The 288,358-nt window shown below is 41.7% G+C and overlaps 6 protein-coding genes, 2 long non-coding RNA genes and 1 other non-coding gene across 25 annotated transcripts; 5 read left to right on the top strand and 4 right to left on the bottom strand.

Annotated features, from left to right (window-relative positions):
• Positions 1 to 32,102: 32,102 nt before the first annotated feature.
• ENC1 (ectodermal-neural cortex 1) lies at positions 32,103 to 44,729 on the bottom strand. Its single transcript, XM_027980005.2, has 3 exons — positions 44,319 to 44,729; positions 38,691 to 40,503; positions 32,103 to 34,709 (listed from the first exon to the last, which is right to left on the bottom strand). The coding sequence occupies exon 2, from the start codon at positions 40,490 to 40,492 to the stop codon at positions 38,723 to 38,725; it is 1,770 nt and encodes a 589-aa protein (XP_027835806.1). The 5' UTR covers positions 40,493 to 40,503; positions 44,319 to 44,729; the 3' UTR covers positions 32,103 to 34,709; positions 38,691 to 38,722.
• A 36,123-nt stretch (positions 44,730 to 80,852) lies between these two features.
• On the top strand, positions 80,853 to 85,780 carry LOC114118725 (uncharacterized). Its single transcript, XR_003591894.3, has 2 exons — positions 80,853 to 84,873; positions 85,314 to 85,780. It is a non-coding gene; the product is annotated as an uncharacterized LOC114118725 (long non-coding RNA).
• LOC101112162 (beta-hexosaminidase subunit beta-like) lies at positions 85,747 to 117,877 on the bottom strand. Of its 3 annotated transcripts, XM_004016883.5 has the most exons (14): positions 117,529 to 117,877; positions 111,151 to 111,296; positions 105,740 to 105,805; positions 99,449 to 99,495; positions 99,076 to 99,186; positions 95,412 to 95,513; positions 93,424 to 93,553; positions 90,882 to 91,062; positions 89,808 to 89,894; positions 88,516 to 88,588; positions 87,536 to 87,710; positions 86,469 to 86,559; positions 86,220 to 86,324; positions 85,747 to 85,920 (listed from the first exon to the last, which is right to left on the bottom strand). In XM_004016883.5, exons 1-14 carry the CDS (start codon positions 117,801 to 117,803, stop codon positions 85,860 to 85,862), a joined length of 1,650 nt encoding a protein of 549 aa, XP_004016932.2. In that variant the 5' UTR covers positions 117,804 to 117,877; the 3' UTR covers positions 85,747 to 85,859. The 3 variants fall into 3 exon arrangements, with proteins under 3 accessions (XP_004016932.2, XP_060256216.1, XP_011952142.2); XM_012096752.5 differs by lacking the exon at positions 86,469 to 86,559 and having other exon boundaries at positions 85,902 to 85,920; XM_060400233.1 differs by lacking the exon at positions 86,469 to 86,559 and having other exon boundaries at positions 85,747 to 86,324.
• Positions 117,878 to 120,815: 2,938 nt separating this feature from the next.
• On the top strand, positions 120,816 to 152,996 carry HEXB (hexosaminidase subunit beta). Its single transcript, XM_004016882.5, has 14 exons — positions 120,816 to 121,179; positions 127,894 to 128,039; positions 133,377 to 133,442; positions 138,964 to 139,010; positions 139,272 to 139,382; positions 142,893 to 142,994; positions 144,827 to 144,956; positions 146,620 to 146,800; positions 147,419 to 147,505; positions 149,775 to 149,847; positions 150,640 to 150,814; positions 152,189 to 152,279; positions 152,422 to 152,526; positions 152,822 to 152,996. Exons 1-14 carry the CDS (start codon positions 120,932 to 120,934, stop codon positions 152,880 to 152,882), a joined length of 1,623 nt encoding a protein of 540 aa, XP_004016931.2. The 5' UTR covers positions 120,816 to 120,931; the 3' UTR covers positions 152,883 to 152,996.
• Positions 152,965 to 202,757, bottom strand: GFM2 (GTP dependent ribosome recycling factor mitochondrial 2). 9 transcript variants are annotated; one of them, XM_060400226.1, is made up of 22 exons: positions 201,794 to 202,757; positions 200,169 to 200,287; positions 195,538 to 195,624; positions 193,229 to 193,313; positions 191,807 to 191,864; positions 191,254 to 191,351; positions 189,053 to 189,178; positions 188,216 to 188,304; positions 183,491 to 183,579; positions 181,759 to 181,819; positions 181,313 to 181,492; positions 177,238 to 177,318; positions 175,793 to 175,941; positions 174,087 to 174,227; positions 173,898 to 173,997; positions 172,989 to 173,178; positions 171,445 to 171,521; positions 168,161 to 168,299; positions 162,994 to 163,173; positions 161,677 to 161,792; positions 153,831 to 154,013; positions 152,965 to 153,382 (listed from the first exon to the last, which is right to left on the bottom strand). In XM_060400226.1, the coding sequence occupies exons 3-22, from the start codon at positions 195,598 to 195,600 to the stop codon at positions 153,254 to 153,256; spliced, it is 2,334 nt and encodes a 777-aa protein (XP_060256209.1). In that variant the 5' UTR covers positions 195,601 to 195,624; positions 200,169 to 200,287; positions 201,794 to 202,757; the 3' UTR covers positions 152,965 to 153,253. The 9 variants fall into 9 exon arrangements, with proteins under 9 accessions (XP_060256209.1, XP_060256211.1, XP_027835801.1 ...); XM_060400228.1 differs by having other exon boundaries at positions 202,447 to 202,757; XM_027980000.3 differs by having other exon boundaries at positions 202,581 to 202,757.
• On the top strand, positions 154,009 to 156,413 carry LOC121816794 (uncharacterized). Its single transcript, XR_006056487.2, has 2 exons — positions 154,009 to 156,015; positions 156,239 to 156,413. It is a non-coding gene; the product is annotated as an uncharacterized LOC121816794 (long non-coding RNA).
• Positions 202,758 to 202,877: 120 nt separating the features above from the next.
• On the top strand, positions 202,878 to 210,141 carry LOC101108339 (ribosome biogenesis protein NSA2 homolog). 2 transcript variants are annotated; one of them, XM_027980004.3, is made up of 6 exons: positions 202,878 to 202,999; positions 204,945 to 205,132; positions 205,224 to 205,374; positions 206,674 to 206,853; positions 208,257 to 208,449; positions 209,814 to 210,141. In XM_027980004.3, exons 1-6 carry the CDS (start codon positions 202,997 to 202,999, stop codon positions 209,879 to 209,881), a joined length of 783 nt encoding a protein of 260 aa, XP_027835805.1. In that variant the 5' UTR covers positions 202,878 to 202,996; the 3' UTR covers positions 209,882 to 210,141. The 2 variants fall into 2 exon arrangements, with proteins under 2 accessions (XP_027835805.1, XP_060256217.1); XM_060400234.1 differs by having other exon boundaries at positions 204,921 to 205,132.
• Positions 210,142 to 210,800: 659 nt separating this feature from the next.
• Positions 210,801 to 279,461, bottom strand: FAM169A (family with sequence similarity 169 member A). 6 transcript variants are annotated; one of them, XM_060400230.1, is made up of 13 exons: positions 279,075 to 279,461; positions 259,650 to 259,784; positions 258,378 to 258,477; positions 257,984 to 258,069; positions 255,728 to 255,899; positions 236,557 to 236,736; positions 232,913 to 233,041; positions 230,184 to 230,296; positions 227,180 to 227,219; positions 226,508 to 226,658; positions 220,270 to 220,426; positions 217,325 to 217,528; positions 210,801 to 215,029 (listed from the first exon to the last, which is right to left on the bottom strand). In XM_060400230.1, exons 2-13 carry the CDS (start codon positions 259,779 to 259,781, stop codon positions 214,481 to 214,483), a joined length of 2,013 nt encoding a protein of 670 aa, XP_060256213.1. In that variant the 5' UTR covers positions 259,782 to 259,784; positions 279,075 to 279,461; the 3' UTR covers positions 210,801 to 214,480. The 6 variants fall into 6 exon arrangements, with proteins under 6 accessions (XP_060256213.1, XP_060256214.1, XP_060256215.1 ...); XM_060400231.1 differs by having other exon boundaries at positions 279,421 to 279,461; XM_060400232.1 differs by having other exon boundaries at positions 230,184 to 230,293; positions 279,421 to 279,461.
• On the top strand, positions 233,246 to 233,317 carry TRNAW-CCA (transfer RNA tryptophan (anticodon CCA)). Its single transcript has one exon. It is a non-coding gene; the product is annotated as a tRNA-Trp (tRNA).
• Positions 279,462 to 288,358: the final 8,897 nt, after the last annotated feature.

Here is a 288,358-nt window from a genome sequence, read left to right as displayed (position 1 = left end):
AACCCTGGGACTTCCCTGATGGGCCAGTGTTTAAGACTCTGCACTCCCAATGCAGGGGGCCTGAATTCAATCCCTGATCAGGGAACAAGAGCCCACAAGCCATAGCTAAAGAGTATGCATGCCACAGGGAAGACTGAAGGTCCCGGGTGTCACAACTATGATCCAGCACAGTCAGACAGATAAATTAAAAAGAAGACAAACGCTTGTCCAGGTAACACTAATACAAGGCACACAGACATGGAAGATGTACTGGCGATACAAGCAAAGGACACGATGACAATGGAGCAAAGGATGAGATCAAGGATGGGTAAACCCTCCTGGAAGGTGTTAAGCTCTTCCTTAACAGGTAGATCAAATTGCCAACATCAAAGAGACCTAATAGCATCCACTGGATCATAGAAAAAGCAAGAGAACTCCAGAAAAACATCTACTTATGCTTTATTGACTACGATAAAGCATTTGACTGTGTGGATCACAACAAACTGTGGAAAATTCTTTAAGAGATGGGATTACCAAACCACCTTACCTGCCTCCTGAGAAATCTGTATGAAGGTCAAGAAGCAACAGTTAGAACAGGCCATGGAAAAACAGACTGGTTTCAAATTGAGAAAGGAGTATGTTAAGGATGTATATTGTCACCCTGCTTATTTAACTTATATGCAGAGTATATCATGCGAAATCATGGACTGGATGAAGCACAAACTGGAATCAAGATTGCTGGGAGAAATATCAATAACCTCAGATATGCAGATGACACCACCCTTATGGCAGAAAGTGAAGAGGAACTGAAGAGCCTCTTGATGAAAGTGAAACAGGAAAGTGAAAAAGTTGGCTTAAAACTCCGCATCCAGAAAACGAAGATCATGGTATCCGGTCCCATCACTTCATGGCAAATAGATGGGGAAACAGTGGAAACAGGGTCAGACTTTATTTTCTTGGGCTCCAAAATCACTGCAGATGGTGACTGCAGCCTTGAAATTAAAAAACACTTGCTCTTTTGAAGAAAAGCTATGACTAACCTAGACAGCATATTAAAAAGAAGAGACATTAGTTTGCCAACAAAGGTCCATCTAGTCAAATCTATGGTTTTTCCAGTGGTCATGTATGGATGTGAGAGATGGGCCATAAAGAAAGCTGAGCACCGAAGAATTGATGCTTTTGAACTATGGTGTTGGAGAAGAGTCTTGAGAGTCACTTGGACAGCAAGGAGATCCAACCAGTCCATCCTAAAGGAGATCAGTCCTGAATATTCATTGGAAGGACTGATGCTGAAGCTGAAGCTCCAATACTTTGGCCACCTGATTCAAAGAATGGACTCATTAGAAAAGACCCTGATGCTGGGAAAGACAGAAGGCAGGAGAAGGGCGACAGAAGATGAGATGGTTGGATGACATCAGGGACTCAATGGACATGAGTTTGAGCAAGCTCCTGGAATTGGTGATGGACAGGGAGGCATGGCGTTCTACAGTCCATGGGGTCACAAAGAGTCAGAAATGATGAGTGACTGAACTGAACTGAGCTAACAACAGGTACAAGAAGCTGGTATCTGGAGAATAAGATTCCCAGACAGAGAGAACAAGGATATGGTGGCAAGAAAGAGCAATGCATGTTCAAGAAAGAGCCTGGAGATCCCTGGGGCTGAAGTAAAGTGGTGGGCTCTTTCTTAGGAGGGGAAGACAACATGAGCGCAGTGGAGACTGGGTTGTAGAGGGGCTTTCCCACTTGGCTAAGAAGTTGATTTCATTCTAGAGAAAGGAGGGCCTGGAATGGAAGAATCGGGTGGGGGACAAAAAGAGACTTAGGCAAGAGAACAGCCCAGGGGTTCTCACTCAAAGCAATGGCAACCGAACTCTGGGGCAAGGGGGCCTCAAATAGAGATGTATCCCCAGGGATCCACACAGACTTTCTGGGGGGGATGTAAAATAAATGGATTATTTGAAAGGAATCAACTTCTAGATCTTCACCTTCTATATGTTCTTTTTTATAAACTGCCTGATAAGTAGAATCACACCTGAAATGAAGGCTGTTCCCCTCACCTATGTCAAATCTTTCAGTGATAGGTTAATGATTCATCAAGATACCTTAAATGCATGGGCTTCCTGTCTCCTTGTCCTCTTGGTCCTTTCTGTTAAGGGTGAAACTTGAACTTTGAGGGAGTTTCTGAATTCAGAATAATCGATGCAATATATATTAGTGACATTGATCATTCAAACATTTTTGGAATCATTCCTAGAGTTATCAACTTTTCAAAGATAAAACCCTCAGGTAAAAATTCAGTTTGAATTCTTTCTGATTCAAGTGGCATTTCAGGAAGTCACTTAAAATCTATTTTGTCAAGTACATCATCAACTATGTATTCTAATTACAATCAGTTCTCATCTGATTTCAGATTATAACTATAATATAATTAACATTTTCAATCTCCTACTAACAGAGCGAACTTCTTTATCCAGGATGAAAACTGATAGATGTTAATTTAAATGTTTATAAAAGAGTACATAGCTATGGAAAAACCTTTTGGGAGTGCCCCCAGCAAATGAGTTTTAAGAAACTGGATTTCCTTGGGATGTCAGTACATGTTGAGAAGGAAGTAATGTGAGGAGAGGTGGATCTCTGTGTTAAATTAAGTTTGAGAGGTGCTGAGTTACAGTGGCATAGGTCTCAGCCTTTTAATAGGCTAATCATGTTAGAGCCTCTCCAGAGAGTTTTTCTCAAGATTTGACCATACAAGAGGGGCAGCACCAAGGGGAAACTTGAGAGCATTTTACACTTCACCCCGATAATCTCCATCTCCCCACCATCCCCCCCAGTTACCCCTCCCCATAACACATAAACTAAGTTAATACGTATCTTACTATAAACACAATCTTTATGCAATAGGGGGCTGAAGCCTGTTCTCATGGGCTCACACCAGCAACTTGGGCATAACTGGGGACCAAAATGTGTTCTGAGAAGAAAGTTCTGGAGCAGTAGGTCAAATGTACCCTGAACACAGTTACATCATGCAAGAGAAATAGAGTCGAAGCAATTGCAAAGACAATGCCAGACCTCAAAAATGTCTATGTACTTCTCTTATACTATCCATACGTGCCGTCCGGATATTTTCCTATTGGATTATCTGCAAGCTTGCTTCAGTTCTTAACATTACTCATATGAATGTGTGCAGCCTGTGTTCATAGAATACTTAGATCACTCCCAATATAGGCCTTCTTACTGACACATCCCTGATACCGCAAAGTGTGTGGAAAGAAGCCAGAGGCATGGACCAGTAGCTGAGATAAATCATGATAAAGGACATCTTCCTATATAATCAATGATATATAGGATCATTGATTCTCCAGATCAAATCCTGTACCTTGGGTGTATTTCACATGGTCTTTCCAGGATGCTTACAAGCATTGATCTTTACTTTTCTTGAACAAGATTCAAAAAATTTACTTGGTTGTCCATCTAATGCCCCCAAATGCCTCCAATTTAGTTAATGCAGTGGATAAAAAGATATCTTTTCAATCCCAAGATTAGCTAAAATTTCTTATTTGATGTCAATTCAACAAGATGGCCTATTGATTGAACCTTCGACTTTTCAACTGAGTATTTTGCCTTTGTGTCCAACGATGACATATGTCATTGTGCAAAACGGAAAGGCCATCTGGCCAGAGCTGCCCTGTGAGATAAGGAGGAATGCTGGCGTTCTTAGCACAGGGATGCTCAATATTGAACTATATTGGATGCTGTGAACAGGAAAGCTTCTCCAGCAAAAAGTGCCCTTTAGATGCAAGCGCTGTATCTCGCTGTCACATCTGTGCTGTTTCTGCACAATGACAAGTGGTCCTGACATAGCCTTCCCTTGCCCTCAGAATCCCCAAAGAGCAGCACAGAGGATGGGGATGGTTCTCCAGTTCAGAGCAAGTAACACAGAGTTTGAGAAAAGAGATGAAGGCCATTTTCAAATCCCAGTTATGAAATGAATAAGCCACAGGGATGTAACATACAGCATAAGGAATATGGTCAAGAATATGGTAACCACTTTGTTTGGGAACAAATGGTTACTAGACTTATGGTGACCACTTCATAACATAGGCAAATGTCAAAGCACTGTGTAGTATGCCTGAAACGAATAGGATGTCAGCTATTTTTCAGTTTTAAAAAAGTGCAATTGTCTGTCCCTGAACTCTTTCCTTACAACACATTATTAGATTATTTTGTAATCACTTATTTTCCAAGCCATCTGTTTTGCCTGCTTGACCAAGAGCGTGTGCTATGTGGTCTTACTTATCTCCATATCCTCAAAGCCAGTACAGAGACTGACCCAAGCTGGGCCAGTAAATATTTGTTAAGTGAATCAATGGAAAGTTGAATGAATGAATAATGCAAGAGGAAAGGAATTCGAGATTGGAAGCCCTGTTTTCTGGAGGAAGCAGTCTGTTAAACCTAAGAACCACCCTACTTGCATCTTTTGGTCAAACTGGTTATCATGCCCTGTCTGCACCATCCTGTGACAGGTGACAACTGACATTTCTAGGTCTCAGAAACTTGCTCTGCTCTATATTCTCTGAATAGGTGGACTAAAGTTTATAGCCCAATCAGTACCGGGCTTTCCTAGGCTTAGCTGTACATTTTTTGCCTTTGACATTTAACCTCCCTTTTTTTCATATACTAAATATTATTTCGTATCATCTGATGCTCTTGACTCCTCAAATGTACATTTCTCCCCTATTTGTCTTTTCTGTCACCTGTTGAATACACCAATACTTCCTGTCTCTCCAGCCTGATATTGCTCTAATCTAATCTCTTCTTTGGAAAAAAGAAAAAACTATATCTTTTTTTTTTTCTTTATTTCTTTTCTATAATTTGTTCCCAAGGCCTTGACCCTTGAACTTATGCTGAGTTCCCACAGCCACTTTCTCAGCTGGCCTGCCTGGCACTATCTCTAAAACATTCCTAGAATTGCTCCTTGATGAGATCGAAACCCATGCACACACCTAATCTCGACTTATCTTGACAGGTTCAATTTCTCCATACATGGTCCACATACCTCCCTGTTGTCTGACAGTCTACAGGTGAAAATCCTGTGTCTGTTCCACATCCAAGAAGTGCACGTGGCTCATCCCTGGCTGTCCCCGTCTCCTCGGATGTTTGGGAGTTCTCTAGGCTGGCTGCCACCTTCAAATCTGACATGGCTCTTCAAGGTATTTCATTAGAGCCAGTGAAGACTCGTGTTTTGTTTTCCCCCGGCTCTGCTACTGACATGATAAAAAGCTGGAGACAAGGTACTGAGCTTGACTCTCTCAGTCAGTATAAAGCAGGGATTTAAAACACTTGGCATTCATCCACTTTGGAATGAAGCTCTAAGGATGAATGGGTCTGTAACCATAGTCAAGATTTTATTATTATGGATCTCTATTAGCAGTACTATAATTTTACTGATGATGTTAATGGAGCTCATAATAATATAAGAAATCCATCAGCAGGTCTGGAAGCTCAGAAAGGCTCTACTGCTATGGCCTTTAAAAATGATCTGCCCAATGTGTTCCCCCCCTTCGCTAAATCCCTCTGAATTTTCTTTTTTTTAAGCAAGTATCAAACTGCCAGTGATTAACTCTTATCTTACTATTTCCTGGGGGTTAGCTTAGTCCCAGTGAGATGAAAAGACCCTTGGAAATAAGGCTCAGGCTTGGTCTTTCTCCTGAACCTCTGCAGTACCGGATTCAGGACGGGTCACAGGCCACAGATGCAAGCATGCTTAGATGCTCAGTCATGTCCGACTCTGCGACCCTTTAGACTGTAACCCGCAGAAGTCCTCTGTAAATTTTTAAAAAATTGAAACAGTTGATTTACAGTGTAAAGATCATAATAGTAAGTCAGTCAGAAAGAGGAAGACAGGCACCATATAATATTTATATGTAGAATCTTAAAAAAATGGTACTATTGAACTTATTTACATAACAGGAACCCTTTTTGCAATGTAATTTCAGCCTGAGAAGTCTCCTAATCATAGTGAAAAAAGGATGGCTTATGACTTCTAATGAGATTGCTAAGTTGAAAGACTACTAAATTCAATGCCTTTTAAAAAATATTTCTCTTGAAGAGGAGTTGCTCCAAGCCCTCCAAAGCCCTGAACGCAGTCCCTGACTATCCCACTACTTACTGCTGAATTTCCCAGCCCATTTCCTGCTCTCAGAAGTTGGTGCTGAGTGGGACCCCTCCCTTTTCGACTCACCCATGTTTCCTGGCCATAGCCCTCTCCAGCCTCCTCATTTTTATAGGCCACCCCCTGAAAATGCCCTGTTCGTCAGAAACGAAGTACCAGCAGCCAGGAGGCTCCCCCGCTCCCAGCCCCACGTACTGATCTAGTGGCTTGATGGTCTCGCTTCTCTTGTCTGCTACTTAAAAGAAGGAAGAAGCCACGTTCTTTGAGCGCCCGTGTGGGTCTGGGGCTCTTCTGCTACAGGTGGGAAGTGCTGGTAACTGTGATAACCCATCTGGAGGAGGGAGCCCTGATGTGTAGCCTGAGGAGATGGTCCTGTCCTAACACAGCCAAGTTCAGGCTAGGACTGTGTCGCCACTGAATGCATTCCGCGTTCTCTGTGCTGTAGAGCAGGGTGGATCTGGCTCCAGTCTGGGGTAAGGGTAGGAAGCCCTGCAACTCGAAATTCTCTCTCCCAAAGTTTCTGAAAAATCAACTCATAAAACATAAGCATAGGGGACTTTCCTGGTGGTCCGGTGGCTGAGACTCCTGGCTCCCAGGGCAGGGGGCCCAGGTTCCACCCCTGATCAGGGAACTAGATCCCACCTGCTACAGCTAAGACTCACACAGCCAAATAAATACATAAACAAAAACTAAATATTTGGGGAAAAAATCAATTGCTCTGGTAATTGCCAGAAAGGACATTTAGAAAGATAAAAAAGAAAAATTATAAAGAAAACAATCGTAACTTTGGCTTCTTGCTTTTTGGTATCTCACTTTTAAAGGTTTACTTGGCTCCCTTTTAACACTTGGAAGACGATTTCCCCGGAAGAGTAGCAGAATATGCCATCCCCAAAAATGCCACCCTCTGCCCAAGATTCATTGCAGATGGGCTGCCTCAGCTTGCAAAAGACATTTTTCTCCAGTTTGTACAATGCAAAGCATGCAAGGTAGTTTCAAGGAAAGGCGCTTAATAAAAAATAAAGAATACCCTAAGACCATTCATGCAGACACTTCCTGACAATCCCTGGAAGTGCTGACTAGCCCATGAGCTAATTATCCTGTAAATTTCCTATTCTTCCCTAGTGTGGAGGTGAGATCTAATTTGAAAGATTAAAATCTTTGCATGATTACAGTATCTGGTAATTGTTCAGCTCTGTAGTTACATGCTCAATAGCTACTAACTAAGTGCAAAGAATTACAAGGTGATTTGTGTCTGTAAAATAAATTCCAAGAATTTTGCTTTTACAAAACGCAAAGAAGCCAACGTGGCAGAATAACAGACGTGCTAAGTGGAGTAATTTATTGTAAACTTCAGGAAAGACGGACTTAGGGATCTCTGGATTCATAGACAGGCCAAGTTGCAGAATACTGCCCAATACATCTTTGAGGTTGTACTAAATTTTATTTATGTAAAAGCACAGCTCAAGTGGGTAAAGTTGTCTAAGAAGTATTTACCCTAAACTTTTGGAGGGGTTCCAAATATTTGCTATTCTCATAGCAGAGGAACCACCCAAACCACATATTCATAATTTTCAAACATAAAAAAAAAAACCTTCTGGAACTCAATACTAGAGCAATGATATGAGATTTTGTGTGTGTATATGTATATAAAATTAAAATTTTAAAGAAAAAAGGAGAAAAAATAATAAAGCCTTTAGTATTTGTGTTTTCAACTCCACCACTATTTGATTTTGTGCCAACCATTCTTTTTCTGCTTTAGTAGGTCACACCGGAAAATTCATTCATTAAACAAATATTTATTCAGCACCCAGTGCATACCAAGCTCCTGTTCTTGGCACTGGGGACATGATGATAAATAAAATAGATAAGAACTCTGCTCTCATGGACTCAGAGTTCAGCAGGAAAGAAAGATTTACTAATACAAGTATTCATTTCAATTACAAATGCTTACAAGTGATGCTTAGAAGTCCTGGGGAAAAAAAGGGCAGCCCACCACGGAGAATGTAGGGTCTATCCTAGTTTAGGAGTCAAGGAAAGAGGCTAATGAGGAAGTGATGCTTAATTTGAGAGCTTAACGTCAACTAGGCATGATTAGCTCAGAGATGGGGGAAGGGCAAAGCCAGTCTTTTTCCGCAGTCAAGTAAAGCAAAGGGAGTTTTCAAAATGATCATATTTTAAAGGCTTTCTTCCTCCAAACCTTGAGGCTTCACAGCCCCTTTTGTTTATTACAGCTCAGCTTTTAAAGATTTTTCTAGTTAAAACTTTTGATATTACTTGTAGCTACACGCATAATTCTAAAAGAACAAGGAATATCATATCTGATGAAACCAAGCCCTTATGTGGACAGGCAATAATGAGCCATTAGAAATGAAACTCACAATGGCCTGAAAGTGATCTGTTCCAGCATCCATTCTGTGGAATACCCCAGCTCAGGCCTCCCTGGTTAAGGAAAGTAAGGGGACATGTGGGCAAGCCGCAGAAGCAGGGGCTGGTGGACAGGGTCTGAGGCAAACGGAGCTCACACAGGACAGGGTAAATGGTGGTGATCTGCCCACAGAACCTTTTCAGGCAACCAAAAAGAAAAATGTAGAATAAAATCCTTCCCTTGGAGGTTGTTCAGAAATGACTCGTTTGTGCAAAATGATACCCACAAGTAGCTAATTGTCAGTGTTATGCCTCCAGCTAGATTGTAATGACTCAGCATAAACCATGTCAACATTCAGAATTTTTGGAAAGTTCATCTATTTCCCTTAATGGTAGGACTTTTCATGTGTTACCAGACCAGAACCTCACTGCTCACTTATCTTGGCCTACAATTATGACATGTTATTATTGATGGTTTTTATATGGATAGTTTTGGAAATAGTCTTTTTTTAAAAAACAAAATGAGAAATGTAGGGGGAAAAAGGAAATGAATGACCCATCTTTCAAATCATTACTCAAATAAAAACAATAATTTACATTTAGGTATATTTCTTTTCAATTCTTTTCTCATTTTTCCTTTTCAAGTTTTATCTTTTGTTGTAAATATAAGTAATTTAATAATCTACATATAACTGAGAGCTATTTAATGCTTATTTAGCATTCTATAATACACATTTTCCTCTGTTATAACCTTTGTAAATGTTATGTTTGGGGATTTCGCAATATCCCATCAGGGGGATGTGCCATTGTTTACTTCACCAGTCTTCTACTGTGGGACTTGTAGGGCTTCCATAAGCTTTTTAACAGGACATTTTTTTGAATAAAGAAGACTACTCATCAGCAAGGACTTCCGGATATGGCATAATTAAGTCAAAGGTATAAACTTTCAAAGATCCCTAAAATTTTGTCCAGAACTGTGTCTTCAAATACTGTATCAATTTATCCTCCTGTTGACCATCTATGAAGGGCTTGTCCTGTGACACACTTGCCAGCATCCTCTCTCTTCCTTTCTTTCCACTCTTTTCAGTTCAGTTCAGTCGCTCAGTCGTGTCCAGCTCTTTGTGACCCCATGAATCACAGCACGCCAGGCCTCCCTGTCTATCACAAACTCCCGGAGTTCACTCAGACTCACGTCCATCGAGTCTGTGATGCCATCCAGCCATCTCATCCTCTGTCATCCCCTTCTCCTCCTGCCCCCAATTCCTCCCAGCATCAGAGTCTTTTCCAATGAGTCAACTCTTCGCATGAGGTGGTCAAAGTACTGGAGTTTCAGCTTTAGCATTATTCCTTCCAAAGAACACACAGGGCTGATCTCCTTTAGAATGGACTGGTTGGATCTCCTTGCAGTCCAAGGGACTCTCGAGAGTCTTTTCCAACACCACAGTTCAAAAGCATATATTCTTCAGCACTCAGCTTTCTTCACAGTCCAACTCTCACATCCATACATGACCGCTGGAAAAACCATAGCCTTGACTAGACAGACCTTTGTTGACAAAGTAATATATCTCTGCTTTTGAATATGCTATCTAGGTTGGTCATAATTTTTCTTCCAAGGAGTAAGCATCTTTTAATTTCATGGCTGCAATCACCATCTGCAGTGATTTTCAAGCCCCAAAAAATAAAGTCTGACACTGTTTCCACTGTTTCCCCATCTATTTCCCATGAAGTGATGGGACCAGATGCCATGATCTTCACTTTCTGAATGTTGAGCTTTAAGCTCTCACTCTCCTCTTTCACTTTCATCAAGAGGCTTTTTAGTTCCTCTTCACTTCCTGCCATAAGGGTGGTGTCATCTGCATATCTGAGGTTGTTGATATTTCTCCTGGCAGTCTTGATTCCAGCTTGTGCTTCATCCAACCCAGCGTTTCTCATGATGTACTCTGCATAGAAGTTAAGTAAGCAGGGTGACAATATACAGCCTTCACATACTCCTTTTCCTGTTTGGAACCAGTCTGTTGTTCCATGTCCAGTTCTAACTGTTGCTTCCTGACCTACATATAGGTTTCTCAAGAGGCAGGTCAGGTGGTCTGGTATTCCCATCTCTCTCAGAATTTTCCATAGTTTATTGTGATTCACACAGTCAAAGGCTTTGGCATAGTCTATAAAGTAGAAATAGATGTTTTTTCTGGAACTCTCTTGCTTTTTCGATGATCCAGCAGATGTTGGCAATTTGATCTCTGGTTCCTCTGCCTTTTCTAAATCCAGCTTGAACATCAGGAAGTTCATGGTTCACATATTGCTGAAGCCTGGCTTGGAGAATTTTGAGCATTACTTTGCTAGCGTGTGAGATGAGTGCAATTGTGCAGTAGTTTGAGCATTCTTTGGCATTGCCTTTCTTTGGGATTGGAATGAAAACTGACCTTTTCCAGTCCTGTGGCTACTGCTGAGTTTTCCAGATTTGCTGGCATATTGAGTGCAGCACTTTCACAGCATCATCTTCCAGGATTTGAAATAGCTCAACTGGAATTCTATCTCCTCCACTAGCTTTGTTCGTAGTGATGCTTTCTAAGGCCCACTTGACTTCACATTCCAGGATGTCTGGCTCTAGGTGAGTGATCACACCATCGTGATTATCTGGGTCATGAAGATCTTTTTTGTACAGTTCTGTGTATTCTTGCCACCTCTTCTTAATATCTTCTGCTTCTCTTAGGTCCATACCATTTCTGTCCTTTATTGAGCCCATCTTTACATGAAATGTTCCCTTGGTATCTCTAATTTTCTTGAAGAGATTCCTAGTCTTTCCCATTCTGTTGTTTTCCTCTATTTCTTTGCATTGATTGAAGGCTTTCTTATCTCTTCTTGCTATTCTTTGGAACTCTGCATTCAGATGCTTATATCTTTCCTTTTCTCCTTTGCTTTCCGTTTCTCTTCTTTTCACAGCTATTTGTAAGGCCTCCGCAGACAGCCATTTTGCTTTTTTGCCTTTCTTTTGCATGGGGATGGTCTTGATCCCTGTCTCCTGAACAATGTCACGAACCTCAGAACATAGTTCATCAGGTGCTCTATCTATCAGATCTAGTCCCTTAAATCTATTTCTCACTTCCACTGTATAATCATAAGGGATTTGATTTAGGTCATACCTGAATGGTCTAGTGGTTTTCCCTACTTCCTTCAATTTAAGTCTGAATTTGGCAATAAGGAGTTCATGATCTGAGCCGCAGTCAGCTCCCAGTCTTGTTTTTGTTGACTGTATAGAGCTTCTCCATCTTTGGCTGCAAAGAATATAATCAATCTGATTTCGGTTTTGACCATCTGGTGATGTCCGTGTGTAGAGTCTTCTCTTGTGTAACTTTTACTAAAAATTTGTTAGGCAAAAAATGTCATGGGTTGTATCTTAATTGGTATTTCTATGTGTTTAATAATTTCACTTTATTTGGTGTTAATTGTATTTTCTTTTTGATATATTGTCTATTAATGTTCTCTGTCCATTTTCAATTAGCCTTCTTCTATGCTGTGGAGGAAAAAAAATTCCCCAGTTTGCACCATAATATTTTTCAACCTATTGAACCTTTACATTTTTGTGGTGATAATTCTAAACTATGAACAGAAATAATGCAACTTTCATTTGAGATGCCAAAAAGGAAATAAACTTTAATTGTGCTCTCTTCTGTTTTAGTCACGAGTCCAATCAATTACATGTGATAGTCTTTGTTCTCAGAAGCATAGAAAATGGAGGATTGAGTCTTTTTAAAAAATGAGAAACATTTATTTAAAAATTAATTAAGCAGGTAATTTATTTTAAAAAATAACATTAATTTCACTGAAAATTTTGTTTAGAATCCTCTTTTGGAATTGCCTTCCAATTTGTTTCTGAGCCTCCTTCAGTTTTATTGCAAGTATTACCGAGGTCGATACAATTCTATTTACTTATTTTGGTTTACCCTACTTTGGGAGGGTTCTAATGAAAGTCTCTCTCGCGCCAGGACTAGATGACTGCCACATTGCATCTGTCCACATCAGCCCATAATCCCAAGAACCTAAATTCAGATCTGAAAACTAAAGTAGGGAGGAGGTTTGGGGTAAAATAATGTCCCTGAAACAAGCATAATGCATTTAAGAAAACCTGCTATGAAGGAGAGGCTTCCCAGATGGTGCTAGTGGTAAGGAACCTGTCTGCCAACGCAGGAGACATAAGAGACTAGGGTTCCGTCCCTGAGTCGGGAAGATCCCCTGGAAGATCTCCAGTATTCTTGCCTGGAGAACCGCATGGACAGAGGAGCCTGGCAGTTTACAGTCCATGGAGCTGCAAAGAGTCGAACACACTGAAGTGACTAGCACATACCCACACGCTGTGAAGGCGTCCAGTCAGCTGCGTGTGTGGGTAATGGGGGCAGTCTCCAAGAGCAGGTGTACCGTGCACAGCCTGCACCGCTGAGTGTGATGGCCTTGCCTCTCAAATGTGCGTTTGAAGAAATCCATTTTGAGTCCTTACTTGAAGCTCAGATACTCAGAATTGCTTTTATTATTTTTTCAAAAACTAAGAAAAGTTGTATAAAATCAAGATTGAACTGAATCAAGTAAGGCTGTACATCAGATTTAAAAAGAGTTTTGTTACAAGTAAAACTGTGTGCACATAATTTTGAGCACTGATTTTTCTGATGAGATGTGAACTAGTGTGAAATCTACAAAGGTGTGTTTGCAGAGGAGCAAAGGAGACACAGAAATTGAGAATGGACTCAAGAATGTGCCTGGGGCAGGGGTGGGGGAAGGAGAGGGTGGGTTGCATGGAGAAAGTAACATGGAAACATACATTACCATATGTAAAACAGATAGCCAATGGGGATTTGCTGTATGACTCAGGGAACTCAAACAGGGGCTGGACAACAACCTGAGGGGTGGGATGGGAAGGAAGGAGGGAGGGATGTTCAAGTGGGAGGCGACACGGGTAAACCTAAGGCTGATTCATCTTGATGTTTGGTAGAAACCAACACAATACCGTGAAGCAATTATCCTCCAATCAAAATTAAATTTTTAAAAAGGTGTGATGCCACATTTTAGAACATTATCACAATGCCATCCTTGGAGTATAGAATGGGGCTTATGCCAACATACGCTTGTTCAAAATTCCGAAGATGACCACCTTCTGAGTTAGAATTGGCAAGGTGATTGATTATTCATTAAAAAAACAACAACAACAACAACTCTTAGCCATCTCAGCAACAATGAACTAATGTTTTCAGTAGATCAATAAATTTTCACTTTAATCCCAAGGAGAAACCCAGTGCATCAGAAAAGTCATCAGCAAAAACAGAAAGATCCATGCCAGCTGTTTGTGGCAGCCCATCGAAGAGGGGACAGACCAGAACAATAAGAAATGTTTGCCATGTGTTGGGAGAGGAGCGGTAATGGAAAATACTCATAAACAAATGACTAACACTTGCCTGTATGTTATTCAGGTACGCAGATAAAATACATCCGTCTCCTTGCAAGGACTCTTCTGGATGCAAATTACTCTGAGGCTCAGGCAGTAATTTCCAGGGTCTTGTAATTCCTTATGCAGCCCAAGCCATCATGGGTGTCAGCAGTTTTGCAGTGTAAGCACTTTAAGATTAAATCCTAACATCCAAATTAGCATAAAACATTCTGTGCAAAATAAGTCACCTCAGAGGCTTTCCTTTTCAATTTCCAAATTGTCCATTGCTGTTGTCTTGTACTTCACGGTTCAGACCAGGTGCTCAGTTGTCTCTTTGCGACTCCATGGACTGCAGCACACCAGGCTTCCCCGTCCACCATCATCTCCCGGAGCCTGCTCAAATTCATGTCCATCAAGTCGGCGATGCCACTCATGTCCATCAAGTCGGTGATGCCATCCAACCATCTCATCCTCTGTCGTCCCCTTCTTCTCCTGCCTTCAATCTTTCCCAGCATCAGGGACTTTTCCAATGAGTCAGTTCTTCACATCAAGTGACCAAAGTATTGCAGTTTCAGGACTGATTTCCTTTAGGATGGACTCGTTAGATCTCCTTGTTCTCCAAGGGTCTCTCAAGAGTCTTCTCCAACACCACACACAGTTCAAAAGCATCAGTTCTTCAGCGCTTACCTCTTTTTATGGTCCAACTCTCATATCCATACACGACTACTGGAAAAACCATAGCTTTGACTAAGCAGGCCTTTGTCAGTAAAGTAATGTCTCTGCTTTATAATATGATGTCTAGGTTTGTCATAGTTTTTCTTCCAAGAAGCAAGCATCTTTCAATTTCATGGCTACAGTCACCATCTGCAGTGATTTTGGAGCCCAGGAAAATAAAGTCTGTCACTGTTTCCATTGTTTCCCCATCTATATGCCATGAAGTGATGGGACCGGATGCATGATCTTTGTTTCTTGAATGTTGAGTTTTAAGCCAGTTTTTTCGATCTCCTCTTACTTTCCTCCTCACTTTCCCCAAGAGGCTCTTTATTCCTCTTCACTTTCTGCCATTAAAGTGGTATTATCTGCATATCTGAGGTTTTTGCTCTTTCTCCCAACAATCTTGATTCCAGCTTGTGCTTCATCCAGCCCAGCATTTCACATGATGTACTCTGCATATAAGTTAAATAAACAGGGTGGCAATATACAGTCTTAATGTACTCCTTCCCCAATTTCAGCCTAGAAACCTCGTCCCTTCTCCCTAATTCCATGTCCTTAGTGCTTGGCCGGACACTCCTTCAGGCAGGCTACATCCGCTGTGTTTGCTAGGATGGACATTTGATGTAGCAGGAAAGGAATACGGCATCTGACCCAGAAGGATCAAATCAAGCACACGGGGGAAACAACCATTTCCTTTGCTTGCATTTAAGCGGGTAGGATAGATTTATTTCCCCTGAAGTTCAGCTTTCACGCAGCAAGAATCAGGGGGGCAGCCGCAGTGGGCTACATAAAGGGAGCCCAAGATGCAGACAGCCCAGCCTGGATGCTAGCCATCAAGAAACCAGATTGCACCTTTGACAACCTGCTTGGAGCTCAAACACTTGAGGGAGACATCCCCAAGCCTTGTGGGAAAGCCTGGAGGCCAGCACTCAAGGCCATGGGATTCCTGGTGTGATTTTGACCTTGACCACAGGTGCATGTAGCCACGGAGGCTCTTTAATCTGGACAGCTTTGCTGATATGGGGCTTCCCTGGTGGCTCAGATAGTAAAGAATCCGCCTGCCATGCAGGAGACCTGGGTTTGATCCCTAGGTTGGTAAGATCCCCTGGAGGTGGGCATGGCAACCCACTTCAATATCCTTGCCTGGAGAATCCCCAGGGACAGAGGAGCCTGGCAGGCTGTAGTCCAAGGGGTTGCAAAGAGTTCAACACCACTGAGCGACTAATCACAGCACAGCATTGCAGAAATAGGGACTGACCAGAGGTTGCCACATCTCTCTTGCTTTAAAAAACCTTGAGAAGAGAAAACAGATGTATTTAAGCTAGAAGCAGAGGACTGACCAGCTCGATTCTCAGGGGAAGGGAACCTATGGGGTAATATGGAAATGTGGGAGTATTTTTGATTGTTGCATGGATTAGGAGGCACCATTAGCATTTAATGGGTGGAACCAGAGGCAGTCAGCACCTTACTAAGTGTGGGATTTGGTCCACATGACAAAAATTTTTCCCATATCCCTCCCTAAGTAAATATGAATGTCTAGTTACATAAGCAAAAACCTTGAAAAAATTATCTAAGGTCTAACTCCATTTAACATATAAACACAATGTATCTTTTCTCAAATTTAATATACATTGAACTCTTTGAAATGTACCATTGTGTGCAAATACTTGTTTAGAATTTTATCAAGAATTGATCACCCTTTCAGTAAATCTCTGGTGACAGCGTATTTGTCTGCCTGTGTAACTGCTGCATTCAAGTACAGATACAAACATACTTCCCTGGCTCTTCTTTCAAAATGCCAAGTATTTTAAAAAGTGTTGACAATATTCAGTTGAGTTTTGCTTTCTCATAAGCCCAAATTAATTTGTAAGAAATGGCTGTGGCTAGGGACTTCCCTGGTAGTCCAGTGGCTAAGACTCTGTACTCCTGATGCAGGGGGCTGAGTTCAATCCCTGGTCGGGGAACTAGATCCCACATGCCACAGCCAAGACTGGGGGCATTTTTTAAATTTTATCTATTTATTTGTTTGGCTGTGTTGGGTCTTCATTGCTGATGGGCTTTTCCCTAGTTGCGGTGAGCAGGAGCCACTCGCTACGTGCAGGCTTCTCATTGTCATGACTTCTCTTGCTATTAGAGCACAGGCTCTGGGGCATGAGGGCTTTGGTATTTGCAGTCCAAGGGCTCAGCAGTTGCATTTCCCAGGCTCTAGAGCACAGGCTCGATAGCTGTGGAGCACGGGCTTACTTGCTCCTTGGCATGTGGGATCTTCTTAGACGAGGGATCGAACCCGTGTCTGCTGAATTGGCAGGTGGATTCTTTACTGCTGAGCCACTAGAGAAGCCCTGGTGCATCTTTTCCGTTTAAAAATAAAACTTTACCTTCTAATGCAGGGAGTGCGGGTTGGATCCCTGGTTGAGGGCTGCCCTGGTAGCTCAGTTGGTAAAGAATCCGCCTGCAACGCAGGAGACCCTGGTTCAATTCCTGGGTGGGGAAGATCCGCTGGAGAAGGGTTAGCCTACCCACTCCAGTATTCTTGGGTTTCCCTTGTGGCTCAGCTGTTAAAGAATCCACCTGCAATGCAGGAGACCTGGGTTCAATCCCTGGGTTGGGAAGATCCCCTGGAGAAAGGAAAGGCTACCCACTCCAGTATTCTGGCCTGGAGAATTCCATGGACTGTATAGTCCATGGGGTCGCAAAGAGTCAGACACGACTGAGCGACTTTCACTTTCACCTCACTTTTCAGAGAGCTAAGATCCCACATGCCTCTCGGCCAAAAAACCAAAACATAAAACAGAAGCAATATTGTGACAAATTGAATAGAGACTTTAAAAATGGTCCACACCAAAAAATTTAAATATATATGTTTATTTACTATAAAGAAATTATAAATCATTTTTAATTTTATAAAGAAATTATTAAAATAGATATTTTGAAAGTAAAAGAAAGTAAAAGGATGAAGTTAACTTGAAAAAAAAAGAGTTGTGGCTAGATAATAGAATGGAATATCTCTAATTTTATCACACCAGAAATTCATATGCTTTTATTATAAGTTACTTTCCTATTATGTTTTCCTTTCTCTTACAGGTTGTGCTGGACCCTGTGTGCCCCGGGCCAGTTCCCACTCCAGGGCCCTCTCAGCTTCTGGAGTGTTGACTGCTGACAGCCCAGAGCTGAGCGCCACCACCCTCTCGCAGCCATCACTCCAGAGGGCTGCCTCTGCCAAGGTCCTGGCCCTTGACTCCTCCTCGGGGCCGCCTGCATCCACTGAGTGGTCGCTGGCAGGTAATAAGGCTCTGATTTGGCACCGTTATGCAGGATCGCCCCAGCTCCAGAGCTCCCTGTGGGATGAGCCATTTGTGGGATGGTGGTCAAGCACAGCCCAACCTCTGTCCCGCCCCAGCCCTGCCTCCTTCCCTCTCCCACTCGTGCTGATCCTGAGAGCGTGTCCCATGTGCTTCCTACCACCTAATGCCGTCTCCGGGTCTCTTTCCTGGGCAACCTGGACTGTAACATAAGTACAGCATTATAACAGCATTTGGACATTGGGTGTCTTGTTATCTGGCAGTTTTAACTGAGGATAGTAAAGGGGGAAATTAGAAAATATTTGTCACAATATAAAAGAAAAGAAGCACTGTATCTTGTGGGCATGAGAACCTCTGGACTAGGTGATCTCTGCAGCATCCCTCCAACTCAAGACCCTCTCCTGGAGGGCAGGAATACTCCTTGCCCCAGGTGGGCAAGTAACCCAGACTCAGAATGATGCCTTCCGCAACTCCTTCTCGCGTACTTGAATAAAACAAGTGTTCCTATACAGCATCACTTCACATCAGCACTTTCCCCCAGATTACCCACCTGCTAGGCCCTGTATGCGTCAGCAAGCTCTTGCTGGTTGCATACCCTTCCCACATTCTTAAAGCCTCGCCTGTGAACGGCCGGCTGCCTCTCTAGCTTTCTGAGAGATGCCAGGTGCCTAAGGAAGTAATAAACGGGCTCAATAGCACCAGGCACTTTGTCCTTCAAGACTTTTTTTTTTTGGATGAAATACAGGTTTAATTTCATTCTCAATATCACAGAATTGTAGTTCTCCTTAAACTGTCAACTGACGAAGATTCACAGAGCTTGAGGAGAGTTGGAGTGTGCGTGTGTGTGTGAGCGTGTGTGCACACGTGTACCTGGGGATGCTCTGCAGGGCTGTGTGGGAGAGTGCTTGCTGGCCTCAAGAGCGGTAGAGGAGGACAAGCCGAAAGCAAGACCAGCGAGCACCACGCTTCCTCCTCTGGTCTAGCCCTCTAAGCCAGGCTGCCCCAAGCCAGTGATTCAAAATCCCTGAAAAGAACTAAATTTTTTCTCATGCCAGAGTTCAGTTCAGTTCATTTCAGTCACTCAGTCATGTCCTACTCTTTGCAACCCCATGGATTGCAGCACACCAGGCTTCCCTGTTCATCACCAACTCCCGGAGCTTACTCAAACTCATATCCATCGAGGCGGTGATGCCATCCAACCATCTCATCCTCTGTCGTCCCCTTCTCCTCCTGCCTTCAATCTTTCCCAGCATCAGGACCTCTCCCAATGAGTCAGTTCTTCGCATCAGGTGGCCAAAGGATTGGAGATTCAGCTTCAACATCCGTCCTTCCAATGAATATTCAGGACTGATTTCCTTTAGGATGGACTGGTTGGATCTCCTTGCAGTCCAAGGAGTCTCTCAAGAGTCTTCTCCAACACCACAGTTCAAAAGCATCAATTCAAAATCATGGAATGTGTTCCTTTATAGTAAAGCCAGACTAAGGGTTATTTACCCGGCTCTGTGACCTTAATCAAATTCACTGTTGACATAATTCTTCAGGATGCCGCAGGATCATCGACTGTTTTAGCTGTCAGACAATTCACACAGAAACACAGATCAGAGTCTAAGAGTGTGACCCTGGCCCCTCCAGGCCAGCACACTGCCCCCAGCTTGGCTGGGCATTGGAGGCTGTCTCATCACCCAGTGCCTCTTCCTTAACTCCCTCACCTGTCACCCTGGAATGCCAGTCAGAGTTTCCAACTCTGGTTCCTCCTGGGGTGTGGTGATAATTAAAGCAATAATGGTTTTCAAGCACAGAGACATTCCAGATTGAAGGACACTACATAATGGAACACAGTCTGCTTCTGGTGACATAGGCTGATATAATTGCGGCTAGGAAAATAAGATTAAGCCAAGCGTCCCTGTTACAGCAGCAATACCATTTACCTTACTCTCATGACTTAGGGCCTGCCTCATATAAAATGAAGCCCTAGTGCCCAAGAAAGAAGACACCAGGTTGAGAAAGAAAGGCTTTTATGCACTCCACTTCCACTTCACAGATCAACAAAGCTGTACAATTCTATTCCAGTCACTTAGTTCAAGGCTAAAAATTGAGTTAAGGAATAGATTGCACATTTACTTGCTCATCACATCATTTGCACCTCAGAGAGAGCTTTTATTAAAATGTTCATGTTGCTCAAGGATGGACCCAGAGATGATCATGGTAAATGAAGTAAGTCAGAAAGATAAAGATGAATACCACGTGATACCATTTATATGTGGAATCTAAAATATGACACAAACATTTACAAAACAGAAGCTAACTCGCAGACACAGAAAACAAACTTATGGTTACTCAAGGGGGAAGGGGGTGGGGGAAGATAAATTAGGAGTTTGAAATTAGCAGACACACACTACTATATATAAACGAGATGAACAACAAAGTCCTACTGTGTAGCACAGGACATATTCAATACCCTGTAATAAAGCATAATGGAAAGGAATATTTAAAAAGCATATGTGTATATAGCTGAGCCATTTTGCTGTACAGAAGAAGCTAACACAACATTGCGAATCAGCTATACTTCAATTTTAAAATATATTAATGTTTCTATAAAAAGCAGGAAGATTATGTAAGGTCTGCCAGTTAACTTAGGCAAATGCTTTGCACATGCATTTTCTTCTCTCACGTATAAAACTGGCATATTATACTGTTGCACATCTACTCTGCTGCCCAACACAGCAGCTCTTAGCTGAACATTGTACATCCCAGGACAACGTTGACTGACATAGAGCCTGGCACATCACTGTTGGCGGTTCAGCGGTGCCAAGGCTACAACCACAATGGTGGTATCAAATGCACTGCAAAGATTTCAAGAAAAGTGATTTGGGGGACTGAGATGTTGGGCAACACACTGCACTTCTATGGAGTAATGCTTCTGAGAGATTGTATTAAGAAACTCTGTTCATAGCCAAGCCACTGAGAAAATATATTTTCTGATTCCATTCATTCAAATATATCTGAAATTCCAGGTCTTAAACTGGCAAAAGAACCCCAAAAAGCAGAAGTGAAGTAAGTGTTTATTGGGCTTCCCTGGTAGCTCAGCAGTAAAGAACCCACCTGCTAATGCAGGAGACTCAGGTTCAATCCCTGGGACAGGAAGATCCCTTGGAGGAGGAAATGGCAACCCACTCCAATATTCTTGCCTGGGAAATCCCATGGGCAGAGGAATCTGGCAGGCTATAGTGCATAAGATCACAAAGATTCAAACATGAATTAGTGACTAAGCAATAACAACAGTAGCAAGTGTTTATTAGGCCGCCTGGATTGAGGAGACTAACAGAACGTGAAACAGAAAGGAGCACAAACTCTTTCTGGTTGGGTATATCTGCTGTTGAATGATATATAAAACTTGGCCAGGGTGCCTACTATATTTCTGAAGTCCTGATGCCCGAGCTGCTTCCAGAGGAAAAGAGAACAGATTAGAAAAATATCCACATGGAAACAGCTCAATGACATATTAACAGAAAAATGCAATTTGCAGATTCAGTAGTATGATTGCTCCTCCTTGCTCCAAGAATCCAAGCAAGCATGGCTCTGTGGGGTCAGCTGCATTTAGGCCACAAAATGTTAGAGGCCATCACAGGAAGTTCACCCAAGGATGACACCTCTTCCGTGGAAAAGTGTGTCCCAAACTTCATACAGTTCTTGCTTATCAGCTTCTACACATGAGTCATACTTAAATGCTTTCAAAAATTTGTTACACCATGGTTTCACTTGGCCCTACCTTGATTTTTATTTCTCAAAAGGTGGGTGGTTTATAAAAAATTACTTCCCAGGAGCAAGCTAACATGCTCTCATCTTCATTCAGGCCTCTGGTACATGTCTGTGGATGCTTCCTACCATAGGTGCCACATAAAGACCCAAACCTCACCTCCAGAAATATTTGTTTTCAAATTCCCTGGAAAATATTTCCATCTGGAACTATGATCTTTAGGTTAAATATCAAATTAAGTATTTATTTCTTTAAATAAATCTAGTTTTAGGCTACCTACTCTACAGGGAACAGGTTGAGTTCCTTAGATATTTTAACTTTGGTAAAAAGAAGTTTGAAATTATTTTTCTCAAGTTGCCACATGAAAACTTTTTTCCGGATTTTAAAAACTTATTCTTCATCATCTGTCATTTCTACTTCAGTTAAAATCCTAGGTTGAGCTTGTGACAAGCAAAGTGTGTGGCTGTCACTGACTCTATTTTAGCTACTAATACCACTTCCAGTGGGTGAAGGATGGCACCCCGAGGCTTAACTTCATCTCCTGCTGTTACCATCTCAACAGAAAGACTTAGTGGAAGTCATTCAATGACTCTCTCATTGCCAATAACTTTACGATGTAGAAAGGGAGGCCCCAAACTTTATTCTTTCCTGTGACTAATATGGTTTCTCCTCCTCTTTCCTTAAAACTTCTAAGTGAATCACAGAGACAAGCGGAAGGCTGAAAACAATGTGTCAGCTTTTTAATGAGCTTTAATTGTCACCACAGAAAATTAAGCACAGGCCGAGAGTCAGGATCCAAGGTTGGCTATAAACCCCAGACGGGTAATCAGTCCTGATCCCACGAGATTGCAAAAGCTTTGTCTTTGGAGTAGAGAAAGAAAATCTGAATGGACAACAGAAAGGGAGCTTTCAGCTTTTCGGTGGGCCCAGCTGAAACCACTTGCAGTCACCCCCTGCCCCTTGGGGTTTGCCCGGGATGCCCTAAGGCAGGATGGGGGTGCCCCACACAATGCCTGCACCTCCCCTTCTGCCTGGCTGGCTGATGGCATCGAGACACTGGCATCCATTAGTGGCGGCTTCTAAGGGGCTGTCTTTTGGTCATCTTCCAATTCTACACCCCAGTAACAGAAAACTGACCTTGAAGAAAGATAGGGTGTCAGGATGTTTAATAAACTGAAGGTGACCAGGGTGGGCTTCCTGCTGCTTCCAAAGCTGTTAAGATCTTTGCAGGTATGTTTAGTCATCATGCTCTTCCTGAGTAACATGATAGCCATTTCAGAGAAAAAAAAAAAAAACAGAGGAGAAATAACTGTGGAACTCAGCACGCTCAGCATCTATTTCAAAAGCATGCTCAAAGGTCTCCATTGGAAAATCTTGAATAGATGCAATAGTCATGCTTTTAAAACTGATCAGAAAGGGATGGGCCACAGTGCTATTATAGAACCACGTTATTGTAAAAATGCACATTATATTGCTCCCAAATCTTTTATTCAAAACCGCTGGATGAAAGGAGCAGTTTCTTTTCAAAGACACCAAGGCTGCTGCTTCCTCAGAGAATAAGCTGTGATAGCTGGTAACACATCAGCAAATAGCCCATCTGAGCTAAGAGAAAATAATGGTTTGGTTTTGTTAACATGGGGAAGTGCCATTACTTTTAAGGCTTTGTTGTAGACTGCCCCTGGATGATTGCTGCTGCTATTAACCAGAATGTTCTAATTGGATATTAGCTCATTTATGGGGCAGAGGGAGGAAGAGCATTTGCCCAGGTGGCTTGTAACAAAACGAACAAACAGATGTTAGGCATCCTGAAATTACCACCAAGTTTTCATGAGCTGTTAGATGCTGAGGCGCTCTGGAAATCCTGCCGAAAATTGCAGCTTAGTTGTGAGCAGAGCAATCATATCACTCTGCTCAGGCAGATTGCTACCAAATGCTAGGACGTTTTCAAAACCATTTAGTCATCTCCCCTGAATATAAAAATGAAAGTGAAAAAAAAAAAGATCCCTCTGAAAGTGTGATACTGAGAGCTGGGCCACGCGGATGATCTCATCCCTATTGGAAACCTTCCCTCACCTGCTCCTACACCTGCGTGGCCAGCATGAAATCACAGGGTCAAGGGGTGAGATAGCAGGTAGGTGGCGATTTCAATCTCAGTCTTCAGCTGTGACCTTCCTGGGTTAGTTGGGTCCTCACGTGGCTCAGACGGTAAAGAATTTCCTGCAATGCAGGAGACATAAGATACTCGGTTTCCATCCCTGGGTGGGGAAGATCCCCTGGAAGAGGAAAAGGCAACCCCCTCCATTATTCTTGCCTGGAGAATTCCATGGACGGGCCACAGTCCATGGGCTCACAAAGAGTTGGACATGACTGAGTGACTAACATTTTCTGAGAAGCAGACATCAAGACAGGATGAGCCCAGCAAGAGATGTTCAGAAGACAGGCCTGAAGAATATGAGGAAATGACCAGAGAAAGTGGAGAGAGATTCAGACCACATCCCAGGTCAGACCCTTGTGAAGCAAGGCAGGAAGGAGAGAAAGAGCTTTTCTAAATACTAATGTTTCCTGTCGCTAGTGAGACACCTGCCAGGCATCAACAGCTCCATCATCTACTCATCCCTCGTTCCTTTCATTTTTTTTGGAGGGACTGCTTGGCATGTGGGATTTTAGTTTCCTGACCAGGGATTGAAACTGCACCTCCTGCATTGGAAATGTGGAGTCTTAGACACTGGATCCAGGAAAGCTCCCCCGCTTCCCTCTCTTATAGGCTCTGTCCATACGATGGGTTACAGGTACCATGTACGTTCATCACAGAATGACACCTTCCAGGTCCACCTGTGAACGTGGCTGTGCGTGCACGAGCCAAACCTGCGGAGGTGAGCGGCTCTTCACCCCTCTCCCCCTGTTTCTGCTCCCCACTGAGGCTGCTGCCTGGCCCCTGGTCCCCAGGTGCAGTACCCACCACCCCTTCCCACCTAGAGGGTGGCCCCTTTCTTCTCCTGTTTTGAAAGAGCCACTACACCCTTCCTCAGAGATGCAAAGGGAAGGGTGCTGCCCAGCCCTTGCGCTCAGAGGCAGGAAGGGATCTGCTGCTGACAGCTCACCACCCGGCCTGAGTAACTCACTGAATGTGCAGCGTTTAGGGCACACGCAGTGCCAGCCCAGAGGCCTCGGGAATCCCTTCCCGAGAGGGCGACTCTCCGCCTTTGGACGTGGTTCTTGGATGGCAAGAAAAGCTGGAGGTGCCATTCAGAGATTGTATAGGCAGTCATCCCCCAAGACTCATCTTCCTCACAGCCTCCTCTCTGGTCTGCTGGCAGAAAAAGGACACCCAACATGTTACCCGCCTCCATCACGCCTCTGTCCTCCACCCCATTCTCCACCCCCCAGGGATTCCCAAGGTGCCTCTTCACAGATAGTTCAAGCCGTCTTGCCCTAGCCCCAGCCAGCAAGGCCAAACTGTGTCATCCGAGAGACAGACACCCTGCTTCACCCAGCTATCTTTAATCAGTGCTACCAGAACTTTTGAAAGACCCATTGTTGTTCCCAAATGGCTTGTTTTATCTCTGAACATTTCTATATTTCAACCTGGGATTATTATCCCTTTCTTCTCTGATTATTTCAAAAGAAAATGTTCCCAGCCAATAGACCAGTGAATGACGAATTTCTAGTCACACAGGTATTTGTATTTTGGATTTCCCTGGTGGCTCAGCTGATAAAGAATCCACCTGCAATGTGTGAGACCTGGGTTCGATCCCTGGGTTGGGAAGATCTTCTGGAGAAGGGAAAGGCTACCCGTTCCAGTATTCTGGCCTGGAGAATTCCATGGACTCTATAGTGCATGGGGTCACAGAGTCGGACAAAACTGAGCAACTTTCACAGAGAAGCCTGGCATGCTGCAGTCCATTGGGTTGCAAAGAGTCAGACACGACCTAGTGACTGAAAAACAACTGCCATTTATGAAGTTGACTTTCTGCTCTAGAAAAATACCTGAACATGGAAATAAGAATATATTACAGTCCTTAAATTTCAAACACAAAGTCTTATGAAGGAAAAAAAAAATGTGCAGAAATAAAAATCTCTGGATCAGCACTTATACAGTAAATGCAGATATTCATGTATAGATATTTGCCAAAATACCGACTGTCATTAATTTGTGAGTTAGTCAGTTCTGACAGTGAATTGTAAGTTCGCAGCTTGGAGTGTAGGACATATCCTCCTGGCAGCGATGTTATAATTGGTGGCTCGTTCCCCGTCATGACTCCACGTCCTAAGCCTCCACTAGGAGGGCCTGATCCGGGGTCCTGGGTCAGTGAATGCAGGGGTGGGAGAATTTTCTCTTTCCAGTACATGGAGTCCACCCGTGGTAACAATTTAAATATACTATATAACTTATTTAGGTTTAACAATTTATTTGACATCCTTTAAAGACTCTTTTTGTTTCTTTTTATTTTTTTGGCATTAAATAAACCTTCTTTTTTTAGGGCAGTTTTAGGTTCACAGCAGAACTGACAGCAAAGGACAGGGTTACACCAGCAACATAACCCCCCGTCCAGCAACACACAACCTCCACCTCTCTCAAAGTCCCCACCAGAGTCGTCCATCTGTTGCAGCCTGGGTCTTTTGGGAACTTACACCGACACATTATCACCTTAGGGTTCATTCCCGGTATATATTCTATGGGTCTGGACAAATACATAAGGGCGTTTCAATGATTATAGTATCATACAGAATAGCTTAAGGGTCCTGAGTCTTCCATGCTCTGCCCTCTCATCCCTCCCTCCCACCGATGGTAACATTTTTGAAGTAAACTCATGCCTTTCTCATTTGTTCTCCCACCTGCTGCTACAACACCCATGGGCCTCCTGACCCCGTGTTCCCCTGGGTGTGCCTTCCAGTCTGAGCCCCACTTGGGCAGAACGGCGCCCCCTAAGGGTTCCCTAATGCAGCGCCCCCACCCCCACCCCTGCCCCACCCCAGAGTGGCCTGGATCATTTGACTAACAGTCCCCCAGACGGAGCTTAGGGATTTCCATTTTAACAGGGTGCTGACTGACCGCCTCTGTCTCTTGAATAGGTGCAACCTCCGTAAGCATCTGAAAGGAATGTGAGGTGGGCCCCCCAGGCACGTCCGCCCCAGAATCCTTCTAGTTTTTCTTCTTTCTCCCTTCCTTCCCTTTAGAGCAGACCCATGATAGCAGAATTCCTAGATCTCTCAAAACGGTTCTCCTGGCAGCGACAGACTTGGCCAGAATGTGTGGGGGTGGCTGAGTGGTACCCCAGTGTTTGCAATTTAGAGCTTGCGAACAGATTAGTTAGATCCTCAGAGAGAGAGACGTTTTAGCTTTCACTTTGCAGGTGCCCAATTTGTATCTACTGATTTCATCTTCTTTGTACTTACAGTATCAGCAAGTGCTCTCAGCCCTTCTAGGATATTCAATAAACACCCCCAGCAACGTCTAAAAACTCGGTGTAAAATCACTTTTTGGAACAAAACAAATCATCCAACAACCCAAGAAAAGGATTAATAGAAGACTTGGCTGCCCCTCCAACTGCCTTTCCTCGATGCCGATCCCCATCTTTGCCCATATAAAGATTATGGTTGCCAAGGAAACAGGACCAGAGAAAGAGAAAGACAGAAACTTTGTCTCATTCGGTCTTCCCAAACTCACAAAGCAAGCTGGGCTGTAAGCAGAGCTAGATGAGATTATGGTAGATTTATAATTTACTTAGTCAAATTGCTTTTAATCCCTAGTCAAGCTTCAATGTACACTTTATTTTTCCTCTGAAAGTTAGGTCTTGCACTTAGTGGTCCAAGGTCTGACATATAACAGAGCTTTGCAATTCATTGTCTGTGATTAAACTCAAATGCAGGACAGATGGCTTGTCTGAGTATCTGTCAGACAGGCAAAGCACTTAAGATTTGTGACAGGCAAGACCAGGAATTAACTGCTAAGTTTTTGCATGTATCCATACATTCGTGTGCACCATGAATATGGCTGTAAAACTCACTTAAGTGTTCTCACTTTATTCACAATATTCCCAAACAAAGCAACTGCTCTCTTTTTGGCAAACCAGATGCCCTAATCTCAACCTCATTAACTCAAAATCCATTTTTCTCCTACAATATGTGTTGTGTCCGTTTCATCTTACTGTGACATGCAGGATGCAAATAACATCCTCTGAAAGCCCAGCTTGCCCAGAACCCAAAATGTTGGTTCTCACTTCATTTTTATGAACACTTTTATTGAAATATTTAACTTTTTATTGAACAAACATTTGTCTATCAAAATAAACAAAAACCAACAAAATGAGAACAGGCAAAGGCTATTTATTCAGAGCTTGCTATATTGCAGGGGAGTCAGTCACTGTCAGTTGGTTTTGGCAGAGACTCAAAGGTAGGCACAGAGGGGGAAGGCTTTATAGTGGAAAAAAGGGAAGGTTTCAGATATGCCCTGGTTGGAGGCTGGTGACCTAGGGAAACTGGAGGCAGGCTAACTAGAAGCAGGCATGCTATATGAGGCTTGCTGCTGCTGCTAAGTCGCTTCAGTCGTGTCCGACTCTGTGCGACCCCATAGACGGCAGCCCACCAGACTCCCCCGCCCCTGGGATTCTCCAGGCAAGATCGCTGGAGTGGGTTGCCATTTCCTTCTCCAATGCATGAAAGTGAAAAGTCAAAGCGAAGTCGCTCAGTCTTGTCCAACTCTTTGCGACCCCATGGACTGCAGCCTACCAGGCTCCTCCGTCCATGGGAGTTTCCAGGCAAGAGTACTGGAGCGGGTTGCCATTGCCTTCTCCGATATGATAGTTAGGAGGGGATATTTTATTTTTTTCTGGTTAGTCCTAAGTTGGGAGCAACAACAAAAATTAGAAAAGCTGGAAGTTATTAATCAAGTCCTGGTGTTTGGGGCCATGTGTTGCACAGGTTATTGTTTGGCTTCTTAGACCAGTTGCTAGAGATAGTAATCTGACTTCCTGCAAGTCTGACTTGTAGATTGCAGCCTGACATTCTGGGCTGGTTACGGGAGATAATACAGTTGGTTTCCTGGTCTGGTTGCTGCAGGTTTTAGTGGTTCAGAATTCTATTTTTATTATGCACTGGCCATTGTCCATTTGTATGTTCAACGTTTAAGCGATTAACATTATACGAAGAAAAGTACACAGAGTCAAAGTGTGCAGCTCAATGAGTTACCAAGTGTAACAACCACCCAGGGCCCCCATTTATTTTAAAATTCTCCTCAATCAGAATTTCAGAAACCTGTCATCAAGGAACATTGTGAGCAGCCTAGTAGATTTTCTTTCTCTTTGCGTCTTTAGTCCTGGTGTCCAGGGTGGGACCTATCACTTGCAAACTTCTCAGCCCTTCTCACGATGTCACGCCTTCCGAGACACAATAGACATGGGCAGTCCTGGGTTTCCCACAGTCAGGCTCAGCCCCATGAGTCACCATCCTCCACATTCCTGGACAGGTTCATAGAGCATACCTTGAAATCGAGGCCTCATCACTTCCTTGGCAAGTTAATCTCTCAAAACCTGTTTCTTCATCTACAAATGGGGGGTAACAATAGTGCCTGTTCTCAGGACCTCCCTGGCAGTCCAGTGGTTAAGACTCTGAGCTCCCACCGCAGGGGGCATGGGTTCGAGTCCGGGTAGGGGAACTAAGATCCCACATAGCTCGTGGGTGCAGAAACTGCCTCTTAATTGCCCTAAGGATCAATTAAGGCGTTGGACATGTCAACACAATCCATCACACAGAATAAGCACTCAGATTCTGATTTATTGGATGTTTAAAATGTCTAAAAATGACAGCTGAACATTAGTGAGAACCTCCGATGTGCCAGGCCCTGAGCTTGGTGCTTAAACATAAGATATGAATAAACGTTCCTAGCTGACTCATTAGAAAAGGCCCTGATGCTGGGAAAGATTGAAGGAAAGAGAAGTGGGCAGCAGAGGATGAGATGGTTAGATAGCATCACCGACTCAAAGGACATGAATCTGAGCAAACTCCAGGAGATAGTGGATGGCAGAGGAGCCTGGCGTGCTGTAGTCCATGAGGTCGCAACAAGTCAGACACCACTTAGTGACTGAACAAGAACAACAAAAATTAATCATCCTTATTTTACAGAGGAAGGCATTGAGGCTTAGAGATGTTAAGAAACCTCTCTGCACTTACCTGCATTTGTTATGAGAATTAAGAAATGAAGGAAAGCATGTCCTTAGTGCAGCCCCAGTGCATCATAGTTACTCCATCAATGGGGCTATTGTCTAAAATGACCCTTGGATTATCCACTGTGGCAGACCCTAGGCAGCAATTGCTTAGCAACATCTGCTCTCCTTTTCACCCTTAGCAACAAAAAAAATCACTTTTTTGTATGGGGTGGCATCATGCCTTGTAAGAGGAGTACGTAAAAGTACTCCTCTTATCAGGCTCTCTTACTTCTTTAGGAGGTTGTGAGACCCAATTCTGGCCAGTAAGAGGTGTTTACGTTTCTGAGGTGGGTCTTTTTGGAAAACTTATTATTGTCTCAAGAAAAAGGAAATTTCATCTGACAAATACTTTTTCCCCTTTGCCCCCATCTCTGCCGCCTAGAATGCACATGCAGTTCTGTGAGGCACAGCTGCCATGGGCTTTTCTGGTAGCCCAGCTGGTAAAGAATCCACCTACAAGGCAGGAGACCGCAGTTCAATCCCTGGGTTGGGAAGATTCCCTGAAGAACATGGCAACCCACTCTAATATCCTTGCCAGGAGAATCCCATAGGCAGAGAAGCCTGGCAGGCTACAGTCCAAGACTGGGACATGACTGAGGGACGAAGCACAGCACAGCACACCTGCCAGCCTGTACGCATAAGGACCAGAGGCCCGTGCCCAGGAAGCCGAGGCAGAAGAGCCCCCGGGACTTCCCTGGTAATCCAGAGCCTGGGACTCTGCCCTCCCAATGCAGGGGGCCCAGCTTTGATTCCTAGACAGGGAAGTCTGAAATTAAAGACGTGCTGAAACTAAAGACCCAGAATGCCGTAACAAAAGGATCCCACGTCCGCAGCCGAGGATCCCACGTCCGCAGCTGAGGATCCCACCTGCAGCGGCTGGACTTCGCACAGCCAAACAAAACAATAAAAAAAATTTTTTTTAAGAAGAACCCCAGACCCCTGATGGCCTTGTAGGCATACTGTCCAAGCCCTGGAATGCCAGCCTCCAAAAGTTTCCACCACTGTGGTTAAACCACCATGACCAGATTTCAGTTGGTTATACACATTTCAAGGCAATCCAGACTAATGCAGCCACCGTTAGGGTGGTAAGGATAACTGAATGAAATGAAATTTACAAATGAATGAAAATTAGGAATCTTTAGCATCTTCTTTAATCTGTTTACACATCCCTACTGAGATGATAAAGAACTCCTGAGAATGAGAAGTCAGTCCAAATCATGAACTCTTCTCCAGCCTTCTGAGGACTGGCATCAAGGCTTTCCCTCAGCATCTGAGTCCCACGTGTCCACTAACTCTCCCCTCTCACCACGTCACATGGCATCATAGACGACGTCACCAGCAGGGTCTCCATGGGTCATGAGCACTGTGTGCCGAGGGACCAGAGGACTCTGGTCATTTGCTCTCAAGGCTTGGCTCCGGACCAGCCTCACCCAGCATGGGCCTGAATGACGCTTCTGTAAAACCTGAGGCATCTGCTCTGACATCTTGGTCCAAGTCCAAGGGCAGTAATTGCATTCTGCCTACTTGTGTCTCTCCTAGACTTCTAATTAGGCAGTATTTATGGCCTATCCAAAAAAGATTATGCCCAATGTTGCTCTGCCTGTTAAAACAACAAAGGGTCCACCTTAAGTGATAAAGGAGCATCTCCATGAGACACGAAGCCATCCCGAAGTGGGGGCAACAGGCTTTACGATGAGCCGGCTGGGATGGCGGCTTTCAACTGGAAAGAAGCTAAGTGTACCAGAGGGGTTACACTTGTGCTTTTTCATGTCACTTCAAAGAAATAATATGCATACATTTCCACTTAGTTTAAATGACTCTAAGGCAGTGTCAGATGAAAACAGGATTTACCTCCAGCCTCTTTTCTCACAAAACATATCCCATGAGGAGTACAAAAACTAAATTCCTTCTATATATTAAGCATGTTGTCTTATCACTGCATAGTACATGACTTTATATTCTAAACTATCAGTAAGCCCAACTGAGGTATACTTTGGGTTTGCTTAAACATTCTAAAAGGCCAAAACTTTAAATTACTTAAAAATTAAAGCAAAATTGCTCTAATAAATGGATGTAACCAAATGGTGAAATAGAGGACACCCAGAAAATTTTGAAATGATCCTCTTTTGAATTCAACTAGAAAAAGCACAATTTTTCAACGCCTAAAATTATATTCAATAATGACCCATACACACAATGAAGAGAAAATCTCTAATAATTTATTTGACCTTCAGTTTCACATTGTGAAAAAAAAAAATAACAGTTTTACAAAACCTCAAAAATGTAGTAGCAAACAAGTACATATGAACACGAACACTTTACTTCTTCAACTTACACAGTTCTGTACGTTAACCACATACTCAAAATAGTCAAGAGAGGGATATTATTCAGCTCTAATCATTCTTATTCAGACAGGTGTCAAGCCCAGAGAAAAGGGGTCTACACAATTATACCAGAAGTGGAAGGCTGCCCTTTGTTATCCGTTTCCACAGCAACCAGTCCACAGAATAAGAAGAACCTTCTCTGTCTTATGCCAAGGTTTTTGTGTGCGCTGTGCTGTGAATTGTATTTGCTTCAAAGTGTAGGACATTTCACAGGGTGAGAATGGTCAAGTAGTGAGCCCAAATGCCTCTGTCAATTCAAAGAGCAGGAGTCCAGAAAGTTCCCTGCAGGCTGCGGGCCCACCCTGACCACCGCTCCCTCTGGCTCACACACTGCAATTAACAGAGGATTCAAGGATAGACCACAACTTCGAAACAGCTGCAGAAAATTCACCCTGCTCTCAAAAGCCATGTAGCGACACCCACATCTTGCCAGATTTGCATCATAAACTACGGAGCTGTAACTGCTACAATATACTGCCAGGGTACAATCAGACATTTGCATTGCTTAGAACACATCTAAGAGCGAGGGACTGACTGCTAGAAAGTATTGAGACCCTCCCTTTGATTTCAATGGCTCATTTATTTTGGTCCAACTATAGCCCACTTATTCACAGCACGGACAGACATGTATAATTAGTCTAATGAATTCAGGTGGAGAGAAATGTGAGGGATTTATCTGTCTTTAGACAATGCAAACACACAATGTCAAAGGTTATTGGTCTTAAACCCTATTTTCTAAGATACAATGTTATGAGAAACAGCAGTGGAAGCAGTGTGAGTTGCAAATGCTGGGCTTCCCCGGACACTGGCGAGGAAGCACCTATGAGTCTACCACTAATACCTATCACGGCACATGTTTAGCAAACAAGCACTGGAACTAGCAAAGAATGTATTCACAACCCATTTCCAGCTCTCCAGGGAGGCCTCTCCGCGGGGGCCACTGCTTACAGTTCTTTGGTGTTTGGGGGGCCATATGTGTCACTTTTGTGCACCAAAGAGTTCTTTTAGAGACCTACCTAAGAGAGAGCACTGAAGTTTACACTGTACCCCTCTGAATATCACCTTGGAGAACTTTTAGCACTTGCTAAATGCTACAGCAGGAAGAGAGAACGACCAGTTTCGGTCAAGCAAATCTGATGAGTGAATTAATTTCTGTCGGTGAGAGTTCTGTTTTCTCCTGTTAACTGGGGTTATGGCCAAGCATTCTCACAGGGTAATAAATAGATAAATAAATAAACTTTGGACAATGCCTTTACCTGTGCCCTATATACAGAACTAGTCCATAGAATTTCCAGGATTTCAGGATATCACACAAAGGGGAAATAAAAACAAAAAACTGCCGAGTGATTTGGTCCTTTCCAAACTTCAGTAGCTGAGACAGAAGCAAGTAAATGGAACAGGGATGGGAAGGACAGAAAGATGGCTTCCCTTGCCCCAGGAGCCACTGGCATGCCCAGAGCCCACGACACCCCAAAGCTGACTTCAGTTTAAGAAAAAAATGACCTTCATGCTTTCCCTACCTCTAGGATGTAACTTTAAGTTTCTATTTGGTAATCTTTCCCTGTCTTGACATTTACAAAATCTGCCCCCCCAACCCTGCCCAACCCACCCTCCAGTTATACCCCTAATTGTAACGCCCAAGTTTTCACTTTTGTGCAGCAGAGCACATCACAACGGTCACAAAATTGTGCAAAACGTACAACCATTCACACGCGTCCATACACGTGAAGACAACTATAAGCACTGTTTCAGCATGCAGGATTCAAACAATAAATAGCTAAATCTACAACACATTTCTTACCAGCCAAGGGAAAGTTTAAAGTCACTTATAAATAGAAAAGAACATCTAGCAAACAGCTACCAACAATGTCCCCATTGTTCAGAAGCGTTTCTGGGGAGCACAGCCCTGGGAGATTAGCGTGGAGTCCAGCGGTCCTCACTTCTGCAGCCAGCCCAGCCACCTCCCCTCCTGGCCCCACAGTCGGGTTTTCAAATCTCCAACAGCAGCTGGTGTGGAGACTTCAAGCTTGCTCCTCAGAGAGAGGTGACAACCATTTCAAATTCTACACATAAGTGGTGGAACCCATGGAAAATCAAATGCTGAATATGGTACAGCAAGGAAAAAGGGCTGGCTTTTCTCTCCCTTTGAGAAGCTGATTAATGCTGACATTAATCCACAATTACAAGACAAGGACTAGATCACAGGTTTGTTCATTCATATTTAAACCATGTGCTACTTGCACTGAAAATCCCACCCCCTCCCCTACCCCCTTCCTTCATGTCCAGTTAGAAGCATTTACAAGGTGCGGTGGATCGGATGCGAGTCTTGTAGCCACTTCTTTTCCTTTTTCTTGTCTTTCATTCGATCTGGCCTCTCTAAAGTAGAAATCGCATCTTGTCTCATCGAGGGATGGAGTCAGCTAAAATAGAAGAGGAGGAAGATATTTTTGTTAGTCTCAAATCTAAAAAAAAAAAAAAAAAAATTAAACTCAGGACAGAGCTGGTCAATATTGCTTCTAAAGGTCTTAATTACACATTTGGCAGGCAATGTGCAAAGACATTTAAAATGCCAGACTTAAAAGAGTACACTCGTGCATTCGTGCAGGCAGACGCTCCAGCAAAAACAATGGTGTCCACAGAAAAGATCCTCACTTCCTGATTAACCATACATACATGCAAATCAAACCTATACACCTAGGTGCTATTACATCTTCTGCTTCTGATACGCGTAATTCCTCTCCATGGTTAAACAGCGCCACTGTAAAGTGATCACCAAAGATTCCTTTGCCAACTCACCCCCACCCTCTTTGGCCCATTTACCATAAAGGATTCCAAATTAAGTTTATTCACCATATAGAAAGCAGACATATTAATCCTCTTATTTAAATGCATCTCTGCTATTCATTACGGCAGAAGTCAGCCTCGCTTCTTTTCACATGACAGCACACCAGGCCTCAGCAGCCAAGGCTGGAGTCTATTCTCCAAGTTCATCAGTCCACACTTAGGAGACTCGGGCTGTGGCACGCAGCATTCAGCATTATCACCTACAGGACTGACCGCCCGCCGATCATCAATTCAAGGTGCTGTGAGCACAAGCTTGCAGGTTTCATGGGAGCTGGTGGTTTCTCACACCACTCATCCTTCACACTTGGTTAAGTCTAATTTTACATAAGGAGAGTTTGCAGAGGGCTTTTGTCTTTGAAAAGCTCCCCCTATCTGGTCTTGGAGCACATTTCCAGCCCTAGCATAGGAATCTGCAGCCCCAATGCTGAAATTCCAAGTAGAGACAAAGGGAATTCAGGAGCGGCCGCTCATCACTCACAGAGTCCTTCTTTCTCTCCTGTATTCAGAAGTCTGATTCATTCCATTAGCTGTTTCTTCCATTTCAAAACAGTGATTCAAGCTTTCAAGACATTCCTTAGACTACGGTGTCATCCCCCACCCGCACCTCCTTGGAACCTATACATCAACATGAGGCCAAAAGAATGTATCTTGTAATAATATGAAATTTCAAGATGTTGCATACTCAAACAGAAAAACAAACAAACAAAAAACCCAAAACAAAAACACCTCTAGAAAGGGGAGCAGGGAACAAAGCAAACCAAATCTAAGTGTTGTCAAGCTGGGGCCACAGAGCATCATGAACACGCAGTGAAATCAAAGGCATTTCCTTTCTGTCCCTCTCAGGGCTGACAGAGCAGCAACAAAGAGTTAAAATCACCTTGGTGGATAAGCTTTCAGGCAGAGGGAAACTTTGTGTTAACACTGTATTAATTCAGATAGCACCTACATTTGGAAAGCAAAGCCAGGTCCCGGAAGCGCTTGCAGCTCAAGTCTGATACCTACACAGTACTTTTAAGTCACTCCATCCGGCTTAAGTGTTTTAACATTATCTGGTGTGCAGTAAACTTTAAAAATTTAAACCAACATTCTCCCCGTCGGAAACTGCAAGAGTGGCTTTGATCAGGCCCACACCGTCCTTTAAAAAGGCAAATCCAGCCCCCTCAAATTTGCTTATCCTGTGCTTGACTCTGGCTAATAGCACCAAGAGTGGAGAGGATATGTTTCGAATATAACCCAGCACTTTTTTTGCTCTATTTCCCAGGGGCCGGACATGTGTGATTAAATAGGTTCAAAGACCTAGGAGAGGGTGAATTCAAATGTTTGCTAACATATTCACTCTGGGCTGAGAAAGAAGGTACCAAAAATGAAGTATAGAGATAACAAGCAGGTAACAGTCATAGAAACCTCATTTTCCCCCAACACATAAAGCTAATTCCACTTTGAGGTAAGGTCTAAATTGAAGGGAGGAAAGAAAACACAGACATGGGCTAGCTATTTTTACCCCTTTCTTTGCTTTTTTCTCATTTATCAATTCATCCAAGTCTAAACTGGGACAGATCTCAAGGAAAGCACAATTCGAATCACTCATTTAACAAAGGGGAAGTCTGAAGTGCAGAGAGGTCCAGACTCCACAGCTGAAGGCTAGAACCAGACACACATGGTCGCTCTCTTTCTGCCTCCAGTTCCTTATCTTGCTCCAATGATGCCAAGCCAATTACCACTTGGAAGTATCCCCACTGTCACTGGCAATTTTTGAGGCTCTCCTATGCAAATATAGTCAATTCTGGACTAACACCCAATTTAGCATGCTGTTAATTGATGCTTCTGCCTAGAAGGTTCTTTAAACTTGCTTTAGAGTTGAGTAATGCATTTATATTGCAAATGAAATAACCCCTTTCAGAGCATTTGTTTATTCAGGATTACTGAGATGACAGCAAGGCTGCAAAAACCAGTTTGGTTTGGAACAGTTACCCTATTTGCTCCCCAGAGGACAGTCCTGCACCCCTGACGGTGTCTCAGTACAGGTAAACATTATGTTACTAAGAACTGTACCACCTGTAACAGGCGGGAGGAGATGAAGAAGAAATGAAAGAAACAGAAAGATTACATGTAAAAGGGAGGTCAATTTTACTGGTGTTTCTAAACAAGCTGTAAGAGATGAGGAAAGAGAAGACAAATGAAGAGTGCAAACCCCCTCTTTGCTGGATGGTCCCCTTGAAAGGTATGAAACATACTAAACACAGAACCAAACCTTTCCAAGTAATGAGTGCATTATCACAAGCAGCTCCTCCAAAGCAGATTCTTAAACTTCATCCTCTTATTATTAGTAATGAGCCCTCTAGTCACCAAAACAAATCAACCCATTCTACGTGCCCTGTGCTACGCTTACACATGCTTAAGTGACTTCGGGGCCAATCCCGAGAGTGCTTTACAAGCAAGCAAGGCAGCCATTAGCTCCCTGAACCCTGAACTGCGAAGGCCTATTAATTATTTGAACCAAGAGTATGATATACTCTTAAGTACACAAGACAACCATTATGTACTCAGATATATGACACAGAAACACAACTCTTGTTCACCCTGACAATGGGGTCAGCCTGAATGATTAACTCTGAAAAGCTGCAGGGAGGGCGGTTTGGATGGCTCATACAATGCAGGTGCAACTATTTCCAAGGACAGACCCAGATTTCATGAAAGTTAGTAAATGCCCTAAAGGGGGCAGTCTGGGGATGGGGGGGGGGCGGTGGGGGGACATTTTAAATAAGCTAATAAATAATTTTGGACAGAATACACTGGAAATAATTTCAGCATTCAATTTTTGAAACCCTACTTCATTCCAAAAAGGGTTTGAGGAAGCTCAGTTTAAATATCAACAATTATCTCCTGGGGTGATACCAGTGTGAAGGGTACTAAATGCCCATTTGGCATGAGCTAAAGTGCTTATGCTTTACAGCCAGACTGCCTGGGCTGAACTCTTGACCAACCTTTCCGCCTGCTGAGCCCTATGACCTCAGGCAACTTACTTAACCCCTCTGTACATCAGGTGTTCTCATCTATAAGGTGCTCCTGTAATAATATCCCACAGGGTTGTTGTGGGGACCAAATGCAAAGATCCATGTGAAACATAGAGCCCAACAGCCAGCAAAGGGGGAAGGCTCAGAAGACATCAGCTGGCATTATTAACATAGGTCAGGGTTCCCAACCAGGTCATAATTAGAACCACTGAAGAACTTTCTAAAAATGCTAATGCCTAGGACCCATCCAGACCCAACAAACCCAGCCTCTGGGGTGTGCAGATTTTGGAAAGCTGCTTGGGAGATTCTGAGGCTCAGTAGAGGCTGAGAACCACTTGCTGATGATCTGGGGGGGGGGGGGGCGGTGGCGCGTGTTGCAGCTGTGGTCAACACAAGTGTTTAAGCTTTGGGGTGCAAGTGCTTTTATTGGTATAGATTGTGTGGTACCTCTATAGGATGGGCTATATGGAGCCTGTCTTATTCCACGTACGAGCTGAAACAGCTCTCTCAACTATACAGATACTTACAGCTAAGCTGACTTACCTCACGCTCACCCTCTCCAGGATGCAAGGCATTTAAGAAGGCAGATGTTTCCAGGTGCTGACAAACGCAGTAGGGATCAGTGAGTACGGGACTGTGGTGATGCTGTTCCACGCATCCAATGTTGGGTCGTAGCAGTCCAGAGTTTTGCATCGCTGAATGCCAAAGTACCCTCCAACCACGTAGAGTTTGTTTCCGGAGGCCACGGCGTGGCAGCTCATGCGCTTTGCCGTCACGTCTCCCACCTTGGTCCACTGGTAAGTTTCGCTGTTGAATTTATATGCAGAGCAGGCGGAGAACTCAGTATCTCCCCCCATAATAAAAATCTGGTTGCCCAGCACAGCTGCCGCCGTGTAACGCCAGGGCTGCGGACAGGTGGCTGGGACCGTCCACCTGTTTTCACACTGATCGTAACACTGAACTTTGGGGAGCTTGTCATGACTGACACTGGTACCCCCAAAAGCAAACAGCTTGAGCTTGGCACTCACCACTGCGGCGTTGCTGACCCCTTCTCGGAGGGGAGCCACCATGGTCCATTTGTTGGTTGTGGGGTCGTAATGTTCCACTTGCTTCAGAGAGACTGAGGGGGAGGCTGGGAGGCAGCCAGTGGCGGCAGTGTGCCCGCCGACCACATACAGGCAGTGCTTGAGTTCAGCAGAGCCGTGGCCAAACCTGGCCACCAGCATGGGGGCCGCCTTGGACCACTCCTCATGCAGGGTATCATACACCCAGACGTCTTTCGAGACTCCATTCTCAGACCCTCGCCCCCCAGTAATGTATACTTTGCAGCCAATTGCACACGCACTGAATTCTTTCCTCGGGCTTGGGATGTCAGCCTTGGGAATGATCTCTTTGGCCTTCTGGTCGACCAGGTACAGTTTGTCACACATGAAAGTCTGTCCTCCCAAGAGGAAGAGGGCATGGCCGGTTTTCCGGGGCCGGGCACAGAGGCTGGTCACCACACCGTCGTTCTGCAGGATTTTCAGTTTGCACCTGATGGCCTCTTCCACGATCTCCTTGCTCTTCCTCTGCTTGGTGATGAGTTCTTCCATGGCCACATTCTCCATGAGATAGATGGCCGGCAGCAGCGCCAGCCGCACCGTCTGCAACAGCTCTGGGAGGTAGCAGTAGCGCTTCTTCAGGTCGTAGCTGATCCAGTTAATTGCAGACTCGTACACAAGCCTTTCGTCTTCGGTCTCCAGCTCTTCACTGGACAAGAGCTGCACGACCATGTCCTGGGGCAGCTGCAGGAAATCTTCGTTCTTCCTGATGGTCTGAAAGTTGCTGAGACACATCCGCCAGGAGAGCTCGTACAGCTTGGTGCACTGGTGCGCGTCGGACAGCAGCAGCATGCCCAGGCAGTTGGTGGGGTGCAGGTTCTTTTCCAGGAACTCGGCACACGCATCCCGGATGTCTTGAAACTCCAGCATGTCGCCGGCTTCCAGGAGCGATTCTGCATTTTCTTCATTGATGATGACCCGGGAGGAGTAGGCATAGTCGAGGAGCAGCTCCAAGACTTCCGGGTGGATGGAATTGTCGAAGTTGACTTCACTGTCCTGGCTCTCTTTCAGGCCCCCGCTGAACATGGCTTCGAAGTAGCGGCTGCACGCAGCCAGCACTGCCCGGTGACAAGGGAAGGTCCTGTTGCCCGCATGGAGAAGGACATCAGTGAAGAGGCGCTGCTGGCGCAACAGGTTCAGGTGAGTGAGGACACTGTCTGCGTAGGAGGACTTGTGGAACAGGTAGATGTTGATGGAGCCACTGCTGGCCCTGGACTTGCGGTTCTCGTGCACACTGACAGACATTGTTTCCACTCCTGCAAAAAACCAGACACAACTACTGAACAGAGATGCTCGCAGTGTGCGGAACAGCCGAGCCAGAGCCCCAGTCAAAACCAGAAGACAAAAGACACGAGGGAACAGAACACTGCGCTGTGGGCCCCGCTGCCTACTAATCTGAATAATGGCTGGCCAGGCCCATCCAAAGCCAGAGACAGTTACTGATAAAGAAAGGCACTTACACTACTGTTGAGCTATGTAACCTATACGTTGTTTAAAAAAAAAAAAGTCACTGCTCAAGAGCAGGTTCATCTTGGAAAACCTGATTGCCAACTTTCAGGATGTTGAAGGTCCTTGAGAATGTAAGTCAGCAAAAGCCAAGAGGATCAAGCTCTCATTCTCACAGGTCCCTGCCCTGGTCCAGCTGATTCAGGGTTGGTCACTTGCAGTGCCAGGCCTCCAGCTCTCGTAACGCCGGGATGGGCACAAGTTTTAATGCCCTATGCAACATAAAGCCATGTGTAAGACAAATACCTACTAATTAATTCCATTAAGAATTCCTTTGGTAATACCCACTGTCTTTACCACAGTGTAGGTACAGTAAATGGGAAATGTAACACTAAAGCCACAGGTGTAAGCCAGCTTCTGAAGTGACCAAACATTTACTTAACATTACAAATCATTTCTAACCAGACACCTCTACCACTTCAGTCCTAAAAGAGCCCCAATATAAACATGACCATATACTGATCAGCAAGCTATCCTGGAAACACAGAATAGACTCTGGCCCCAATTACCACCCACCTTTTCTGCTCTGGCCAGCTTCCAAAATGGGGATTTGTGCCCAGAAAAGAAAGACTAGTTTGAGTAGCAAACTCAGGAGTTCCAATGTTCTATTCTCCCTGCTTTAAGTTACTTCTTAGAAAACCAGCTTCAAGAACAAAGCGTGTATCCACTGCTCTCTCTCGATTACACAGGGATCACCAGGGCCATCCCTGGGTACTTGCAAATGCTGGCACCTGCATATAGGGAGATCAGAATGCAGATGTTATCTAAATCAAAACACACATACACACGTGTGTGTGTGTGCGTGTATGTGTGTTGCCAGCCATTGTTAACTTACGGTCACTCTAGAATTTATTTGCCGACTACAGTGCTTTCCTCAGTATCTAAATGGGAATTATAGCAGAACCAAATCGACTCTTTGGCTTTCCTCAGTAATCAAAGTGTAAGCTAAAGATACAGGACATGCCTATCACCTATGTTCAAAAATTGAATTATCTTCTTCCTTTTTAACCCTACTCTTCTGTTAAGTCAAAGGAATAAAGGCTTCAGGAACCCGCCTGTCAGAGGATTCGTAGGGAAGCTGTTTATTCCAGGACGGTGAACTGCATTGATACAGTATCTGTTCCAAACAGGGAACAGCTAGTCCTTACCAGCCTTGTTTCCTTCAACCTGACCAGCGGAGGCAAGGCAGGCACAGAGAACAACAGAGGCAGGTGCCTTTGACTCACTGGTCTCATATATTAGGAGTTGCAACTTGTTTTCTTTTATTTTAGGCATGTAACTTTTCATCATGAGTAACCATGATTTACTGGAGAAGAAAATAAACAACAGAGTCCTAGGGCTCTGGTGTTAAGACTTTAGGAAGCACCCATCAGTCTCCACAGTGACCTGAGCTGTGACAAATGGTGAAGAGGCCAGCATCACCCCCACGTCAAGCTAAGCCTCTAAGGTCTAGTCCATGTCACCCAAGGCCCAATGCTCCGACAGGACCCTGTGTAAATGCACCAGGTTCTCCAATGTGTTCAAAACCTGAATTAGCATCCCTGCTGTTCAACTGCTGCAGTCACATGAGCATGAGCACATTCAGTCTTCAGTACTTTGAAGAAGAGTTTTAGCCTAAACCTCAAAAAATGGTATAAATACTCTTATGCCTTATATAGAAACTTGCAAGAATTCCAAATGAGTAGCTATGCTTTCTAATGTTTTTTTTTAACGAATGCTTCCAAAGCAATCTCAAAACCTGCCTCCCTTGGATGGACCTAGAGATTATCACACAAAGTCGGTCAGATAAAGACAAACGTCATATGATATTGCGCAAATGGAAAACCTTTTTTAAAAAAGATAGAAATGAACTTATTTACAAAACAGAAATAGACACACACATAGAAAACAAACTTATGGTTACCAAGGGGGAAAGGAGGAATAAATTAGGAGTTTGGGATTAAAATACACACACTACTATATATACAGTAGACAGCCAACAAGGACCTACTGTATAGTATAGGACCTACCGTACAGCATATATACTCAGTGTCCTGCAATAGCCTATAATGGAAAAGAATTCATAAACCTGTGTGTATTCTGAATACTTTGCTGTATACCTGAAACTAACAACATTGTAAATCAACTGTATTTCAATTAAAAAAAAAAAAAAAGCTGCCTTCTTTCTGGCTGAGACTGAATGCAGCTGACAGAAGAATGAGGTTCTTGCACAAGGTACAGAAGCACCAAAGTGCCTGCAGATTGAACTGGAATCACACCCACCAGGCCCAGAAGGCATTTCCCTGAGCAGTGTAAAACAACACTCATAGCCAGGCTTATACTTAACATAACAGTTTAGAAGACTGGGATATAGGATCTGCATCTCTTTACAGCCTGTGTTTATGCTCCTGGATTTCCCAAGTAGGTTCAAAAGCCAGCAGAAGAGCCTAGCCTGTCATCTTGGATGCCACCCAGATGGAGAAGTGTGTCACAGTCAAAATCCAACAATCTTGCAGGAATATTTGATTAAAAGGTACACTTGAAGACCCAAGGGAGACAACTTGTCTTTTGGTTTAAAAGTATGCAAACATGAAAACATCAGCAGAAACCATGTACACAGACTCTAAACACACCTTCAACACAGAATGAATCATCCTTTTGGCATTTTTTAAGCCCCCAGAGAAATAATATTTGCATGCCAAGTAAGTGGCCAAAAAACGCACACATATACTTAACCTGCCTCTACAGAGAAGGCGAAAAGGGCTGCTATTACCAGTGAACATCAAAAGGAATTCTGGCTACAGTAACTTCAGTTCACTTAATGCTCTTTAACCAGGATCTCAGCCTCCAATACTTAGCAGCGCGTCACATTTCTTTAAGTTTTGAACCTGATCTCCAGGCCATCGAAGGAGAAACTGGGCAGATTTTCTCAGGCAATTTACATTATTGATAACAAAGGAACAACACTATAAAGAGACTGTTAACAAGAAAAGCATTTTACCATAGAGTCCTCTATAGCACTTGTAACGCTCTTCAACACATGCCCGTGTGGGCGACACCAGATACACGCCAAGTTCAGCGGTTCATCTCCACCCCGCCTACCAATTCCTATCCTTCGAAACTAACCATGTTAAGGCTAAACAACCTGAATGACAAAAAAAATAATTTTTTAGAAAGCAGTTTTCATTCATTCCCCACAGACATCTGGCCGCAGTGAACATGCCCTTACTAGGGGTGTCTGTGCGTGACTCCAGTGCCGCGTAGGGTGCAAGGGGACAAACAATCCCGCGCGCTAGGCACAGCCCTTCCCGCGGAGGGGAGTGGGGCGGCGGGGCGCGGGGGGGTGTCGATCGTATCCTGGCTGAGCTCCTCTCTCCCCAGCGGCTCAGAGGAGGCCCCTCGGGCAGTGCCCGGCTCTGCCTGCCAGAGGAGCGCAGCGGCGGGCCGGGGTCTCCGCCCGAGAGCAGTTCCCCGCCGCCCCCTAAGTCGGAGCTCCAGGCTCCGCGGTGCGCGCGCACGCACACACACAGGCAGACCTGACACCCACGGCGCCCGCAACAGGTCCGCGGCGGTGGCGGAGACTTACAGCAGTGGCGGCCGGCCACAGTGCACAACCAGTTAGTTGGGTCTGGCCTCGGTAACCCGGCGGGGAGGCGACGGAGCAGACGTCTCAGCCCCAGGGAGCAACAGCGACTGCCCCGGCGAAAGGAGCGCGCATGGGGCTCCGGCTCGCTGGCTGGTCACCGCGGGCTGATCGCCGCGGTCTCACGACTCCCAGGTCACGGACTCTGTGCCTGCCACCCGCGGAGCAGCTCCCGGAGGGCGCTCGGGAGGGAAGAGGGAGCCAGCGGCCGCAGGCGCCGCGGAAGGAGGCGGGCTGAACGCTCGGGGGAGGGAGCTGGAAAGAGCCGTGCGCGCCGGCGGCCGCCTGGCGTCTCCACTCGGTCTCTGCAGCGCCTCGGCCGCGCCGCCTCCTCTCCGGCTGCCCGAGCAGTCTGCGCCCGGCGGCCCAGCGCCCGGCTATAAGCGGCGAGACGGGGAGGGGAGGGCGGGGAGGGGAGGGGAGAGGGCGCGTAGGCAAAAAGTGACACCAGGTGAGGGAGGGAGGAAGCGCGTGAAAGCGGCCGGCGGAGGAGGAGGAGGAGGAAGGGGAGGAGAGCGTGTCGGGGGAGTTAATCGAGAGAGGAAGCGGGGGAGGGGGCTGTGGCAAGTAGAGAGAGAGAGACAAAGAGGATGCGGAATCTCAGCCACGAGCAGCTGCAGCCTTCGGGAATCGCGAGTAAAACAAGTCTTCCTGGGTCGCTGTGTCTTGAGCAGAGTCCGGTGCTGAGGGACCCTTCTGGGGTGGTTGGGGACAGCGCGGCCCCCCAGGTGTGTGCTCCGCGTTGCGGGAGCCGCCGTGAGGCTCAGCAAAGAGAGACAAGAGGCGAGACGGGTGTTAGTGGTTCGCGCCCTGGGCGCACACAGCCTGCCCGCTGGGCGAGATACCTGGAAAGAGGACAGGGGCGAGGTATGGACACAATTTTGGACACTGTAGGCACTCCGCAGGTTGGGCAAAGCCGGGCTGTAGGGCTCCGTTGTAGGGCAGGGGACCGGAAAGACTCGCGCCCCGGGCGCTTCCTGCCCCCACGTCCTCCCCCACCCTCCCCGCGGGTGCGGCACCCGCGGCCGGAATCTGCCCCACGCCGCCCTAGGCAGCGGCAGCCGGGCGCTGTCCGGCGGAGCGCGCACCACGTGCTTTGCAGCCAATCGCTGTGGCCGCTTGATTCAAAACCAACTGCTCCAAGGAGTGGCCACGCCGCCACCTCTCCGAAGTGATAAACCTTTAATCGCCCCCTCAGACCTGGCCCTTTCCTATCGCTTTTCGCTAGGTTGTGTTGGGTAGGAGTTCAGCAGAGCAATGGTTCAGCTCATACACGTTTGAAGCGCCGCGTGCCACGAAAAGGAAAAGTGATTAGAAGACCTCGAACGGCAATCACTATTTATGAAACCCATTTTTGATCTTTGTACCAAGGGCTTGTCTTTCCACGGGGAGCTGAAATGCCTGGTTTTCTTTTTATTGGACATTTGGAATAAAGTATATGAATGAGCTGTAGAGATTACCAGTCCAGCCCCCCGCCCTCTTTTTTTTTACGGATTGGGAATCTGAGGTCCAGGGAGATCTGAAGTGAATTGTCCAGCTCGAGGGCACACGGCTACTTGCAATGGCCTAGCCCTATAGCTAGAGTGGAGATCCCCACTTCCCAGCTTTCTTTTAAATATTAGAGGCAGAAATGGTTTAACAAGCAGAGGAGGCTCCCCCTGGCGCGCCCCCAATCCAGAGACTAGAAATCAAGGCCCTCTCGGTCCTTTAACCCCACTTTCCTTTAAGCACGGGCCCTCCAGTTATTCGTGCTGAGAAATTTCGCTCCTTGCAAACAAAGGAAGACAGTGCCCTCTGAAGTCCTTTGTTCGCATTAACTCGTCAGCTTCAGAACGAGCCTTTACAGGTCTGCTTCATATTTTAACTTATTATTCAGAGTCGCGGCTCCAGACTGCTCCACAAAGCCAGAGAGGCCAGATCGCTTACCGGTCAGACCCACGTGCAGGGGGGTCTACCAGCTGCAAGGTAAAGAGACCGGGTACGTTGCCAGCCCACCCCTGGTTCCTAAAGATGTGGATAAAAATCCGCGAAGACCAGACAGAGAAAGGCCGCAGATATTGGAGATAGGTGCTGAAAAGCCGAGAGAGGTAAACGTGTTGTATTGCACAGATGTCTCTTAAAAACATGTTTTCTTAGCCTGCGGCAAGGTGTGGGGGAAGGTAATCAGTGCAACCTCTGGAGGCACTTCCTCCTAGGCTTTATCTTTCTGGACTTCGGGTCAAAAACAAGCAGGTTGGTTCCGAAGACCAAATGTTAATATCTGCCCTGGAAGGTGGGACTGAGTTGGGGGCGGGTGTTCTGCGTAAGAGATTATACACTTTTTCTCATTAAAGAGAAGTATTTCCTTCTTATTTCAGTTACTTACCAAATCTACAGGGACCTGTACCTAGATGACCCTGCCTAGGAATAACACATGTCCTCAGTTCATTTGGTTGGCTGGAGATTTTGCCACAGGAAGCCGCTGAGCTAAGAACAGGCCATCTGTTTCTATTGCGTCTTTACCACTCAGAAAATGCAGAGTGTCCTTAAACAGGGGGTGGGGGGACAGCAAAGTTTACATGTCTTTGCAAATAGCTTTGCTCAGCAGGCAGGACTGAGAAAAGAGAACTCCATCTGGCCATTCTGTCATCCACCTATGCTGTTTTCCTGTATCTTTTCTACCTAACGTGGCCACCTTTCTACACTTGAAGAAGAGAGAAGGGGAAAAAAAGTTGTGGTCTGGAAAATCTTGAATGTATTCAGTGACTATATACATTCACATCATCTGCCTTAGGGAGATAAGCAGCATGGAGGAAGGGAAAAGAAATTACTTATTCTATGGGTTATAAAAACTGGAAGACAAATGACCTACAAACCGTACACTGGTTTGCTTGAGCCGATGCATGGGAAATTATCAGGCCTGTAGGCAGTTTCTAATGTTTACTTCACAGCTGAAAGTGATTTGGCAATTTAGGATCACAGCCGTTCAAACTGTTATTCCTCCAGCGTCTCTCAGCCAGTCCTAAAGGTAGTTCTTATCACTTCACTTGCTAGGAGAAAAGATGAGCAAGCCTTGTATTTGTACAGGAAGAACTCTCTAGATAGACTTGTGATCAAACCGGATGATATAGGCTTCAGAGATATGAGTCATAAACATCTTGGGAAACTACAGACATCCCTGTTGTACAATGGCCACCACCTCCCTCAAGATGTTAGGCCGGTCCCCTGGGCCCCTGGGAGCTGGTCTTCGCCTCTGCCTTGTGACACCAAACCAAGGTCTCGTTTTTAATGCTATTAGGAAGCTGTGCCCAAGGCTTTGGCCTTGTTATCTCCCTTAACAATGTTATTTTGTTAGGCTGCAAAAGAAGCAGCATGGGGTTAAATGTATTAGCTGCCTTCAAACCTAATTTATCTTCATTCCATCCTAATTTACACTTGGGCTGAATTAATGAGAATGATTTAATTAACACCCTGTGCCCATAGTACCAGGAACAGGACCGCTCAGGGGATTAGACCAAGCAGTGGGCTCAGCAGCTGCCGTCCTGCCTCCTGTGGTCCCCTGAAAGCCCCACCCGCCTTTCAGGCACACTGCCTGCCAGTCTTCCAAAAGTGCCCTCTTTGTTCTTTGCTCCTCTTTTTGAGTGTGTGAAAGGAAGATGGCACTGCTTTCCTTCCTCGTGTGGTTTGTGAGATAGGCATGTGAAGTCAGCGTGGCCTGGAGCCGAGGCTGAGTGTCCGTTCCTCCCCAAGTGTCAAATTCGAGCTGCAAGTGAACACCCAGCCTGAGGTGACATGCCACACCGCCCACCCCTCCCCGGCCCAGCGTGGGTCAGTGGGTCACGTGAGCGCAGGCATGCGTGCGTCCTGGGCTCAGCACCTGTGGGAGGAAAGAGAGCCCAGCAGGATGGGCAGGGGGAGAAGCTGAGCTGCGACGCAGTCTCGGTCAGAGATGACACCGTGGAGCTGTCCCCAGGTAGGCTGAGAAGGCCAGGCTGTAGTCGGCTGTGTTACCAGTTGCTGAAGGCAGGCTGCCCAGGAAAGGGGCCGTGGCACAGTCATGTTCCCCAGAGGCCGTTCTGAGGGCTGCTGCTAGCACCCCCAGGGCCAGGCAAGATGTCCTTCATTCTCCAAGGAGATGCTGAGGCGTCAGTGCAGTGCCTGCTCTGACTCCTGAGCCTCACACACAGACACAAGCCTACAAACCTACTACGGAAGTGAGGCTTCAGATCCTACCAGCAATACTCTTTAATAAAAGGGAGAATTTTTTTTGTTAATTTGACTATTGATTAAAAAGACAAGGATAGGAAAAAAGTAAAATAATCAATGCGAGAAGTCATCAGCATTGTTCAAGTCACTTATTTGTCTCTCTGGGAAGAAACAAGAGGTCTAAACTGATAGTTGTCTAAATTTTGGTTTACCACCTGCTGCATTTATATCTTTTTAACTGTATTTGCATTAAACATGTCATGAGAAACTTTGAGAGTATTCTTAGAATTGGATCCAAATTGGCATCGTCATAAGTTTTTACTTGTTTCCTAAAAGCTTCTGTTGGAGAAGAAATGGCAACCCACTCCTGTATTCTTGCCCAGAGAAATCCATGGACAGAGGAGCCTGGTGGGCTACAGTCCATGGGGTCATGAAGAGTTGGACAGGACTGATGTGACTTAGCACGCGAAGCCATTATATGTGTGACTACTTTACATGTATTTTGTGAATTAAGTTGGATTATAGTGTGACTTTTTAATTTCCAATTCCAAATGCTTGTTGCTGCTATCTAGGAATACAGGGGGCTTGTATATAATGATGCCTAATGGAAAGTCATGTGTGGCTATATTTGTGACCTTTCAGTGCTGAGCACCACCATGGGACTGCACCCCTCTGTTCAAGGTTAGAGCTGGGGAATTCATTCTTTCCATGAGACCGTCGCTTTCCACATCCCCAAGTGACATGGCAAGTGGTAGTTTATTGCCTGCTTACAGGACAGCCGAGGGACACGTCTGAGGCACTTTTGCTTGGTATTTCTCAGTAAGGTCCCGGTCATTAGTAAATCAAGCCATTCAGACTTGTTACTTCTATTGCAGGGCCGTTTAAAACAAAGATCTTCACAACCTGTGGTGGGTTATTGATTTTAGGGTCAAGCTTTTAAAGCTGCATTTATTATTTTCTCTTTGATCACAAAAGCACTTGATGGTAGAAGGTTGGGGAAAAAACAGAAAAGTAACAGAAAAAATTAGAGATAATGACACTTAGCATTTAAATTCTACTCTTTCTGTATCCACATGGTATTTTATTTTTGGCAACTAATTGGTTAAGGGCAGAGACTCTGGAACCAAGCTGGAATTCCTGCTTTGACATTTACTAGCGAGGTGTTTGGAGGCCAAGTATTGTAATACCTGGGTACCTTAGCTTCCCAGGTTGCAATCTGAGCTAATAACAGTACCTGGCTCAGAGGGTTGTTTGGCTCCTTAATAAATTAGCATATATAAAGTGAGTAGAACAGAGCCCAGCTAGGGGTAAGTGCTATATAATGGCTTCTTTTATGATTCTGTAGTCAACTGTTTGAGAATGATATTCCTACAACCCCATAGTTTTTTCCTAGGAATTCTCCTAATAAAGACTTGAATCCTTATCAAAGCTGCTATTAATATTTCTACACCTGCCCAATAGCACTAGATTAAAGGACATTTCCAGTCTTGAATTAATTTATTAATACATACAATTTTGGAGTGTTTATCTGAGGCTGTGCTTCTCTCAAACCCAACTTGTGCAAGAAACGCTCAAATTCATGGGAGTCACCGCTGCTTCCTTCCGCCTCTTACTGGCACTTTCTTCTTTTTGTCCTGATCTTCTGCTGATGATGGAGAAACAATTCTTCACCTTCCATCATCTTGAAAACTAAGCAGATGAAAGGGGAAAGTATTTAAGAAATCTTTTTTTTTTTTTTTTAAAGCAGTATTTAGAAGGCAGCAGGCCAAAAACAGTGCATACATGAAACACAGCCCTGCTTCTTCCTGCCCTGAGGTTCTGGTAGAGGACCCTAGGTAAAAGCTCACGCCTATCTGTCAGAATCACACCAGGACCTCTGCAGGGTGAGGCCTTTCACAGCCCAGGGGCATATGAAACCATTTTCCTTTGCTTCTTCATAATTTTTGAGTGTCCCAAGGTCCCTGGATCTAAACTCTTAATTTGTCCTAAGTAATTACATTGAAGAATTGACCGTTGTTCCAAGCAGTGAAAATGAAGGTTTTCTTTGGCCTATAGGCTCTGCTACAGGGCAAGACGCCAGGTCTGAGCATGTCTGGGCATGAAAAAGGGGCCAGAAGAAGGGACCTTTGTGGTCCATGAGCTCCTACCTTTGAATGAATGAATATTAAGAGGATAGCATTTTATGGCATACTGTGAGCACACACTTGACTCAGACCAGAGTCTGAAATCAGGAAGCTGCAAGTCAGAATAAAGAAAGAATGAACAAGAAGAGAGAGATGCTGGTGGGTGTGTTGTCTTTAAGTTCTCGTAACTGTTTTCCTCATGATTTTGAAAATACAGCCTGAACAAGGATATGCTGCTGCTGCTGCTGCTGCTGCTAAGTTGCTTCAGTCATGTCCGACTCTGTGCGACCCCACAGACGGCAGCCCACCAGGCTCCCCCATCCCTGGGATTCTCTAGGCAAGAATTCTGGAGTGGGTTGCCATTTCCTTCTCCAGTGCATGAAAGTGAAAAGTCAAAGTGAAGTCGCTTAGTCGTGTCCAACTCTTCGAGACCCCATGGACTGCAGCCTATCAGGCTCCTCCGTCCCTGGGATTTTCCAGGCAAGAGTACTGGAGTGGGGTGCCATTGCCTTCTCACTCAGCTATTAAAAAGAATGCATTTGAATCAGTTCTAATGAGGTGGATGAAACTGGAGCCTATTATACAGAGCGAAGTAAGTCAGAAAGAAAAATACCAATACAGTGTATTAACGCATATATATGGAATTTAGAAAGATGTAAACGATGGCCCTATATGCGAGACAGCAAAAGAGACACAGATATAAAGAACAGTCTTTCGGACTCTGGGAGAAGGCGAGGGTGGGATGATTTGAGAGAATAGCATTGAAACATGTATATTATCATATGTGAAACAGATCACCAGTCCAGGTTCGATGCATGAGACAGGGTGCTCGGGGCTGGTGCACTGTGATGACCCTGAGGGATGGGATGGGGAGGGAGGTGGGAGGGGGGTTCAGGATGGGGGACACATGTACACCCATGGCTGATTCATGTCAATGTATGACAAAAACTACCACGATATTGTAAAGTAAGTAACCTCCAATTAAGATTAAAAAAAATAGTAAATAAAGTAACAAGGTTCCCCTAGACACATAAGTCACTTTTGAAAACAGTCCTAAAACCCCAAATAAAGTTGGAAGACTTGCTATTTCTTGATCTGAGGATATTTGGAAATACTGTAATATCAGAAAGAAATGAAGACTTAAAAAAAGCATATATATTCAAGTAGTTCTAAGTCAGTTTTCTTACCTGCAATTATCTGAAAAGTTGTGGTTTTATTCATTCATTTGTCCACTCATTCAGTCATTCATCCAGCCAGTATTTACTCACAAGCATCATATTAATACTTAAAGCTGGGGAAGTCCCCAGTTCCATTTTATCTAGCCTTCTCCTGTGATTTTACACTGTGTAGGCTTGGCTTGCCATCAATGTCCTCTTATTTGCATTTCGAATGTGTCTCTTCCCAAAGCTGAAACCACAGAAAAAGTCATATAAAGAAACTTGAAAGAAATAAGCAGGAAAGAACATAAACACAGGCAGAAAAGGAGCTCAATTTCTGTCACCCTGATTGCTGTTGGTTTAGAAGAAAACCAAGTGAAGGCAGAGCACCTGGGCTGGAACTGGTGGTCTTCAATTGCCATTTTTCACCCAAGGATTATAAATAAAGCCTTTATTGCCTCATTAAAAACTGGCCTGTTAAAAATGGTTAAGTGAGTGGCTCAGAATGGCACTAGCCAAGAAAGGAAACGGGAAACCTCACAGGCAGGAGGCAAGAGTCAACACTGCACCTCCTTGATTTTCACAAGGGCTTCTGTTTTCAAGAGGCTCTGAGTTTTGCCACAATACAAGGAAACATCTCGGGTCCACAGAACTGTCCATCAGTTTCTTCTGTACCTTTTTTGGGTCACTTGCCCCAAATCAGCAGGAAAAGTAAGTTACACTCTGATGGTTCTGACTGATAGTGTTCCAGGCAGATTCTCGATCAGTTTCATCAGCATAAATTTTCTCTGTCTCACTTGTGTATTTTATTTTTAACTTTTTATTTTGTATAGAAGCATAGTTGATGAACAATGTCGTGATAGTTTCAGGCCTCAGGCATACATATACGTGGATCCATTCTTCCCCAGACTCCCTTTCCACCCAGTCTGCCACATAACACTGAGCAGAGTTCCCTGTGCTACACAGTAGGTCCTTGTGGGTTATCTGTTACAAACTTGCCACTGGTATATTTTTTAAATGCCATACACAATGTCGCATAACTTAAGTTAAAACTTTGAGAACTATCTCAATATTTTCTGTATATATTTTTCTGCTACAGACAAAAGTTTTTGTTTTTTTCCCCTTCGTGGTTACATAAGAAAGAAAACTGTCATCCTGAACAAAGCCACGAATGGGACGCTGCGGTGCAGGACAGAGAAGCAGGGCCACGGTGCGGAACTGGGATGAAGCAACAGTGCCCTCTTCTGACTACAATGAGGAACCACACAAAATTCAAGATGCTCAGGCCCTAGAGATCTGCTTTAGGACGCTGTGCCCCTAGGTTAACAATAGTGTATCGTGTACTTGAAATTTTGCCAAGAGGGTAGATCTTATATTAAGTATTCTTATCACACAATTTTAATAATAAATGAAGAGGACAGGAAGAAACTTGGAGGTGATGGATATGTTCATGGCTTCGATTGCAGTGATGGTTTCACAGATATAGACTTACTCCCAGATTCATCAAGTTGTATGTGTTAAAAATGTACAGCTTTTGGAGACATATTTGAGTCAGTTCTAATGAAGTGGATGAACGTAGAGCCTATTATACAGCGTGAAATAAGTCAGAAAGAGAAAAACAAATACCGTATATTAACACATACATATGGAATCTAGATGGAGAAGGCGATGGCACCCCACTCCAGTACTCTTGCCTGGAAAATCCCATGGACGGAGGAGCCTGGTAGGCTGCAGTCTGTGGGGCCGCGAACAGTCGGACACGACTGAGTGACTTCACTTTCGCTTTTCACTCTCATGCGTTGGAGAAGAAAATGACAACCCACTCCAATGGTCTTCCCTGGAGAATCCCAGGGACGGGGGAGCCTGGTGGGCTGCCGTTTATGGGATCGCACAGAGTTGGACACGACTGAAGCGACTTAGCAGCAGCAGCAGCAGCATGGAATCTAGAAAGACAGTACGAATGAACCTCTTTACTGGGCAGCAGTGAAGAGGCAGACATAGAGAACAGACTTATGGACACAGCTAGGGGAGGGAGGAAGGAGAAGGAGAGATGGATGGAGAGGGAAGCATGGAAACGTATACACCACCGTATGTAAAGTAGAGAGCCAGTGGGAATTTGCTGTATGACTCAGGGAACTCACACAGGGGCCCTGCAACAACCTAGAGGAGTGGGAGGCAGCAGGGAAGTTCAAGAGGGAGGGACATATATACACCTATGGCTAATTGAGGTATGGCAGAAATCAAACCAATATCCTAAAGCAGTTATCCTTCGATCAAACATAAATTTGAAAACAAAAAATGTACAGCTTTTTGTGTGTCAGTTATATCTCAATAAAGTGCTTTTTTTAACCAAAACACACACACACACACACAACCAAGATATGGGAAAAGAAATAGTGAACATGGTGTGGAGCTTTTTGAGTAGCTGTATAGCCCTGAAGGTTACGACTCAAATGAGCCCTGGCAGGTGTAATCTGGGGGCTGACAGTCTGCAACTCATGTCCTACAGCCCGGCAAACAAAGGGCACAGCTGGGCCATCAATCTCCCCAGATTGAGCAATTCCTGCTGCTCACTGGCCAGTCCAGTGCCACTGGCTCTTCTGCATATAATGCATACAACTTATATACAATATAATATATAATATACAATATAATATAAAACTTATACAATATAAGTTGTCCTAAAGGCTCCTGGACAGGGACCCATTTGTCCACTGGGATGGTCTTAGAGCTAATAAGAATGACAAGAATCCCTAGCATTTACTATATCTTGTTATTGTTGTTCAGTTGCTAAGTGGTGTCCAGCTGTTTGTGATCCCATGGACTGCAGCATGCGAGGCTCCCCTGTCCTTCACTATTTCCTGGAGTTTGCTCAAATTCATGTCCATTGAGTCAGTGATGCTATCTAACCATCTCATCCTCTGCCATCTCTTTCTCCCTTTGCCTTCAGTCTTTCCCAGATTCAGGGTCTTTTCCAATGAGTTGGCTCTTCACATCAGGTGGCCTAAGTGTTGGAGCTTCAGCTTCAGCATCAGTCCTCCCAATAAATATTGAGGGTTGGTTGCCTTTAGGATCGATGGGTTTGGTCTCAAGAGTCTTCTCTAGCACTGCAATTCAAAAGCATCAATTCTTCAGCGCTCAGCCTTTGTTATGGTCTGATTCTCACATCCATATATGACTACTGGAAAAACCATAGCTTTTACTACATGGGCCTTTGTTGGCATAGTGATGTCTCTGCTCTTTAATACACTGTCTAGGTTTGTTATAGCTTTCCTTCCAAGGAGCAAGCATCTTTTAATATCATGGCTGCAGTCACCATCTGCAGTGATTTTGGAGCCCCCCCCCCCCAAAATAAAGTCTCTCACTGTTTCCATTGTTTCCCCACCTATTTGCCATGAAGTGATGGGACTAGATGCCATGATCTTAGTTTTCTGAATGTTGCATTTTAAGCCAACTTTTTCACTCCCCTCTTTCACTTTCATCAAGAGGCTCTTTAGTTATTTTCTTTCTGCCATAAGGGTGGTGTCATCTGCATATCTGAGGTTATTGATATTTCTCCCAGCAATCTTGATTCCAGCTTGTGCTTCATCCAGCCCAGCACTTGGCATGATATTCTCTGCAGGGTGACAATATACAGCCTTGACGTACTCCTTTCCCGACTTGGAACCAGTCTATTGTTCCATGTCCAGTTCTAACTGTTGCTTCTTGACCTACATACAGATTTTTCAGGAGGCAGGTAAGGTGGTCTGATATTCCCATCTCTTGAAGAGTTTTTCACAGTTTGTTGTGATCCACACAGTCAAAGGCTTTGGCATAGTCAATAAAGCAGAAGTAGATGTTTTTCTGGAACTCTTGCTTTTTCAATGATCCAGCAGATATTGGCAATTTGATCTCTGGTTCCTCTGCCTTTTCTAAATCCAGCTTGAATATCTGGAAGTTCACAGTTCACGTACTGGTGAAGCCTGGCTTGGAGAATTTTGAGGATTACTTTGCTGGCATGTGAGATGAGTGCAATTTTGCAGTTAGCTTAAACATTCTTTAGCATTGCCTTTCTTTGGGATTGGAATGAAAACTGACCTTTTCCAGGCCTGTGGCCACTACTAGTTTTCCGGATTTGCTGGTGTATTGAGTGCAGCACTTTCACAGAATCATCTTTCAGGATTTGAAATAGCTCAACTGGAATTCCATCGCCTCCACTAGCTTTGTTCGTAGTGATGCTTCCTAAGACCCACTTTGACTTTGCATTCCAGGATGTCTGGCTCTAGGTGAGTGATCACACCATTGTGATTATCTGGATCATGAAGATCTTTTTTTGTATAGTTCTTCTGTGTAGTCTTACCACCTCTTCTTAATATCTTCTGCTTCTTGTGCTAAAGACTACACACACCCATCTTATTTAATCCCTGCAATGACCCTGAGAGACTGAAGGTCTCCAGAACCCAAGGTGGGTTTCATCCCAATAGAGTTGTGTTCCTAACCACTGACCCACCCTGCCTCCTCTACTGTCCTAGTTAGCTTGAGCCCCTGCTTTTCCATCCTCTGCAAGGGCAGATTTGGACCCCTGGTATATATACAGTGAATTTACGAGAGAAGGAAAAGAAGTGAATTGTTTGGTTTTCTTTGCTTCACCTTAACAGGTCTGATAAGGATGTAACCAATGAAAAGCTGGAATCAACTGACTAAAATTACATTTTTTTAAATTATTCATTTTCACACTTTATAGTTGACTAAACATGTTATCAGATCATTCATTCTGGCACACTATACCCACGAGAAATTGGTACATCAATTCACAAGCAAAATAATGTCCTAATCAAATTGCTTTTTAAAATGTAACTCAGATATAGTCTCTTAACTATGGAACAAAGCACTCTTTCTCCAACTGTGTGTATATTAAGTGGCTTCAGTCGTGTCTGACTGTTCGCGATCCTATGGGCTGAAGCCTGCCAGGCTCTTCTGTCCATGGAATTCTTCAGGCAAGAATAGTGGAGTGAATTGCCATGCCCTCCTCCAGGGGATCTTCCAAACCGAGGGATCAAACCCGAGTCTCTTCTGTCTCATGCATTGGCAGACAGGTTCTTTACCTCTCGTGCCAACTGTGACTCAGCGCCAAATATTAAGAGTCACATACCTGTCCACCTCAATGTCTAAAATCCAAATGTCTGGTGGAGTTCTGCGTGTCCTCCTGGAATGATCTGGAGAAAACATGCAGTGGAAAATAAAAGACGCACCGAACCGCTTGGCTATATCCAGCAACTGTGAAATTGTGGTTAAAAATCCTAGGATACACAGGTTATGCAAAAGTATGAAATCTTCAGTTAGACAATGGTTTACAGATGGGAGGCTTCCCTTGTAGCTCGGTTGGTAAAGAATCTGCCTGCAAGACAGGAGACCTGAGTTTGATTCCTGGGTCGGGAAGTTCCCCTGGAGAAGGACATGGCAATGAATGCTGTCAGTGAGGAGGCACGGATCCTCCGTTAGAATGTGATGGCGCTCGTCACTCCCCGAAGAAGCCAAAACAATAGAACCTCAATTGTCTAGAAGCCAAATCACTAGAATGATTAATAAAACATTTTCCTATACTGAACTTTTAGAAGAAAGATGCTGAACACAAGAAAATATGTCCGTGTTGGAGCTTTTTTTTTTTTTTTTTTAAGGCAAGTAACATCTACCTAAGCAACAAATCAGTAAGAGAAATCTGAAATTGGGAAATAAAGGTGAACAGTGTGAAGGCAGTATTGACAGGCGTGAGGAACGGCTGAGGGACAGCTGCCTCTGGGGAGCGTGCAGCGCTGCCCCCGGCTGCCTCTGCAGAGTGGGCTGCAGCTGGCGGGTGAGGCCAGGGGGCTGCTGCCTTTCCTCTCGTCCTTCTCTGTCAGTTCTGCATCCACCTGCCTTTACTACTTTGGTTCATGTTAGGAATTTTTGAAGATAAACAACAAAAATTAAAATGTTATTTATTTACTCCCCCAAGTTTGGTTTTTTTTTTAATATGAATTGTTTTTAAGGTCTGCATTGACTTTATTACAGTGTTGCCCCTGTTCTATGCTTTTGCCATTGGCCACAAAGCACATGGGATCCCAGCTCTCTGACCAGGGATCAAACCTGGACCACCACCACCACCTCCACCACTACCCCTGCCTCTCCCAGCACGGGAAGGCGAAGTCCCAACCACTGGACCTCCAGGGAAGTTCCCAAAGTGTTATTAAAAGCAAAAAATATCTGCAGAAACCAACCTAGTATTATAATTCTCCTTCAATTAAAAATAAGTAAATTGGGCTTCCTGGTGTTCCCGTGGTTAAGAATCTGCCTTGCAGTGCAAGGGACACCGATTCGACCCCTGGCCCAGGAAGATCCTACCTGCCGCGGGCACCACAGCTACTGAGCCCACACACCCTGAGAGCCCATGCTTTGCAACAAGGGAAACCACCACAACAAGAAGCCCGCCCACTGTGACAAAGCGTAGACCCCGCTCTCTGCAACTAGAGAAACCAGAGAAAGCCCAGCAACGAACACCCCCCGCAGCCAACAAATAAAATAAATAAATAAATCTAAAAAAAAAAAAAACCCACATATCTTCCCCCATCAAAAGTAAATAAATAAGAGGAAAAGAATATCCGTTTATTATTTCACAGTGGGTCAGAAGTGCCAGCAGAGAGTGGCTCCCTGTTTCCTCTGCTCAGAGGCTCCTGTGGCTAAAGTCCTGGTTCAGACAGCTTGAACCTTATCAAGGGGCTCTGAGGAAGATTTTGTTTCCAAACTCATTTCAGGTCGTTGCAAGAGTTCAGTTCCTTGAGGTTGCAGGACTGTGGTCTCCATTTCCTTGACTCCTAAGCCTCTTCATCTTCAAGCCAACAATGGTACATCAAATGCTTCTCCCAAACCTATCTGTTTCCCTCTTCTAACAGCCTTCTCTGCTTTTAACGGCTCATATCATTTCATTGGATCCACCTGGATAATACAAGATAATCTCCCTATCTTAAGGCCAGTTAATTAGTAACCTTCATTATATCCGCAATGTTCCTTTTGCTACAGTTCAGTTCAGTTGCTCAGTAGTGTCGGACTCTTTGCCACCCCATGGTGGACTGGCTTCCTTGTCCTTCACCAACTCCCGGAGCTTCCTCAAATTCATATCCATTGAGTTGGTAATGCCATCCAACCATCTCATCCTCTGTCATCCCCTTCTCCTCCCGCCTTCAATCTTTCCCAACATCAGGGGCATTTCAAATGAGTCTGTTCTTCACATCAGGTGGCCAAAGTATTGGAGCTTCAGCATCAGTCCTTCCAATAAATATTCAGGACTGATTTCCTTTAGGATGGACTGGTTGGATCTCCTTGCAGTCCAAGGGACTCTCAAGAGTCTTCTCCAACACCACGGTTCAAAAGTATCAGTTCTTCGGCGTTCAGCCTTCTTTATAGTCCAACTCTCACATCCATACATGCCTACTAGAAAAACCATAGCCCTGACTAGACGGACCTTTGTTGGCAAAGTAATGTCTCTGCTTTTTAATATGCTGTCTAGGTTGTCTTTTGCTACACAATACAATATAACCATGAGCATTACAACAGAGGGCAGAGGTCCTGGGGGCCAAAATTCTGCCAGCTACACAAGCTTAAATATTGAGATTAAAATCAGTAGTTCTTGGAAATGGATGAAGGCACAATAATTACATTCTTCTTCCTTGACAGATTCAAGTGGAGAGAAGTTACAGACCAATTTCGGGTTAACCAGCTGCTGTTCTTTGTCAGCCGGTATCATCAGGTGCTCTGTAGGTCTGACCCATAACCATGAGTAATGGGAACTAGATGAGAGCAAGTGTCCTGACCTCTAGTCCCAGACCTGGAGTTTGTTAAAAACAAGACAACAGACCCAAATGAAATCACTTATGCTAAGCCTCACATCTCCAAACTGAGACTTAATTATAGTTCCAACTCTCCTACAAATGGAATCTTAAACCAGTCAATCAGGAATGGCCTGATTAGCACTAGTTACGTCATCTGCCTGATAGCCCTGTCATACCCTAAAGAAAAGTAACTTTGCAATAACCAACCTGCTTTTGGCCCTCTATTACTTACTTGTCCTTGCTTCCTTCTGCCTATAAGAGTCTTCCATTTTGTACAGCTCCTTAGACTTTCTTTCTGTCTGCTAGCTTGGATGCTGCTCAGTTCAATTTCTGCTCAGAAAAACTTAAAATTTTTAATATACCTCAGATTATTTTTTAACAAGGTCCTTGAGCAAGTCAGTCCATCTCTTGAGGCCCTGGTTTTCTCAAAAAACTTGAAAAGGAAGGAATTGAACCAATAGTTTATTCTAAAAAAAAATGCTATTTTTAATACAATATAGAGTCAAAATAGAAATGATGTCTTCTTTTTAAATGATAGGACATTTGGACCATTTAAAATTATTTTCATAAAGCAATGCAAGATTCTCAGACATCAAATAAGAAGACCATTCATAGAGAACTGCAGGTTTTAATGTTTTGTGCTTTATTGTCTTCAAATGTCCTTGGCAAACTAGATATTCTAGTTGCTGCTGCTGTTTAGTTGCTAAGTCATGTCCAACTCTTTGCAGTCCCATGGACTGTAGCACGCCAGGCTCCTCAGCCCATGGGATTTCCCAGGCAAGAATACTGGGAGTTGCCATTTCCTCCTCCAAGGGATCTTCCTGACCCAGGGATACAGCATTGGCAGGCGTCTCCTGCTTGGCAGGTGGATTCTTTACTGCTGAGTCACCTGGGAAGTCCAGATATTCTAGTTATTGGGACAGTTTGCCTGATGAGAAACTGAATCCAGGAGAATGAATCCAGAATCATGTAGCTGCGAAGTGGTGGTGTTGCAGCCCGCATGTGGGTCCTTTCAGCCTCTACCAGACCACCTTTGTCTTTTTCTCATTGTGTGTCTAGTCCCTAACCCAGTGCACAGTAGGTAAACAACTAATATTTTTAGAATGAACAAGTGAATTGTTTAACAAATGAATGACTCTTAACCATCTCATAATTCATAAAGAAATATCCAAAGTATGTTCATTGCTCTGTACTTGCTAAGCCAAGAAAGTCTAACAAAGCATTAAACATAGATGTCAACTGGGACTAAGCCCAGATGATTTACCTGATTTTATCTGGAAAACCCCATTTCCAGAATATTTTGCTTAATCAGAGTTTCACTGGATGCCTTAAGTAACAGGACCACATTCAGAGCCAATGAATTAGAGGAAGTTCCCCCAAATTTTCAAAGACGAACCATCATCAATATATGATAAATTGTTGTTGTCGTTATTGTTTAGTCACTAAGTCATCTCTGACTCTTGGCAACACCGTGGACTGGAGCAGGCCAGCTTTCCCTATCCTTCACCATCTCCCGGAGCTTGCTCAAACTCATGTCCATTGAGTCAGTGATGCCATCCAACCATCTCATCCTCTGTCATCCCCTTCTCCTCCTGCCTTCAATCTTTCCCAGCATCAGGGTCTTTTCCAATGACTTGGCTCTTTGCATCAGGTGGCCAAAGTATTGCAGCTTCAGCCTCAGCATCAGTCCTTCCAATGAATGTTCAGGGTTGATTTCCTTTAGGACTGACTGATTGGATCTCCTTGCAGTCCAAGGGACTCTCAAGAGTCTTCTCCAACACCACAGTTCAAAAGCATCAATTCTTCAGTGCTCACCTCTCTTTATGGTCCAACTGTCACATCCATATATGACCACGGGAAAAACTACAGCTTTCACCATATGGACCTTTGTTGGCAAAGTAATGTCTCTGCTTTTTAACACACTGACTAGGTTTGTCATATCTTTTCTTCCAAGGAGTAAGCGTCTTTTAATTTCATGACTGCTGTCACCACTTGCAGTGATTCTGGAGCCCAAGAAAATAAAGTCTGTCACTGTTTCCACTGTTTCCCCATCTATTTGCCATGAAGTGATGGGACCAGATGCCATGATCTTAGTTTCTGAATGCTGAGTTTTAAGCCAGCTTTTCCATTCTCCAGTGGATATTCAGGGTTGATTTCTTTTAGGATTGACCTTTGCAAATAATTTGAGTCTCCTTGGAAGTATGGACCATTCCAACTGTAAACTAAGCAACATCACTGTGCTTTTCCTCTCAAGATAAAAAAGTGTTAAATCACCCAAAGAGCCAGTCACCCAAAGGGGAGGTAATGTATTTCTGCTCCTTGGTGATTAATTGGTCTGCACTCCTTGATGCAAGAAATGATAAGACTTAAGTAATGGAAAACCAGGCCATATCTCCCAGTGGGAAAGCCTCACAGTAAGTCATGCTTGTTAATTCTGACATGCCAGCACAAATTCTCCTGGCCTGTGGTCTGGTGGGTAAATCTATTCACCAGCTCTATGTAACATTACCTTTATGTCAGACAAACGAGGAATTCCCTTAAAAGTCTAACCTTAACTTATTTTGTTGGGTCTAATACTTAAGTTTGGAGTGAGCAGCCTGCACAGAAATTAAATTCAAGCTCACTTTGAAGTCCATCAGTTCAGTTCAGTTCAGTTTAGTTGCTCAGTCATGTCCGACTCTTTGCAACCCCATGAATTGCAGCATACCAGGCCTCCTTGTCCATCACCAACTCCCAGAATCCACCCAAACCCATGTCCATCGAGTTGGTGATGCCATCCAGCCATCTCATCCTCTGTCGTCCCCTTCTCCTCCTGCCCCCAATCCCTCCCAGCTTTAGGGTCTTTTCCAATGAGTCAACTCTTCGCATGAGATGGCCAAAGTATTGGAGTTTCAGCTTTAGCATCAGTCCTTCCAATGAACACCCAGGACTGATCTCCTTTAGAATGGACTGGTTGGATCTCCTTGCAGTCCAAGGGACTCTCAAGAGTCTTCTCCAACACCACAGTTCAAAAGCATCAATTCTTCGGCACTCAGCTTTTTTCACAGTCCAACTCTCACATCCATACATGACCACAGGATAAACCATAGCCTTGACTAGACGGACCTTTGTTGGCAAAGTAATGTCTCTGCTTTTTAATATGCTGTCTAGGTTAGGTAATACAAAACACACAAGTCATCTGTAAATTATAATTTGTGTCCATTTATACTAAAATCATGACTTACTGAGTATTGAATGTTCTTAGTCATCCTGTGAGGTAAATACTATCATTATCCTTGTTTTGTTAATGAGGAAACAGGGAAAGCAATGTAATTTAATTTGCCAGAGAGCCCACAGTTAACCAATGGCAAATATCAGAGCCCAGACTTTTTTACTCAGAACCTGAGTTCTTCCTAGTTTGTGTGCCTTCTGGTCCACTTGGGTAGCCAGCAAGCAGCTCCTGAATACAGAGTGGCTTCTTACCTTCGTGTCCTTTCTCCGTCAATGATAGGAAAAAACATAACAGCTCTCATGCTTGGGGACATTCTGCTCAAATTTTCACACTGAAAGGGGTCCTTATACTTGGGTAGTAATTATGAACCTTAGGACACAAACTTAGAAGTATAAGAAATGCAATTTTCTTTTTTTTCCTTTTGTTTTTTTTTTTAAAAAAGGTCCAGCCTCAGCAGAGTCCAGGGATATCCTCAGGATGGACGACGTCTGCGAATGAAGAAAGATAGATAAAGAGATAAAGAAAGAGACACGGGGTGACCAAGCTTCTTTGGTGAGCGAGGCCCATTTACTTCATTTTTCTCGGGGCTTTTATACCCTGAGTTATACATAGAGCAAGGTGAAAAATGCAGAGTCAACTCAACATTCCATCAGTAATAACTGTCATCAATATCAGGTTCCTTCCCGCAAAAGTCTTATTTTCTGTACATCATCTTCTATTCTGGAGGCCTGTTGATATTCCATGACCTCCTTTTGATAAAGGTTGGTCAGCCAGAACACCAGAACAATGATTTTTTCTTAAAGTGTTTTTTCTTAAATTCTTAGCCTTTAGCCTGCGTCACCCTTAAAGTACAGAGTTACATTTTTATGGAGCAAAGATTCAGCGGGTTACAGCAAAGAAAGAACTTATTAACTCAGTCTAATGTTGCTATTGTTAAAGCTATTACTTGTTTTTTCTACGTCCTGACTATATGCACTCCCAGGAACACAATGGATAAGGGATGTGAGAACTTGGCAGTAAGCATAGGCTCAACAATGTTGCAAGAGTCTGGATAAACCTGCCAAGTAAGCTAGAATGCTAACAGAGGGTTTGAAACACTCCTTTCATGCCCAGGAAATCAACTAGAGCCCTAAGTTAACTCTTTTGGTCAGAGACAGCCCCCTGCTAATGTCAGAAAAGTTGGTGAAAGACATAAAATAATAAGACAGACAGATTTTGGTTCGGGGATAGATGCTCGAGCAAGTCCAGGGGGTCTGTTGAGTCCTGAGGCCTTGCTCATCAGGACTCTTCTGCATGACCTTGTCATGGGTCGGATGGCCCAGGGATTCCCTCGAGTCCTGCATGACCTTGTCATGGGTGGGATCTCCCGTGCTGGCTCCCGGCAATGATCAAATAGCTAACTTTATTTTTTAAATTTTAATTGGAGGCTAATTACTTTACAATATTGTGGTGGTTTTTGCCATACATCGACATGAATCAGCCATGGGTGTACATGTGTTCCCCATCCTGAATCCCCCTCCCACCTCCCCCCGCATCCCATCCCTCAGGGTCATCCCAGTGCACCAGCCCCGAGCACCCTGTCTCATGCATCGGACCTGAACTGGTGATCTGTTTCACATATGATAATATACATGTTTCAATGCTGTTCTCTCAAATCATCCCACCCTCACCTTCTCCCACAGAGTCCAAAAGTCTATTCTATACATCTGTGTCTCTTTTGCTGTCTTGCATATAGGGTCATCGTTACCATCTTTCTAAATTCCATATATATTTGTTAGTATAGTGTATTGGTGTTTTTCTTTCTGACTTACTTCACTCTGTATAATAGGCTCCAGATTCATCCACCTCATTAGAACTGATTCAAATGCATTCTTTTCAATGGCTGAGTAATATTCCATTGTGGACATGTACCACAGCTTTCTTATCCACTCTGTGCTGCACCACACGTGGGCCCTGACCCATGTGTTCCCCAATCAGGGATTGAACCCTTGCCCCTTGCATTGGAAGAACAGAATCTTAACTACTGGATGATCAAGGAAGTCCCAAATTTTCTTTTTCTAGGTGTTTTGGTGAAAACTTAATTTGAGTCATTGACCAAATCCCCTCCCTCACCGCCCACCTTCCCACTTTTCCCCCAGAGCTGTGTTCAAGTTCCAAAGTGCTTTTTAAGGTCAAGGATAGAAGCCCTTCTACCCCCCTCCACCATCTGTCCATGGCAACAAGCCAAAACAACCATCACCCCTTCTCCACTTCATTAGGTGGCCGCAGAGTCACCCCAACTTCCCTGGCCCTCTCAGTTACCCTCTGTCATTTGCTGCCCTCATCACACTGGAAACCCTGGTAGGTTTCTGTCTATGGCCCTTTCGGCCCAAACTCACCACACAGCTCGCTTCCTCTGAGGTCCCGTCACAGCCCCAGGCCTGTCCCATCAGGAGCAAGGGGGAAACGCCTTCTCAGGGAACCACCCACATCTGTGCCAGTGACACTGTCTCTTTTGGTGTCAATTATTTTTACTTTCTGCTTGTCTCAGGTCAGATTTGGAGAGGGAAATGGCAACCCACTCCAGTGTTCTTGCCTGGAGAATCCCATGGACAGAGGAGCCTGGCAGGCCACGGTCCACGGGGTCATGGAGAGTCAGACACGACTGAAGCGCCTAAGCATGCATTTTCACTATCTACTTTGCCTTCCTGAAACAGAAGTTTTAGACAATGCAGTCTATTAAGTTTCACTTCAGAAAACTCAATAACATTTCTTAACTCTAGGGTCGAGGAGAGACAAATGGAAAATTATAATAAAATCATATGCACTTAAATATGTAAGTGCCCTAGCAGGACTACACCAAATGACATCAAAAGGAGTCAGACAGCTGCCCGCATACATGGGGCCGTGGTGAGTGTGGGCCTCCAGATGTGGCCTGCACGTTGCCCATTCAAGTCCCGTGACTCACATCACATCAGCAGCACGATCTTAAAAATGATGACCGACTCTTGCTAAAGTCCCAGACAAAACAAGGAGCTGTCTCTCAGTTTTCACAGTCGTCCCCTCCTAGATAATTGGATGGGTATTAAAACACCACAAAAGTGCTGTGTGTTTATGAGTAAAGCAGGCAACTTCCACTTCTGGCCAAAATGGAATCACAGGGACCATATTTACCTTCCACTTTTAAAACCAGACAAAGCATAAGAAACGAGGGCCCTCAAGCCATTGGGTTATCGGGCGATGAAGGCCAGACTTACAGGCCACGGTCCAACCTCAGAGCCACACCTCTGCCAACGGGACCTCTAGGCAGCTTCTCTAGCTTTGCCTGAATGAACAGACACACATTCACAGTTTACCAAGTGGGGTTTCCATAGGGGATTGTGGTGATGTTGATGGTGTGGTTGTCAATGTCGATAATTTTGACTAAATGTGATACCTTTCAACCCAGATAAAGTTCCTGAATTCTGTCATGGTTGATTCATTTCTGTTAAACGTCAGGGTGATTATGCACTGCCCTGGCCTGACAGGCACAAACTGCTCAGTGTGCATCACTTAAGCCAAAATCCACCCGTTAGCGTTCACGGAGACCCTTTTATGTGTCTGGTTGTGGGGGTCTGAAGATACACCTCCAGGGAGCTCAGAGACCAGTAGGGGGGTTCTAGTCTAAGGCTTCTAAATCAGCCATAGGGCCACCTCACGCCAAGCATCTCCGTTTCCTACACAACAAAAGATAAAGATGTCGCGTGTCCTGTGGACGCCTGCCTGGGTGGCTCTGGGGTACACGGCTAGCCTGCCCAGCTCCCTCCAGCTGAAGCGGCCTTCACTCCCTTTGCCCCACTTGGGTGTGTGCCTGGGGAGGAGGTGTGGCCAGCTCACACTAGTGCCAGCACATCTTTGGAATCTGGCCAGCTTAGAGCATCCACCCCCAGGCGTCAGCAGCTATAGTCCTTTCTATACTGTACTTTCCATGGAAGCCTCACACAGGCACTGCTCAGACTTTAATGTGCGTAAAAATCACTTGAGGATCTTGTTCAACTGCAGACTCTGGCTCAGAAGTTCTGGGTAGATGCAGAAATCCTGCTTTTCTTTTCATTTTTTTCTTTTTTAACTGCCCTCGGTTTTTGTTATAGGCTGTGGGCTTCTCTTGTCACGGAACACAGATCAGAGAGCACGTGGGCTCAGTACTTGCACAGAATGGGCTCAGTTGCCCCACGGCATGTGCGATCTTTGTTTCCCGACGAGGAATCGAACCTGCGTCCCCTGCACTGGCAGGTGGAGTCTCAACCACTGGCCCACCAGGGAAGTCCCAGAGGTTCTGCTCTCAGGTGACGTCTGTGATGCTGAGCTGCAGGACACACCTGTGCAGCGAGGCCTCGCTTGGCAGCATCGCAGAAGCCGTCTGTAACCACAGAATCACACAAGGACATTTCCGTGAGTGACAGGAACAGCTCTTTGATCCCCTGGGGCTGCAGCTCCTTGGACATGAGGTTAGCCTTCATTCCTACGTTAAGGGGATCCAACTCAAATAAATACATTGCATGGAATATACGGAGAATAACAGACTTTGGGGGGAAGTAAGGGATGGCTTCCAGAAGGAGGTGACTTCTGAGCTGGGTGTGTAAAGACAGACGTTCAGCAGATGGAGAGGAGGTATAGGCATGGAGGGATGAGTCCCTGCAAGGCACCCGCAGCCACACTGGAAGGTTAAACTGTTTCTACACCGTGGAACAGGTGTTTTTGAGAGAGCACCCTGACTGCTGTGTAGGGCGTCAGCTAGAGAGGAAGAGGGCCAGGGCCAGCGAGATAGCTCTGTCCAATGCAAAGGACAGAGAAGTCTGGACTAAGGAGAGAGAGCGAGGAAGCAGGAACCTGTGGATGCGGTGCCTGCTGACTTTTACTGGGACCGTTTGGGGAGTGGGAGGTAGGGGGCGCAATTGTGTAGCTGCTGAAGCTGGGTGGAGCTGAATATCCAGGAGACAGACACCAGCTCTCTGACCTTGATTCCACGAGCACAGGAGCAGCGGCGGTGACTAGTCCTCCAGCGGGGAAGAAGGTGTGGTGAGGCACTGGGAAATCACACGCAGTGGTTCTGGGTACCCTTTCCCACTTCCACAGTACTGAGTGTCTATTAACATGAGGACGTAAAATGATGTGCTTGCTTATGCCAGGCACTAATGAGGACTGTGATAAGAGCATCAATGTTATTTTGAGAATGTTCTAACCAATAAACAGATAAGTACGGGGATACTAACTCTTAAAGCGCTGAAACTTTTGTTGTTAATTTTGGAGAGTTTCAGACATCTGACTGTTGATCTCTCAGCATCAATAAGAGTCACCCACCATTCATTATTGTGTGGCAAAGCCAGTTAAAACTAGTCAGCAATCAGTCTTTATGCTAATTCACACAATTAGGTACTGTACTATGATTAAATGCAAATGACTTGAGGCAATGAAAAGAATCAGAGTTTGTTTTTAAGGGATCCAAATCTGATTTTCACAGCAAAATCAGTCTTGTACCTGAAGAAGGCTGAGCCTGGAGATGGCTCTGTGTGTGTGTTATGTGAACCTTCTTTGTCCCATGAACTTACAGTTTACATCCTCCAGTGGCTCCCACCTCCTTTTTGCAACCGCAAGATCCGGTTTATCTGGCTTCATCTCCACTCCAAGCCACCCTCCACAGCCCAGGACCTTGGTACTTACTGTTCTCCTGCCCAGAGCAATCTTCCGTAGACATCAGCATAACCAGGTATCTCTGCTCAGATGTCTCCTGATTAATGAGGCTGTCCCTGGGTTCCTGATCAAAGACAAGCTCCTCTCGCTCCATCCCTTCACCCTGCTTTGTTTTTCTTCAGCACACTTGTCACCACTTCAGGGCATATATTTATTTATTATTTGTATCCACCACTAAAAATCAAGCTCCATGCGGGGAAAGACTTTGCTATTTTATTTTGTTCTCTGCTGAATCCTCAGCACCTAGAATGTTGCATGGAAATAGCATGTGTGTGTTAGTCACTCAGTTGTGTCAACTCTTTGCAACCCCATGGACTGTAGCCCACCAGGCTCTTCTGTCCATGGAATTCTCCAGGCAAGAATATTGGAGTGAGTTGTCATGCCCTCCTCCAGGGGATCTTTCTGACCCAGGGATCTAACCTGGGTCTCCCACAATGCAGGCGTATTCTTTGCCATCTGAGCTAGAAATAGTAAATGCTCAATAAATATTGTTAAAGGGAAAGATGGCAACTATTCATCAAAAGAGTTGGACACAATTGAGCGACTGAACTGAACTGATTCATCAGAACCTTATGAGAAAGCTAGTAAGTCCTTCACTTAAGGGAGAATATATTTTTCTTCTGAAACCTCACACTGACAGTGTAGTCACAGGCTTTCTAGCAAATCTGTGTCCTCTTTGCTCCATCGGCTGCTTTAGTTCCTAACTCCATGCCTCACCTGTTGTATGGTGCCTCCCACCCCCAAACCTCCCCTCCCACCCCTGTTTATAAGGGTTTCCTGTCCAGTTTCTAACTCAAGCTGCTTGATCTCTTTTGAATCCCCTAAGCCTCTACGCCCCCAAATCTCCAGTTCAGGTGTTCACAGACTCTGACCTAGTTAGAGCCAGTCGTTTGCTTCCAGAAATGTCATCTGTGAGTCCCCAGGGCATTGGTGTCTTGAAACACACCAGAGTCTGGAGCCCTAGCTTCTCGGCATCTCTGATGTCTGTAAGCCGCTGGAAGTAGCAGCTGAGGGCTCTGGTCTGTGTGGCCCCCAGATCACTAGAACATATCTGGTGAGAAAGAAAATAGACTCAAAGCAACTGTGTTTGATCTCCAGCACCACTAACAAATCACTGTCTCCAAGATGGCTCTGATGCCTCTCTCACTTTGCACTTTCCTGGAGGCAGCCTATGATGTCAGTCATAAGTAAGAAGTGAAGCATCTTGCTAATAAAGAATTTGGTTTTTTCCCAGAGAGAAGTTTGGCCCTTACCCCAGCTTCTGGGAGAATAGAAGTGTCTTGGTCTAGGGCAGAGCCTGGACACAGCAGATCTTCAAAGGGGCCCGCCACATCCCATAGTATTAGGGTGGGAGTTGGCCAGGCGAGAAAGACCAACCTTGTGATTTAGGATAGGAGCTTTGGGTCACGTGGTATCAGTAGACCTGGAGGCTTCGATCAGCCATGCCTATGGAATGGGGCCTCAAGAAAACCTCCAAACATCGAGGCTCAGCGGAACTTCCCCAGTGGGTAATATTTTGTGTTTTGTTGCACATTGTAACGTGTCCCCAAAACAAAAACTTCGCTCTCAGCCCCTGCCCCCAGACTCTGCTTTACATGTTTCTCCCTTCAGCTAATTTTAATCTATATCCTTCTCCTGTGATGTCCCATACTGTGAGTATCATAGCTTTCAGTGGGGTCTGTAAGTCCTTTCTTCTAGGGAATTATCAGAACTGAGGGGGGTTTGGGGAACCTCTTCCCACAAACTGCAGTTGGTGTCAAAAGTGAGGGCAGCCTTGGAGACTGTGCCTCCAAACCTTGCATTCTGGCTGACCCTGGGTCCATCTCCATGCCATAAGGAGGCTGATGCTTCTGCTCCGAGGTGTTTCACTTTAGTACAACACGCATCCTTTTTTTTCCATTTAGCCGTAACTTTTGTATTTTTTAATATCCTATTTCAAAGCTTTCATAGAGGAAAGGGAGTTTTAAAACCGGAGGGAAACATGTGTGGTCTTTATGTAATATTTGCATTTGTAAGTCCCAAGATATTCTAAAAATATAGAATTTCAAAATGACTTCCCAGCACAGTATTATTATTATTTTTTTAGCATAAATCAATCATCTGCAAAGAAAACATAGAAATGCCTGATTTCCCTCTGCCCAGCAGACCATGGTCAAGACCAGGGACACACTGATCTTGGAACACACTGGAAAGCACACAACCCCCAGTACAAAGCAGGTGAAGGGGCCAAGATAGGAAGAGATGGTGGAAAAATATAGAAATGCTGAAGGGGGAGCCGCAGGCAATTCTGAACTCAAAGAGATCACAAGGTGATGTATGAGGTCCCCACCAGCTAGAGATAAGAAAGCTGAAAGGGAAAAAGGAGGGTAGAGAAAGACTCAGAGGCACTTTGCAGATGTGAACACAGAGAGGAAGCAGGAAGAAGGGGATCCTAGGGCTTGGGGACAACCCCAGATCCTCCTTGTTCTGGGGAAAAAAAAGAACTGTGATCAATTCTTTCTCCTTTTCTCTTTTCAATCAGTCAAAAACTAACACTATGAGTGTATTAGCAGAAACTAGAATTGCATTATTGTCAGCTGAACATGAATGTTCTTCCTCAACTCAGGAAGATTGCATTCTGTTGAGAATAAATGAAATTTAAACCTTAAAATCTTGATAAGTGGCTGGACTTAAGTATCACACTTCAGAAGTCAAAGAAGGCTCTTACCTTAGAAATCATGTTCTTTTCCAACCTAAGGGTAAAGGGCGAGAGAGGAATGACCCTCAATAGCCTGTCTGTGGCTGTTAAGAGTGGAGAGAGGTGCGGAGCCCAAGGGCAGAGAAACAGTCCCCACTTCACCTGCGCAAGAAGCCAAAGGAGAAGAGAGGCTCTGCCCTTTGTCAAGAACACAAGGGTCATTTGGGAAGGAAGCAAGAGGATGGGGCGTGTGGGGTACAGAGACCCTCAGCCTGGCTGAGCCCACTCATCAGGCACCCCCCCCACCCCCGCCAGTGATGATATTTCCATGTCTGCCCAGCCCTAAGCAATAACTGGCAACTGGTCTCAGCCAAACATAGTAACCCTCATCTTCTTCCGAATGCTGGTTGCCCAGCCTACCTCTTCAGCGAGGGTAGTGGTGCCAATGAAGTATAAAAGGTAGCCTGCTGGGAGGTTTCTGGGAAATGTTTTGCTTTTTGGTTAAACCAATATGTCTGAGGCCACCTCTTTTCCTCTTCCTCCTCCCTCCCCGGCTGCACATGATGCCTGAAGTCACAGCAGCCAGGAGGGATGAGGCAGGAGCGTCATAGAAACACCAGCCCCGAGGGCCTTAAGCTGCTGAACTGAGCCGGCAGCTGCCCACCTGTGGACTTCTTGGTAGGTAAGGAAAACTAGAACATGTTTGCTCAAGCTACCCTTAGTTTTGTCTACTCCTCCCAGCAGCCTCAGAATACTAAAGTCTTATTCCAAGAAAATGTCTTTCAATCCTCCGTTTAGATGATCACAGGAGAAATTCTGGCCAAAAAAAAAAATTGTCTTGGAGCTCATGGAACAAGGCCAGATATGCAACTACAGCAAGGGTAAGAAAGACAAGGCATTCCCTAGAACAAAGAGTCAGCTTAGGAAAGCAAGAACATGGGCGCTTGAAAAGGTGCCACCCAGCCTCCCTGCAGCAGAGGGGAAAGGACAATTAAGAAATCCCTTTTGGCTTGGCCTCCACCCTTCAGGTCAGACAGCAGTGGACTGAGCCGCGGGGAGGCAGGAAGCTCTGTCTGTTGGTATCAATGGGGGGTCACAGAGCAATCAACCCCTCTCTGCCTCCCAGCATGACAAACTCAGAGCTGGAGCAGAGGCCAATTGCACTTGCACCGAGCGCTCATTAGATCCCCAGAGGGCTCTGGAGGCTGAACGTAAATTGAAGTTTACAGTCCTTGACCCCCAGGAGTTATCCTCTGAATGAGAATAAGGGAAAATCAACAGGGAGGCAGAGAGGTGAGAAAGAAAAGCCAGAAATGGAACGCAGGCCTGACAAGCAGCTGGGGGCTCACATCTTCCCTAGTTTAAGCAGGCTTTTCTGTATTAGTTCTGATTTTATTTGGAAACTGACATATTTTTAACACTAAGTACTACTTAAGGAAATTCAATACATAAAAAAATGTGGAAAGACGATCACTCACACTGTGGATGGAGACTTCATTTGACATTCTGCAGAGGTTCTTCATGAAATGTGTTTTCATAGTACCTTTACTCCACGGTCTGAATTCAGCAGAATTCCTCAGCTTCGTGTCCACGTACAGTAAGACCTCACCTAACACATTTTTCCTTTCATAATTATGTTTTCATTCAAGGAGAAATATTCATCTAAAAAGTGGGTTTATATGTGTTCATTGCGCAAAGTTGGAAAATATAGAAAAGTAGACAGGGAGAACATTCACCACACTCCAAAGAACACCTCTACGATTTTAAGCTTTTTTGAAATCATTTTTTGTTAGTTTCAGGTGTACAACATAATGGTTCAATACTTGTATGTGTTGCAAAATGGTCACACACTAAGCCTAGTTAACTTCCATCACCATAAATTGTTATGATTTTTTCCCTTGTGATGAAAACTTGTAAGATCTGCTCTCTTAGCAACTTTTAAACATACAATTCAGTATTATTAACCGTTGTCGTCATGCTGCACATTATGTCCCCATAAATTTTTCTTTTAGTCTTTGTACTGTGCACAGTATTTTTCCACAGGCATATAATATTGATTAGACAATTTTATTTTCTGCTTTTTTTCACCTAACATTATAGCATGAGTATTTTCTTATTGTTACTCTTACTAGATGTTATTTTTTATGATTGCATGCTATAATTTACTTATGTATTTCTGATAGTGAAATACTCTGACATAAATATACTTGTTTTGGATTACCCTGTGTCATTTAAGCAAAAATCTAAATAAATTATGTCATTATAAAATCTACTATATTATCATTGTCCCTACTATTGAGATTTTCCTGGTATCTTTCACTCTCTGACAACATCTTTATGTACCATTTTTTTCTACATCTTAGGTGAATTTCTTTTAGGCTAAATTACTAGAGATGGGACCTGCTGGTCCCAAAGGAAAGAAGTCTCAAGGTGCTTGATTGTAAAAATTGCTTCTCAAAAGGATTATAGCCAGGTATACTCCTAAAGTGTCCATTTAACAGCACTTAGCGGGTATTTTTTAAAAAATATTTCTTTATCAGTAAAAAAATCTTATTTCATTATTATATTAATTTACCTTGTGTTTGACTACCATCGATGGTGGTACATCTTTCCAGAAATTTATTAACTAGCTATATTTTCTCTTTTGTGAAGGATTTGGTCCTAGGTCAGAAACAAACTTCGTTTTACTTCCAAGCGGAAAAAAAAGCTAGCAGAAGTTAAACCATTCCCCCAAGGCTACACAATTATATGTTTCAGGAATCCAAATCGGGTATTTTAAGGCCTACTTAAGAAACTGCCCCTCCCACTACTGCCATTTTTTTTTCAATTCCTCAACCCTACTTGCAAATATTAACAAAACAAGTACATTTCAAAGCACACACTTGAAGCTCATAGCTTTTCTTCAGTTTTGAAAAGTGAAAGTTGCTCAGTCATGTCCAACTCTTTGCGGCCCCATGGACTGACACCAACACTTAGCTGCAGCATGTAGGTTCCCTGAACTGTCTAGCCCAACAGGCTCCTGTGTCCATGGGGTTCTCCAGGCCAGAACACTAGAGTGGGTAGCCTTTCCCTTCTCAGGGGATCTTCCCAGCCCAGGGATTGAACCCAGATCTCCCACATTGCAGGCGGATTCTTTACCAGCTGAGCCACACTCTCTTGGGTTTACCACTGAGTAAACTGAAGCTCTGGGCGACACTGGAGACGGGTTTGATTCCTGGATTGGGAAGATCCCCTGGAGGAGGGCATGGCAACCCACTCCAGTATTCTTGCCTGGGAAATCCCATGGATCGAGGAGCCTGGCAGGCAGCCTAGAGGAAAAATGGCAATTTAAACAGGTGTGTGTGTGTGTTGCTCAATTGTATCCAATTCTTCAGCTCGCCAGGTTCCTCTGTCCCTGGAATTCTCCAGGCAAGAATACTGGAGTGGGTTGCCATGCCCTCCTCCAAGGGATCTTCCCAACCCAGGGATCAAACCCAGGTCTCCCGCACTGCAGGCAAATCCATTACTGTCTGAGCCACCAGGGAAGTCCTTCTAGCCATTCTACTTCCAGGAAATAATCAGAGATCTATGAAAAGACTTTTATAGAAAGGCATTTCTACTAGACTGTTCTTTTTCATTGAAGTATTGTTGATTTACAGTGTTGTGGCAATCTCTGCTGTAGGGCAAAGTGACTCAGTTTTACACAGATATATTCTTTTTTTATATTATTTTCCATTATAGTGTCTCTAAGGAGATTGGCTATAGTTCCCTGTGCACTACGATCTTGTTGTTTATCCATTCTAAAAATAATAGTTTGCGTCTGCCGATCCCCCAAACTCCCAGCCATCCCTCTCCCTCCCTCTCTGCCTTCGGCAACTTCAATATCACAGACTGTTTACAGCAGTGAACATTCCTAAAAACTCTGAATGTCCCCAAATGAACTAGTTCAATGAAAATAGCCTTTCTATCAAGTTTCCTATTTTAAAAGGACAAAACGTGTGGTATTTGAAGTGACAAAACAGTATCTAGAATATCATTGTAATCTTATAAAATGAAAAATGCTACCTATATACACTGTGGTAATAACTGGATATGGCTACAGATGATTTTTCAGTTTTCTTCTATACTTTTTTAAACATTTACGTTTTAAATTGAGGTATAATTGGTTTATAATGTTGTGTTTCAGGGGTAGAGCAAAATGTCTTCTTGTATTTTTCTGTGTTTTCCAAACTTTCTAAAATAAATGGGTGTGTGTGTGTGTGTGTCTTCGGTGGTGTGGTGTTCAAGGAGATTTTTAGAATAGTAGCCCCGTGGACAGTGTTCTAAATATCTTTGTTTCCGTTCCCCATACACACACAGATGTTAAAAGCATCTTGTTGGAACCCCACAAAGGTCTATAAAATGGAGACTACACAGGTGGGTTAGCAGCTAAGCTTTCTTAATGAGAAATCGGAAAGAAGTGAACAGCAAGTTTGATGAAATCATTTTTTCATAAAGCTGTAAATATTCCAGAAGACAGATAAGAATATAAATGACAGCAAGATCAAAGATTTGATGGAACATATCCACTAGGAGTGAAGGTAAATTTATGGACTGAATTCTTTTTCTTAAGCTGGTGCCTTGTGAGTGTCCAGTTTATTGAAGGTTTAAATTATGTCTGTAATTTTCTGAGCGGTTCACTTACTTTCAAGTTTGTAAACCAACACATCAACAATCAATGGGAGAGCATTTCTCCAGGGAGCTATGAAAATATATGTTGCATTTCAATGCAATATAAAACATGACTAAACATGCCTCTGTTCTTCATAACACAAAAGTACCACATCTGGTCATTAAAAAAAAAACACATTATACAGAGTTGTAAGGATGCCAGATACTTATTACTGAGAACTGTTTTATCCATTTAGCCTAATTTTCCAGATGTTTTATTACTTGGAGACAGGACAATTGTTGAAACTGGTGATTGAAGCCCATTTATTTCAAGGGGCTCATCTGCAAGCATTTGAGGGACAAGTAATTTATGACAGGCCACAAGGCAAGGCTTGAGGAGGGCTGCCATCTCACTGGGTCACGAATAATCCCAACAAAGGACAAACTACCCTATTTTGTTAACACCCAGCTTCATTTGCAAAAATTGCCTCTGAGGCAAGCACTTAGTTGTCATTTCACATGCAAATATGATGCACTTAATTGGAGCAATTTCCATAATAGTGGGTTAAGTTGGCTGTGAGTGGTTGGCCGTGATTGGAGGCCTGGTTCTCATCGTCCACCAGCAACAAAATGCTCACTTGGACCAGTTGGAAGTCTTGTCCTCATAAAGACAATAGGATCATGTTACACAGGAGCAGGTGTTGCTCCTCCCGCCCTTTCCCCAACCAGGTGTCCCCGCCCCCGGCTAACCCCCCACCCCCCATCCCCGCTCCCCCCAGCTCCACACTCCCAGCCTCACTTCCCTGCACACAACCAGGGAACCTGCAGAGCACTAAGCTCAGGACATTAGTGGAGCAGTCCTGGCAGCCACAGTCTTTGCAGCTAATTAGAAGGCACCTCTGGAGAAGGCAATGGCCCCCCCCCACCCAGTACTCCTGCCTGGAAATGCCCATGGATGGAGGAGCCTGGTAGGCTGCAGTCCATGGGGTCACTAGGAGTCGGACACGACTGAGCGACTTCACTTTCACTCTTCATTTTCATGCATTGGAGAAGGAAATGGCAACCCACTCCATTGTTCTTGCCTGGAGAATCCCAGGGACAGGGGAGCCTGGTGGGCTGCTGTCTATGGGGTCGCACAGAGTCAGACACGACTGAAGCGACTTAGCAGTAGCAGCAGAAGGCACCTCACTGTGGTAAATTCTCTCCACCTGAAGATCAAAATAGGGATTTAGGGGGCAGAAGGGATGGGTGGAATCTTTTAGCTTTGCATCTCTGAAGTCAGCATGTGTCTTTGCCTCATACACAGAAGTAGGAGATCCCAGTGCCTTGTAGAGGTGTATGTTCAGGTTAAAAGGGTAATGCTGCAAACTGTCCTAAGCCAACGGATTCACTAGTAAGTCGGTGTTGGGCAATTTACTTGTTTTTGTTATTCTTGTAAAAGCTGATTACCTCTGGCATTAGAGAGAGTGGAGACTGTACATCCTCTCCTTGACAAATTTGCTACCAGCTTGTTTATTGTGATGAAATGGAATCTGAGACCAATTTCTGCTGTGTCGGTGTTTATTAACAAGCAGGTATAAAAATGATCATACAGTGGTGTCTTGTGACTGGGGGAAAAGTCCCTCGCAATCTTTAGGCATTCCAACTAGCTCTTTGCTTGAGAGGTTCATTCTAAGGAGGAACAGTAATTTTTAAAGCAGAATTAGCCAACTTACTGGTTGGGTCAGGAAACAGGCCCAAGGGATGAGAAGGAGCACAGAGTCAAACGAATGTCTGAAGGGCTAGTGCTGCTCCAAAGGCGTGAGCTGGGCAGGCCAGATCCTCATATTTGCTTGGGTAAGGGCAGTAGGGCCCATTATAGTCTTTCTGCTGCTGCTATTTAGTCACTAAGCTGTGTATGACTCTTTGTGACCCCATGGACTGTAGCCCACCAGGCTCCCTCTGTTCATGGGGTTTTCTTGGCAAGAGTACTGGAGTGGGTTGCCATTTCCTTCTCCAGGGGATCTTCCCGACCCAGGGATCAAACCCACATCTCTTGCATTGGCACGTAGATTCTTTACCACTGAAGCACCTGAGAAGCCGCTTTCTATTTAGTCATAGATTTTAATTCTGCATTTCAACAGGAATCATTCCAGTTATTACTTCTGCTAGCTAACCAACTTGCTCTTTCAAAAACAATAATTCTAATCTGTAATTCTGGAGTGTATCTTCTTGATTAGGATGCTTCAGAGGCTCACTAATCATCCCTGAAGTGTGGATTCTTGATTAGGGGTTCCTGAAAGGCTACCTAGTCCCATGTGCATCACATTGTTTACAGTGGGTAACACTAAACTAAATCATCTCAGGTTGGACAGAGGTTCATGACATTGTACAGGAGGCAGTGATCAAGACCATCCCCAAGAAAAAAAAATGCAAAAAGGCAAAACAGTTATCTGAGGAGGCCTTGCAAATAGCTGAGAAAAGAAGAGAAGCAAAAGGCAAAGGAGAAAAGGAAAGATATACCCATTTGAATGTAGAGTTCCAAAGAGTAGCAAGGAGAGATGAAAGCCTTCCTCAGTGATCAATGCAAAGAAATAGAGGAAAACAATAGAATGGGAAAGACTAGAGATCTCTCCAAGAAAATTAGAAATACCAAGGGAACATTTCATGCCAAAATGGGCACAATAAAGGACAGAAATTGTGTGGACCTAACACAAGCAGAAGATATTAAGAAGAGGTGGCAAGAATACACAGAAGAACTGTACAAAAAAGATCTTCACGACCCAGATAATTAAGATGGTGTGATCACTTACCTAGAGCCAGACATCCTGGAATGTGAAGTCAAGTGGGCCTCAGGAAGCATCACTATGAACAAAGCTAGTGGAGGTGATGGAATTCCAGTTGAGCTATTCAAATCCTAAAAGATGATGCTGTGAGAGTGTTGCACTCAAAATGCCAGCAAATTTGGAAAACTCAGCAGGGGCCACAGGACTGGAAAAGGTCAGTTTTCATTCAAATCCCAAAGAAAGGCAATGCCAAAGAATGCTCAAACTAATGCACAATTGCAGTCATCTCACAGGCTAGCAAAGTAATGCCCAAAATTCTCCAAGCCAGGCTTCAACAGTACATGAACTGTGAACTTCCAGATATTCAAGCTGGATTTAGAAAAGGCAGAGGAACCAGAGGTCAAATTGCCAACATCCATTGGATCATCGAAAAAGCAAGAGAGTTCTAGAAAAACATCTATTTCTGCTTTATTGACTATGCCAAAGCCTTTGTGCGGATCACAACAAACTGGAAAATTCTTCAAGAGATGGGAATACCAGACCACCTGACCTGCTCTTGAGAAACCTATATGCAGGTCAGGAAGCAACAGTTAGAACTGTACATGGAACAACAGACTGGTTCCAAATAGGAAAAGGAGTATGTAAAGGCTGTATACTGTCACCCTGCTTATTTAACTTATATGCAGAGTACATCATGCAAAATGCCTGGCTGCATGAAGCACAAGCCAGAATCAAGATTTCTGGGAGAAATATAATAACCTCAGATATGCAAATGATACCATACTTATGGCAGAAGGTGAAGAACTAAAGAACCTCTTGATGAAAGTGAAAGAGGAGAGTGAAAAAGTTGGCTTAAAACTAAACACTCAGAAAACTAAGATCATGGCATCTGGTCTCATCACTTCATGGCAAATAGATGGGGAAACAACATAAACAGTGACAGGCTTTATTTTGGGGGGCTCCAAAATCACTGCAGATGGTGACACCCATGAAATCAAAAGACACTTGCTCCTTAGAAGACAAGCTATGACCAACCTAGACAGCATATTAAAAAGCAGAGACATTACTTTGCCAACAAAGGTCCGTCTAGTCAAGGCTATGGTTTCTCCAGTAGTCATGTATGGATGTGAGAGTTGGACTGTGAAGAAAGCTGAGTGCTAAAGAATTGATGCTTTTGAGCTGTGGTGTTGGAGAAGACTCTTGAGAGTCCCTTGGACTGCAAGGAGATCCAACCAGTCCATCCTAAAGGAAATCAGTCCTGGGTGTTCATTGGAAGGACAGATGTTGAAGCTGAAACTCCAATACTTTGGCCACCTGATGTGAAGAACTGACTCATTTGAAAAGACCCTGATGCTTGGAAAGACTGAAGGAGGGAGGAGCAGGAGAAGACAGATGAGATGGTTGGATGGCATTACCAATTCAATGAACATAAGTTTGAGTAAGTTTCGTGAGTTGGTGATGGACAGGGAAGCCTAGGGTGCTGCAGTCCTAGAGGTTGGAAAGAGTTGGACATGACTGAGTGACTGAACTGAACTGGTGACATCCACAGTCCATAACGAATGGATTGGTAAGAGACCAAGGCTCTCAGAGAATAGACAACCCATCCTGCTTCACAAAGGAATGGAGCCTGGCTCTGTGACATCTATCCTTGACATGCCTTGATTGTGATCCATGGAGGCTGGACCCAGCCCAGGCAGGGTTACCTGATGCAGACAGGGAACAGGTGAAGGGGTGCGTTGTAAAGGGGGGACCTCCTAAGAACTGTAGCAGTGGGCTTGACCACTAGCTTGTTTTCTGTGTGTGTTTTTCTTTGCACATTTATCCTTTGATCTTGAACTCTGCTTTTCGCTAATCACAGAAAAATTCCATTTTCTTATAATTTTTTCATCTTTCTTCTGGATTGGAGTTTGGGGAGGGTAGGTGGGAAGCAGTTTTTCCAGATTCAAGTTTCAGTAGTGGAAGCCAACTTCTTTACAAGTTAAGATGATTTTAGAGGGGCAGCCTGGCCCGTGGGAAGAAGAGAATGTGTAGTTAGTTCAAGTAAAATCAGATCCTGGTTCTCAAACTTCCTAGCAGTGTTTTTCTGAGCCTCACTTTGCTCATCTGTAACATAAGACCATGTTATTGAACTCAGATTCCACTGTTGAAAGTCAATACTCAAGAGACAAGTGTTGGTTGGAAAGGAAAGTTTGCTTTATTCAGTTGGCCAGCAACCTGGGAAGAAGGCGGACTCGTTTCCAAAAACCAACTTGACCATGAAAGTTTTTTAATGGAGAAAAGGAAGTTAAACATTTGAGGGGGTTGGGGGGGGGTGTGATTTCCAGAGTCTTCATTATCTTCCACTGTGTGCAGACTTTCTTCTGATTAGATGTCGGTGAGGAAACAGGAATCTTATGCTCACCCTGCCTTTAAAACTGCTTTGCTGAAACCCTTCAGGGCACTCAGGCTTTCTGAGTACTAGCTGTCTGAACTCCTTATGTGGTGCCCGGCAATAAACACTGTATTTTCCCTCACCACAATCCCGTGTGTCACCAGGTTGGTTTTGCTGTGCCAGGGCAAGGGAACCCCAGTTTGGCTTGGTAACAATACTACAACATGTATGAATCTTAAAATAATTATGCTGAGTAAAAAAAGAAGCTCAAAGAAAAAACATACTGAATGATTTCTAAAAAGTTTTAGATGACAAAAGCAGATAAGCAATTTGTCTGGACAGGTGGAAAGGAGGGAGTAGGGTAAGGTTAGAGAGGGCAGGGGTCAGGGAAGGGATTACATAAGGTCAGGAAGAAACATTCAGGGCTGATGGATATGATATGTTTCATTATCTTGATGGTGGTGGTGGTTCCACTGTTACATACCACTTACCAATGGTTGTTCACTTGTAGTCACGTCCGACTCTTTGCGACTCCTCTTTTCAACTTTGAAAGAAGTGAAACATTGCTGAAATTCAGCCTCTGTTCACAGGTGATGAATAGAAACGTGGAGACAAGAGTTTTCGGTGAAACAGGAAAGAGTAGCTTTTATTGCTTTGCCAGGCAAAGGGGGCCATGGTGAGCCAATGACCTCAAGACTGGGACCCACTATAGTGTTTCAGGAACAGGCTGTTTCACCAGTCCATGGTCTATGTTCTTGTGGTTGGCAGTCTTCATCGGGAGGGGGTCTGCTTCCTGTAAAAACAGTTTGGGAATGTGAGTCAGGCCTTTATATCTTTAAGGGAGCTGTGAGTTTGGTGATTCTGCTTTGTGACAGAATTACAGTCTAAACTGTTCCCAGTTCCCTAGCCCAACAGCTATCCTTGTTTCTCCATCTTCACATTTCCCAATCATTAACTCTTGAGTCAGCATTTTACTTCAAAAGACAAGGACACAGGGGCTTTTACAGTTTCCTTACTTGTTGGCCTGTGGTGTTTTGGAGGCTATGGGTACAGTGGCAGCATTCCAGACATGGGAAGACTAAAGAAGGCAGGAGGGTGTTGAAATTAGGGTTGGAAAAGTAAAATAGAGTCCGACTGTGGGGAAACCTGTAAGAAACTACAGTGAGGAATTTGAGATTTGTTTTGAGAACGGTGGTAAATGATTTAAACATTTTGAAGAGAGCAGCATAATCATTAGAATATAGGAGGGACTGGAGTATGGAGAGCCTCAGACAGGGAATAGACTAGATCTGGGCTAGAATGTCAGCAATAGGAATAGAAATCTTACAGCTTACATTGGGGAAAAAGGAAATCAAAGATGCGTGTCCGGGTAAACTGAAGACTAGTGATGCCATCAACAGAAAGAGGAAAGAGCAGGCAAGTGTTTGGAAAAGGAAATAACGAGATCAGTTTGGGCCATATTGGGTTGCTGCAAGATACTCAGACATCATCCCAGAGCAGGCCAGTGATTACAAGGAGCACCCAAAGGCTGTGACTCGAGTGCAGCTTTGAGGAGGCTTTGACGCTCTGTAACTAGGCAGCTGTTCCCAAGGAAAAGACTGAAAAGAGGACTAAGGACAGACCCACGAGCACAATACCTCCTGTTCGGTCACATACAACTCTGTCCTTTCCTCAGATATGGCATTATTCCTCTTAATTTTTAGTCTTTCCCCACTCTGTTATGTTATTCGAAAAGCTACACTGTGAAGCGGCACAAAGCTTTGGGTAAGAATTGCAAAAATACATAGGATCTATTTAGTTGTTTGCTGTTGACTGTCATTATGTTTTAGTAATGTTTTCATTTAAGGATTATTAGATACTTTTTCTCTAGTTGAGTCATTTTAGTTGACAGTGATATTAAAGGCTTAATCAGCTGCAAAGAACTGAAATTATGCTTTTACTATATATATGTGTGCTATGGTTTTCTGAAATTTCTACAATAACGAGAATATACTGATGTTTTTACGGTCTGCCCATTTTTCATGATCGTGAAGGTAGCAGGGAGAGGGGAAGGCAGAGGTGCTGAAGTGTGGGGAACAGAAGCGTCCGAGGCACAGAGCATTACTGGACAACAGACGCCATGGTACCGTCCAGGCCTGAGTGAGCGGGGGCTGGTGAGCAGGGAGAGGATAATCAGCCAGAGCCAGATAAAGGAGAGGCCACATTCCAGAGCCCTTGCTCTTTGATCTGGTTTCCACTGCTAAATCCAAGATTATTACATCCCACCTGACAACCAACAGGCTTAGAATATATGGGAAATTGTTTTAACTCTGGTAGGCCAGAGGAGTAGGTTACCTTTTTAAAGCAAACCCATCAGTAGTTACAGTGCTTGCAAACGCCCTCTGAATCCTACCAGTTTGGCTGATGGAATGATGCTATACGGACAATCTGACCAGGACCCCAAGATGTCTTTATTCCTCTGCTGCTGCTGCTGCTGCTGCTAAGTCGCTTCAGCCGTGTCCGACTCTGTGCGACCCCATAGACGGCAGCCCACCAGGCTCCCCCATCCCTGCTGCTTCCCCAGTTTTTGTCCACTTCTTATTTGCCTGATGCTGTTTTAGCTTGCCTGAACAAGCCTGATGCGCTTGTTCTCCTTGGCCTTTGAAATCTGAAATTCTGAACAGAATTCTGATTATTTTACACTCAGCATATGTTTCTACTTACTGTGTTTTTAGCTCTCTCCTGTATTTCCCTCCTTGATTGCCCTGACTTGTAGCATGCACTGTAACTATAGGTTTCAAAAATAAAAGAGGAGATGTATGAAGGAAATATGTCTTTGAGAGGGGAAAACCATTTTCTTTCCCTGTGTCTCTGGGCACATGTTCACAGGTGCTCCGCACAATCAGCTTTACCAAGCGTCCTCCTGCAGCACATGAGTGAAGGCAGGAGCACACCCCACCTGAGGCCTCAGGTGCCCTGCTGGCACGCATGGGCGGGCGAACGCTGACGTTCTGGACTTCTTATACAGTGTTAAGGCAGGCTTCTGTCTTTTTGCTGGAGGCTCTGTGCTTGGGTATGGACAGTATTTAATTTTTTATGAATCTTCCCTTCATAACAGATGTCTGATCTGCAGTCTAAGGAAGAGGAGTAACATCTTTTAATTTCATTAGCAGAGACATTACTTTGCCGACCAAGGTCCGTCTAGTCAAGGCTATGGTTTTTCCTGTGGTCATGTATGGATGCGAGAGTTGGACTGTGAACAAAGCTGAGCACCGAAGAATTGATGCTTTTGAACTGCGGTGTTGGAGAAGACTCTTGAGAGTCCCTTGGACTGCAAGGAGATCCAACCAGTCCATTCTGAAGGAGATCAGCCCTGGGATTTCTTTGGAAGGAATGATGCTAAAGCTGAAACTCCAGTACTTTGGCCACCTCACGTGAAGAGTTGACTCAATGGAAAAGACTCTGATTTTGGGAGGGATTGGGGGCAGGAGGAGAAGGGGACGACAGAGGATGAGATGGTTGGATGGCATCACCGGCTCGATGGATGTGAGTTTGAGTGAACTCCGGGAGTTGATGATGGACAGGGAGGCCTGGTGTGCTGCGATTCATGGGGTCGCAAAGAGTCAGACATGACTGAGGGACTGAACTGAACTGAATTTCTTTAGGCTCTGAAGAAAGCTGATAAGCAAATTTTGGAGCCCCTGATGAATCTTGAGGTGACAGTGAGCAGAGACTACCTCAGCCCTGTCCTAGCAGACCTGGCACAGAGAAGAGGGAACATTCAGGAAATCCAGTCTCGCCAAGACAACAAAGTTGTTATCGGATTTGTTCCCTTAGCAGAAACCATGGTAGGTACTCTGTAACTAAATCTACGTATTTACATGAATTTCTGGAGAAATCCCAGGGATTCTATCTGCACGGGTATGGATGTGTGGGGGAGGGCTTTCCAGTCCTCCACAAAGTTTGAGGTGTGCTCTACCAAAATGTGTCATCAGCCTCCATGACCGTTTTTCCATCCCAAGCACTTATTTACTTCCACTGTTGCTGGCTCTCAGGCATTTCTTCATGTCATTCTTGTCCCCGCCAGCTTCTCCTGCTCTGGGACAGGTATCCGAGTGCCAGCAGTCTTTACCAAACGTTGGGACTGGGGAATGCTTCTGAAGCGGGCCCCCTGCTCCTGGTTTTCTGTCCTCCACAGTACTTACCAAATTTTTCCTGATAATGGTCAAACGATGTGCAGGGAGAGATCTGAGGCTTAACTTTGCAGAGATAACATTATTTTGATTAGGGTTATTCAACTGTGCTTCGAACATTAACATCAGGCTCAGCTACTTTTGCCTTAGAGCTGCCTAACTATCAAGCCATGAATCCTCAAGATCAAAGTACGCTGCTCAGCCAGAGGCATGGCCTGTCCTAAGTCCTTGGAGGGAAACTCAGGAGCACCTACCTACTTCGTTTTCAGTAAGAACAATTTAAAAGAGAACTTGAACAGACGGTGGCACTGGTGCTGCTCATTCTGCTTTATAGCATGAGAAACGTGCTTTGATGTTGACGGTTAATGTACCTGAGCTGTACTGTGTGTCTAGTAAATTATTACTGTTGGTAGTTAAGATTCGGTCTTTTGGAATACACTGATAGATACCACAAGGTTTTCGGTTGGTTGATTTTACACTTCTCTCACAAGAAAGATGTCAGCCTTCTAATGTATAATAAGATGGAGGTTCAATCAATAAAAAGATATTTTATTCAAAAACATGATTTTTAAAATCAGGTTGATTGTAGTATGGATGACTGTGGGCTCTTTCCCATATCTTTCTTCTGTTTAAGCTCATTTTTACATTCTGCCCTCATGCTCACAATATCCAGTAAAGAGAGGCTGTGCAGCTATTCCTCGTCTGTAGGAAAAGTATAAACAAAAGATGTTTTAGATTAATTCATGTCTGTCTTAAGAAACTTAGCTCAAGTCAGAATCACTAAACCATACCATTAATTACTGAAGAGAGATTCATAATTCATGGAGAAACAGTTGCCAATTTTTCCTAATTAGATCACTACCTATTAGGTCACATACATTTCCATTTATAGCAAAAAAAAAAAAAAAAAAAAAATCCCAATAAGCTAGCTAATACTAAAAAGGTAAAAAAATCACCCTGTACTTAACAGTATCCTAGCCTGACAAATAAATGTGTCTTACCCGACCATTCTGCAGCGGTGTCTTGTTAGTCTCCTGTAGGCATCCCCTAGGTCTGTGACATCTTGGTGACTCCAGAGTCTCTCACCAACAGCACTCGCCCGAGGCCTAAAATTGAAACCACACATCCCCCAAGGCAATTTAAATTCATGTTTCCTTCAAGAAGCAAACCACACACTTGGGCAAGTTTCTAGTGCTTTCCCGCTTAAACTCAGGCCCCTTAGTCCACATGTCCTCCCGGAGGTTCCATACCATAGTCTTGGAGTAAGGTTAGTTGCATCCACATACTCTCCCCATATGCAGGCTTCTCCACCAATGACAAGCTGTTTCTGTTTCGGAGTACCTAGATTACAGTCAGTGGTGTGAGTTAGGTGGTTGCAACCTGAGGCTCACACACAGAGGTGGCACTGGTTTCTGGTATTAGCCTGGGGCAAGGCTTCTCTCTGGGAGTCAGGAGGACCTTGGGAGAAGTTCACAGCTGCGGCACAAAAATGGTGGCAAGCTTTATTGCCGCAACTGACCCCGTGGTTCACAGAGCATTTGTTAGTGTGTGTCGACTAATGTAGCAGGCCAGTAGTAAAGAGACCATTTTATTTTGGTTTTCTGCAAACTTATTTGGACACCGGAAGCTCTTCCCCTGGTTGCCTGTGAACAGTGTGCCAAGGAATGCAAGGTGGACGAGTGAGCACCACTCCTGCCTTCAATACCTGTCTTTTGATGTCAAAGAGACTAGGTATCTACAGTAATTACGACTTCTTGATTCTCAGAAAATGCTTTTGGAGAAACAGTTCCTGACAGACCTACAGTTTTGAAACTTTTTAAACACCAGAACACTTTTCCTCAAAGGAAATTGTATATTAAAGTCTAGTGTACAAAACTGGACAAAGCAGAACTGTTCTTAAGGGGTTTGAGAGCCTAGAGCCCCACCACTCAGACATGCCCACCCCCAAGGACGCCTCCTCCCCAGAACCCGGAAGCCACCGAACAGGACGCGATCCCTACTGAGGTGCCTTACATTGCAGAGGAAGCTCAGAGGAGAGACAAGGCTCCTGCAGTCAGGCCTCTTTGAATGCATAGTGACAAGTCTCATCAGTGTAAGGGAATCGTACTTTAGAAGTTCTTTCATTTAGGAAAGAATGTGGTTTCTTTCACAAAGTTTAAAATGATACTGAGTTCAGTCTGTTGGATTATACACAAGGAAGATCAAGGATCAAAGATAAAAGGGAGGGTAGTAGGTAGTACCTAGATAAAGATTCCCTGGAGGGAGGGGAGGGTTTGAAAAACCTAACACGTCGAATAATGGTGGTTGCTTCACTTACCCGCAAAGTTAAGAGGCTCCACAGAATAGTACCCAGTCCAGTCTTCTCCATAACTGATCAAATCTAAGTACCAAGGAGCAGAAATGATCACAGGGAAGCCAGCTGCTGTAATTTTCCTTAGTTTCATATGAAATTTGTCCTTTTTCCACACTTGAACTACTGTGCCTGGTGTAAGCTATTAAAGTTACAAATGAAATATGTATTAGGTCTTGCAGCTACAGGAGATGAAATCAAAAGTCTAAGGCATTGTAGCTAATAACTTTTCAAGATCCTTGAATAAAGCAATGTTTTCTTCTTTCCCCTTTCCTCTTTGAGGTAATATCTAATGCTATTTGTAATAACAGGGACGTAGACATTTCATCAAAACTTCTAATTTTTTACCTTTTGTCTACATACAATGCCATGTAGGTGTAATAAATTAAGGCATTAGTCCGATTTCTACCACACTGTTTTACTTACTTTGGAACTTAGAGGATGCCACTAACCCTTCTGGAAAGACAATACAAGTAGCTGGACTTTCAAATTTTCAGTTGCCCCAAAGGAAAATAAAGAATTCTGATTATGCCAGAGAGAAGTACCATTAAAAAAAAAAAGTACACTTGACAGTGATACTTAAAAAAAGATGAAGGTTACCTTAACAGCAATAAAGACTCATTCTTATCTGTTGTTCTGCTCTTCTGAAAAAAGGAACATTTTTCAAAGAACCTCACTTTGTTACTAAGAATGAGATGGAGAGGGAGGAGGGAAAATGGGAGAGAAGAGAAGGAGGCCGCACTGAGGGATGAAGTAAATGGAAGAAATCAGATAAATGCCATCGTCACTGGTGTCAGTGTGCGGCTCCTGCCTACCAGCAGCGTAAACGGAAAGATAAGCTGACCTCCCCCAGCATTACAGGGAAAGCTTAGGGTTCTTCCATCCAAGGTGTTAGAGTATTAAGTCTCATATTATCAGAACCACACGCAGTATTAGTAACCTCTCACCTTGCCTTCATCATCATAAACCTCTTGCCAGACTATGGATCTCTTCTTCATGGCTGAAATCATATCCAAAACCCTACCATTGAAAAAAATTACAAAGTTATTTCAGATCACAAACTTAGCAGTGTGTGTAAAGAATGCACATTTTATACCAAAGACTGCAACACTGACAGATGCCTCTCAGTATGTGCGTGTGAAGCCGCTTCGGTGTCCCACTGTCGCGACCCCATGGACTGTACAGTCTATGGGATTCTCCAGGCCAGAATACTGAAGCTGGTAGCCTTTCCCTTCTCCAGGGGATATTCCCAACCCAGGGATCGAACCCAGGTCTCCCGCATTGCAAGCGGATTCTATCCCAGCTGAGCCACAAGGGAAGCCCCTTTTTATACTGGTAAAGCAGTGCTTAAAAAATATTAAAAAAGTATGCAGCCATATGCATGCATGCTCAGTCGTGTCCAACTCTTTGTGACCCCATGTATGGACTGTAGCCCGCCATGCTCCTCTGTCCATGGGATTTTCTAGGCAAGAATACTCGAGTAGGTTATCATTGCCTCTTCCAGGGGATCCTCCCAGCCCAGGGATCGAACCCATATCTCATGCACTGCAAGCAGATTCTTCACTGCTGAGCCGTCAGGGAAGCCCATGAAACCACATGTGCCCCATGAGGTCACCAACACTTACTGTCTGGCTCTTTACAAAATACGCTTCCTACTCTTCACCATAGGGCAGCACTGTTGAGTAGCTCTATCTTCAGGGAAGGGAATGCTCTATATATGCACTTTCCAGTATGGTAGCACTAGTCTCATCTAGCTGTTGGCTCCTGAACATGTGAAATGTGGCGAATGTGACTGAGGAACTGAATTTTTAACTTTTTCAAGTATACTTTAAATACAAACAGCCACATGTGGCTGTGGCTGCCATACCAGACAGCACAGGTATAGAGTAAAAGCAGTGCTGGAGTTGACAAAATAAATTCCAGGAGCTAGACGGTGACGAAGCCTTCTCAGGGTAGCCTGGGTTTTCAGCTGAGTTCACAGAGCAGATAACTTACCACCCTACGTCTCAACAGTCACCAAAAGGATTGGAGTCACCATGTTATCGATTTAAAGAGAATAATGGGTACTGCACCCTCCCTTATGATTTTTCATCTGTACTTTGTGTAACAAAGATTATAACATGTACACTTTGAAAAGGAGTGGAGAGAAAATGAGAAAATTAAATAGTACTAAGTAAGAGCTTAAACTTTTACAAAAGGCACTGATGAAACAAACAGAAGTAGGCTTTCAGTAACTTACTTCTGCATATAGAAAGATTGTAGTTTCTCAAATTTTTTGCCAAAGCCTTTGTTCCTCATGAAATGCAGGACTGCTGGATTGGACTTCCTTAAACAAAAACAGTTATAAAAATTTCATTAAAAGTTCCATCTGCCCAATCTTTATAAAGCAACAGATATCCCCAACATCATTTATACAGATGGAAATCTATTAAAGTTTGTAAAGAGTAAAATAAGCCTAATTTTGACTAAATTAAGCCTAAAATAAGCCTAATTATGAGGAGCTACTCCATGTCCAAGATCAGGGGCAGCGGCCGAGAGGAGCTACCCCTCATCTGAGGTCAGGGCCGGCGGCCGAGAGTGCCAAGTTGGTGATGGACAGGGAGGCCTGGCGTGCTGCAATTCATGGGATTGCAGAGTCGGACACGCCTGAGTGACTGAACTGAACTGAACTGATGCCTAAAATAAGCCTGCTGCTGCTGCTGCTAAGTCGCTTCAGTCGTGTCTGACTCTGTGAGACCCCATAGACGGCAGCCCACCAGGCTCCCCCGTCCCTGGAATTCTCCAGGCAAGAACACTGGAGTGGGTTGCCATTTCCTTCTCCAATGCATAAAAGTGAAAAGTGAAAGTGAAGTGGCCTAATTACACCTAAAATAAGTCTAAAATTTAATTATGAGTTATCTTAACTTTCCACTGCAATTAATTTTTTTAGAAGCTGATATCCTGTAAAAATGGCTTTCCCTAAGCTCCCTCATCATTCTTCCATCTAAGGCTATTTGCACAGAAGATTTTTACTAGAAAAATCTCTCCCACTTAATCACTACCCTCTTCACTAAAGCTATTGTTCTGTATTTAGCTTTTTTAAAATTTCCATTTTCTTCTGCATTTTAATTCTCCTTCCTACAGGCTTCTGTCAATAGCATCAGTGTGTGAATTCTATAAACAATTCACCATCTTAGGAGTTGTGGTCCCAGGTTAACACATCACAGAGGTGTTCCCCCAAGTCTTTCCTCTTCCCAGAGACACCTCTACACCCACTTCAAGTGCAAGAGGTTTTAGAAAAGGGTGGAGGGGCGTGGTCAACAAAGTTTCATACCAACAATTAAAATCTACTTCATCTCCTCCCAGATGAATGAATTCATCTGGAAACACAGTACCAATTTCTTTGAAAAGTTTAGACAGGAAGCTGTAAGTTGAATTCAATATAGGGTTTATAGGTCCGAAAGTCCCAGACGGCTCTCTCGAGTGATAACATGGAGTCAGGACATCTTTCTGGCCTGGAAGGAAACACGGAGAAAGGAGAGGTTCAGGCACAAAGACAAGGCTCTGCACATGACTGTACTACTTTGGTTTGTTGAAGATATATGTGATACAGAAAAAGATAAGCAGGTTTACTCAGTTACTTTGGTACTTTCTTCAGATAAGAAAAGGGAGAACTAATTCCTGAATTCTGCCCCTGTGCTGACTTGCTTCCGTTTCCATCAGCCTCTCTGAGGTGTTACCCATTTCAGATACCATCTTAAATACTGGTGGCTGGTGGTTTAGTTGCTAAGTGGTGTCCGACTGTTGCAACCCATGGACTGTAGCCCACCAGGCTCCTCTGTCCATGGGATTCTCCAGGCATGAATACTGGAGCCTGTTGCCATTTCCTTCTCCAGGGGATCTTCCTGACCTGGGAATTGAACCTGGGTCTCCTTCACTATAGGCAGATACTTTACCAACTGAGCTACAAGGGAAGCCCCATCTCAAATATTAAGGGCTCCCAAATCTTCAGCCAGTCTTCTCCCAATCTTCCTTTTCCTCAAGTTTCAATCCATATTTCAAATTCCCTGCTGAACACAATTAGCTTCACTTCAAATATAATCCGACATGGCTTCCTCGGTGGGTCAGAGGTAGAGAATCTGCCTGCCAGTGCAGGAGACACAGGTTCGATCCCTGGTCTGGGAAGATCCCACACGCGGAGCAACTAAGCCCATGCGCCACAACTTCCGAGCCCCCCTGCCACAACCAGAGAGCAGCCCCCGCTCGCTGCAACCAGAGGAGAGCCTGCGCGGCACAAGACCCAGCGCGGCCCAAATAAATAAATACAACCTAACAGAAACCAGATTCTCTCCCCCAACTCCTTCTGTAGCTTCCCAGTTGTCACATTCTGGTGAGCCAGTCACCATCCCACCAAGTCTCTCGTCCCTCTCCTGCTGGACTCAGTCAGTTGCCAAGTTCTGTGGACTGTATTTCCAGAATGTCTCCCAGTTCAATACATTGTTTGCCATCACTGTTATCAGCATTCTGCTCTCGGACCTTCACTTCCATCTGCCACTTTCACCCAGGGTTCCCTGCACTGAGGACCCACCGTGTCCCTCTTCTACCCTGCAGCTCTCACTGGCTTCCGTGCCTCCTGACGAAGTGCAAACTCCTCACCCAAGGCCTACCATGCTACTTTTTCAGACTCATTTCCCACTATTCTCCAGGTCTATTCTAATAATTTTTATTGAACAATTATAAATGCTAGGTGCAGTGCTATGTGCTTTATATTCATTTTTTTAATCTTCAAAAAACATGACATGATGGCTACTACTAATACACCATTTTAGAGATGGGAAGTCTGAGAATGAGATGTTCTGTAACTTGCGCAAGGTCACTCAGTTTATAAATGCGAGAGAGTGAAAAGTGAAAGTGATATTCGCTCAGCTATGTCCGACTCTTTGCAACCCATGGACTACAGCCTGCCTGACTCCTCTGTCCATGGAATTCTCCAGGCAAGAATACTGGAGTGGGTTGCCATGCTCTTCTCCAAGGGATCTTCACCTCCCAGGGATAAAACCTGGGTCTCCTGCATTGCAGGCAGATTCTTTACCATCTCAGCCACCAGGAAGCCCATAAGTGCCAGAAGCAGGACTCAAATCCCAGGCAGTCTCGCTGCAGAAGCAGTTCTTAAGCATCCAATAGCAAAGAATGCGCCTGCAATGCAGGAGACCCAGTTCGATTCCTGGATGGGAAAGGTCCCCTGGAGAAGGGACAGGCTACTCACTCCTGGAGTGAGTATTCATGGGCTTTCCTGGTTGCTCAGATGGTAAAGAATTCCCCTGCAATATGGAAGACATGGGTTCATCCAGGGGTTGGGAAGATCCCCTGGAGAACAGCATGGCAACCCACTCCAGTATTCCTGCCTGGAGAATCCCCATGGGCAGAGGAGCCTGGGGGCTACAGTCCAGGGGGTCACGAAGAGTTGGACACGACTGAGAGGCTAAGCACAGCACAGTACATACTGCTCTCTCCTGTGCTGTCCTCCAGCTAAATGCCTTTCCTGTTGTTCCCTCTACCAGAAACAAGAATATATTCTTTGATGTCTCAAGAACATTTTAGGTGTTACTTCACTCATGTAACTGTTTAACTCACTTTTCACATTCTACTTGTTGTAATCATTTCTTGTTTTCTTTTCTTCCTTGTGTTTATACTTTAGGCAATGCCTAGATACAGTGACCTGCTCACAGCAGACATATAGTAGTTATTGAATTACAACCATCAATAGTGCTACCTTTGTGCAAAGCACAACTAAGAACAAAATAAGCAAACACCAAGTCATGAGATGCAGGAGCACACGTGTTCACTTTTAGCAACTCAAAAAACACACTCCTTACCTTTTCCCCAAGATGCCGTATGTCCAGGGCTATCAAATTCTGGCAGGACGCGAATCCCTCGGAATCGGGCATATTCAACCACTGTATGGACATCGTTTGGTGTATAAACATGAGACAAAGAATAGCTTCCCTGCAAAAGTCACATTTATTAAAATTAAAATGTATGAGCTGCTTATGGTTCTGTTTGTACTTTGGTATCTGCCAACAGACTTTTCAGGTATCATAAAGTATTAAAGTCTTATGTAATGTCGGATGACTCATTTAAATTATCTGTTTACTATATCTTATCAGTAAGCTCTCACCACACTTTGGGTTAATTCCAGATTTATTGACAGAACTATCTATTGACAGAACCAGTACCTTGTTTTAGCAATGTTTACCATCACGCTATTTCAACCTCATGTGACTGTATGACAGAACAGAAATAAAAGGTTCTACTCCAAAGTGAAAATTCTGAATATATTGCCCTTGTCAGTTTCAGAATCAAAATTCACAGATTATTACAAAACATAGCTGTTGGCATTCAAGATCACTTTAATTACTGTCAGCAGTAAAAATTCCCCTTGAGATGCCCTGATTTTATTTTTTTTAATTAAAGATTACCTTTGGTCCTGTTTTATGTTCTTGAAAAATTAGAAGTCAGTATCAGTGGTAAATAAAGGTCCATTAAAAGTGTTACTATGGCACATCTCTCAAGGTATAAATATATAAATATAAATAAATGCTCAGCTCCTTAAAAAGTAGTCTTGTCTTCCCCAATCCCAACAACAAATTTGTATTGAATCAAGAGCTGATCCCAGTTTATAGTAAATACAGGGGACAGAAGAACATATTGACACTGGAAAGGCAATCAACAAAACCCAGATTGTGGAAAACTACAGGACAAATTGAGCTTCGTTTCCTCAATGAAAATAATAAAAGAAAAATAAAAAGACATGGTCAGGGATGGGCACCCATAGATCTAAAGAGAACAGAAATATTAACTGACCACAATGTATGGAGTTTATTTGCATCCCACTGCAAATAAAACAACTGTTTTAAAGAAAAAGGCACTTGGGCATACAGGAATAATGATTGGCTATCTGGATTATTGCTAATTTTTTAGCTGTGATAAGGAGTTATTTTTAAACAGGCCTTTTTACCAATAAGAGATGATGTCTGAGATTACCTTCAAAATAATGGTGGAGGGGATATAGGTGTTGTAGGATTGGCCATTACTTTATTGAAGCTGAGCGATGAGGAAATGGGAATTCATTAAGTCCCACTTCTGTATATGTTTGGAGCTTTCCATATTAAAAGCAAACAACAACAGGAGTGTTGCTAGGCTTTCAATCCAAACCACATCAAAACTTTAAGGAAAGCTTTGGAATTGTGACCAGAGGACTGACTCAGGGTCTTGGCTCTGCCCCTTCATAACTACAGCTCTGCATGAGGCATGCAGCTTCTCTTGCTGCCAGTGGCTAGCTCTGCAGCACAGGGCTCAGTGAGGCAGCAGGGAGGCTGGCGCCCTGCGCCACTGCTCCACAACTCAGTCAACTTGAACACTGCTAACACCATTATTTTCTGCGAAGGAGCCATTATCTCTTAAGATTCCCTACTTCATACAGTTTTTTAGAGAGAAAAGAAGTTGTCATTTACAGAATTCAGAACAATTCTGTTTAAAACTTATACAGTTGGGCTACTTGATAAATATAATTATTCAACTTTATGTTAATCACAAAAGGTTCAGGTCTCCTACATCCATTAAGCTTTTAAATCTGTATTTCTGTAGCCCCATAAATGTTTACGTTTATGATAACAATTACAAAAGCAGACCAGTTTTGTGGACCTAAAATGTTCAGCAATAGCATATTAAAAATTTTAAACCATGAATATCTAAGTTTTACATTTACATTATATTCATAATAAGAAACATTTAAGCTACAAACTTCTAAGGAAACCATACCAAAAATTTTCATACACCAACAACAATAACATGAATTACTCACTTTATTGCTTAATTCAGGAAAAGTGATGCTCTGATAAGGGAAAGACTGGTCATCCACTATGTGCCAGTGGAGAACATTAAACTTATTAAAGGCCATGGCATCCTGCAAGCAAACAAGTTGAAAATTTATACACCTTAAAACCACAATGAGATTATCAACTCATACCTGTCACAATGGCTATTATCAAAAAGAACACAAGAAATGTCGGTGGGAATGTGGAGAAAAGGGAGCCCTCATAAACTCTTGGTGGGAATGTACATTGGTACAGACAACAGTTTGGAGGTTTCTCGAAAGACTGAAAATAAAACTTACCGTATGACCCAGCAATTCCACCTCTTGGTATACATACCCCCAAAAACAAAAAAACTAATCTGAAAAGACACATGCACCCCAGTGTTCACAGCCCCATTATTTACAATTGCCAAGATACAGAAGCAACCTACGTGTTCATTAACAGATGAATGGATCAAGATGCAGTGTATGTAGTGGATAGACACAATGTAGTGGTATACATTTCTCTGTATATAACGGGATTCTACTCTGCAATAAAAAAGAATGAAATTTTGCTATCTACGAGATGGATGGACTTGGAGGACATTATACCAAGTAAAGTCAGTCATACTGAGAAAGATAAAAACTGTGATAGCACTTGTATGTGGACTCTAAAACATACAACAAACTAGTGACTATAATAAAAAAGAAGCAGACTCACAGAAAGAACAAACCCAGTGGGGAGGAAAAGGAAAAATAATTACATATCACAGATATACATTCCAATTTATTAATACTTACTATATTCAGGATTGTTCCCAATGTGCCTGTTTCCTTTTAAAATTTCCTTTTCAACAAGGGAAGGATGTGAAGAAGTATAAATTTCTTTTCATTTTTCAAAAAGCCTATATACAATTTATATCATAAATTAAAACTTTAACTTTGCCCTACTGGAAGAGAGCCAGCTCATGAATTCCCAGTAGCTCTTGGCTACCACTACTGTGGTGTTTGGGAATAGAGCAGAGGAAAAATGGATTTACAATTCCCACAATTCTGAGATTTTAGTGCCAACTCTTTCTTACAAATCAAAGAAATTCAGTACACACACAGCACAAATCCAAGTAACATTCTCAGAAATTTGGGGGACACTGACACTGATTTTATGTACACTCTGGAGGAATAAACAATATAATATGTATATAAAATATAAAAGATGATATGAAGAAAATGGGAAATTAAGTGGAGAGACTTTCCCTATCAGAGAATCAGAACATATAGCCTCCCTCCTCAAGATGTGGCAAGAAGGTGGAGCAGGAAGACCCTCTTACTCACCTCCTGCCATAAACACAGCAAAATTACAACTATTAAGAGCAATTACTGATGAGAAGGACCTGAAGGCTAGCAGAAAAGATGTCTTCAGAACTCAAGATATAAAGATGGAAACACAAGGAGACAAGTAGGTGGGTCAAGACCCACAGTCCTGGGTAGATGACCCACAAATGGGAGGCTATCACAGTTGCAGAGGTTCTCCCCAAAGGGGTGAGGAATCCGAGCCCATATCAGGCTCTGCAGACCAGGGGGTCCAACACTGGGACAGTTAGCCCCCCAAAACATCTAGCATTGAAGGCCAGCAGGACTTGAATACGGGAGAGCTGAAGGGCTACAAGAGACAGATTATGCTTTTCAAATTTCACAGACTCTAGTCCCAAGGCAGAGGCAGTAATTTTTAAGAAGCCAGGGTCAGAACCACTTGCCGATGTTAGCCTCCCAGAGAGGCAGGAGACTACTGGGAATCCCCTTGGGAACAAAAGCACTAAAGGGACCCATCTGGGGAGCTTGCCGACACTGGTGATGTCAAGTGCTATCTTGGAGTCCTCACTCTAGACTGTCAGCACCAGAGACTCAACTGCCCATCAACAGGCCAGCGCCAGGCCCAGAAGCCAGTCCCACAGGCAGCGGCCCCAGGGCCCAGCTCTGCCCACCCATGGAGTAGCAGCCCCCATAGGAGAAAGGGCCTGTTATATAGGAACCTTATGGTAACTACAAACCAAAAACCTATTAATAGGTACACACACAAAGAAAGGAATCCAGACATAACACTAAAGATAGCCATCACATGGCAAGGGAAGAGAGCAAAAGAAGATAAAAGGAACAAAAGAGAACTACGGAAACAACCCAAAACAATTAACAAAATGACAGTACGTATATATCCATCAATGATAACTTTAAATGTAAACAGACCAAGTTCTCCAATCAGAACAGAGTAGACTCAGCCATAAAAAAGTTGGAATCTTGCCATTGCGACAACATGGGTAACTCTAGAGGATATCATGTTAAACACATCAGAGATACATCAGAGAAAGACAAATACCAAGGATCTCGCTCATCTGTGAAACCTAAAAAGCAAAATGAAACAAAAACGGACTCAAATACAGAGAATGGTTGCCAGGAGGGTAAGGGGGTGGGTGAAAATAGGTGAAGAGGATTATGAGGAAAGAACCTCCAGCTACGCAGTAAATAAGCCCTGGGAATGTAATAATATTGTAGTAACTATATGGGCATAGATGGATACCAGACTTATCCTGGTGGTCATTTCATAAGGTATGCCAGTGTCAAACCATGATTTAGTATACCTGGAAGTAACAGAATATTGTATGTCAACTATATTCAATAGAAAAGAATCATAAGTTAATTCATTCTTCAAGTCTAAAATGAGATAAATGGGACATAAAAATTTATGTCAGTCCTTGGTAAATGAGATTATGGGATCACTATTTTATGTATATCTATGTTCAAACTTTTTTTTATGCTAAGCCTGTATTTCTTTCATTAAAAATTACAATTATATCTTTTGAAGAAAAATCAAGGTTTTAATGGAAATGTAAAAATAACTTTTTTATAACATGCTATATTCATAAATGATTCGGTGAAGATACAGGAAAACTTCTTGACCCTAATAAACTGACAGTGATGGAAGGGATGAACCAATAAAAAGTCAGTAAGAGAAGAGTTACGTCAACTTTGCTTCCCAGCTCCCAACACCTGAGGTTCCCTATTTCTTTGGGACATTTTCTTAGTTATAAGCTGCTCTCAGATTCCTTTCTAGGCCACTGAAAAAACAGTAAATGGAAGTCACAGAATTAATGGTCAGTAACTGGAGATGCTGGAGAAGGAAACAGCAACCCACTCCAGTATTCCTGCCTAGGAAATCCCGCGGACAGAGGAGCCTTGTGGGCTACAGTCCATGGGGTCACAAGAGTCGGACGGAGTAACTCAACAGCAACAGCGGCAACTAGAGGTACTGTATTCCTCGTGAAGTCTCCACCCATGATTATTTGACAATTGAGATTTACACAGAGGGCCAATAGGCAGCATTAAAACTAAGTGTTTTTCTTAACAATGCTGACTGAATACTGGGTTAGCCTCTCTCCCACCTCAATGAAAACAAGAGGGTGATTCCCTAGGGGGCTCCCACTTCTCTGCAGAGGAAATACATTTCTCAGGGAAGGGAGGGAAGAAAGTCCACTGCTCATACTTAGTATAGGGAAATAAATTAGTGTATGGAAAATGAATCCCTTGTTCCAGCCAGCACAACAGCACTGTGACCAACATAAAGTAACAACATAAAAGAACACTTCTTCAGAACAGACGATGGATGAACATAATTACCTACCAGAGTTTTCAAAATAGTCTTAACGGGGAGAAAGTGCCTAGATGTATCGATTAAAATTCCTCTATGAGGAAACCTGGGAGAATCTACAATGTTGGATTCATTGGCAGTGAACTAAAAGACAAAAGAAAACTTTTATTTATTTTTAGAATTTTCTCCAGTTCAATGATGATTACAGCTGTCAATGCAAGTATGGGATAAGAGATTAATTTAAAACCAAACAAAGTGTAAAAATTACATTTACCATCTAAGAGACATACTTGGGGAGAAAAAACATTCAAGAAGCAAAAAATAGCTAAAAAGTTTACATTTTTTTAATAGAATGTTTTATTATGTCTACCCAATAATGTTAGTAACATACAGTAATCATACTTACAGTCCCAGAAGAATGTTGATAAATCAACTGGCTAAAGGTCTCTAAACCTGAGGAAAATAAAATTTATAATTTATTGTATTAATTTATAAAGGAAACAATAAACGATATATTATCCAAGCATAGAACCATAACCAGGAAAGGCAAATAAAATTAAACATGTTATACTCTGTAACATGCTCTCTAAAATCAAGGCTCAATTTTTAAAAATCCCCGTTGCTATGAAAAAAAAATATTTTACTTAATTGTGCCCATACCGTTGTTTCTGTTGTAATGATAAACACAAAAAAATAATGTTTTAAGAAAACAAAATTCCAGTTCCTTAATAAGTTTATAGCATTATAAGAAAGAATTTTTATAATACAATATTATACGCACTTTAGAAGGTACCTAAATTTAACAGAGGGCAAAGAGGCTCAGAAAACATCATTGAAACTATAAAGGCCCAAGTTACAGTGTTTTATTTATAACAGCAGAGACTCTTTTTTATGCATGTGGACTGTTCCCTATATTATAGGCCATTTCCTCTATCTAGCCTCGACTTTACAAAATTCATGGTTCTAGCTGACAACTATATTGCCAAGGAAAATTTTAACCTAAGAATACAGGGACACTTCAGTTTCTCGCATTTCACAGATAACTGCGTTTTCTTACCAAGCAAAGGTTTGAAGCAACCCTGCATTGTCAGATGATGATCAGTATTTTTTTCCAATTGAGTGTTTTTAAATTGCGGGAGGAAACAGCAACCCACTCCATTATTCTTGCCGGGGAAATCCCATGGACAGAGGGGCCTGGTGGGCTACAGTCCATGGGGTCACAAAGAGTCGGACACGACTTAACGACAACGTAACGTTTTAAAATTAAGGTATGTACTTATTTTTAAGACATAATGCGATTGCTCTGTACTGTTGAAAAACTACAGAATAGTGTAAGCATAACTTTTATATGCCCTGGGAAACCAAAATATTTGTGTGACTCCCTTTATTGAGACAGTCAGTTTACTGTAGCGCTCTAGAACCAAACCCACTGTATCTCCAAGGCTTCCCTGTGGTTCAAACTCAAATAACAGAGAAGATGTGACAACATACTACAAAACCACGAAAGATCATGAGAGAATGCTATGACCAATTACATGCCAACAAATTTGACAACTTAGAAGAAATGAATAAACTCCCAGAAAGAACACCTACCAAGATTGAATTACGAAGAAACAGAATCAGAGACTCATTACTTGTAAGGAGATGGTAACAATAATAAAACATGTCCAACAAACAAAGGCCAGGACCAGAAGGCTTCACTAGTGAACTCTACTGGAAATTTAAAAAAGAATTAATTATTAGGATATGTCACCAAAAGCAAAAGAAATACAAGCAAAAATTAACAAATGGGATGACACCAAAGTAAAAGCTTCTTCACTTCAAAGGAAATCAATGAAAAGGCAATCTACCAAAGGGAAGAAGATATTTGCAAACTACGTTATCTATTAAGAGGTTAATATATAAAGAACTTGCACAACTCAACAGCAAAAAACAGTCCAATTAAAAAATGGGTAGAAGATTGTGAACAGGTATATTTTTCAAGGAAGACACAAAAATAGCCAACAGGTACATGAGAAGGTGCTCAACATTATTAAGCATCAGTTCAGTTCAGTCGCCTAGTCGTGTCCGACTCTTTGAGACCCCATATACTACAGCAGGCCAGGCCTCCCTGTCCATCCCCAATTCCTGGAGCTTACTCAAACTCATATCCATTGAGTCAGTGATGCCATCCAACCATCTCACCCTCTGTCATCCCCATCTCCTCCTGCTTTCAACCATTCCCAGGGTCTTTTCAAATGAGTCAGTTCTTCGCATCAGATGGCCAAAGTATTGGTATTTCAGCTTCAGAATCAGTCATTCCAAAGAATATTCAGGACTGATTTCCTTTAGGATGGACTGGTTGGATCTCCTTGCAGCCCAAGGGACTCTCAAGAGTCTTCTCCAACACCACAGTTCAAAAGCATCAATTCTTTAGTGCTCAGTTTTCTTTATAGTCCAACTCTCACATCCATACGTGACTACTGGAAAAACCAAAGCTTTCACTACACTAACCTTTGTTGACAAAGCAATGTCTCTGCTTTTTGATATGCTGTCCAGGTTGGTCATAACTTTAAATATTAACCATCAGGGAAAGGCAAATCAAAACCAGTGACCTATCACCTCACGCTTGTTAGAATGGCCATGATCAAAAGCACAAGAAATAACAAGTGTTGGCAAGGATATGCAGTGAAAGGATCCCTTATGTACTGTTCATGGGAATATAAACGGGTGAAGCCACTATACAGCTACCACATGATCCAGCAATTCAACGTCCGGGTATTTATCCAAAGAAAACAAAAACTCTAAGTCCCTCCACCCCAATAATGTACCTCTGTGTTCACTGCAGCATTAACTGCAATAGCCAAGAAATGGAAACAACCTATCCGTCAAAGGATGAATGGATAAAGATGCGGTGTGCATATGTATACAGTGGGATACTCTTCAGCCACAGAAAGAAGGAAATCTTTCTGTTTGTGACAACATGGGTGGAACTTAAGGCCATTATGCTAAATGAAATAAGACAAAGACAAACACTACATGATCTCAATTAGATGTGGAATCTGGAAAACCAAAACCAAGCTCATAAACACGAAGAATAGATGGGTAGTGACTAGAGGCAGGGGTAGGGGGTGGGCCAAATGGGTGAAGGGGATCAGAAAGGACAGTCTTTCGCATAGACGTGAGTCCTAGAGACGTGGGGCACGGCACAGTGACTGCGATTAGTGAACACTGTGCTGCCTATTCGCAAGCTGCTAAAAAGAGGAAATCTCAGACGTTCCCATCATTAGAAAAACAATTATTTTCTAACTATGTGTGGTGATGGATGCTAACTAAACTTACTGTGGTCATCATTTGCATTATATACAAATATCAAATCATTATGTTGTAAGACTGAAACTAATATAATTTTATGTCAATTATACCTCAAAAAAATTAGGGAAGAATAAAATGTTCAAAGTTGCTTTGGCTATGCCTCCCTCTTACCCCCAAATACAGAATAACTTTGGAATTTTCTGTTAAGTGGCAGTACCCTCAAATATCATTTATGACACATTTGTTACTTTCATAGGCTGACAGTAAGTGGAAAATAAGGACTTCCTGGACTAGATTCACCAAACGCTCCCAAAAGTTCTCATGTGGATCAGGACAGAGATCAATAAAGCTGATTTCCCTAACAGGCCCCAGACAAGACAGGCAGACCAGACTGGTAAAAGTTTAACATCACATCCCATTATATGTAAATAATCTAGATGATAATATCTGTAGTTACATTTTTGGTAAGTCTCTATAGCTATTTTCATGTCACTATTTGAATAAGATCACAATCCTACCATTATTACTATGATATAAAACACAGCATTAACAGTCGTTACTTTATTCTAAATAACACTCAACCTGAGTCACATCCAAAGCCTTCTCTCCTTTTAATTACTATAACTTTGGCTAGCTAGCTCACATTAGAGAAAATTATTCTTCTCCTTTTTCAAAACCATACTAATTTGGAAGCCAGTAAAACAAACTCTTATCCTCTTAAAAGAAGAGGTCAAAGCAGCTTTCCAACAACACAAGAGAAGACTCTACACATGGACATCACCAGATGATCAACACCAAAATCAGACTGATTATATTCTTTGCAGCCAAAGATGAAGAAGCTCTGTACAGTCAAGGAGCTGACTGTGGCTCAGATCATGAACTCCTTATTGCCAAATTCAGACTTAAATTGAAGAAAATAGGTAAAACCGCTAGACCATTCAGGTATGACCTAAATCAAATCCCTTATGATTATACGTTGGAAGTGAGAAATAGATTCAAGGGCCTAGATCTGATAGATAGAGTGCCTGATGAACTATGGACTGAGGTTTGTGACATTGCACAGGAGACAGGGATCAAGACCACCCCCATGGAAAAGAAATGCAAAAAAGCAAAATGGCTGTCTGCGGAGGCCTTACAAATAGCTGTGAAAAGAAGAGAGGCGAAAAGCAAAGGAGAAAAGGAAAGATATAAGCATCTGAATGCAGAGTTCCAAAGAACAGCAAGGAGAGATAAGAAAGCCTTCTTCAGCGATGAATGCAAAGGAATAGCGGGAAACAACAGAATGGGAAAGACCAGAGATCTCTTCAAGAAAATTAGAGATACCAAGGGAACATTTCATGCAAAGATGGGCTTGATAAAGGCTCGAATGGTATGGACCTAAGAGAAGCAGAAGATATTAAGAAGAGGTGGCAAGAATACACAGAAGAACTGTACAAAAAAGATCTTCACGACCCAGATAATCATGATGATGTGATCACTCATCTAGAGCCAGACATATTGGAATGTGAAGTCAAGTGGGCCTTAGAAAGCATCACTATGAACAAAGCTAGAGGAGGTGATGGAATTCCAGTAGAGCTGTTTCAAATCCTGAAAGATGATGCTGTGAAAGTGCTGCACTCAACATGCCAGCAAATTTGGAAAACTCGGCAGTGGCCACAGGACTGGAAAAGGTCAGTTTTCGTTCCAATTCCAAAGAAAGGCAATGCAAAAGAATGCTCAAACTACCGCACCATTGCACTCATCTCACATGCTAGTAAAGCAATGCTCAAAACTCTCCAAGCCAGGCTTCAGCAATACGTGAACCGTGAGCTCCCTGATGTTCAAGCTGGTTTTAGAAAACACAGAGGAGCCAGAGATCAAATTGCCAACATCCGCTGGATCATGGAAAAACCAAGAGAGTTCCAGGAAAACATTTATTTCTGCTTTATTGACTATGCCAAAGCCTTTGACTGTGTGGATCACAACAAACTGTGGAAAATTCTGAAAGAGATGGGAATACCAGATCACCTAACCTGCTTCTTGAGAAATCTGTATGCAGGCCAGGAAGCAACAGTTAGAACTGGACATGGAACAACAGACTGGTTCCAAATAGGAAAAGGAGTACGTCAAGGCTGTATATTGTCACCCTGCCTATTTAACTTCTATGCAAAGTACATCATGAGAAACGCTGGATTGGAAGAAACACAAGCTGGAATCAAGATTGCCAGGAGAAATATCAATAACCTCAGATATGCAGATGACACCATCCTTATGGCAGAAAGTGAAGAGGAACTAAAAAGCCTCTTGATGAAAGTGAAAGGTGAGCGAGAAAGTTGGTTAAAGCTCAACATTCAGAAAATGAAGATCATGGCATCCGGTCCCATCACTTCATGGGAAATAGATGGGAAACAGTAGAAACAGTGTCAGACTTTATTTTTTTTGCGCTCCAAAATCACTGCAGATGGTAACTGCAGCCATGAAATTAAAAGACGCTTACTCCTTGGAAGAAAAGTTATGACCAACCTAGATAGTATATTCAAAAGCAGAGACATTACTTTGCTGACTAAGGTCCTTCTAGTCAAGGCTATGGTTTTTCCTTTGGTCATGTATGGATGTGAGAGTTCGACTGTGAAGAAGGCTGAGCGCCGAAGAATTGATGCTTTTGAACTGTGGTGTTGGAGAAGACTCTTGAGGGTCCCTTGGACTGCAAGGAGACCCAACCAGTCCATTCTGAAGGAGATCAGCCCTGGGATTTCTTTGGAAGGAATGATGCTAAAGCTGAAGCTCCAGTACTTTGGCCACCTCATGCGAAGAGTTGACTCATTGGAAAAGACTCTGATGCTGGGAGGGATTGGGGGCAGGACGAGAAGGGGACGACAGAGGATGAGATGGCTGGATGGCATTACTGACTCGATGGACGTGAGTCTCAGTGAACTCTGGGAGATGGTGATGGACAGGGAGGCCTGGCATGCTATGATTCATGGGGTCGCAAAGAGTCGGACACGACTGAGCCACTGAACTGAACTGTTGTTTGAATAAATAAATCAAATGCAGAAAGGACATGCTTGCTCTTGAAGGTGGCAAGAGGGGACACATGATAAAACAAAACCTAACTGGAGCAGATCAGGGCCATTTATGACTATGAATATTACAGTCCAAGAACATCAAGGAATCGAGCACTATGAATGCAATAACCTTCAGACATTTGTAGAGGGTCCAGTGATCTTTCATTAAGTGGTATATATAAATGATCTTTCTTTAAGTGGTATATACAGTACTTAATGGAAATTGTTTTGAAAATACCCAAAAATCTATAAAGGGCCCAAGGAAGCGAAGTTTTGCTATTAATATGCTTGATTTCCCAAAGTGGCAACTGAAACTATTTCCTTACTAGAAAATAACAATGAAACTACGAAGAACTTACCTCGTAACACTCCCCAAACTCTGTTGGCAGTGAGCGTAGCCACTGGTCCTTGCACAAGCAAATTATCTGCATTGGAAACAGAAACACATGTTCCTCGTGTGGTGACAGATGGTAACATTTTACATTATGTACAAATAGCAAATCATTATGTTGTAAACCTGAAGTGAATCTAATGTTATGTCAACTATACCTCAAAAAACCAGGAAAGAATAAAACGTTCTCTGCTTCATCATCACCCTCCACGGCCCCCACCACTCAGGGGGTCGCGTGACAGCTGGTGACACCCAGGGAAAACACATCTATCCACAGCTAGTCATCAGGTGACAGTCTTCTGACAAGGTAGCCTTTCCATCAGAAGAACAGAGTCACGAGTTAGGCTTATGTGTAAAAATGGACAGAAATACTGAATCACCACGTTGTGTAAGGGCAATGAACACGGTGTCGTAAGGTAATTGTACTTCAAAAACAAGCAAGCTCGCAGAAACAGAGATAAGACTCTTGGTTACCAGAGGCGGGTGGTGACTGGACAAAGGCGGGCAAAAGGTACTAACTTCTGGTTATAAGATTAATAAGTACACGGGACGTAATGTACAACAGGATGAACATAGTCAGCACGGCTGTATGCTATACATGAAAGCTGTTCAAAGAGTAAACCATAAGCGTTCTCATCAAGAAAAAAATGTTTTTCTTTAATTTTGTATCTGTATGAGATGTGCGTTCACTAATTTCCTGTGATAATCATTTCATGATGTATGTAAGTCAGATCATTATACTCTACACCTAGACTTACACGGTGCTGTGTGTCAGTTATGCCTCAATTAAACTGGAAGAAAAAAAAATGTTTGCTGTTAATCCCTCAATGATATACAGTACATTTCGCAAAACATATTGCTATTTCTGGGTCATTATTTCTCCTGAGCTCCAAACCTGTTTCTCAAACTGCCTTCTGTATATACTCACTTAAATGTCCTGTGAAAAGTGAAAGTTGCTCAGTCCTGTCCAACTCGTTGCGACCCCGTGGAGTTCTCCGTCCATGGAATTCTCCAGGCCAGAATACTGGAGTGGGCAGCCTTTCCTGTCTCCAGGGGATCTTCCCAACCCAGGGATCGAACCCAGGTCTCCCACATTTCTTGGGGATTCTTTACCGCCAAAGTCACATGGGAAGCCCAAGAATACTGGAGTGGGTAGCCTACCCCCTTCTCCAGGGGATCTTCCTGACCCAGGAATCAAGCCAGGGTCTCCTGCACTGCAGGCGAATCCTTTACCAGGGAAGCCCCAGAAATCCCGCAGGTTCTTCCTTAAACTCCACAAGCCCCAGACTGGACTCTTCCCTCTTCCCACTTGCTGGGCTCTGGACTCATCCTCTCCTGACTCCAGCCAGCCGAGCAGCTCAAGTCAGGAACCTGGGTGTCATCTCCATGATTCCTCATTCTCCCTTACTGGAGAGTTCTCTCCTGCTACCCCTCTACAGAGCAGGGTCTTACTTAAGCTAACAATTTAAGTCAAAAGGGCAAACTCCTCAGTGCCCCTAATTTCTTGATGAAGCCTCTGGTATCAGTCTTGCACCCTCTAAGACCAGAGTTTTCTCTACTCCGGCCATTCTCTCCCTGTGCCCCCTACTTGCCCTGTACCTAATACCCCTAACATTGTCCTGAATCTTCCTTAACACTCACTTGCTGGGACCTTGCTGGTGGTCCAGAATCTGCCTTCTAACGCAGGGCATAGGAGTTCAATCTTTGATTGGCGAACAAAGATGCCACATGCCGAGGTGCAACTGAGCACACGCAGTGCAACTAGAGGTTGCCACAACAGTCAGTTCCGTGTTTAGAGAGCCTTCTCCTGGAGTCATCCACAGATAGTATAAAGCACCAGAAAGCACAGAGGTTGAAAGCTAAAGGGATGTGACAGGGAAGACTCTGCCAGAGCAAAGACACTCGAGGGCTGCAGGTCCATGATTTAACATGCTATCTCTGCTTCATCATCACCCTGCACCACCATCACCCAGGGTGTTGCCTTAACAGTTGGCTACACATAGGGAAAACAGCTCTATCAACAGCCAACAATCAGGTGACAATCTTCTGGCAAGGAAGCCTTTCCATCAGACGAACAGTCGAGAGGTAGCTAAAGGCCAGGCTAAGAACGGTATTGCTGTTATGACCACAGCCGAATCACGATTCCTCCCCTCTATTAAATCCTTAGTTTAAGCTCCCTAAATAGAACTCACCATTTCACCGGTCACGGTTTAAAAGCCAGCTTTTCCCACATTCCAGTTCTGAGATCTCCTGGGATCAGTCAGCACAAAGACTTATCTAAGACCATTAACATGTGGCATATACCTGATGCCAGTTATTTTCCAACAGCTGAGGACTGGCTGATATTTAAAAGGACTCTGATTCAACCCAATGCAGAAACCACACATATAAAGCAATAAGGAGGGGATTGTATTTCCTAAATATATGGACAAATAAGCTATAGAATTTTTATTCCACAGCCAAATTCTCAGTCTTAACACCGATGAGCTCCCTGAGGTGGAACGAAGGCATCTCTCTTTCAATGATCCCTTTCTATACTTTTTGCACCACACTGTTGCTTTGAAGGGTATACATGCAAATAACAGCAACGGATTCCCCTTTTTAGAATAATAAAATGTTACAGGTAAGACTAAAATCCCCTTTGAGATGCCCACTGAACTCCCCCTACTTGCGTAGAGGAAACAGCAGGGCTTTCCTGGGCCCTGTTGCATCCACGCGGCAAGAAACAGATGCTGCCTCATGCGCACCTCCTTGTATTTATGCCGGTGTGTAAATGGGACCCCCTGTACACACTAGGATATATCCCCCCTTGTCCAACTCAGCAATCGATCTTGGCAAGTTCCCCATGTCGTTCTATCTCCACTTCATTTTTAAGTATCGTGTTTACTGGCATGTGCTGCACTGGGTCTCCGCTGCTGCGCCTGGGCTGTCTCTAGCTGGGGCTGGCGGGGCCTCCTCTCGAGCGGCAGTGCACGGGGCTCTCGCTGTGGCCGTCTCTTGTGCAGAGCACAGGCTCTCAGGCACGCAGGCTTCAGTCGTGTGGCTCATGGGCGCAGTAGTTGTGGCTGTGGGGTTTAGCTGCTCCTCAGCAGATGGGGTCTTCCCAGATCAGGGTCAAAACGCGTGGCCTCTCTCTTGGCCCGCAGATTCTTAAACACTGGACACTAGAGAAGCCCTGTAACTCCACTTGTTCATTCTCAATTGTTGAAGCGTATTCTCTAGAGTCAACTGACAAGATATACGCAGCCATTCTTCTGGTGATGAACATTCGTTTTGCTTATAAACATTCACTGTGGCAGACAAACCACAGAGAACATTCTTGATGTATGTAATCACTTCTCTGTGGTAGAAATTAGTCTACATCTGGTTCTGAGGAGGTGCCTATTTCTACTTTACTTGATGCTGCTGTTAACACTCATCAGCTTCTCCAAGATTTCCTCATACCCTTGGACAACGGTTGATATCTTGTTATTTCCATTTGTGTGTTACTTCTCTCATCATCATCATCAACAACTAGTTTAAAACTAGTTTATCCTTTAACCAGAATATTTCATGGTTAGCTTATCTCCAGAAGTCTCCCTTTCAGAAAAATGGGGTTTGCAAAGCTGAATGCAAGACAGACTATAACTCCCCAGCCTTGACACATTCCATCATTTGTATTTTACAATATGTCATTGTACTGCCAGTCAGCAAAGATTCCTTGGTAATTTGCTGATCATTCCTCAATTCAGATTGCAAAATCTAATTCATAAAGTATCTGAGTGCTATCTGTCAACTCACATGACTAATGTGGGCAAACCATCATGATTCTCTTCTAAGAACAGTCACAGAATGGAAAAGAAATGAAGTTATTTTGCAAAAAGTTGTTATCAAAGCATCAAGAAATCTCATCTCTAATCAAAAGGATGAAGAGATGGACTTTACCTGTCTGTGAGGCAGCCTGAGAACAAAGGGGTTACTCTCTTCTCTAAGATATGCATTTTCCTTTCTATTTAGCACCTGACTCACCAGCCTGCTCGTTCTGCACTAATCTTAAATCACCCATTGCTCCTTTGATTCCTTGATACAATCCCATGTAATCTCCAGTCAGTACATGCTATGAAAAAGGTCTGCCCATCTGTTTATTCTTTCTAGAACAAGTTAGGAAAAGCCTTGGAGAGTAATATTTTATGCAAACAAAAAAATCACAGAGCTAAATGTTGATTATATTTTCAATCAATATAAATGAAGATGGAATATAAATATAATACAACATAAATATAAATGAAAAGTGAAAAACTTCACCCCTCTCAGTTCTGCATTATCTATGTGTCAACTTAATTATAAACAGAAATCATGTCAGGACGTCTCTGGAGGTCCAGTGGTTAAGCCTCTGTGCTTCCACTGCAAGGGGCACAGGTTCAATTCGTGGTCAGGACTTAAGATCCCACATACTGTGCCAAAAAAAAAAAAAAAAGAATGAAAGATCATGCCTATAAACATAGGCTTAATTTCAAAATAAACTATCTAGATGTGCATAATTAAGGGATAAGCCAAGTAAGTTTTGGCACATCCATACAGTTGGTAGAACATTATTCAGCCACTAAAAATGCTGTCATTGAAAAATATTTATTGAAATTCATGCTCATACACAAAAAAGAGGCTTCCCAGGTCGTGCTAGTGGTAAAGAACCCGCATGTCAATGCAGGAGACATGAGAAATGGGGGTTCAATCCCTTGGTTATGACGATCCCCTTGAAAGGAATGGCAAACCACTCCTGTGTTCTAGCCTGGGAAATCCCATGGATAGAGGACCCTGGCAGAGTACAGTCCATGGGGTCTCAAAGAGTCAGACCGACTGAAGCAACTTAGTATAGCACATGCAAAAAAGAAAAATAGAAAAGCCAAATGTACAGAACTAGACCCCTTTTTCATGCCATTCTTTATCTTATGCTTTTATTTATATCTATGTAAAACATTCAAACTCGGCAAAAAAAAAAAAATCTAAGTAACAAAGGTGAACTCTGAGTGCTGGGATTATGAATAATTTAATTCCTCCTCTTCACTTACTGTACTTAAAGATTTCCTGCAATGATTATTTTTGAGTTTTGCCATCAGACTTTTAACAGTAATTATTTAGTCATTTATTATTGCCATATGTGCAGCATGTGGGACTTTTGTTCCCCATCCAAGGATCAAACCTGTGCTCTCTGCAGTGGAAGTGCAGTGTCTTAACCTTGGACCGCCAGTGAAGTTCCCTAAGGGTTATTTTTAAAAATAATAATTATAAACTCACTGGTTAAGAGCTCACAATAGTTCATGGAGTAGAGTCAGCTTCTGGCCCTCGAGTCTGTAACAAGCAGCTTTGTGAACAGTCTATTCCCATGACATAGGTACTCACAAGACTCATCCGAGGTGATGCTGGGGAAACTGTCACACTCTGGGTCCATGATGACTGAGACTTCAAGTTTCTGTAACTTCATTTTCCTTGCAACATTATCAGAGTCAAGAGGCCACTTGTCGAAACCAAAAATATAGGCATAATACCTGTGTGAGAGAAATTGAAACAAATTTTCAAACCATTGTTGTTCATTCCCTATGTCGGGTCTGACTATATGACTACATGAAGTACAGCACACCAGGCTTCCCTGTCTTTCACTAGGTGTGTGAAGCTGGGTGTGCAAGCTCATTCTGACTAGTGATGGGGCAGGGCGGGGAGGAGGGTGGGAGGAAGCTTTCTCTCCGAGGTGAGCACCAAGAAGAAAACTTTCTCTGTACGTGACACGTACACAAGTGGCAGCCACACCAAAGAGAGCAGGTCAGAGATGACAAGAATACAGATTTCCTAATGATACTGCTGAGCCACGTAGCCAACTAGCCCTGAAATCCTGCCCGCTTTTGGACTTCTCAATGTGTGAGATTCTTTACTATCTGAGCCACCAATGGCTGAGTGGTTCAAGATTGAGAAAGAGGAGACAGGGCTGTTGGCTGTCACCCTGGTTCCTTAATCTGTATGTTGAGCACATCATGAGAAATGCCGGGCTGGATGAGTCACAAGCTGGACTCAAGACAGGCGGGAGAACCTCAGATACAGGGATGATGCCACTCTAATGGCAGAAAGAGAAGAGGAACTAGAGAGCCTCCTGCTGAGGGTGAAGGAGGGGAGAGGAAGAGCTGGCTTAAAACTAAACATTAAAAAAACTAAGATCACGCCATCTGGCCCCATTAGGTGGTGGCTGAGACACTAAGTCGAGTCTGACTGTTACGACCCCATGGACAGTAGCCTGCAAGGCTCCTCTGTCCATGGGATTCTCCAGGCAAGAATATTGGAGTGGGTTGCCATTTCCTTCTCCAGAGAATCTTCCAGACCCACGGATGGAACCAGGGTCTCCTGCTTTGCAGGCAGATTCTTTATCAAATGCGCTACTGGCTCATCACTTCATGGAAAATAGAGGGGAAAGGTTGAAGTCAGTGACAGATTTCCTCATCTTGGGCTCTAAAATCACTGCGGATGGTGACGGCAGCCATGAAATTGGAAGATATTTGCTTCTTGGCAGGAAGGCGATGACAAACCCAGACAAGTGTGTTGAAAAGCAGAGACGTTACTCTGTAGAAAGGTCTGTATAGTGAAGGCTGTGGTCTTCCCAGTAGTCACGTACGATTGTGAGAGCTGGACTGTAAAGAAGGCAGAGTGCCAAAGAACTGATGCCTTCAAACTGCAGTGCTGAAGAAGACTCCTGAGAGTCCCTCGGATAGCAAGGAGATCAAACGAGCCAATCCTAAGGGAGATCAACCCTGACTATTCACTGGAAGGACTGATGCTCAAGCTGAAGCTCCACTATTTTGGTCATCTGATGTGAACAGCTGACTCATTGGAAAAGTCCTTGATGCTGGGAAAGACTGAGGGAGAAGAAGAGGATGTCAGAGGAGGAGATGGCAGGATGGAATCACCAAGGCAATAGATATGAACTTGGGCAAACTTCGGAAGATGCTGAGGGACAGAGGTCTGGCCTGCTGCCTCCGTGGGGTCACGGAGAGTGGACACGACTGGGCAACTGAACAACAGCAAAAACAACATGTGAGGTAACAGGTTTTCTCTTTGCTCAAGCCAGACTGAGCTGGGACTCCTGTTACCTTCCAACAAAAGTATCCCAGCTAGTAACACCAAAGAATCCTCACTAGGGCCTGGAAAATTTACATTCTGCTGGCACCTGACTATCAGAGGAAGAGGGTAGCAAATAAACATTTGAAGGTACTAGAAGATAAAAGATCACATGGTCTTCAAAGCCTAAGATATGCAACAGATTCTGAGAAGCCAGAAAGCTGTATAAGCTACTTATATATGACTGTCTTGTGTGTTTTCCAGGGAAGTAAGGAGAGATGGGAAAGTTCTGATGAACTTGGAAGTGTATGGAAGTTAACCAATGAGACAATGAAAGAGATAAAGGTGCTGAGGGAAATCATTAGCTTAGGAAAATCTTTTTATAATTTAAAAATACATTATTTATTTACTTGGCTGGGCTGAGCCTTAGTTCTGGCATGTGGGATCTAGTTCCCTTACTGAGGATTAAACCTGGGCCCCTGCATTGGCAACGTCCAGGAAGTCTAAGCCCTTGGACCACCAAGGAAGTCTCAATCGAAAAATCCTGACAGATTCAAAAGGAAATGAAGATCACTAAACTGTATAGCTAAAAATGGCTAATACAGCAATCCTAAAATTACGACATCTGGTCCCATCACTTCATGGGAAATAGATGGGGAAACAGTGGAAACAGTGGCTGACTTTAATTTGGGGGGCTTCAAAATCACTGCAGATGGTGACTGCAGCAATGAAATTGAAAGATGTTTACTCCTTGGAAGGAAAGTTATGACCAACCTAGATAGCATGTTCAAAAGCAGAGACATTACTATGCCAACAAAGGTCCGTCTAGTCAAGGCTATGGTTTTTCCAGTGGTCATGTATGGATGTGAGAGTTGGACTGTGAAGAACGCTGAGTGCTGAAGAATTGATGCTTTTGAACTGTGGTGTTGGAGAAGACTCTTGAGAGTCCCTTGGACTGCAAGGAGATCCAACCAGTCCATTCTGAAGGAGATCATTCCTGGGTGTTCTTTGGAAGGACTGATGCTGAAGCTGAAAACTCCAATATTTGGCCACCTCATGCGAAGAGTTGACTCATTGGAAAAGACCCTGATGCTGGGAGGGGTTGGGGGCAGAAGGAGAAGGGGACGACAGAGGATGAGATGGCTGGATGGCATCACCGACTTGATGGACATGAGTTTGGGTAAACTCCAGGAGTTTGTGATGGATAGGGAGGCCTGGTGTGCTGCAATTCATGGGGTTGCAAAGAGTCGCACACGACTGAGCAACTGAACTGAACTGAACTGAACTGAGGGCTTCCCAGGTTGCACTAGTGGTAAAAACCCAATTGTCAGTGCAGGAGATGAAGAGATGGTGGTTCCATCCCTGGGTTGGGAAGATCCCCTGGAGCAGGAAATGACAACCCACCCCAGTATTCTTGCTTAGAAAATTATATGGGCAGAGGCGGCTTACGGGCTACAGCCCATGGGGCCACAAGTCAGACACAACTGAGCACACAGCAGTCTTAAATACAAACTACCATAATTAAAAAAAAAAAAATTTTAAGGAAATTATACCTGTTGGCAGCTTTGAGTCAGGTGCTGCTTGTGCCAAATAAAGAAATCTTGGCCCTAGATATTAAAGCTCTAATATAAAACTCTAGTCAATACTTTGGTTTTCCCAGTAGGCATGTATGGATATGAGAGTTGGACTATAAAGAAAGCTGAGCGCTGAAGGATTGATGCTTTTGAACTGTGGTGTTGGAGAAGACTCTTGAGAGTCCCTCGGACTGCAAGGAGATCCATCCAGTCCATCAGTCCTGAATGTTCATTGGAGGGACTGATGCTGAAGCTGAAACTTCAATACTTTGGCCACCTGATGCAAAGACCTGACTCATTTGAAACGACCCTGATGCTGGGAAAGATTGAAAGCAAGAAGAAAAGGGGACAACAGAGGAGGAGATGGTTGGGTGGGATCACATATTCAATGGACAAGAGTTTGAGTAAACCCTGGAAGTTTGTGACGGACAGGGGGGCCTGGCATGCTGCAGTCCATGGGGTCAAAAAGAGTGGGACACACCTGAGTGACTGAACTGAACAGAAAACTAAGGGATTGGACTCAATGGTGTCCAAGGTGCCTGTGAACAGTCAATACCTTCATCGTCTCTACCTCTTTGCGACCCCATGGACTGTAGCCTGCCTGGCTCCTCTGTCCATGGAATTCTCCAGGCAAGGATACTTGAGTGGGTAGCCTCTCCCTTTGCCAGGGGATATTCCTGACCCAGGGATTGAACATGGGTCTCCTGCATTGCAGGCAGATTCCTTACCATATGAGCCACCAGGAAAGCCCATTTTAGCTTGTCAGGATCTGAAACTAAAGTTTCAGTTAACCAAGGAGGGAAAAAGGCAAAAAGAAAAAACTGGCATGTGAGCTTGTTCTAAAAGCTAAGGAAGCAGCCACGTACCAGACAGACAGAACTCTGCCTGCAAAATGCATACTGTTTCAAAGCAGAGGCTGACACAAGTGGGTTCCTCAGGAGAGGGCAGCCATGAGGACCTGATCACACTGGGGCCTCGGTTTTACCTGTTCTCCATGGCCTACACATTCTAGAACATCCCATCATCTCTAAACCTTTTCAACTCCATCATGCCTTTTCTCTGAAGCAGTAAAGTCCCCTCCTCGGTTCCGAGAACACTCTCCTGAGTGCTTTCAAGTCTCAGCCATAAGGGCTAATGTTTTATAATCTCTTCCTAACATGCAGGGTATAATTAATAGCTGCTTGCCACACAGGGAAGAAATTAGTTAGACAAAGCCTTCAGATAACTACCTGCACTCTCTTAGGATGCCAAGCCTTGTTTTTTAAACCATCTCACAGCTTCTTCAAGTTCTGCTGATCTAACCATGGTTGCCTTACAGCAGCCACGCTTTCTTGCCATACTCATACCATTCGCTTATCACCAGCAGTATGGCACAGAAGGAAAATCCAGTTGTACGAACTGAGTCCCAGAGCAAATGAGGTGTGTTTGTTTTTAAAAGATTCTCAAGTCAACATCTTCCATTAAATGGCCTTCAGGTACTTGTTCCTTCTCAATATCCCAAGGCTGGTAATCAACCACCTTGATATAACTTCTTCACCCAGACTCTAGCCATTCTGACCTGATGGCAGATTCAACACCAAAGACTCATTAGAGCATGCATCTAAAATGAGGGTAACATTGTCCCTCTTCTTATTTAGTGGTTCACAACCGAAGGAGAAGAAGCCATCTCTGCCATCGACTTCGTAAGTCTCTGCAGCCTAAGCCTGGGTCCAAGGCCGAGCTGGGGTCACCCCGAGCTCACCTGCTCGGGGTCAGCAGGTGCTGATGTGACTAGTCCTGCATTTACCCCCCAGCTGCTTGGTGTCCTGCAAGCACAGTTAAGCTCTAATGACCTCAGGGAACAACGACCAAAATCTGAGGGAGGGAAGGACCTGTACACTGAGCACCAAACCACACTCCTTCAGGGCACCTTTAAGACAGTCTTGCCCTTTAGGACAAGTCGAAGACTCAGGCTTCTTGAGACACCTGCCCAAGGGCTATCCGCCTTGCACACGGTGTAGTTAGCAGAGCTAGCGCTGTGGCACACCACCACAAACCAACTCTTACTTTTGCTCAGTAAGTCCTGTCCCACCCTTGTGACCCCATGGACTGTAGCCTGCCAGGCTCCTCTGTCCATGGGAATTTTCCAGGCAAGAATGCTGGAGTGGTTGCCATTTCCTCCTCCAGGGCATCTTCCCCACCCAGGGAGGGATGGAACCCATGTCTCTTGTGTCTCCTGCATTGGCAGGCAGAGTCTTTCCAGCTGAGCCACCAGAGAAGCCCTGCCCTGCCCAATCAACTTGACATCAATTTTAAGAAGAAAGAAAAAGCTAGCACTGTGGGCTGCCTCCCTACTACACAACTCACCCTGTGGCCAATGGGGTTACAGACCTGAGGCTGGAGGGCTGAGAGGTGCTAAGGATCTAAACAGGAAGCTGGGAGAGCAAGCACATGTTTCTGGCAATCAAAAGGAGAAGCAGGTATTGCAGTGCAGTGACCATACCAAAGTAGCTAGGGGAAGCTATCCAGCACTTTGCATGGGACAGAGGTTTTGGAAGGGAAGGGGAGTTTGGGGCAATGCTTCAACCTAAGGACTTTCTGCCACCTGAACTGTTACCAGACTGGGGGAGGAGAAACTGCCTATAAACGAAAAGCCACTCTGGGAAACCCCTAGTCCCCAAGCTTTAAGAACCCATCTTCCTCTTAGAACTCCCCCCAGATAAACTGCCATTAACCCTCCATCCACTCCATTCTCCGAGGCGAACACAGCCACAAACTCTGAGCATCCTACTCCAAAACAGGGTTCCAGAGCACCCGGGAAGTCCCTTAGGAGGGGGCTGTGGGGGGACGGGACGGGAGGTCAGGGGAAGAGCTTGCGTTTCAGTTCCTGCTGGTTCAAGCCGGCTCTGCTCTCTTCCAGACTCGTGACTTTGGTCTGGTCACTGGCCGGTTCACCCGTCAAATAGGGGCAAGAGCGTCGGCCAGGCTGGACGGCTGTGCAGGCGCTAAGAGGCTCTCAGGGGCTCCTCCTCTCGGCGCCTGCGCTGCGTCCCAGGGGTGGTCCGTCCCTCCCCGCCCCGGGGTCTCCGGGTCCCCTCCCTGGCCGCCCGTCGGGAGCGCTCACCGCCGAAACGCTTCCTGCAGGATGGCGCAGGAGGGGCCGGCCTTGGAAGAGGGGCTGTGCCCGAAGAAGAAGTTTCCGGGCGAGAGGTACAGCAAGCGCGGGGTCGTCATCGCAGAGACAGGCAGGGGCCAAAGATTCTGGTTCCGCGATGCAGAGATGCGTGGGGTCTGCGCCTTTCGCCTCTCCAGCGCCGCCTGCACTACCAGCACCCCCAGCGCCGCCAGCAGCGCCAGCAGCCCGGGCAGCCTCAGCCTCCCGAACCCGCGTTGCTCCATGGATGCAGCTGCTCTCTACGCGCCCCCACCGTAAGCTCCAGCCGCGGCCTCGGCTCCTGATCCCGCCGGAGTCCGAGGGGCGGCGCGTGGAGCAAGCGAGTCCGAGAGTCAGCTGACTGAGCTCCGCCTCCAGAGCGCTGGGGCAGACATGGGGACCAGAGCCCAGCCGCGCAGCCCTCTGCCTCCAGCCCAACCCGGGCTTCTTCCCTGCCCAGACTTCCCGCTGGTAGCGCTGCGGTTCTTGCAGCAGCTCACCTCAGTGATACTGCCGAACGCACGCCCAACTTCCTCCCGCCCCTAACACCAGATAACCCGGGTTGTTCAATTCAGTTCAGTTCAGTCGCTCAGTAGTGTCCGACTCTTTGCTACCCCATGAATCAAAGCACGCCAGGCCTCTCTGTCTATCACCAACTCCCGGAGTCCACCCAAACCCATGTCCATTGAGTTGATAATGCCATCCAGCCATCTCATCCTCTGTCGTCCCCTTCTCCTGCCCTCAATCGTTCCCAGCATCAGGTGGCCAAAGGATTGGAGTTTCAGCTTCAACATCAGTCCTTCCAATGAACACCCAGGAATGATCTCCTTTAGAATGGACTGGTTGGGTCTCCTTGCAGTCCAAAGGACTCTCAAGAGTTTCCTCCAACACCACAGTTCAAAAGCATCAGTTCTTCGGCACTCAGCTTTCTTCACAGTCCAACTCTCACATCCCTACGTGACCACTGGAAAAACAATAGCTTTGACTAGACAGACCTTTGTTGGAAAAGTAATGTCTCTGCTTTTGAATATGCTGTCTAGGTTGGTCATAACTTTTCTTCCAAGGAGTAAGCGTCTTTGAATTTCATGGCTGCAATCACCATCTGCAGTGATTTTGGAGCCCCCCAAAATAAAGTCTGCCACTGTTCCCACTGTTTCCCCATCTATTTCCCATGAAGCGATGGGACCAGATGCCATGATCTTCATTTTCTGAGTGTTGAGCTTTAAGCCAACTTTTCACTCTCCTCTTTCACTTTCATCAAGAGGCTCTTTAGTTCCTCTTCACTTTCTGCCATAAGGGTGGTGTCGTCTGCATATCTGAGGTGATTGATATTTCTCCTGGCAATCTTGATAGCAGCTTGTGTTTCTTCCAGCCCAGCGTTTCTCATGATGTACTCTGCATAGAAGTTAAATAAGCAAGGTAACAATTTATAGCCTTGACGTACTCCTTTTCCTATTTGGAACCAGTCTGTTGTTCCATGTCCAGTTCTAACTGTTGCTTCCTGACCTGCATACAGATTTCTCAAGAGGCAGGTCAGGTGGTCTGGTATTCCCATCTCTTTCAGAATTTTCCACAGTTTATTGTGATCCACATAGTCAAAGGCTTTGGCATAGTCAATAAAGCAGAAATAGACAGATAAATTATCTATCCATAAACTTGAGCTAGAGGGATTTCTCTGGTGGTCAGTGATTAAGACTCTGAACTACCAGTGCAGGAGGTTAGGACTTGATCCCTGGTCAGGGAATTAAGTTCACACATACCACACGTCGATGCCAAAAAAAAAAAAAAAGCCTGAGCTAGAAATAAATTGCTTGATGTCCCCTTGCCCCTCACTCCTCAGGGCTGATTGATCCAAAAATATTGTGTGAATAATTTTTTAAAAATTATTCTGCCACGTGTACTCAGGACTATTGGAAGATGTTCCAAGACAATCACAACAGGGGCGAGAGGTCAGGCTCAACTCTGAAAACGAGAAAGACAGCTGGGGTTTTATAGCCAATGAGCAGGGGGCAGCCGTGGCCTGTGGATGGAGAATTATGAAGAGGAGACATCAAGAGTAAGGGAGATTCTTGCCAAACCAACCTAACAGAATTCTTGCTGCAGGATCCCAGGGTGATCCCGTATCAAGGGTGGTGGTGGGGGATTCTTAATCCATTAACTTCTCAGGATCCTAGAACTGGGCTATGCTAGTCAAGAAGAGGGTTTAAGAGAGCCTGACTAATGTTTGGTCAAGGAGAACCTCTTTACCAGTTGATAGATGGAAATGTGCTCAGTCTAGGGCAGGAGTAAGTTGTATCAGTTCTTATTCCCTTCTCTGCTTTCCTGACACCTTTAGGTCAGGCTGTGAGGGAAGAGAAAGCTCAGTGGGTTCAGGTAACAGAAGGGCAGGGCACTGGGACAAGGCAATGGAAGTTGGTAGTCAGGTAGAGCGATGCAAATTCCGGCACACCATGGGCGTCACGGTAAGGAACTTGTATTTTCTGTTAAAGACAATGGGAAACAAGCCACTGGCATGTATGAGTAAGGAAGTGACATGCCCCAGTTTACCTTTTACAAGGAAGACTGGCAGCTGTGTTTCCACACTGCTTGAGGTGGGATGAGGTCAGTGGTATAAGCAGCAAGTGGAAAGATATTTCCAGGCCAAGACCTTAACTTCTACCTCATTCTTTCATTATTTCTGGGGATGAAGGGGGAGCTAGGGGAGGGAGCGATTCTATTAACACCAGCAGCAAAGCAATGAAAAATCTAGCAACTTGCCTAAGAAGAAATAAGAAAGCCCGTCTCCAGCAGGCTATGAGACTTTGACGATAAGCATAAGCCGACTTTACAAAGTCAGAGATCATGTTTAAGTGGGAAGATTCAATATCGCCCATTTTCTTATGGAGTATCTTCTGCCTAATCTTTAACCTCCCATCTGTTCAAAACTCTGTCCTAAGGAGTTCTGAAGGCAGGCTTTAATATCTAAAGTTGAACTGCCATTTTTAGAGAAATCCAGACATAGGGGCAAGTAACCAGATACTTAGGGGCAAGTATCTGGTGTTAGGGGCTGGAGGAAGTTGGGCGTTCCGTGGCGTCCGTTCTGCCAACAGGAAGTCTGGGTGTGGAGGAAACCTGGGCTGGGCTGAGTGCGGTCGGCTGCTGCGTCCGGGCGGTGGTCCGGGTGGCCGCCCCAGCCCTGTGGAGGCGGAGCCGAGGCGGGGCGGAGATCCCGAGGACGGCCCACCCGCCTGGAGGCGGAGCCCGGGCGGAGCACAGTCAGGTGACTCTCGGACTCCGCTGCACGTACCTCCTCCGGACCCGGACGGGAAATCCCGAGCCACGGCGGCTGCTGGTGCTTAAGGGGCGAGCCCCGCTGGAGAGCGGCTGAGCTGCCATGGAGCAGCGCGGGCTGGGGAGGCTGAGGCTCCCCGGGCTTCTGGCACTGCTGGCGGCCCTGGCGGCGCTGGCGGCGTGGAGCCCGCGCGTTTCTGCTTCGCTTGACCTAAGTCTTTGGCCCCTGCCTGTCTCTGCGATGACGACCCCGCGCTTGCTGTACCTCTCGCCCGGAAACTTCTTCTTCGGGCACAGCCCCTCTTCCAAGGCCGGCCCCTCCTGCGCCGTCCTGCAGGAAGCGTTTCGGCGGTGAGCGCTCCCGACGGGCGGCCAGGGAGGGGACCCGGAGACCCCGGGGCGGGGAGGGACGGACCACCCCTGGGACGCAGCGCAGGCGCCGAGAGGAGGAGCCCCTGAGAGCCTCTTAGCACCTGCACAGCCATCCAGCCTGGCCGACGCTCTTGCCCCATTTGACGGGTGAACCGGCCAGTGACCAGACCAAAGTCACGGGTCTAGAGAGAGCAGAGCTGGCTTGAACAGGCAGGAACTGAAACGCAAGCTCTTCCCCTGACCTCCCGTCCCGTCCCCCCACCCCCGCCTCCTAAGGGACTTCCCGGGTGCTCTGGAACCCTGTTTTGGAGTAGGGTGCTCAGAGTTTGTGGCTGTGTTCGCCTCGGAGAATGGAGTGGATGGAGGGTTAATGGCAGTTTATCTGGGGGGAGTTCTAAGAGGAAGATGGGTTCTTAAAGCTTGGGGACTAGGGGTTTCCCAGAGTGGCTTTTCGTTTATAGGCAGTTTCTCCTCCCCCAGTCTGGTAACAGTTCAGGTGGCAGAAAGTCCTTAGGTTGAAGCATTGCCCCAAACTCCCCTTCCCTTCCAAAACCTCTGTCCCATGCAAAGTGCTGGATAGCTTCCCCTAGCTACTTTGGTATGGTCACTGGACTGCAGTACCCGCTTCTCCTTTTGATTGCCAGAAACATGTGCTTGCTCTCCCAGCTTCCTGTTTAGATCCTTAGCACCTCTCAGCCCTCCAGCCTCAGGTCTGTAACCCCATTGGCCACAGGGTGAGTTGTGTAGTAGGGAGGCAGCCCACAGTGCTAGCTTTTTCTTTCTTCTTAAAATTGATGTCAAGTTGATTGGGAGGGAGGCAGGGCTTCTCTGGTGGCTCAGCTGGAAAGACTCTGCCTGCCAATGCAGGAGACACAAGAGACATAGGTTCCATCCCTCCCTGGGTGGGGAAGATGCCCTGGAGGAGGAAATGGCAACCACTCCAGCATTCTTGCCTGGAAAATTCCCATGGACAGAGGAGCCTGGCAGGCTACAGTCCATGGGGTCACAAGGGTGGGACAGGACTTACTGAGCAAAAGTAAGAGTTGGTTTGTGGTGGTGTGCCACAGCGCTAGCTCTGCTAACTACACCGTGTGCAAGGCGGATAGCCCTTGGGCAGGTGTCTCAAGAAGCCTGAGTCTTCGACTTGTCCTAAAGGGCAAGACTGTCCTAAAGGTGCCCTGAAGGAGTGTGGTTTGGTGCTCAGTGTACAGGTCCTTCCCTCCCTCAGATTTTGGTCGTTGTTCCCTGAGGTCATTAGAGCTTAACTGTGCTTGCAGGACACCAAACAGCTGGGGGGTAAATGCAGGACTAGTCACATCAGCACCTGCTGACCCCGAGCAGGTGAGCTCGGGGTGACCCCAGCTCGGCCTCGGACTCAGGCTTAGGCTGCAGAGACTTAGAAGGTCGACGGCAGAGATGGCTTCTTCTTCTTCAGCTGTGAACCACTAAATAAGAAGAGGGACAATGTTACCCTCATTTTAGATGCATGCTCTAATGAGTCTTTGGTGTTGAATCTGCCATCAGGTCAGAATGGCTAGAGTCTGGGTGAAGAAGTTATATCAAGGTGGTTGATTACCGGCCTTGGGATATTGAGAAGGAACAAGTACCTGAAGGCCATTTAATGGAAGATGTTGACTTGGGAATGTTTTAAAAACAAACACACCTCATTTGCTCTGGGACTCAGTTCGTACAACTGGATTTTCCTTCTGTGCCATGCTGCTGGTGATAAGCGAATGGTATGAGTATGGCAAGAAAGCGTGGCTGCTGTAAGGCAACCATGGTTAGACCACCAGAACTTGAAGAAGCTGTGAGATGGTTTAAAAAACAAGGCTTGGCATCCTAAGGGAGTGCAGGTAGTTATCTGAAGGCTTTGTCTAACTAATTTCTTCCCTGTGTGGCAAGCAGCTATTAATTATACCCTGCATGTTAGGAAGCAGATTATAAAACATTAGCCCTTATGGCTGAGACTTGAAAGCACTCAGGAGAGTGTTCTCGGAACCGAGGAGGGGCCTTTACTGCTTCAGAGAAAAGGCATGATGGAGTTGAAAAGGTTTAGAGATGATGGGATGTTCTAGAATGTGTAGGCCATGGAGAACAGGTAAAACCGAGGCCCCAATGTGATCAGGTCCTCATGGCTGCCCTCTCCTGAGGAACCCACTTGTGTCAGCCTCTGCTTTGAAACAGTATGCATTTTGCAGGCAGAGTTCTGTCTGTCTGGTACGTGGCTGCTTCCTTAGCTTTTAGAACAAGCTCACATGCCAGTTTTTTCTTTTTGCCTTTTTCCCTCCTTGGTTAACTGAAACTTTAGTTTCAGATCCTGACAAGCTAAAATGGGCTTTCCTGGTGGCTCATATGGTAAGGAATCTGCCTGCAATGCAGGAGACCCATGTTCAATCCCTGGGTCAGGAATATCCCCTGGCAAAGGGAGAGGCTACCCACTCAAGTACCCTTGCCTGGAGAATTCCATGGACAGAGGAGCCAGGCAGGCTACAGTCCATGGGGTTGCAAAGAGGTGGAGATGACGGAGCTATTGACTGTTTCACACACACGTCAGATACCACTGCATCAGATCCCTTTGGGTTTTCTGTTAGAGTTTTAATTTCCAGGGCCAAGCTTTTCCTTATTTGGGAGAAGCCAGCACCTGACTGAAATCTTAAAGCTGCTAACATCTTTAATTTCCCTTAATAATTTTTTAAAAATTTGTGGTAACGTATGGGATTTCTTTGGAAGGAATGATGCGAAAGCTGAAACTCCAGTACTTTGGCCACCTCATACCAAGAGTTGAGTCATTGGAAAAGACTCTGATGCTGGGAGGGATTGGGGGCAGGAGGAGAAGGGGATGAGAGAGGATGAGATCGCTGGATGGCATCACTGACTCGATGGATGTGAATCTGAGTGAACTCCGGGATTTGGTGATGGACAGGGAGGCCTGGTGTGCTGCGATTCATGGGGTCGCAGAGAGTCGGAAACAGCTGAGTGAATGAACTGAACTGAACTGACACATAAGATTGCTCTGTGCTCAGTTTTGTCTGACTTGTTGTCGCCCCATGGACTGTAGCCCGTAAGCCGCCTCTGCCCATATAATTTTCTAAGCAAGAATACTGGAGTGGGTTGTCATTTCCTGTTCCAGAGGATCTTCCCAACCCAGGGATGGAACCACCATCTCTGTGTCTCATGCGTTGGCAGCTGGGTTCTTTACCACTAGCGCCACCAAGGAATCCCTAGGATGCATTTTTAGCTATACAATTTTGTGATCTTTATTTCCTTTTGAATCTGTCAGGATTTTTTAATAGGGACTTCCCCGGTGGTCCAGGGGCTTAGACTACCTGGATGTTGCCAATGCAGGGGCCCAGGTTTAATCCTCAGTAAGGGAACTAGATCCCACATGCCAGAACTAAGGCTCAGCCCAGCCAAGTAAATAAATAATGTATTTTTAAATTATAAAAAGATTTTCCTAAGCTAATGATTTCCCTCAGAACCTTTATCTCTTTCACTGTCTCACTGGTTAACTTCCATACACTTCCAAGTTCATCAGAACTTTCCCATCTCTCCTTACTTCCCTGGAAAACACACAAGACAGTCTTATATATAAGTAGCTTATACAGCCTTCTGGCTTCTCAGAATCTGTTGCATATCTTAGGCTTTGAAGACTATGTGATCTTTTATCTTCTAGTACCTTCAAATGTTTATTTGCTACCCTCTTCCTCTGATAGTCGGGTGCCAGCAGAATGTAAATTTTCCAGGCCCTAGTGAGGATTCTTTGGTGTTACTAGCTGGGATACTTTTGTTGGAAGGTAACAGGAGTCCCAGCTCAGTCTGGCTTGAGCAAAGAGAAAACCTGTTACCTCACATGTTGTTTTTGCTGTTGTTCAGTTGCTCAGTCGTGTCCAACTCTCCGTGACCCCACGGAGGCAGCAGGCCAGACCTCTGTCCCTCAGCATCTTCCGAAGTTTGCCCAAGTTCTTATCTGTTGCCTTAGTGATTCCATCCTGCCATCTCCTCCTCTGACATCCTCTTCTTCTCCCTCAGTCTTTCCCAGCATCAGGGACTTTTCCAATGAGTCAGCTGTTCACATCAGATGACCAAAATAGTGGAGCTTCAGCTTGAGCATCAGTCCTTCCAGTGAGTAGTCAGGGTTGATCTCCCTTAGGATTGGCTCGTTTGATCTCCTTGCTATCCGAGGGACTCTCAGGAGTCTTCTTCAGCACTGCAGTTTGAAGGCATCAGTTCTTTGGTATTCTGCCTTCTTTACAGTCCAGCTCTCACAATCGTACATGATCACTGGGAAGACCACAGCCTTGACTGTATGGACCTTTGTCCACAGAGTAATGTCTCTGCTTTTCAGCATGCTGTCTAGTTTTCATAGCTTTCCTGCCAGTAAGCAAATATCTTCTGTTCTCATGGCTACCGTCACCATCCACAGTGATTTTAGAGCCCAAGACTAGGAAATCTGTCACTAACTTCCACCTTTTCCCCCTCTCTTTTCTTTTTTTTTTTGGTTCCCCCTCTCTTTTCCATGTAGTAATGGAAATTAATTAGCAGTAGCTAATTCGGTAAAGAATCTGCCTGCAAACCTGGAGACCCAGATTCGATCCCTGGTTTGGGAATATCCTCTGGATAAGGAAATGGTAACCCACTTCAGTATGCTTGCCTCGAGAATCCCGTGGACAGAGGAACCTGGCAGGCCACAGTCCATGGGGTCGCAAGAGTCAGACATGACTTAGTGTCTAAATCCCCACCCGATCGTGCCAGATGGCATGATATTAGTTTTTTTAATGTTTAGTTTTAAGCCAGCTCTTCCTCTCCCCTCCTTCACCCTCAGCAGGAGGCTCTTTAGTTTTTCTTCTCTTTCTGCCATTAGAGTGGCGTCATCCTTGTATCTGAGGTTGTCCCGCCTGTTTTGATTCCAGCTTGTAACTTATCCAGCCCAGCATTTCTCATGATGTGCTCAACATACAGGTTAAGGAACCAGGGTGACAGCAGACAGCCCTGTCTCCTCTTTCTCAGTCTTGAACCACTCAGCCGTTGGTGACTCAGATGGTAAAGAATCTCACATATTGGGATTTCAGGGCTAGTTGGCTACGTGGCTCAGCAGTATCATTAGGAAACCTGTACTCTTGTCATCTCTGACCTGCTCTCTTTGGTGTGGCTGCCACGTGTGTAGGTGTCACGTACAGAGAAAGTTTTCTTCTTGGTGCTCACCTCGGAGAAGAGAGCTCACCCTCCTCCCATCTCTGCCCCATCACTGGTCAGAATGGGCTTGCACACCCAGGATTATTGGTTTGATTACTTTTATAATGGGGACCTCATAAGAGTCGCTTGGGGTCGTGGCCCAGGCAACTTTAAAAATCACACTCTCAGAGACTCTGATTCTGAAGGTCTGGATATCAGTGAAAGTCAAAGTTGCTAGGTTGTGTCCAATTCTTTGTGACCCCGTGGACTATACAATCCATGAAATTCTCCAGGCCAGAAAAGTGGAGTGGGTAGCCTTTCCCTTCTCCAGGGGGTCTTCCCTACCCAGGAATGGAACCCAGGTCCCACATTGCTGGCAGATTCTTTGCCAGGTGCACCAGCAGGGAAGCCACTGGGCGTCAGTGCCTGTTTGCAAAATGCTCCCAGGTGATGCTGCTGTGCAGCTTGAGGTGGGAGCTTCTAGCTGGACTCATACCAGGTAGCAGGGGTTTGAGGAGTCAGCGACATCACCTCCTACCACGTATGTGTTTAAAACGCAGCTTGTGGTGTTCAGTCGCCAGTCACGTGAGATGCTTTGGGACCCTATGGACTGCGGCATGTCAGGCTCCCCTGTCCTTCATCATCTCCCGGAGTTGCTCATATTCATGCCCATTGAGTCCCTGATGCTATCTAATCATCTCATCCTCTGTCACCCCTTTCTTCTTTTGTCTTCAACATACACCGGAACCCACTCTAGTGTGGCAGAAATTGAAGCAGTAGAGAGTCTCTTGGTGAGGGTGAAAGACAGGGGAAAAGCTGGCTTAAAACTGAACATTCGAAAAGCTAAGATCATGGCATCCAGTCACATCACTTCATGACAAAGAGGGAAACAAGGGAAACAGTGAAAGTTTTCATTTTCTTGGGCTCCAAAATCATTGCAGACAGTGACTGCAGGCAGAAAATTAAAAGACTCTTGCTTCTTGGAAGGAAAGCTGTGTTAAACCTAGACGGTATGTTAAAAAGTACTGACATCACTTTGTTGACAAAGGTCCATATAATCAAAACTATAGTTTTTCCAGTAGTCCCATATGGATGTGAGAGTTGAACCGTAAAGAGATCTGAGCACTGAAAAGTTGATGCTTTCAAATTGTGCTGGAGAAGACTGTGGAGAGTCCCTTGAGCTGCAGGGAGATCGAAACAGTCAACCCTAAAGGAAATCAACCCTGACTATTCACTGGAAGGACTGGTGCTGAAGTTCTAATACTTGGGCCACCTGATGTGAAGAGCTGACTCTGGAAAAGACCCTGATGCTGGGGAAGATTAGGGCAGGAAGAGAAGGGGAGGACAGAGGATGAGATGGCTGGATGGCATTACTGACTCAATGGGAAAGAATTTGAGCAAACTCTGGGAGATAATGAAAGACAGGGAAGCCTGGTGTGCAGTACTTCAAGGAGTCACAGTCAGACCTGACTTAGCGAAGGAGCAATGGTTTAAAAATTTATTTGAATTTCTCTCACACAGATATTATGCCTACATTTTTGGTTCCTACAAGTGGCATCGTGGCTATAATAAAATTCCAAGTGAAATGGAGTTACAGAAACTTGAAGTCTCAGTCATCATGGACCCAGAGTGTGACAGTTTCCCCAGCATCACCTCGGATGAGTCTTGTGAGTACCTATGTCATGGGAATAGACTGTTCACAAAGCTGCTTGTTACAGACTCGAGGGCCAGAAGCTGACTCTACTCCATAAACTATTGTGAGCTCTTAACCAGTGAGTTTATAATTATTATTTTTAAAAATAACGCTTAGGGAACTTCACTGGCGGTCCAAGGTTAAGACACTGCACTTCCACTGCAGGGAGCACAGGTTTGATCCTTGGATGGGGAACGAAAGTCCCACATGCTGCACATGTGGCAATAAGAAATGACTAATTACTGTTAAAAGTCTGATGGCAAAACTCAAACATAATCATTGCAGGAAATCTTTAAGTACAGTAAGTGAAGAGGAGGAATTATTCATAATCCCAGCACTCAAGAGTTAACCTCTGTTACCTACATATTTTTTTTTTGCAGAGGAATGTATTTGAATACTTCACATAGACATAAATAAAAGCATAAGATAAAGAATGGCATGAAAAAGGGGTCTAGTTCTGTACATGCGTTTTTTCTGTTTTTCCTTTTTGCATGTCCTATGCTAAGTTGCTTCAGTCGTGTGTGACTCTTTGAGACCCCATGGACTGTAGCCTGCCAGGCTCCTCTGTCCACGGAATTTCCCAGGCAAGAACACAGGAGTGGTTTGCTGTTCCTTTCTCCAGAGAATCTTCATGACCCAGGGACTGAGCCCAAATCTCTCATGTCTCCTGCATTGACATGTGGGTTCTTTACCACCAGCACGACCTGGGAAGTCTCTTTTTTGCCTACAAACATGAATTTCACTAAATGTTTTTCAATGACAGCATTTTTAGTGGCCGAATAATGTTCAACCAACGGTGTGGTTGTGCCAAAACTTACTTGGCTTATCCCTTAATTTAAGACATCTAGATAGTTTATTTTGAAATTAAGCCTGTGTTCATAGGCATGATCTTTCATTCTCTTTTTTTGGCACAGTATGCGGGATCTTAGGTCCTGACCGTGAACGGAACCTGTGCCCCTTGCAGTGGAAGCACAGAGGCTTAACCACTGGACCTCCAGAGACGTCCCGACATGGTTTCTGTTTATAATTAAGTTGACGCATAGATAATGCAGAACTGAGAGGGGTGAAGTTTTTCACTTTTCATTTATATTTATGTTGTATTATATTTATATTCCATCTTCATTTATATTGATTGAAAATATAATCAACACTTAGCTACGTGATTTTCTTGTCTGCATAAAATATTACTGTCCAAGGCTTTTCCTAACTTGTTCTAGAAAGAATAAACAAATGGGCAGACCTTTTTCATAGCATGTACTGACTGGAGATTACATGGGATTGTATCAAGGAATCAAAGGAGCAATGGGTGATTTAAGATTAGTGCAGAACGAGCAGGCTGGTGAGTCAGGTGCTAAATAGGAAGGAAAATGCATATCTTAGAGAAGAGAGTAACCCCTTTGTTCTCAGGCTGCCTCACAGACAGGTAAAGTCCATCTCTTCATCCTTTTGATTAGAGATGAGATTTCTTGATGCCTTGATAACATCGTTTTGCAAAATAACTTCATTTCTTTTCCATTCTGTGGCTGTTCTTAGAAGAGAATCATGATGGTTTGCCCACATTAGTCATGTGAGTTGACAGCACTCAGACACTTTATGAATTAGATTTTGCAATCTGAATTGAGGAATGATCAGCAAATTACCAAGGAATCTTTGCTGACTGGCAGTACAATGACATATTGTAAAATACAAATGATGGAATGTGTCGAGGCTGGGGAGTCTTGCATTCAGCTTTGCAAACCCCATTTTTCTGAAAGGGAGACTTCTGGAGATAAGCTAACCATGAAATATTCTGGTTAAAGGATAAACTAGTTTTAAACTAGTTGTTGATGATGATGATGAGAGAAGTAACACACAAATGGAAATAACAAGATATCAACCGTTGTCCAAGGGTATGAGGAAATCTTGGAGAAGCTGATGAGTGTTAACAGCAGCATCAAGTAAAGTAGAAATAGGCACCTCCTCAGAACCAGATATAGACTAATTTCTACCACAGAGAAGTGATTACATACATCAAGAATGTTCTCTGTGGTTTGTCTGCCACAATGAACGTTTATAAGCAAAACGAATGTTCATCACCAGAAGAATGGCTGCGTATATCTTGTCAGTTGACTCTAGAGAATACGCTTCAACAATTGAGAATGAACAAGTGGAGTTACAGGGCTTCTGTAGTGTCCAGTGTTTAAGAATCTGCGGGCCAAGAGAGAGGCCACGCGTTTTGACCCTGATCTGGGAAGACCCCATCTGCTGAGGAGCAGCTAAACCCCACAGCCACAACTACTGCGCCCATGAGCCACACGACTGAAGCCTGCGTGCTGAGAGCCTGTGCTCTGCACAAGAGACGGCCACAGCGAGAGCCCCGTGCACTGCCGCTCGAGAGGAGGCCCCGCCAGCCCCAGCTAGAGACAGCCCAGGCGCAGCAGCGGAGACCCAGTGCAGCACGTGCCAGTAAACACGATACTTAAAAAAGAAATGGAGATAGAACGACATGGGGAACTTGCCAAGATCGATTGCTGAGTTGGACAAGGGGGGATACATCCTAGTGTGTACAGGGGGTCCCATTTACACACCGGCATAAATACAAGGAGGTGCGCATGAGGCAGCATCTGTTTCTTGCCGCGTGGATGCAACAGGGCCCAGGAAAGCCCTGCTGTTTCCTCTACGCAAGTAGGGGGAGTTCAGTGGGCATCTCAAAGGGGATTTTAGTCTTACCTGTAACATTTTATTATTCTAAAAAGAGGAATCCGTTGCTGTTATTTGCATGTATACCCTTCAAAGCAACAGTGTGGTGCAAAAAGTATAGAAAGGGATCATTGAAAGAGAGATGCCTTCGTTCCACCTCAGGGAGCTCATCGGTGTTAAGACTGAGAATTTGGCTGTGGAATAAAAATTCTATAGCTTATTTGTCCATATATTTAGAAAACACAATCTCCTCTGTATTGCTTTATATGTGTGGTTTCTGCATTGGGTTGAATCAGAGTCCTTTTAAATATCAGCCAGTCCTCAGCTGTTGGAAAATAACTGGCATCAGGTATATGCCACATGTTAATGGTCTTAGATAAGTCTTTGTGCTGACTGATCCCAGGAGATCTCAGAACTGGAATGTGGGAAAAGCTGGCTTTTAAACCGTGACCGGTGAAATGGTGAGTTCTATATAGGGAGCTTAAACTAAGGATTTAATAGAGGGGAGGAATCGTGATTCGGCTGTGGTCATAACAGCAATACAGTTCTTAGCCTGGCCTTTAGCTACCTCTCGACTGTTCGTCTGATGGAAAGGCTTCCTTGCCAGAAGATTGTCACCTGATTGTTGGCTGTTGATAGAGCTGTTTTCCCTATGTGTAGCCAACTGTTAGGCAACACCCTGGGTGATGGTGGTGCAGGGTGATGATGAAGCAGAGATAGCATGTTAAATCATGGACCTGCAGCCCTCGAGTGTCTTTGCTCTGGCAGAGTCTTCCCTGTCACATCCCTTTAGCTTTCAACCTCTGTGCTTTCTGGAGCTTTACACTATCTGTGGATGACTCCAGGAGAAGGCTCTCTAAACACGGAAATGACTGTTGTGGCAACCTCTAGTTGCACTGCGTGTGCTCAGTTGCACCTCGGCATGTGGCATCTTTGTTCACCAACCAAAGATTGAACTCCTATGCCCTGCGTTAGAAGGCAGATTCTGGACCACCAGTAAGGTCCCAGCAAATGAGTGTTAAGGAAGATTCAGGACAATGTTAGGGGTATTAGGTACAGGGCAAGTAGGGGGCACAGGGAGAGAATGGCCGGGGTAGAGAAAACTCTGGTCTTACAGGGTGCAAGACTGATACCAGAGGCTTCATCAGGAAATGAGAGGCACTGAGGAGTTTGTCCTTTTGACTTAAATTGTTAGCTTAAGTAAGACCCTGCTCTGTAGAGGGGTAGCAGGAGAGAACTCTCCAGTAAGGGAGAATGAGGAATCATGGAGATGACACCACGTTCCTGACTTGAGCTGCTCGGCTGGCTGGAGTCAGGAGAGGATGAGTCCAGAGCCCAGCAAGTGGGAAGAGGGAAGAGTCCAGTCTGGGGCTTGTGGAGTTTAAGGAAGAACCTACGGGATTTCTGGGGCTTCCCTGGGAGCTGAGCTGGTAAAGGATTCGCCTGCAGTGCAGGAGACCCTGGCTTGATTCCTGGGTCAGGAAGATCCCCTGGAGAAGGGGGTAGGCTACCCACTCCAGTATTCTTGGGCTTCCCATGTGACTTTGGCGGTAAAGAATCCCCAAGAAATGTGGGAGACCTGGGTTCGATCCCTGGGTTGGGAAGATCCCCTGGAGACAGGAAAGGCTGCCCACTCCAGTATTCTGGCCTGGAGAATTCCATGGACTGAGAACTCCATGGGGTCGCAAAGAATTGGACAGGTTTGAGCAACTTTCACTTTTCACAGGACATTTAAGTGAGTATATACAGAAGGCAGTTTGAGAAACAGGTTTGGAGCTCAGGAGAAATAATGACCCAGAAATAGCAATGATATGTTTTGCGAAATTTACCGTATATCATTGAGGAATTAACAGCGAACACTTTTTTTTTCTTCCAGTTTAATTGAGGCATAACTGACACACCGCACCGTGTAAGTCTAGGTGTAGAGTATAATGATCTGACTTACATACATCGTGAAATGATTATCACAGGAAATTAGTGAACGCACATCTCATACAGATACAAAATTAAAGAAAAACATTTTTTTTAGATGAGAACGCTTATGATTTACTCTTTGAACAGCTTTCATGTATAGCATACAGCCGTGCTGACTATGTTCATCCTGTTGTACATTACGTCCCGTGTACTTATTAATCTTATAACCAGAAGTTAGTACCTTTTGCCCGCCTTTGTCCAGTCACCACCCGCCTCTGGTAACCAAGAGTCTTATCTCTGTTTCTGCGAGCTTGCTTGTTTTTGAAGTACAATTACCTTACGACACCGTGTTCATTGCCCTTACACAACGTGGTGATTCAGTATTTCTGTCCATTTTTACACATAAGCCTAACTCGTGACTCTGTTCTTCTGATGGAAAGGCTACCTTGTCAGAAGACTGTCACCTGATGACTAGCTGTGGATAGATGTGTTTTCCCTGGGTGTCACCAGCTGTCACGCGACCCCCTGAGTGGTGGGGGCCGTGGAGGGTGATGATGAAGCAGAGAACGTTTTATTCTTTCCTGGTTTTTTGAGGTATAGTTGACATAACATTAGATTCACTTCAGGTTTACAACATAATGATTTGCTATTTGTATATAATGTAAAATGATACCATCTGTCACCACACGAGGAACATGTGTTTCTTTTTCCAATACAGATAATTTGCTTGTGCAAGGACCAGTGGCTACACTCACTGCCAACAGAGTTTGGGGAGTGTTACGAGGTAAGTTCTTCGTAGTTTCATTGTTATTTTCTAATAAGGAAATAGTTTCAGTTGCCACTTTGGGAAATCAAGCATATTAATAGCAAGACTTTGCTTCCTTGGGCTCTTTATAGATTTTTGGGTATTTCCAAAACAATTTCCATTAAGTACTGTATATACCAGTTAGAGAAAGATTGTTTATATATACCGCTTAATGAAAGATCACTGGACCCTCTACAAATGTCTGAAGGTTACTGCATTCACAGTGCTGCGATTCCTTGATGTTCTTGGACTGTAATATTCATAGAGTCATAAATGGCCCTGATCTGCTCCAGTTAGGTTTTGTTTTATCATTCGTCCCCTCTTGCCACCTTCAGTAGCAAGCATGTCCTTTCTGCATTTGATTTATTTATTAAACAACAGTATACTCATATTTTTTCCTGTACCAGTCTATTAGTGCAGAAACAGAAAAACAAAGAGGAAAATCATGTTCCCAGTAAAACATGTGCAGCTCTCCATGCATGGTGGTGTTTCCTGCTTGATATGCTAAGACGCTCATGAGCTCAGAGCAGCATAAACGCGTGTGCCATGGCATGGAGAGTCCCTGTCGACTCAGCTTGGTTCTTCTCCAGTGTCTCCTTTCAGGAGTGGAGTTGTACTTGATCTCATTACCCATTTTCACCTGAATCCAGTGGGGAATTGGACGATTCTGTTTCTTGGCCAGGAATGATTTGATCCTGGGAGTCTCAAGAAGAGTTCAGGAACAGAGTCAACCACACACACTATGAAGACCTAGAAAAGAAGAGAACCCTTCCCCCATTTTAAATTCCCATGGATTTAGAAGTATAACAAAGTTTGCAGAAACGTTGTGAAAAGATAAAAATATACTCGAGAGTGATTGGAGGCAGTGAGCAGAGGAGAACATTAAAAGCTTTTCCCGTGACTTTCAGTCTGAACTTCAAAGTTCAGGCATTGGAACATTTACTTTTGCTGTTCGAAAGCTGCTTTGACTTCTTCTTTTAAGAGGATAAGAGTTTGTTTTACTGGCTTCCAAATTAGTATAGCTTTGAAAGAGGAGAAGAATGATTTTCTTTAATGTAAGCTAGGCAGCCAAAGTTACAGTAATTAAAAGGAGAGAAGGCTTTGGATTTGCTCAGGTTGAGTGTTATTTAGAATAAAGTAACGACTGTTAATGCTGTGTTTTACATCATAGTAATAATGGTATGACTGTGATCTTATTCAAATAGTGATGTGAAAATAGCTATAGAGACTTACCGCAAATGTAACTACAGATATTATCTTCTAGATTATTTACATTTAATGGGATGTGATGTTAAACTTTTACCAGTCTGGTCTGCCTGTCTTGTCTGGGGCCTGTTAGGGAAATCAGCTTTATTGATCTCTGTCCTGATCCACATAAGAAGTTTTGGGAGCATTTGGTGAATCTAGTCCAGAAGTCCTTATTTTCCACTTACTGTCAGACTTTGAAAGTAACAAATGTGTCATAAATGATATTTGAGTGTACTGCCACTTAAGAGAAAATTCCAAAGTTATTCTGTATTTTGAGGTAAGAGGGAGGCATAGCGAAAGCAACTTTGAACTTTTTATTCTTTCCTAATTTTTTTGAGGTATAATTGACATAAAATTATATTAGTTTCAGTTTTACAACATAATGATTTGATATTTGTATATAATGCAAAATGATGACCACAGTAAGTTTAGTTAGCATCCGTCACCACACATAGTTAGGAAATAATTGTTTTTTTATGATGAGAACTTCTGAGATTTCCTCTTTTTAGCAACTTGCAAATAGGTAGCACAATATTTATTAATTACAGTCACTATGCTGTGCCTCACGTCTCTAGGACTTACGTATATATGAAAGATTGTACTTTCTGATCCCCTTCACCCATTTTGCCCACCCCCTACCCCTGCCTCTAGTCACTACCCAACTATTCTTCGTGTTTATGAGCTTGGTTTTGTTTTTCAGATTCCACATCTAATGGAGATCATGTAGTGTTTGTCTTTCTCTGTCTTATTTCATTTAGCATAATGGCCTTAAGTTCCATCCATGTTGTCACAAACAGAAAGATTTCCTTCTTTCTGTGGCTGAATAGTATCCCACTGTATACATATGCACACTGCATCTTTATCCATTCATCCTTTGACGGATAGGTTGTTTCCATTTCTTGGCTATTGCAGTTAATGCTGCAGTGAACACAGAGGTACATATATTTGAGGTGGAGAGACTTAGAGTTTTTGTTTTCTTTGGATAAATACCCGGACGTTGAATTGCTGGATCATGTGGTAGCTGTATAGTGGCTTCACCCGTTTATATTCCCATGAACAGTACATAAGGGATCCTTTCACTGCATATCCTCGCCAACACTTGTTCTTTTTTTGTTTTTTGATCATGGCCATTCTAACAAGCCTGAGGTGATAGGTCCCTGTGGTTTTGGTTTGCCTTTCCCTGATGGTTAGTGATGCTGAGTACCTTCTCATTTACCTGTTGGCTATTTATGTGTCTTCCTTGAAAAAAATACTTGTTCACAATCTAATACCCATTTTTTAATTGGACTGTTTGTTTTTTGCTATTGAGTTGAGTTCTTTATATATTAACCCCTATCGATACATAATTTGCAAGTATCTTCTCCCCTTTGGTAGATTGTCTTTTCATTTTGTTGATGGTTTCCTTTGCTGTGCAGCTGCTTTTTACTTTGGTGTTGTCCCATTTATTTTTGCTTTTATTTCTTTTGCTTTTGGCATCATCTCCTAGAAATTAATTCATTTTTATTGTTTAGTAGAGTTCATTTGGAGAAGGCAATGGCACCCCACTCCAGTACTCTTGCCTGGAGAATCCCTTGGATGGAGGAGCCTGGTAGGCTGCAGTCCATGGGGTTGCACAGAGTTGGACACAACTGAGCGATTTCACTTTGACTTTTCACTCTCATGCGTTGGAGAAGGAAATGGCACCCCACTCCAGTATTCTTGCCTGGAGAATCCCAGGGACGAGGGAGCCTGGTGGGCTGCCGTCTATGGGGTCGCAGAGTCGGACATGACTGAAGCGACTTAGCAGTAGTAGCAGCAGCAGCAGAGTTCACTAGTGAAGCCTTCTGGTCCTGGCCTTTGTTTGTTGGACATGTTTTATTATTGTTACCATCTCCTTGCTAGTAATGAGTCTCTGATTCTGTTTCTTCGTAATTCAATCTTGGTAGGTGTTCTTTCTGGGAGTTTATTCATTTCTTCTAAGTTGTCAAATTTGTTGGCATATAATTGGTCATAGCAGTCTCTTATAATCTTTTGTGGTTTTGTAGTATGTTGTCACATCTTCTCTGTTATTTGAGTTTGAACCACAGGGAAGCCTTGGAGATACAGTGGGTTTGGTTCTAGAGTGCTGCAGTAAACTGACTATCTCAATAAAGGGAGTCACACAGATATTTTGGTTTCCCAGGGCATATAAAAGTTATGCTTACACTATTCTGTAGTTTTTCAATAGTAGAGTGCAACAGTAGTGCACTAGCATTATGTCTTAAAAATAAGTACATACCTTAATTTAAAAATTGTTGTCATTGTTTAGTCAGTAAGTCGTGTGCGACTTTGTGACCCCATGGACTGTAGCCTACGAGGCCCCTCTGTCCATGGGATTTCCCCGGCAATAATACTGGAGTTGGTTGCGTTTCCTCCTCCATTTAAAAAATACTTTATCGGTGAAAAACAGTGATCATCATCTGACAATAGCAGGGTTGCCACAAACTTTTGATTTGTAAAAACAGTATCTGTGAAATGCAAGAGACTGAATTATGATAAAGTGAGGTATACCTGTATTCTTAGGTTAAAATTTTCCTTGGCAATATAGTTGTCAGGTAGAATCATGAATTTTGGTAAAGTCAAGGCTAGATAGAGGAAGTGGCTTATAATATAGGCTGACTTTATTTTTCTGGGCTTCAAAATCACTGCAGATGGTGACTGCAGCCATGAAATTAAATGATGCTTACTCCTTGGAGGGAAAGTTATGACCAACATAAACAGCATATTAAAAAGCAGAGACATTACTTTGCCAGCAAAGGTCCGTCTAGTCAAGGCTATGGGTTTTCCAGTAGTCATGTATGGATGTGAGAGTAGGACTATAAAGAAAGCTGAGCACTGAAGAATTGATGCTTTTGAACTGTGGTGTTGGAGAAGACTCTTGAGAGTCCCTTGGGCTGCAAGGAGATCCAACCAGTCTATCCTAAAGGAGATCAGTCCTGGATGTTCATTGGAAGGAATGATGCTAAAGCTGAAACTCCAATACTTTGGCCACCTGATGCAAAGAGTTGACTCATTGGAAAAGACCCTTATGCTGGGAAAGAGTGAGGGCAGGAGGAGAAAGGGATGACAGAAGATGAGATGGTTAGATGGCATCACTGACTCAATGGACATGGGTTTGGGTGGACTCTGGGAGTTGGTGATGGACATGGAGGTCTGGAGTGCTGTGGTTCATGGGGTTGCAAAGAGTTGGACACGACTGAGTGACTAAACTGAACTGAACTGACAGGGAACAGTGCACATGAATAAAAAAAGTCTCTGCAGGTATAAATAAAACACTGTTTAAGTTGGGCCTTTATGATTTCATGTTTTTTTTTCTGAGCCTCTTAGCCCTCTGTTAAGTTTAGGTACTGATAGCTTATGGTGAAAGGTGTTGGATTCCTGATCTCCAAAGATTTAACTTTGGGATCAGGGACCAGGCTTGATCACTCAAGAGCTTTTGTGTAGAGGAGTTTTATTAAAATGAAAATGGGACAGAGAAAGCTTCTGACACAGACATCAGAAGGGGCGTGGAGAGTGCCCCCCTCCCTACTGTTAGCAAGGGAGTTATATACTTTTTAAATTAGTTATTAACAATAAATCAAAGAATGTCTCAAGGTTGTAAAAATTTTTCCAGACCCACTCCCACAATTTACATTTTAGGATAACTGGATTAGAACTTAACAACAGAAAGATCCTACCAGACCAGAATTAGTCAGGAAGTTTTCAGGAAGGAGTTTAAATTGAGTTATTTCTTGTGTAATCATTAGTTCCAGGCTTAAAGAAAAAAAAAAAAAAAAACTTTTTATGTGCCTAAAACTAAGGAATGTAGAGAAAAAAAAAAGTTTGTCCTTTCCTCCTCAAGAACCCCTTGCCCCTCTCTGCTCGGGGCCCTTTGGACCTCTTATCAACCTGCCTGGGAATTGACTTTCTCAGTACCTGCTAAAGTGCCTATAATATTTTATTATAAAAACTCTTATAATGCTATTAAATTTATTAAGGTAATTTTATTTTCTTAAATCACTATTTGTGTGTTTATCATTCAAACACAAACACGGGTATGGGTACAATAAAGTAAAGCTTTTTTTTTTAATAGCAACGGGGATTTAATTGAGCTTTGATTTTAGAGAATGTGACAGAGTATAGCATACTTAATTTTATTTACCTTTTCTGGTTATGGTTCTATGTTTGGATAATATATCTTGTATTGTCTCCCTTATAAATTAATGTAATAAATTATAAATTTTATTTTCCTCAGGTTTAGAGACCTTTAGCCAGTTGATTTATCAAGATTCTCATGGGGCTGTAAGTATGATTATTGTATGTTACTAACATTATTGGGTAGACATAATAAAACATTCTATAGGAAAAATGTAAACTTTTAGCTATTTATTGTATCTTGAATGTTTCTTCTCCCCAAGTGTGTCTCTTAGATGGTAAATATAATTTTTATACTTTGTTTGGTTTTAAATTAATTTCTTATCCCATACTTGCATAGACAGCTATAATCATCATTGAACTGGAGAAAATTCTAAAAATAAATAAAAGTTTTCTTTTGTCTTTTAGTTCACTGCCAATGAATCCAACATTGTAGATTCTCCCAGGTTTCCTCATAGAGGAATTTTAATCGATACATCTAGGCACTTTCTGCCCGTTAAGACTATTTTGAAAACTCTGGTAGGTAATTATGTTAATCCATTGTCTGTTCTGAAGAAGTGTTCTTTTATGTTGTTACTTTATGTTGGTCATTATGCTGTTGTGCTGGTTGGAACAAGGGATTCATTTTCCATATACTAATATATTTCCTCTGCAGAGAAGTGGGGGCCCCCCTAGGGAATCACCCTCTTGTTTTCATTGAGGTGGGAGAGAGGCTAACCCAGTATTCAGTCAGCATTGTTAAGAAAAACACTCAGTTTTAATGCTGCCTATTGGCCCTCTATGTAAATCTCAATTGTCAAATAATCATGGGTCGAGATTTTTCACGAGGAATACATTACCTCTAGTTGCTGCTGCTGTTGCTGTTGAGTTACTCCGTCTGACTCTTGTGACCCCATGGACTGTAGCCCACCAGGCTCCTCCGTCCATGGGATTTCCCAGGCAGGAATACTGCAGCGGGTTGCTATATCCCTTTCCAGTTACTGACCATTAATTTTGTGACTTCCACTTACGTTTTTCAAGTGGTCTAGAAAGGAATCTGAGAGCAGCTTTGTAACTAAGAAAATGTTCCAAAGAAATATGGAACCTCAGGCGGGGGGAGCTGGGAAGCAAAGTTGACGTAACTCTTCTCTTACTGACTTTCTATTGGTTCATCTCTCCCATCACTGTCAGTTTATGGGGATCAGGAAGTTTTCCTGTACCTTCACCAAATCATTTATGAACATAGCATGCTATAAAAAAGTTTTTTTTACATTTCCATTAAAACCTTGATTTTTTTCTTCAAAAGATATAATTGTAATTTTTAATGAAAGAAATACAGGCTTAGCATTAAAAAAAAAAAAGTTTGAACATAGATATACATAAAATAGTGATCCCATAATCTCATTTACCAAAGACTGACAAATTTTTATGTTCCATTTATCTCATTTTAGACTTGAAGAATGAATTAACATATGATTCTTTTCTATTGAATATAGTTGACATACAATATTCTGTTACTTCCAGGTATACTAAATCATGGTTTGACACTGGCATACCTTATGAAATGACCACCAGGATAAGTCTGGTATCCATCTATGCCCATATAGTTACTACAATATTATTACATTCCCAGGGCTTATTTACTGCGTAGCTGGAGGTTCTTTCCTCATAATCCTCTTCACCTATTTTCACCCACCCCCTTACCCTCCTGGCAACCATTCTCTGTATTTGAGTCCGTTTTTGTTTCATTTTGCTTTTTAGGCTTCACAGATGAGCGAGATCCTTGGTATTTGTCTTTCTCTGATGTATCTCTGATGTGTTTAACATAATATCCTCTAGAGTTACCCATGTTGTCACAATGGCAAGATTTCAATTTTTTTATGGCTGAGTCTACTCTATTCTGATTGGAGAACTTGGTCTGTTTACATTTAAAGTTATCATTGATGGATATATACGTACTGTCATTTTGTTAATTGTTTTGGGTTGTTTCCGTAGTTCTCTTTTGTTCCTTTTATCTTCTTTTGCTCTCTTCCCTTGCCATGTGATGGCTATCTTTAGTGTTATGTCTGGATTCCTTTCTTTGTGTGTGTACCTATTAATAGGTTTTTGGTTTGTAGTTACCATAAGGTTCCTATATAACAGGCCCTTTCTCCTATGGGGGCTGCTACTCCATGGGTGGGCGGAGCTGGGCCCTGGGGCAGCTGCCTGTGGGACTCGCTTCTGGGCCTGGCGCTGGCCTGTTGATGGGCACTTGAGTCTCTGGTGCTGACAGTCTAGAGTGAGGACTCCAAGATAGCACTTGACATCACCAGTGTCAGCAAGCTCCCCAGATGGGTCCCTCTAGTGCTTTTGTTCCCAAGGGGATTCCTGGTGGTCTCCTGCCTCTCTGGGAGGCTAACATCGGCAAGTGGTTCTGACCCTGGCTTCTTAAAAATTACTGCCTCTGCCTTGGGACTAGAGTCTGTGAAATTTGAAAAGCACAATCTGTCTCTTGTAGCTCTTCAGCTCTCCCGTATTCAAGTCCTGCTGGCCTTCAATGCTAGATGTTTTGGGGGGCTAACTGTCCCAGTGTTGGACCCCCTGGTCTGCAGAGCCTGATATGGGCTCGGATTCCTCACCCCTTTGGGGAGAACCTCTGCAACTGTGATAGCCTCCCATTTGTGGGTCATCTACCCAGGACTGTGGGTCTTGACCCACCTACTTGTCTCCTTGTGTTTCCATCTTTATATCTTGAGTTCTGAAGACATCATTTCTGCTAGCCTTCAGGTCCTTCTCATCAGTAATTGCTCTTAATAGTTGTAATTTTGCTGTTTATGGCAGAAGGTGAGTAAGAGGGTCTTCCTGCTCCACCTTCTTGCCACATCTTGAGGAGGGAGGCTATATGTTCTGATTCTCTGATAGGGAAAGTCTCTCCACTTATTTTCCATTTTCTTCATATCATCTTTTATATTTTACGTACATAGTATATTGTTTATTCCTCCAGAGTGTACATAAAATCAGTGTCAGTGTCCCCCAAATTTCTGAGAATGTTACTTGGATTTGTGCTGTGTGTGTACTGAATTTCTTTGATTTGTAAGAAAGAGTTGGCACTAAAATCTCAGAATTGTGGGAATTGTAAATCCCATTTTTCCTCTGCTCTATTCCCGAACACCACAGTAGTGGTAGCCAAGAGCTACTGGGAATTTATGAGCTAGCTCTCTTCCAAAAGGGGAAAGTTAAAGTTTTAATTTATGATATGCATTGTGTATAGGCTTTTTGAAAAGTGAAAAGAAATTTATACTTCCTCACATCCTTCCCTTGTTGAAAAGGAAATTTTAAAAGGAAACAGACATATTGGAAACAATCCTGGATATAGATAAGTATTAATAAATTGGAATGTATATCTGTGATATGTAATTATTTTTCCTTTTCCTCCCCCCACTGGGTTTGTTCTTTCTGAGTCTGCTTTTTTTTTTTTAATTATAGTCACTAGTTTGTTGTATGTTTTAGAGTCCACATACAAGTGCTATCACAGTTTTTATCTTTCTCAGTATGACTGACTTTACTTGGTATAATGTCCTCCAAGTCCATCCATCTCGTAGATAGCAAAATTTCATTCTTTTTTATTGCAGAGTAGAATCCCATTATATACAGAGAAATGTATATCCACTACATTGTGTCTACCCACTACATACACTGCATCTTGATCCATTCATCTGTTAATGAACACGTAGGTTGCTTCTGTATCTTGGCAATTGTAAATAATGGGGCTGTGAACACTGGGGTGCACATATCTTTTTGGATTAGTGTTTTTGTTTTGGGGGGTATGTATACCAAGAGGTGGAATTGCTGGGTCATACGGTAAGTTTTCTTTTTAGTCTTTCGAGAAACGTCCAAACTGTTGTCTGTACCAATGTACATTCCCACCAAGAGTTTATGAGGGCTCCCTTTTCTCCACATTCCCACCGACATTTCTTGTGTCCTTTTTGATAATAGCCATTGTGACAGGTATGAGTTGATAATCTCATTGTGGTTTTAAGGTGTATAAATTTTCAACTTGTTTGCTTGCAGGATGCCATGGCCTTTAATAAGTTTAATGTTCTCCACTGGCACATAGTGGATGACCAGTCTTTCCCTTATCAGAGCATCACTTTTCCTGAATTAAGCAATAAAGTGAGTAATTCATGTTATTGTTGTTGGTATATAAAAAATTTTGGTATGGTTTCCTTAGAAGTTTGAAGCTTAAATGTTTCTTGTGCAAAAGTTAGATATTCATGGCTTTAAATTTTTAATATGCTATTGCTGAGCATTTTAGGTCCACAAAACTGGTCTGCTTTTGTAATTGTTATCGTAAATGTAAACATTTATGGGGCTATAGAAATACAAATTTAAAAGCTTAATGGATGTAGGAGACCTGAAGCTTTTGTGATTAACATAAAGTTAAATAATTATATTTATCAAGTAGCCCAACTGTATAAGTGTTTTAAACAGAATTGTTCTGAATTCTGTAAATGACAACTTTTCTCTCTAAAAAACTGTATGAAGTAGGGAATCTTAAGAGATAATGGCTCCTTCGCAGAAAATAATGGTTTTAGCAGTGTTCAAGTTGACTGAGTTGTGGAGCAGTGGCGCAGGGCGCCAGCCTCCCTGCTGCCTCACTGAGCCCTGTGCTGCAGAGCTAGCCACTGGCAGCAAGAGAAGCTGCATGCCTCATGCAGAGCTGTAGTTATGAAGGGGCAGAGCCAAGACCCTGAGTCAGTCCTCTGGTCACAATTCCAAAGCTTTCCTTAAAGTTTTGATGTGGTTTGGATTGAAATCCTGGCAGCACTCCTGTTGTTGTTTGCTTTTAATATGGAAAGCTCCAAACATATACAGAAGTAGGACTTAATGAATTCCCACTTCCTCATCGCTCAGCTTCAATAAAGTAATGGCCAATCCTACAACACCTATATCCCCTCCACCATTATTTTGAAGGTAATCTCAGACATCATCTCTTATTGGTAAAAAGGCCTGTTTAAAAATAACTCCTTATCACAGCTAAAAAATTAGCCATAATCCAGATAGCCAATCATTATTCCTGTATGCCCAAGTGCCTTTTTCTTTAAAACAATTGTTTTATTTGCAGTGGGATGCAAATAAACTCCATACATTGTGGTCAGTTAATATTTCTGTTCTCTTTAGATCTATGGGTGCCCATCCCTGACCATGTCTTTTTATTTTTCTTTTATTATTTTCATTGAGGAAACGAAGCTCAATTTGTCCTGTAGTTTTCCACAATCTGTGTTTTGTTGATTGCCTTTCCAGTGTCAATATGTTCTTTTGTCCCCTGTATTTACTATAAACTTAGATTAGGTCTTGATTCAGATTGGATGTTGGGATTGGGGAAGACAAGACTACTTTTTAAGGAGCTGAGCATTTATTTATATTTATATATTTATACCTTGAGAGATGTGCCATATTAACACTTTTAATGGACCTTTATTTACCACTGATACTGACTTCTAATTTTTCAAGAACATAAAACAGGACCAAAGGTAATCTTTAATTAAAAAGAAAAAAATCGGCATCTCAAGGGGAATTTTTACTGCTGGCAGTAATTAAAGTGATCTTGAACGCCAACAGCTATGTTTTGTAATAATGTGTGAATTTTGATTCTAAAACTGACAAGGGCATTATATTCAGAATTTTCACTTTGGAGTAGAACCTTTTATTTCTGTTCTGTCATACAGTCACATGAGGTTGAAATAGCGTGATGGTAAACATTGCTAAAACAAGGTGCTGGTTCTGTCAATAGATAGTTCTGTCAGTAAATCTGGAATTAACCCAAAGTGTGGTGAGAGCTTACTGATAAGATACAGTAAACAGATAATTTAAATGAGTCATCCAACATTACATAAGACGTTAATACTTTATGATACCTGAAAAGTCTGTTGGCAGATACCAAAGTACAAACAGAACCATAAGCAGCTCATATATTTTAATTTTAATAAATGTGACTTTTGCAGGGAAGCTATTCTTTGTCTCATGTTTATACACCAAACGATGTCCATACAGTGGTTGAATATGCCCGATTCCGAGGGATTCGCGTCCTGCCAGAATTTGATAGCCCTGGACATACGGCATCTTGGGGAAAAGGTAAGGAGTGTGTTTTTCGAGTTGCTAAAAGTGAACACGTGTGCTCCTGCATCTCATGACTTGGTGTTTACTTATATTGTTCTTACTTGTGATTTGCACAAAGGTAGCACTATTGATGGCTGTAATTCAATAACTAGTATACGTCTGCTGTGAGCAGGTCACTGTATCTAGCCATTGCCTAAAGTATAAACACAAGGGATAAAAGGAAACAAGAAATGATTACAAGTAGAATGTGAAAAGTGAGTTAAACAGTTACATGAATGAGGTAACACCTAAAATGTTCTTGAGACATCAAAGAATATATTCATGTTTCTGGTAGAAGGAATAACAGGAAAGGCATTTAGCTGCAGGACAGTGCATGAGAATTGCCATGCCCTTCTCCAGGGGATCTTCCCAACCCCAGGTTGAACCCATGTCTCCCGCATTGTAGGCGAATTCTTTACCTTCTGAGCCACCAGGAAAGCCCATGAATACTGGAGTAGGTAGCCTGTCTCGAGTGGGTAGTACTGGAGAAGGGTTTCCAGGTGATCTTTCCAACTCAAGAATCAAACCTGCGTCTCCCGCATCGCTGGTGGATTCTTCACTGCTGAGTGCTTAAGAACTGCTTCTGGAGCTAGACTGCCTGGGATTTGAGTCCTGCTTCTGGCACTTATGGGCTTCCCTGGTGGCTGAGATGGTAAAGAATCTGCCTGCAATGCAGGAGGCCCAGGTTTTATCCCTGGGAGGTGAAGATCCCTTGAAGAAGGGCATGGCAACCCACCTCAGTATTTTTGCCTGGAGAATTCTGTGGACAGAGGAGCCTGGCAGTCTACAGTCCATGGGTAGCAAAGAGTCTGACACAAATGAGTGTCACCTTCACTTTTTATTTTCTCACATTTATAAACTGAGTGACCCTGGGCAAGTTATAGAACATCTCATTCTCAGACTTCCCATCTCTAAAACTTGGGGGCTGACTGAGTCCAGCAGGAGAGGGACGAGAGACTTGGTGGGATGGTGACTGGCTTACCAGAATGTGACAACTGGGAAGCTACAGGAGTTGGGGGAGAGAATCTGGTTTCTGTTAGGTTGTATTTATTTATTTGGGCCGCGCTGGGTCTTGTGCCGCGCAGGCTCTCCTCTGGTTGCAGCGAGCGGGGGCTGCTCTCTGGTTGTGGCAGGGGGGCTCGGAAGTTGTGGCGCATGGGCTTAGTTGCTCCGCGTGTGGGATCTTCCCAGACCAGGGATCGAACCTGTGTCTCCTGCACTGGCAGGCAGATTCTCTCTCTCTGACCCACCGAGGAAGCCCTGCTGGATTATATTTGAAGTGAAGCTAATTGTGTTCAGCAGGGAGTTTGAAATATGGATTGAAACTTGAAAAAAAAGACTGGGGCAAGCTGAAGATTTGGGAGCCCTTAATATTTGAGCTAGTATCTGAAATGTGTAAAATCTCAGAGAGGCTGATGGAAACGGAAGCAAAGCGGCACAGGGGCAGTATCCAGAATTAGTTCTCCCTTTTCTTATCTGAAGAAATTACCAAAGCAACTCTGAGTAAACACGCTTATCTTTTTTCTGTATAAAATCTCTTTACTGTCTTTAACGAAATAAAGTAGTATAATCATGTGCAAAGCCTTGTCTTTGTGCCTTAACGTCTGCTTTAGGAAAGATTCTCCGTGTTTCCTTCCAGGCCAGAAAGACATCCTGACTCCATGTTATCACGCAAGCGAGCCATCTGGGACTTTCGGACCTATAAACCCTATATTGAATTCAACTTACAGCTTCCTGTCTAAACTTTTCAAAGAAATTAGTACTGTGTTTCCAGATGAATTCATTCATCTGGGAGGAGATGAAGTAGATTTTAATTGTTGGTATGAAAATCTGTTAACTGCCCCCCTCCTCTGCTTTTCTAAAACCTGTTATCTTTGAAGTGGGTGTAGAAGTGTCCCTGGAAAAAGGGAAGACTTGGGGGAACATCTCTGTGAGGTGTTAACCTCGGACCACAACTCCTAAGACGGTGAATTGTTTACAGAATTCACACACTGATGCTATTAACAGAAGCCTGTAGGAAGGAGAATTAAGATGCAGAAGAAAATGGGAATTAAAAAAAACACTAAATAGAGAACAAGAATAGCTTTGGTGAAGAGGATAATGATTAAGTGGGAGAGATTTTTCTAGTGAAAGTCTTCTGTGCAAATAGCCTTAGATGGAAGAAAGACATGGGAGCTTAGGGAAAGCCATTTTTACAGGATATCAGCTTCTAAAAAAATTAATTGCAGTGGAAAGTTAAGATAACTCATAATTAAATTTTATACTTATTTTTTAGGTATAATTAGGCTTATTTTAGACATAATTGGGCTTATTTTGCTCTTTACAAACTTTAATACCAATTTCCATCTGTATAAATGATGTTGGGGCTATCTGTTGCTTTAAAACAGATTGGGCATATTGAACTTTCAATGAAATTTTAATCACTGTTTTTGTTTAAGGGAGTCCAATCCAGCAGTCCTGAATTTCATGATGAACAAAGGCTTTGACAGAAATTTTAAGAAACTACAATCTTTCTATATGCAGATGTAAGTTATTGAAAGCCTACTTGTTTTTATTTCATCAGTGTCTTTTGTAAAAGTTTAAGCTCTTATTTAGGAGATCCAACCAGTCCATCCTAAAGGAAATCAGTCCTGAATACTCACTGGAAGGACTGATGCTGAAGCTGAAACTCCAATACTTTGGCCACCTGATGCGAAGAACTGACTCATTTGAAAAGACCCGATGCTGGGAAAGATTGAGGGCAGGAGGAGAAGGGGGCGATAGAGGGTGAGATGGTTGGATAACATCACCAGCTCGATGGACGTGAGTTTGAGTACTCTGGGAGTTAGTGATGGACAAGGAAACCTGGTCGGCTGCAGTCCATGGGGTCGCAAAGAGTCGGACACGACAGTGATTGACCTGAAGCTCTTATTTAGTACTATTTTATTTTCTCATTTTCTCTCCATTCCTTTTCAAAGTGTACATGTTATAATCTTTGTTACACAAAGTATAGATGAAAAATCATAAGGGAGGGTGCAGTACCCACTATTCTCTTTAAATCGATAACGTGGTAACTCCAGTCCTTTGCAGTGACTGTTGAGACGTAGGGTGGTAAGTTATCTGCTCTGTGAACTCAGCTGAAAACCCAGGCTACCCTGCAAAGGCTTCGTCACCGTCTAGCTCCTGGGATTCATTTTGTCAACTCCAGCATTGCTTTTTCTCTATACCTGTGCTGTCTGGTATGGCAGCCACAGCCACATGTGGCTGTTTGTATTTAAAGTATACTTGAAAAAGTTAAAAATTCAGTTCCTCAGTCACATTAGCCACATTTCACATGTTCAGGAGCCAACAGCTAGATGAGACTAGTGCTACCATACTGGAAAGTGCATATATAGAGCATTCCCTTCCCTGAAGATAGAGCTACTCAACAGTGCTGCCCTATGGTGAAGAGTAGGAAGCGTATTTTGTAAAGAGCCAGACAGTAATTACTGGCGACTTCACCGGGCACAAATGGTTCCGTGGGCTTCCCTGACGGCTCAGCAGTGAAGAATCTGCTTGCAGTGCATGAGATGCGGGTTTGATCCCTGGGTTGGGAAGATCCCCTGGAAGAGGCAATGATAATCTACTCGAATATTCTTGCCTAGAAAATCCCATGGACAGAGGAGCATGGTGGGCTACAGTCCATGGGGTCGCAAAGAGTTAGCCATGACTGAGCAAGCATGCATATAGCTGCATACTTTTAAAATATTTTTTAAAGCATGCTTTACCATGGGGTCGCAAAGGGTCAGATATGACTGAGTGACTTCAGTTCACTTTACCAATGTAAAAAGGGGCTTCCTTTGGGGCTCAGCTGGTAAAGAATCCACCAGCAATGCGGGAGACCTGGGTTTGATCCCTGGGTTAGGAAGATCCCCTGGAGAAGGGAAAGCCTACCCACTCTAACATTCTGGCCTGTTGCAAAGAGTTGGACACGACTGAACAGCTTTCACTTTACAAATACAAACACAACTCTCAGCTCATGAGCCACACAAACACATCCTGCAGGGTAGTTTGCCAACCCCTGCATTGAGCAGGCCCAGGTTCTAGCCTTTTCCTATTTAGCTATTCCTGTTTTGCATGATGCAGTCTGATTTTCGTTTTTCTTGATTTTTTAATCCTGCATAACACTCATTGTCTGAATGTCAGGAGATAATTTGTGAATTGATTGTCAGCACTGCTGGAAGTTATTTAGGTTCTGTCACAGGATAGTTTCTAGTTTCCTTTACTCTAAGGTACTCAATGAGATTAACCAAGATCGATGTTTGTACACTTCCTTATGAATTGCCACATCTTCCTATCTTTGGGGCATGCTTAGCTGATTCATTCTGCAAACGACTGTAGAACCCTTCTTCAGTTGTGTCAGGTTCTGAGCCATGTGCTAGAAAGAAGGAACCACAGGGGTCACCACCCAACTTTAGCTTGTTCTGCTACAAAGTTGTGCCGTACTGAAAGGCTCCTCAGGTGGCGCTAGTGGTAAGAACCTGCCTGCCAATGCAGGAGACACACGAGACATGGGGTCAACTTCTGGGTTAGGAAGATCCCCTGGAGGAGGGCATGGCAACCCACTCCAGTATTCTGGCCTGGAGAATCCCACGGACACAGGACCTGGTGGGCTACAGTCCATGGGGTCGCGACAGTGGGACACCGAAGCGGCTTCACACGCACATACTGAGAGGCATCTGTCAGTGTTGCAGTCTTTGGTATAAAATGTGCATTCTTTACACACACTGCTAAGTTTGTGATCTGAAATAACTTTGTAATTTTTTTCAATGGTAGGGTTTTGGATATGATTTCAGCCATGAAGAAGAGATCCATAGTCTGGCAAGAGGTTTATGATGATGAAGGCAAGGTGAGAGGTTACTAATACTGCGTGTGGTTCTGATAATATGAGACTTAATACTCTTAACACCTTGGATGGAAGAACCCTAAGCTTTCCCTGTAATGCTGGGGGAGGTCAGCTTACCTTTCTGTTTACGCTGCTGGTAGGCAGGAGCCGCACACTGACACCAGTGACGATGGCATTTATCTGATTTCTTCCATTTACTTCATCCCTCAGTGCTGCCTCCTTCTCATCTCTCCCATCTTCCCTCCTCCCTCTCCATCTCATTCTTAGTAACAAAGTGAGGTTCTTTGAAAAATGTTCCTTTTTTCAGAAGGGCAGAACAACAGATAAGAATGAGTCTTTATTGCTGTTAAGGTAACCTTCGTTTTAAGTATCACTGTCAAGTACACTTTTTATTTTAAGGCATTTCTCTCTGACATAATCAGAATTCTTTATTTTCCTTTGGGGCAACTGAAAATTTGAAAGTCCAGCTACTTGTATTATCTTTCCAGAAGGGTTAGTGGCATCCTGTAAGTTTCAAAGTAAGTAAAATAGTGTGGTAGAAATGGGACTAAAGATTTAATTCATTACCTATGTGGTACTGTATATAGACAAAAGTTAAAAAGTTAAACATTAAGGTTTGATGAAATGCCTAAGTCCTTATTGCAAATAGCATTAGATATTGAGGGCAAAGAAGAAAATGTTGCTTTGTCAAGGATCTTAAAGACTTAGTTATTAGCTACAATGCCTTAGACTTTTAATTTCATCTGCTGTAGCTGGGAGACCTAATAATACATATTTCATTTGTAACTTTAATAGCTTATACCAGGCACAGTAGTTCAAGTGTGGAAAATGGACAACTTCGATAACGAACTAAGGAACATTACAGCAGCTGGCTTCCCTGTGATCATTTCTGCTCCTTGGTACTTAGACACAATCCATTATGGGCAAGACTGGAGAGAGTACTACTCTGTGGAGCCTCTTAACTTTCTGGGTAAGTGAAGCAACCACCATTACTTGACATGTTAGGTTGTACAAACCCTCCCCTCCCTCCAGAGAATCTTTATCTAGGTACCACCTACTATCCTCCCTTTTATCTTTGATCCTTGATTTTCCTTGTGTATAATCCAACAGACTGAACTCAGTATCATTTTAAACTTTGTGAAAGAAACCACATTCTTTCCTAAATGAAAGAACTTCTAAAGTAAGATTCCCTTACACTGATAAGACTTGTCACTATGCATTCAAAGAGGCCTGACTGCAGGAGCCTTGTCTCTCCTCTGAGCTTCCTCTGCAATGTAAGGCACCTAAGTAGGGATCTCGTCCTGTTCGGTGGCTTCCGGGTTCTGGGGAGGACGCGTCCTTGGGGTGGGCATGTCTGAGTGGTGGGGCTCTAGGCTCTCAAACCCCTTAAGAACAGTTCTGCTTTGTCCAGTTTTGTACACTAGACTTTAATATACAATTTCCTTTGAGGAAAAGTGTTCTGGTGTTTAAAAAGTTTCAAAACTGTAGGTCTGTCAGGAACTGTTTCTCTAAAAGCATTTTCTGAGAATCAAGAAGTCGTAATTACTGTAGATACCTAGTCTCTTTGACATCAGAAGACAGGTATTGAAGGCAGGAGTGGTGCTCACTCGTCCACCTTGCATTCCTTGGCACACTGTTCACAGGCAACCAGGGGAAGAGCTTCCGGTGTCCAAATAAGTTTGCAGAAAACCAAAATAAAATGGTCTCTTTACTACTGGCCTGCTACATTAGTCGACACACGCTAACAAATGCTCTGTGAACCACGGGGTCAGTTGCAGCAATAAAGCTTGCCACCATTTTTTGTGCCGCAGCTGTGAACTTCTCCCAAGGTCCTCCTGACTCCCAGAGAGAAGCCTTGCCCCAGGCTAATACCAGAAACCAGTGCCACCTCTGTGTGTGAGCCTCAGGTTCAGTTCAGTTCAGTTCAGTCGCTCAGTCGTGTCCGACTCTTTGTGACCCCATGAATCGCAGCACACCAGGCCTCCCTATCCATCACCAACTCCCAGAGTTCACTCAGACTCAGGTCCATCGAGTCAGTGATGCCATCCAACCATCTCATCCTCTGTCGTCCCCTTCTCCTCCTGCCCCTAATCCCTCCCAGCATCAGAGTCTTTTCCAATGAGTCAACTCTTTGCATGAGGTGGCCAAAGTATTGGAGTTTCAGCTTTAGCATCATTCTTTCCAGAGAACACCCAGCAGTGATCTCCTTTAGAATGGACTGGCTGGATCTCCTTGCAGTCCAAGGGACTCTCAAGAGTCTTCTCCAACACCATAGTTCAAAAGCATCAATTCTTCGGCGCTTAGCCTTGCAACCACCTAACTCACACCACTGACTGTAATCTAGGTACTCCGAAACAGAAACAGCTTGTCATTGGTGGAGAAGCCTGCATATGGGGAGAGTATGTGGATGCAACTAACCTTACTCCAAGACTATGGTATGGAACCTCCGGGAGGACGTGGACTAAGGGGCCTGAGTTTAAGCGGGAAAGCACTAGAAACTTGCCCAAGTGTGTGGTTTGCTTCTTGAAGGAAACATGAATTTAAATTGCCTTGGGGGATGTGTGGTTTCAATTTTAGGCCTCGGGCGAGTGCTGTTGGTGAGAGACTCTGGAGTCACCAAGATGTCACAGACCTAAGGGATGCCTACAGGAGACTAACAAGACACCGCTGCAGAATGGTCGGGTAAGACACATTTATTTGTCAGGCTAGGATACTGTTAAGTACAGGGTGATTTTTTACCTGATTTAGTGTTAGCTAGCTTATTGGGATTTTTTTCTTTCATTTTTGCTATAAATGGAAATGTATGTGACCTAACAGGTAGTGATCTAATTAGGAAAAATTAGCAACTGTTTCTCCATGAATTATGAATCCCTCTTTAGTAGTTTGTGGTATGGTTTAGTGATTCTGATTTGAGCTAAGTTTCTTAAGACAGACATGAATTAATCTAAAACATCTTTTGTTTATACTTTTCCTACAGACGAGGAATAGCTGCACAGCCTCTCTTTACTGGATATTGTGAGCATGAGGGCAGAATGTAAAAACGAGCTGGAACAGAAGAAAGATATGGGAAAAGAGCCCACAGTCACCCATACTACAATCAACCTGATTTTAACAATCATGTTTTTGAATAAAATATCTTTTTATTGATTGAACCTCCATCTTATTATACATTAGAAGGCTGACATCTTTCTTGTGAGAGAAGTGTAAAATCAACCAACCGAAAACCTTGTGGTATCTATCACTCAGTGTATTCCAAAAGACCGAATCTTAACTACCGACAGTAATAATTTACTAGATACACAATACAGCTCAGGTACATCACCAGTGCCACCGTCTGTTCAAGTTCTCTTTTAAATTGTTCTTACTGAAAACGAAGTAGGTAGGTGCTCCCGAGTTTCCCTCCAAGGACTTAGGACAGGCCATGTCTCTGGCTGAGCAGCGTACTTTGATCTTGAGGATTCATGGCTTGATAATTAGACAGCTCTAAGGCAAAAGTAGCTGAGCCTGATGTTAATGTTCGAAGCACAGTTGAATAACCCTAATCAAAATAATTTAAGTTAGTTATCTCTGCAAAGTTAAGCCTCAGATCTCTCCCTGCACATCATTTGACCATTATCAGGAAAAATTTGGTAAGTACTGTGGAGGACAGAAAACCAGGAGCAGGGGCCCGCTTCAGAAGCATCCCCCAGTCCCAACGTTTGGTAAAGACTGCTGGCACTCGGATGCCTGTCCCAGAGCAGGAGAAGCTGGCGGGGACAAGAATGACATGAAGAAATGCCTGAGAGCCAGCAACAGTGGAAGTAAATAAGTGCTTGGGATGGAAAAACGGTCATGGAGGCTGATGACACATTTTGGTAGAGCACACCTCAAACTTTGTGGAGGACTGGAAAGCCCTCCCCCACACATCCACACCCGTGCGGATAGAACCCCTGGGGTTTCTCCAGCAATTTATGTAAAATATGTAGATTTAGTTACAGAGTACCTACCATGGTTTCTGCTAAGGGAACAAATCCGATAACAACTTTGTTGTCTTGGCGAGACTGGATTTCCTGAATGTTCCCTCTTCTCTGTGCCAGGTCTGCTAGGACAGGGCTGAGGTAGTCTCTGCTCACTGTCACCTCAAGATTCATCAGGGGCTCCAAAATTTGCTTATCAGCTTTCTTCAGAGCCTAAAGAAATTAAAGGATGTTAACTCCTCTTCCTTAGACTGCAGATCAGACTTCTGTTATGAAGGGAAGATTCGTAAAAACTCAAATACTCTTAAGCACAGAGCCTCCAGCAAAAAGACAGAAGCCTGCCTTAACACTCTATAAGAAGCCCAGAACTTCAACATTCGCTTGTCCATGCGTGCCAGCAGGGCACCTGAGACCTCACGCATGTGCTGCAGGAGGATGCTTGCTAAAGCTGATTGTGCGGAGCACCTGTGAACATGTGCCCAGAGACACGGAGAAAGAAAATGGTTCTCCCCTCTCAAAGACATATTTCCTTCATACATCTCCTCTTTTATTTTTGAAACCAATAGTTACAGTGCATGCTACAAGTCAGGGCAATCAAGGAGGGAAATAAAGGAGAGAGCTAAAAACACTAAGCAGAAACATATTCTCAGTGTAAAAGAAACAGAATTCTATACAGAATTTCAGATTTCAAAGAAGAACAAGCACATACAGAAACTGAAAAAAGCTAAAACAGCAGCAGGCAAATAGGAAGTGGACAAAAACTGGGGAAGCAGCAGAGGAATAAAGACATCTTGGGGTCCTGGTCAGATTGTCTGTATCGCATCATTCCATCAGCCAAACTGGTAGGATTCAGAGGGCGTTTGCAAGCACTGTAACTACTGATGGGTTTGCTTTAAGAGGTAACCTACTCCTCCGGCCTACCAGAGTTAAAACAATTTCCCATATATTCTAAGCCTGTTGGTTGTCAGGTGGGATGTAATAATCTTGGATTTAGCAGTGGAAACCAGATCAAAGAGCAAGGGCTCTGGAATGTGGCCTCTCCTTTATCTGGCTCTGGCTGATCATCCTCTCCCTGCTCACCAGCCCCCACTCACTCAGGCCCGGATGGTACCATGGCGTCTATTGTGCAGTAATGCTCTGCACCTCGGACGCTTCTGTTCCCCACTTCAGCACCTCTGCCTTCCCCTCTCCCTGCTACCTTCACAATCATGAAAAATGGGCAGACCGTAAAAACATCAGTATATTCTCGTTATTGTAGAAATTTCAGAAAAAATAGCACACATATAGTAAAAGCATAATTTCAGTTCTTTGCAGCTGATTAAGCCTTTAAAATCACTATCAACTGAAATGACTCAACTAGAGAAAAAGTATCTAATCCTTGAATGAAAACATTACTAAAAAATAACAACAGTCCCCACAAACAACTAAATAGATCCTATGTATTTTTGCAATTCTTACCCAAAGCTTTGTGCCGCTTCACAGTGTAGCTTTTCGAATAACATAACAGAGTGGGGAAAGACTAAAAATTAAGAGGAATAATGCCATATCTGAGGAAAGGACAGAGTTGTATGTGACCGAACAGGAGGTATTGTGCTCGTGGGTCTGTCCTTAGTCCTCCTGTCACAGTCTTTGCCTTGCCTTGGGAACAACTGCCTAGTTACAGAGCGTCAAAGCCTCCTCAAAGCTGCACTCGAGTCACAGCCTTTGGGTGCTCCTTGTAATCACTGGCCTGCTCTGGGATGATGTCTGAGTATCTTGCAGCAACCCAATATGGCCCAAACTGATCTCATTGTTTCCTTTTCCAAACACTTGCCTGCTCTTTCCTCTTTCTGTTGATGGCATCACTAGTCTTCAGTTTACCCGGACACGCATCTTTGATTTCCTTTTTCCCCAATGTAAGCTGTAAGATTTCTATTCCTATTGCTGACATTCTAGCCCAGATCTAGTCTATTCCCTGTCTGAGGCTCTCCATACTCCAGTCCCTCCTATATTCTAATGATTATGCTGCTCTCTTCAAAATGTTTAAATCATTTACCACCGTTCTCAAAACAAATCTCAAATTCCTCACTGTGTAGTTTCTTACAGGTTTCCCCACAGTCGGACTCTATTTTACTTTTCCAACCCTAATTTCAACACCCTCCTGCCTTCTTTAGTCTTCCCATGTCTGGAATGCTGCCACTGTACCCATAGCCTCCAAAACACCACAGGCCAACAAGTAAGGAAACTGTAAAAGCCCCTGTGTCCTTGTCTTTTGAAGTAAAATGCTGACTCAAGAGTTAATGATTGGGAAATGTGAAGATGGAGAAACAAGGATAGCTGTTGGGCTAGGGAACTGGGAACAGTTTAGACTGTAATTCTGTCACAAAGCAGAATCACCAAACTCACAGCTCCCTTAAAGATATAAAGGCCTGACTCACATTCCCAAACTGTTTTTACAGGAAGCAGACCCCCTCCCGATGAAGACTGCCAACCACAAGAACATAGACCATGGACTGGTGAAACAGCCTGTTCCTGAAACACTATAGTGGGTCCCAGTCTTGAGGTCATTGGCTCACAATGGCCCCCTTTGCCTGGCAAAGCAATAAAAGCTACTCTTTCCTGTTTCACCGAAAACTCTTGTCTCCACGTTTCTATTCATCACCTGTGAACAGAGGCTGAATTTCAGCAACATTAACTTCTTTCTAATGTTGACTAAAAACATGCCAAGTGAAGTTTCATCTGAGGCAAAATGAAGACTACAGCCTGCGAGACAGCACCTCAGATAGCTCTGAGAGACTGTTCCAAAGAGGCAGTGGGGGAAGGTCAATATATAAGATTTTGGTGAAGGGGAATTCAGTACAATTAAGCACTCATTTTACAGAGGGTTTTCTGCTCTCCAGGAGGATCTGAGGTCCTCAGAAAGGGATTTAGTGCTTTTCTAGGTAACAGGAGATGAAAGGACTGGAATCACGCAATCAGTTCCTAAAAACATCCAGCTATCTAAAGACCTGTCCCCCCAGACTCCTGGAGGAAAGAGTGCCTCACTCCACCCTGAACTCCCTCAGGGGGTGCTGAAGGTCAGTGGCTGCAGCAGCACGGGGCTTAGTCTCTGTAGAGGCCGATGGTGAATGCCCTCGTTCAGTGGTTGGCAATGCTCTTGGCAGGTACCAGTTAGTAGCTGACAGCAAGAACCAAGCTCCAATTTCCCACTCCTCAGCTTTTGTGAATCTTATGCCATTCTATCCAATATTTTGACTGTTCGGCTATATTTAATTTCCTTCTAAATCATAAGCTCGTTTAGGTCAAGAAAAGCATATGCATCTTACTGTGTTCCCTCGGTTCCCAGTGCACCATGACCACAGCATAGATGGCTCAGTAACTATATGCTGCTAAGCCGCTTCAGTCGTGTCCGACTCTGTGCGACCCCAGAGACAGCAGCCCGCCAGGCTCCCCTGTCCCTGGGATTCTCCAGGCATGAACACTGGAGTGGGTTGCCATTTCCTTCTCCACAGTAACTATATGAAGCATCATTAACTTCTCATCAGCAGAGGCAAGGAGTTTCCCCACCAGATGAAGTTTCACAAGTGTCAGAGTACTTCCATTAGTAGTATTTAAAGTAATGAATTAAAACTAAAGATTAAGTGCAGGCCTCATAAAGTTAATTCTTATTCTCTACTATGGTCTTAATAGAAGGTTAACCAAGGGGTATTAGATTCTGAAGGACTGGCCAAAATACTGGGGCTTGAGGTTAACTTAGAAGCACTGTATCATCTTTCAGGTTATGGTTATTTCAATACTAGAACCGAAGTCAAGTGGAACTCTAAGAATTATTGGAAGGTAAATGTTTTCAACAATTTCATCATGACCACTTTACAGGCACTATTTCTAACTATATGTTCCAGAAAACAATATTTAAATGAGTATTTTTGAAAATGTAGGTGAGTGTTTTTTAAAATGAAAACTCTTAAGAAGTATGAATTTGAACTCACAGGAAAAAGTCATTAAAGTTCAGCCTTCCTAAGTCAGGGACCTAGGATATTTAAATTAACTTTGTAATTATGGATTCAAATAAGACTAGAAAACCAGGTCTCAAACACAGTCCAAAATATTAGAAACTGGTCATAAAAGCAAGTGTTTTAATGGGCATTAGTCACCTACAAAACTAGAGTATTCCCACACTGAGAAGAATGCATGGAATCAGCATTCAACACACGAACGTCCTGGCGGGTGACCCCATGGAATGCAGAACACCAGGCTTCCCTGTCCATCACCAACTCCTGGAGCAGGCTCAAACTCATGTCCATCTAGTCAGTGATGCCATCCAACCTTCACATCCTCTGTTGTCCCCTTCTCCTCCTGCCTTTAATCTTTCCCAGCATCAGGGTCTTTTCCAGTGAGTCAGCCCTTTGCATCGGGTGGCCAAAGTACTGGAGCTTCAGCACCAGTTCTTCCAATGAATATTCAGAACTGATTTCCTTTAGAATTGACTGGTTTGATCTCCTTCAGTCCAAGGGAATCTCAAGAGTCTTCTCCAATACCACAGTTCAAAAGCATCAATTCTTCAGCGCTCAGGTTTCTTTAGAGTCCAACTCTCACATCCATACATAACTACTGGAAAAACAATAGCTTTGACTAGATGGACCTTTGTCAGCAAAGTAATTTTTCTGCTTTTAAATATGCTGTCTAGGTTGGTCATAGCTTTTCTTCCAAGGAATAAGTGCATCTTTTAATTTCATGGCTGCAATCACCATCTGCAGTGATTTTGGAGCCCCCCAAAATAAAGTCTCTTACTGTTTCCATTGTTTCCCCATCTATTTGCCATAAAGTGATGGATCGGATGCCATGATCTTAGATTTTTGAATAGTGAGTTTTAAGACAGCTTTTTCACTCTCCACTTTCACTTTCATCAACAGCCTCTTTAGTTCCTCTTCTCCTTCTGCCATAAGGGTGCTGTCAACTACATATCTGAGGTTATTCGTATTTCTCTGGGCAATCTTGATTCCAGCTTGTGCTTCATCCAGCCCGGCATTTTGCATGATGTACTCTGCATAGGAGTTAGTTAAGCAGAGTGACAACATACAGCCTTGATGTACTCCTTTCCCAATTTGGAACCAGTCTGTTGTTCCATGTCCAGTTCTAACTGTTGCTTCTTGACCTGCATACGGAATTCTTAGGAGGCAGGTAAGGTGGTCTGGTATTCCCAACTCTTTAAGAATTTTTCAGTTTGTTGTGATCCACACAGTCAAAGGCTTTGGTGTAGTCAATAAAGCAGGATATGTTTTTATGGAACTCTCTTGCTTTTTTGATGATCCAACGGATGTTGGCAATTTCATCTCTGGTTCCTCTGCCTTTTCTACATCCAGCTTGAACATCTGGACATTCTCAGTTTACGTACTATTGAAGCCTGGCTTGGAGAATTTTGAGCCTTACTTTGCTAGCATGTGAGATGAGTGCAACTGTGTGGTAGTTTGAATATTCTTTAGCATTAAAATGAAAACTGACCTTTTCCAGTCCTGTGGCCACTGCTGAGTTTTCCAAATTTGCTGACATATTGAGTGCCGCACTTTCACAGCATCATCTTTTAGGATGTGAAATAGCTCAACTGGAATTCCATCACCTCCACTAGCTCAAGGGCATATCCCCAGGCAACCAGAAGAGGAGACTGCTTTATGCTCTGAGAAGGAAATTCATTTATCTGATCTGTAATTCAACAAGACTTATCTGATTTTGGTGATCCTTGATTAATCTTAGTAGAATAAACATGAACTCCAATACTGGAACCAATATTAGACCTTCAGTGTCCTTTAGATTATAGTCCATTTTGGGCAGAGCTGACCCCAGAAGTGTCTCTTACTCAAAGCTACCAGACTGCCTCTATGGCTGTGTATCTGGTATAGGAAAAGCAGCATGCACACTCAGTCGCTTCAGTCATGTCCGACTCATTGCAACCCTATGGACTGTAGCCCACCAGGCTTTGTCCATGGGATTTCCCAGGCAGGAACATTAGAATGAATTGCCATTTCCTTCTCCCCTCCAAGGTATCTTCCTACCCAGGGACTGAACCTGCGTCTCTTACATCTTCATGACAGGCAGGTTCTTTACACCAGTGCTACCTGGGAAGGCAGGGAAAGGAGAGATGCCACTAAAACAACTTGCCTCTTTGGCAGAATCAGAGGATGTTTAGTAACTATCTGTGTCGAATACCAATATTCTAGATCCTATTTTGAATAAAACTCCAGTGATTAAGAAATCAAAGACTCTTCAGGATTAGAAACTCTTGATTATAGGGTTCAGAATGCAAGAACACAAGGTCAGGCACTGGGAGTACAGCTGTCTGCAGATTAGTGGTGCAGGGCTGTCCAGAGAGTACCTTAAAGCAAAAAGGATTCAGTTCAGTTCGGTCCCTCAGTCATGTCCAACTCTTTGTGACTCCATGGACTGCAGCATGCCAGGCGCCCCTGTCCATCACCAACTCCCAGAGTGCTCAAACTCATGTTCGTTGAGTCAGTGATGCCATCCAACCATCTCATCCTCTGTTGTCCCCTTTTCCTCCTGCCTTCAATCTTTCCCAGCAACAGGGTCTTTTCCAATGAGTCAGTTCTTCAAATCAGGTGGTCAAAGTATTAGAGCTTCAGCTTCAGCATCAGTCCTTCCAATGAATATTCAGGACTGACTTCCTTTAGGGTGGACTCCTTGCAGTCCAAGGGACTCTCAAGAGTCTTCTCCAACACCAAAGTTCAAAAGCATCAATTCTTTGGCCCTCAGCTTTCTTTAGAGTCCAATTCTCACATCCATACATGACCACTGGAAAACCATAGCTTTGACTAGATGGACCTTTGTTGGCAAAGCAAGGTCTCTGCTTTTTAATATGCTGTCTAGGTTGGTCATAGCTTTTCTTCTAAAGATCAATCGTCTTTAAATTTTCTAGCTGCAGTCACCATCTGCAGGGATTTTAGGGCCCAAGAAAATAAAGTCTCTCACTGCTTCCATTGTTTCCCCATCTATTTGCTATGAAGTGATGGGACCGGATGCCATGGTCTTAGTTTTTTGAATGTTGAGTTTTAAGCCAACTTTTTCACTCTCTTTCACTTTCATCTAAAGGCTCTTTAGTTCCTCTTCACTTTCTGCCATAAGCTTGGTGTCATCTGCATATCTGAGGTTGTTGATATTTCTCCCAGCAATCTTGGTTCCAGCTTGTGCTTCTTCCAGCCTGGCATTTAACATGATGTACTCTGCATATAAGTTAAATAAGCAGGGTGACAATATACAGCCTTGACGTACTCCTTTCCCATTTTGGAAGCAGTCTGTTGTTTCATGTCCAGTTCTAACTGTTGATCTGAATATAGATTTCTCAGGAGGCAGGTAAGGTGGTCTGGTATTCCCAACTCTTTAAGAATTTTCCATAGTTTGCTGTGATCTACAGTCAAAGGCTTTGCTGCAGTCAATAAAGCAGATGTTTTTCTGGACTCTCTTGCTTTTTGATGATCCAACAGATGCTCGCAATTTGACCTCTGGTTCCTCTGCCTTTTCTAAAACCAGCTTGAACAACTGGAGGTTCTCAGTTCACATACTATTAAAGCCTTGCTTGGAGAATTTTGAGCATTACTTTGCTAGTACAAGAGATGAGTGCAATTGTGTGATAATTTGAGCATTCTTTGGCATTGCCTTTCTTTGGGACTGGAATGAAAACTGACCTTTTCCAGTCCTGTGGCCACTGCTGTGGTTTCCAGATTTGCTGGCAGATTGAGTGCAGCACTTTCACAGGAAGCACTGTTACAGCAGCTTCTCCAATCAGGAAGCTTCCATAAGCCTCTTATTTTTATCCCTTAGAGGGCAGGTTAACGAAATGAAAACCACAATCACAATTACAGCAAAAAGGATTAGGACACGTCCATACCTTCTGTAGGCATCTTGAGACACAGGCAGAAATCATAGTTGTGGAGGTACCGGGATGAATTACCAAAGAATGTAAAGTAACTGCTACATCTTGAACTGGGGATCCAAGCAATGGTCCTAGGTAAGGGGGAAAACTATATTAGGACTGTATTGTATTCAGTGAGGGGGCAGAGAACTTCCAGTGTCCTGCAAGTAAAGAGTTTTGAAGTGATCACACCATTCTAAATAATAAATAAAAGGCAACAACTCTTACTGGATTGACTGGACAGGGGAGGACAAAGGGCAAACCACTGTCCCTAAGACTGGAGAGAGAGGTCAGTGCAGGGAGTTGTACTGAACTGTAATTGTTAAACTGTTTGAGGCTCAGAGTGGTCCAGTCAGAGTTAAAAACTCCAGGAGGACCCAGTCTTGGGGGTGGGGAGGGGCAGAATTTTGTGATCTCAAGTAGATTCTCACAGTAAATATTAGAGATTCATGAGGGTGGTAGTGGAGAGGAATTCTTTCTGAAATACTCCAAGGCATTCTATTCTTAAGAAGGTCGGCCCTCAGAGGAAACTAGTGTATCAGAGCCTAGATGACTTGAGGGAAGCACCCAATTCCAGTCTACTCCAGCCCTCGTGTCCCACCTATGGGGGATGAAAGGACTGAGAAACAGCTGTGCAGCTCAGAGGTCAAGGGCACCGGCTAAGACCCAATCTTTGGGGTACAGACACTCCCCCTCACCCTCACCTCACCACCACAGTACTAAAGGCCAGTTTAGAGCAGTCCCTTTTACCCAGTGTATCCTATCTAGCTATCAGGAAAAATGCTGAAGGGCAAAGAGCACAATCTGAACACAGAGAGCAAGCATCAGAACCAGACATGGCAGGAATACTGAATGATCACACTGAGAATATAAACTTTGATTAACATGCTAAGGGCTGTAACAGACAAAGTAAAGGGCACTAAGAATAGATGATCATGATAGCAGAGGGACAGAAGTCCTAAGAAACAACAGAAAGAAATGCCTCAGATCAAAAACACTGTAACAGAAAGGAAGAAGACCACTGACGCGCTCAGATGGGACATGGCTGAGGAAAGTCTGAGTTAGAAGATGTATCAGAAGAAACCTCCAAAACTGAAAAGCAAAGTGAACAAAAGACTGAAAAAAACAGAACAGAACATGCAATACTGTGGGACAACCACAGGGTATGACATACGCATGATGGAGAGAAATAGGGAGAAAATACCCCCAAAGTTAGAAAGGAAGAATGAAATAATTTGTTACCAGAAGGGGTTGAAAGTGAGACTCATGCTTACTCTGATTTGACTACCTCACCTTGGAGGCACGCACTGTGAACGCCATTTTCAAAGGCCTCTCGGGAGGCCTGCGAGAGGTCTCCAGCAACACTTGCTGCATACTCGATAACAGGCAGAAGAGATGCTGTTTCCATGGGTTTTGCTTCCAGCTCTACAGTCACAAGATGCCGTTTGTCTCCTAAAGTTCTATCTAAGGTATCTGTAAACAAATTGAATATAGTACCTCAGAGATCTGTTCTGGAAAGGTGTCAAGGTGCCGCAACTGGCAAAATCAAGTCCAACAAGTTGATTACAGTCAACAAGTTCAAGGTCTCATGGAAGATAAAGTTGAAGAGAATACCAATAAAGACACTAAGCACAGTATAAAAATGGCAGAGTAAATAGTTCTATCAAGAAAGCGTAGATTCTGTGTTTATCAACGTTAAACACCTGCTCTCAATCACCTATTAATAGTGCTTCAGTGTTAGGGTGTGTTAAGGCAGATGAACACACAAGTTCTGACATGCAGATCATACATTTAAACATTTATGTGACCGAAATTCTTTTAAGCACAAAATTTTTACTTAAAACACTTATTGAGTACAATAGGTTATCTAATGAAAATTAAAAGGTTTTTAACCTTGACAACAAACAGTTAAATTTCATACTGTTCAAGCAATATATTCTTTATTTAATGTTTATGATTTCTTCCCTCCAAAAATACTGATCTATTTGTTAAAATGAAAATGGTATCCTTCATTTGTCAACAAGCAACTGTGGTCAGTGAAACTGAGTGGGGCCCTGTGGGCCTCTCCGGCATGGAGGCCCTTTTGTCCCCCATTTCTTGTAGGCAAGACTCCAGCCTCTATGACCTTCCCTGAGTTCCACAGGGCAGATTTGGAACTGTTGCTAATCAAGGGAGAAGCAGTCAAGAAACCACTTGTTCAGTTCAGTTGCTCAGTCATGTCCGACTCTGCGACCCCATGAACCGCAGCACTCCAGGCCTCCCTGTGCATCACCAACTCCCGGAGTTCACCCAAACCCATGTCCATCGAGTTGGTGATGCCATCCAGCCATCTCATCCTCCATCGTCCCCTTCTTCTCCCACTCTCAATCTTTCCCAGCATCAGGGTCTTTTCAAATGAGTCAGCTCTTCGCATCAGGTGGCCAAAATATTGGCATTTCAGCTTCAACATCAGTCCTTCCAATGAACACCCAGGACTAATACCTACTGATACCTACTAGAGGAACTGCTGAGAAGTAAGGTCTACACATAGCCAACTTCATAACAAAGTTGACAAGCTGTTTTCTTGCCAATCTTGTTGGTGTTAAGGGCATCTCGTCTTTTAACTCGCATGACCCTAATCACTGAGAATCTTTTAATATGTTCATGGGCCTTCGGCCTCTTTTGTGAAATGTCTGTTCAACCTTTTTTGCTCACTTTTCTACTTCATTGGTTGCCATGTTTTTAGTGATTTTTGTATTCTAATCTGTCAGTTTTATATGAGGCAAATATCTTCTCTCAGTGTATCTTTTTGCTTTCACTATATTCTAATAACTTCTTAATTTCAATAACATCAAATTTACTAATCTTTTAGTTCAGTTTCAGCCTTACCTGGTTAAGTTCTCCTATACTGTCTTCCAAAAATTTGAAAGTTTAAAAACTTTCATAAAGCATTGGGGTTTTCTTTCTTTCCTCTTTTGCATGCATTAGCATTTATTCTCTTTATTCTTCTGTCCTCAAAGGGAGACTTTCCAACTCTCTCCTCTTATTTAGGCTTTTAAATTCAACTGGAATTGAGGTTTAGATACAGTATGTGGGAGGAATCTAAATCTTTTCCCATGTGAATAGTTTTTCCAGGCCCATTTATTGAAATTCAGTCCGCCCTTTCCCACTGAGCTTCAATATCACTCTGTGAAAGGTGCATTTTCATATAGATATGTGTGTTTCTAAGCTCTCTGGTTTGTTTCCCTGGTATATTTGTCTGTTCCTAGCTTGATCAACTGATCAGTATCATAATGACTACTTTTATAGTAAGTACTAAAGTCTGATACACTTCTTTGGGTAGAATTGGCACCCTCATGCTATTCAGTCCTCTTATCTATGAACAGTACGGTTCTTATCTATAGTCTTCTTTCATTCTCTTTTTCAAAAAATGTATTTGGCTGCACCAGGTCTTAGTTGCGGCATGCACAACCTTTAGCTGTGGCATGTAAACTCTCAGCTGTAGTACATGGGATCTATTAACAGTTCCCAGCCCAGGGATCAGAGTCCCGGCCCCAGGCATTAGGAGCACAATCTTAGCCCCTGGACCACCAGGGAAGTCTCATGAATAGTATGGTTTCCCACTGAACTTCGGTCTTCTTTAATGCCTGTACATTTTGATAATTTTCTAGATGTACACAAATGTAACCTGTGCCTCAACAGCATGTGATCACTGGTGGTCTGACTATTCAGTCAAGGTGTGGTCTGACAGCTGCAGCATCTGGTTACTAGCTTTTCACTTTATAACTAATAAGCAATTTAGAAGGAGACACTTGAAGACTATGCAAATATGTTATTTAACAACGTACACAATATTAACTATTTGCAAAATGACGATTTCCTATTCCAACCCTCTTCCTCAACATCTAACAGTCAGCACTTGGCATTTCAGTGTAAGGAAAAGCAGTCTCTTCTTGTTGATCTATGATCGGTATGGCCTCATGAATTCTAGCTTTCTGTCAATGGCTTAATTATTGTTCTTAGCTATTCTAGAGCTCAAATTAACCCACAGTTAGCCAGTGTAGCCTCTTCAGGTTGGTTCCTATGTCCTTATGACACAACCCCATCAGTTTTTTGAACATTTCCTTTCTTTTTCAGATAACATTCCATTGCTTATTTTTGAAAGTTTCCTATTTCTTACCAATACTTTTTAATCCCCTTTCTTATTTCTTCAAAAACAATATTTTATATACTCTATACTTGGTAATTCCGGTATCAGAAGCCTTTACTGGTCTGCCTGTGAGGTTTATTGTTTCTACTGCTTTCTTTTTGCTCACTGTGCCTTTTCTCAAGGTTTTATTATTTTAAAACTTAAAAAAAAAACTGTGCGTTCATTTTACTTTGCGGGATCTTTGAGGCCTGGATTGAGGGTACATTTACCTGAAGAGCCCATTGTTTGCTTTCTCAAGGCTCCTTGGTCTATCACCAACCAAGAGGACTTCACACTAAGTTCTTCTTGGCTTGGAGTTTTATAGATTATACTGGTTCTATGAACTTAGGCTGAAAATGCCTATGGTTACAAATCCTCAGAAATTCTGCCCCTTTGTCAAAAGCCAGTCAGATAAGTTTCCTTGTCACCTTCTTTTATGGAGAAGACTTTCCATATTGTTTCCATGAGAATGTGGCTCTCAAGCAGCAAGTTAACTATGACCACAGATTTCTCCAGAATAGCTAGTGGCTTAGGTGCTGAGTTATTTTCCAAGATTCCTGTTCTACCTTCCTTTCTTTAACCTCTAGAAGTTTCTATCATATTCTAACCACTTCAGACATTAATTTGAGAGAGGTTATTTATATTTTCCAAGCATCTTGTTTTTCCAAATATAAAGTCCAGAAAGAGAAATCATCATGTCATTTGTCATCATGCACCTAATCCTGCTTAATTTTTCAAGTTTCAATGAAAAGTAATCACCTGGCCTATTTACAAACCGCTGAAGTGATTAAAAGACGCTTACTCCTTGGAAGAAAAGTTATGACCAACCTAGATAGTATATTCAAAAGCAGAGACATTACTTTGCCAACTAAGGTCCGTCTAGTCAAGGCTATGATTTTTCCAGTAGTCATGTATGGATGTGAGAGTTGGACTGTGAAGAAGGCTGAGCACCGAAGAATTGATGCTTTTGAACTGTGGTGTTAGAGAAGAGAGAGAGAGTCCCTTGGATTGCAAGGAGATCCAGCCAGTCCATTCTGAAGGAGACCAACCCTGGGATTTCTTTGGAAGGAATGATGCTAAAGCTGAAACTCCAGTACTTTGGCCACCTCATACGAAGAGTTGACTCATTGGAAAAGACTCTGATGCTGGGAGGGATTGGGGGCCGGAGGAGAAGGGGACGACCCAGGATGAGATGGCTGGATGGCATCACTGACTCGACAGACGTGAGTCTGAGTGAACTCCGGGAGTTGGTGATGGACAGGGAGGCCTGGCATGCTGCGATTCATGGGATAGCCAAGAGTCGGACACGACTGAGCGATTGAACTGAAGTGCTTAAAAGTTCCTAGTTACGCTAAACATCTCTTTTCTATATTTTTTCACAAACCTGTCCAAGTTTTCTTATTGTGGGGATGGGAATAACTGTCATGTTCTTGTACTTAAGGGAACCAAACTGCAAAGATCATATGTAGAAAAAGCATGAATTCTTACATTTTGGCACAGAAATATAAAAACTTCAGTTTCCCAAGAATACCATCAGCACAAGATTACCATGTTTATTAAATAGAGAAAATTATTTTCCACTCTATGTTTTTTCAAAATTTTAAAATAATCTGTAATTTTGCTGAGATATAATTGACATGTAGGAGTTTCAGGTGTATAACACAAGGATTTAACTTACATAGATCATGAAATAATTACCACAATTAGTTTGGTGAACATCTACCATCTCATATAGATACAACATTAAAGAAATAGAAAAAGACTTTTTCCTTTGTGATGAGGACTCTTAGGATATATTCTCTTAACTTTCACTTATAAGGTACAGGACTATTAATTATCTTTATCATGGTGTACATCACATCCCTAGTACTTATTTATCTTATAACTGGAAGTCAGCACCATTTGACTCCCTTCTAATTCTACCTTCCCCACTCCCCATTTCTATTATTTTATGGAGTAAAAACTGGCACACCAACTTCAAATTCTTATACTCATTCTGGTATTGAAGACCAGGATGAGCTGTCTACTTCAATGGTTAATCCCACTGTGTACCTGCTTGACGAGTGGCTCAGCCAGTATATGTAATAAATGAGTGGCAATTAAATAGGGCCATGCCTAAGGCAAACAAATTCTAACAAAAACAAGAAAACACACATAAAACCTGTCCTCACTGATGGAAGACACTAGTGAATATAAACCCTGCTTTATGAAACTAAACTAAGAGACGCAGCAAACAGATCCTGGAGAGAAAGAGAGCAACACGGACCAGGAAATTCTAAATGTTGTATTTACCTGTGGCACGAACTGAATTTAGGATGGCCTCACGGTATGCCACCTGGAGGGGCCCGAGATAGGTTTCTAGTCCATATTCCCTCTTGATTCGGTCATGAATAATTTCAATATGTAACTCCCCCATGCCACAAAGGACAGTCTGGGTGAAAGAGGAAGAAAACAAAACAAAGGTCAAGGAAAAATTGCTTATCACAAAACACTAAATAAAGGTATGATATCAATATATTTTATTTCCCATTACTTACAAACAAAATTTCTCCTGTGAACTTTTTTTGGCTCCTACATCAAAACACTGTTTTTAACTTCTCTGACTGTAATAATAAATCAATTGAAAGTGAATCACAAGGGTGGTCCAGGTCTAAGATTCCACATTCCCAACGGAGGGGGCCTGGGTTTGATCCCTGGCCGGGTAACTAGTCAGTGCTCATGCCACAATGAAGATCCCATGTGCCACCACTAAGAGCCAGTGCAGCCAGTCTCTTACTCTGTGATAGCTGGGTTACTGGCTGGCTAAGTGGCATTCGAACCAGAACCATGCTTCCCAACCACAAAGCTAAGTTCTAGTCAATGGAATGTAAGTATCAATGATGTTGTCAACTTCTAGGTTATATCTTTAAGGATAAATAAAACCATTCTCTTAATGAAGATGTAGATAACTATCTTGAAACATGAATGAGGGCAACATCTTGTGAATGAGGGAAATAACCCCTCTCCCAAACCCTAGCAATCACATGGCTATTTCCCAACCATCCTAGACCCCTTAACCTTACAGTTTTGTGGGCAGTCAAAACTACTAGAGTAATATGACCCAGCAATCCCACTGCTGGGCATACACACCAAGGAAACCAGAATTCAGAGACACGTGTACCCCAATGTTCATCACAGCACTGTTTATAATAGCCAGGACATGGAAGCAACCTAGATGTCCATCAGCACATGGATGGATAAGAAAGCTGTGGTACATATAGACAATGGAGTATTACTCAGCCATTAAAAAGAATACATTTGAATCAGTTCTAATGAGGTGGATGAAACTGGAGCCTATTATACAGAGTGAAGTAAGCCAGAAAGAAAAACACCAATACAGTATACTAACGCATATATATGGAATTTAGAAAGATGGTAACGATAACCCTGTATGCGAGACAGCAAAAGAGATACAGATGTATAGAACAGTCTTTTGGACTCTGTGGGAGAGGGCAAGGATGGGATGGTTTGGAAGAATGGCATTGAAACATGTATATTATCATATATGAAATGGATCACCAGTCCAGGTTCAATGCATGATACAGGGTGCTCGGGGCTGATGCACTGGGATGACCCAGAGGGATGGGATGGGGAGGGAGGTGGGAGTGGGGTTCAGGATGGGGAACATATGTACACCCATGGCAGATTCATGTCAATGTATGGCAAAACCAAAACCATATTGTAAAGTAATTAGCCTCCAAAATATATATAAATAAAATTTTTTAAAAAAATAAATAAAAGCAGGCCATATTAAATTTAACAAAATTCAGATTATAATAATATGTGACTACTCATGGAATAAACAAAGAATAAAAAAAAAAAACATAACTACTAGAGTAGCTTGAACCTTTAAGTGACAGAGAAACTGACTTTTATCTTTTTTGAACCGATGCCATTTTGGGTCCTTGTTAGAACAGCCAAATTTGCATTAAAACATTAAAAAAAAAAAACCCAGAAAACAAAATAACACAAAAATAGTTATTCCTGAAGGTCTTTGCGTATGGGAGAGTACAGTGCAAGTAATTCTATTTGCCCCATTTTATTCATATACCATCTGTAGAGTGAAGCATTAACTTTAACCCCCAAAGAGATCTGGCCCTTGCCTTTAGCTACTGGAAAGTTACCTCTAGGCCAACATGGTCCCTTAAAGAAGTGTCTTTGCTTGCCTGGTGCCTTTGTCCACCAGACAGTCTAACAACGCGACTTATGAAACAGGTTTTGGAATAGCCAGACCCATTCACAACCTAGAGAGTGAAGGTAGGAGCCCAAACCTACAAGAGGCATGAGAGATTAAATGTCAACCACATAGGCAGTATGTGACTATGTTCCAGCAAAATCTCTGGACATCGAAGGCTTAGGTGAGCTTCCCTGGCTGGTAGTGCTCCACAGAGTCAAGAGGATGAAGAAAGCTTTGCATTTAGAACTCTCCTAGACTTTGCCCTATGTGTCTCTTCCTTGGCTGTTTCTGATTTGTTTCTTTTCAGTGTAAAAAAACTGTAAGAAACAATAAAAGACTATTTAGTATATGACTGTGATACTTTAATATAAAGTTAAAAAAGTAAATTATTTGGAAAGAAGCAAGTTGTTGAATAATACAAATAGAACAACTTGCTATATATCTGTACATATATATTTAGAAATATGTGTATATATATTATGCTTTATAACATGGCATGGCAGAAAAATGGATGTTTGGAAAAGTGTGAAAGGCTATTCACTGATTATCTGTGTAGAACAGGACTGAAAGACTGAAAGGGAAACTTTAGTTCTTTACTTTGTCCACTTGCACGTTATTTTTTAAAAAATATGTATTGGTGGTTTTTAAATAAAGTTCCTATTGCGATTGCTGTTGCAGCTTCAGAATCAACTAAACTAAGCTGCTTCATCATTTAGTTGGTATTTAGGAAACAAAAGTACTTTACACTTTTCAGATTAACTAAAATGAGCTTATCTTTTTACAGGCAAATTCATAATCTTTTAAAGGAACTTTTTCTCGATATTTTATATAACTCTACTCTGCCTCCCTAAAAAGATGTAGAACGAACATGTGTTCTTCCACTATACCAGAATACACAGTGCAGTCCTGTACCTACTTTAGACTCTGTATTTCTTCCCATACTGTTGGCCACAATCTGTCACTTCTCACCCATTTTATGTGTGTTATCATCATTAAAAGTATCTTTGCATCCTCCCTTTAGTAAACTGTTTCTGTAAGTTTTAGCCTAAGAGGCTCAAAGTGTTGTCTTGGGGTTGAAAAATTTATTTCAAAATTTCACAAAAGGCTGTGTTCTGGAAGATAAAAATGTTGGAGAGTAGTTTTTATAAGTAAGGTATAATCATGGTGAGGAATTAAGGAGAATTTAGCTTGACAGTAAAAATAATAATCAGAAATTTATATTATCAGAGAGCCAAAGCAGAAGGCCTTTTCTTTCAGGTGCATGGAAAAATCAATGCTTTAGACAAATGCACTTAAAAACTCTCTTGCACACAAACATTATTATTGAAAGATTTGGGGAATTAAATAATAATATGCGTACTTGTCCAGAATCAGGATCTAGCTTCACTTTCAAACTGGGATCTTCACGCTGAAGGCATTTCAATGCATGATCCAAATCTAGAGGATAAACAGTAACTGTTACCTTTACATTTTATTTTTTAAGATAAGGTACTACAATGACAGTTATTTCACACAGCCAGAAATGTTTTATAGAGAATTTAAAAAAGTGACAAGACAGTGATGGGAGGTTACTTGAGATTTAGTGACCTGGAAAGACCTGTCCATGATGATTTAGATAAAGACATAAACCAAAAAGAATGATGTGCCAAGTAAAATCCCAGAGAAAAAGAATTCCAGATAGAGGAAATGGCTGTGCAAGGAATGGTTTCTACTGAAGAAACAAGAAGGCCAGTGTAATGGTAGATAAAAGAAAGAGCGGCATCAGATGAGGAGATGTGTGACAGAGATCAATCACATCATGAAAGGTTTGAAGGCCATGGTGAAGTCTGGATTTGCACTGGGAAGCCATTGAAAGGTTTTACATGGGACAGTAACATCATCTGATTATACTCTGCAAAGGTTAAGAGCTGACAAAAAAGCCTTCAGAAACAAATACGAAGAAGCTAAATTATATCATGAATAAAGAGATGCTAATGTGCCTACTCTACGATGAATGATCGCACCAAAGAAGAAGGATACAGCTGACCCTTGAATAACATGGATTTGATGCAGGTCTTCTTATATGCGAAGTCAGATATGGAGGAACCAAGTACAGGAAGGGCCAACTATAATTTCAACATTCAGAAAACTAAGATCATGGCATCTGGTCCCATCACTTCATGGCAAACAGATGGGGAAACAATGGAAACAGTGAAAGACTTTATTTTCTTGGGCTCCAAAATCACTGCAGATGGTGAATGCAGCCATGAAATTAGAAGACGCTTGCTCCTTGGAAGAAAAGCTATGACCAACCTAGACAGCATATTAAAAAACACAGACATTACTTTGCCAACAAAGGTCCGTCTAGCCAAACCTATGGTTTTTCCAGTAGTCATGTATGGATGTGAGAGTTGGACTATAGAGAAAGCTGAGCACCAAAGAACTGACGCTTTTGAACTGTGGTGTTGGAGAGGACACTTGAGAGTCCCATGTGCAGCAAGGAGATAAACCAGTCCATCCTAAAGGAAATCAGTCCTGAATATTCATTGGAAGGACTGATGTTGAAGCTGAAACTCCAATACTTTGGCCACCTGATGTGAAGAACTGACTCACTGGAAAAGACCATGATGCTGGGAAAGATGGAAAGCAGGAAGAGAAGGGGACAACAGAGGATGAGATGGTTGGATGGTATCACAATTTGATGGACATGAGTTTGGGCAAAACTCTGGAAGTTGGGTGATAAACAGGGAAGCCTGATGTGCTGCAGTCCATGGGTCACAAATAGTTGGACACAACTGAGTGACTGAATTGAAATGCTGAACTCAATGACATAAAATGACATAAAAAACCTTTTGAAATAAAATGTAACTATTTTATCTAAATTTTCAGAGCACTAATTAATTGATGCACCAAGACTACTTGTACCTGGCTGCTTAGCCACTGATGGAGGTTCTATGGTACAGAAGAAAACAGGTTCTGGAATCTCCACGCCAGCCAATAAAAGCCTCTCTGTTTCATTGTTTTCTTTCTGCTTCTTTTCTCCCTCCCTTCTGGCTCGACGAGATGCAGCTAATGCGCTGGACTTGGATGAGACAATGGTGTCTCCGGTAGCAGTCTGCAAGCAAACAAGACGCATGAACACAACAGGCAAGCCCTCAGCTTTCACCAAAAACCATGCAAACCAAAGAAAAATTTAATGCAGCACTTTCTCCTCATCAAAACCTAAAAGAGACTAATTCACTAAGCTGCTTATAACTGTACATTCGTAAAGCTAACTTAACTTACATACGAATTCTATCCAAAACACTGCTGTTGTAAATTCTAACAATAAAACACTCCTGGAGGAGGACAACAATAAAACACACATACAACAAAAAATACATTTAAAATTCATCTGGCAAATCAAATTTATCTTTGAGCAAGAGACAAAAATTCTTGCCCTTACAAGACTTCATTAGGAAAATATCTTTACTTTTTACATAATCAGTTATAAAGTTAAATTTTCTGAAGTTATCAAGAAAGCAAAAAACCTAATGAGAATAACGCTATCTAATATAAACTTAAACATAAGTATGCATCCATAAATAATGTATTTATTTTACTTGGATTTGAAATTTATATGAAGACAATCCATAGTGTTTATAGTGTTCCATAATTTATTTTTCTCTGTATTAAATGTTTGAGATTTGACTATGTTGATGAATGTACTACAATACTCATTACTCTACTACTGATAGCTTTTGGATTGTTTATGGGTTTTTGCTATGACAAACTACATACTTTTAATTAAACATTTAAGCTGTTATTTCCTACAGAAACCATTTGGTCACTTACATGTTTAAGCCCAACAGTCAAAGCAATGTTACCAGCAGTCAGTAAAGGGATTTCTATATGTTGGTCAGCAAATGGCAAAAGCAGACGACTTATCCTCTCCCTGTAAAACCATGATTCATGTTAGTAAAAGTACGAAGAAATGAGTTTAGAAATAAGAAGTTTTAGAAAATAACCTAGGCTTCTACTTACGTGCAGTTTCCATTAATATTATGGATGGCTGTTTGGGGTTTTATCATGCCTGAGTATATGCGCATAAAAACCAGTGGGCCTCGCTGCTTGTCATGGAGGACTTTAAACGCCAGGGCACATAAGTCACCCTTATACCACTGCCTAAAAATTAAGGAGAAATTCCAGAAAAGCCTTTAAAATATAGCTCCTATATATCTATATAGGTAAGATCAGAATCACTGCATAAACTTAACCTTCATGTCCTCCAAAGATTACTCTTATCTTCTAATTTAGCAACCCACGACAATTAAATACTGTATTCTGTACTTCTCTTCCTCCACTGGACTAGATTACTTATTGGAGATCTTACCATTAATGCTTCAAAACTGGAAAAAACAAAAACAAAAAAAAATGGATTCTCTTCCAAATATTACTTCTATTAGCAAATAATTCTTGCTGAGACATCCCTCCTCAAAAAATACACCTAGGAATATCACACCACTTCTTAAAACCCCATAGAGGATAAACAAGAAGGCACTTTTCTTTTTTTTTAATTTATATTTTTACTTTATTTTACTTTACAATACTGTATTGGTTTTGCCATACATTGACAAATCTGCTAAGGGTGTACATGAATTCCCAATCCTGAACCCCCCTCCCACCCCAAGAAGGTACTTTTCAATTACTGTTTTCACTCTCTCCTCCCACTTTTTCTTCAGCTGCATAGCCATATAAATCTACACTATAAACTTGAACTTGTTTAGAACACCAACACTTACAGAATGATGTCCTTAAATTAGTGTTCACTGAGAGGTTTCATAAAGTCTGAATTAGTCTCAAATTGCCAAATTTTGTGCATAGGTACATTTTTCAGAGGAAAAAGCTCCATATTTTCATTAGTTTCAAAGGAGTCCATGACTCAGGAGATTAGACACTTCTATTATTGAGCTGCTCTAACCTTATTCCTGTTCTCTCCAAAATTTTATTTAACAAGTCCTTATATAGAGATTTGATCATATACTAGGAACTGCTCTATGTGCTTTATAAATATTAGCTCATTTATTCTAGTGTCAATCTTATGAGATAAATTACACTTTCTGCATTTTACAGATGAGAGGTTAAGCAACGTGGAAGACCTGAGATTTAAATTCAAGTAGTACACAGTCCATGCTCATCATCACACTGCCATAATGCCTCTCCAATAGAGAGAGATGAAAAGTGACTCAGATTCCAGTTAACAGGATTAAAGTCCACCTCTGTCTGCCATTATGCACAAAGCTCACTTAGATTTTAGAGGATTTATTACCAAGGACAAAGCTGTTAGGCACAAGAGGAGTAAAACAACAGACCTTTCCTTACAGTCACAAAATATTTTGAGCTTATGGAAAATCTTGAAATCCAGAATAAATATAAATATATCTATAGCATATTTATCAAACACCCCCAGGGTACTACTTCTTTTTTTCAGACTAAGATGGAAGGGTCAACACTTGTACTTTTACACAGCAAAGAAGTCACACATTCTTAGCACCATCTTAAAGACAGCAGGTTACAAGAGATGATGACAAACATCCCTTTCAAGTAAAAATTACAATGACTCTATATTATATTGTTTACAATAATATTCTTCATCAATGTTATTCAAAAATTGTGATTCAGCTACCATTTTTGAAAAATAAGACCTGTCTGTCTACCTAAGATTTTAATCTATGTACTTTTATACTTACAGAAATTCATAGTTGCGTTCTTCCGGTGAAGGCAAGTACATAGTAATGGCGTCTAATAAGGGCTGGACCCCTTTGTTTTTCAGGGCACTTCCACAAAGCACAGGCACTGCTGTCTGAGCCAGTGTTACTCTGTGTATTGCAGTTTGTAGCTATAAAGCAGAGATATAAATGTTTCACGTGTAGTATTTTGGTCTCCACCAAAATATCTCAGAATCAGATGTTTTCTCTAACTAACCATGTAAAATATCACTCGTCAGCACACTACCATCATTCTTTATGGTCTTATTCTTTATTCTTCATTGTAAATAGCATTAATCACTATCTGGTATATTAGATACATATTTACTAGTTTACTGTCTGTCCCCCCATCCACTAGAATGTAAAATCTATATAAGCATTATAGCAAATCCCATAAAACAGCACTAAATCACCAAAAACTGGAAAAGTGTCTAAAATAAAGTAGCTGAATAAAAATATTTCTTGAAAAAGTGAGTTAATTACTTGTGATTTAACCTTGATAGTCTACTAGAAGAACTTGTTAGAAATATGAATTCCAGTTTCTTCAAATGAATTAAATCCATATTAAATAAAATCCAAGACAAAATGAGGTGTACCAAAGTTAGAAACAACTTTTAAACGATCACAAAACTCAAGAAAAGCTTAGATGTGTTTGCAAGCTATTGATAAGAAGAACGGTGGGTCAACTTCATTTTATATTGTAAACTCTTTGAAAACAGAAATCATATTATGTGACTAAATGGTATAGTAAACATCACATCTAACCATGCAAATACTAAACAAGAAAAAAATTCAAACTTATAGCATTTCATGCAAAAAACATTTTTACACCTCTAACTTCAAATGGCTCAAAATTAATCTATAGATCTTATGTTTTTCGTTAATTCTTTCCATGAAAAATCACCAAGCAAATTTGCTGGGCTCATCTTGAAGTCAACTTAAAACATATTACCACTTAAACACTGTTCATGGGAGAAGGTTCCTGGCAGAAAAAATCAAAAAGACCTTGAATAAATCTGTCATAATTCAAATACAATTCTCTGGTTTGATGTATTTCATAAGAAAGCCAGGGGAAAAAAAAAAAAAAAAAAACCTGGGAAGATCTAGAATAAGTTTCCACTAACAATTAAAACAGATTCAGAAAAAATGTTCTGAGAAAAATGACCATTATAGTAGTCTGAAATATCAGTAAATTAAAAAAAAACAATTTCTATCTGTGATTTCCCTACTACTACTTAGTGAAATGATCAGAGTGAAAGGAAAAGGATGCAGAAAATGAACAATGTTCTCTAATTTTTAACAGTGTTATAATTTTTAAGTCGGCATTTTCTAATGATATCCAAAGTTGAAAAAAAAATCTACAACAGTCATCAAACCACATCCAAATAGTAAAACTTGGTCAGAAGTAAATGATTAATAAAATTTACCTTTTCGGCTGGTAGCAAATCAAAATTCTCACTAAATTCTCCTAAAACCAAGTCAGCAAACTCATCATCCAAATCTGCAACCTGAAAGGAAAGGCTTTAGTTCTATAACTTGCATTCATTATCACAACTATAGGTCTACACATCATAAACATCCATTACCCAAATATTTCAAGACAGTTACACAATCCAGCTTATCCAGGCTAAGGAACTCATCACATCTTCTAGAGATCTTCTTTTAAAGGAAAGAGACTGAAAACTGAAGATATGAGCTCATGAGTTTTCTAAACTCATGGGAAGCAGAGCCTTTTGATAAAGCACCTCTTCAGTACTACCTACTCAGAGTACTCAAGAGAAATAAGAGAAAATTGACAATTGATAGCCAAAGATAATATATACAATGGACTGCCGTTTTAAAATAGATCTGGAGGGGACGTCCCTGGCAGTCCAGTGGTAAGAACTCTGTTATTACAATTCAGGGGGCGTGGGTTTGATCCCTGGTTGGGGAAATAACATACCACAAGTTATGCCATGTGACCAAAATAAATAAATCGATAAACAGATTTGGGGTCTTAGTTCATAAAAAAAGTTTCATTTGGTAATCCTCTAATATTTTAAATGTTCATCATATCAGCTAAGTAAAATAATATATCTTGTTTATAATTCTTCACTGAGGGAATAAATTTAAGTCGAGAGGGTCATGGTATCATTTCAATAATAAAAACATAAATAACCTCATTCATATTTGTTTCCTAATCATTTGCCTATGTGACAGGAGAATTCAGGTGATAATAAAATTAGCAAAAGAGTTTCAATGAGAAGCCTCCACACTGCAACAGTCTGGCCCCCTGCTCACCCAACTAGAGAAAGCCTGCGCGCGACAGTGAAGACTCAGTGCCAGCAAACACAAACTTAAAAAAAGAAAAGAAAGAAGTTATGTCACCTCTCCTTCTCTTGGTTACCCATGGGAGGACTTATCCCATGAGGTTACTGTGAAATTTAAATAACCAATTCAAACTATGCTTCCAGAACATATAGTAAGTATATAATAGTCTTTTCATTGCTGTTCACCTTTGGAACACATGAAGTTGATTCTAGTTGCCCTAATCTTATTCTCTAATTAAAAACTTTTTAACTGTGGTAAAATATAACAAACATAAAATTACCATCTTAACCATCTCTAAGTGAACAGTGTTAAGTATACTCCCACACTGTCATAAAACTAGTCTCCAGAACATTTTCATGTCACCAAACCAAAACTCTATATCCATGAAACAAACTCTTAATCATTCTCCCTTTCCGCCAGCTCCTGGTTAATTATCATTCTACTTCCTGTCTCTATAATGCTGAGGACTCTAGCTACTTCATATAAGTGATATTCTACAGTGTCTTTTTGTGATTGGCTTATTTGAGGCTATTAGCATAAGGGCCTCAAAGTTCATCCATGTTGTAGCATATGTCAGAATTTCCTTATTAAGGCTGAATAATATTCCACTGTGTATATAGCACATTGTATCCACTCATCTGCTAAAGAATACTTGGATTGCTCCCACTTTTTGGCTGTGTGAAAAATGTTGCTATGAAGAAGGATGTACAAATAGCTTGAGAGCTTGCTTTCAATTTGTTTGGACATATACTCAGAAGTGGAATTGCTTGCTAGATCATATGGTAATTCTATTTTCAATTTTCTGAGGAACCACAATACTGTTTTCCATAGTAGTTCTATCATTTTCATTCCCCAAACAGTGCACAAGGGTTATAATTTCTCCCCATTCTTGCCAACTCTTCCCTTTTTTTGATCATAGCTATCCTAGCTGCTGTGATATGCTGTTATTCTCTAATTCTATACATATGTATGTATTCCTTGTGATGAATACTTTATTACTATCTACTGATAGTCATCTCAAATTTTCCTTATTTTCATTATATACTACCATGTTCTGGAACACAGAGAGATATACATGCAAGTGTAATTTGGCTCAACGATATTACAAAATCTTTCTTAGGTTTACTGATAGGGAAAGGGGTGTGTGTGTGTGTGTACTGATAGGCAGAGGGGTGTGTGTGTGTGTACTGATAGGTAGAGGTGTGTGTGTGTGAACTGATAGGTAGAGGGGGCTATGTGTGTCTGTGAACTGATAGGTAGAGGTGGGTGTGTGTGTACTGATAGGTAGAGGTGGGTGTGTGTGTACTGATAGGTAGAGGGGTGAGTGTGTGTGTGTACTGATAGGTAGAGGGGTGTGTGTGTACTGATAGGTAGAGGTGGGTGTGTGTGTACTGATAGGTAGAGGTGGGTGTGTGTGTGTACTGATAGAGGTGGGTGTGTATGTGTACTGATAGGTAGAAACATATGTGTGTGTGTGTACTGATAGGTAGAGGGGTGTGTGTGTGTGTACTGATAGGTAGAGGGGGCTGTGTGTGTGTGTGAACTGATAGGTGGAGGTGGGTGTGTATGTGTACTGATAGAGGTGGGTGTGTATGTGTACTGATAGGTAGAAAGATGTGTGTGTGTGTGTGTGTGTGTGAACTGATAGGTAGAGGGGGCTGTGTGTGTGTGTGTACTGATAGGTAGAGGGGTGTGTGTGTGTGTACTGATAGGTAGAAGGGTATGTGTGTGTGAGTGTACTGATAGGTAGAGGGGTGTGTGTGTGTGAGTGTACTGATAGGTAGAGGTGTGTGTGTGTACTTATAGGTAGAGGGGTGTGTGTCTGTGTACTGATAGGTGGGGGGGTGTGTGTGTGTGTGCTGATAGGTAGAGGGGTGTGTGTGTATAGAGGGGTATGTGTGTACTGACAGGTTGAGGGTTATGTGTGTGTGTGTACTGATAAGTAGAGGGGTATGTGCATGTATGCATGTGCGTGCACTTAGTCACTCAGTCGTGTCTGACTCTTTGCAACTCCATGAACTGTGGAGGCTCCTCTGTCCATGGGCGTTCTCCAGGCAAGGTTCGAACCCAGGTCTCCCACACTGCAGGCGGATTCTTTACTGTCTGAGCCACCAGGGAAACCGATAGCTCTTTGGTACAAGTCAAAACACCTCAGAGGGGAACCAGTTATGTACCTAATTATTGATTCCGCTTGTATTCTTTTTATGCCCCCTCCACCTCAAATTACAGAGTATAGCAAAACAGGTAAGAGCTCTAGCTCTAACTAAGACAGTCTGGGTTCAGATTCCCATTCTGCTGCTCATTAGCTATATGACAACTTATTAAAGCACTCTAATCCTCTGTTTCCCCACCTATAAAATGGGAATACTATATAGGACATCTGCCAGTGTAAAAAAGATGATACTCTTTGACCTAGCAATTCCACTCTTATATTTAGCAAATTCTTGCAGTGTATACAAAGAGATAAGATGTTCACAGAAACACTGTTCACCACAACAAAAAAAGAGGAAACACCCTCAAGTCCATTCACAGGAGAACAGACAATAAACTGTAGGATATTATACTGGAACACTATAGAAGACTGAAAACGAATGAAGTATAACCACACGTCACACATGAATGAATCTCCAACATGTTGAGAAACGTAATAAAATACAAACAGTATCATTTCATTTAAGTGAGAGTCGCTCAGCTGTGTCTGATTCTTTGCAACCCCATGGATTATACAGTCCATGGGCTTCTCCAGGCTAGAATACTGGCATGGGTAGTCTTTCCCTTCTCTAGGGGACCTTCCCAACTCAGGGATCAAACCCAGGTCTCCTGCATTGCAGGCAGATTCTTTGCCAGCTGAGCTACCAGGGAAGCCCCATTTAAGTAAAATTCAAAAACATGGAAAATGAGGTATATATCTGTAGTAAACTATAAAGTAAAGCAAATGAAAGATAAATACTGCAATCAAGGTGGTGGGGCGGGGTAGAGATTAGTGGAAGGGAGAGAGATCAGGAAGTAGCACACAGAGACTCAAGAGTATTGCTAACATTCTACTTCTTAAGCTGGGTGGTGATTACACTGGTGTTCACAGTATTATACTTTATATATTCTACTTGTAAATTTAGATGAAATGTCACAGTAAACATTTTTTTTAAGTTTCTAAATATTTAAGCAATTTTAAGCTCAAAGTATTTACTTTACTTGTTCAATTAAGGCATTCCTTGCTTCCGTTGTTTCTTTCAGCAATTTAGGATCACTCATTTCCAAGAGGGGTTTTCTCTCAAAGTCTTTTCCATCATCTGAATTGGGATTCCAAAGAAGTTTTTCTTTACTAACTACATCTACCACTCCTTTGAAAGCTTTGCCTTCACCAATTGGTAACTGTAAGTCAGAGTGAGACAAACATTTTAGTAAATGATCATTAGAACTCAATTAAAACTATACTGGTGATAAAACTTCCCCCACTCACCCCCAAATGTCTCTTATCATCATTATCATAATCTAAATCTATTTTTACTTATATCCTAACTTCTTCCAAAAGGATCTGAGATAGCTTCAAAAATGTATATAATAATACCACAATAAACTGATAAGGAAACTAAGAAGGATCTGTTCATATTAATTAAACCAAATATTAATCAACCAACCTGTAAAAGCAAAGGTTTTGCCTTCAACTTCTCTCTGATGCTTTCAACTGCATAGTTAAAACTGTAAAATAATTAAAAATGTTAAGATTCTTAAAATAGGATTTAAGAATGTTCTCTAAAATTATAACCCTAAATTGCTCCTAATGTTTACCATTTAACATTTTTCCACAGGACATCTTGTCTAATCTTTTAATGTTAATTTCAGATTAACAGTCCCTAGAGAAGGGAATGGCAACCCACTCTAGTACTCTTGCCTGAAGAATTCCATGGACAGAGGAGCCTGGCAGGCTATAATCCATGGGATCACAAAGAGTCAGACACACCTGAGTGATTAACATTTTCACTTTTCAGATAAAAGTGACTGAGAATCTATCATAATTCTGTCACACATGTATTTAGGGTATTTTATTACTGTGAGCTTCATTTAACTAAAGTTTGAGGTTAAGATTAAATGAATTGATCAAAGTCACACAGAATAAATTGGAGTTAAGATTCAAATGCAAGATTTATGATTACAAGTCAAAGATTCTTTCTTCTAACAAATATCAATACATTTGTTATCACACATGACTAGAGCCAGCCTTACTTTTCTATACTTTTATCTCAGGCATTCTTCATATTATATGCTATACTGTTCATTTCTGTGCTAACACTAGGGCTGGCTACCTACAAAACACATGCCATCTTTGGCATGAGGGCTGATTCATACACACATGCAGATCATTCTGGTCCCAATGTCTTTAAGCAGAAACCTAGTATCCAGTCATCTCCCTCCCATCATTACAGGTTCTGTCAGTCAGTACTTCTATCAATCTCAAGGAACTCCAAACAGAAAATGGTCAGAACTTAAGTCTAGCACATTTTGAAGGTTGCTGTGCTTTTACTCATCAAGACAAAAGTCCTTTAAACCAGCAGCCTTAGAATTACTATACAGAGTGACAGAAATACAAAGCATACCTGTGTGGTATTAGAAGAGACACGGTTTATGGTTTCTAACTGTCACTCCCATACCACAGATCAGGACTGCCCCCTTTCACATTTCCCCAGAATCATCAGAATTCTTAATTCTCACCCTTTCTCATTTTCTCCAAATCCTTCATACATTCTTGACTGTCTGAGTTCTGCTCTCAGAATAACGCATCCATTTAGGATCACCACTCTAAGTCTGCGGAATCACCACTACATCTCAGCCTTACCGTGTTTGCCCTATGTGCAGGTCTCAAAACACCTATGTTCTCCTTCCTAGTTTCTTTTCATTGAGAGCATTTTACCCAGTAGCTAAACAAAATCAGGGGACAAGGAAGAACATCACTCACTGAGGCAACTACAGGAAACAATTCTCTACCCTCTATCGTTAGCAATGACAGGAACACCAGCCAGCAATACAAGGACTCAGCCATACAGCTCTAAATAGAGCCAGTGGAAATCAGTGAGACATCACTCTGTCAGGAGCCTAAAAATAGGATAAAGCCTCTCTACCTCAGAATCAGAGCGCTTCATCATCAGCTCTCTATTAATCCCACATTGTTCCTTTATCTATTAGCTGCTTTGAATTTTTTTTTAATGGGACTGAACTGGGATATCATGGAATAGGTACCATGGATTGAATTGGGATACCATGGAATAGATTATACTTTATAGGGAATAGCTGTTTCTAAATTTAAGTTATAGTGCATTAAAAGCTCAAATAATATTCTTATTTTGATAAGCCAAAGAAACACATTTTAAATACCTTGCTCCAATTTTGTCCATCTTGTTTAAAAAACAGATTCGAGGTACCTTGTGCTTATCAGCTTGCCTCCATACTGTAAGAGTTTGTGCCTAAAGCAAAGATAAGGAAAAAAACACATATTTGACAAAAACAACCGTTACTACACATGAAATAAGCAGACCTCAGCCTGCACTGTAACGGAACTGGGCCCTGTTCTAGCACAGCTAGTACCACTGCACATATATCTCTGCTACTGCTGCTACTGCTAAGTCACTTCAGTCGTGTCCGACTCTGTGCGACCCCAGACGGCAGCCCTCTGGACCCGTGCTAATGCTGTCAGGTTAAAACAGCTGAAAAATTGATCAAGTATGCCTGAAGACTATGCTTCCAGCTAAGAATACTCTGGGTGAACCAGGATGCAAGACAAAGAAAATGAACCACTGAGAAGTACTGGGAGTCACAGAGAGAGGACTTAACCAAGAATCACAAGACCTTCTTTGTTTGGCTTCACCTTACTTAGTAACAATCACACTTGGTAACATCATATAATACTGAACTCATCAGTTTTCTGATCTGTGCAATATGGACTTTTGCCTTAATTAATTCAGACAGTTGTAATGTGAAAAGAACAAATAGGAATGTACTATAAAATGCTACTATGACAAAAATCAAGTATTTTTACTGTGAATGTTTGAATACTCATGTAAACTGAAGAAAATTTAAGGAGGGGAAAGGAAGCCAACACCTGTATTTCTAAGTCACAATTCTCATATGCTTTTTTATTTGGCTTCTTTTAATTCTACTTTCTGTACGTGTTAAATATAAACAGTTTGCCTAGTAGAGCCTAGACTTTTAAAAACCTAATGTGCTGACACTTAAAATAGATACCAGTTTGTCATTTATTAGGTAAAACGTAATATACAATAAAATACAGCTAGCTGCCCCCTGAACAACACAGGGATTAGGGTGCAAACCTCTGCAAACTCAAAAGTCCACTTTTAACTTTACAGTTGGCCTTCCTTATCTGCAGTTTTGCCATCTGCAGATTCAACCAACCCTGGCTTATGGAGTCTGAAGCCCCTATTTAGTGAAAAAAATCCACTTGTAAGCAGACCCATGAAGTTCAAACTCATGCTGTTTGAGGGTCAACTGTATACAGATTTTAAGAGTCCAGCTCAATGAATTTTGATAAGTGTGTATATTTGTATAACTACTATCCCAGTGAAGAGAGAGAACACATAGAACATTAGAGATTTTTATGTCCCAAGATTCATTCTGCCTATTGTTGAACCTCATATAAACAGCACAGCATTTTCACCCAATATAACGTTTTCAACATTAATTCCCATTGTTGCATATACTAGTTAATTTTTACTGCTAAATTCCTCTGTATAAAGCCTAGTATGCTACAACAGTCCACGGGGTCACAAAGAGTTGGACATGACTGGGTAACTGAACAACAACAAGGACAAGTGTATACTTAATTTTACAAGAAACTGCCAAATAGTCTTCCACTGTGGGTATAGTATTTCACAGTCCCACCAATAACATGTAAGAATTCCAATTACTACACATCCTCAACCAAGATTTGCCATCATTCTTTTTAATTTTAGCTATTCTTGTGGGTATGAAATGGTCTCTTTGTAATTTTAATTTGCATTTCCTGAAGAACTGATGCTTTTGAACTGTGGTGTTGGAGAAGACTCCTGACAGTCCCTTGGACTGCAAGGAGATCCAACCAGTCCATTCTGAAGATCAGCCCTGGGATTTCTTTGGAAGGAATGATGCTAAAGCTGAAACTCCAGTACTTTGGCCACCTCATGCCAAGAATTGACTCATTGGAAAAGACTCTGATGCTGGGAGGGATTGGGGGCAGGAGGAGAAGGGGATGACAGAGGATGAGATGGCTGGATGGCATCACTGACTTGATGGACGTGAGTCTGAGTGAACTCCGGGAGTTGGTGATGGACAGGGAGGCCTGGCGTGCTGTGATTCATGGGGTCGCAAAGAGTCGGACACAACTGAGTGACTGAACTGAACTGAATGAATCAATTTTGTTTTTTGTTTCCTGTGTCTTTTCTAAGAAATTGTTACCTAGTGGCCCCACTGATTTTTATGTGAGTTGTAGGAAGGATATACATTATAAATTTCCCAAGAAACAAAACATATTAAGAAATAAAACTCCCATCACTCCACCAGCCAGCTAAAACCTCATCTACTATTTTAGCAAATAACAGCCTCCTGTATCGCAAATTCAGAAACTTCCTACTAAGCATATTTCAATCTTGTAAATAATGCAATCTGTCTGAATGATTAAGTGTCAAATGCCTGTAAAGAATTATAATGATAGGAAGGATGCAACCATTAGGAAATGAAGTGACTCAAAGAAATACAAATAATAGTGTATAATTGACCTCAGTGTCAGGCAATCAAGCAAATATCACTGTCTGTCAGGGGTCCTCAGGTAGACAGACAATAACTATTTTATTTCCCCTCCAACTTTTCTTTGAAACACTTCAAATCTATAAAAAAGGGGAAAGAACAGTACAATAAATACCCATGTACTCTTCATTCACCTAGATTTACCAACTATTAACATTCTGTTACACTTGCCTTTTTTCTCTATATACATAAACACATGCCTCTGTACACATTATGTGTGTGGTGGCTCTGAAAATGTGCCACTTGAAACTACCATGCAGAGCACGATTAACTGACGGTCCCAACTGTTAGCCTTCGAGATCAACACCATGTTCTCTCAAGGGCCCCCTTCTTGGGGGCTGTTCCCAGCTAATGACTAAGTTCAGCAGAGTAATAATGTAGGTCTATTCCCACAAGACATGGGTTCCTCTAACAGGTAACTTTGTCTTGAAGACTCCCCAGAGTACAGTCAAACTCTCCTGTAACTGTGCTGTAGCCTGAGACACTTCCTCCCGAATCCCCCTTCCTACCCTTCTCCTTCACAGGTGTCAGCCTGTCCTGCGGTCTGAACACCCTCTGCTACTTCTCTTTCTCCCTTTTTATTCCCCCCAATAAATCTCTTCTACATCTAATCCCATCTTGGCACCCAAACTAAAACCACGTATGCATCTGTAGGTGGATGGGAGCTGAGCCATGAGATCACGTTGCAGGTACCATGACATTTCAACCCTGAATACTTCAGCATGCATTTCCTAAGGATAAGGACATTCTCCTGCATGATCAGTTACAAAGACCACATTCAGGGAAATTTAAGTTAACATTTAAAAAAAAATTTCTGGCTGCACCTTGTGGCATGGGGGATCTTAGTTTTCACCAGGGATAGAACTCATGCTCCCTGCATTGGAATGGCAGAGTCTGAACAATGGACCGCCAAGGAAGCCCCCTGACACAATGCTTTAATATACATACTTCATATTCAAATTTCTGATTTTCCCAAAGATGTCCTTTGTAACCTTTTTGATCCAGGATTCCACTGAGGAGGTTGTGTTACATTCAGTCTTGTCTCTTTAGAATTTTGTAATCTAGAACAGTTTCCCAGCTCCCCCCAACCCCAATCATTCATTTTCCTTATGTTTTTTCCTTATATTTTTCCTCTCAATTTCTGAAAAGCTTTGGCCCGCTGTTTTGGAGAACGTCTTTCAATTTAGATTTGTTAGTCTGTTTTCTCACACTATGAGCCAAACATTTTTGCCAGAAAATAATAAAACAATACCCTTCTTAGTGCCTCATATCAGGAGGCCCATGGTGTCAATTTGTCCCATTTTGGAGTATGCTGATTTTGATCCCTTAATTAAGATACTACTTTTAATAATCTTAAGATAAGAACAATATGGTTCTATATTCAAGGTAAAGCCAATCTTGAGATTACAAAACAAACAGAATACCAGCTAAAGAGAACATAACATACTCCAGGAGCAATAACTTAAGGATTATTGCTATCATTTTTAGGTTTTATTCAAGGAGATTTATATTAAGTTTTAGGATAAAATCCTTCATATGTTGCTCATATTTCTGCATGTTTTATCAGGGGAGGCACTGACTACCTTTGTTCTGGACTATCTTTTCAAAGATGTTTGTATAGTCAACAGTTCAGAGATGGCAGCTAGTGTCTCCTTCCAGAGCAAAAGGTCAGTAGGCTTACAACCCCAGAAGATAATGTATCGCTTCAGAGCAGACAGCAGGCATGTCTACTGCCCCTTATAATACCTGCATTCTCTAAGCACAGGGTTCCACTGCACATGCAGCTGTCACCTGACCTCTCTTTAGTCACCCTAAAGGAATTAGGGCTTGAGGAATCAGCACAAGGAAATGTTGCTACTCTGGATATCGCTATTTTGGTGACTAATATAGTCCTTCAATCTTGACTCAGGAATCTTGTGTCTTCTGCCAGAATCCATAAAGCTATGGCAGACTAACTTGTTAGCTTGAAAGTAAGAATCCAGCTCTTCTCAAAACCAACTTTCATTATTTCCTAGAGAAAAGTAAATTTTACTTTCCTTTTACTCTGAAGTACATGAGATCATATACAGATCACATCTCAACATTAAATTCCAAATTATTCCAAATTCTTTTCATCATAATTGGACTTTATGAGCTTATCAAATAAAGGGTTACAAGACCACTGATTTGAGCTTATGAAATAAAGGGCTATAATAATATCAATTTCAGCTTACCAAATAAAGGGTTATCGTTAAATCAATCTGATGCATTCTACTTTTTTTAAAAAATAATACTTTCTACCTTTATTTGGGCAATATTTTTTACCTCTACACCGGCAGAGGCATCAAACACGGCCACTGCACCATCTAACACTCTCAGGCAGCGCTCAACCTCCAAGGTAAAATCCACATGACCTAAGAAAAAGATGAGAAATATAACACCTAAAATCTTTAAACCACAATCCCAACCACCACCACCACATGATCCAGCAATCCCACTTTTGGGTATACACCCAAAAGAACTGAAAGGATAATTTCAAAGAGATATTTACACCTCCATGTTCAAAAGGGCACTATTCACAATAACCAAGAGGTGGAAGCAACCCAAATATTCATCAATTTTTTGTATTCAAATATTCACCATATATTTCTGTATATACACAAAATTTTGTATGTATGCCATAATGTCTTACTTATGGGCAATGGAATACTACATAGCCTTCAAAAGGAAGGAAGTACTGTCACAGGCTACAATACAGATGAACCCTAAAAAGTTTTGCTAAGTGGAATAAGCCTGTCACAAAAGGACAAATAGTGTACAATTCTATTATAAGTAGTATCTAAAGTAGTCAGTCTTATAGATCGAGAAAGTCGAATGGTGGTTACCAGAGGTCAGTCAAAGGGACAAAGAAGAGAGGCTGCTTAAGTGTACAGAGTTTCAGTTCAAAAAAAATGAAAAAGTTCTGGATATCTATTTCACAATAATGTGAATAATCTTACTCTACTGAACGGTACACTTTAAAATTATTAAGATGGTGAATTTTACATGTTTTTTTACCACGATTAAACACACACACACACACACACACACACACACACACACACAAATAAAAAAAAACTCAAAATAATGTAGCACCTCTGCACTGCTGAAACAGCACTATACCTGGTGTATCAATAAGATTGATTCTGTACCCCTTCCAATCAAATGTGACAGCAGCTGACTGAATAGTTATGCCTCGTTCTCGCTCTTGAGCCATGAAATCTGTCACTGTGTCTCCATCATCAACATCTAGCCAGGAAAAGAAATGACATAGTTAGGCTTAAAAGTAAGTATATTTTATAGGCCTTTGATTTCTCCCTGACATAGTTTAATTTGCTCTAAGAAAAACTGTTCATAAAATAATTGATTTAATATTTAAGACCCTTAATCCTTTTCTAAGTTAAGCATCATTCTAGAAAGTTTTTTAAGCAGATGAGTAATTATTCCATAAAAAAATTTTTTATCTATAATAATGAAGATTAAACTCTTTACATATTTTAATTTTACTGAATTATATACTTCTTTCATTTTTTTCCAAGTTTAACTTTCATGATCCCATCTTTACCTGAGGTTCCTCACACCTGATCCCTTGACAGGAGGCAGAGTAATGCCATAAAAGAGCACTAACCAAACCTTAATTCCAATCTTATCACTTCTCTACAATATTTTTAAAATTTTTATTGGAATATAGTTGCTCTCCAATGTTGTTTGTTTCTACTGTACAGCAAAGTGAGTCAGCTAACTCTTGCGCAGTTGAGCAAAAGATTCTTTTGCGATCTCATGGACTGTAGCCCACCAGGCTCCTCTGTCCATGGATTTTCCAGGCAAGAATACTGGAGTGGATTGCTACTTCCTTCTCCAGGGGATCTTCCCAACCCAGGGATCAAGCCCGAGTCTCCTACATTGACAGGTGGATTTTTTACCACTGAGCCACCTGGGAAGTCCCATTTTCCCATTTACACAGCAAAAAATTCCATGAGAAATTCATGTGTTTATCATTATGATAGGAACCTATCATCATGAAGATTCTCATCTTGAATGGTTTTATCCTTTATAAAAGTCTCAGTCAATTCCAAGGACCTAGAGAAATGGTTCTCAATGGAACACATTTCAGAATCACTTTGGTGGACTCCCCTGGTGGTACAGTGCATAAGAATCTACCTGCCAATGCAGGAAACGTGGGTTCAATCTCTGGTTCAGGAAGATTCCATATGCCACGGGCAACTACAGGCCATGCACCAAAACTACTTAGCTGATGCTGTAGTGCCCACACTGCCTGTGTGCTGCACCTACTGAAGCCCATGGGTCTAGAGCTTGTGCTCCACAACAGGAGAAGCCACTTCAATGAGAAGCTTATGCACCACAACAAAGAGTAGCCCCTGCTCACCGCAACCCGAGAAAGCCTGCAAGCAGCAATGAAGACTCAGTGCACCCCCCAAAAGAGTTAAAAGGACATGATGCCCTCCATGTCAAAAAAAAAAAAAGAGAAAAAAACTGTTTCACCAGAGATAAGGGGGCAAGGTAGAGAAAAAGAATCACAGTTTTTGACATATTATAATAAAAAAAGTAAATTCAAACTTAGGTCAGTAATACTATTACTGGGGGTTAAAGATTAACAAAATCCTTTCTTGTTCTGCATGAGAATTTGACCTCTGGTTAACTTTCCAGCTCTTTTCTCCTAGAGCCCAAAAAACAAGCATTCCAAATGCACTGCTAGGCAACATACTTACAGGAAAAATGATTCCTGATTGGTAAGCTACACCTGACTTGGCAAGGACTAACAGTGAATCATAAATACCTGATGAAGAAGCGCAGCTCTAGGTTTCCCTGAGCGGGGTATGGCATGTCCTTTGTGAGAAACCTGGAAGGTGGCCCACAGAGCTGTACCACGAGATACTCACTCCTCCAAGGCCTGAGCTTTCCAAGCTGGAGTGGCTCCTGTGAGCCTGTTACCTGGCACCTCAGCTATCACTTTTGGGTGACCGAAGCAGACAGTTCCCACAGAGCTCTGCAGACTGCTCTAAGAGTTTCTGCAGGAAGAAGCTCCCACTGCTGCTCTGCTGGTAAGCTATGTCTCCTGCCCCAAGACTGAGTAGACCAGCGCCAACTGCAGCCCGAGACACAGGACTCTGAATGTTTAACTGAAACTAAAAAGATCCTTTGGTGAGTACTGTAACTACCTTAAAAAACTTTATGTTGGGGCTTAGATAGTACTGCCTCCATGCCATACTCAAGATCTCTGGGTTTACTCCTTAATCAAAATATTTCCCAATGATGTTTTTTTCTAATGGGGGCGAGGAGGGAGAGCAGGAATCCAATCTAACCTCCCAGTGATCTTGTGTATCCAGAATAATATAAAATTCTTTCTGTGGTGGTAGTTTTTCCTGCATCAATATGAGCCATAATTCCAATATTACGAATTCTGTTTAAAAGGGAAGAAAAAAAAAAAAAAAGACATGTATTATAAGGTGGACATTACTGAAACTGTAAAACCAAAATATCTATGCTGTGCAATTTTCAAAACTGGTTAGTATTTCAACATTTTATACAAAAGTGTAAAAACTAGAAAAATGGATAACACATCACTCTCACAGTATTCTGACAAAACAGCTAAGTAACCAAAGAGCTAACTACAATTCTGTGAATATCTTATATTTATTTCTATGAAAAGTGTGCTGCTGCTATGTTAAAAATTCTGAGCACTGAATTGAGACAACAGCTTTTAAGAGACAAACCAACGTCTATTTATAGTTAATTACGTAGGGCAGGAAGTTACAGAAATTAGAGCACTCACTAAATGCTGAATTAGCCTGTGAGAAACACCTGTAATGTTTCATGGCAGCCTGTGGAAAAGACAGTATCAATGATGGGACTTACTTAGCAATAGGAGGATTGATGATGGAATGAAGGGACTTGATATCATTTCCTATTAAACCTAATGGAAAGAGTGTTAAAATTGAACTGTTAAAGAAAATGTCCTTAATTTATAAATTAAAGAAATTAAAAGAATTTTAAGCAAATAGTATAATACCAATTAAAGTAAAATTTAAACTAAATGTAACACTTGTTTACCTAAAATTTATTTTCTTGCACTAAGAAAGCTTGATCTTGAACCAACCAAACAACAACAACAACAAACGCACAAGGACTCTCCTGGTGGACCAGGGGCTGGGACTCTGCACTCCTACTGTAGGGGGCCCAGGTTCAACCCCTAGTCAGGGAACTGGATCTCACATGCCACGACCAAGAGATCGCACGCCATGACCAAGATCCAGCACAGCCATATGAATAACTTAAAACAAAAACAAAAACACACAGTCCTATAAACTGACATTGTCAAGGCTTGAAGAGCAAAGAGTGATACTCACATCATCTGACAACGGTTTTTGTACAACTTGGAACCTACCATGCCTCAGCAATTCCAAGGACATAATACCTTTAAAGACAGCCTAGGAGGTGTCACTGAATAGGAACGCTATAATAATCTAATATTTATAGAAGGCCAAACAGTATTTCTGGAATAAAAAAGTCATGATGATACTAAAGAAACAATGCAGTTACATTTATAAATTTAATCTACACTCCTCTGCTATTTAAACCAGTTCTCCCAAATTTCTATAATAAATTATGAAGACGTCTATTATATTTTGAAAACCTGATGGCAGTCTAAAGACTGGATGATAATCTGTACTGCTATGGATAAATTTGCACGGGCAAAACACAGAAACCCCATATTCACCAATAAGGCAGGCCATTAAATTTACATGTCTTTACAAGTTACACAGCCAATTGGTATTTTTACTCCAGTATTCGCACATGACCAAGATAGTAGTGAGAACTGCTACAGAATGAAGTTACAGGTGAACCTTGAACAATAGAGGTTTGAAGTGTGTACGTCCACTTACCTGAGGATTTTTTTCAACGCATGCATGCCACAGCACTATACAACCTGCAGCTGGATGAATCCGCACACGTGGCACTGCAGATGCACTGTGCTGATCCACCTGCTACACCTCTGAGCCAGCTACTCAAGCCACCAACCCTTCCCTCTGCTCGGCTCATGAGGACGGACAGCACATGGGAAGTGTAAGTTGACTGATACTACCTCCGAACATCTACCAGAATGCTGCAATTCCTAATAATCTCAAAGAAATAGCCAAGAAGTAAAAGAGAGCCACTGTTTTAAAAATGGTTGGTGATCCCTAATAAGGGAGATGCTTGCAAATGAGAGAGAAAGAGACAGAGAAAAGGGAGAAAGCAAGCAGTTTAAGAAAGATGAGAAGAATCTAACATCTATACCTGGTAGGGAACTGTAATTTCTTCCAAGAAGTACATGTAGCTTTAATCTTTTTAGACTTGCTCTTATTTTAGAGGAACACATATTCTGGTGAGGAGAAAAAGAAATGTTAATTTTATTTTAGCATAACTGTTTTCTGCAGCTTTAACATCATAACTCTCTTGAATCTTCATATAGTAGTCCCAGTTTATTATCTCCAACTCTTAAAAAGTGACAACACAAAATTATAGAAGAAAAAACTAAGGCTAAAGTTAATACTGAGCTGACCTTAGATGATGGCTCTTCTCGATCTGCAGCATTAACATCACAGGGATCTTATTTGAAAGATAAATTCTTAGGACCCATTCCACTCAAGAGAATCAAACTCTACAGATAGGGTCAAATAATGCATCTTAACAAGCCCGCCATTTGTCTGTAGACAGACATCTAAGTTGCTTCCATGTCCTAGCTATTGTAAATAGTGCTTCAAAGAACATTGGGGTACACGTACCTCTTTCAATTCTGGTTTTCTCAGGGTATTTGCCTAGTACTGGGATTGCTGGGTCATATGGTAGTTTTATTCCTAGTTTTTTAAGGAATCTCCATACTGTCTTCCACAGTGGCTGTATCTATTTACATTCCCACCAATACTGCAAGAGGGTTCCCTTTTCTCCACACCCTCTCCAGCATTTTTTGTTGGTAGACTTATTGATGATGGCCATTCTCACCAGTGTGAGGTGATATCTCATTGTAGTTTTGATTTGCATTTCTCTAAAAGTGAGTGACGTTGAGCATCTTTTCTTGTGTTTATTAGCCATCTGTATGTCTTCTTTGGAGAAATGTCTGTTTAGGGTTTTTTGTTTTTTTTTACCACTTTCTGACTGGGTTGTTTGTTTTTCTGGTATTAAGTTGTATGAGCTGCTTGTATATTTTGGAAATTAGTCCTTTGTCAGTTGTTTCATTTACTATTATTTTCTCCCATTCTGAGGGTTGTCAGCCCAATAACTAGGACATGGAAGCAACCTAGATATCCATCGACAGATGAATGGATAAAAAAGCTGTGGTACATATACACAATGGAATATCACTCAGTCATAAAAGGAATGCATTTGAATCAGTTCTAATAACATGGATGAACCTAGAGTCTATTATACAAAGTAAGTCAGAAAAAGAAAAACAAATATTGTGTATTAATGCATGTATACGGAATCTAGAAAGACAGTACTGATGAACCTATTCGCAGGGCAACAATGGAGATGCAGACATAGAGAACAGACTTATGGACACGTGTGGGAGTAGGAAGGAGAGGGTGGGACAAATGGAGAAAATAACATGGAAACATAAACACTACCATATGTAAAACAGATAGCCAATGGGAATTTGCTGTATGACTCAGGGAATTCAACCTGGGGCTCTGTAACAACCTAGAGGGGTGGGATGGGGTGTGAGGTGGGAGGGAGGTTCGAGAGAGAGGACATAATGTATACCTATGGCTGATTCACACTCACATACGGCAGAAACCACACAATACTATAAAGCAGTTAGCCTTCAATTTAAAATAAACAAAGCAAACAAAAAAAAAACAAAAAACACCAAGCCCCCCCAGGTGACTCTGACAGCTAGAAAGCTTTTAAAATACATTCAGGGGACAAGGAAGGGAGGGGAAAAAAACTAACATTTTTAAAAGCTCCCAAGTATCTTGTAATGTTCCCACACAGAGGCTGGATGTTCTCCATCGGTTTATCCCTAGACCACTAGATGTAACGGCTGCCAATATATCTGGCACTGCTGCAGTCAGTGTAGGTAATGATTCTGGGCTGCCACAATCTGCCGTTCATGATATCAAGGAATGCATACCTGTCATTTCTGTGTTACTTCTACATTAGTTACCAAGTTGCTAGCAACAAAACACTATCATTATAAGAAAAAAGATTAAGAGTAGAGAAGTGACTCAACTAATTAAATTTCTACTTCATAATGACCAGGGTAAGACGGTATCATCTATCAAAAGGTGTACAATCTGAAAGCATCAGAAATGGAAACACTGAAGAAAATCTGTGTAACTCCTTGGCCACTAATGACCTCAAAATGGAATAGAGTCTCAATATGCTGCATAGGTAATTTTAAAGCAGCAAAATGAATTTACAGACTAATGAAAAGGCATGCTTCTTGTTGGCTACAGATTCTTCCATACTCCCTATTAAGAAACTGCTGGTATACTAGTATAAGAAATACAAAATTCTTATACTAGTATATGAAATACACTAGACCTTCAGGGAAGTCAAGTAACTGAAGTTGTCAAAGTACATTTAACTTTACAAGAAAACCTTACATTAAAGTAGTGCAAGCTGGATATTTTCTTCCGATTCACTGCAAATATCCTTAAATTGGACATCTTGGCCCTCTAAATTGTTATTCTCTGAAAAAGAAATAACAGAATTGCAAAACTAAGCTTATGTACTACATGTAAGACATATGCAAGGCAAATGCAGTATATTAAGTAAAAATGTATTACTGTTAAAAAGTACAAACGATACTTTTAGCTATCAAAAAGTCAATGCATAATTCAGAAAATGACACTCAAACTAAACATGAGAAACATGGTTCTCACGTCCCTTATTTTTTCAGCATCCTTTAACTCAAGAAAGATGTGAAGATACTGCAGAAAAAGGCATACTGAAATTACAATACAGCAAGCAAAAAAGCATTTTTTTGTTAAAAAAAAAACAGAATTAAGTACAGAAAGGTAAGCATCTACATTTTAAGTTGGATATTTCTCACTGATAGTATAATTTTTTGGTTTATCTGTATATTCTGATTTTTCAACCGGAAATATATAGAAGCAAGTCCTCTTCTATGATCATGGAAAGTTAGTATCTTTAGTCTAAAAAACATATACTAAATATTCACCATGCATCAGGTACACTCTCAAAGCAATGAGAAAAATGCACAGAAGCATATGAGACGAGCGGGGTGGGCACCAAGTAAACAGATAAGGTTAAACTCCATTGGGTACCTGTTATGGAAGAAGTCATGTCAAAACTCATTATCATCCTTTCTAAATCTTCTCCCTTCTGTTTCTTAAGACAGAAACATTCTCTACCCTTAGTTAGGAAGCTGCCGGTCCTTTTGATTTTATTTCCCAAATATATCTTGAATCCATTCCCTTTTCATTTCCAATACTAAAGTTCAGAATATTTGCAAAATAACATATGTTAAATTTATTCTGAAATAGAACAAGTTCAGAATCCTACCATAACAGAATACAAAAAGCTCACCAATATGGCTTGATCCCACACTGCAACCTTTAAGAAACTATCACCTGTCAAAACCTGGTATATACATTGATCCACAATTTTGTGAAAAGACTTATTAAAATACTCCTCCTTTGCCCAACCACATATATGTATTGTGAATCAAAAAAATGTTTTAAATACATGTATACACATATCAGGAAAATGTGTATATATATCTATCGGGAAGCTATATATATATATATATTCACACACACACACACACACGGAAGATCTATATATATATATATATATATATATATATATATATATATATACATATATATATTCACACACACACACCTCGGAAGATCCCCTGGAGGAGGTGTATATATATCTATCGGGAAGCTATATATATATATATATATATATTCACACACACACACACACACACCTCGGAAGATCCCCTGGAGGAGGTGTATATATATCTATCGGGAAGCTATATATATATATATATTCACACACACACACACACACACACACACACACACACAGACACAGACACACACACACACACACACACACACAGACACACAGACACACACACACACACCTCGGAAGATCCCCTGGAGGAGGGTATGGCAACCCACTAAGTATTCTTGCCTGGAGAATCTCTTGGACAGAGGAGCCTGGTGGGCTACAGCCCATATGGTTGCAAAGAGTCAGCTTAGCACAATACATAGTAGTAGCAGCACAATGTATAGTAACATAACAAATAGTAGCACAAGCATAGTAACATAACAAATAGAGAAGCAGATGTAAGCTGTTTCCTGTTAAGCCAGACATTTAAAAGACTTGCAAAATTATAAAACAATATAAAACACCCTTCAAACTAAATCATTTTTGTTTTTGAAAAACAGGTATTTGCATTATAGTATATTAATGACATTAATATCTAATGGATTTATTATTTTAATGAATTATTAAAACATTTTAAAGTTTTGCTTTCATTGCTAATATCTGAGTATCAATTACAACCCATATAAACAAAACTGTTCTTAAGTTCTCACTTATTATTAAGAGCAAAGGTTCCTATAGACCAGAAGTTTTTAACTTATTCCACCACTGTGTTTCCCAAAGTAAATGCCTATGATTATTACTTTAGGTTACAGAGGAAAAAAAAATTTACTAAACAAATGTTAGAAACAATAGCCAACAAAATCTATGATTTCATGCGCGCACGCGTGCTCCTTTGTGTCCAACTCTTTGTTGCCACCTTATGGACTGCAGCCCGCCAGGCTCCTCTGTCCATGGAATTCTCCAGGAAATGGGAATGCCATACCCTCCTTCAGGGGATCTTCCTGACCCAGGGATCAAACCTGAGTCTCCTATGTTCTCCTGCACTGCAGGTGGATTCTTTACTGCTGGGCCACCTGGGATTTTGTAGTATTGCTTTTATGAAATCATTTATGTAAAAATGTCAATTTAAGGAAAAATATTAAGTAATTAATAGCTCAGGTGACATTCAGTTGTCAGACTTAAAAAGGTAGTACTCAGATCACTTAAGTGGGAAATACTGCTTGAATCCATCATCTTGTCAATTTCCTGCTTAAAAACCTGTAGTCTTTTAATATGACAAATTTGCCCCTAACTACCTTCACAGCCTTGTACTCTCCCACTCCTACTCTATTCCAGGAGCTCTAGCCAAATTCCTCTGAAGCACCATGCTCTGACACCTTCGCACCTTTGTGTGTAATGGTGCCACTGTCTCAAAGTTGTCCTCAAATCCCCAAAGCCACACACCTGGCAAATTTCTATTCAACCTTCAAGCCTCAGCTTGGAAGCCTTTCCTAATCTCCTACAAAGTTTTCACACCACCTTCTCTCTGTTTTCATAATAATTGGAACTTATATTTATGCACGACAAACATGGTATTTCCAAGCATTACCGACCCCAAAGGAGGGATCTTCTATCAGCAGCCTAGCACCATGCCTCAAACATTTTTCTGACCTACGAAGTCATTTAGGGCCTGCCACTGAAATTCTTCTTTCTCTTGGCTCAATGATTTTCAATGAAAATGGTTTCCTACTAGTGCTATCAGATGATTCTTTATACAAGGTCCAGACCTCCTCAGGTTTAGACAACACATAAGTACAACTGAGGCACTTTCCTTGGTGATCCAGTGTTTTTTAACACTCCATACTTCCAATACTGGGTGGGGTGAGGGGGGCCGGTGTGTGCAGGTTCAACCCCTCACCAGAAACTAACATCCCACAGGACAATGGGGAGTGGCCAGAAAGCAAAAACAAACAAAAACGTAATCAAGCAAAGCCCTATGGGGCCTTCCAGAACAGAGGCCCCTCCCATGTCCTCAACTTGCCTGTTGTCTGTAGAAAAACTTTATCTAGGTCTTCTAGGTCTTCCCCAAGTTCCAAAGAACTAATTTAATAAAAGAAGTGAGAAACTGCAGAAATAAAACAGCCAAACGATAAAATAGTAAGTTCACCCATTCTAAACCATGTTCTTTGAGTTGTTTTGCAGATACTGAAACCTCCACCAGGTGGAAGTTAACTATCCGATGCCGACAAGCAGGTAGACTCCAACTGATTGGAACGACTATCCATGAGCCGATCACACCCACAATCCCCCTCCCTCTCCCTGTCTTTAAAACCTTCCCTTTGGAGAGTTGAGGCCTTTTAAGCACTAGCTACCGAGGCTCCTTGCTCGTGTGTCTTAGTCCTCAGTCGTGTCCGATGTTTTGTGACCCCATGGACTGTAGCATGCCAGGCACCTCTGTCCATGAAACTCTCCAGGCAAGAATACTGGAGTGGGTAGCCATTCCCTTCTCCAGGGGATCAAACCGGAGTCTCCTGCATTGCAGACAAATTCTTTACCATCTGAGCCACCAGGGAAGGCTTGCTTGGTACCCTGCAGTAAACACTGCACTTTCCTTCACAACCTGGTGTCAGTAGATGGACTTTATTGTGCTCATGCAAGTAGACCCAAGCTTATTTCGGTAAAGTAAGTACTCACTAAGAGGTGTGACACCTTATGTTATGAAAAGGGAAAGTAACGAGGGGAAAAAAGCTAGATATCCGTTCTACATGATCAACAAGTTACACAGTCTATAAACAAAAGAATCCATAGACTATTAAAAAAAAAAAATCAGTAGACTATCATATCTAAAAGGCTTAATACACAAAAACAGGAATCATGGGACACTAAAATACAATCACAAAATACATGAGTATGCAAGCAAAAATGAAGATGCTGTTCCTGAGGATGAAGTAATGTATTAATAGGAAAAGAGATTCTAAAGCATCAAGTTAAAATAGTCTGTTTGCATATGGGATTTGTTAGCATACTTAGTAATTTTTCCTGAATTAGAAACTTCAATTCAGATTTGTGTCATATTCAATATTCTCAGAAAAGTATCAACTATGAATCAGGTCAATATGTCCATCATTGATTAACATCAATCCCTACTGTCATTTTTACTTTTTTCTTTTTATGTTGAATAGAGCACCTCAAGCTAGCTATCTAAACACTCATTTTTACCACAGGATTTACATCACAAGTCCTAAGATGAGCTATTTATCTAAATTTTTAAAATTCGTCTAGCGTTTAACTTCATTTAAGAAAAAAGCTTGGCAAAAAAAAAAAAAAAACGGCTGCTAGAAAAAAATACTCAGTAATTAAAGATACTCTTTAAGGTCAACTGGAAAAGTACCTTCCAAGTCCTTGTTCTTCTAACATTTAGTGAAGCAACACGAGGAACTGGTTGTTGGAAACATGACAATGGGTAACACATGATCCCCAGCCTCAGGAAAATTGTGACTTTTAACAACCCTGCATATCAAAACAACAAACATTCCATTCATAACACCTTCTGCATGGCTTTTATCACCGTACCTGTTTCTCCTCTTTAACAAATCAATTTACAAAGCAGCTCTCACATCCTCCTGGCTTATTCTTCTAACCTTATCTGTACCAATAAATACCATTCAAGTATCATACAGATCAGGGGAATACATTGTCACGCTTCTGACAGCCAAAATGCAAAGAGTGGCTATCTAGTATATACTTTTGGGACATGCACCAAAGTAGTGATGATACCCTTCTTGGCTACTGACAGTTAGATAGAAAGAAAATTTTTTAAGAGAGCTTTTTGCTAACATTGATTAGTTTAGGTCATTTCTATCCCAAAATCCCAGGTGAAAGTAAAAACAAATGACAAACAACATAGCAACAACTTTGCCTCTTTTTCACACAAATCAAAACGTGACTCTTGATTAACCTCTAAAATATTTTCTATTTCTGATTCAGAAGGGAAAAGGGCATATGGCTTTGAGAAATACAAATTAAAAAAAAAAATCAGGAGTCCACAATTTAAACAAACCTATTAAACACTTCCATGAACTGGCAGGAAGCAAAAGAAATCAACACATAAAAGTTCATACTGTATGATTCCAATCACATCAATTTAAAACAGACAAAACTAATCCGTTCTGTTTGAAGCCAGGATTGTAGGTACTCTTAGACGTGAACAAGCTATGAGGAGGGCTTCTCATATGCAGGTCATTTCTTGATTTGGGTGCTGCTTATATGGGTATATTCAGATTTTGAAGAATTCACTAAGAACGTTCATCTACAGTACACATTTGTCTTCGTGTCACAGTTATTACACGTCAATAACGTCTTTTAAAAACTCTCCATAAACTTTTATTTATACTAGAAATGTCAAGTGGGCCTTTCACTTGTGGTGGGAAAAAGCCAACTGGACTTTAGTTAGAGGACTTGCCTGAGTCCCAAGTCTTCTATGATTTTTAATGACTAACTTCAAATCTCTGAGCCTGTCTTTTCATCTATCACATCACATGATCCACATGAGAATTCAATTCAATTAACAAGAATTTATTGTCTACCACTGTCTTCTAAGTAATGAGGTTAAAAGTAGTGAGCAAAAAACAACAATCCCTGCTTCATACTGTCTCTATCCTAATCAGTGGATACAAATAAGAAACAAAAGGAATAAAACACACAACATTTCCCATGGTGACAGGTGCTACAGCAAAGAATTAAGCAGGAAAGGGGAACTGAGGCAGCAGTAACTGTAAGGAGCTCATATGCTGTGCTGTGCTTAGTCGCTCAGTCCTGTCTGACTCTTTGCAATTCCATGGACTGTAGCCCGCCAGGCTCCTCTGTCCATAGGGATTCTCCAGGTAAGAATACTGGAGTGGGTTGCCATGCCCTCCTCTAGGGGATCTTCCCAACCCAGGGATCGAACCCAGGTCTGCTGCATTGCAGGCGGATTTTACACCGACTGAGCCACCAGGGAAGCCCAAGAATACGTACTGTGTAGACTACTCTTTCTCCAGGGGATCTTCCGGACCCAAGAATACAACTGGGATCTCCTGCATCGCAGGCGGATTCTTTACCAGGTGAGCTACTAGGGAAGGCCAAGGAGCTCATGGAAGGCCTCAATGTAACAGTGACCTGAATCAGGTGGGGAAGGCAATACCAGAGGTAAATGTACCCCACGAAGAGTCTACGTAATTTACTGCACTTGGAAATATACAAATGCTAATTAGAATGAGTTCGGGTTCTAAAGAACAGTCACATTAGAAGATGAAGGCTTAAAAAAGCTGCCTCAAATCCATGCTCTAAGACTTTGGGAGACGAATAACTGAATGATGTTCCAGACGTAATTAAAGAAACTTCAGCGACCATGCTTTAAAAGGTAAAACGGACACTTTCTTCGGTACCGCTAGAGAACGACGAAATGCAAATTCACACCGCCCTGTGCACCAAAAGGCCTCACGAATTTCAAAAATTAGTCCGAAAAAACAGGACGCTTTCTTTTCTGACAGTCGTTAAGGCCCAGTAATTTTACTTTCCCTCTACAGTAAGTTTTCATGCCTCCGCATCCTTCTCAGTCGTGCACACATCACACACGGTGATAGAACAAAGACCAGTCGCTCTCGCTAGAGGGAGAGAAAGGCCCACACCTGGGCGAACACCGAGGTGAGGGGACGGGAGACTGCGGTTCTCGTGTCTGCCTGGCTGTAGCATCCTAGAAGGCCTCCAGTGAACTGCGTGGTTCAAGGCACGCGGGAGCCGCACGGCGCGGCCCGGCACCTACCCGGCACTCGGTCGCATCTGGAGGCCGTCTTTTTCCCGCCCGGCTGGTGAGAGCCGACGTGCCGGCCGCAACCAAGAGTGCAAAGGTCTTACGTCGCTACGCTGTGTCTCCGAGGACGCCCTACCGGTGAGCGGAACCTAAATCTGTTTCGCTTTGCCTCAGTCGGCGACGCACTTCGCCTTTCCGGCAGCGCCCCACTCAAAGGCTGCCGGCTAGCAACTTCCGCCCTCTTAGCTGAAAGTGGAGAAAGGAAGCTCGGAACGGTTGCGTCGCGGATTTTCTGGAGCACGTCGAGTTAGAAGACACCCTTTCCTGTCGCGGGTGGTGCGGAGTCGGCTCGTGGGTCTCTGAGAGCCGAAAATTGAGAGCTTTTTCGCGCCGCGGAGACTGCACCCGGCGGCTCAGCAGCCGTCACCATGGTGAGGAGGTCGCCTCGGGAGCTCGGGACCTAGGGCGTCGGAGGTGGCGGGGCCTGGGGTCCCATGGGCGCTGGGGCTGGCGGTGAGGGGTGATAGGCGGAAGTAAGGTGCCTCTGAGGGAATGAGGGTGGACTCCGTGGGGTGCGCTCTTGCTCAGTCGTGTCCGACTCTTTGCGACCCCCTGGACTGCAGCACGCTAGGCTTCCTTGTCCTTCACCAACTCCCGAAGCTTGGTCAAACTCCTTTCCCTTGAGTCGTCTATGCCATCCAACCGTCTCGTCCTCTGTCGCCTCTCCTCCTCGTCCTCTGTCGCCTTCTCCTCCTGCCTTCAGTAGTTCTTCGCGTCAGGTGGCCAAAGTATCGAAGTTTCAGCTTCAGCATCAGTCCTTCCAGTGAATATTCTGGAGTGATTTCCTTTAGGATGGACTGGTTGGATCTCCGTGTTGTCCAAGAGACTCTCAAGAGTCTTCTCCAAAACCACAATTCAAAAGCATTAATTCTTCGGCGCTTAGCCTTCTTTATGGTCCAAGTCTCACATCCATACCCTGGGGTCAAAATAACCTCACTTATGGTCGGTGGAGTGGAGTATTCGCCTGAGCACAGGCTTTTGGAGTCAGACAGGTTTCACTCTGCTGAATTCCTGACTTCACCTAAAGTTGTGTGGCCGTCAGTTCCAGATCCTAGTGATAACTCTGTACAGTAGTCTTTAATCCCGCATCAGTCCTCATCTCGGCTGAGGAAACTTAAGATATGCCCTGCCGGCGGCCAAGCAGCTGGACTTACAGCCCAGATCTGACTGCCAGATCTTTTGTCTTTCTACTACGTTCCTAATCTGTGTTTCTCTGCGAAGTGGCAAATCCACATACCCTTTTCACGGTTGCTGCCAAGTTTATGTGATAGCACTTGAAAATACCACACAATACAAAGTAACTTGTTGATTGTTACACTTAGAATTATTTTCCGTGTTGTTGGAGTTGGCCTCACACCATTGTTTTATTTTTGTAATCTTAAAATACAAATAGACTGGGGCCATACGTTTATAAATAAAACTGGCATATAAAATAAAACAGGCGCTTAAGAAGCAAAAGAGGATCCCATACATTGCTAATGAAACGAAAAATAGTACAGCCACCTTGAAAACAGTTTGGCATATGTCGGAACAAAGACTTCTGGGTACTGGAAACAAGCTAAATATTCGTCAGCTGGTAAATGAGTAAACAAACGGTGGTAAAAATAAAATGGCTACTTGTCAAAGACTTGAAGTATGGATTCATGCAGCAGTGTAGGGGAATCTCAAAAGCCTTATGCTAAGTGAAAGAAGCTAGATGCAAAGGGTTGCATATTGCAGATTCCATTTTCTTTCATTCTAGGAAAGGCAAAACTAGAACAACATGCCAGGTTGGAGGTGGAAAAAGATGATTTACTTCAAAGTGACACACAACTTTCTGGGGTGTTGGCAATAGTCTCAATTTTGACTGTGGTTACAGAGCTGTATAGCTTGTGAAAACTTAAAACTCTATACCTACATGCACATATCTTTTTATGTATGTAAATTATACTTTAATAAAACTGGATAAATTAAAAAATTTTTAAATAAGTATGAATGATGATTATATTGAAAAACCAGATATTGATGTTCAGAAAAGAGCGATTCTAGCTAGAATCAGATTGTCTCTTTTGTGGTCCAGTGGATTTTGGACAGTTCTCTTCAATGAACAGTAACTTTCACTGAGTTTATTACAGAAGTAAATCCTGATACCTCATATCATCCAGGATTAAAATTTATTTAACTTACATGATTAGGCTTAATAGTGCAAGTTATTTAATCAAGTGAGCAATGGGTGATATATGACGATCTATATACTTCATATGCTGCTCATAATAAAGTATTTTAGAATAATTATGTCGGTTTTTTTTAAAGTTAACACTTCTTGCATCGTTATAGCCACAAAATGAATATATTGAGTTACACCGTAAGCGCTATGGATATCGTTTGGATTACCATGAGAAAAAGAGAAAGAAGGAAGGTCGAGAGGCTCATGAACGTTCAAAGAAGGCAAAAAAGATGATTGGTCTGAAAGCTAAGCTCTACCATAAACAGCGCCATGCTGAGAAAATACAAATGAAAAAGACGTAAGTACCATTTATTTGTTGTACCAAGTTAATGTCTTTTGAGTATTAGTTGTTAAAACTGATAATCTTGAGTCTTTCTCATTCCTGGTAGTATTAAGATGCATGAAAAGAGAAACACCAAACAGAAGAATGATGAAAAGACTCCACAAGGAGCAGTACCTGCATATCTACTGGACCGAGAGGGACAGTCTCGAGCTAAAGTACTTTCCAATATGATTAAACAGAAACGGAAAGAGAAAGCGGTAAGCAGTAAAAAATTGGTCTTTATTTTTGTTGTTGTTGTTCAGGAAAATTACTTAAATTCATATTTGAGGTTCTTAGTTTCTTCAGTTAAATGGCAAAATAAAGTCCAGCTGTTACCATTATTTAGATGTTGAAGTCTTTCATATAAAATGTTTTAGTAATAAAAAAAAGGTTTGCTTTCTTACCATGAGAACATTCAGCAGGATTTAATTTTTTTTTTAAAGAATGTCATGCATCTTTAGTTTTCAAAAATTATTTAAGGTAATTCCCTGCCGACCCAGTGGTTAGGACTCTGCACTTCCACTGCAAGGGGCACAAGTTCAGTCCCTGGTCAGGGAACTAAGATCCCGCACATCATGGGCAAAAAAAAAATTATTTAAAACAGCTTCTTATACTTGACAGCTCCTAATGTTCTGGTGGTGTAGAGAGGGTTACAACTGCTTCTTGTTTTTGTTGCTTTGCAGTGCCAAAACTGGTTAAAAAGTAGAATAGTAGAAAGCATCCTAAGTGATTTGACTCAGATAAAAGTTCAGAAATTTAAAAAAAAAAAAAAAAAAACAACTTCTGGCTTGCCCTTAGTGTCAAATTCGGTTAAATTTTGCTAAAAGCTGAGGGAAATAGATAGATACTATTTTTAAACACCTGTGGATAGAGTGACAAATGTAGGTAGCAGCAGAATATGCACTATCTGTATTTAAAGAACTGACAGTCTCCAGATTTGATCTGTAAAATCTTACTGCTTTTTTTGGTATCTATCAAAATTAGAATGGTAGAACTTCACCAAATTTTAGAGATTATCTACTTAACCTCTCTTCATTTTACAGATGAGACTGGAGTCCAGGAGTTTTGTGAATCACTTTTCACAGGCACTTATTTATGAAATGCTATAGGGTTTGTCCTTCATAAATAGGTCCAGAATTCTTTCTGCTGCCTTGTGCTGCTTGCATTTTTCTCCCCCTGCACAGAATCTACACTCTAAGGAGGTACAAAATATGGAGTGATGATTTTGTCTTACTAATATTACCTAAAAATCCATTCAGGGTAGAAATAGATAAGAGATAGAGACAGTCTTCCAGTTTTATTACACTGTGAACTATTTAGCAGTAAACTTAACTAGTTCCAATTAACTTCAGGCTTCTTGAGGACACAGTGTAGATCTCTAGAAAACAATTGAGCCAAAATATTGTTGCTTAAGCAAAAAAAGTGAATCTATAACTTTGTACAACTAAAAAATACTGGACTTTTTATTCTCATTCTCTTTTACTAACAATATAAATTTTAATTGTGATCTGTTTTAGGGAAAATGGGAGGTCCCTCTGCCTAAAGTTCGTGCCCAGGGAGAAACAGAAGTATTAAAAGTTATTCGAACAGGAAAGAGAAAGAAGAAAGCCTGGAAGAGGATGGTTACTAAAGTCTGCTTTGTTGGAGATGGCTTTACTCGAAAACCACCTAAATATGAAAGATTCATTAGGCCAATGGTAAGACCCTGTTAGAGTGCAGTGGCTTAAAGATCTGTTCCTGTGGTAAACCGGATAATTTCCTAAAATTCCTAAAACTGGTATTAAAAAAAAACAGGTTGAAAGATGTTTTTAGGCTGTTTTTAAGCTGATGATAGGTATTGTTTAGCACTTTTCCACTACTGTCAAGAATCTCTGGCTTCGTAGGAGATTTGAAATGAAAAAGAATTCTCATTACAGAGATTGTCAGTGAATCTGGACTTGTAAACATGACAGAGACTTCCCTGGAGGTCCAGTGGTTAAGACTTAGTGCTTGCAATGCAGGGGACACAGGTTTGATCCCTGGTTGGGCAAGTGAAATCGCACAAGCTACATGGTGTGGCCAAAAAAAAAAAAATTAGAATCTTCATTTCCACACAGTCATTTTACTCATTCATCAAGTGATCTATATGTCTGACACTTGTCTTTGAGAACGTTAGAAAACTAGAGAATTGTTTTTTCAAGAGTCAATTCCAGCTTAGTAAGAGAAGTATCAGTGCCTTTGAAAATATTTACTTAATATGTAGTCATTGACAAAAGAGAGTATTAAAATAGCAGTAATGGCCAAACTCAAATCTCCTTCTCTCCTCCCCTAATATATTTTTGCAGAATGCCTTTAAACAGAATGAATTCATCTCCCAACTAGACACCAGCCTGCTTAGAAAAACAAAGAATCAGAGGGGAAAGTTGGCAGTATTACTCTAGTTCTCAATCTGAATGATTTTCAATGAATTAAAATGTTGCCCAGCATCCTGCTTCTATCAAGTTCTACTGGAACATAGCCATGCCCATTCATTTACATATTGTCTACGGCTCTAGGTGACTAGGTGAATCTCGTCTCTGTAATAGAAACTTCTCTGGGCTGTCTGCAGTTTTTGACCAGTATTAACCATCAATGCAGAGTTGACAGTCTTTTTCACCAAGGAAGGTGGCTGAGGTATATAGAGACTTGGAATCAAGATACTTAAGTGTGATTCTATCCTCACACTATTTAGCCTGGGAACAAGTTATTTAACCTGTTGGTCCTTGTTTTATCTTTTTTAAGTAGCAGTTGTTGTTAAGGCTGTCATGCTGAAATGCACTGTCTATGAGCTCTGGCACAGTGCCTGGCATGTCTCAGGCCCTCGGGAAGTATACACAACTGGACAGCTATTCCATGGTGAAAACTTCTTAGGAGTACGTGTTTGAGTTTTTCCTCACATATTTTTCTGTAACTATCAGATAAGTTGTCTGTAGAATTAATTCTATTTTTCCGATGCCTTAAGATGAGATAATCGATCCTCTTTGGAGCAGGGTGGGGAGACGATTGGAAAAGATAAGCAAAAAGAATCAATATTCATCATTAAGATCTTCAACTCAGAACATTCTTGTGTTTGGCTTACTAGGGATTACGTTTCAAGAAGGCTCATGTAACACATCCTGAACTGAAAGCCACCTTTTGCTTGCCAATACTTGGTGTAAAGAAGAATCCCTCATCCCCACTATATACAACTTTGGGTGTTATTACCAAAGGAACCGTCATTGAGGTGAACGTAAGCGAATTGGGCCTTGTAACACAAGGAGGCAAAGTCATCTGGGGTAAGTCAAATTTGAATATGGGGTTCTTGGTGTTATAATCCTAAAATAGACATTTTAAAGTTGACATGAAGTATGCAGCAGATTTTAATGCAGTTAAACTTGATGTGACTAAGACTTAGAAAAATGTGAACGTTCTTAGTTTACTGGTTTCAGTTATATAAACTACATTGCTAGATATTTTTGGTTGCTTTTTGTTTAAAAAGGTATTATTAGAAAAGATGGGAAGTTACAATTGAAAAATACTGGAAGAAAATAACCACAAACGGGGGAAGGGAGGCATACAGCAAACATGTAGCTACACTACTTAAGTGACAATGACAAACTAAAATATGTCATATGTAACCACTTTAAATTCTTTTTTCCTCATTTTCTTAGCTTTCTGCTTTCAGTACCCAGGTATTTCTAAACTTTAATGTTCTTTGAAAGGGAAGAATACAGTGTATAGCTTATTGATTGAATCTTTATATGAGTCATTGGCACGTACTTCATGTTGACCTAGAATTTAAAATAGGTTAATAAAACTAAGCATTTCTTGGCTACTGGTTGGCCATAGTATTATGCTGAGAAGGTATATTTTTATTTAGTTCTTTTTCAATAGTTTTTACCCAAAATTAATATTGAAGTTTTAACAAATGCTTTTTTGGCACCTGTGAAGGTGATCGTACTTTTTCCTCTGAAATATTTAGGGAATTAATTGATGTATTAATAGTCTTCCTAGTAATAAACCATAATGTATTTCTAGAATATACCTACCTTGGTCATGATGCATTGTTCTTTTAATATTCAAATGATTCAACTTTTCCAAGTTTAATTTAGGATTATCTTTTCTGTGATTTTAAGTAAGATACTCTGTTTTATTTTTTATGTTATCTTAGTCGGGTTTTTGTGTCTGTATAATGCTAGGTCAGAGGAAAGAACCAAGATAGTTTAATTTTTCTATGGTTTATAGAGAAATTGTTTTGAAAACTGGAAGGTTCACTTCTCCTGAAGATTTTGCTAATGGATTTGAAAACTTGGATTATTTCCTGCCTTGCTCCTGGTATAGACCAGGTGCCAGTAAACTGCAGCCTGCAGGGCTGCCACTTGTATTGGAAGACAAAAACAAAATAGGTTGTTAAGTTGATTTGAAACTTAGTTAATAATATTTGATGCTTTTTCCAGTAAGAATTGTGTAGAAAAGCAGTGCTCAGGTCAACCCACAAAGGCATGTTAAGTGATTCCGTTTTATAAAATCTCATGTAATACTACAGTTGTTCACTTTTTTTCTTTCTTAAAAGTGATGATTGTAAATATTTTAAGAAAAGATCGTATGTATTCTTTTTTATTAGCTAACATCCCTCATTGTTCTGTTTTGTTTCCCTTAGGAAAATATGCCCAGGTTACCAATAATCCTGAAAATGATGGATGCATAAATGCAGTCTTACTGGTTTGACAGCAGTTACATACAAATAACTCCGTATAATTACTGAAGACTACACACCAGTTGGGAAACCATTACTCTGATATTTCTGAATACTACCAATCAACCTTACATGTTGTCTTCAGTCAAAGAAAACTATTTATTCTACTGTTTTAAAAATGAAAAAAGCCAACATTAAAATGATCTAGTTTTACAAACTGGTCTTTTGCATCTGTTTAACATTTAAATGTTCATAAAAATAAAATTAAAAAATCAATTATAGAAATATCTTACTTCAGCAGTATTTGCATTAATGAGTGGTACTATGCAGTACAGACCTGTCATTTAAAAAAAGGAAAAGCCAGTACAGCTGAAAATACCTTTTATCATAAAGGTTAGTGCACACTCAAATGTGAAGAATAGGCCAAGCAACTTTGTCACGTCTAAGACCTTACCTTTAGGTCTTCTCCTCCTCACTGTAGATTATTAATCCAAAGATATATAGCATTAACACATTTTAATGAAAATACTTTAAAAGTGTACGAGAGATGGCACATTACACTATAAAGTTCAGAAGAATGATAGTAAGTCAGGGAATTAGTATCTTAAACATTTTTCCCTTCTCATTCATCATATATAATACCGTATACTTGGAACTATATTTTCTACTCAAGACACATGAAAAAAATAAGCCAAAATGTTTATACTTTTAGCATTTTCTATATTCTAAACTTAGGGTAGTATATTTTTTAGAATGGTAAAAATGTAAGTAACTCCAGATAAAATAGTTTTAAAAAGACTACACTAATGCCCTTAAGGGGAAATAAATATATTTGCAGTTACTTAGATAATATTAAGAAGGTCATGTTTTAGTCAAAAGCACATCTGTGATCTGAGTATGTTTGTAATGGAGCTTTAGGGTGTTTATTATATTAATTTATAATCACGTTAATTGTTTTCAATTCTGTTTATTTTTTTTTAAAGTCTGTCTTGAAAGTACAACCAATGTGATTAATTGTGGCTTTAACAAAATCAGTGTAAACAAATCCAGTATCTAAACACATCTTCACCAATGAAATTAGGGAAAAGGGAAGGAATTTCAAAACATAGACAATCACAAAATATAGGTTTAATTACTACTGTTAAAATTGAAAAAAAGAAAAAAAACTACCAAGAAAACAAACATAAGTACTTGTGTAAGTCTTGCTATTTTGAATAATGTAACATCTTTCTTAAGTTCTATAAACAGGTAGAAGTTCTGGAACACACAAACACGTAGGAAAAGAAAGGCTAGTTCCTTGGGAATGACTATCCAGTATGATACAGTTACTTCAGGATAACCTAAGAGGAACCTACCTTACAATCAGATTTTAACAAATGATTTTGCCACTAATAGAAATGGGGAATGAGTGAATGACAAGTTTTGGAGGGTGAAACGAAATAAACTAAAGGTAAGCACTGGATACAGAGCTGAGGTTTGCTTATTTTTCACAAGCAAAAATAAGCAAGTTAACTATCTTGTACAAATAAAGCTTGATACTAAGTATGTGAACAGAAGCATAAACATTGCAACTAATCACACCCATGAAAGACTAGATTAACACTTTAAACACAGTATTGCTACTAGTGGACAAACAAGGCAGAAATTTCTAAAATACTGTTATACAGATGAGTAATGTTAGTATAAATTCTTTATTTACATTAAGATCTGTCTCAGTTTGCTGGTGTGACCAAACCTTAGAAGGTAATCCCTAAGGGTAAAGCAGAATGTAAGAGCAGATATTCAGGTACCAGATAAATGCTCAACTTGATGCAGTCATAAACCTTCAAAATATTTTTCTAAAGTCGCTGAAACCATTTTAGGTGGTGGTCTGGTGGTCAGCTAAAAGTGAACCATTGATCACTAGTAGCTTTTATGCTTGCCATGATAATTCTCTGCACTGAGTGGAAACACCATGAATATAGACACATTTTAAGTAGTAGAAGATTGACATTCTGTCATGCTATTTTTGATTTTATAAAAAAATCATAATAGACCCTCTCTCTTAAAAGTTGTAGAGGAACTTTATAATAAATTCTTAAATATATTTCTGTGATGTCTAGCAATTTAATAAACTTGAAAGGACTAAAATGTTTCTAATAACTGTCTGCTTTATATTACACAAGGAAATATATATGTATTTACACAAACTGCAGTGAACTCCACACATAAGACTTCTAAACAGAAAAAAGCAGTTCACGAAGAACTATAAGAATGTGACTGGACACTCAACTACCTGGTTGAAATCAGATTTCGGTCCTCTGTAATTCTGTTTTTCTAATGCCTTTTGCAAAAACTACAAGTAATCTGATTAAGTTTTATTTAGAGTCCTAACTCAGGATAAATTTTGTTATCAATTCTATACTCACTGAGCATAGAACTCATTGTTACTGAACATGATAGTTAGGTTTTCTCCCTGTGAGTTAGATTTTTTTCCATATGACTTAACTTGTTTCCCTCTGCTATCTATAAACTCCAAAATAACATTTTCTGTCAGAGATAAATATGTGACAAAATTTTTCTTGTGTGAACAAAAATTTTGAAACTTGATTAAAATGCGCTTATGGTTTAAGAATAAACCAAACAAGTTTAAGTATAAATTTATACAGCGAGTCCTTAGTGATTACGTATGAATATCCATTTCTTTCCTGTAAACTCAGCAACTATATTCACACATCAAAAAAATGTCAGTGAGCTCAGTCTTAAACTACATCTTGTTAAAGAAAAGTATTTTAAAGAACAATGAAGAATCCAAGTTAAAAAAAAGTAAATGTTAGGTTTTTAAATCTGTTTTAAGAAATTAAAAATGGAAAGGTTTAACAATTTACTGAATTTATTTCCCTAACTGTGGCATTAACAAAAATTTCTCACAAAATGTATAAACTAGCATAAACATTCAATACATACACTAATACTAGTCACTTATTCTTTCACTTGACTAGCATTTGTTAAGAAAACAAATGGCCAAAGTGCTTAATTTTCATTTAGAATGGAGTAATCTGGGCTAACTCTGACCATAAAGAAAATGGAGGGGACACAGTATTCAAATTTTTACATGAATAAGGAGGGTTTGCTATTTTGCCTACTAAAGATTTTACCTCAACTTTAAATCTTCCTAAAATGCCAACAGCCCAAAATAAAATTCAGTGTCACCTGACTATAGACTAAATAAACCTTCAACATCAATCCCTGACACCTCAAATAATGACACAAAATCATAACAAATTTTTTTTTTTCATGTAAGGACCAAGCGGTTTTAAAAACAATCTAAATGGTCTCAAAGCATTCTCAAACTGGAATGAAAATTTGAGCACACATAATACTTTCAAAGAATAGGACTGTTTTAAGATTCTCTTTGGATCTGAATGACCATTTTGTTCACTTTTAAATAAATTACTATACAAAAATAAACAATTGAGGGTGTGTTTTTAAATTTTTTGTTTTTAGTTTTCCCAGGCAAAGGCCTTTGCTGTGGCAATACAATGTACACACAGGCTAGCCTGTAACTTCTCTACACAGAACAAATAAAGGGTGAGCAAGCTCAAAGGGACTCACTCTTGCAACTATGGCTCCTAGGGCCACTTACTCCTGCCATCTAGGCCTAAGGCTGGGGCGCAGTTCTAAACTTACCAAAAATGGCAGCCAAGGGCACAAGCTGGTAGGCAGGCAGAGAGATCGTTTGACAGGAATCACTCCGTCAGTTAGGGAAGTGGACAAAAGCTGAGGGGAATATAAACAAGATTCTAGAATAAAGGCAGTGTCAGGATTAAGGAGAACCCTTTAGGAAGGGCTCTCATACTTCTGAAGTATACATGTTAATCGGGTGAGAACAAAAATACAACCCCCAGCTTCAGAAGAAATTTGAAATAATTATGCTAGTGCCTACACACTAGAGTTAAATCCCGAGTAGTACTGTTAACATCAGATGTTACCAAGAGGGAAGTGGAAACAGACTATGTTTGTATTTTTCCACAGACAAGTCAAAGGAAGAAACTGCACCGGCAACCAGGAACTAAGAGGTCAAAAATACCACCTTTGTAAACCTTTCACCATAAATGTCTGAATTTGTGCTCTCCTTTAGTTGAAGTTACTTTGACCCTAATTTACTGACATTTTTGTTTAAGCACGCCTACATTTTAAAAAATGGTGATTAGTTTTGAAATTTAAAATAAAACCTCTAGAACCTTCACCAAGATTACTATTAAAACCCTTAGTATAAAAGATGTCTGTGATCCTGACAATTGATGGAAGCCCTACTACTTTCATAGTTTTTAAATTTCTATTTTCTGAAATAATAATGGTCAGATATCTCCAAATGCTAAAGAAAATATAGTATGATCTGGTTTCCCAAAATCGAAAAATGGTTAATAGAAATTAAAAAAATTGTATTTACACAAAAATAGCCTGAAAAATTAAAAAGAACAGTGAATCCTAGGATCTACCGGGGAGGGAAAAGCAGCATCATAAATAAGTTCAACTTGAAAATTTGGAATTTTTGTCCTGTGCCCCATGCTATTTATTAATCACCGTATTTTAAAAACAACAATTTTTTTTACAAAGAAGAGGTTTTATCATCTGCATTTCTTCCTCATTCAGGTCAGCTTGGCTTTCTTCTTTGCAGGTCCTTTGTGCCCTTTGGCCTTTCTTCTTAAATTCCTCCTGTCAACCACAGGCACTTCCACCTCTATCTCCTCGGAGCTGCTGTCCACAGTCTTCTCTGTTGATTGTGTCAACTGATCCAGTTGCTCAGAAGATGCTTCAGACTGCTCCTCTGACAGGTTCTTCTGTCCTGCATTCTGTGAAAACGGCACATCTTCAAGTTCAACCTCTACCAGAGAGCTCTGAGGCAGAGCTGCAGATGATTCCTGGGGCTCGGCGAGCCCCTCCTCACCCTGGTCTTCCAATGAGGCAGTAGTGTTGGGTGACACATTTTCAGGGATCGATTCCTCAGAAAATTCAGCAATCACAGAGTTTGGAAAAGCGCTGTCTGACCGTTCTTCATTTGGGATAGTAGCCACATTGTCTGAACTGCCAAAATGTGCCTTCTTTTTTGAAACCGGAGGCAGCTTCTCTTCGGTGTGCCCCTTGTCATCAGATGGACCTTCTTCCAGCAACATTTCTGAGTCAGTTGCATGTGAAGTCTAAACACAAAAAAATCCAGTGAAAAATTTTAATAAAGTTCTTACAAAAATTATTCTTAGGCACTGCTATGCAAAGACCCTGAACCACATTTTAAAGAATTCAGGACTCACTACTTTTGTCAATCATGTGCACATATTCTCTGAATACAGCTCGATTTCTTAAAAACTGTATTACATGATAATTTGGATTCATTAAGTGCTTGCTTTAAAGATGCAATAAAAGTAATGATTTTACCTCAGAAAGTACTTAAGGCTCTTAAACTTTCCCTCAAGATTCTTCAAAACCATGAATCAACTCAAGTGTTTAGTTACTGGAGCCAGAACCAGAACCAAGAATCCTGGTACTTGGCACTGTGCTACCCACTGGGTCTGAATATCAGCTGATAGGTGGGGTTTCCCAGGTGGCGCTAGCCGTGAAGAACCCACCAGCTTGTGCAGGAGATGAAAGAGATGCGGGTTCGATCCCTGGGTCAGGAAGCTCTCCTGCAAGAGGGCCTGGCAACCCACTCCAATATGCTTGCCTGGAGAATCCCATGATCAAAGGAGCCCACTGGGCTACGGTCCACAGGGTCTCAAAGAGTCGGACACGACTGAATGGACTTAGCAGGAGGGAAGGCAGTGAAAATTCTACTCAGGTACATGAGACACCAATAAAATAATGCTATATAAGAGTTTTTTGGACTTAAATTGGATATTCAAAACTAGAAACTAAATGTCCTTTCAGATGTGGCGCGCGCACACACACACACACGCACTGGAGTATTGCACACACACACGCACTGGAGTATTACACACACACACACACACACACACACACACACGAGTATTACTCAGCCATAAAAAAGGAATGAAATCTTGTTATTTGCAACAACATGGATGGATCTACACGGTATTATGCCAAGTGAAATAAGTCAGACAAAACCCATAGGATCTCATTTATATGTGGAATCTAAAAAACAAAACAAAATGAAAACAGATTCAGATTAACAGAGCAAATGGCTGGTTGCCAGAGGGGAGGGAGTGAGGGGACTGAAACAGATAAAGGGGATTAAGAGGTACAAACTTCCAGTTACAAACTAAGCCACAGGGATGTAATACACAGCATAAGGAATACGTCAATAATATTGTAATAATTTTGTATGGGGACAGACAGTTGATAGACTTACATTTTACATTTAGGTGATCATTTTATAACGTATGCAAAATCAAATCACTATTTGCTACACATGAAATTAATGCTGTACATCAACTATTTCAATAAAAATATTTCTTTAAAATATTATATCAACTTTTCCCCACTAATCAATATCTCTAATTAAAACAAATGAAATGACTGTACTGGTCATAGACCAGCAATGCTGCTAAGTCGCTTCAGTCGTGTCTGACTCTGTGCGACCCCACAGATGGCAGCCAGCCAGGCTCCCCCATCCCTGGGATTCTCCAGGCAAGAATACTGGAGTGAGTTGCCATTTCCTTCTCCAATGCATGAAAGTGAAAAGTGAAAGTGAAGTTGCTCAGTTGTGTCCGACCCTCAGCGACCCCATGGACTGCAGCTTTCCAGGCTCCCTCCATCCATGGGATTTTCCAGGCAAGAGTACTGGAGTGGCGTGCCACTGCCTTCTCCAGACCAGCAATAGGTAATTCAAATATTTGCGTGCATGCCTGCTAAGTCGCTTTAGTTGTGTCCGACTCTTTGTGACCCTATGTACTGTAGATCCACCAGGCTCCTCTGTCCATGGGATTCTCCAGGCAAGAATCCTAGAGTGGGTTGCCATTCCCGTCTCTAGGGCAGCTTCCTGTCCCAGAGATCGGGAAAGAGTCACCCAAGTCTCTCATGTCTCCTGTACTGGCAGGAGGTTCTTTACCACTAGCGCCACCTGGTGAATAATATTTAGGTGTGTTACTCAGTCGTGTCTGACTCTTTATGACCGCATGGACTGTAGCCCTCCATGGGGGGCTGTTCATGGAATTCTCCAGGCAAGAATACTGGAGTGGGTTGCCATTTCCTTCTTCAAGTATTTAGGTAAATAATGCTTTATCCATTTTCCTAAGCATTTCCTAAATTTACAAAGTAAAACTCATTTTGTTACCATAAGTCAGATATGAATGAAGTTACAAAGATTTGAATTTATATTACTGATCGCATCTGCTCAAAATATCCAATGTGGTATAATTTATTTTTCGTAAAGGACTGTACACATTAAAATAGAGGAAAATATATATCCTACACTGCCCCACCTGAGTCACCAAGGCTGAACACTGTAACTATAAAAAGTTAGGTTATTTTTCTATTACCTTCTCCTGCGCAACACCCTCAAGGGGTTGTGAAGAGTCTACCACCAGTGGAGCAAGATTCGTAGAGTCTTCATTGGAATTAAAAGACTGCAATTTTAATTCTTCATCTAAAACTTCACTAGTGGAGTCCTCCTCTTCTGTTACGAGTGAAGTCTTAAGAGTATCATCTATTATCTCACCATTCATAGGCTCTAATGCAGATTCCTACAAAATTGAGCAAAAAAAAAAAAAAAAAAAACGGACAAAATAACAGATTACCTTACTTGTCATGCAACGTGGGTCCATTCTCAGCACCTCCCTATCAGGCACCAGGACCCAAGATACAGTCTACTGCGTCACTGGGCATAGGTTAAGGAACAGCAGAGTCAGGAAGAGAACAGAACCCCTAAGCAGCCCGATTTCCCTCTGTGTTCATGGAGAATGATGCAGTGAAGAGACCCTACCGCCTTCTTCCTCTTCCTCCTTACAGGGCAGTCACAGGAAGAACCTTTTCGGTAAAAAGTTACAAGAGAAAAATCTAAATTTGGTGCTGGCTCTTTACAGAACATCATCTGTTCAATAGTTGGAATCTCTGCGGTCTGAGGAAGTCACAGTTCAGCATGCCTGGGAAGGAAGCACTACCAGATTTGTGGCAGGTTGAGTTTGGGTAAAGCTTCTTGCTGGGAGAAGAGAGTCCCCAACCTCAGTGAGCTCACTGTACAGTTAATAAAGGGTTGTCCCGAACAATCCTGCCCCTTAAATCACATTAAAATATGCAAAAGTGATTTGGTAACACAAGGTTTCCAATTTCTGAAACTCTTCCTCTGATGTTTAATCAATTTAAAAGACTTCCATTAATGTTTAACATTTCTAATTAATGCTAGTGACATTCTAAAAATTAGAGACCATTTTATATTTAAAAATTAGAATACTGATACACTCGAATTTTTAAAAATAGACTTGGCTGGATTGTATAGAATCCCTGCAATCATATAATGAATATTTTCCTAAGGGATATTTAAATCAGAGACTTAGAGAAGTTAATCTGGGGAATTCCTTGGTGGTCCAATGGCTAAGATTCAGTGCTCCCAATGCAGGAGCCCAGGTTTGATCTGGGGGTCAGGGAATCAGATCCCACATACCTCAACTAAAGGTAGCACATGCCACAACTAAGACCCAGTACAGACAAATTAATCAATTAATTTAAAAAACCACATAGGTTAAAAAAAAAGAGGAAAACTAATCTGGCCAGAGTATAAAGAATAAACTGCACACAGAAGGTAATTAAAATAAAACTCACAAAAGGACCAACTAGGGTAGAAGAAATGTTAAAAAGATGAAAATGAGAAAGATACAGCAAAAGTTTTGGTAAAAAAATTGAATTTTGGTGAGTAACTACAAGAGAGAAACAAAAGAGAAAAACTCATGTCCTTCAAGTTTTAGGTTTGGGAATAGAATGAAAAATAGGAAACAGGAAAAGCAGCTCAGTAGAGAAGTGGTAGGCAAGAACAGAGATTAAATTTAAGATGATAAAAGACATCTGTCTAAATAGAAATACTCAGAAGGCAGGTAATACTATGAAATCATAGTCTAGATCAATATTCAAAGTCTAGAGTTACTGGTCACCCCTACAGAGACAATCCTTCTGTCATAAGACTAGATGCATTAAAAAAAAAAAAAAATGAACAAAAGGGCAGAAGGTCAAGAACTGAGTCTTCTAGAATGTCCACAAACACAGGGGAAAAAGGAAAAAACAAAACAAAACACAATAGGAAACAGAACAGTCAAAAACCAAATGCACGAAACCAAACCAAACTCCAGAAAGAGGTTACCTAGAAAGCAAAACCCAGTAGCACTATAAAGCCAGGGGATCCGAAAACCTAGAGGGAGAGGGTGGACAGCCTCAGCAAGGACGGCCATCTGAGCGGAGTGGGACCGTCTACAGGAGGTGCTCACAGGTACTGCTGGACAAAGAGACGGCCTACGTGCAGCGCGTACAGTGTAATCTTAAGTTTTTAATAAAGGAATAAACCACACAAAGATACATTCCCATAATCATCTAGAAGCGATAAATTTTGTTTTTAAAACATGTATTTCTCCAAATTTAAATCAGTAATGCACTTTCACTTTCTTAGCTCCTGGTTGGACTTGACAAACAGGTAAAATGTTTTTAAAGAAACTGAAGCATGTCTGAAAGAAGAAATTAAGGAATCTGTAAAAGCCTAAAGATATTAAAGAAAAAGAAGAGAAGGACAGGAACTAGAGAAGATGAAAAGAGGAAAGTAACTGAGGAGCGGCAGAAATCAAGCCAGATAGAGATTTTTTACTCAGTCAAAGAGTTATTTTCTTACTTGTTTTCTAGTAATTAAACAAAAAAGAATTTAGTTATTTTTTAGGAATTTGTAAAGCAACTGTAAGTAAAAATACATTATTTTTTCTAAACAAATAATTCTATCCTTATATCCAAAATCAGGTGAATTTAGGGCTTGTTGGACCTAAAGGCATTCTAATTGGTTTCGTAAGGTAGGCATCAAACAGTCACATCATTTGTGTCCCTTCTTAAAGTTTATGTTTAATTCCACAAATTGATTTGAATTTTAAATACCCTGAGAGGACATTACTATCTAAACATCTTCTACTTTATCTCTATAATATATCAAACTTTATAAATTCAGTTACAAGTATAAAATACTTGTAACTTTATCCTTCACTACCTAACTTTACTTTAGACATATGTGCTTTTCAACATTACAATTTCTACTAAGAGTCTTTACGCTTTTCCAACAACATACAACTAAGTTAAAATTTACCTCCATTCATTTTACTAAATAAATGAATCTCGGAAATCCAAAAAGGAGGGGATATATGTATACATATAGCTGACTCACTTTACTGTACGGCAAAATAACACAACATTGTAAAGCAACTATATTCCAATAAAAATTTAAAAAAAGTGAATCACTCACCTTTTCACCTTCTAGCTTTTCCAGGCCTGGCTGGGTTTCTGGTGCTGGTTGAACATCTTTATCACTACTTTCATCCTCAAATTCAATCACACTCTGTTCAGGTTCTTCTTCCAAGAATTCTTCCGAGCTCTCTGATATGCGTGCTGTAGACTCCAACCTAGGAAACCAAGGAAAAACATTCTTACTTATTTTATTAAAGATGATCAAGTGCCACAGGTTACACTCATACAAAATGGCAAACTTTAATTCATTAATGATTTTATTGGAGTACAGCTGACTGACAATGTCGTGTTAGTTTCTGCCATACAGAAAAGTGAGTCAGTTATACATATACATATATCCACTCTTCAGATGGCAAACCTAACTGATTAGTTGCCACAACTACATGTTGCATGTGTCCTGACTATTACAACTGATTGGCCATTATCCATCTCTCTCCCTCTCTTTGGGTCTCCCTATTCCTTGAGACCAGACATCCTGCAATGTGAAGTCAAGTGGGCCTTAGAAAGCAACACTACGAAGAAAGCTAGTGGAGGTGATGGAATTCCAGTTGAGCTGTTTCAAATCCTGAAAGACGATGCTGTGAAAGTGCTGCACTCAATATGCCAGCAAATTTGGAAAACTCAGCAGTGGCCAAGGGACTGGAAAAGGTCAGTTTTCATTCCAATCCCAAAGAAAGGCAATGCCAAAGAATGTTCAAACTACCACACAACTGCACTCATCTCACACGCTAGTAAAGTAATGCTCAAAATTCTCCAAGCCAGGCTTCAGCAATTCGTGAACTGTGAACTTCCAGATGTTCAAGCTGGTTTTAGAAAAGGCAGAGGAACCAGAGATCAAATTGCCAACATCCACTGGATCATCAAAAAAGCAAGAGAGTTCCAGGAAAACACCTATTTCTGCTCTATTGACTATGCCAAAGCCTTGGACTGTGTGGATCACAATAAACTGTGGAAAATTCTTCAAGAGATGGGAATACCAGACCATCTGACCTGCCTCTGGAGAAATCTGTATGCAGGTCAGGAAGCAACAGTTAGAACTGGACATGGAATAACAGACTGGTTCCAAATAGGAAAAGGAGTACGTCAAGGCTATATATTGTCACCCTGCTTATTTAACTTTTATGCAGAGTACATCATGAGAAATGCTGGGCTGGAAGAAACACAAGCGGGAATCAAGATTGCTGGGAGAAATCTCAATAACCTCAGATATGCAGATTACACCACGCTTATGGCAGAAAGTGAAGAGGAACTAAAAAGCCTCTTGATGAAAGTGAAAGAGGAGAGTGAAAAAGTTGGCTTAAAGCCCAACATTCAGAAAACTAAGATAATGGCATCTGGTTCCATCACTTCATGGGAAATAGATGGGGAAGCAGTGGAAACAATATCAGACTTTATTTTTGGGGGCTCCAAAATCACTGCAGATGGTGATTGCAGCCATGAAATTAAAAGACGCTTACTCCTTGGAAGAAAAGTTATGACCAACCTAGATAGCATATTCAAAAGCAGAGACATTACTTTGCCGACTAAGGTCCGGCTAGCCAAGGCTATGGTTTTTCCTGTGTTCATGATTGGATGTGAGAGTTGGACTGTGAAGAAGGCTGAGCACTGAAGAATTGATGCTTTTGAACTGTGGTGTTGGAGGACTCTTGAGAAGAGTCCCTTGGACTGCAAGGAGATCCAACCAGTCCATTCTGAAGGAGATCAGCCCTGGATTTCTTTGGAAGGAATGATGCTGAAGCTGAAGCTCCAGTATTTTGGCCACCTCATGCGAAGAGTTGACTCATTGGAAAAGACTCTGATGCTGGGAGGGATTGGGGGCAGGAGGAGAAGAGGATGACAGAGGATGAGATGGCTGGATGGCATCACTGACTTGATGGATGTGAGTCTGAGTGAACTCCAGGAGTTGGTGATGGACAGGGAGGCCTGGCGTGCCGTGATTCATGGGGTTGCAAAGAGTCGGCCACGACTGAGTGACTGAACTGAACTGAACTGATTCCTTGAGACACAACAATATTGAAATTAGGCCAGTTAATAACCCTGAAATGGCTCTAAATGCCCAAATGAAAGGAAGAGCCACATATTTCTTACTTTAAATCAAAAGCTTGCTAGAAGTGAATAAATTTATAACAGCACATTGAAAGCTGAGACAGGCAGAAAGATAGGTCTCTTGTGCCAAATAGCCAAGCTGTGAACGCAAACCAAAAGTTCTTGAAAAAAAAAAAAAAAAAATCAACAGCGCTACTCTAAGTGAACACACCAATGATAAGAAAGCAAAACAACCTTATTGCTGATCTAGAGAAAAAGTTGTAGTGGTCTGGACAGAAGATCAAACCAACCTCAACATTCCCTTAAGCCAACGCCTAATCCAGAACAAGGCCTTAAATCTATTCATTGCCACAAAGGCTGAGAGAGGTGAGGATGTTGCAGAAAAAAAGCATGAAGCTAGTAGACAGGCTGGTTCATGAGATTTAAGGAAAGAAGTTATCTCCATGATAGTGCCAGGTAAAGCAACCAATGCTGATACAGAAGCTCTATCACGGTAGCTAGAAGATCTAGAGCTAAGACAATGAATGAAAGTGGCTACAATAAACAACAGGCTTTCCAATGCAGACCAAAAGAGGATGTCATCTAAGACTTTCATAGCAAGAAGAGAGCAGTCAATACCTGGCTTTAAAGTTTCAAAGGACAAGCTGACTCCTGCTAGGCACTAATGCAGTTGACACCAATGCTCATTTACCATTCTGAAAATCCTAGGGCCCTCAAGCATTATCTACTCTGCCTGTCCTCTATAAAGGGAACAGCACAGCTTGGGTGACAGCACAGCTGCTGACAACATCGTTTGCTGAGTATTTTAAGCCTACTGTTAAGACCTATTACTCAGGGGGGAAAAAAAATTTCCTTTTAAAATACGACTGCTCATTGACAATGTAACTGGTCACCCAAGAGCTCTGATGGAGATACATAATGAAGTTCATGTTGTTTTCATGTCTGCATACAGAACATCCATTCTGCAGTCCATGGACCAAGGAATCATTTCAATTCTAAAGCCTTATTACTTAAGAATTACAGTTCATAAGGCTACAGCTGTCAAAGACACAGATTCCTCTTATTGATCTGGGCAAAGTCAACTGAAAACCCTCTGGGAAGGATTCACCATTCTAGATGCCACTATGAACACTTATGATTCATGGGAAGAGGCTCAAGACTTCCGTGGTGGAAGTCACTGCAGATGTGGTAGAAACAGCAAGAGAACGAGAATGAGAAGGAGAGCCCAAAACTGTGATTCAACTGCTGCTATCTCAAGTTAAAACTGTAATGGATAAGGAGCTGCCTAATGTAGATGAGCAAAGAAAGTGATTCCATCTCGAGATGGAATCCACTCTTGAAGACGCTATGAAGATCGTTGAAATAACAAAGGATTTAGACTATGACATAAACTTAGTTCAGGAAGCTGCATCAGCGTTTGAGAGGACTGACTCCAATTTTGCAAGAATTTCTACTGTGGGTAAAATGCTATCAAGCAGCACTCCATGTTACAGAGAAATCATTAGTGAAAAGAAGAAGTCAGCCAATCTACATGGCAAAGTTCATGGCTGTCTAACTAAAGAAATGGCCAAAGTCATCTCAACCTTCAGCAACCACCTCCCTGGTCAGTCAGCAGCCACCAACACTGAGGCAAGACTCTATACCAGCAAAAAGATTATGACTCATTAAAGGCTCAGATGATGGTTACCTTTTTATTTTTTTACCAGTAAAGTATTTTTAAATTAAAGAATATACTTTTTCCTTAAAGAAATATACTACAGTACAGTGTAAACATAACTTTATGTGCACTGGAAAACTCAAAAATTTTTGTGACCTGCCTTATTGTGATAGTTGCTTTATTGTGGTCCCATGGAACTGAATCTACATCTCTGGAGTAGACTTATATATAATGCCCCTTTCATTCTCAAAAATACTATTTGGGGCAATAAGTGATATGGCTCAGTTCTACTTCTGAAATGCCTTTCAAACAAATCCACAACTTTCTATTCTCATCTTCCTTCTTCAAGCCCTATTCTCTCTGGACACTATAACTTCTTCCCAACTCATGCTGAGACTAGCAGTACATACATTCTTTAGTATTCTTTAAAGGCTATGTTTCTTTCTTCTTTCTTTCCATCTGTACCAGTGACAGTCCAGCTCAGAAAATTCTGATGGTCCTCTATGGATTGCAGAATAAAGCACACATCCTCTCAAAGTCTAACATGACCAGACCTTTATATTTTTCCTTCTACTAGATGCTGAAGCTGAAACTTGAATACTTTGGCCACCTGATGCAAAGAACTGACTCACTGGAAAGGACCTTGGTGCTGGGAAAGATTGAAGGCAGGACGAGAAGGGGACAACAGAGGATGGGATGGTTGGATGGCATCACTGACTCAATGGACACGAGTCTGAGCAAGCTTCGGGAGTTGGTGATGGACAGGGAAGCCTGGTGTGCTGCAGTCCCTGGGGTCACAAAGAGTCGGACACGACTGAGCGACTGAACTGACTGCGATGCTACCATTTACCCATGTATCAGTTTTCCTTACCAACACCCCTCCCAGTTTTGTGCCTTTGCTCACATGATTCCTGCAGTCTAGAACTGCATGGTCCAATACAGTAGCCACAGGACACTTGCAATTATTTATAATATGGTAATTAAAACTAAGTGAAATAAAACACTCAGCTCCTCAATTGCTCTAGCCACACTTAGGTGCTCAGTGACACACACACTGAGCAGAGGCTGCCGTGCTAGGCAGGGAGACACAGAACATGCCTGCTGTGCCAGGAAGTTCTCTGAACAGCCCTGGTGTAGACCAAGGTTTGGCAAACTTTTCTTTTAGGTTTTGTGGGACACATGGTCTCTGAACACTCACTCACTCCACCACTGTAAAGCAAAAGCAACCACAATAAACATGTAAACTAATAAAAGTGGATGTGGTACAGTAACATTTTACTTACAAGAGGTGGTGGGCCAGATTGGCCCATAGACCATAGTTTGTGAACCTTAGAACTAGAAAACTCTTCTTTCCCAAATATGCTTGTTGAGTTTCTACTCATCCCTGAAGCCCTGGGCCAAATGTCGGATTTCTCCACCCCCTCCATTAGAGTCAGTCATACTCTCCTTTGCATCCACAGCACTTTCACTTCTATTATTATATCACAGTCCACCTTGCAGCTCTCTCAACCTGTGTCACAGGTACAGACACACGTATTGGAGACTACTAGACGAGGGTAAAGATGACATTTCGTTCTTCATAGCGTCTGAGCATTTAAGCATTTAGTCTCGCTGCTGCTACTTTATGAAAAGCTAAAGAAAAATGCCACAACAGTTCTGTGATGTGTAATTTAAAATGTGCTATTACATTCCCTTCTGAAAAGGGTATTACTTCAAAATGTTACTCAGTGGAAACAAAACGTAATTATCTAAACTCTTATTACTCTTTTCACAAGTTAAATACTTAAATTTTTCTTTAAAATGGTGGATTTTTCATTAAAATATAACATTCACATAATTATCCAAATTTAAAATTATATACAGAATGAAATTAGCATAGCTATAGAATACTTTACCTGAGAATAATTTTATAGCCAAGATGGCAAAGCTATGAATGGTTGACTCAAGAACAAATAGTAGGACTATCAGAGCAAAAGCTTAATTTAACTATAATATTCAAAATCTTGCTTTCTTTAAACAAGAAAATAAGGTTTTGATCCAAGGGTTCTGTTGATTCGGCAGACAATAGTAAGTTTCTGGAGAAGCTGATGATATCATTTATGGCAATTACTAATTTATGTTATGTCCTATAATCTAGTAAGATAAATCCAGATAAGTCCATTATAAAGTAAAATTGAGGGTTTCTTAAATTGACTAAACTTCAGGATTACTAAAAACCACAGCTACTGTCAAATTCAAAGCTGACAATAAATGACTCATTTGAGATAATATAATCACTACAAGATTCTTCTGGATTTTCACACAAGAGACTAAAACATCAGTTCATTCTACTCTTTATTCCACTAGCAACTTCTCCCTATAATACTGTCAATGTGACACTTATTAAGTGTAATCAATAATCTTGTTGAAGAACTCAAACACAATCTTCTACACCAAGGTCATTTACTACACAAATAACATGTCACCTTAAAAACGAAATACTATGAAAATAACAGGACACAAAATAATGATAGTAAAATAAACAATCCTTTACTTGTTCACTGAAGCTGTGGGAGAAGTCTGAGGGGTCTTCTCATCTTCCCCTTGAGAACTGCTGAACTCAGAATCCTGAAACCGCTTTCCGATCTTCGGCCGCTTTAGATGGCTACTTCGAGTGCGAGTGGAAACAGGTGTTTTATCATGACCTGAGAAAACAGCAAGCCCATGATTAACTGACTGTGTAGTCAAAGAATCACCCATTAACTAGACACAGAAATGCAAGAACTAAGCTAGTTTAACTATATCACCACAATTACACACTTTCTATCACATCAGGCTAGGAAATCATGTCCGTGACATATTTTAAATTATGAAATAATCTTAAAGTCAGTATTTGTTCCTCACATATCTGTGTTACCTTGAGCTCTGCAAAGTATTTGTGCATTTTCACTTAAGATTCTCTTCCAATAATCTTGGGAAACAAACAAGGCAGACATTATGGCCCCTATTTTACAGGTAAGGGAATGAAAAAGAGGTACAGACAGCTTATCTGTTCACACAGCAGAATCAGTGCTACCAGAACCCCAACCTAGATATTAGAGGTGGGTAAGTCTTTATGTATACTAAGGGACACACACACACACACACACACACACACACACACACACACACACGTAATTCTAACACTCTCAAACACTTAAATTAATAGACCAGCTGAATTTCTTACCTTCAGAAGTACTTGCAAAGGCATCTTTTAGAGAATCAATCTAAAACAGAGATACATATCAAAACCAAAAGTTTTAGACCCTTTTTCCTTCCTATGTATCTACTTCATTCAGTTTCAAAGAAAATTTCTTAAAAACTTTTTCAAATAGCACCTTTTGTATTCATTATCCATCAATTAAGAAGACTCACTTAAGTAAAAAGGCTATCTTATATCTTCAGTTTATTATGAGCCTGAAAATTTGTGAAACCACCTAATATGGGATATACTGATATACACTGGGTGTATACACGTGTACTGATATACACGTGTACTGATATACACGTGTTCTATCCTCAGCTCCTTTCTCAGTCCAAATACTCCCGTGTAACTGTATCTACCACCTTTACTTTAACATCTCCTTGCTGATGAATCCAAATATGCAACTTAATTTCCCCAACTTTTTCCCTGATTTTCAAAGCTCTATTTCTAATGAAATCTCTCTCCAGTGAATACTCCAACCCAATTTCCTATCCAACCTGTCCCAAACTAAACTCTCATATTTAATCAGTATTATTCTCTATCTTGGCTATTGGCAATAACAATTTAGTATGCTATTCCAATCAACGACCTGTGGGGCAATAATGACTTCTTGTCCTTCGTTCAACCAACCACAAGCCTGTCCACTAGGACGCTGAAAAATCTCTCAAAACTGCGCCTCTTTGGTATTACCAATGCTTCCATTTGGGCATTTATCATCCTTAACATGAAGGTGTACACCTTAAATATGTATAATTTTTGTCCATTATACCTCAATAAAGCTAAAATATTATGTACTTAAAATAGACAAAATCACTTCCCCATGTAGTTACTAATAAAGAGTTTAATATGAGAAATATTTTCCTTGATTAAAATATTACAGTAATATGAAGAATATGAATTTCTAAAATGAAAGAAAATCTAATTTATATCACCAACCTTTACAGTACAGTGAAATTTTAATGTTCTCATTAAAATGACACAAATTATTTGGCTTAATATTAAAGTAAATCATTGCTCTCACTATATGTATGAAACAAACAGATTTGTCTACTTTCCCTCATTTCATGATATCTAATCAATAATAAAGTAATCTCGATATATCTGAGGAATTTGGAATGCAACATATTAGAAGGGCTTATTCTGAAGCCTGAAATTCCAAAGGTAGGAAAAAAAAAACTGAACTCCTTATAATAGTTATTGTATTATTTATATTATCCTTAAAAATGCTTTTCAAAATGTTTACTCAAATAGTCTTCACTCATGCTAATTAAGACAGAAGAAGAGAGGCACAAATGATTCCCCAAAGCACTCGTCATTGAAATGCACGTGCGTTTACACAGACATATTCAACACTCACTAAAGATATATTCAGATACCCACATACAAAATAATTATGACTATATTAAAACCTTCCCTGATGGCTCAGCTGGTAAAGAATCCACCTGCAATGCAGGAGACCCAGGTTCGATCTTTGGGTCAGGAAGATTGCCCAGAGAAAGGAATAGCAACCCACTCCAGTATTCTTGCCTGGAGAATCCCATGGACAGACGAGCCTGGCAGGCTACAGATATGGGGTTGCAAGAGTCGGACGTGAGTGAGTGACTAACCAATGTAATAATAATGTAAATGCTACCACAACAAAATGCTGTAAAAAATAAACCTCTAAGATCCCACCAATGAACCGGTATTTTAAGTAATACCAAGTAGGTTTCAGAAAAGCACCTGGTAAGCCCTCTGGAATTCAGTGGGGAACTGCCCTTCTCCTTTCAGGTTATCTAGTATTTGCAAAGTGCATTACATTCTACGGTGACTTAACACATATAGCCTCAAACTTCCCCCAAATAACTTCATAACCTTTGACCTATTTCACTTCAAGAAATTTATCTGTACAAGGAAATAATTACATTTGCGCAAAGATGCATGTATAATTGTGTTCATGGTTGGGCCATTTATAAAAAACAAGTATAATATGTTAAGAAAATAAATGCTGGTATTTACATAGAATATTGTGCTACCTAACAACATTGATTTAATACAGTAATGACACGGTTCTCTGGTGACTCAGTGGTAAAGAATCTGCCTGCCAATGCAGGAGAAATGGGTTCGATCCCTGGTCCAGGGAGATCCCACATGCCACAGAGCAACTAAGCCCATGCTTCCCAGCTCCTGACCCTGTGCTCTAGAAGCTGGGAGCCACAGCTACTGAGCCTACATGCTGCAACTACTGGAGCCTGTGCACCCTAGAGCCCACGCTCTGCAACAAGAGAAGCCAGTGCAAGAAGCAGCCCTTGCATTGCAACAAAGAGTAGCTCCCACTCGCTGCAACTGGAGAAAAGCCCACCCAGCGATGACCAGCACAGCCATAAATAAATAAATAAAATTTTTTAAAAAAGTAACGACACAGAAAATGCTTACAATATTATGTCAACGGAGAAGAGCAGTTAGAAGCATGTATGAAAGTGAATGAAAGTCGCTCAGTCATGTCCGACTCTTTGTGACCCCACGGACTATACAGTCAATGAAATTCTCCAGGCCAGAATACTGGAGTGGGTAGCTGTTCCCTTCTCCAGGGGATCTTCCCAACCCAGGGATCGAACACAGCTCTCCCGCATTGCAAGCAGATTCTTTATCAGCTGAGCCACAAGGGAAGCCCAGTTAGAAGCATAAAAGAATAAAAACAGAAATGAAACATATGCACTACATGTTTCATAATATATATTAAGTATGTATACAAAAATGTTATTGCTAGATCTAGGGTAACAGAATTATAGATTTTTATTTTCTTCTGTACTACTTTGTGTATTCCAAATTATTTTTCAAAGAAAATTAAATCTTAGAAACCAATTAGCAAAGAATGCCAAGTAACACAGTAGAAGTTACCTAAGTTTGCTGAATGAACAGTAACATTTATAAAGTTATTAGCTGAACCTCTTTTTTAAAAACAGCACGGTTGGTATTTCCTATGGTAAACACACAGTGTACCTACAGTTAGCTGCATCTCACTAGACTGACTGTCTTCAGCTCTTGCTTCGTATTCTGGAACAGAGGCAAGCCCGTATTCTCCGGACGTAGATCTTTTAGCTTCATTTTGAGAAACTGCTGTGTAAAAAAGAATTTTTAAAATTTTAACCCAGTTAGTATTTGGTTTTAATTGTCACATTCTTTGTACGGATTTTTACAAAAGCCCTAAAGAAGGGCATTAAATATCCAGATGTGGGATATCCCTTCACCAATATCTTACAATGAAACCTTAGAAGAGTTTTAAATAGTTTATCTGTTATTTAGCAATTTTAAGGAGAGATGCATAAGACTGAGTACTACCTTTGATCCCCTGATGCCTATTCTGTGCTGAGTAACCTGTGTTCATTTCTTACCCACCAATTTCTACTGGACTACTGAGCTATATTCTATTGGGTTACTCTAGGTCTTCTTACTAATAATGACACAAATGTTTAAATAGAACAAAAATTCCAACTTTAGAAAAGAAGGTCTATTACTAGAGAGATCACATTACAAGACATTGGACTATTCTGGACTATAAGACCATCATTCAGTTCAGTCCAGTCGCTCAGTCATGTCCAACTCTCTGCGACCCCATGAATCACAGCACGGCAGGCCTCCCTGTCCATCAGCAACTCCCAAAGTTCACCCAAACTCATGTCCATCGAGTTGGTGATGCCATCCAGCCATCTCATCCTCTGTCATTCCCTTCTCCTCCTGCCCCCAATCCCTCCCAGCATCAGGGTCTTTTCCAATGAGTCAACTCTTCGCATGAGGTGGGCAAAGTACTGGAGCTTCAGCCTCAGCATCAGTCCTTCCAATGAACACCCAGGACTGGTCTCCTTCAGGATGGACTGGTTGGACCTCCTTGCAGTCCAAGGGACTCTCAAGAGTCTTCTCCAGCACCACAATTCAAAAGCATCAATCCTTCAGCGCTTAGCTTTCTTCACAGTCCAACTCTCACATCCATACATGACCACTGGAAAAACCATAGCCTTGACTAGATGGACCTCTGTTGACAAAGTAATATCTCTGCTTTTTAATATGCTATCTAGGTTGGTCATAACTTTCCTTCCAGGAGTAAGCATCTTTTAATTTCATTGCTGCAATCACCATCTCCAGTGATTTTGGAGCCCCCCCAAAAAAAGTCTCTCTCTGTTTCCACTGTTTCCCCATTATTTCCCATGAAATGATGGGACCAGATGCCATTATCTTAGTTTTCTGAATGTTGAGCTTTAAGCCAACTTTTTCCTCTCCTCTTTCACTTTCATCAAGAGGCTTTTTAGTTCCTCTTCACTTTCTGCCATAAGGGTGGTGTCATCTGCATATCTGAGGTTATTGCTATTTCTTCCGGCAATCTTGACTTCAGCTTGTGCTTCCTCCAGCCCAGTGTTTCTCATGATGTACTCTGCATAGAAGTTAAATAAGCAGGGTGACAATATACAGCCTTGATGTACTCCTTTTCCTATTTGGAACCAGTCTGTTGTTCCATGACCAGTTCTAACTGTTGCTTCCTGACCTGCATATAGGTTTCTCAGGAGGCAAGTCAGGTGGTCTGGTATTCCCATCTCTTTCAGAATTTTCCAGTTTATTGTGATCCACACAGTCAAAGGCTTTGGCATAGTTAATAAAACAGAAATAGATGTTTTTTCTGGAACTCTCTTGCTTTTTCTGAACCATAATCACAGAAAACTAGCCAGTCTAATCACACAGACAACAGCCTTGTCTAACTCAATGAAACTAAGCCACGCCGTGTGGGCCCATCGAAGACAAACGGGTCATGGTGGAGAGGTCTGACAGAATGTGGTCCACTGGAGAAGCGAATGGCAAGCCACTTCAGTATTCTTGCCTTGAGAACCCCATGAACAATATGAAAAGGCAAAATGATAGGATACTGAAAGAGGAACTCCCCAGGTCGGTAAGTGCCCAACATGTTACTGGAGATCAGTGGAGAAATAACTCCAGAAAGAATGAAGGGATGGAGCCAATACCCAGTTGTGGATGTGACTAGTGATAGAAGCAAGGTCCGATGCTGTAAAGAGCAATATTGCATAGGAACCTGGAATGTCAGGTCCATGAATCAAGGAAAATTAGAAGTGGTCAAACAGGAGATGGCAAGAGTGAACGTCAACATTCTAGGAATCAGCAAACTAAAACGGACTGGAATGGGTGAATTTAACTCAGATGACCATTTTATCTACTACTGTGGGCAGGAATCCCTTAGAAGAAATGGAGTAGCCATCATGGTCAACAAGAGTCCGAAATGCAGTACTTGGATGCAATCTCAAAAACGACAGAATGATCTCTGTTCGTTTCCAAGGCAAACGATTCAATATCACGGTAATCCAAGCCTATGCCCCAACCAATAACACTGAAGAAGCTGAATTTGAACGGTTCTATGAAGACCTACAAGATCTTCTAGAACTAACACCCAAAAAAGATGTCCTTTTCATTATAGGGGACTGGAATGCAAAAGTAGGAAGTCAAGAAACACCTGGAGTAATAGGCAAATTTGGCCTTGCAGTATGGAATGAAGCAGGGCAAAGACTAATAGAGTTTTCCCAAGAGAACGCACTGGTCATAGCAAACACCCTCTTCCAACAACCCAAGAGAAGACTCTACACGTGGACATCACCAGATGGTCAACACCGAAATCAGACCATCATTAGGCAATGCATTTACACTTGACTTGTGTCTAACTGAAAACAGTCTTACCTGTAATTTTCAGTGTTTCTCTCTGTAACGCTCTGGTGATTGGTACTCTCTGGTACCAGTGTCCAACACCTTCAACTTCCCAAAGCAGTTCATGGTCTCCTGGATATTTTTCAAAGTACTGGTTGCAAGCTGAAAAACACATTGAAACTTTCCTAGAAATCCCAGCAATCAAGTGGAATGAACGGTTAAAATGCCGTGTAATGTGTATTTTATCATCAAAAAACTGTTTAGGAGACACTTCCCTGGGAAAGAGGCCTGGTGTTCCCCTTACTTAATCCAGTGGTAAGTTCTCCTACTCTTTGGCTTGGTTGTGTCTTTTGGCTCAAAGAGGCTTCCCTGGTGGCTCAGTGGGTAAAGCGTCTGCCTCCAATGCGGGAGACCCGGGTTCGATCCCTGGGTTGGGAAGACCCTCTGGAGAAAGAAATGGCAACCCACTCCAGTACTCTTGCCTGGAAAATCCCATGGACTGAGAAGCCTGGTAGGCTACAGTCCATGGGGTCACAAAGCGTCGGACACGACTGAGTGACTTCACTTCACTTTGGCTCAAAACTCATCAAGAGGTGAACCCAGTTTTCAGGCAAGACGTTTAATAGGGCAAATGAGGAGAACTTCTGTGCTTTTTAAATTACATCTATATTTTGGGAAGTGTGAAAATCTAAAGTAATTCTGTAAATATGAATACATAAAAAATAAGTCTGAAATTATTTTTTTTTAAACTTAAAAACTTTAAAAATAAGAAGCACACAAAATAATGTTTTATAGTGTGTCTAGACAGAGACTTAAGTGTTAAACCATGGGCAGGAAGGATACCCACCAACTTGAGGAACACAATTATCTCTGGGGAGAAAAAGGTGAAAGGGGCATGGGATTAGGGCTGGGTTCAAAGAGAACATCAACTGTATCTGCATCTTGTTTAAGTCTCCATCTCGTTTAATTCTCTTAAACTAAGTGAAAATAAATGAAAATACGGCAAAATCTTAACATCTGTTAATCTGGACACTGAACATGTGGACAGCAGGATGCCATTTGCTCACTTTTCCCCTCATTTATTTGACAATATTTCTCAGGTTCTTTGGTTGTTGCCACACCTATCAGGAAGCGAAAAGCTGGAGAAAACAGTAGGCCATACTGAGTCCTGTCTCAATTAAAATAACTAAAATAGTAGAGGACGCCTTACATAATACATAAGCACCTGTAGTTCATTTAGGATGCAACTGATTCATCATCAGAATCCTTAAAAAGGGTAAGTAATGAGACTCTGCCTACAGTAGATGTGTCTGCATGCTTCCCCAAATTTAGTAAAGCAATAATTAAGACTTTAAGAGGAAAATCCGCTTTCAGATTATCCAGGGTATACAGGGTTCATTCCATCCTCATGTATGGGCCTCGAGAGAACCTGTGATTCAAGATGAGCATGCAATGCTTGGTTCTTGTTTTCTGGATTTTTGATATTAAAAAGGGAGAAGAAACTTAGAACAAAAATATTCTTTCAGTGAATATCTAATGCTAGATTAAAATCAATGGTAAATTACATACTATAAAAGCTTTCACACAAATCACTCTTCAGTATCAAATCTTACTTCATTAAGAAAAGAGCAGTACTACAGGCTTCATACAAATACAAATATAAATCCACTAACAGCTTTTAAAACACAACAACAAAATATATACACACAATAGAAACAACATTAAAAAAGAATAAATTGAGCTACATGAATCCATAGAAATAAATCTTATCAAGATAAGTAGAAAAAGCAAATTGCAGGATTCATACAGTATATATTATTCATATAAAGTTGTGTGGTTTTTTTAAAAAATTTATTTTCAAGAACTGCATTCAGGCCCTTGGCACTGAAAGCACAGAGTCCTAACCTCTGGACTACCAGGGAATTCCCTGAAATTTTAAACATGTAAAACAATATGACACTGAGACTTCCCTGGTGGTCCAGTGGTTAAGAATACGCCTTCCAATGCAGGGGACTTGGGTTTGATCCCTGGCTGGACAACCAAGATCCTACCTGCCTTGGGAACAGGCTCCCTTAAGACAGTAGATTTCCACTTATATGCCTATATACCCTTTTTTCTTAGGTTAGTGCAGCAGCTCACTAATCTGACTGCTGCCCCTTCTCACCTCATTAAAGGTGACCTGTTCCTGTACAGTGCTGATCTCAGTCTTTTTCTGAACCCCACCTTCTCTAACTCCGTACCCTACAGTGCTTATTTCACGGAAGGGAGGGAATAAGCTAATTGGATAGGACAGGAGTACAACTACATTGGCAATAATCCACCTCTCATGGATGCTACATGCTGGACAATACATGAGTATTTTGTCATCTCCTACTTTTTTTGTACATTTGAAATTTTTAATTTAGAAAGCTACCACAGGGAGTCCCCTGGTGGTCCAGCGGTTAAGACTCTCCACTTCTAACACAAGGAGTGAGGGTCTAATCCCTGGTCAGAGAGATGAGTTCCCACATAACTTTGCAGCACAGCCAACAAAAAACCTACCACAAATAACAAACAACCCAAAGAAAGAATGGTTAAAGGATCTAAATATACATTTTTCCAAAGATGATACATAGATGACTAATAAGCACATGAAAAAATGTTCAACACCAAATGTGCATCAAGACAATGAGATGCCACTCCACATCCACTGAGAGGGCTATAGTAAGAAGACAAATAATGGGAATTTTCCTGCAGTCCAGTGGTTAGGACTCTGTGCTCTCACTGCCAGGAGCAAGGGTTCGATCCCATCAGGCAACTAAGATCCCATAAGCCTTGCAGTGTGGTCAAAACTTAAAAGGACAAATAATAGTAAGTATTGGTGAGGATGTAGAGAAAACCGCAACCCTCATACAATGTTTACGAGAATGTAAAATGGTACAGTTGCTTTCAGAGCAGTTTGGCAAGGTTATGACCAAGCTATTTCATCCACACCTAGATATATATACACCAGAGCAATGTTCACTCAAAAACTGCCCAAATGTTCACAGTAGCATTATTCATAATATCTAAAAAGTAGAAACAGTCCAAAAGTCTATCAACTGGTGATGGCATATCCACACAATAGAATATTTCTCAGCCATTAAAAAAAAGAAAAAAAAAAAGAAGCACTGAGTCAGACTACAACATGGATGAACCTTGAAAACATTTATGCAAAATGAAAGAAGTTAGACACAAAGAGCTTACAATATATCATACAATTACATTTATATGAAATGTCCAGAATAGGTAAATCCATAGACATAGAAAATGGATTAGTCGTTGGTTGCTAGGGGATGAAGGAATGGAGGAACAGAAGAGTGACTGCTAACTGGTACAGAGCTTCTTTTAGGGATGCTGAGAATGTTCCAAAATTAGATGGTGGTTATGGCTGCACAGCTGTGAAATAATAAGACCACTAAACTGTACACGTTATGAGGGTGGATTTAATGGTATGTGAATTCTATTTCAATTTCTTAAAAAAAGCTACCATACCCTAAAAATGCCATTTATGTGAGGTAAGGGCACATAGACTCTCTTGACCCTAGAGAGTCAAGAATGTAATTTACTTAAAACTGACATAAACACATTTAAGATAAAGTGCAGAAACTTAAGAAGTGACACTGAGATAAGTTTAACTAAAAACTTAATCCAATTACCTATGTACATGAGAGAGGTCAGGGGATACCGCAAGCCAAGTGCATCTTCTGTAAAGGAATCAACAAAGTCCTCCAGCATATGAAGCCCAAAGTCTTTGCCTCGATATTTCTTTCTTACAAACATTGTATCCAGAACTGGCAGTTGGTAGCTTTGGGTAAGAAACGAGGCACATGTGCTTCCTGCAGTCATAAAACAGAAATCCAACAAGTTTTCACATTTAAAAGACCATGTAGGTATATATATTTAGAGAACATGAGTTAAGGTTGAAATTGGTTATTTTTTCTTATATCACAAATGTTAAATAAATGCATAAATTTTACAATATAAAATGCTTTCCAGCTATTACATATCATAATGTATACCTGAGATGATGAGAACAACTACGTTATTTTACAGCTGCCAAAACTATCTCATGCAAATTAACTATTACCATTTGATGAACGGTATGCTTGAATATATATCTCTGTCCATAGACCTGTACAACTTTAAAGCTCATCAACTATTAAAATTTCAAATTTAAAGAGTATTTGGTGATTGCATAAGTACACCAAGTATCTAATTCCAACCTTCAGTTCAGTTTAGTTCAGTCTCTCAGTCATGTCCGACTCTTTGCGACCCCATGAATTGCAACACGCCAGGCCTCCCTGTCCATCACCAACTCCCAGAGTTCACTCAGACTCGCGTCCATCGAGTCAGTGATGCCATCCAGCCATCTCATCCTCGGTCGTCCCCTTCACCTCCTGCCCCCAAACCCTCCCAGCATCAGAGTCTTTTCCAATGAGTCAACTCTTCGCATGAGGTGGCCAAAGTACTGGAGCTTCAGCTTTAGCATCATTCCTTCCAAAGAAATCCCAGGGCTGATCTCCTTCAGAATGGATTGGTTGGATCTCCTTGCAGTCCAAAGGACTCTCAAGAGTCTTCTCCAACACCACAGTTCAAAAGCATCAGTTCATCTTTTCCCTTTACTTTTTCCCTAGTGAGTACAGTTTCATTTTTACCTACTTAATGATGGCAAAGAAGTGAAATAGTTCTCCAAATTTTTAAGGACTATGGATTAGGACTAAATGGAAACATTGATTTTAGAAACGGCTAAGTCAGCAATCTTTGTGAATACACTTTTTAAAATATCCTATACATTTAAGGTTTAATAGGAGAAATGTTTGTAGTAGTAACTAAACATGCCTCCCCTTATTATATCACAGAGCTACACTGATTTGTCTTTTAAGAACCCTGATTTGGGTTGTGACCCTTCAAGTAGATGTATAAGCTTCTATAATGTACCTTAAGACAGTTTGTAAGTAGAGGACCTCATGGTGGAGTATCCCACTTTCTAAGTTAGCTATCAGTCAGTATTCTACTCTTTTAGTACTTCAAGTAAAACAATTATTCTCAGTTATATTATTCACATGATTTTGGATACTTATAATGATGTAGTTCAAGAAAGAAACAAAATTTCAGGCAACAAACCTTTCACAAATTAACTTTTACCAATCATATCATTTGATGGGATGGTCAGTATAGCAAGGCTTTTTAAGTTCAACCAAATAATGAATTACTTTTTATTAAACTGGAGAACTTCAATAACTTTTTGCAATAATCTCTGTAAGAGGGCATGACAACCCACTCCAGGATTCTTGCCTGGAGAAGAGAGAAGCCTGGTGGGCTAAACAGTCCATGGGGTCACAAAGAGTCAAGACACAACTGAGCGACTAAGCACACACACACACTAAGACAACTAATTTAAATTCAAAATAGGTAACACACATTGTTATATACTTAGTTCTTAACCGCTGATGTTCAGTTAGGAAACTAATAAGGGTCAAAATGTCTTACATAGTGGCTGTAATTAACAATATTGCTTTACATACATTAAATTTATTTAAAAGGTAGATCTCAGGCTTCCCAGATGGCTCAGTGATAAAGAACCACCTGCCAATGCAGGAGCCACAGGAGACTCGGGTTTGATCCTTGGGTAGGGAAGATCTCCTGGAGGAGGAAAGAGCAACCCACTCCAGTACATGGAGCAGGAAAGAGCTGGACAGAACCGAGCACACACACCAAATTTTTTTTAAAAAAGGTAGATCTTAAGCATTAGCACCTCAAAAAAAAGAAAGGAAGAGGGCTTCTTTGGTGGCTCAGTTGTAAATATGTACATGTAAAACCCAATGCAGGCAGCAGGGGTTTGATCCCTGGTCCAGGAAGATCTCACACGCCACAGAGCAGCTAAGCCCGGGTGCCACAGTTATAGAGCTTGTGCTCCGGAGCCCGGGAGCCACAGCTACTTAACCCTGAGCACCAGAGAGCCCATCTCTGCAACAAGGGAAGCCACACAATGAGAAGCCTGCACCCCACAACCAGAGAGCACCCTGCTCGCTGCAACCGGAGGAAACCCTGCGTACAACAAAGGCACAACACAGACAAAAGTAAATGAAATTACACACACACACACACACACACACACTATATATATATATATAAAAGAAAAGAAGGAAGAAAGAAAATGGCAACCATGTTAGGCAATTAATATACTGATTATGGTGAATATTTTGCAATCTGTGTCACATCACAACTTCAATTTATCAATTATACTCAATAAATCCAAAATAAATACATAAAATTTTTATTAGTCTAACAGGTAGCCTCACCAACAAGCTACAGTGACTAGCTTTTTTAATGCCTTAAAATTAGGGTTCTCTCATAGTAACTGCTAGAAGTGTCTCTTGATTTATCAAGAGACATTACTTTAAAAGTAACATTAATTCAAACGACAAAGCAAACATGAGAAGAGAATCCTATCTAGTTCTTAATACTGTCTGCAGATCTATTGCTTTTACTGTTGTGCATGCCTCAGAATGCCAAATATATGAAGTAAATGTCCCACAAATTGATTTTTTTCTATTTTTACACAAACATTCCTTTAAATAGAGAAAAGGTAGAGTCTAGCATCTAATAGTGTTAACAAGGTCAATTTATGGAATTAACAGTTTTCACAAAGTCTAAAGTTCTACTTATTCACCATGTACATATTCATTTCAAAAAACCATGCTAATTCTCTTTTTGTGACTATACCTTAAATTCTTATTTTTATATTTCTATCAGGTTCTACCCAGATATAAGAGAAATCAAATAAAGGGCAGAAAAACTTCCCAAGTTACCAGAGATTCTTCAGACACATCAACAGCACAAGTACTTAGTAATTAGCAGGGGGGAAAAAAAAAAACAAACCCTACAACCTTAGATGAACTTTCATTAAAAATCTACTAGCTGAAATTTAATTTAGCACTGCACAAGAGGCAGCTTGGGTATTTACACTCCTCAGAGCTTCACCTTTGGCCACAATTTTATTCTATATGCTCTCTCTGGGTAATCTCCCTACTCTCAAGGTTTCTACCATTTATCCAAATGCTTATGATCACAATCTTTTATTTCTGTAATGCATGAAACTTACTCCAAGATGAACGGAAGAGCTCATATAAATGTAAATATAACAAAAAACACACAGTCATCTCCAAATACAGAGAAAAAGCATTAGACACATTCATGAGAAAAATACTCAAGGTCTTCAATCTGATAAAGGGATCTATGAAAAACCTGGCAGCTAATAAAAATCACACTTAATGGTGAAAGACCAGATATTTTCCCCTAAGATGAAGAACAAGATAAAAATGTTAATTCTTGCCACTTTTATTCAATATCTTAAGTAGGTTCTAGCTGGGCAATTAGGTAAGAAAAGGAAATGAAAAGCACCTAGAAAGAAAGAAAGAAAACCTTCTTGTATACAGACCTTAAGATTTTCATCTTAAGAAATTCACTAAAAAATTATTAAAACTGATAGTTTTTAAGTTCAGCAAGATTATAGGATATAAGATCAATATACAAAAATCAATTAAGGACTTCCCTGGCAGTCCAGTGGTTAACAGCTCAGGCATCCACTACAGGGGGCGTAGGTTTGACCCCTGGTTGGGGAACTAGGATCTAGACCCTCAAGTGCCTTGCAGAGTGGCCAAAAAAAGAAAATTTTTTTTCAATTGTATTTCTAGACACCAGCAATGAACAATCTTTAAATGAAATTAAGAAAACAATTCCACTAACAAGAGCATCACCAAATAATAAAATACACAGGAATAAATTTGGCAAGAGTACAAAACTGAAAACTACAAACATTTAATAGGAATTAGGGACCTCCCTGGTGGTCCAGGGGTTAAGAATTTGCCTGGCAATGCAGAGGACACAGGTTCCATCCCTGGTTAGGTAACATGTCACATGCCGCAGAGCAACTAAGGCCATATGCCACAACTGCTGAAGTCCACGCACTCTAGAATCCCTGCTCTGCAACGAGAGGTCATTGCAACGAGAAGCCTGCACACCGCGACTAGAGAGTAGCCCCCGCTCACCCCAACTAGAGAAAGCCCGCGCACAGCAACGAAGAGCCCCTGGGATGCAGTGAAGACCCATCACAGCCAAAAAGAAGTAATTAATTTTTCAAACAACCGAAGGAATTAAAGAACAGTTAAATAACTGGAAAGATATCCCATTGTTCATGATTCAGAAGACAACATTGTTAGGATGTCAACACACCCCAAACTGACCTATAAGTTCAAAATTCCAGCTGGATTTTTTGCAGAAATTAACAAAGTAATCCTAAAACTCACATGGAAATGCAAAAAAACACAAATGACCCAAATAATCTTAACAAAGAAGAACAAAGTTGGAAGACTTCCAATTTAAAGACTTCCTATTTTAAAAGTTACAAAGCTACAGTAATCAAGCCAGTGTGGTACTGGCACAGAATAAACAGCAATCAACAGAACAGAAGTTCCAGAAACAAAACCTCTTATTTTTGGTCAACTGATTTTTGACAGGAATCCCAAGGCATTTCAATGGAAACAGAACAGTCTTTTTAAAATGAATGGGGGTGGGGCAACTGGATATCCACATATGCAAAAGAATGATGTTGGGCCCCACTCCCCGTTTTTTAGACCTCATACAAAAATTAACTGCAAATGGAACATAAAATCTTAGCATAAAACACAGCAGTAAATCTTCATCATCTTAGGTCAGGAAAAGTCTTCTTAGCTATAACACCAAAAGCAAAAGTGACACATGAAAAGATAACTGGACTTTATAAAAACTAGTGCTTCAAAGGACATCAACAAGAAAGTAAAAAGACAAGCCACAAAATGAGAGAAAATCCTTTCAAATTATGTATTCGTACAGGACTTCTATCTAGAATATATGAAAACTGCTTACAACTCACTAATAAAAAGACAAATAAAACCCAACTTAAAAATGAGCTAAGGATTTAACAGACATTTCCCCAAAGACATACAAATGGCCAACAGGTATATAAAACATGTTCAATGTCTCAAATCATCAGGGTACAGCAACTCAAATGAAGTATCACCTCATACGTGTCAGGATTGCTACCAGCAAAACAAAAGACAATAAATGCTAACATGGATATGGAAAACTGGAACCCTTGTATACTATTAATGGGAATGCAGAATGGTGTAGCCACCATGAAAAAAAGCACAGAGGCTCCTCAAAGTATTAAAAATAGGACTATCACAGATCCAGCAATCCCACTCCTGGGTATATATCCAAAATAATGGAAATCAGTATCTCAAAGAGATTAGTAATTCAATGTTCACTGCAGCATTATTAACAATAGCCAAGATGTGGTAACAACCTAAAGGTCCACTGATGAATGAATGGACAAAGAAAATAAGGGGTGGCGGTGGGGTGCGTACAGGATACATACAAACAGCTTCAGAAAAATGTACATCTGCAATGTACAACATGGATGAACCTTGAGGACATTATGCTAGGCGAAGTCAGTCAGCCACAGGACAAACACTGCATGAGTCTAATTACACGAGACAGCTTATAACAGTCAAATTCCTAGCAGAGAGCAGAACAGTGGGTGTCAAGGGCAGAGTGATGGAAAACTGGGCAGCTGTCAATGGGTTTAAAGTTTCAGTAAAGCCAAGTTCTAGAGACGTGCTATATACAACACGACATCTGTGGTCAACAATGCTGTAATCCATAGTTAAAAATCTGTGAAGACAGTAGATCTTCTGTTAAGTGTTCTGACCACGATAAAATCAGATTAAAAAACATATTTTAAGATAAATAATCTAGACAGAAAGGAGATTAGTGGCTTTCAGGAATTCTAAGATAAAGGAAATGAGGAGCGACAGCTAAAGGGTACAGGAATTCTCGAGGTGATGAAGATAGTTTTGAATTAGACAGTACTGGTGGTTGCATGACTCTGTGAACATACTGAAAATCACTTAAGGGTAAACTTGATGATATGTGAATTATAATAGGATGGACCTCAAAATAATCATACTGAAAGAACCCAGACCAAAAAAAAAAAAAAAATGTACTATATGATTCCAGTTTATAAAAATCTAGAAAGCAGGCTAATATATAATAATAGAGAGCAGATAAGTGTTTCCTTGGGGACAAATTGAGGAAGGAAGGATGGTTACAAATAGGCACAAAGAAACTTTTCGGAATAAGAGATCTGTTTACTATCTTGATTGTAGTGACAGTATCACAGCTATATACATAAGTCAAAACATAACATCAACATGGTTAACTTTTTGTAAGTTAGTTATACCACAATAAAGTAAGAAGGGTTAAAAAAATAAAAAGACAACTCAATTTAAAAATGGGTAAAGGATTTGAACACATAGCCCAGAGAAGACACAATAATGGCCAAAATGCATGTGAAAAGACGCTCAACATCCTTAGCCATTTAGCAAATGTGACTCAAAATGACAATGCCATGCCACTTCACACCTACCAGATTGGCTATAGTCAAGAAGACAGATAAAAAGAAATGGTAATACCAGACCAACTTACTGGCCTCCTGAGAAACCTGTAGGCAGGTCAAGAAGCAACAGTTAGAATCAGACATGGAACAATGGACTGGTTCCAAATTGAGAAAGGAGTATGTCAAGGCTGTATATTGTCACCCTGCTTATTTAACTTCTATGCAGTGTACATCATGAGAAATGCCAGGCTGGATAAAGCACAAGCTGGAATAAAGATTGCTGGGAGAAATATCAGTAACCTTAGATATGCAGATGACACCAGCTTATGGGAGAAAGTGAAGAGGAACTAAAGAGCTCCTTGATGAAAGTCAAAGAGGAGAGTGAAAAAGCTGGCTTAAAACCCAACATTCAAAAAACTAAGATCATGGCATTGGGTCCTATCACTTCACGGCAAACAGATGGGGCAACAACAGAAACAGTGACAGATTTTGTTTTCTTGGACTCCAAAATCACTGCAGACAGTGACCACAGCCATGAAATGAAAAGACACCTGATCCTTGAAGAAGAGCTATGACCAACCTGCTGCTGCTGCTGCTAAGTCACTTCAGTCGTGTCCGACTCTGTGCGACCCCATAGACGGCAGCCCACCAGGCTCCACCGTCCCTGGGATTCTCCAGGCAAGAACACTGGAGTGGGTTGCCATTTCCTTCTCCATGCATGAAAGTGAAAAGTGAAAGTGAAGTCACTGAGTCATGTCCAATTCTCAGCAACCCCACGGACTACAGCACACCAGGTTCCTCCGTCCATGGGATTTTCCAGGCAAGAGTACTGGAGTGGGGTGCCATTGCCTTCTCCATGACAAACCTAGACAGTATTAAAAAGCAGAGAAATTACTTTGCAGACAAAGGTCTGCATATTCAAAGCTATGGTTTTTCCAGCAGTCATGTATGGATGTGAGAGTTGGACCATAAAGAATGCTGAGCATCGAAGAATTGATGCTTTCAAACTGTGGTGTTGGAGAAGACTCCTGAGAGTCTCCTGGACTGCAAGGAGATCAAACCAGTCAATCAACGCTAGAAATCAAACTAGGAAATCAACCTTGAATATTCATTGGAAGAATTGATGCTGAAGCTCCATATCTTGGCCACTTGATACAAAGAGCCAACTTACTAGAAAAGACCCCGATGCTGGGAAAGACTGAAGACAGAAGAAGAAGGGGGCGACAGAGGACAAGATTGTCGCATGGTATTACTGACTCAATGGATACCAGTTTGAGCAAGCTCCAGGAGATGGTGAAAGGCAGGGAAGCCTGGTGTGCTGCAGGCCATGGGGTCAGAGACAGTCAGGCCCGACAGAGCAACTGAACAGTGACAATGGGTAAATTGTATGGTATGTAAATGAACCTTAATAAAGCTTAAAAATGTAAATGGAACAACAAATGTATACATGTGACTCTAATAAACTGTTTATAATCAGATTTTTCATATACTCCCTAAACCTGCTCCTTCTCCTGTTTTCTAATTTTTCAGTAAATCTCATCATCATTCTACCAGGGGCTCAGAGCAAAACCTGAGATCTCATCCTTGACTTTTCCTTCACAGCCTATGCATAATCCATTAGAAATACTGCAGCAATGACTCCGTAATTTATCTAAATTATGAAGACTTCTACCCCTTTCTTCACCTCTCACCAGAGTTTTCTGCAACCGCCTCTTAACTAACTTCACTCTTAACCCTGCCATCTCTCTTTCTGGTTTTCCACACAACACAGCTACTTTTATAGAAGACTAACCAGATTGTGTTACTTCCATGCTCAAAATCCTCCACCAGATTCCTATCACCCAGAGTGAAATTCAGACCTCTAAAAACCTCTTCTCTTGAAACTTCAGGAAAGTTCTTCCCTCATTGTTCCCTCACTACCTTCAGAGATGCTTGCCCTGACTAGTCTATTTAAATAGTGCCTCTATTTTAAATAGTACCCACCCCAACACACACTATTCTTTTAATCTAGTTTTTCTTCATAGCACCTGAGAGCATATCATCTATTTGTCTATCCATTGCTATCTCCTCCTCTTAAATGTACGTTCCATGAGGATAGAGTTTGCAAACATTTTATTACTATCTCTCAATTTCTGCTTCTTGCTCTTTCTCCTATTCACCCTCTTCCCCTCCCCTTCTTCTCCTTCCCTATCAATATAACAAATACAAATAACTTCTGAGTAAATGAATAAATGTTCGCAATATCATTCAGGATCTATGCATCAAATTCAAGAACAGCTGTTCTGTCACAATTGAATGACTCTCTTTGCCGGGGTCCAGCCCCGGTGGATCCAGGAAATTCGAAGGGTAGACAGAGTCGGCGAGGAAAACTTATTTATTTATTAATATAAGATTAGATTAGGAAGAAATACTGTAGTAGGAAAATTAAGTGGAGAGAAGAGGCTGATTAACTTGGGTTACATGGAAACCCAATAAAGCTCCAGACAAGGAGCCTGTACCATCTACGTTAGGCCGCCAGCGCCCGTTTGAATATCGGAGAGTGCCCCGCCTTGGGCTCTCTCTCTTACGGATCTTAAAAGCCAGGACAAGTAAGTACACATAGTGAGCCTCCACACCCCAGATGGGAATTCAGCCTGAAATCAGAGTAAAGAGGAGACACGGGGAAACCAGTCCAGCGACTGGCTCTCCTTCTATTGTCCTTCAAGGCCTTTTATACTTTTGATTATACATAGAGATCAATGGGTAATACAAAATTATGTAGCGTTAGCAGCCCAGACTCTTTCTGTATCTCTTTTTGTATACAAAAGGTCTCAGGTGATTTACATTATCTTCTGGCCAGGAGGCTTGTTAACAATTTTTTGGCTGTCTTTCTTAATGAATGTTAAATTTTTTGGCTGTGTTTCTTAATGAATGTTAATTTTGTTTCCCCTAAGTGTTTTTCTTTAATCTGCATCTCCTTAAAGCACTAAAGTTACATCTCTATAGAACAAAGGTGCAGTGGGTTATAACAAAGAAGGTACTTAACTCAAAGATTTAATGTTGCTAATACCAGGTCTACTACTTGTTTTTCTATATACCAACTATATCTAAAAATAAAGGATATGAAAATTTGGCAGCAAGTATTGGCTCAACAAATGAAACCTTTAATCAGTCCTATTCTAATGATTTTGACTCTTCCGAAGCCCCTACATTCCTAGGATGTTTTAAGCTTCCTGTGCCTCCTGCGGTCAGGAGGCCTAAAACAATCACATGCGCAGCTGTACAAGTCCTGCAGGCAGGCTAGAAAGCCATCAGAGGGGTTTTTGGATTGAAACACTCTTTCAAATGCAGAAGACTAAAGCCCTGAATTGACTTTTTCTAGAGAATGTCAGAAGAGTGGAAAGGCAGGCAGATTCTTAATGTTGGGGGGTGGATGCTCAGGTAATTCCAGGGGGAAAACCTGAGGTCTGATTCCCCTTGCCATCAGAGCTGTGCCGCATGACCTTGTCACGGTTGGAATCCCTCACGCTGGCTCCCAGCATCTCTTTTCATGGCATCACCATTTCCTCTTTGTCTAAATGGGAATTTGTCTCTTCTCACCTTCATGAAACCTGGCTTAATACCTTATGAAGCCATCAGTGTGTGATTGTCTCCACAGACACACAGCATAAAGTGAATCCTAAAGAAATAATGCTACTAGGTATCTTTACTGGAGAAGGCAATGGCACCCCACTCCAGTACTCTTGCCTGGAAAATCCCATGGATGGAGGAGCCTGGTAGGCTGCAGTCCATGGGGTCGCGAAGAGTCAGACATGACTGGGCGACTTCACTTTCACTTTTCACTTTCATGCATTGGAGAAGGAAATGGCAACCCACTCCAGTGTTCTTGCCTGGAGAATCCCAGGAATCAGAGAGCCTGGTGGGCTGCCATCTATGGGGTCACACAGGGTCGGACATGACTGAAGCAACTTAGCAGTAGCAGCAGCAAATATCTTTACATGAGACCTCGCCATATATTACTAGAGAAGTATTCTCATCACAGTCTTCATGCTTTATAAATCAGTTAAGGTAACATGAGCTGTTACAATAAACCGAATCTGGAAAGCTCAACATTAAAGAGTTTCATTTTTAAATAACAATGCCACACGGTTGTTTCCGGGTTGTGGATGGCTTTCTGATTCACAACCCTTCAGTTACCTATTGCTGCCTCACAAACCATCCCCAAACGTACTGGCTTAAAACAAAATCTGTAATTTCGTTACTTATCACAACTCTCATACAGTATTAGGTGGGCCACTGGCACAGCCAAAGGTCCAAATGCCTCTATTCCCACAGCAGCAGGAATTGCAGCTGGGCTTGCCTCCCAGCCGGGCACCTCACTTCAATGTAGTTAAAGACCTTGATGCTGGCAAAGACTGAGGGCAGGAGGAGAAGGGGACAACAGAGGATGAGATGGTTGGATGGCATCAAAGACTCAATGGACATGAATTTGAGCAAGCTCCGGGAGATGGTAGACAGGGAAGCCAGCAGTCCGTGGGGTCGCCAAGAGTCAGACATGACTGAGCAACTGAACAACAACAATATATACTATCAAAAGTTATTATTTTATATCACATTTTTGTTATTCCTCAAAAAATCTTGAAACAGAAGGGCCAGAAATCTAAATTTTAGTGAAGAGAAACTGAATGACCTATCCAAAAAAGGAGGTAAGATCATAGCTATAGCTCTGAGTAAAAAGAAGTCAGAAAGTTGTAACAAAAGCTAACAGCAAATGAAGAGAGGAAAAAACACTTCCACTAAATATTATTTCAAATGGAAATTTCAAAAACCAAAAATACATCTCCTAATATCGATCATAAATAAATCCCTTTGGAAGCAAGTTAACAAACTGATGTTGAAGGTGTTGATTAGATTTTGCTTCCCTCACAACCTTCTTATGTTTTTCCAAAACACAAGTCTTCAAATTGGATCAAGGAGATTTACAGTTGAAGCCAAATAAGAAGCATTTCCAAAATAACACTTGACTTCAAATTTTTTCCCGTCTACACTAAAATGTGACATCTGATTTATACACATTTACTATCTTTTATCTTTCTTGACATAGGACAGTTAACAAAACTTTCACTGAATTAACAAGTGGTTTTGTTTTATTTTTCATGCCTGTATGAGATTTTTCTCCCGAGCAGTTTTCTAGTTAGTATAGCCCTTTTAATAGGTGGACCTGATTGTCACAGACCCTGTGAGATTTAGAAACTTCACCTAGTTTTGTGGTAGACACCGATCAGACTCTGGGAATAGTCCTTTTGATAGTGCTCATTTTCAACTCTCCATCAAAATTTCACATACACACTGCCAGCGCCCAACAGTCCTCTAAGACTTGTTGGGGAACACACACACACACACATACACACACACACACACACACACACAATCCATCCCCCAGAAACAAGCACTTTCATCTTTTTCGGTATTTAAAGTTATTTTCAGTTATTATATACATATATAATATATATTATATATATTGGATGGAATGATGCTAAAGCTGAAACTCTGGTACTTTGGCCACCTCATGCGAAGAGTTGACTCATTGGAAAAGACTCTGATGCTGGGAGGGATTGGGGGCAGGAGGAAAAGGGGACGACAGAGGATGAGATGGCTGGATGGCATCACTGACTCGATGGACGTGAGTTTGAGTGAACTCTGGGGGTTGGTGATGGACAGGGCGGCCTGGTGTGTTGCGATTCATGGGGTCACAAAGAGTCGGACACGACTGAGCAACTGAACATTATATATATTATATATATATACATATATATAATACAGTATTTCCAGTTTAAATAACTTACTACTTCTTGATTTTTCCATCTTAGGCATGATACTGACCTCCCAGTACAGGAGATGAGAATTAACTTTTATATATTAACACATTCACACACCCTACTCCCAATACAGCAGTGACAGAATGAGATGGTTAAGACAGCATGATCAACTCAATGGACATGAATCTGAGCAAACTCCAGGAGATACTGAAGGACAAAGGAGCCTGACATGCTGCAGTCCAAAGGGTTGCAAAGAGTCAGAAATGACTTAGGGACTGAACAACAATTCCCACTATACCATAACCACACATCCTATACAGGCCTTGTCCTATTACCTCAATATAGTAATATATCATTTTCGCTAGACCAGTCTTCAGCAATTACATTATGCATACACACACACATACACTTTTGATAACTGAGCCATGTGGTATATCAGGATTGTTTTTCTATCCTGCATTGCTTTTTGATACACCTTAACAGTGGTTTATCACTCATTAATTAGTGTTTACTTCTAACGTATCCCTCAAGAAAGTCTCCCTTAACTTGATAAAACTCATCTTGATAAATGCAAACACATCAGGTATTCCGTATTTTTGAATCAATGACCCAGAGCTTCCTAACCAACTACAACCTAGATAAGTCAATCTCTAGAAAAGTGCTGTCCAAAAGAACTTTCTGCAATGATGGAAATGTTCTATATCTCTTCTCTTCAGTGTGGTAGCCACATGCAGTTATGGGACACTTACACTGTGGCTAGCATGACTGAGAAACAATTTTCAGTTTTATTTCATCTTAACTAATTTCCATTTAAATAGCTACATAAAGCTAATGGCTACCAACTGGGACAGAGAAGCCCCAGAATGATCAGAGCTGTGATTTGGGGATATTTCTCTCCTTCATTTCCTAATCTCTTTCTTGATTTCCTTATTTTAACAGAGCATAAATTCTAGCTTCCTTGAAAAACGATGCATGAGAGATTAAAAAAGGTTTTTTTTTAATTAACTATGTAGAAATCTCCTTGTCTCTCATACTTCATTTATAATCTGGGTATAGAATTACAATGAAAGTCACTCTTGAGAGTCCCTTGGACTGCAAGGAGGTCCAACCAGTCCATCCTAAAGGAGATCAGTCCTGGGTGTTCATTGGAAGACCTGATGCTAAAGCTGAAACTCCAATACTTCAGACACCTCATGCGAAGAGTTGACTCACTGGAAAAAACCCTGATGCTGGGAGGGATTGGGGGCAGGAGGAGAAGGGGACGACAGAGGATGAGATGGCTGGATGGCATCACTGACTCAATGGACATGAGTTTGAGTAAACTCCGGGCATTGGTGATGGACAAGGAGGCCTGGCGTGTTGCGATTCATGGGGTCACAAAGAGTCGGACACGACTGAGCGAATGAACCGAACTAAAGAATGAGACATTAAGAAGTTAACTCGTGTACATGGTGGAGATTGCTGACAAGGAGTTTGGACTTTTCCCAGGGGAATTATTTAATACTTTTTAAAATATTTTTTATATTTTTAAATATTTTTTTCTCTTGGACAAGTCAAATTCCTCAAAGGAAACTTTTTTGTTCATGTGGAAAATGCTGAAAGAGATGGGAATGCCAGACCACCTGAGCTGCCTCTTGAGAAATCTGTATGCAGGTCAGGAAGCAACAGTTAGAACTGGACATGGAACAACAGACTGGTTCCAAAGAGGAAAAGGAGTATGTCAAGGCGTCAAGGCTGTATATTGTCACCCTGCTTATTTAACTTATACGCAGAGTACATCATGAGAAACACTGGAATGGAAGAAACACAAGCTGGAATCAAGATTGCCGGGAGAAATCTCAATAAACTCAGATATGCAGATGACACCTCCCTTATGGCAGAAAGTAAAGAGGAACTAAAAAGCCTCTTGATAAAGTAAAAGAGGAGAGTAAAAAAGTTGGCTTAAAGCCCAACATTCAGAAAACGAAGATCATGGCATCCGGTTCCATCACTTCATGGGAAATAGATGGGGCAACAGTGGAAACAGTGTCAGATTTTAATTTTGGGGGGCTCCAAAACCACTGCAGATGGTAAATGCAGCCATGAAATTAAAAGACGCTTACTCCTTGGAAGAAAAGTTATGACCAACCTAGATAGTATATTCAAAAGCAGAGACATTACTTTGCCGACTAAGGTCCGTCTAGTCAAGGCTATGGTTTTTCCAGTAGTCATGTATGGATGTGAGAGTTGCCCTGTGAAGAAGGCTGAGCGCCGAAGAATTGATGCCTTTGAACTGTGGTGTTGGAGAAGACTCTTGAGAGTCTCTTGGACTGCAAGGAGATCCAACCAGTCCATTCTGAAGGAGATCAGCCCTGGGATTTCTTTGGAGGGAATGATGCTAAAGCTGAAACTCCAGTACTTTGGCCACCTCATGCGAAGAGTTGACTCATTGGAAAAGACTCTGATGCTGGGAGGGATTGGGGGCAGGAGGAGAAGGGGACGACCGAGGATGAGATGGCTGGATGGCACCACTGACTTGATGGACGCGAGTCTGAGTGAACTCCGGGAGTTGGTGATGGACAGGGAGGCCTGGCGTGCTGAGATTCATGCGGTCGCAAAGAGCCAGACAGGACTGAGCGACTGAACTGAACTGAACCATTAAATAATTTTGAAATACGTAACATGTATTCACACACCTTTGGTAACATTTAAAATTTCCATCAATTATAAAGACTATAATTTTTAGCAAGACTTCCCTCGCGGCTCAGATGGTAAAGCATCTGCCTACAATGTGGAAGACCCGAGTTTGATCCCTGGGTTGGACAGATCCTGGGGAGAAGGAAATGGCAACCCACTCCAGTACTCTTGCCTGTAAAATCCCATGGACAAGATAAGCCTGGTAGGCTACAGTCCATGGGGTCACAAAGAGTCAGACCAACTGGGTGACTTCACTTTTAACAACTATTTATCTTAAAAATAATTTCAGACTTAGCAGAGAGTTTCAAAAATATGCAGAGTGAGTTCCCACACATCCTTCATCCAAATGCTCCTAATGTTAACATCTTACATGGCCAGAAAACTATTATCAAAACCAGGACTTCGACACTGATAGAAGACTATCAGCAAAACTGCAGACCTGATTCAACTTCCAGCAGTTTGTCTACTGATACCTTTTTTCTGTTTCAGAATCCAATCCGAGATTCCATATGGTATTTAGTTTCATGTCTCCTAAACTCTGGTCTTTGATACTTCCTCCTCCTTTCCTTGTCTTTCATCATCTTGATACTTTTGGAGGTTACTGATCAGTTACTTTGTAAAATAACCTCCAATTTGGCTTTATCTAGTGTTTTCTCATAATAAAATTGAGATTATGCATTTGGGGCAAAAAGAGTACAGAAAAGATGTGGTGTCCTTCTCAGTATACCATCCTGGGGTCTCTAATAGTGATGCGTTTTATTCTTGGTAATGTTAACCATGATCTATTAACTAACATGGTGTCTGCCAGGATTCTCTATATAAATTTACTATGTTTCCTTCTTGGTTTTTGGCCTTAGGGCATGTGGGGGATCTAGTTCCCTGAGCAGGTATTGAACCCACTGTCCCCTGTAGTGAAAGTGCGGAGTCTTAACCACTGGGCTGCCAGGGAAGTCGCCCTATCCCTTCTCAGAAAAACAATATTGATTAAAGAAAAAAACTATATCACTACTCTTTTAAATGTAGCAAATGGACCCTAAAAACTATTATCAAGGTGGGAGGGGGGTTCATGTTTGGGAACGCATGTAAGAATTAAAGATTTTAAAATTTAAAAAATAAAAAAATAAAAATAAAAATAAAAAATAAATAAATAAATAAAATAAAAACTATTATCAATTTGATTTGATAACTGTCATCACACACTGAACAAACTGTTCCTTACTACGGAACTATTAACAGTAAAAACGTTTACATCATTCCTCTCCACCCTGCCTTCTATTCTATTTATTCTACACACTGTTATCTTGATGTAATATATTTTTATGTTTGGGTTATATATTGATTACCTAATCATTCCCCTCTGTAAATACATATCTGTATATAAATATAAATTTTTTTAAATATAAATTTTTAAAATTCCTTGTGACCGTAAGGTTCTAAGTACCAATTCAAAAGTAATTCTGAGTTTTCCTTAAAATTAATATTAGTATATGATGGATCAAAACACAAGCATATTATACATTTGGAAAATTATTCAGCAAAAAATAAAATTTTACTGAAAATATCTCTCTTAATAAAATATATAGAGCTTACCTTTATCTTTTCAGTTTATGAGTCCATGAACAAATATTACATACTACCAAAACACAGCAAGCATTAATTCTGTTCCTTTTATTTCTATAGATAAAATGCTTAATAACCATAGGAGGGACCAGAAAATCTTATTACAGTGATGTTACTCAACCCTACAAGCTCTCTTTAGTGTTCTGTATCAGATTTTATACAGTGATCTGCTAAAAACTATTTTTAATAATCTGACATCTACCTAACCCAAAAGATAAACAAACTATAAATCTCTCATGATAATTTATTTCAGGCCCCCCAAAATTATATATTTTCTTGAGCTTCATTTCCTATAATTAGATTTGACCTCATAAACAGTCTCCTCTTATATATCAAGATAACTTTTATGTTCCTACTAATAACCCTATATACTGATTTGCATTTTATTTAAAAAATCATAAATAATGAGTGATAATCACAGACTTTCATTCAACTACAAATGTATTTAATAAAGACTTTATCTTTTTGCTACTGGTACAGTTTTTTTCTGCTACGTATCAATACATTAAGAACATTTCTATCACAAAGTGTTTCAGTTTTTGTCCTGGGCAATTTTTTACAATCATGGGTTTCCTTTGTAGAAAACTACTTCCAGACTGAATTAGATGGTTACAGGTTCAAAGGCTAGCATAAGCACATCTAAGTCCACTGTTCTCTGGCTGACGAGAGCCAGAGCTTAAAGTGGAAAAAGACAAATAAACAGGCAGAAAGGCAGTTAGCAGGGAAGAATGGAAGGTGCTAAGAGGGGCAGACAAGTAGCAGTTGGAAGCCGAAGGATATAAATCTGAGTTAAATGCCAGAAACAGAAAACAGAAGCCAGGTTCCAAAGGAGAGGAGGAGCCCCAAAGCAGAGGAGGAGCCCCGGACACACATCAAAGAGGGCCCAACGCCTGGAATCGAGTCCCGACCAGAAACACTGAGAGGGGAGTGCTGTGCCCGGTACTAACTGTGTGTCTTTCATCTAGAGATGCTCTAAATGATAAAGCATACACTCTCATGTACTTCAAATGTCTATAAGCTAGTTTCAAGTAGGAAACCCTGCTGTAGCCAGTATGAGCAGCAACAAGCCTTTAATTTCCATAGGAATTATCTTGTATAAAATAAAGCATATAGTAACTGAAACATACTCCAGCCCCAAATGTATGAAAACATTTTAAGCCAATAAAGTGATGTCTTTATGCAATACAGCACTAGGCTTTCATTAAACAAACATCATTATTCTGCCTCTAAATGATGGTATCTTTCTGGAGTTACATAATTACTGGTTCTGCTTCAAATTTATACAAGAATAAAACAGCATACTAACGGAGACTTATTTACTACACCAAACCATTTAAAACTATAGATCACAGTTTTATTTATTCTTGAGAAAAAGTGACCTCCCTTTCATTGACTATGTATACTAATTCTCATCATAAATGTCCACTAATTATATGAATAAGGTATTATTAGTCACAACTATCCTTCAAGTCAGCAGGGAATTTGGTAAGATCTTTAGAGGGCATTTGATCACAAGAGCTAAATTTGGCAAGTCTGAAATATAAAAAAGACAGAAAAATAATGGGAGCGTTCTCTGTGAAAGGTCTTTTGGCCTAGGTGCAGAGCAAGGCTGCCTTTGTTACACGGTGGTTGTCAGGTGTGGAGTATGTACGCACATGGACTAAGCAGGTTTGATTTTTCTGGCTCCAGAAGCTCTAGGGAACTAAATGAACAGAACACACAGAGCAAGATGAAGCTGCTCTAGTCTTTCAGGAATAGGGTGTAGTTGGGTCCTGGGATCAGAAATCCAAACTTGACTAGATTAATGATGTCAAAGATGCTTGGATTCTCTAAATATATTAAAGCACTTTGTTTTTCACGGTGATTAGCAAAGCGGCCTTTAACCCATCAGGCTGAATCAGCTAAAACTAGAAGAGAAAGGCTGTGCATCGGGTCCACAGGTAGAAAGGGGCTTTGGAAAAAGTTGGAAATAGTGACAGAACAGGAATCAAAGTAGAACAAGGACCTTTAAATAAAGGGAAGGAAATGGGAGGGAGAGAAGACAAATTTGAGCCTCAACATACAGCTTTCTTCACATACGTGGCGAAATTTTCCTATCAAATGTTTAATCTTTTTTTCAAGACTTTCCTAACAATCCTCACTTACATAGAATCAAAGCACTCACAAGAAATACTGAGTAAAATCATCTCAATTTGTACTTTAGATACTAATTTAAAAGGGACATTGATATAGGTGGGGTCCAGAAAGTGAGTTTACATAATAAATATTTTATTTAAATAACTTTTAAAGACTCACCTGTAGGCTTAACTGAATAAAACCCAATGGCCTCTCCTTTCTTCCACAGAATCTTAGCATAATCAGTACTGCTATGACACAGGAATGGGATCTCATTTCTCTCCATTTCCTGCTTTCTATAAATAATTCGATTCAGAACATACAGAACCACTCTCTCCCCAAGAGTTCTCACCTACAAAGAGAGTCAGACACCAGGCACAACGGTTATAATGCGCATCGACTGAGAGATGCAATTTACCTCACTCCCTGGCTCCGCATCTTGTACTGACATTCAAAGCATTTTGATGACTTGTAAACCATTTTATTTTCACAAAGATGAGACCAAGTCATTCACACCAATAACAATCCATTTCTATGGATACAAATTATGCATGAAGTAATGCTTCGCAGCGAAATTCTAAAATGGGCAAGCAGGTTTCCAATATACCAATGCCCAGCATCTCCACTTCAGCGGTCAGTGTTCTCTTCTGGCTTCCAACTGCCCAGATCCCAGGTCTTCCCAAACTCTAACTGCAGCCCCCAACATCTCTAGTGCGTCAACTCTTTCCACCCATTCCAGCCTACACACACAAAAAAAGTAAAGAAAATAAAAGGGACAAAAGCTTAGTGTTACCCTGAAGACTTTAAAAACAATCATCTCATTTGATGAGGAAAGCCATAATTATGCTCTTGGGAAAGGCATCTGTCTCATCCTTCCCAGGTAAAATGGTCATGTAACAGTCATGTGTTTGTTATGCAACCCTCAGGAATACCTGTCTCCCCGCGCGCGCACACACACACACCCCTCCACCAGACCACATGGGCAATGATGGTGACACCAGGGCAGTCTGATGAAAACAAAACTTGGGTCAATCACAGAATGGAAACAGATCCTCACCTCCTACAGGCAGCCCTACACAGTCACAGGGATCCCCTCATCAACTGCCTGACCCTGAACAGTAGAGTTTTCCCCACAGATATCTGTCACAGCTAAACACAAGAGTCTAGCCATGAAATCTACACGCCCGCCCCAACTTTCCTTAAAGAAAAACAAGAATGTCTAATTAGGGGAAGGGAGAGAAAAAAAGCATTAGGCACACACACTACTACCAAAAACCTCCCTGGAAAGAGATTTCCAGTACCAAACACCACCTGAAATGACCATGCTCACCAGCTTTCAAGGTAACCCATGCCTTCCTTCAACAGCTCTGACCAGCATGAAATTCATCCTCACATTGAACTGAATGAAATCTCTTTTCCATAAACTATACTTTGCTTGATATTCTGGACCACAGAGTCTACAAATATTTGAAAACAGCCATGATATTCTCCTAAATTTCCTATCAAAGCTGAATGCAGAAAAAGACTAATCTAATATGATTTTGGGTACTCCTGCCATTCCAGTCTTATCCCTTGAAATGGCTTCAGATCCCTAATATCTCTCTGCATGTCAGCGGATACAGCTACTACAAATATAAACTGAAGATATTGATATGATAATGGGGCTCTTCTGTATAAAATTAAGGTTTTTATTAGCTTTCTTTCTTTCCTTGATTTACTTCTAATTAACTAAAGCCCAATCTTTTTCATATGTGCTGCTGTTTTAGTTTGATCTTCATGGTATACAGTTAATTTTCTGAACCCATAGATATTATTTTACCTTTTCCAATAGTTTATTTTCATCATGTTAGATCCTTTGCTTTCTTAATTCTGCCTCTACAGATGAGTTCTCTCTTCTGGCACTGTGGCATGATAAGCATGCCAACTATGTCATCTTCTAAGTAACTGATAAAATGATGACGGGGACAGAAAAAAGGACTAGGTTTTACAGTATGCTACTGAGGACCTCCTCTCCACTACACTGTTTGGAACACTGAATGGACCACCCAAAATGGCCCTACTCATAAGCAAGTTTCCTGGTCAGTCTCTCCTAGAGACAGAGAACCTAAGCAACCACACAGAGAGAATAAGCTTTTTCCCACCCAAAAGGAAAAATCAGAACCTGAAGTTGATGTGGGTAACTCCAGATCAATTAAACCACAGGTTCTCATTCCTCCTCCCTCAATACTCAATCCCTACTCCCTCACATTAAAATCAAGGAAGCCCAATTTAAGTGCCAGTTTCACCGTAACAATGGAACAATGAAAGGGTATAATATCACCAGGTACCCTAAAATGGAGAACAGCCCAGTAACTTCAAAAACTATCCCTGTTTGTGGGAAACACATCGTGAAATGGTCTCTTAAGAAACACTTCTAAAACGACAGGGTCTTGTTACCTGCTTAAGCCCCTCTCTAGAAGGGACAGATGTTTTCACAATATCATCAATAGCCCACCACTGATCAGCAAGGTAAAGTGCCACAGCTAAAAGAGAATAAATGATGGTTAACATCGAAGTCTTAAAGTACATGATATTACTATTTTGTAGATTTTAAGGATACTCTTAAATATACCCATACTTTATAATACAGTGTGGCAGCCCCATTTATACTATCTTATTGTATTTCGCTCACTAAATATTTAATCAACTGAGAAATTTTATTTTCCTAAATTTACAGTTTGAAATAAGCTCCCCCCCCCAAATCCCTTCATGTAGCTATCTTTTAATAAATTTCTAATTGTTTGGGGGGGGGGGAATTCCTCAATTTATAAAGATTAAGCAAAATAGAGACCTGTAAGTGAGTCCTCTGGTGCAAAAAGAGCAAGAACTTTCTGGGTCTGATCTCCACCATAGAGAGGTACAAAGCCTACATTTGACAGGCTAATAGGAATCTGAAATGACAATTGATTAAACATTAGTGAAGAGCTGGTAAAGAAAATATAAAAAACACCGTGTTTCTACCAAAAGTTTAAACATACATTAACACTAGTTGCATAGTTTCTTTTCACAGAGGATATTTCTAGTCTCCAGAGGAAAAAAAACAAAAAAGACCAAATGAGATAGACTTTGCTTTTGCAGGAATGTTATTAACTTGGGAGAAAAATGAAAGCATTTCAATAAATATCACTGTGCTCTAGCTATGCATCTGAATAAAAACAAAACATGATATGCTCTACAAAATGATTTAAAATTTTTCATCATCTGTTATTTAGACCATTTGAGGAAGAAAAAAATTTCATTTTCTAGTAAAAGACACTAGGGTATTTTCCCCCTGAGATATATACAATACTTTAAATCTTTTCCTCCTTCAGTGAATGAAAGCTGCTCAGTCGTATCTGACTCTTTGTGACCCCATGGACTGTAGACTGCCAGGCTTCTGTGTCCATGGAATTCTCCAGGCAAGAATACTGGAGTGGGTATTCCCTTCTCCAGAGTATATTCCCAACCCAGGGATTGAACCCAGGTCTCCTGCACTGCAGTCAGATTCTTTACAATCTGGAACGCTAATTCCCTATTTATACATAATATTGTCGTTCAAAGAACTGTAAAATACTGATGTTGGAAGAAGCTAAGAATTCATTAAATAAACATCATTTGCCAAAAGAAAAACCTGAGGCCTAAAGAGGTTACAGAATTTGCCTGTCATCAAATTCACACCAGAATTCTAATAATTTTATGCCTAATGATCTATCAAAATATAGTCAGAAATTTTAATATTTTGGGAAAAGGAAGGTTTGTGACATAAAAAAGTATAATGTAATGTTTTGCTCATTTTTTTCTTTCGTTTTTTAATAAACTTTTTTTTGCTGATTTTTATAAAAAATGTTTGTAAAACAATTTCCAAATCTAAAGTAGATTTAATTGGGTTAGCTCAAATATGGCTAACCAGTCATTTGACCATGCTGCTGTACTAACAAATCAATATTTATCCATTTTACTGAGAAGTCTTCTGATAAAATTTTCAAAGGTGATTAGTTAACACTTTAAAAGATAATAAAAGGATACTGACTTCATTGTAAACTCAGTGGAAAAGATTGATAAAAATCACAGCAGGATGCCTTACCGTAATATTGAGAAGAGAAAAACATTCTGGATTTTCAGGGTCCCCACACCTCAGATCTGACATGTAATCTTCAGCAGAATTTTCCAGTTCCTCATGACTGCAATTATCCAACATATCCACAGGGAATGCCATCCTCTTTAACAAACAATATGGGACAAAATGTTTCAGAGTATGAAATACTGTTTTCTAAAAAAAACAAAAGAAATGCTATCTTCTTGTACTGAGAAAACTTTTTATTGTAATAGCACAGCATTTTATTGTAAGGAGACTTCTTTTTTACTATGCCAAGAAAGACTACAACTTGAGCCTGCTGATTTAAATGTATGTCAAAAAGAAAACTTAAACACTCATATTAAAAATAAGCAATGAAATAAGAATTAATGCCCATGCACCTTTGGTCAATTAATTTATGACAAAGGAGATAAGAATATACAATGGACAAAAGACGGTCTCTTCAATAAGCAGTGCTGGAAAAACTGGACAACTACATGCAAAAGAATGAAATTAGAATATTTTCTTACACCATTTAAAACAGTTTTTATACCATTTACAAAAATAAACTCCAAATGGATTAAAGACCTAAACTTAAGACCAGAAACCGTAACAGTCCTAGAAGAAAACATAGGTAGAATACGCTTTGACACAGAGCACAGCAGTACTTTTCTGGATCTGTCTAGAGCGCAAAGGGAACAAAACAAAAATAAACAAACGGTACCTAATTAAACTGAAGAGCTTTTGCACAGCAAAGGAAATCATCAACAAAATAAATAAACAATCTACTGAATAGGAGGAAATATTTGTAAATGATAAGACCAACAAGGGATTAATATCCAAAATATCTGAACAGCTCATACAACTCGATGTCAAAAAAACCAACCAGTTAAAACACAAGCAGAAGACCTGAATAGGCATTTTTCCACAGAAGTCATACAGATGGCCAACAGGCACATGAAAACATGCTCAATATCGCTAATCATCAAAGAAATGCAAGTCAAAACTACAACAATATATTAGCTCACATCTGTAAGAATGGCCATCATCAGAAAGAACATGAATAACAAATGCAAGAGAAGGTGTGGAGAAAAGGGAACCCTCCTACACTGTTGGTGGGAGTGTAGAATGGTATAGCCACTGTGGAAAACAGTATGGAGGATCCTTAAAAAGCTAAAAATAAGGAATTCCTGGTGGTCCAATGGTTAGGACACAGCACTTTCACTGTGCTGGGCCTGGGTTCAGTCTCTGGTTGGGGAACTATGATCCTGCAAGCCCATACCTGGGTATATACCTGAAGAAAACAAAAACAGTAATTCAAAAAGACACATGCCTCCTAATGTTCATAGCAGCACTATTTAAAATAGCTAAGATACAGAAGTAACCTAAGTTTCCAGATGAATGGATTAAGAAGATCAGATTTTTTTTAATGTGGTATAATGTGTGCTGTGGGGGGTGTGTGTGTGTGTGTATAATGCAATACTACTCAGTCATTAAAAAAAAGAATGACATTTTTTCTTTTAAAGAATAACATGGATGGACCTAGAAGGTAATATGCTTACTGAATTAACTCAGAGAAAGACAAATATTACACGTTATATGTGGAATCTAAAAAATGAAACAAACAATGAATATAACAAAACAAATTCACGGATACAGAGAACAAGCTGGTGTTTATCAGTGGGAAGAAGTAGAAAGGGACAAGACGGAGTTAGGGAATTAAAAAGTACAAACTACCATGTATAAAATAAGCTACAAGGATATACTGTTCCGTACAGGGAAATGTATGATTACAACTTTAAATGGGGTGTGTGTCTGTGTGCATCTGTCTGTCTGTGTGCATGTGCATGCATGCACACACACAGTCATGTCCTACTTTTTGACCCCTTGGACTGCAGCCCACCAGGCTTCTCTGTCTATGGAATTTTCCACACAAGAACACTAGAGTGGACTGCCATGCCCTCAGAGGATCTGCCCGACCCAGAGATTGAACCTGAGGTTCTTGCATCTCCTGCACTGGCAGGCATATTCTTTACCACTGTATCATAAATGGAATATAACCTACAAAAACACTGAATCACTGTTTTACACATCTGAAACTAATACTGTAAATCCACTATACTTCAATTGTAAAAAATGAATAATTCCTTAAATGACAAAACTAAATATTTATAAGGTATAGGATATAAACACACATGCATAGAAATAAATCATCATATACCTCTCAACATAAGAGTCACTGTAAAAGGACACAGGAACTTTTCAAAGTCACAGAAACATTTACAAATACATTTTGGTGATGGCTGAACAGCCTTATAAATTTACTTAAAAAAAAATCACTGAAGTACAGCTGTAACGGGTAAATGTTTTTCAGTCACTCAGTCATTTCTTTTTGTGACCCCAAGGACTGCACCATGCCAGGCTTCCCTGTCCTTCACCATCTCTCTGAGTTTGCTCAAACTCATGTCCATCAAATTGATAATGTCATCCAACCATCTCACTGTCACTCCCTTCTCCTCCTGCCCTCAATCTTTTCCAGCATCAGGGTCTTTTCCAATGAGTCAGCTCTTCACATCAGGTGGCCAAAGTATTGAAGCTTCAGCATCCGATGAATATTCAGGGTTGACTTCCTTTAGGATTGACTGGTTTGATCTCCTTGCAGTCCAAGGGACTCTCAAGAGTCTTCTCCAACACAGTTCAAAAGCATCAAGTCTTCCGCGCTCAGCCTTCTTTATGGTCCAACTCTCACATCTGCACATTACTACTGGGAAAACAGTAGCTTTGACTTTACAGATCTTTGTCAAAGCAATGTCTCCACTTTTTAATACACTGTCTACGTTTGTCATGGCTTTTCTTCCAAGGAGCAAGTGTCTTTTAATTTCATGGCTGCAGTCACCATCCGCTGTGATTTTGGAGCCCAAGAAAATAAAATGTCACTGTTTCCATTTTTTCTACATCTGTCTGTCATGAAGTAATGGGACCAGATGCCATGATCTTAGTTTTTTGAATGCTGAGTTTTAAGCCAGCTTTTTCATTCTCCTCTGTGACCTTCATCAAGAGGTTCTTTAGTTCCTCTTCACTTTCTGCCATAAGGGTGGTGTCATCTGCATATCTGAAATTATTGATGTTTCTCCCAGCAATCTTGATTACAGCTTGTGCTTTATCCAACCTGGCATTTCACATGACATACTCTGCACAGAAGTTAAATAAGCAGGGTGACAACATACAGACTTGATGTACTCCTTTCCCAATGTGGAACCAGTCCATTGTTCCATGTCTAGTTCTAACTGTTGCTTCTTGACCTGCATACAGGTTTCTCGGAAGGCAGGTAAGATGGTCTTGTATTCCCATCTCTTTAAGAATTTACAGTTTGTAAACTGTATCTCTCATGAATACAGCTGTTAAAAAAAGGAAACCAACAACCTAAAGGGGGTGGGGACACTAAAGATTTTTCACTAAAGTCAAGAAAAATAAGGACTTAACTAATAAATAATATGATACGTACTTGCTAATGCAATTAGTCGAGAAAATTAAAACTTCCCTAGTGGTTAAGAGAAGGCGATGGCACCCCACTCCAGTGCTCTTGCCTGGAAAATCCCATGGACAGAGGAGCCTGGTGGGCTACAGTCCATGGGGTCACTAGGAGTTGGACACGACTGAGCGACTTCACTTTCACTTTTCACTTTCATGCATGGAGAAGGAAATGGCAACCCACTCCAGTGTTCTTGCCTGGAGAATCCCAGGGACGGCAGAGCCTGGTGGGCTGCCTTCTAGGGGTTGCACAGAGTCGGACACGACTGAAGCGACTTAGCAGCAGCAGCAGTGGTTAAGAATCCATCTGCCAATGCAGAAACAGAGGTTCAATCCCTGGTCCAGGATGGTTCCACAGGCCATGGGGCAACTAGGCCCACATACTGCAAGTACTGAGCCTGAGGTCTAGAGCCCACGAGCCACGACGACTGACACCGACACACCCTAGAGCCCGCGCTCCTCAGCAAGAGAAGCCACTGCAATGAGAATCCCGAGCACAGCAACTAGAGAGGAGCCCCGCCTCGCCACAACTAGAGAAAGCTCACGCACAGCGTGACCCAGCACAGCCAATAGTTAATTAAGTAGTTAACTAAAAAATTAAAGAAAAAAGCAATTAGAGGCATAACAACTGGGGACAGGTGCATGGGTTAGGGGAAAAGGAGACTATCTCTACCCCAATTTGCAAATAATACATTTAACTGAAAAACAAAAAAAAAAAAAAAAAAGGAAAAATTATTCCAAACAATTAAGAAAATGTAGCAAAATGGTAAGATATAAAATTACATAGAGAAATCAAGCCCTCATATATATAATAATAACCAGTAAGAAGAAACAATAAATGGAAAGTCCAGGACTTTTTAATAGATAGTACTGTTTCACTGGTCTGTCTTACAATATATTGAAATGAGAGATTAATTCTGCCCATTAAAAAAATATTTATTTATGTGGCTGTGCTGGGTCTTAGCTGCAGCATGTGGGCTAGTTCCCTGGCCAGGGATTGAACCCTGGCCCCCTCATGGGAACTCAGAGTCTCAGCCACTGAAGTCCCAATTTTTTTTTTTTTTTTTAATTTAGGGGAAAAGTCACTGAAAAAATAAGTTACTTTTCTCTAAAGTGACCTTCAAATCTATTTAAATACAACAAAAGTATCATTAGATAAGGAACTTAATATCTAATAGAAATGAGATAAACACAAAAAAGACATATTAACATACAGTTAAATATATTTTTCTGAATTCTGAAGATATGTTAATGAGAGGAAGTTCCTTTTTTAATCATAATCTGAAATATTGGTCCTAAGAACTTTAAAACCTAATGTACATATGACTGGGACCTTAATTTGTAAATATATATAATTTTTTTAAGTAAGCTGATTTTAATTTTAAAAAATCAGAACCTAGAAATAGAACACTTAAATTCAACCCATCTGCTAGTAAATGTAAATGTCTAAATAAAAGGAGAAAGTAAGAAAAACTTGTGACACTATTTATGAAAGCAATACCACAGGACTTTCAGCCAACTTGTGAAAAGGAGGAAAATAAAAACTGAATTTCAAGAGATAACCAAAAAATAAAAAAACAGAGAACCATCAGGAGCTTATCTAAATAAGATGTTACAGTTAGAAAGGGATCATAAGATACAACAGTAGCTCTGCATTGAAGGAAGCTTATTTGTTAGTTTGGCAAATCTTTGTATCTCTATCAAAGTCAATATGAAAAAGCAAACTAAGCAAATACAACAGCATGTTCTACAGTCAAACCATCACCTATAATGAAGAAACACGGGACTTCCCTAGTGATCCAACGGGTAAGACTCCACACTCCCCATGCAGGGGCCCAGGTTCAATCCCTGGTCGGGGAACTAGAGCCCACATGCTGCAATTAAGACTCAATGTAACCAAATAAAAATTTTTTTTTCTTACAAAAACTAAAAACAGGAAATGGTCAACAGCACGTGAAAGAAGCATAAGGAGGACACTAGTTAAAAGAATGTTACTACAGTAACGGTTTTTGCTTTCCTGCAGACAAAATCTCAACTTTGTAACCAAGTAAAACATTCAAAGGCACTTAAGTTCAAGAATAAAAGTATTCCTGGGACTTCCCCTGGAGGCCCAGTGGCTAAGACTCCATGCTACAACCACAGCGGGGCACAGATTAGATCCCTAGTCAAGGGAACTAAGATCCCACATGCCAAGGTCAATTTAAAAAGTATTCCTCTTAAACCAACTCAAAAGACTCTCTAAAATATTAACTACCAAAACAAGGTGTGAATGAGATATTAAAATTTTTTATTTGCTAAGAGTAACCATGATGTAAAGGATAAAATATAAATTAATTATTGAAGATTACTTTTAAAAAACCATTTATTCATCCTAAACTATAAAGCCTATGAAATCCTCAACTTGAAATATGAGATTATACATTTTCCTAATCAGCATTCAAATTTCTATAACTTAAATATTCACCTGAATATCAATTAAAAATACCTCCTAAATCTCCAGTAGTGTAGTGCTTACCATTAAGAAGACACTGCTAAAGATCAAAGGCAAGTAGAACATGCCTAGTTGTAAAAAGAGAAATTAATTATCCTTTATTCTTAAACCTTTTCAAACTGATGTTTTAAAATACAAAAAATAATCTCTTCTGGGTTTATTTGTATTTTTAGTTAAAGATTATATAAACACAAAATGAAACAATTCTGTTTTCCTGAAATTCAATCATGTAAATACCTGAAATTTGCATAATGAGCATTACCAGAGGGAAAAAATTTGGTTAGATGTTGTGATTTCCTTTCTTTTTTAATAACTAACTTTTATTAAGTGCCAGAATGTGTCAGAACTGGGCTAAAAGAATGTCATGCACTTTCTTATGTGGTAGACCCAATTAATATTCTTATTTTATAGAAAAGTAAACTATCTTGGAGATGTTAATCATTTCCCCAAAGTCACAGAGAGAGAGTGGGTGGCAAACCTCAGACCCAGGCATGGACCTGACACCCAAGCCCATCCTCCAGAGCAAGTGAAACACTGGCTCTGTGTCACATTTATGAGTCGTTATTTTATAGTGAAAACCTTTAGACTTGGAGCACTAGAAATGTGGCGATTTCCAGATGCACCTGACTTGACTTTAATATTGTTCATTTTCCTGGTGGCTCAGATGGTAAAGACTGTAATGCAGGAGACCTGGGTTCAATCCCTGGGTTGAGAAGATCCCCTGGAGAAGGAAATGGCAACCCACTCCAGTATTCTTGCCTGGGAAATCCCATGGATGGAGGTGCCTGGTGGATTACAGTCCATGGGGTTGCAGAGTCAGGCACAACTGAGTGACCAACATTGAAAGTTTTTTTTTTAAAACCTTTTTTGGAGACATGGAAGCATGACTGGTGGTTTAATTGCTAAGTCGTGTCTGACTTTTGCAACGCGGTGGACTGTAGCCTCCATGCTCCTCTGTCAATGGGGATTCTCCAGGCAAGAATACTGAAGTGGGTTGCCATTTCCTTCTCCAGGGGGAAGCATGACTAAATGTCCTTAAATCGACCATTTTTGTGGCAGCAAAGCTAGTTTGAAATGAATGTATTTCTTCTTCACTATAAAAGAAATTATTTCACTATTTTCTCTCTCATTTCACCTCCAGGGCATCTCCCAACAAACTTAAAAGTTGTTATTTTTGAATATAGTTTAAAAACAACTATAGCATCATAGCTTTTAATATGAAAAAACTTCCCCAATTCCAAAGGCCCAAACACACACCCCTTCTAAAATATTTCTGTGTTTTCAAATCTGTCCTTAAATCCATTACTTTTATTACTGGTCACTCTCAGTGCTAAGCTTTATTGGCTAAACAATCACTGATGAGTATTTTTAAAAGATGAAAGAACTATAAATCAGTAATAGCAGCAGGTAACATTTACTGAGAAATGACAACATACCAGACTTTAAAGAGAATGCTGCATGTAATATATAATGAGGTACTTCTATCAGCCCCATTCTACAGATGAAGAAATGGAGCTTTAGAGATTAAGACATGATCAATGTCACACCACTGGTGGAGCTAGAAGAATATGAATCCAGACAAGCAAATAGGCATTCCACTGTAATTATTTTTTACTCAATATGCAAAATCAAATATCACACTCTTTGTCATAAGAAATTTACTTATATAAAATATCGCAAGTGCACCTTGTTACTAAACATTGTATGCACGTATTACACCAGAAAGAGTACTTGTATTGGAATCCTGTGAGGATGCTCAGGTTAGGTTTGCCACTAGCCAGCTTCGTGACCCTAGGCAAGTTACTCACCATCTTAAGTCTTCTGTATTCTCACTGGTAATGTGATGCAACTAGACAGGATAATCCTAAGGACCTTTTCACCTCTAAAAGTTTGTGATTGTTTATTTTAAAAAATATCGGTTAGCTTAAGACTGTAAGTTACTAGCCTTAAGCTGGTTCTGCTAGGCTTAGGGAGACAGAGAAGGTTAGTAAGGTTTTGGAGAGCTACAGCTTGCTATGAAAAACATCAGTGACTTCTCTCTCTTTTATTGTTGTTTTTAAGCTTCCGTCCTATGTTATATAACTGTAAGGCTGTCAGATCAAATTGTGTCAAGTACTTTATGCTCTGCCCATGAGATGAACCAAAAGGCCTAACTAGATTCTACATGAATGAGAAAGCTTAATGTCCCCTTAAGCAAACTAACTCATCAAAATTTTTACGCAGAATGGACAATGAAGTGTAGAAAGTGTCCAAATTAATTTATAAATTAAGTAAATGGTATGCTCATTAATCCTGGATAACTTGTATAAAACATAATACACCTCTTACATAAAAACATAAGCGGCCCACCAGCTATTTTATACCCATCTTTTAATAATTCCATCCCCTTTTCCTGAAAAATTATGTAACAGTTTGCAAGAATGAATGTTCTTTAAGAAAGAAACTATGAGAAAGAGCTAAAAATCAAATGTTATTACTGTGATTTCCCCTCCTTTTTAAGGTTAATTACTAGATATCAAATATATTTTTTTATTCTATAATATTTTATTATCACTTTGAAGCTATACATTATAATTTCCAAATTATTAAAACTATACCTGAAAATAAGAATCCTCTTTGAAAGTATGTGGAACTTTTTGTATGACTATTTAATGTTCTTATTTTTTTTTCCTGAATATCAGCATCTTTATTATTATTTTTTAACATATATCCCCTCTCTTTTTAGACTCCCGCCCATCAGATATATTCTTAAAGCAAGAAAAAATACGTATTTTTAACTTGAGTTCCTAAGTTACTTCAATAGTGTGGCTATTATTGAGGGCTTTAGGAGGAGAAGATCCAAAGAATTATGGAGATTTTAGAGCTGAAAGGGTTCTTAGGAAAAAAAATAATTATCTCAACCAGTCCAAGCCTTGATCCTACCTCTGCTGATTGTTTCCCCAGACCAAAAATAGGTTAGGTATCCAAGTAACAAAATCTGCAATGCTCTCAACCTTTCACACAAAAGGCCTGTTTCTGGACCTTATTATGATTCTCCCCTTGTCTCTTTTCTCCCCACCATCATCATATCCTTCGCTGACTAACTTAGGTCCTGTATTACACATCAGCTCAACTTTAGTCTACTCACCTTTTATCCTTCTCCCCTCCTGTCCTACATAAGGCCCTAAATCCAAGATGAATCTCTCTCCCCTCTTAGAACTGCGTTTTTCAGTATGACAAAAATGAAGCCACTGAACAGAATGCTACAGTTACCAACACTCAGGTGGGCTCAACAATGCTCAGAAATCCTCTTCTATCCCCTGAGAGAGGAAAAAGATTTGATTACAGGTAGGTAAAGATGCCTATGAATCTATGGGTAACGGGACAGGAGGTTAAATGTGGTTCATAGTAGCAGTAGTGTCAGTCGCATCCAACTCTTTGCGACCCCACGGACTGTAGCCCGCCAGGTTCCTCTGTCCATGGGATTCTCCAGGGAAGAATACTGGAGTGGGTTGCCATTCCCTTCTCCAGGGAATTTCCCGGACCCAGGGATCAAACCCAGGTCTCCTGTGTTGCAGGCAGATTCTTTACTGTCTGAGCTACAGGTAAGTCCTACAAACGTGGTTTATATTTGTTACCTTTTTTATTTCAAGTAGAGAACAAAAATCACCTTTTGAAGTCATAATCACTGAGCCAACATGGATTATGCACCTGATTCTATTTGAAACAGTTCACATGTATCCCTGATAGAGTTTTTATCTCCAATTCATGAAGCGGGCGATTTAATCATCTCATTTGTCAGATGAGGAAACTAAACACACAGCGGCAGCATAACCTGTTCAAGGCACACTATGTCTGTGGGTGCAGACTCAGTCCGTGTCCGACTCTCTGCAACTGTGCGCACTGTAGCCACCAGGCTCCTCTGTCCGTGGAATTTCCCAGGCAAGAATACTGCAGTAGGTTGCCATTTCCTTCTCCAGGGGATCTTCCCAACCCACATCTCACGTCTTTTTGCATTACAGGCAGATTCTTTACCAACCGCCCCACCTATAATAAGCAGCAAAGCTCGGATTTGACCCCAGGCAGTCTGGCTGTGAGGCTGATCCTTTTAGTTACCATGCTGGGCCAGAAAGCACAGCACATTAGGACCCTAAGATGGTACAAGACTGCTCACACATACCAAGAGAAATCTTAGCCGTTTTCTTTCTAAGAGTTTAATTCCCTCTTCATTTCTAGAAAAATGGTCCTACATCTAAGAAATCATTTAAACATGAAGGTAATGGGTACTTGGCATATTTCAGGACTTACAAAAGCAAAATCCAGTCACACGGCATAGAAGCTGATGCACTTGAAAGGCAGAATGTGTAGAATACTAGTTAAGGGAGTGTGGTCTCCAGCCAAAACTGCCAGGATTACTAGCTGGGTGAAAGTGCAAGTGCTGGCCGCTCAGTCGTGTCCGACTCTTTGCGACCTCATGGACTGTAGCCCACTAGGCTCCTCCATCCATGGAGTTCTCCAGGCAAGAACACTGCAGTGGGTTGCCATTTCCCTCTCCAAAGGATCCTCCCGATCCAGGGATCGAACCTGTGCCTCTTGCATTGCAGGTGGATTCTTTACTGTCTGAGCCACCAGACTAGCTGTGTGGCCATAAGCAAATTAGCTGAACAGAGAGAGGAAAAGGACCTCTGAAGAAGGAATAAAGTTCAAAGTAAAAACCTTGAATATACATTAAAATTTTTACATCAAAAAACTCTGGGACAAACTTTATATAACCAATATGATCCATAAGAAATAGCTTCCTTAATACAAAAGTTTTTAAACTAAGCAAATAAATAAGCAGGTGGCATAAACAGACAATTCATAAAACAAGAAAAACAAACATAAAAATGCTCAACTCAAATTTTTTTAAAAAGCCTATTGGATATAAAATATTGGTATATATTTATATGTTTGTACAGAAAATGATCTGGAAGAGCTCACATTAACAGTAGATATTCCTGGTAAAGGAGGAAGAACCAAGGGAAGAAAGGAGATTCCACATGGAGCCTCCTTCCTCAATCGCTCACTGTGTAGTGTAGGCCCTCTTGGATGCAACTCTGACAAAATTTAGGTTACATGCCTGCATCCAACCTCCAAGGGAGAAGAATGATTTGGGAGGTTCTATCTTGGGAAGGCAAGCAAGGCTCATAGGGCTGACATGGGACTCCTAAGCAAAATGAGTCAGACCACAAATACTAAACAACCACACTCAGGAATGGATGCTAAATCCTTATCTTCCTGTCTATACACTTGGAGGAAGATATAGTCAGCTACTTACATTTCTCAGGTACATATGCAAAAGCCTAACAATAAATAGGCGATATGTGAAACAGACATGTGCTTGTAACTGAAGCTTCCATTGATCGACCACATGTGGTTCTGCAGAAAAGAATACCTTTGCCTCTAGAACATGTCAGCTACCCCAGCCCGTCATGACCCAGATTATTAAACACTGTTTATAATCTCACAGGAGCAGTTTATAAACCTCAGGAGGGACAAAATAAGAACTATTTAAATGAATACACCATAAAGTTTTGTCCTTCATTTCAACATTAGACAATCTTTTTTTTTTAAACCTGGCTTCTTTACCATGAAATAGATTCATGCTTAAAGAAAATACGAGTTTGACATAGTGAATCTAAAGGACATAGGCAATTTTAAAACACAGGAGTCTAAACAATATGCATTTGCTGTACATATCTTGACCATATAGTATCACAGAGATATGTCTCATTAGAACCATGAAGATGGATATTTTCATTTTAAAGGAAATACTCGAACAAAAACAAACCTTGGTTCTTAACGCTGGCTTACAACTTATGAAATATTCTGCTGAGTGGCAATCACCACTACCACCATCACCACCACCTCACCCCATTTCCTAATATTTTCACTACACAACAAAAAAATGTAACCAAGGGTTGCTGCTCCTTGCAGAGTATCACACCAACTTGAAAAAAAAAAAAGCAGCCTCCCAACTACAGGCTAAACATTCCACCTTCCCTTCCAGGCTTCTCCCACTCTGCACTGCGAGCCACAGCCTCACACACCTACTCTTGCAATCTTCCTGCAAACTCAGGTGTATATGCTTAACAAGGTCAAGTGAAATTGTTTTCTTACATTTCACTGGCAGCAGGCCCAGAGGAAAAGAGAGATAGTAGTAGCCTTCCTCTCTGGCTTCAATATATTTGTTGTTTAATCGCTAAGTCGTGTCCGACTCTTCGCGACCCTAAGGACTGTAGCCTGCCAGGCTCCTCTGTCCGTGGGATTTCCCAGGCAAAGAATACTGGAGTTGGTGGCCATTTCCTTCTCCAGGGGTCTCCCCAACCTAGGAGCTGAACCTGCATCTCCTGCTTTGCAGGCAGATTCTTTACCAGTGAGCCACCTGGCTTCAATACATATTACTATATAAACGAATGATGAATGACTGAACAAGTTTGCATAAACAAACCACACACTGGTGCTAGAACAAAGAACTGCCACAGATGAAATCCATGTGAAGTTCTGCAGCTAGAGGAAGAGCAATAGATGGTCTCTCAACAGGCAGAGAGAAGGGGAGACCCTCTAGGACGGGAATGCTAAAACAAAGCCAGAAAGCATACTGAGAATAGCAAGTAGTTGGATTCATCAAGAGAGTTAAGGTATATACAAAGTAGGGACATGTACACTAGAAAAATAAATTGAGGATAGAAATAACAGGCCAAGAACACCAGATTAAAGAGTTTGGATTTTATTTTGCACACAGAAGGAGATAATTTAAAGATCCTGAGCAGAAGAGAGACACCTAAGGCTATGGTTTAAGACAATTAACCCAGCAGCTGCGTGTAGGATGGATTAATAGGCAAAAATGAAGGGAGACAACTTGAGAAACGTATATGAGTTTCTTGCAAGTTCCTCATGCATACTTCTTTTAACATACTTATCACAGGAGAGTGTGATTTACCTATTCTATCTTTTCTTCATCTATTCTACCAGGCTCAAAACTCCAGAGAAGCATAATTTTTCCAAAAAAGTAGGGATGGATCAAATGATCTCTGATGTCCTTTCTAACTAATACCTTAGGTCATGCATGACCACTTAGAGGAAGAAGACAGGGGAAAAGGCACTTAATTTACAAAAGGTTGGTACCATCTAATGAATAATCATTCATTCTAACTCAAAATATTTTCTGATGATGAAAGAACTATCATTTGTTGCTTGCTTCCCTTGCACGAGGCATTATGCTCAATATTCTACATATAATAAATAATTTATTCCTCAAAATGATTCTATGAGGTTAACTATTCTTACACACATTCTTCCAATGAGGAGCCTCAAGTGTGAAAATGTCAAGTTGCCAAGTTCACACAGCTGTTAAGTGGCAGAGTCTTTAAACTTAGGCAATCTCTCTCCAGAGGGATTGAATCAGGTCCCTAGATCAAGATAAAAGTCAATATAACCCATAATTACCTGATCATACAAATATCATATATCAAGCATATTGTTCAGTCACTCATTAAGTGTTAGATTTTTTTGAATCTTGCAGTATCCTCTCTTCAGACTCTAGATACTTGTTCTAATCACTACGATCCACCTTCAGAATTTTAAAATGTTTACTACACAATGAATACAAAGCCAACCATTTTAAAATGAAAGGGAAACTTAAAAGCTGACAAAATAAGAGATTCAGCTGGTACTAGAGTCAATATGAATTATGAGCAAGTGGTTTTTTTCCCTAAGTTAAAGCAAAATGATCCCACAATGGGGCTTCATTCAAAATTAGGAAAGGTGTACCTCAAGGATACATACTGTCACCACGCTTATTTAACTTTTATGCAGAGTATACCATGAGATATGTTGGACCGGATGAAGCACAGGCTGGAATCAAGACTGCCAGGAGAAATATCAATAACCTCAAATATGCAGATGACTTCACCCTTATGGCAGAAAGTGAAGAAAAACTAACGCGCCTCTTCATGAAAGTCGAAGAGGAGAGTGAAAAATCTGGCTTAAAACTCAACATTCAAAAAACTAAAATCATGGGATCTGGTCCCATCACTTTGTGGCAAATAGATGGGGAAACAGTGCCAGACTTCATGTTCTTGGGCTCCAAAATCACTGTGGATGGTGACTGCAGCCGTGAAATTAAAAGATGCTTGCTCCTTGCATGGAAAGTTATGACAAACCCAGCATATTAAAAAACACAGACATCACTTTGCTGACAAAGGTCCATCTAGTCAAAGCTATGGTTTTTCCATCAGTCATGTACCAATGTGAGAACTGGACCATAAAGAAGGCTGAGCGCTGAAGAATTGACTCTTTCAAACTGTGGTGCTGGAGAAGACTCTTGAGAGTCCCTGGGACAGCAAGGAGATCAAACCAGTCAATCCTAAAGGAAATCAACCCTTTCCTTTAGATAGGTCGGACAGCATCACTGACTGCGTGGACACGTGTTTGAGTAAACTCTGGGAGATGGTGACGGACAGGGAAGCCTGGCATGCTGCAGTCCATGGGATCAAAAAGAGTTGGACATGACTGAGCGACTGAACAACAATTAGGAGATGCAGAAATGGAAAAGGACCCCTGGCCTCTTCATATGTCAGACTCCATTCAGTCTTTTATTCCATCCTGAGGATCACATCTTAAGAAAACTACACTGAAATGGCATCACCAACTCAATGGACAAGAGTTTGGGTAAACTCCGGGAGTTGGTGATGGACAGGGAGGCCTGGCGTGCTGTGGTTCATGGGGTCGCAAAGAGTCGGACACGACTGAGCAACTGAACTGAACACTGAAAAACAATCAGGATGGCAAAGGATTTGGAAACAACAGTATGGAAGATGAGGAAAAGGAACTAGGGAGAAATCAGTGAGGGCAAGTCCTGTTGGACAAGTCTTAGAAAGAAGGCAAGAAACTTCCCTTCAAATATCTGAGGTGTCAATATACAGATGAAAACTTAGGCTTAGTCAACATACCTCTAAAGAGTCAAGAGAAATGAGCATTTCCAACAGTAAAATCTATCCACAAATGTATCACACCTCATGAAAATACAGATCAACTAATTAGGTCTTCAAAGAGTACCGTCAGTGACTGCCAATACATTCCAGTTCTGACTGGAGTAACATCTCTCCACCCAAGGTGCAAGGACATCCGTCTTCACCTAAGCCAGTTCTAGACAGGAGAGCCAAGAGTCCACAGAATTCAGCTGAGTGATTATTTGTATATGCAGTTGTAAAATCACAGGAATCATTTCATAGAACGCTTTTTGTTCTTGTTGCCGTTCTGAAAAGCTGCTCAGATACAAAAAGTTAGTATTCACCAAAGTTTCACTTCACTTAGAATCACCTCAGTTCTTTTCTAATGGTCTAGAAAATTTTATCAATAAATCTCCTCAGCCTTGAAGTTAATTTCAAATACTTTAAAATATGCATTAAATTACAAAGCTAAATATCAATACTTCAAACATGTGGTTGCTTTTTGCTAAATATAACTATATTTGCCACTCATACAGATATGCAATTAATAGAAAATAGGACCAGATATAAAAAACAATTGTTTTTTTACTTTTATTTTTTGGCCCTACCACACAGCATGTGGGATAGTAGATCCCTGACCAAGGATCAAACCCATGCCCCTTCAGTGGACGTGCAGAGTCTTAACCACTGGGCCTCCAGGGAAGTATCCAGATCTAACATAAGAAGATAAGATTCTTATTCTGGGATCCACAAGAGCTATATGGAGGATTATATACATTACATTCAATTTTTCAAAACAACACTCATTTCCCCACATTAATACACAAACTAATGAAAACCAAAAGATTTCTTGTTTTTAATTTGAACTCTACCAACTCAACTCATTTTGGTTATACTTTATCTCATGAAGAGCAAAAGCTCTGACTGACAAGTGGTAGAGAACACAATTTTAAAAAAGAAAAAGTCCTGGTTTTGAAATGTACCTCAAAAAAGTGCTGTACACTGCATGACTGTGGGGAGAACATAATAAAAAGGAGAAAAAGTTGAGGAACACTGAACTAGATACTTAAAAAAAAAATTCTAATTTCACTGATGACGATACTAGTAGTAGCTCACCTTTAGGAATGTTATCACATTTAATTCTGCTAACATTTTGAGATAAGCTCTATTATAACTACTCTTACAAGGCAAGGTTCAAACATACCTATTTGGCTTAAACTGTGGAATTATACTGCCTCTGAATAACAACTACTGTTAACTTAAGAATCAGAATAAGTTCATCTGATATATGAAGGGCCAGTTGATGTAAACTTGAAAGCATTAGTAATATGTATAAAGACTTTATAGACTAAATTCCTTGACTTTTATAGACTAAGTTCATTGACTTTTTCTCTATAGCTATTCACTGAAATTGGCTTCTCCATTATCACTATACTGATATCACTCCTCCAATAATAACCTCTTGATTCCCAAATTCAAGGGATTACTTTCATTTTACCCCTCTTGTCCTTATGACAGATCAGACCCAATTGACTACTGTCAAGTTTCTCTTTCCTTGGACAACACTCTCAAGTTTATTAGCTTCTTTCCTTTCTCAGTTTCTTTCAGCAACTGAACCCTCTTTCTCCTCTCCTGAATCCATAAATGCAGGGGACCCCCACATGCAATCTGGGCTGTTTTAAAAAAGGCAATTTACTAAATTGATTTGTTCTCAATACATATTAGCCAAAACCTCTGTGCATTTAGATTAAGGAATTTTTAACATTTTAATCCACAATGTTGGACTATATAAGCATCGTGAGAGTGGAGTTTGTCTGTTTTTGCACCCTACAGCATAAGACACTCAGTGTGTGTTGAATAAATGAAAGCTACCTCTGGTGTAACCTAAAACTAACACCTCATCGGAAAAGCTAGTAACTAAAATCACACTCTTTTTTTCTCTTTTTACTCTGTGCTGAACTTCCTGGCAGGAACAATGTCAATCCTCAGGGACCTATAACAGGTCCAGTCAGGGCACACGCAATCCTTAAGTTCTCTAAAATAAGACTCATCTCTTAAGGTCCAAGGTCCCTTTCACCTAATTCTCCTCCAAAAAACATGTCAGCAGGGAGAAGCATGACATTTCTGCTAGGGATGGTACATGAGGCAGAATCACTTATTTTCAGACAGAGTTAAGTGAAAGAGTCTTCAACTAATTAGAAAAAAGTTTAGAGTGGATGGGTTTTAAAAGTTTAAATAGATGACTCTCAAAAGCATCTAATTATAAAATTTTTTTTTCTCCAAATCAAAGTTAAGTCTTTTGTTTGAGGTGTATTACAAAGCTATTAAAGAAATTTGTAGTGATTTGAATACTATTTAAAAGATCAGACTAATCTGGAACAGGTTAGAATCTAAAATCCACAGGTAAAGCATCTTAGGTTGTAATCACTCAAGGAGCAGGCAATGTTGCTACTCATATAAGTTCCCTAAACCAATCCTCATCATAAATTCAGAGAGGAGTCCACTACGGCAGCATACAAGCTCTCCACGAAAGACTGATATTTTATCATTGTTTGTGCTGGAAGTCTTATCACAAATGGACCCTCACCACCACATTCCCTGGGCTCGCACCCACACTGCCCCCCACCCCACAAATCAAAACAAAAGAGACAAGCATAGATTTTTCAAAACCAAAAACTTAAGTCTTGTCCATATACCAAAAACTTAACCTTGTACACATTAGCTAATAAAAATCGTTCCTCTTGTAGGAGAAAACCAAAACACAGCTTGCAAAGATAACCTGTACATCTTTTGTACATGCAAACAGACACACAAGGCACGTCAAACCCAGATCCATTTTGGTGAATTCCCTCCAGGGCCCAACTGTGTGTATTATGCAACAGCCACCATTCCAGGCTTTAATCCCTGTGATGCAGTGATAAAATACAAATGGCCAGAGTATAAACTACTAGGAACTTAAGTATATTTGTGAGGAGACAAATTAAAAACAACAACTACCAAATTCTCAAGACCCTTGAAAAAGACAGGATGTGTTAACAGTTCTGAATCGCAAAACAACTTTTCCTTTGGGTAGTCTTTTAGCAACCTGTCCCTATCCCACTCAAGAATCCTCACACGAGAACGTTTTATTTGAGGTTTTGAAAGGATATCGCAAAAGAGGAAGGGGTCGTGGTTAATTTAGAATCTACTCCACATAAGACACTCACACCAACTTCCAGAAGCTGAAAAGCCAGTGAGATACTTCATCTGAAGTAAATGTAACCCAGATCCCTGAGCCATAAACAATCCAAAGCTTCACCCACTGATTTCCTAGGGCACAGGCCTCGAAAAATTGCACAATGGGCAGCCAAGAACCAGAACAAAATTGCAACGACCTGTATTTTAGAAGGGAAGCTATACAATACCTAATCCAAAAGTGGTTACAGGTAAGGGAGCTGGTCAGAGCATCCTTGGAGGCCACCTGCGTGGCGGAACCGGAACGCTCCCGCCCCACCCGCCACCAGGTCCGCTTCCCCCACGCCGAGGCCACCGGCCCGGACTGAAAGGCTCCAGGTGGGAAAGGCAGGAGGGGAGGGGGCTCGGCAGGCAGCAGCGGGGGATCCGGCCGAGGCGGGCGCAGGAAGGAGAAGGAGGCATTCCCTCACACAAAATGGTGGCGCTGGCGCGGAGGCCGGCGCACCTGGGGGCGCACCGCACGCCCCTCGGAGGAGCCGGCCAGTCGCCCGCAGCTGGACGAGCGCCCCGAGCCGGGGCGGCCGGCGTGGGCCTGCGCCGCGCCCGAGCCCTCGCGGAGGCCCGCAGCTCGTGCCCGCGTCACTGCCCGCGGCTGTGCGGGGCCAGGCCGGCGGGGCGCGAGGCCGGACCCGGCAGCTTCGGCCTGGGCCCGGAGACCCCAGCCCGGGACGGGCCGCGCACTCACCTCGGACGCGCCGCCGGAGCCGCCGGAGGAGCCCGGGAAAGGAGGCGGAGCCGCGGGAATGAATGGAGCGGGTGGCGGCTCGCCGGCGACCCCCGGCCGGGCCCGGGCCGCGCCGCTCGCGGTCCCCGGGGCGAGCGCGGCCGCCTGCACCCCCGTCCGGGACACCCGGCTCCTGGTCGGCGGGCCGGCCGCAGCCCACCGTGCCCTCCGCCGGAGTGACGCACTCGCGCCGCAGCGCCTCCAGGCTCTGCGGCCGCGCGGCGCCCGCGCCCACCGCGAATCCCCCCGCCCGCCCGCGCCGCACGGCCCCTCCTCGGCGCCGGGGACGCCGCCCTGCCTCCAGCCCGGCTCACGGGTCTCGCGGGCGCCGGGCAGGTGTGGGCTCGGCCAGCCGGGGGGCGCCCCGCGGCCCCCGCCCCGCCCCGCCCCGCCCCCCGCGGCCCCTCTCCCCGCCCCGGCTGCCGTCGCTAGGCAGAGAGCGACGCCGCAGCTCAGGCGCTGGCCCGGTATTAAAGAGTGACCTTGGCTTAGCTATAAAAATAGGTGCGGGTAAGCCGCGGGGACCTCGACGCTGAATGTGCGTATTCCTTGACTGTCAACATTCGCAGACGCCCGTTTGCACTCCCCCTGGGAGTTCTCCTCCAGCGAGGGGCGGGACCTCCGGGAATTTACCCAGGGTGGGCGAGGCCGGCCGACCTCGGGCCGGGATGCAGAGAGTGCGGACGAGGACCACTGGCACCCGCCCGCCACCTCCCTCCTAAATCCACTGCCACGCTGGAGGATGGAAGCAGAAAGGAGGTAGAGAGCCCCATTCACAATCTGGAAAAACCCAATCTAGACAAGACAAGACTTCCATTTTGAGATTACCAGGAACCACCAGATCCCTGCGTTGACCTTTCCTCTTTCTCAGTCTAGCACACTCAAACTATCCCCAGGCGAACGGCGGCTCCACCCTCCTCTCCTCCCCTTCCTCTCCCAACATAATTCATCTGCCTTAGCGCCCAGGGCCCTTTTGCTAATTACACTCCCCTGGAAGAAGTATTTAAAGCATGATAGATTTCTTTAAAGTAATGCAGCCCATGGTTTAAATATGTTTAATAAATGAATTGAGAAATAGTATTATGTTACTCCGTAATCTCTGGAAAATAAACTCATCATTCAAGAGCTGCGGCATTGTTTTCAGCTCATCCAATAGGTTTGAAATTGCTTCTTTAATTCCTCGGAAATATTAATCGCAGTTCCAGCCTTTCATGAATTTACTAATAGTCAACGAAGTCAATAAATACTTCAAAGAACACTTGTTGATAGAGATATATTTAACTCATGTTTTTCACCAAATAGACTTTTCTAGTTGCTCATAAAAATCAATTTCACATCTCTAATGTTTTATTTGTAATATTTAATTAACAGAAACCTTAAATGTTATAACATATTTACCCATTTTTCTGGCCCTTAACACTGGATAAGATTTAATTGATCAGGAATTTTGAATAGCAGGGTTTTATTCACAGCAAATCTGAAATGAATGAAGTTATATATCTCTTGAATTTATATTTCAAAGGCTATTTGTAAATCAGAGTCCCCGGGGCAGTTCCAAACGATTGCCACTTTGGCAAGATGTCCTTTTGGCTACCAGGCTACAGGTGTTGAAGACTTGGGCCTTAAAGTAAAGTTAGCCAATACAACTTTTTATGTTTGAAATGCATGACTGTGATTGGATTTTAGCTGTTATTGTAGTCGGTGGCCACTTATGCATGGGAAGCTATCTTTCAGGTGTCTGACCACACTTTAGTAATCAAAGTCACACTCACATACCCCAGTGGCCCCTCATTCAAGCAGCTAAACTCAGCTCTCTTTCTGTGGCAAGGATCTTTCCTGCTGAGCCCTGGTGAAGAAGTGCTGTCTCCTTCTCATGAGGAGTGTCAAGTGAGGAAACTCAGGCTTCATTCTCTGCACTTGCAATAAGATAAATCTCTGAGTGTTTTAAGGGGGTAAAAAATCATCATTTACTTCCCTCTTTGGCTGAGATACACAATACCTTGCCTCTGTGTTTACCCATATTCTGAAGATCCATGGGCTCTAAGTGGATAAAGAACTGAAAAAATGAGTCTATCAGATTAATACATGCTATAAATCGCTACCAAAGTATTTTAAAATATGCTTTGAAGCTTTTGTCTTAAAAAGTTTTGTAGGGAGTAAGAGTTCTTTAGCTCTGATTCTTGTTGTTGCATATGCTTGCTTCCCTGGTGACTCTAAGGGTAACAAATCTGCCCGCCGAAATGCAGGAGAGAAAGTGAAAGTGACGTCTCTTAGTCCTGTCTGACTCTGCAACCCCGTGGTCTGTAAACTATCAGGCTACTCTGACCATAGATTTTCCAGGCAAGAATGCTGGATTGGGTTGCCATTTCCTTCTCCGGAGGGTCTTCCTGACCCAGGGATCGAACCCGGGTCTCCTGCATTGCAGGCAGACGCTTTATCATCTGAGCCACCAGGGAAGCCTGCAATGCAGAAGGTCACAATGCAGGAAACCCGGGTTCAATCCCTGGGTTGGGAAGATCCCCTGGAGCAGGGAATGGCCTACCCACTCCAGTATTCTTGCCTGGAAAATTCCATAGACATGGACAGAGGAGCCTAGCATGCTGCAATCTATGGGGTCGCAAAGAGTCGGACACGACTAAGCAACTAACACTTTATGCTTGCTTTAATTATTATTTTGTTAAGTTATAAGCAGAAAGAAATATGTTCAGAGTTCTCATTGCATTGTTAGTATATGTCACAAGGGAAATAAAACCATGGTAAGAGAAACTTGCAACACCTCCAGACTTAGAGGTTGCTGATATAAATGACCCAGAAAAGAGCACTTAAATTGTATTAGAAAAGAGAAATTCGTAATGGCTAAAATAATGGCTAGTGTTTTTAATTGTTAGCAATCTGCAAGGCATTCTACTAACTTCTTTGTAGAAATCAGCTCATTTAATTCTCATAACTATCCTTTGAGGGACATACTAATGTTATCCCTAGTTTATCGACAAGAAAGGTCATCTGAATTAAATTCACCCATTCTAGTCCATTTTAGTGCTCTGACTCCGAGAATGTCGATGTTCACCCTTGCCATCTCTTGTTTGACCACTTCCAATTTGCCTTGATTCATGGACCTGACATTCTAGGTTCCTATGCAATATTGCTCTTTACAGCATCAGATCTTGCTTCTATCACCAGTCACAACCACAGCTGGGAATTATTTTTGCTTTGGCTCCATCCCTTCATTCTTTCTGGAGTTATTTCTCCACTGATCTCCAGTAGCATATTGGGCATCTATGACCTGGGGAGTTCCTCTTTCAGTATCCTATCATTTTGCCTTTTCATACTGTTCATGGGGTTCTCAAAGCAAGAATACTGAAGTGGTTTGCCATTCCCTTCTCCAGTGGACCACATTCAGTCAGACCTCTCCACCATGACCCGCCCGTCTTGGGTTGCCCCGCAGGCATGACTTAGTTTCTTTGAGTTAGACAAGGCTGTGGTCAAAAGGAAAGATACAAGCATCTGAATGCAGAGTTCCAAAGAATAGCAAGAAGAGATAAGAGAGCCTTCTTCAGCTATCAATGCAAAGAAATAGAGGAAAACAACAGAATGGGAAAGACTAGAGATCTCTTCAAGAAAATCAGAGATACAAAGGGAACATTTCATGCAAAGATGGGCTCAATAAAGGACAGAAATGGTATGGACCTAACAGAAGCAGAAGATATTAAGAAGAGGTGGCAAGAATACACAGAAGAACTGTACAAAAAAGATCTTCATGACCCAGACAATCACGATGGTGTGATCACTCACCTAGAGCCAGACATCCTGGAATGTGAAGTCAAGTGGCCTTAGAAAGCATCACTACGAACAAAGCTAGTGGAGGTGATGGCATTCCAGTTGAGCTATTTCAAATCCTGAAAGATGATGCTGTGAAAGTGCTGCACTCCATCTGTCAGCAAATTTGGAAAACTCAGCAGTGGCCACAAGACTGGAAAAGGTCAGTTTTCATTCCAGTCTCAAAGAAGGGCAATGCCAAAGAACACTCAAACTACCGCACAATTGCACTCATCTCACATGCTAGTAAAGTAATGCTCAAAATTCTCCAAGCCAGGCTTTAGCAATATGTGAACCGTGAACTTCCAGATGTTCAAGCTGGTTTTGGAAAAGGCAGAGGAACCAGAGATCAAATTGCCAACATCTGCTGGATCATGGAAAAAGCAAGAGAGTTCCAGAAAACATCTATTTCTGCTTTATTGACTATGCCAAAGCCTTTGACTGCGTGGATCACAATAAACTGTGGACAATTCTAAAAGAGATGGGAATACCAGACCACCTGACCTGCCTCTTGAGAAATCTGTATGCAGGTCAGGAAGCAACAGTTAGAACTGGACACGGAATAACAGACTGGTTCCAAATAGGAAAAGGAGTACGTCAAGGCTGTATATTATCACACTGCTTATTTAACTTCTATGCAGAGTACATCATGAGAAATGCTGGACTGGAAGAAACACAAGCTGGAATCAAGATTGCCGGGAGAAATATCAATCACCTCAGATATGCAGATGACACCACCCTTATGGCAGAAAGTGAGGAGGAGCTAAAAAGCCTGTTGATGAAAGTGAAAGAGGAGAGTGAAAAAGTTGGCCTAAAGCTCAACATTCAGAAAATGAAGATCATGGCATCTGGTCCCATCACTTCATGGGAAATAGATGGGAAACAGTGGAAACAGTGTCAGACTTTATTGTTTTGGGCTCCAAAATCACTGCAGATGGTGATTGCAGCTATGAAATTAAAAGACGCTTACTCCTTGGAAGGAAAGTTATGACCAACCTAGATAGCATATTGAAAAGCAGAGAGATTACTTTGCCAACAAAAGTCCATCTAGTCAAGGCTATGGTTTGTCCTGTGGTCATATATGGATGTGAGAGTTGGACTGTGAAGAAGGCTGAGCGCCGAAGAATGGATGCTTTTGAACTGTGGTGTTGGAGAAGACTCTTGAGAGTCCCTTGGACTGCAAGGAGATCCAACCAGTCCATTCTACAGGAGATCAGCCCTGGGTGTTCATTGGAAGGAATGATGCTAAAGCTGAAACTCCAGTTCTTTGGCCACCTCATAAGAAGAGTGGACACATTGGAAAAGACTCTGATGCTGGGAGGGATTGAGGGCAGGAGGAGAAGGGGACAACAGAGAATGAGATGGCTTGATGGCACGTCTCACTCGATGGACGTGAGTCTGAGTGAACTCCGGGAGATGGTGATGGACAGGGAGGCCTGGAGTGCTGCAATTCATGGGGTCGCAAAGAGTCGGACACGACTGAGCGACTAAACTGAACTGAACTGAACAGTTAGAAAGAAAACTTGTAAGACTTCCTCACATATACATTAAGCGAAATTATATAATCTGTTAGTTTTTGAAAAGCCAAAAAAAAAAAAACAACTTTCCACATCTTTTAAGAGTAATTGCTCTTGAAGGGTTTTTTTTTCCCCCAGATTCCAGAGAACAGTTATACATTTGATTTATATATTTATTTAGTGAATGGAACAAAAGATTCACCACCATCTCTGACCCTCCGTTAGGCTTAATGGGCAGAATTGTTACCAAGTCCAAGCTGGCTCTGCTTGCAGCTTGATAGGCCAATCAATCTGAGAGAGGAGGTATTGAGGAAAGAAAGAGACTTTGATCAGGGAGCCAGGAGACCAAAATGAAGGTAGGCTAGCACCTGAAAATAACCATCTTACGGCATCTGGATAGCAGGTTCTTTTATAGATCAGAGATGAGGGGAGGTGAGGAAGCAAAGGAAAAAGGCCATTAATCTTGCAAACATCTAGATTGGCAAGCCTCAGGCAGCTGCTGCTGCTAAGTCGCTTCAGTCATGTCCGACTCTGTCGACCCCATAGACGGCAGCCTACCTGGCTCCCCTATCCCTGGGATTCTCCAGGCAAGAACACTGGAGTGGGTTGCCATTTCCTTCTCCAAAGCATGAAAGTGAAAGGTGAAAGTGAAGTCGCTCAGTCGTGTCCGACTCTTCGCGACCCCATGGACTGCAGCCTACCAGGCTCCTCCATCCATAGGATTTTCCAGGCAAGAGTACTGGAGTGGGGTGCCTTTGCCTTCTCCAGCCTCAGGCACGGGATGTGTAAATTTCTTCCTTCCTGCCATCCACAGGTGAACAGGGTTCTGAACAAAGGTACTTTAACAGTCAGGCAGAGGGGCAGGATCCCCTGAGCAAACCATTCTGTATGATTATAATAACAAAAACAATGAAAAGCAAGTTAAAGAAACAGTTCCAATGCGGAGTCAGAGTTGGCTTCCTCTGTGCAACAGAAATTCGTAAAATCACAGTGAAAAAGCTCTCTTGATTAAGGTAGCCCAGGCACCTCTAGGTCTGAAATACTAGCCACCTAGTTAACCAGTTAGCTAATAGTGACAGCCATGGGAAAGGGGAAGCGAAGAGGTAGTCTAGTCGCCTTTCCTACTCACCCTAGAGGAATGCTTTATTTCTTACCCAGGTATATAAAGTATGGCACAAGAATGCTTTCAGGATTAAAAGCAGTGTTTTGTCGGGATTTTCTTTGTCAAACACTACTACTATCTGCAGATTTCAAATTCCTGAATGATACTACGCATTGAGGAAAAAGGAACTTGAAGTACAAGAGTAATAACAAGTTTGAGAAGATCAGTGACATTTGTTCCTTTGGTTCAGTTTAATCTAACATGATATATAAGCTAAAGTACAGAGTATTTGGAAAGTTTAGGCTCAGTTTAAGAGAAAGAAAATGTGATATTTTTCATACTGTTGTTGCTAAGTCACTCAGTCATATTCTACTCTTATGACCCCATGGACAGCAACATACTAGGCTTCCCTGTCCTTTACCATCTCCCAGAGCTTGCTCAAATTCATGTCCATCGAGTCGGTGATGCCATCCAACCACCTCATCCTCTGTCATCCCCTTCTCCTCCTGCCTTCAATCTTTCCCAGCATCAGGGTCTTTTCAGATGAGTTGGCTCTTCACATCAGGTGGCCAAAGTATTGGAGCTTCAGCACTGGTCCTTCCCATGAAAATTCAGGGTTCATTTCCTTCAGGATCCTAAAGCGTGGTTCAACTCCTTGCTGTCCAAGGGATCTGAAGAGTCTTCTCCAACACCGCAGTTCGAAAGCATCAATCCTTCACTGCTCAGCCTTCTTTATAGTCCAACTCTCACATCTGTACATGACTACTGGAAAAACCATAACTTTGACCAACTTTTTAAGCAAAATAATGTCTCTGATTTTTAACACAGTGTCTAGGTTTGTCACAGCTTTTCTTCCAAGGAGCAAGTGTCTTTTAATTTCTTGGCTGCACTCACTGTCCGCAGTGACGTTGGAGCCCAAGAAAATAAAGTCTGTCACTGTTTCCATTGTTTCCCCACCTGTTTGCCATGAAGTGATGGGACTGGATGCCATGATGTTAGTTTTTTGAATGTTGAGTTTTAACCCAGCGCTTTCACTGAAGAAAAACTACACGTTTATATTCATGTCATATACAAGTTGCCTAGTTAATATCTAATAGATATTCCCCTTTTTCTCTGTCAGATGTAATTTTGTTCAGGGTGGTCATGTGTCCAGCCAAAGCTATCTTCCTTCACTCCTCTGGCAGCTTATGACCATCTTGGCCAACGAAATGTAACAGAAGATTACTTGGTATGGCTTCCAAGGAAGGTTTTGTTTTAGTGATAAAAGACACGCTGAGTGATCCCTTTGCCTTTTGCCATTTGTACTTTTTATTCTTCCTGCTTGGAAGAAGGACTGACCCCTGGGATGAGAGCAGCCATCTTGTAACCAAGAGAATGAAACCCGTGTGTGAACCGTGCCAGAGCCAAGAGATAGGAACGCGGGGTAATGATGACACAGAGAACTACCACAGCAACCCCAGACTGCTCTAGTCTTCTCCGTTAGTCAACAACGAATGCAGTCCTCACTGAAATTCAGAATTAAACACTATCTCCTTGCTATGGCTAGGAACAAAGAACACTCTTCTGTACTATGGATTCTGTACTAGACAGATGCTTTTCTTTGATTTTGCTGCTGTCCTGAGGAGCAGCATTCTGAAGAAATCAGTGCTCCCTGTGATTTGTCTATCCGGTATTTGATGAAGAAAACACACTGCTCCCTGACCTTGAAATGAACATCTTGGGACTTCTCTGGTGGTCCAGTGGCAAAAGCTCCCTGTTCCCACCGCGGGTCCCAGGTTTGACCCCTGGTCAGGGAACAGGAGCCCGCATGCCACAGCTACAGGTTTGCATGCTGAAGTGAAGGTCAAAAATAAATAAACATTAAAAAAATACCTTATACTTGATCATTTAGTTCATTTGACTTTACACGTTTCATACATGACCTCAGAAAGTCTCAAATGTCGCTGTGAGGAGGGATAACAAATCACCATTTTAGTCTGGAAACAAGTTACTGGCCAAAGTAATTGCCATGCCAAGTACATAAAGAGTATATGGAAAATTATAATTATGTTTTTCATTTTTTAATTAAAAGCAAGTAGAAGAATCAAGATGTCAAGCGGGATCCTAAAACAAGAATAAGTATGGAGAAGGAAATGGCAACCCACTCCAGTATTCTTGCCTGGAGAATCCCGTAGACAGAGGAGCCTGGCGGGCTACAGTCCATGGGGTCACAAGAGTTGGACACGACTTAGTGCACTGTCTCACCCCAGAGATCCTGCCACATATACCGCAAAAACCAGACATCCCCCAATGCCCTTGGCCCCACTGTTCCAGTCACTCCCAGGTGGGAATTCAGGCACGTGTCCACAGAGGTCACAGACAACATACATACAGTTCTGTTATGTCCCATATATTACCCTTTCATGTCCCAAGGAAGACATTTTCTCTTAGAGATTTTCATTTAGTGTATCTTTAAAAAATCTTGTGTTAAACTTGCCTCCATCTTTTTCTTGGGTAAGGACAACCCAGAAATGGCCCTTTTGTGTCTGTGAGGTTGCCATTCACAGCTTTTCTTGATAGGCCTAGTACAATCTTGAGAACAGGGTTGCTATATGCTGAATGTCAGACGGTAGCTCTTAGCTTTGCCTGTCTTAGGTAGTTACGCTGTGCATTTTTTATTGGTGTACCATGTTTGATTTGTCCCTAATACCTTTGAAGTTTTTCTGAGAAATGAAATAATGCAACATGAACTTATTAAAATACATTTTAAGCCTTAAAATAAAAGAATAAGTAGTCTGTACTTCATAAAAACCTACCAGTTGATACATAGCAAAACTGATGAAAGTATGAATGTTCCCCTTAATACATAAGGAACCTTTTAGAAATAAGAAAAAGTTAACTACAATCTAATGTCTTTTTATTGTGTGTATTTCGCCAAATGGCTATTGAATAGTTAAATGACAACAATATAAGTTAAATTTTCAAAATAGTGAAAAAAAGAGAAAAAAGTCATGTGTATGAAGATGTCACTAAAGCATTTTTTTAAAGCCAAAATGTGGAAATAATACCATGAATGTCTAAAGAGGTAGACTGCTATTAATCAAAGGAATATAAAAAGTTTGCCTATCTTATTGAAGTCAATAAGAGTTATTATTTTTAAGTGCTAATAGCAACCACAAAGCTTGTTGAAACAGCTGCTCTAGAATAGATACAAAATAGATCACCTATCTGAAGGCAAAGTATCCTGATCATCATTGTCATTGTTGTTGGGTTACATCTGTTAAACACTTATGTATCAGTTCAGTTCAGTTCAATTCAGTTCAGTCATTCAGTCATGTTCGACTCTTTGTGA

This window comes from Ovis aries, chromosome 16 (assembly GCF_016772045.2).
Source record: "Ovis aries strain OAR_USU_Benz2616 breed Rambouillet chromosome 16, ARS-UI_Ramb_v3.0, whole genome shotgun sequence".
NCBI classification, from domain to species: domain Eukaryota; kingdom Metazoa; phylum Chordata; class Mammalia; order Artiodactyla; family Bovidae; genus Ovis; species Ovis aries.
This window is presented reverse-complemented; position numbering and strand designations above follow the sequence as displayed.

Excerpts from the sequence above, each read along its gene's own strand:
- LOC101112162 (XM_004016883.5), bottom strand. The coding sequence starts at position 117,803 with ATGGAGCAACGCGGGTTCGGGAGGCTGAGGCTGCCCGGGCTGCTGGCG. Across the intron at positions 99,496-105,739 it reads AGTTTGGGGAGTGTTACGAG|GTTTAGAGACCTTTAGCCAG; the intron begins GTAAGTTCTTCG and ends TATTTTCCTCAG. Across the intron at positions 87,711-88,515 it reads TTTATGATGATGAAGGCAAG|CTTACACCAGGCACAGTAGT; the intron begins GTGAGAGGTTAC and ends TAACTTTAATAG.
- GFM2 (XM_060400226.1), bottom strand. The coding sequence starts at position 195,600 with ATGTCCAATTTAAGGATATTTGCAGTGAATCGGAAGAAAATATCCAGC. Across the intron at positions 181,493-181,758 it reads CAAAACCTTTGCTTTTACAG|TTACCAATTGGTGAAGGCAA; the intron begins GTTGGTTGATTA and ends TCTGACTTACAG. Across the intron at positions 173,998-174,086 it reads AATATTAATGGAAACTGCAC|GGAGAGGATAAGTCGTCTGC; the intron begins GTAAGTAGAAGC and ends ATGGTTTTACAG.
- LOC101108339 (XM_027980004.3), top strand. Across the intron at positions 205,133-205,223 it reads AAAATACAAATGAAAAAGAC|TATTAAGATGCATGAAAAGA; the intron begins GTAAGTACCATT and ends CATTCCTGGTAG. Across the intron at positions 206,854-208,256 it reads AAAGATTCATTAGGCCAATG|GGATTACGTTTCAAGAAGGC; the intron begins GTAAGACCCTGT and ends TTGGCTTACTAG.
- FAM169A (XM_060400230.1), bottom strand. The coding sequence starts at position 259,781 with ATGGCATTCCCTGTGGATATGTTGGATAATTGCAGTCATGAGGAACTG. Across the intron at positions 226,659-227,179 it reads CTTTGCAAGTACTTCTGAAG|GTCATGATAAAACACCTGTT; the intron begins GTAAGAAATTCA and ends CTGTTTTCTCAG. Across the intron at positions 220,427-226,507 it reads CCCACAGCTTCAGTGAACAA|GTTGGAGTCTACAGCACGCA; the intron begins GTAAAGGATTGT and ends TTGGTTTCCTAG.
- HEXB (XM_004016882.5), top strand. The coding sequence starts at position 120,932 with ATGGAGCAGCGCGGGCTGGGGAGGCTGAGGCTCCCCGGGCTTCTGGCA. Across the intron at positions 133,443-138,963 it reads AGTTTGGGGAGTGTTACGAG|GTTTAGAGACCTTTAGCCAG; the intron begins GTAAGTTCTTCG and ends TATTTTCCTCAG. Across the intron at positions 152,527-152,821 it reads CACCGCTGCAGAATGGTCGG|ACGAGGAATAGCTGCACAGC; the intron begins GTAAGACACATT and ends CTTTTCCTACAG.
- ENC1 (XM_027980005.2), bottom strand. The coding sequence starts at position 40,492 with ATGTCTGTCAGTGTGCACGAGAACCGCAAGTCCAGGGCCAGCAGTGGC.